The sequence below is a fragment of the Dasypus novemcinctus genome, chromosome 12 (assembly GCF_030445035.2).
Source record: "Dasypus novemcinctus isolate mDasNov1 chromosome 12, mDasNov1.1.hap2, whole genome shotgun sequence".
NCBI lineage: Eukaryota > Metazoa > Chordata > Mammalia > Cingulata > Dasypodidae > Dasypus > Dasypus novemcinctus.
The window spans coordinates 107480778-107740352 of NC_080684.1; the positions used below are offsets into that span (position 1 = coordinate 107480778).

Genomic DNA, 259575 nt, shown 5'->3' on the forward strand with positions numbered 1-259575 from the left:
CACAGAAAGAGGGGAGATGGGGAAGATGGCCAGAGCACTGGGGAGGCCTGCTCAAGCTGTGCTCGGGCTAAGCAGGAGTGCCACAGGGTGAGCCACCCCGTGGAGGTAAGTGGCTGCTGGGGAGGCCTAAGTGCCTCTGGGAAGCATGCTCGCTGCCTGAATGCCATTCCAATCATTAAAAATAAAGGAGAGAGAGCAGATGTAGCTCAGTGGTTGAGCACCTGCTTCCCAGGTATGAGGTCCTGGGTTCGATCCCCAGTGCCTCCTAAAAAATAAATAGAAGCCACTTGAGGGAGCTTCCGAGTCCCGGTTAAGTGGCTTGCCTCAGGCTTCACAAGCAGAGAGCAGAAGAGCTATGTGTTGGTCAGATGCCCCTCAAGGTGTTCCCGGCATGATAGTTGAGGGAAGGAGACGGCCAGGCTAGACTTGACTTTCCGTGGTTAACACGGTGAATATAAAACAGCCATTAAGGCAGGAGGGCTTGGAAGCATGAACAATTAACTTGGAGTTGTCCTCAGTTAGATGATCAGAGCGAGGCACCATTGCTTAGAAGCAGCCCCTGGCGGGCTGGAGCAGAGAGGACCTACAGGAATCTCAGCAGCCCCTTCTTTTTCTATTCCCAGTGGGCAGTGTAGAATTCTAGAATCAAGTGTTAGCGCTACATATCCTCTGGTCTGGTCCCCTCGTCTCACAGGAGAAGGACCTGAGATGTGGGATGGAATGGGCTCTGCTGAGCCAGGCCGCCGTGCGCTGGGGTTCGGTGGGGAGCAGAGCGCAGGCCGCCCTGCCCTCCTGGTGGGCCAACAGCTAAGCGCAGGGTAACCAGACTGCAGCTGCCTCCGTGCAGACCCTGGGGGCGAGCTGAGCCCTGGTCCCCCCCGGGCTCTTCCTGAGACAGGCTAGCACAGGGACCTGAGGGGGAAGGGGGCAGGAATCCTAAAAAGCCTGGTCAGGGAAACTGAGGCATCGGCCTGTTTACTAGCCTCAGCCTGCTGAGTCACAGGCAAGCTGGGAAGGGGCGGCCCCCAGCACACCCCCAAGGGCTTCGTTCTCAGAAGGCAGCCATCAACATTACATGTGGTAAAGAGGGAGGGGCGGGGGCGCCACCCTCACCCCCACTTTCAGGTTGCCTCACGCTTCACGGACAGCGACCAGAGCCCAGTCACCCCCAGTCAGCACGCCCTGCAGCGCTCGTGGACTGCAGCCGGAAGCACCCACCAGGGGCGGCACCCTCAGGCCCTGAGAGAATCAGTCCACGCAAGCGTTCCCCGGCTTTGTCTCAAATACACCCAGCAGCGCAGGTCCTGGGACCCTGCACCCCATCAGGCAGGGGACCCCAGGGCAGAACTCTGCGTTTTCTCCCTTGAAAACGCCCACCCTCATCTCTCCAGAGGTGTTATTTCTGTTCTGATAAGTCCTCCGCTCGTTTAATTTGTGGCTCATCCTTGAATTCTTTCTCGTGACGAAGCCAAGAACGCAGACACCTGGACGCGGCCTTGCCTAGCACCCTCATCCAGGGCCCTTCCTCTCCCTCCCCCATGCCGCCCCGGAAGGCCTGGGCGCGCCAGGCTGTCCTGGGGCCCAAACCGCGCATCTCCTCGGGGCTGGCCCAGGTCTGCCGTCAAAACTGCAAGCGTGTCCAGGCAGGACACAAGTGATCTGACGGGAGCCCTTTTCTCCAACACCTGGGGAAGTTCCCACCAGCAGCACGAGACAACGCTGCGCCTCACTTCCTCCCGTGCTTTAGCGCCTTTCTGTCTGGGCTGCTCCTCCTGGGAGTCTCTGTCAGACAAAGCTTCCCCTCAACCTCTCTTCCTAACTCCCCTGCTTCAGGGCCTGAAATCCAACACTCTTGGGGGTCAGTGGAAAGTCGCAGATGGTCCTTTAGAGACCAAAGTGCTTCTGGAGTTCTCCCAGGGGCTGGCCACTGTCTAGAATAGCGTGCAGTGCCCGGTGCCGCCAGAGGGCCCTCCCCAGGGAAGCCCTCCTGCTGTCCTCAGGGCCAGTGTCTTTCAGGTGTTGATGTCTCTGAAATCCGCACACCTATGTGGCAAGCAAGGGGATGTCACTCCCTTGGCCATACCTGGTCCACCCACCAACCTGTGGTTGAAGACTCGGAGTTACGAAGTAGCTAAAGTACCATATATTCAACTTAGAAGTAGCAGAAAAGGTTGCTGCTCTGGATTAGTTGCAGTTCACTTAAACTCAAAGCCCTTGGCATGTCTGCAGGAAAACTCCAGACTTCTTCCCTACCTACTGTCAAGCTGCCACACCCAGGAGGGGCCCTGTCCTCCAGTATGAGAACGTTCTAGTGATGTTGGTGCAGGTACTGCCACAGACTCTGGAGTAAATGTGTAACCAAGGGTTAGGATTGAACAAATAATTATGATTATTATTATATAGGTGCCTTTATATTATAAAATAGCAAAGGTTACTACCTGAACTTCCTGAGGCTGACTAGAGTGGGCCCAGCGTTGATGGCTACTCTCTACATCAACTCACCCTCCTGCAAGCTTACTGTTGGACGGTAGTTCTAGACCTAACCTCACCCTTTGTAGCCTTACTATTGGGACCTTAACCATTCCACCCACCCTGTTCAATATGCACGGAAAGCCCTTCTAACTGCCCTTAGTTCTGTCACCGGATTTTGTTTAGGTTCTTGGCTATGCTGCAGAAATGAATTTCAAAAGCACGCCGGAGGGAGCGGACTTGGCTCAATGGCTAGAGCATCCGCCTACCACATGGGAGGTCCAGGGTTCAAACTCAGGGCCTCCTGACCCGTGTGGTGAGCTGGCCCATGCTCAGTGCTGATGTGTGCAAGGAGCATCGTGCCACGCAGGGGTGTCCCCCACATAAGGGAGCCCCATGCACAAGGAGTGCACCCTGTAAAGAGAGCGGCCCAGAGTGAAAAAAGCGCAGCCTGCCCAGGAGTGGCGCCACACACACAAGAGAGCTGATGCAGCAAGATGATGCAACAAAAAGAGACACAGATTCCCGGTGCTGCTGATAAGGATAGAAGTGGTCACAGAGGAACACACAGTGAATGGACACAGAGAGCAGACAACTGGGGAGGGGGGGAAGGGGAGAGAAATAAAAAAAAAAATAAATCTTTTAAGAAAAAAAAAACCACGCTGGGTGAGTTAGGCCAGTAATTTATTCAGGTAGGGAGGGACGAGAAATGGGAGAAAATAACAGCAGGGGTCCCAGGTAGAGAGGAGGGGACTGAGAAGTGATAAAGAGGGCTGATTTACAGGCTACAATTTCCCATTATACGTTATAAATGCCCAGGTTTTACTTGCATGGTGATTCAAGCCAGGGAGAAGGCAGCTGGAGTCCGGGTGCAGAGGCAAGAGAGCACAAGAGAGCAAGAAAAAAAGAAAAAAGAAAGAGCTCCTTCAGGACCTGTGCCTGGCTTTTGAACTGCTGTTTGCCCCACCCCTTTGCTAATGGCAGGGGAGGGGTTCCAGGTGTTTACTGTTCTGATTGCTTTTTCCCCCATCAATCTCCCAGGAGGGCCCAATGATCAAGTCCTTGGGGATTATCCGGGGCTTCTCCTGGCTTCTGGAGGAAGTCTTCTGAGTGGCAAGATTTTGGGGGAGGGTCCTGGTTAGGGGCAGTAGGCCCCACCTGACAAGCTGTAAAACCCTCTGGATCTGGCATCTTAGGCAAAGCTGGATGACGTTTCCATATGGCTAACAAGATATTGATTCTGGAAGAAATAAACTAAATTAGAATTTTGATAATATATGGTCCTACTAGGAGGACACAGGACCACAGAAGTAGAAAAGGCCAGGTGCCTGCAAAGGCTGCATTTTCCCAAAGTTGGTGGGAAATTATTTTTCTTCAGTTATTTTATGCTGTTGGTTAACTTTAGAGAGAAAGTGCAATAGACAACAGGGTTAGATATAAATTGTTAATCCTAGTTCATATGGTAGAGGAAAGGAATGAGAAGAGGCACCTTCCTTTTCAATTAAGCTAAAGGAGATGTAAACAGACAAGGTTTCTTTTTTTTTTTTAAGAAATGCCATCTCGGGAAACGGACTTTGGCCCAGTGGTTGGGGCGTCCGTCTACCATATGGGAGGTCCGCGGTTCAAACCCCGGGCCTCCTTGACCCGTGTGGAGCTGGCCATGCACAGTGCTGATGCGCGCAAGGAGTGCCGTGCCATGCAGGGGTGTCCCCGCGTGGGGGAGCCCCACGCGCAAGGAGTGCGCCCGTGAGGAAAGCCGCCCAGCGTGAAAGGAAGGAGCAGCCTGCCCAGGAATGGCGCCGCCCGCACTTCCCGTGCCGCTGACGGCAGCAGGGGCGGACAGGGAAACGGGACACAGCAGGTAGACGCCAAGAACAGACAACCAGGGGAAGGGGGGGGGGGAATTAAATAAATAAATAAATAAATCTTTAAAAAAAAAAAAAAGAAATGCCATCTTTTTTAAAAATTAATTAATTAATTTCTCTCTTCTTTCCCCCCCCACCCCGGTTGTCTGTTCTCTGTGTCTATTTTGCTGCATCTTCTTTGTCCACTTCTGTTGTCAGCGTCAACGGGAATCTGTGTTTCTTTTTGTTGCGTCATCTTGCTGCGTCAGCTCTCCGTGTGTATGGCACCATTCCTGGGCAGGCTGCACTTTCTTTCGTGCTGGGCGGCTCTCCTTACAGGGCGCACTCCTTGCGCATGGGGCTCCCCTACGCGGGACACCCCTGCGTGGCAGGCACTCCTTGCGCGCATCAGCACTGCACGTGGGCCAGCTCCACACGGGTCAAGGAGGCCAGGGGTTTGAATCGCGGACCTACCATGTGGTAGACGGACGCCCTAACCACTGGGCCAAGTCCGCCGCCCAGACAAGGTTTCTTAAAGGGGTGTTTGGTTTTCTCTCCCCCCAGCAATAGGCATTTGGGTTAGAGTTAAAGGGCATAGCTGACCTTGACATAGACACTACTTAGCTTTGTCTCTTAAAGAGGTATTTCAGGCCGTCCAATGACTGGCACACATACATCTCATCAGGTGCTTCTGGTGAGCTGGGGCTTTCTTGGGCAGCTGGCTTCACTTAGGATTAGTACACCAAGCTGGACATTCCTTTAACTTTAATAGCTGTGGGAGTGATCAGAGCTACAGAGTAAAGTTCTTTACATTTTGGCTTTAACTGAGAATGAGACTTGTTTTCTTGCCAAGTTTTGATCAGAACCTGGCTTGCAGGTCCTGGGTGAGGAAAGGTTGTCCATGGACCATTACAAAGGGGGTAAGCTGAAGTCTGTCTTAGCCACCTCGTTTGCTATTTTCCTTCTGGTGGGAAAACGCTTAGCCCTGGTAGGATGGCATTTGGATCTGCAAGTCCTCTCCAGGGTATGAATGAGACAGGTTCTGGAATAAGGGCTAGGAGGGAGACATGGGCTAAGAACGTTCATGAACTACTTAGAAAATGAAGTTTACCAAGACTAAGCATGTTCACTATTTCTTTGCATACGGTCTAGAATAGAAAAGATATCACCATAATCATCAAGCATATATCTAGAGTAGGATATAGGTACAGTACTTAATACTAGTTAATGTATACCCAGTGCCTAAGTTTCTCTTTGAGCTGTAATTAATAGATTTAAATTTCAGGTTTGTAATACCTTACATGCTCTCTCTCCATGAGAGCAGGACATAATGCCAATTGTGTTTAAATTCTACTCACAGTACTCTGGTGATCATTACTCCACTTGGTATGTCCTTCACACAGTGAGCAAGCCGCAGCACCATTGACCCTAGAGAGAGGCTAGGAAAGTAGTTTCCAGTATTCCACCAGCCTGATGCATAGTGCTCTTTGGCACTATGAAATGGTGTCAGTCTGGAGGCGATATCCATTGTACATTTGGCTGTATTGAGCCATCATTGGCTGCTGCAGGAGTTTGAAACTGTAATGTAATCTCTACCAACATCAGGAGTACAGCCAGATATGTAGTAGATACCTTTATTGTTTTAGGGGTCACTGACCAACCTAGCCAATAACTCAAATGGAGAAGCAATCTGCAATGTATTGAAGGCTTGGTATGATGCAAAGAATAGTTTGGCAATGCTGAAGTCTATCTCTTAATCAACTTTGTGAAGCTTCTCTGCTTTTCTACAATTGAATTAATTTCACTTGTGATTTACATTTAAATTCACTAGCAAGACAGTATTGGCATTTAAAGATTCATTTTTAGGTTACCTTTCACTGTTATCCAATTTCTAATAGGTGAACCCCAAATCTGATTTCTTAGGCACAAGCAAACTGAAAAAGTTAAACAGATTTCAAAGTTGAACACAAAATTAAGCACAATAAAACAGAAGAGAGAATTTTATACCTTTAGCATTTCTAGGAACTCTTTCATCTTAATTGATGGCACTTGAGATTTCTTTTCTTGATCACTACTCATACCTTTTATAGGCACAACTGAGTTTAAACTGAGAAGTTTGAGGTTTATTTCCTCATTTCTTTAAGGAGACATGGCATGAGGTTTCTGGGCCTCTGATCTGTTTTCTTTTCTTATACTGGTTTAACTGGAATTCAGCATTTTATGCAGAGGCTGCTCTTGGCTATACTGTGGCCACATGGACCAGCAGTAGGCAGAATTTCCTGATTCCTGAGAATAGACTCCTATGGGGAGTTTGCTGGTGTGCTAGAGGCTGTGATTATTCTAGGAAGAATGCAGAAGCACCTTTTAGTCGACCGTTCTGGCGTCCCAGAGTCCTAGTCTTACTAAAACCGTTCACCACTCCACAGATTTTGGAGCTGAAGCTCTGTCTCAGTGTCCTGAGGATTTCAATATTCAGAGCTGACCTGACCCGCAGGCGTCGCTGAACGGGCGACCTGGGCCCTGGGGGCTTCCTCTGGCGGTAGGCCCCTATCCCGAATCCTTGTGCCTGCCCTGGCTGGCTGCCCCGCCCACCCGTCCTGTTCAGCCCCTTGGTGTTCACTCATGAAGGAACCTGTGTTCAGCTCCACCCCCAATCACTCACCGGCACCCTGGTGTTTTAAAAGATGACAATTTCTGCAGATCAGGGAGGTAGTTTTGGACTGTGAGGCCACGGTGCCCTGCTGCTTGTGTTAGCAGAAAGCTGTGGGCTCTGGGCTCCTAGGTTCTTGGCTTATGTCGCATAAAAGAACGTAAGCACATGCCTTAGGGTAGGTAAGGGAGTAAAGGGTTCGTTAAGAAACAAGAAAATGAGAAAAGTACGCGGTCTGAGGCATGGGCCGCGATGCGCTGCAGAGTGAGATGCGCCATGGGCCCCAGGTCAGGCATTTTTAAAGTCTCTTCTTCTCCCCAGTCATAACGTTGGGGTGGGGCCTCAGCTGTGGCTGTTGTGACTGGCTGCCACACCTGTCATTTCTCAGGGGGCCAATGGTGAGGCCTTTTGAGGCTATCTGGGGCTTTCCCTTGACCCTGAACAGGATTCTCGTTCCAGATGAGGTTCTCACGGCCAGGGCTCTGCAGGATCCCTCAGGAGGTTTCCAGGCGGGGCCTCGTGGCCATGTGGTCTGCTGGCCATGCTGTGTGCCGAGCCTCAGCTGCCTTCCCCCTTTCAATACACTCACCTGCCTCAGCTTGCACAACCAATAAAACTCGCTCTCTTCGAAACCCAGGTGTCTCGGGAATCAGCTTTAAAGATGCGTTGGGAGGAAGGAATCCACTTTTGCTGGGTATCAAATGTTTCCCCATAAATCTGTTTGCTGAAAGCCAGGTGCCCAGCTATTGTGTTTCTTTCTCTCTTCTAGGCCACGCAAGATGAAATTGCCAGCATTGGAGGCTCTCACCCTATATCCAGTGCTTCTGAAAGAGTGGTTATTTTGTTTTGCATGGCAGTGCTGTGCCTTCTTGCCTCCTACACTGTAGCTCATTTGGGTCCTAGTGGCCATGACAGTAAAGAGACAGAGAGGTGTGTCCACCTGCAGACCACTGGCTCCATGCCAGCACCTCCTCTAGTGAGTTTCCAGGGCCACCACAGAAACCCTTCACATATTCATTCCGCTTGTTAGAAAGAAATCTGCACATGTACGAGAACAAAAGCTCACCCAATTGTGAAGCAGAAAAGAATTTTAACGGTCTTGCAAGAATGGGCACTCAACCTGGATAAAATGGCCAGCGCACCAAACAGCAAGAAACACTGACATTTATACCCAAAACCTAACATGCAGGACCCTCCCCTGCTCCCCATTGATCGGGTACTTCAGGGCTTACAACTTATCCGAGAGGTCTGACTAACTTGCAGTTCCCGCTCTCAGCTGCCGCTCCCCTTCCCTGCATTCCAGTGGGATGGGCAGGCTCAGCGCTGCTTTCACGCCTGGCGCCGATTTTCAAATTTGGCGGCACTTTCCACCATTGGCCCTGTCCTTGCTTTGGCTCCACCCTCGCTTTGAAGTCACTTTTCAAATTCTTGGTGCCAAAGCTGCTAGAACCCCTTTCCCTCCCTCCTTAAACGGCAGAGCCAGCTCTGGTTTCCCCTCTACGTGAAAACTAAACTTAACCCTTCCTTACACATTCTCCTTCCTGAACCTCCGTGGCGTCTCATGGCTTCCCAGTGCGCCCGGCTCCTCTTCCTTTCAGAGACCCCGGACCTGGGACACTGCTGCCCCATCCCTCTCGGCTAAGGCCTACCCTCTCTAGACGAATTCAGCTCAAATACCCCTACCCCAGCGAGGCAGGCTAGTTTAGGAACCGGGAAGACAGCCTAAAGCCTGGCAGAAAAACATGGCTGCGAAAGACGTGGCCCTGGAACCCTGCCTGGGAACCCCGGGGGAAAGACCCCACCAGAAGGCTGCCGGAGAGAACCCACGAGAATCCCATTTGGAACGAGCTTTCATTTGGGGTCAAGGGAAAGTCGCCGATACCCTCAAGGAGTCTCAACATTGGGCCCCCTGGGGTACTGAGGGTGGGGTACTCAGTCAGAAGAGCAAACAGCTGGGGCATTAGCAGGGGAGGGCTCATTAACAGTTTAGAAGGGGCCGGCAGAAGGCAAATCTGGCTCTGCCTGGAGCAGCCCCGTTCCTACCCTTGGCAATGAGTAATCTCCATTTCCCCTGGTTTCTGTTCTCCTCTCTTGTGCTCATCAACTACTGTCCTAAGCAACCCTAAGTAACCCGGCATGTCCTTCTTTTATGTAACACAGGCAAGAACCTAGAAGAATCCAGCACCCCCTGACTTTGTCCGACTTTCTGGGACTGACCTCGCTTCTTTCCTTTCTTCCTTCACCATGTTTATGAAGTGCCTACTCTAAGTCAGGGACTGCGGTGGGTGCTGGGGATATGACAATGAACAAAGCGCAACACCCCTTCCCTCCTGGGGCTTCCAGAAAGACAATAAAGAGAAATCGGTGCTATGGAGTGTTCAGGGAGGGGAGAGCTCAGGAGGCGGAAAAAGCCAGCGGCGAGGAGCCAGGGGGCGTGGCGGGGGGGGCGGGCGCAGGCTTCCGAGAGCCGGAGAGTCGGGTGCAAACCCCGCGAGGGCCCAGGCTGCAGGCTCGTGGGGCGACCAAGGCCCGCCTGCGCGCCCCCCGTCAACGGCCCAAGACCGACGCGTCTCCCCGGGAGTAGAACAAGGAGCCGGGGCGGAACTACTGCGCTCGAGAGCACGCTTCCGGCCGGGCCGCCTTCGCGCGCCGCCGCAGTCGGGACGGGCCTTCCGGCGGAAGTGGCGGCGGCGGGGGCGAAGCCGGGCGGCGGGCGGATGCCGGCGGCGCGGCACGTCGTGTGCGCCCTGTCCGGCGGGGTGGACAGCGCGGTGGCCGCGCTGCTGCTGAGGCGGAGAGGTGAGGCGGCCGCGGCCCCCTGAGAGCTGGCCCCGGGCTGCGTGGCCTGGGCCGGGTCGCTTCCCTCTCCGCGTGCGGAATGGCGATGGGGGCGTGCGGCCGGACCCCACGTCCTCTGGCCCCTGCTCTGCGCCTCCTCAGCCGTGCGGTTGGGAGAAAGTACGGCCCCGACGTCCCAGTTGGCCTCCCACAGCGCACCGCGCGTCTCCGGGCTTTCGGGGGAGGGGGCCGCCCGGGTGGTGACGGTGGTGTCGGCGCTCGAAACCGTAAGGCAGACGTGAGGGGAGCTGGGGTCCTCGAGGCCTGAGGCCTGACCTCTGCAGACTCCGGAGGCGCTCCGCAGACGTCCTGGTCCTCCCGGCTCGCCGGACCACCTGCCCGGTCAAATCCCGAGGGGGCAGTCTGCTTATGAAATCGCCCCTGTGTTCTCGTTCCGTGGATGACAAACTTTTCTGCAGGCCCCAGGGGTACTTAAGGTCGGGAGCCGAGATTAACTGCCTGTGTGAGATTCTCCATCTGTGTGGCCCTTCCTCACCGCAGAGCCTCGTTCACGTAGTAACTGACTCCTGTGGCGCCTCTGCTTGGCCACCGCCTTGCCTGCTCGGCCCTGGGAATGCAGGGCAAACCTGCCAGGTGGTGACCTTGGCAAGTTAACTCAGTTCACTCCTCTGTTAAATGGAGGTAATGCCCACCTCACATGGCTACAGGAAGGAATACATGACATGTATAAAGGTTTTCCCCAGTGCCCAGCACATGTTAAGTACTCAGAAATGGTGGTAGTTATTTTTTTAAAATTTTAAACGAGTTACCAGGGAATGAACCTGGGACCTAAGATGGGCAAACCACTGAGCTACACTCGCTCCGCGGTAGTGTTTATTAGTAGGCATTGTTATTAATAACCAAAGCTATTGTGTGAGGTATAATAAAGAGTGCTAAGTAGAAGCATGCACAAACTAAGCACATATAACTGACAGAAAGGGAGAATCAAGGGGTGCACCAGAGATGGTGGTGTTGCACTGAGGCTTGAAGGAAGAGTAGGATTTCATTGAGCAGAGAACGGGGTGGAGGGAAGCAGGGAAGCATTTCTGGCACAACTGGCCCACAAGCAGAAGTGCAGAAGTAGAGCGCTGGCTGGGTCTGGCCAGAGGGATGTGGAAGATGTTATATTAGGGCCCTGAGACTAGGTTGGGTAGACAAGGTGGAGCCCTTGCAGGTGTCTGAGGAGAGCCCTGCTGGAGGGGAGATCCTGGCTGTGGGGAGAACAGAATGTCTACTGCTCCCTCCTCCCCTGGATCTGGGCTGTCCAGTGGCCTATTCCAGCCTTCCTTGGCTTTTCTTCCTCATTGGAGGAAGCTGGTAGACTTGGTAGAGAAGAGGTGTGGTCCTCTCTCTCATCTTGGCATTGAGGGCATTCCTGGTCTGGGTGGAGGTGCAGATGCTGTAATGCAACCTGGAAGGTTAAGAAGAGGCACAGCACCATGACACCAGCCTGGAGTATGATCCCTTGCCCACGGAAATGGATCAATCTGTTCATCAGAAGAATGATCGGGCAGATGAGGCTCTGAAAAGGGTGGATTTTTAAAACTAGAATTGTGTACACAACAAGCACATTTTTCGCTCTTGTGATGTGTAGGGTGCCTTGCTAGGCCCTGGGGACACGGTCCTTGCCCTTGTGGAGCTCCTGCTTTAGTGTGGCAGGGTAAGGCAGACCGGTACCTCTGGAGCCCAGAATGGCCAGTGCTGTTTAGAAGTAGAGGCTGGCATGTGCTTTAGTGAGTGGAGGCCTGGTCACCTGCCAGGGTGGAGGGATAGGGTTTTGCAAAGGTAGCATTTGTGTGTTGTCAAAGCTTCATCATGGAGGCCTGATGTAGTAAAGTTTATTTAATCAATGCTGTCCTTCATTAAATTGAACCCACCTGGAAGAAAACAGAGTGTGCTTACAGGGAAGCATCCGTGTGACTAGCTCTGTCTGTGTAAGGTTATTCTGACACTTGGTCACAATAGAAAAGGGAAAAAATTGGTCCTAAAATATATAGGTGGTATAGCCCTTATTATGAAGTAACAAAAATCTTATTAGTTTTCTTTGTATCTCAAGACTTGATCTAAGTCTTAGGTGGTCATTGTAAAAAGCATTTGAAATGGGTTTAATTTTCTGATCACTGAATATTTTTTTTTTTGCTCTGGGAAATTTTGTTGTTATTCTTTCATTCAGTACACATTTGCTAAGCCTCTCCTATGTGCCAGGCATCGTGCTGACACAGGTGGGATCACAAAGGTGAGCAAGTACTGTCTCGCTATCTTGGGGACGTATCAGTCTGATAATATACAGGGATGATGGAGGCTTCCCAGAGCACAGAAAGCACTGAGTCTGCCTGGGAGCGTCAAGGGAGGCTTGGTGCTGAGGAGCACAGCTGTGCTCTGATGGCAACGTGGCAAAGGAGGACCACCAGACAAACCAATGCATGAAGGGACGGGGACATGGCACATTCAGCAAATGCCAGCTCATAAACTAACGCTGGCTTTTTCATCCAAGGTCAAGTTTATGGAATCTGTTAATTTGTCCTTTCTTCCCCCAGGTTACCAGGTAACAGGAGTGTTTATGAAAAACTGGGATTCCCTGAATGAACAGGGTGTTTGCACTGCTGACAAAGACTGTGAAGATGCTTACAAAGTTTGCAAAATTTTAGACATCCCTTTTCATCAGGTGTCCTATGTGAAGGAGTATTGGAATGACGTGTTCAGGTGAGTGCAGTTTATGGAACTGCAAGGGGCTTCCTGTTAGGCTGTGCATTCCTCTGCATGGGAGGTTTGCCGCTAGGCAGCGACAGCAGAGGCCGTGCGGGTGAGGGCTCAGCTGCCCTCAGGGCCTCCGGCTTAGAGGCGGGCCTGGCTCCCGGGCCTCCCCTCGGCTCTTTTATGTCTGTTTTGCCACCATGCAGAAATGTATTGAATGCCTTCTTGAATCTTGTGATGTTTCTGCTTTTAAAATTAGGGTAGGGAAGTGTTTTAGATTGCCAAAGGCTGCTGATGCAAAGTGCCAGAAATGGGTTGACTCTTATAATGAGAAATTTATTTGGGAAAAAGCTTACAGTTCTGAGGCCATGAAATGTCTGTGCCAATGCACCATCAGAGATGCTTTCCCTCCAAAGTGGGATAGTGTTGCTCCTAGCATCCTGCCATGCTGTGAAGATGGCTTGCAATCTCTGCCTTCCCTTCCAGGAGCTAACTCTTGGACTCAGCTGTGGGCAATGGGCACAGGGCTTGTCTCTATCCAGCCCTCCTCTGCCAGTCCCAGTTTCTCCGCTTTCTTCCTGAGGTCAGCTGTGAGCCCTCAGGCATATGGCTCCTCTCTCCCTGGGCCTCTGCTCCTGGAGCCTCTCAGGGCTTCTGCTTTCCTGCTGTCCTCTCTCTCACATGGCAGCATCAGTATAATATGGCGGCTCCCTTTTCCTGTGTGTGTCTCTCTCTGTCTCCGTTTACATTAGCTCCAGTAAGAGGGCGGAGGCTCGACCTGAATCACGCCTCACTGATATAGTCCAGTCAGAAAGGGTCTCAAAGGGTCTCATACCCATAGGAATGGAATAGTTCGAAAACATAATCTTTCTGTTTTTGGGATTCATGAAAAAACTTGAAACTGTCACAGGAAGCTATGCCTGGGGTCTACCCTGGAAGGCACCACAGTGTGCCTATCGACACCTGTAGCAATTAGATATGGTTATGAATTCTGAAAATAGATGTTGGGTTATGTTTGTAGTCTGGTCTGTACCTGGGCATGATTAAGTTATGATTAGGGCTCTGATTGGGCCATGTCATTAGGGTGTTGTGTCCCCACCCCTTGGTGGATGAAGACTCACAGATAAAAGGCATGGCAAAGGACAGAGTTGAGAGCTTTTGATGTGAGGGTATTTTATGTTGGAGTTTGAAGCTGGAGCCCCGGGAAGTCAGCTCACAGAGGAAAGAGAAGCCGGCCCCAGATAGAGAGGAACCTTGAACCCAGAGAAAAGCAAGCCCAGGAACCCAGGAACCCAGGAAGCCTGAACCCTCGCAGATGTCCACTGCCATCTTTTTCCAACACATGAAAATAGACTTTGGTGAGGGCAGTAACTTATGCTTTGTGGCCTGGTATCTGTAAGCTCCTACCCCAAATAAATACCCTTTATAAAAACCAACCAATTTCTGGTATTTTGCATCAGCACCCCTTTGGCTGACTAATACAACACCATGGACAGTGCAGGTCAGTGACTGGGTGGGATGGAGGAGGTTGCACTAGAAAATGAGTGTGTGATCCGTTTCCCTGTGCCTTTTGTAAAACAAAACAAACCTAATATCAAATCTAGTGGAGTGGGTGTAGCTCGGTGGTTGAGCACCAGCTTTGCATGTATGAAGGTCCCGGGTTCAATCTGTGGTACCTCCTAAAAAAATAAAATCTAATGTAAGCCTAGCAAGTATCAGTAAGTACTTCCTATGTCCTAGACTCTGTGCCACATCCTGGGATGTAAAGATGGAGAATCCTAGCCCTGCTTTCTAGGAGTTTACAGTCTTGTTGGGAGGCTAGCACGTAAAAAGTATTCCCGTGGCTACATTAAAAGTGCTGCAAGGGAAGCGGATGTGGCTCAAGCAGTTGAGTGCCTGCTTCCCACATGGGAGTTCCCTGGTTCGGTTCCTGGTGCCTCCTAAAAACAATAAACAAGCAAAACAAGAAGGCCAGGTCAGGTTTGCTGATGTGGCTCAGTAGTTGAGCTGAGCACCAGCTTCTCACATACAAATACTGTACGTGTTTGTCCTTTTGTCTGGCTTATTTGACTCAGCATAGTGTCTTCAAGGTTCATCCATGTTACCATACATTTGTCCTTTTGTCTGGCTTATTTGACTCAGCATAATGTCTTCAAGGTTCATCCATGTTACCATACATGTCCCGATCTCATTTCTTCTTACAGCAGCATAGTATTTCATCATGTGTAGACCACATTTTGTTTATCCATTCATTGGTTGATGGGCACTTGAATTGTTTCCATCTTTTGGCAATTGTGAATAATGCTGCTGTGAACATGGATGTGCTAATGTCTGTTTGTGTCACTGTTTTCAGTTCTTCTGAATAAATTCTAGTAGGAGGATTGCTGGATAATATGGCAGTTCTATATTTGGCTTCCCGAGGAACTGTCTTCCACAGAGGCTGCACCATTTTACATTCCCACCAAAGAGAAGGAGTGTTCCTATTTCTCTTATCCTCTCCAACACTTACTGTTTTCCTATTTTTTTTAATGGCCATTCTATGAGGTATGAGATGATATCTCAGTGTAGTTTTGATTTGCATTTCCCTAATAGTGATATGGAACATTTCTTCATGTGCCTTTCCACCATTTGTATTTCCTCTTTGGAGAAATGTCTATTTAAGTCTTGTCTATTGTTTAATTGGATTGCTTACTCTTTTATTGAGTTGTATGATCTCTTTATGTAGATGGAAATCAAACCCTTCTTGGATAGGTGGTTTCCAAATATTTTTTCTCATTGAGTGGGCTGCCTTTTCACCTTCTTGGCAAAGTCCTTTGAATCACAAACATGTTTATGTTTGAGGAAGTTCCGTTCATCCATGTTTTCTTTTGTTGCTTACACTTTCATAAAATGAGATTTAAGAAATCACCACCTACCACCAGGTCTTGAAGATGTTTCCCTGCATTTTCTTCTAGGGGTTTTACGGTTTTAGCTTTTAGCTTTTATATTTAAGTCTTTGATCCATTTTGAGTTCATTTTTGTATAAAGTGTGAGATAGGGGTCCTCTTTGTTTCTTTTGGATATGGATATCCATCTTTACTGGCACCATTTGTTGAATAGACTGTTTGCCCCAGCTGGGTGGGCTTGACAGCCTTGTCAAAATTCACTTGACCGTAGATGTGAGGGTCTGTTTCTGAACCATCAATTCGGTTCCATTGGTCTGTGGTCTGTCTTCATGCCTGTACCATGCTGTTTTTTTACCTATGTAGCTAGGTAATATGTTTTAAAGTTTGAAAGTGAGAATCCTCCAACTGCATTCTTTTTAAGATGTTTCTGGCTATTTGGAGCCCTTTATCCTTCCAAATAAATTTGATAATTGTGTTTTCTGTTTCTTTTAAAAAGACTGCTAGAATTTTTATTGGAATTGCATCAAATCTCTATACCAATTTGGGCAGAATTGACATCTTAATGGTATTTAGTCTTCCAATCGCTGAACACAGAACATTCTTCATTTATTTATGTCGTCTTTGGTTTCTTTTAGCAATGCATTGTAGTTTTCTGAATACAAACTTTATGTCCTTGTTAAGTTTTTCATAAATATTTGATTCTTTTAGTCACTTTTGTAAATGGAATTTTTTCCCTCAACTTCCTCCTCAGATTGTTCCTTACTAGTGTATAGAAACACTGCTGATTTTTGCATATTAATCTTGTATCCTTCCACTCTGCTAATTCATTTATTAGCTCTAGTAGCTTTGTTTTAGATTTTTCTGTACTTTATATAGGTATAAGATCATATCATCTGTGAATAATCAAAGTTTTACTTCTTCCTTTACAGTTTGAATACCTTTTATTTCTTTTTCTTGCCTGATTGCTCTAGATAGAACCTCTAGCACTATATTGAACAACATTGGTGACAGTGGGCATCTTTGTCTTTTTCCTGATCTCAGTGGGAAAGCTTTCAGTGTTTCAACGTTGAGTACAATGTTAGCTGTGGATTTTTCATATATGCCCCTTATCTTGTTGAGAGAGTTTCCTTCAGTTCCTATATTTTGGAGTATTTTTATCAAGAAAGAATGCTGTATTTTGTTATATGCCTTTTCTACACCAATTGAGACGATCATATGATTTTTCTTCTATGATATATTAATGTGGTGTATTATGTTAATTGATTTTCTTATTTTGAATTACCCTTGTATGCCTGATATAAAACCCACTTGATCATGAGGAATAATTTTTTAAATGGGCTGTTGGATTGATTAGCAGGTATTTTGTTGAGGATTTTTGCATCCATATTCATTAGGGAAATGGGTCTGTAAGTTTCTTTTTTCATAATATCTTTATCTGGCTTTGGTATTAGGGTGATGTTGACTTCATAGAATGAGTTTGGTAGCATTCCTTCTTGTTCAATTTTTTGGAAGAGTTTGAGTAAGACTGGTATTACATCTTCTTTGACTGCTTGGTAGAATTCACCTGTCAAGCTGTCTGGTCCTGGGCTTTTCATTTTGTGGAGTTGTTTGGTGACTGTGTCAGGTCACTGTAGGGTTGTTTATATGTTCCTAGGAACTTTTCATTCATTATTTATTTCTCTCCACCCCCTTATTGTTGTTGTTTGCATTTGCTGTGTCTGTTGTGGGTTCGTCTTCCTTGTAGGAGGCACCAGGTACCAAACTTGGAACCTCCTGTGTTGGATGGAGGCACCTAATCGCTTGAGCTGCCTCTGTTCCCTGCTTTTTTGAGTCTCTCATTATGTTTTTCCTCCTTGTGTCTCTTGTTGCATCAGCCTGTCATGTCAGCTTGCTGTCTTATTTGTCTGGAAGGCACTGGGAACCAAACCCGGGACATCCCATGTGGTAGGCAGGAGCTCAGTCACTTGAGCCACATCTGTTTCCCCCTAGGAATTTTCCCATTTTATCTGTACTGTCTAGTTTGTTGGCATACAGTTGTTCATAGTATCCTCTTATGATTGTTTTTATTTCTGTGGGGTCAGTAGTAATATCCCCATTTTCATTTCTGATTTTATTTATTTGCATGTTCAGTCTTTTTTTCTTTGTCCATCTAGCTAAGGCTTTGTCAGTTTTGTTAATCTTCTCAAAGGACCAGCTTTTGGTTTTAATTCTCTATTGGTTTTGTTCTCAATTTCATTTATTTCTGCTCCAGTCTTTGTCATTTCAGTCCTGCTTGCTTTGGGAATAGACTGCTCTACTTTTTCTAGTTCATTAAGCTGTGTAGTTAGGTTACTGATTTTAGCTTTGTCATCTTTTTAAAATGTAAGCATTGAGGGCTGTAAATTTCCCTCAGTACTGCTTTTGCTGCATCTCATAGTTTCTGATGTGTTGTGTTCTCATGTTTATTCATCCCGAGATATTGATTTCTCTCTCAGTTTCTTCTTTGGGCCACTGATTACTTAAGAGTGTGTTGTTTAATCTAAATATGTTTGTGAATTTTCCCTTTTTCCGCCTCTTGTTGATTTCCAACTTTATACCATTATAATTAGAGAAAGTGCTTTGTATAATTTTGATCTTGTTAGATTTATTGAGATCTGCTTTGTGACACAACATATGGTCTATCCTGGAGAAAGATCTACGAGTACTTGAGAAGAATGTATGTACTGTTGTTTTCGGGTACAATGTTCTGTATATGTTTATTAGGTTTAGATCATTTCTCATATTATTCAAACTCTGTTTCGTTATTGATCCTCTGCCGAGACAATCTGTCCAATGCTGAGAGTAATGTACTGAAATCTTATTCAATGAAAAACTTTTATTGTAGAGGCATTTATTTCTCCCTTCAGTTTTGCCAGTATTTGGGCATCCTGGATAGGTGCATATATGTTTATTATAGTTATTTCTTCAGGATGAATAGCCCCTTTTATTAATATATAACTCCTTCCTTATCTCTAATAGCTTTGCCTTTAGAGTCTATTTCATGATTTAAGTATAGCTACTCCACCTTTTTTTTCTTTTTTTTTTGGTTACCGTGTGTGTGGAACATCTTTTTCTAGCCTTTTACTTTCAGTCTCTTTGCTCTTTGTATCCTTGGGTCAATGGTGAGTCTCTTGTAGACAGCATATAGATTCCTCCTTTTTTTAATTCATTCCACCAGTCTGTGTCTTTTGATTGGGGAGTTTAATCCATTAACATTCAATGTTATATACTATAAAGGCATTTCTTACTTCACCCATTTTGACCTTAGGGTTTTATCTGTCATATCTTATTCTCACCACCCTTTTTACACATTTAGTTAGTTTTACTGATATAATCTTCATTTCTAGACTCTATTCCAAGCCTCTGTCTCCTATCTTTCTTTTTCAGGCTATAGCACTGCCTTTAGTATTTCCTGTAAAGCCAGTCGTTTGGTTACAAATTCTCTCAGTTTCTGTTTATCTGTGAATATTCTAAACTCACCCTCATTTTTGAAAGACAGTCTTGCCAGATATAAGATTCTTGGCTGGCAGTTTTTCTTATTCAGTATATTAAATATATCACTACCTTCTTGCCTTCATAATTTCTGATGAGATGTAAGCACTAATCTTGGGCATCCCTTATATGTGATGCGTTGCTTTTCTCTTGCTGCTCTTGGGATTCTCACTTTATCTTTCACATTTGACATTCTGATTAGTATGTGTCTTGGAGTAGCTTTGTTAGGATTTATTCAGATGTGAGTACATTGTGCTTCTTATACAGATATCTATGTTCTTCAATGAGTTTGGGAAATTTTCTACCATTATTTCTTCAAGTGTTCCTTCTGCCACTTTTTCCTTCTCTTTTTCTGGGATTCCCATGATATGTATGTTTGTATGTCTCTTGCCATCATTTAATTCCCTGAGACGCTGTTCAATTTTTTTCCCATTCTTTTCTTTATCTATTCTTTTCTATGTCGGCTTTTGGATGCCATGTCTTTAAGCTCAGTGATCCTTTCTTCTGCCTCCTCAAATCTGCTGTTTTATGTCTCCAGTGTATTGTTAATTTCGTTTATGGTGCCTTTCATTCCCATAAGATCTCTTTTTCAATGTATATTTTCAAGTTCTTCTTTGTTCTCATCCTGTGTCGTCTTGATATGCTTAATCTCTTTAGCATTCTCATTGAATTTATTAAGGAGATTTGTTTGAACATCTATGATTAGTTGTCTCAACTCCTTTATGTCATCTAGAGGCTTAGCTTGTTTTTTTGACTTCCTGTTTCTTGGTGTGGATTGTAATTTTTTGTTGGTGTTTTGGCATCTGGTTTGCTCAATGCATTTACTTTGGTAACAGTTTCTGTCTTTAGCCTAGGCTTTCTGTTTGATTGGCTTAGGTTTTAGCCCATCTTTGATACTTGGTTCATCTTAATTTGGAACTTTGTAGTGACTTGTGTTTAACCAGTTGAATTTTTTTCAGCTCTTTTTCATCTGTTTTTTTTGTTTGTTTGTTTTTTTGCCCTTTCTCTTGTTGGTTGTATAGTAGGAACCAAGGATGCAGTTGGTACTGTAAGCTGTGAAAACTAAAGCTGCTTGTGTTGCCCCAAGAACCGATGAAGTTTCTCCCACTTTTCTCCCCTGCCAGGGATAGGGACAGAGCCGCAGTCATGTGCAGTAATCCATGCCTTGTTCGCCAAGACCATCTGTAATTGCGGGGGGAGACTGGTGATGCCTGGGGCAGGGATGGAGCCCCAGGAGTGCCCCATAATTTAATCCGTGCAGGCTGAAAGTACCTGCAGTTGCTCTGAGAGGCTGGGAAACACCCCCCTGGCCCATCCTACTGGGGAGATGGATAGAGCCACAGGTACCTAACAGTTTAGTCCATGCAGGCCAAAAGCTCCTGCAGTTTCCCAGAGAGGCTGGTGCAGGTCCCCCCAGCTTCCTCCCTGCCAGAGGCAGGGCTGGAGACTAGGCTAGGGCTACAGTCTGACCTGGGTGGAAAGATCCGGTCCCTGTTGTCACTGATTTTCAGTCAGCCCTGCTTCCCCTCATGCCAGGGCCAGAGGCAAAATGGAGGCTACCAGCCTGTTTCTGGCTTGGACAGGTGCAAATTTGAGCTCTTCTTAGGATTAGAATTTGGCCAGCAGAATTTAGTAATCAGGAGCTGAATTTGGTGCCCGACTGTGTCCTCCTTCCCCATTTTTGGGAAATGGACCTTCCAATTCCATCCGGGAATAGCTCCTGAGTGGCTTGCGCCGCCAGTGGAGGGTGGACACCAGTCTCCGCAGTGTGGAGGGCGAGTGCTCTACTCACGAATCTTCATTGCAAACGGGCAGTCTCCTCCTCCCATTCTTCCCTGGGTGTTGCAGGATGCTCTTCTGTTTTCCTGGGCCCCCCAAACAGGTGCTTTAGATAGCTCTGGGTGATTTCTCACTGCCCTGTAGCACCAGCTGACTCCTGGAGCGCCTTACTCTGCTGCCATCTTGCCCCTCCTGCCATATCTTTTCTTTCTTAAAGGCCCTGGACTAATGGACTGAGCCTTAGACTCTGCTTGCTCGGGATCGAAAGGACATGGCCGTGCTGGGGGAGTCCATTCCTCTGCAGGGTTGCCTCTGCGCTCACCCTTTGGGCTCAAGCCGGTCAGACTGTGCTCTTGCCTGGCCACCTGGCCTGGCCTGTGGAGGTAGTTATGGTTGTGCTCTCGGAGCTCCCTTGCTGAGTGCTCCCTGCTCTGTTGGTGCTCCTTGGCTCAGAGATGTCTTCCAAATTCTTGGTTCAAGACCTGCTTGGCCTTCAAACCTCAGGGTCCAAATGTTCTGACTTGCCCTCTCCCTCCCAAAACGCAGGTCTGGCTTCTCTCCTTTCCCTGAATGCGCCTGGGTCCTGCCTCCTACTGTTTGCTCTTGCCACGAGATACTTTTTCCTTTATGCTGTGCAGGAAAGGGTGAACAGTATGTTTTTTCATAAACTGGTTTAAATGTTCAGCCTCTTCAGCATTTACCCAGTGCCTGTTAGAAAAAGTCTGTTGGGACTATGGATGTAGAGAAAGACGTGCATTGCAGCTGAAGTCATTTACTGCTACTGAATCTCTTCATAGACAACTTCCTAACAGTTTATAAAATGGAAAGAACACGGCCATACCAAGTGTGATTGAGGATATGGAGCAACAGGCGTTTTTATGCATCCGTAAAAGTGGTTGAGCTGCTTGGGAATACAGTTTTACATTTCCTGCTAATGTTGAAGATACCCATGGAACATGCAGATTCTTAATTTGTCTTCATAATATGACTCTCTTGATTGGTGTTATTTTTTTAAACTCCATTCATCACTATAAAGCTTGAGGTTAAATGACAAAATTACCACAAATCAGAAAAATATGTTGTTGTAAATTCTTGAAATAAAGCATTTTAACTCTTCTAAGGTGAATACTCTTAAGACTTGGGAGGTCTTGCTAGACCTTGCTAGTACAGTAACGCCCATGTGCAGTCAAGTGGTAGAGCAGAAATCCACTTGGTTAGGAATCCCCAACTCCCCCTTCACCTGTTGACCTGATGGGCTTCAGAAGCAGGTGCTGGCCAAGACAAAAAAGGTTGTTGGCCCAGTGCCCTGGGTTCCAAGGCTGAGGTTGCAGAATGTCTAAAAAGTGCCCTGGAGTGAAACTCTAGATTGTTTCATTCCTCCTTTGTCTCATCTAAGCCTTCCTCCATGGAGTAGTCAGAGGAAGCAGGCGGTTAGGGACTCGCTCGCAGCCCTTCTCTGCACTCCCTGCTGACCCCTCAGAGCCCTGGGAGCCTTTGGGGAAGCAGAGGGACCGTGGGTAATGGCTAGTATAGCTACAGCCAGTAACACCTGGTTTGTTACGTACCCAGGCGTTCTCCTTATCCTAGATGGCATGGAAAGGGCAGCTAGCTATAAATAGATGTTTGATGAAAATGTCTTTTTACTGAAGCTGTCCTATGTTATAGAGAGAAAATTATACTTTCATTATCATAAGGAGCAACTGAATTAAACAAGCATTTTAACTAATTTATGTTTTAATAAATTTTTGTTTTTTTTAAAAAATTTCAGTGAATTTTTAAATGACTATGAACAAGGAAAGACTCCAAATCCTGATATAGTTTGCAACAAGCATATCAAATTCAATCATTTCTTTCACTATGCTGTGGATAATCTTGGTAAGTAAGTTTTGGAATATTTTCGTTTATTTTTAAAAGTCATAAATTTTCAGATGGTCAGAGATAGAAGCGAAAACGTTGTGAACAATTTCATCTGTCAGAGGGAGAGGAAGCAGTGAAAATGTTCATCTTCTGTGTTTCATTCATGTCAGGAAGAACCTCTGGGGTGTGCAGGGGCTGGGCCCTTGTCTTCATCATGCCGAATCTTCAGATTGTGTCCGTCCCTAAGTGCCCCCCTGCCTATTGGGACATCCTGACTCCTTTTTGTTGACCCTTCCTGATTCTCAGCTGCTCACTTCAACCACCTCTGGGCATCTGTTGCTGTACTTGTGAGCGCCAGCTTCTTCCTTCTGCCTCCTGTCTTGGGGGCTGCTGTAAGGAGCTCTGGAGTTCTAGATCCTGCCTCGCAGGCAGCCATGTCCAAAACCTAGTTCTGTGCCACTAATCCAGGAGGGTCGTAAGATGGCTCTCAGTTCTGTCCCGACAACACTTTCAGTAAAGGCTTCAGCGAGGACAAGGAAGGCCTGTAAGTGACCTAAAGCTGGGATGATGGTGAAAAGTTGGTTCATGGAATTAGGTAGTCAAAATATGCTTATAGGGGAACAGTTGTAGCACCGTGGTTGAGCACCTGCTTCCCACACAGTACAAGGTCCCAGGTTCAATCCCTAGTACCTCCACACAAAAAAAGTGTATATTTATTTATATACACACACACATACACGACATACACTTAAAAAATGCATATGAATTTACAAAAAGTGAAAAAATCCCAACAAATTTGAATGTTGGACTAATACCAAAAACCTGAAACATAATAGAGCTAAATTCAGTTTGCTAATTAGGTTCAGTACGTACTTCTCCTGGTACAGGATTGGAAGGCCTAGCTCGTTTCCATTTATGTGCTCCGGAGCTGGGGGATTTAGGTGACCTCAGGCTGGAGGTGAGCCAGCAGTCTGTGCTTGTTGTCCGAGCTTGAGGGAACTTCATTTGCCTCGATGGTCAGATAAAGGCAGAGGACAGGCTGGCCATGTTGTACCCTGGTAGCCCCCATCTAGTGTCTCCCATTGAGTTCCAGTTTGTTCAGGAAGAGTGACAGATTTGAGGAGTATGGAATGAGTTTGATGGTGTGGATAGTTGGAACTGTGTCATCTGGGGAACTGTTGAATTCACCTTGGGGGTCAAAATTTACGCAGTCCTCACCTTATGAATTAAGATCACATTCTTCGTGACACCAGCGGGCAGATGGAAGGTTAGCAAGAGAAAGGAGACAAAGCAGAGCTCTTCAGAAATGGGCTGTGTGAGTGCCAAGCTCCCTGTCGCCAGCGCCTTCAGAGAGCCCCCAAGTGGCCATCTGGTGGAATGCTTTGTGGGGAATTTCTGCAGTGCGTTTTCCCAGGTCTGAGTTCGCAGACTGAACAGTGCAGCCCAGACTAGAGATACAGGAAACCCGGGCTTCCAGTATCTTAGAGTTTTTCGTAGGAGAATGCTATGCTTTTGCAGTGTAAGTGATGGTTCTTTCAGGAAGTAGATTTAAAGTGGAGTTTTTATTTTCTAGTGGGAAATTAGGCAAGATGTAGCATATTCCTCAGTGTATTTTTTTCAGGTAATGAACATATGCAACATTAATTCTTACTGTGCTTGTATTTTACACCAGGCTAGTTTGATTGGATAAGTGCTGAGTAGACTCTGCTGCACCTTCCAGGGAGACAGCAATAGTGAACTTAGGACATTTTCACACAGTATGAAAACATCACGTGGGAAGCGGGTGTAGCATGGACGAGGTCCTGGGCTGAGTCCCTGGTACCTCCTTTAAAAAAAGGTTGTATGCCAACACGTGCCTTTGTAGGTTCTTTCACTTTTTTGCATAATGTGGAAAGAAGAAATTGAACATGTTGGATAGCCTGTCAGTGATAAAATAATACATATTTATTAGTGAAGAATTAAAACTATAAAACAGTGAAAAGAGGAGAAAAATGTCATCTATAGTATCACTTCCCAGAATCACAGGAATTGGCCTGAGATTTTTCCTTCATGATATCAATTGTGGGGCACTGTAATTTACTCATATTCTCATATTAACCGTTTTCGTTGTTTTCAGTTTTTCCTTAGTATAAAAAACACTGAATTGAGCTTTTTGTACTTAAATCTTTGTGCGCACGTTCGGTTATTTCTTTAAGTTAGAATGAATAAGAGTCAGAGGCTGCCTGTTGAGCGGCGTTGAGGGTGCCCCTGTCCTCCGCGGTCTGGGGGTCTGTGTGTGAGGAGCTGTGTCTGAGGAGACCATCCAGGGCCAGGCTTTCTCTCCGGGCACTTCTTTCGGCACCCCCGGCTCCGCTGAGCCAGGCCGGCGAGTGCGAGTCTAACCTCTACTCCTCGTGTTCTTCAAACCTCCCAGGAGCAGACGCTGTCGCCACCGGTCACTATGCGAGAACCTCGCTGGAGGACGAGGAGGTCTTTCAGCAGAAGCACGTCAGGAGGCCGCAGGGGCTCTTCAGAAACCGATTTGAAGTTAGAAATGGTAAGTTCCGGTGCCCAGGCCAGAGCTGAACTGTTTGTGAGCAAGGTGGCATACGTGCCGTCCCTTTCTCACTGTGCTCCAGACCAGCCTGTTGGTTTTGCTTTCGCATGTGAAAAGCACATTCACCAAGAGGGGCGTTTCCTCTGAGGCCTGTGGTGGGGCAACAGGGAAAGCCAGCGTTGGGGGCCAGGGCAAGGTGAAATCCAAGTCAGAGTGCACTTCTAGGCTGTGTGATTTGGAGGTTCAAATAATATTTGAGGAAATACTGGCCTAGACTTTGAGGTGCTACTGGTTGAGACGGGCCTGTCACTTGCTGTTAAGTTTTGGGGGCCGTGGGGTTCAGGGACACAGGAGTGGTGGGAGCCAGCATTGTTAGCTCAGGCCTTGTAACTGTGTTTACAAAGGTGTATGTTAGTTTGTAAATGTCAGAGCAGTTTCCCCTTGTTAAAAAATGTAAATGCCAGGCAAGGAACTGGGAAGCTGCTGGGCTGTCCTTGAGTGTTTGAAAAACTAATAAAGAACTGGAAAACAAAATCGGGCACAGAGCCCCATTTCTGCCAGGAATTTCGTTGGGTTAGGATCATCGAAAGGCTGGTGTTTCTCATTTCCCCACGCCTGTCTGCAGATAGCCGCCCTCACTCACCTGACCCTGCTGGGTCCCAGCGTCACCTTGAGCCTTGTTCGCGGCCCCACCCCCACTCTGGAGGACCCGGGGCTCTCCCTGCAGGGATGAGCGGTGCACAGTCTCGTCCCCGTTTTGTAGATGAGGAAACAGGCTTGGCTTAAATCACATGTCCTGGCACTGCAGGGGTAAAGCAGGACTTGACCCAGTTCTGCCAGCGCCGCAGCGCGTGCCTCGTGCTGTTCCAGGCTGTGGCCGCGTTCATTGGTCCGTGTCTCCGGCCCTGTGTGAGAACAGCAGGGTCGTGCGGTGAGGCACCTTGTCGGGGAGCCTGAGGACGCCAGGGGTTGCTTGGCTGCCTTTTCCCCCACACCTCCCTTTTTTTCTTTCTAGAAAACTCCTCTGCCCACAGCACAGGGCTCTCAACTCTGTGGACTCCAGTCCTGACACGGTCAGCACTTCCTTTCCCACTTCCCTGTGGTGCTGGGCAGCTGGGCGTTGACCAGGTCCCTAGGTTCCTGGGCCATAGCTGCCCTTCTGGAGGCCAGGTGACAGGTGGGCCTGCACGAGTGCTGGTTGGCACACCCCCGGGCACCACTCACCTAGGAGATGCCTCCACTTAGGAAGACACGGTGGCGCTTCCCAGTCAGTACGGATTTAAGGGACCTGAAGAGGTGGAGAGGTTGTTTCCATATTGAGTAGACGTGCCTACTTAGCTCCTAGAAAATTCCTATCTGAACCTTTGGTGTAGGCCACAGGTACTCTGATAGCATTGGCATAAGTGCTATTTTAGAAGTTTCAGGTGTGGCTGTTTTCATTCCACCACAGGATGTTTGTTGTCAGTGGGTTCTTAGGCACACGGACGCACGTTTTATTTTGATTTGGTTTCCTGGAGAGCTGGAATAGGGCTCCTGGCCTGGGCCTTTGGGGGCTGCACGGCAGGGACCAGGGGGACCACGGTTCAGGGCCAGCCTGACCCCACAGCCGGCCCTCCTGTGTCCTGGCTTGTGATGGGGTACATTTCCTCACGTGTAAAAAGGGGTGCTGCACTTGGCAGGGCCCACAGTGCAGAGTCGGGGTGTGCAGACAGAGCTCCCGGCATAGGCAGGCCCTGCACAGGTGCTCGTTCCTTCCCGTCCTCTTCCTTTATGACTTAGGGTTGCCAGCTTTCCTCTTTGCAGAAGCATAGACTTTGGCTTTGTTTTAAAAAAGCTCAGAACTAAGAAAATGGATATGGTTTTTATACCCTCCTGCCCTGTTGGACTGGAATTTATTTTGCAGCAAAAAGTAGTTGTTGGCACATGAGTCTGTCTACCTGATGAACTGGTTGACTGAATTCTTTTTGAATTTTGAACTGTTTTTATTGTTTTGAACATGATAAGTATTGGAATAGCAATTAGGAGATTGGGTTTAGTTTTCAGCTGCAATCTACCACTTTCCACCAAGATCATTTTGGGCAAGGCACTAATTATCTGTGCTTTGGTGTCCCCATCTGTAAACTGGGGATAATTCTACCTCGTGGCTAATATGAGGAGTGGAAAGCCTTCTCTGCACACAGCCTGCTACACATTCATGTCAAGTACACTTGCTGTTGGTCAAGTGTAAACAGCACACGTGCATCTGTCCTGCGTGCAGCAGGCTCTGTGTGTAACGTGCTGAGCCCTCTCTTAGCACTGGATAAATATCAGATGCATTGAAAGAAAGGGCTTTAGCTTTTCCCATTGGTCGTTGGACTCCAAAGTGGGGAACCTGGCAGTTCCAACAGGGACGCGCTCTGTCCCGCCAGGCTAGCTGCTGGGCCGGAGAGGTGGAGACGCTCCTCCTCTGAACCTCTGAGCCGTGGCCGTGTGGCCTCAGCCTGGAAGCCTCGTCAGGGCTTCAGGGAATCTGCAGAGGGCATCTGACGGAGGAGCAGGGGCGCGGGGCAAAGCTGCCTTTTACCAAGAGAGAAAGTGTGTTTCCTAGCGCGGTGCTGCCAAGGGAGTGTCGTCTTACTTCCCTGGGAAAGCCGAGGGTCCTGGAGAAGGACCTAGCATGGACACTGTCTGACAGCTTCGGGACACTTTTTTTCCCCCAGATGTAACAGTGCCAGGGATTAAACGTGGACACTTGTGAAAAGGCGGCGCTCAGCTGCTGAGCCGCACCCGCGCCCCGCAGGACGCTTGTTGTGTTGATTTTTTCATCTGTGAAAATACTGCAATCGGAAGGCTGAACTGGAAAGCATTTCCTTTTTTTTTTTATACCAGTCCATAAATTAGGGATGGGATTTTCTCCTTTAACATTGTGGGGGTGGTTTGGTCCCCCCAGTGGTCTTGACTTTCTTCCCGACAGACCAGGGCCATCCAGGCAGAGGGAAGGCCACTGTCCAAGGCCAAGTGTCACTGTTGTAATTCCTGCCCCATCGTTTGTTCTTTGCTCTCGCAGCGGTGAAGCTCCTCCAGGCAGCTGACAGCTTTAAAGACCAGACCTTCTTTCTCAGCCAGGTGTCCCAGGACGCGCTGAGGAGAGCCATCTTCCCTCTGGGCGGCCTCACGAAGGACTTCGTGAAGAAGATGGCTGCCGAGAACGGGCTGCAGCACGTGCTCCAGAGGAGAGAGGCAGGCGGAAGGGCCCTCCCCGCCTCCGGGGTGGGGGGCTTGGGTCCTGGGTGGCCACGCTGCCCCATCCCCTCTCACTGAGCCTCAGAGGACATATGGGGGCGTCTGCTGAAGCACGTCACAGAAAGCAGTGGGCATGGGACTTCTCCCCGTCTGCCCTGACCCGCACGGGGCAGGAAGCTCTCCCTGCAGTCTCGGGGGCTCGTCGGGTGCCACTCGGCTGCCCCCCCTGCCTTTGTCAGCTCTGTGTGCTGGCACTGAGCTGCTGGCCTCCGAGCCGAGGGCACAAGCCAGCAGCTGCTTCTCAGCCTTCCGAGGACCTTACAGGGACAGGCGTGACAGATGTCGTGGTAACCTGAGAACGTGTCTAAGCAGGGAGGTATAGATCCTGAGAGAGAACCATCGGGGGAGTGCAAACTGGGGGTGTAGAGAGGCCCAGGAAGGCCCGTGAAGACGTGACCTGTAGTTTCCAGCCTAAAGAGGCAATACAGTCTTGTGCCACTTAGCGGGTTGGGCGAAGAAGGTCCAGATAGAGGAAAGAGCATGTGCAAAGGCCCTGAGGCAAGAAAGTCTCAGGCACTGGAGGAGTTCTGGTAAAGCCAGTGTGGCGGGGGCTTAGTGACAGAGAGGGTGCTACTGGGTGAGCCAGTGGGCTCAGCACACGCTTGGTGTGCTCAGGCTAATCAGGCCATCTTGGGGGCTGTAGCTTTAGCTGTAGCCACTCCTTTAGGCTGTGCCTTTTATCAGCAAATGGTTGTCCCTGGAGGAGCCATCCACCCACCCACCCACTCATCCACCCGCCCATCATCTCTCTCAGTTTAGCTCTTCTGTGTAGGACAGGTCCTTACCCTCCCAGGGCCCACACACTCGAGGGAGCAAGAGACCTGAGAATAACAGGCAAAGCCATGTGGCAAGCGGGCATGGAGCGGGAGCTTATTTGCGCTCTGTCTTCCTGTGCCTTAAAGACTACCCTGGGAAAAGAACCTTTTTCCTGTGGGTCTCCTGCTGAGGTGGTGACATCTGGCCTGGCGCGCTGCTCCCTCCCTCAGCCCCTCCCTCCCCTCGGCTCAGGGACAGTGGCCTGAGGGCCTGCCCAGGGTGGCTTGCTTTTTGGTGAACTTTGATTCCTGCTATGGTTTCCTTGGGCAGCCGGTCTGTGTTCTGCAACACAAACGCCGGGTCCTGCTGGGCTTGGAAAGGACACGTGGTCACTTACATGGCAGGAGCGAGGGCTTAGGGTCCTGAGAGGAGGCGGCCTGAGGGGAAGAGGCCTGCTTTAAGCCCTTCCACCTTCTTGCGGGCGTGGCGGCGTTGTGGGGGCTGTGCCCTGGCAGGGGGAGGGCGCCGGGAGCCTCGCCTGCCGCGGAGGCTGGAGCGCGGCCCTGCTGCGGCGCTCAGGGGCGGCCTCCTTTCCTTGCAGAGCATGGGGATCTGTTTCATTGGGAAAAGAAATTTGGGGAAGTTCCTTCTGGAGGTGAGTGCTCCCTGAGGGGAGGGCGGCGCGCTTTCTCAGCTCTGTGCCTGGGGCTCCTCAGTCAGCAGCCCTGGTTTTCCAGTATCTGCAGCCCCGGCCTGGTAAGCTGATTTCTATAGAAGACAGCAGAGTCCTGGGCACACACCAAGGTGAGGCGCAGCTGCCGGCTGCTGCCCTGCCGCACGAGCCGAGGGGCGTGTTCCGGGGCTGGGAAGCGGGTGGGTGCGGCGGGCAGGTGGGGCTGCGGCGCAGGGAGGCAGGAGTCGCTTTGGCTGGGGAGCTTTGAGTTTAAACTCCTCTTTAGTGTTAGTGAAGAGTGATGCCATCTGTTTCAGAACTCCCCTGAGTTATAGCCTTATAAATTGGATTACTTTCTTACGAAGAAGTTACTGGATTACACGAAACATCTCTGACAGAAGGCGTTTTTCGGTTGACCTGAACGCCTGCTTTTCCTGGCTGAGACACGGTGGAGGGTGGGCTTGGCAGGTGCCCCTGAGTGGCAGTTGGCAGTGCGGGAGCATTGACAGGAAGGGCCTGGCTGTGAGCTTGCCCTGTCCAGCCAGGCAAGGAGGACGGGCACACTGCCACTGGAGTGTGGAGGCCGTTCCACCAGGGGTGGCAGGTGCGGTGGGGTTGTGCCTTGGGGTGGGGCTGACCGCATCTGTTGGGGCCCCAGCGACCTGTGGACCGAGCGTCATGGCCCCATGCACCCTGGAGCTGGAGCCTGGCAGGAGGACAGGGCTGGCCTTCCGGACACTGCGGTACCTCACAGGAAGCTCGTGGAGCCCCTCCACCGGAGTTTGGGCAGAACAGCTTCCCTCCGTGTTGGAGATGAGGGAAGGGCTGAGAGGTCACATGCTCCCCAGAGCACCAGGCATTGGGAACCAGGAGGGAGCCCCTGGCTTGGGGCAGAGCTGGGAGGCTCCTCCGCGCCGCACCCCTGCTGGCGGCGGCTGGCTGGCTTGAGGCGGATGCCCATGATGATGGAGTATGGAGCTGGCCACCGGCCGGCCAGCCTGCTGCCATAGTTTCTGGGGCATGAGGACAGGGTCTCGTGACAGTTTGCCGCGGGATGGGGGCTGTACAGCACGTTGCCAGGGAGGACTCGGGCACCGACGGCTGGAGGGAGCCTGCAGGCATGCACGGGGCACTCACGGCGCGCTCAGAGTTCCGTCCTGAAGCCGGCGTCCCGCCCCGTGGGTCAGGCCGATCCCTGTCCTGGGCCCGCCCTGTCCTGTCTGACACGAGCCTGGCGGCGGGAGGGGATGCACGCTGAGGCCAGTCCAGGTGTGGGCGGGCAGCGCTTCCGCGTGAGCAGGTGGCGCTGCTGGGCCTGCCCCACTGGGATGGGCGACGGTCCGTTCTCACTCGGCTCTTGTTCCGTAGGGTCTTTCCTGTACACTATGGGCCAGAGAGCCAAGATCGGCGGCCTGAGGGAGCCCTGGTATGTCGTGGAGAAGGACGGCGCCCGGGGCGACGTGTTCGTGGTGAGGAGGCGCGGGCGCTGCGGGCGGCCCGCTGGGCTCTGCTTTGGGCAGGTCCTGGGCGCTGTGGGCCGGGGCTTGTGCAGGCCTGGCGCTGAGGGCACGGCCTGGCCTCCGCTTCCTCTGCATCCTTCTCGGGTTGGCCTGAGGTCACAAGAGGGTTCAGTTTTGAGGACTTCATTATTAAGCTCTTACTGTATGCTGGTCACTCTCCTGATTGTCACATAAATCCCTATGATTAGATACACTTGTCCGCTGGTTATACAGTCGGGGAAAATGAGGACTCAGGGAGAATAAAGGATTGCTGACAGTGCCCCGTGGAGCTGAGCCTCTGCCCAGGGCAGTGCCTGCCTCGTGGCGGAGCTCAGTAAGGTGGTCAGATGAGGCTGCAGGCCAGGGCCCTGCCCACCGCCCTCTGGGATGCATTGAGCAACATCTGGGGACATTTTAGTTGTCACGGCTAGGGGGTGGTGCTGCTAAAGGGACACCCCCCACGGCAGTGGGGCCTAGGTGAGACCCCTGCGCCGGTGCTGGCCACGCCACCGCTTCGTGCCCTGTGGCAGATGCTGGGGAAGCTCGCCTGCCAGTGCTCAGGCCCCTCCTAAGGGCGGTGGTGCCTGACTGAAGCCTCAGGGCTCCGTGTGCTGTGGAAAGCCCCAGGGCGTGGACGGCCTTTGTCCCTCCACGAAGCTTGCAGTTCCTGGAGGTGCTGGGCACTGCTCCCGCAGGGGATCTGCTGGGACCCGCGAGGCCTTGTGGAGAGCGGCTGGGGTGGGCTGGGCCCTGGGCCTGGAAAGTGCGTCCTCCGGGTCCCCTTGGGGCTGGCCCCACAGGCGGCTCCCGGAAGGGCAGGTTGAGGCCTGAGCTGCAGAGCAGGCCGCAGGCCAATCTGTGACGGTGGACAGACGATCTTCCTGCTGTGCCTTCGCGGCCGCCTCTGCCGAAGGGGGCCACAGTGGCTTGTGGGAGGCCTACACGGTGTCCCCGTGTGGACATTTAGAAGGGGCCCTGGCCTTCAAGGAGGTAGGACCGCTGCTCCCATCACTGGTAGGAAGGACCGCTGGGCCGGGGCCGGGCCGCAGCCTGGGGTCTCTTCCTCGTGTTCTGCCCGCAGGCCCCGGGGATAGACCACCCCGCCCTGTACAGGGACCTGCTGCGCACCGGCCGAGTGCACTGGATCGCCGAGGAGCCGCCCGCCGCCCTGGTCCGCGACAAGATGATGGAGTGCCACTTCCGGTTCCGCCACCAGATGGCGCTAGGTGACTGGGCGGGAGCCCCCCCAGCGGCCGCTCGGGGCGGGGCCTCCTGGGAGCTCGGCAGAGGCCTGGGGCGGCGCCCGGTGCAGGGCAGGCAGTGCTGCTGCCCCTGCCTGTGGCCTGTGGCCCGCGGGCGGCTCCGAGCCCCGGGGCTGCGGCCTCAGCCCTGGGTGCTTACTCTGCCCCAGGGACCTGGGGCCGGGCTGAGGACGTGGCAGGGCCAGCGTCCCCTCCAAGGCCGCTTCTCTCCCACTTAGTGCCTTGTGTGCTGACCCTCAACCAGGACGGCACCGTGTGGGTGACAGCCGTGAAGGCCGTGTGGGCGCTCACCTTGGGCCAGGTGAGTGGGTGGGGGGAGGAGGGGCCGGGCCTCCACACTGCCTAGACGCCCTGAGAGGACGCACAGGCCCCCAGGCCCCCAGAGCACCCCGTGTCGGGTTTGGGCTGCCGAGGCTCGGGGGGTTCTCACGGCCAGGGCCCCCTGCAGAGCAGCCCTGCCCCCGCCCTGCTGCCCCACAGGCACCACTGCCGTGCGGGAAAGACCCGCTCTTTCCCTCCCTCCTGCCCCTTCCCCCCTCCTGCCTCCCCCCTTCATCCCCAGCAGTAGACTCCCCTCCCCTTCAGGGACCCCCTCAAGCAGCCAGCACAAGGAAGTGCCCCCCCCCAATCTGGTGGCGTTGGGCCCACCTGCCTGCGTTGACACCAGCCCCGTTTCCCAGTTTGCTGTGTTCTACAAAGGGGACGAGTGCCTGGGCAGCGGCAAGATCCTGCGCTTGGGGCCATCTGCCTACACCCTCCAGAAGGGCAGGAGCCAATCCCAGGCGGCCCCTGGAGGCCCTGGCAGCGGCCCCAGCCCGGGACCTGTGCGCTGACCGCTGGTCGTGGCCCGCTGCTGCTGCACTGCTGTGAGGAGGCCCCGCGGGGTGGAGCGCACACCGGAGCCGGGCAGCCAGCGGGCAGGTCGGTGGGAGCTGGGCTGTGCCGCCAGGGCCAGAGGAAGCCCGGCCAGCTGGCCAGTCAGGGCTCCAGAAGACTTGAAGCCTGGGAGGGCCCAGGAGGGCCAGATCCGTCTTCTCCACTCGCCTCCAGCCAGAAGCATCTGCTGGCAGTTGGGCCTGTCCGGGTGCCCGTCCCAGGTGTGGCAGTTCTGCCTGCTGAGCCTGCGGGAGGGGCCAGCAGAGGGGCCTGTGTGGGCAGCTGAGACTGGCAATAAAAACTGTGTCTGCCATGGAGTCTGCTGCTTGTCCAGGGAGCACTGGGGGCCGGGGGCCTGCCCCAGAGCGGACTGGGCTGGGTGTGGGAGTGGGCCATGACTTCACATGGTAGGGTGGCCCTGTCTTGCCAGAGCTGGCTTTACGAGGCCCTTGGTCCCAGCCTGGCCCTTGGAGGGCATTTCGAGGCTTCCTCCCCACGCTCAGCTGGAGAAGAGGGGGCAGCTGGGCCAGCAGGAGTGATTGCCAGGCAGGACACAGCTGCTGCCCTGCGCCGCCCACTTCCTTGAGCAGCAGCTTGGCACTGGGCAGGCAAGGTGGGGTCTAGACCCGGTCACGGACCCCAGTCCTCCAGTGCCTGGCCCTGGGTGATGCTGCCAGGTGACTGCGCCTCCGGCGCTGGGAAGGCGCCTATGGGCAGAAGCGTGCCTGCCGGGTCTCCCCTGGCTAGGAGGCGCAGGCAGGTGGCACAGGTGTCCCGCCCTCACAAAGCAAGCGCCCTTGCAGGCCTGGGTCCAGGGCATGGGTGGGGCTCCACCCCCAGGTGCTCCCGCTGCACAGATCTCCGGGCCTTGCGGGTACAGAGCTGCTGGGACAAGAGCAGCGTCTGGGCTGGGTACCTTCCCAGGACAGCCCAAGGCCCCGCCTCTGCCTGCTCCAGCAGCCCCTGCCCCAGCCTGGCAGCCGCTCCCAGCAGAGGGGCACGGCTGCAGCAGGCCCTGCACGCAGCACATGTGCACACTGGCCCAGGGCTGTGGCCTGGCCTGACGTGGGCTTCCCCGGGGCCCCCACCTGCTGGTGAGGCTGGGAGGTGGGGGAAGTGTGGGACGACGGGTGCTCAGTGGGTGAGAAGCCCTGGGGGGCTGAGCAGAGCTGGGGTGTCTGGTTTGTAGTTTTAGAGAAGTCAAGGTGTGAGGGACAGGTAGAGGGGCAGGAGCAGGGCTGCGTTCAGGAGCCTGGAGGTCAAGGGCAGCTTGCCAGTTGGGACCCACAGAGCCAGGGAGGGAAAGGCACCACGACTGTAGCCTGGAGTTGATAGTGGCCCTGACAGGGCAGGGCATGGGGCAGGTGCCAAAAGCAGGGTGTGGCCAGTGGGTTCTTAGCTGGGTGCCCAGTGGAGATGGAGGTGAGGGCTGGCAGTGGCCAGCAGTGGGGTAGGGGCTGGGCCCTGGCCTGGACGGGAGCCCCCGCTGGAGCTGGCTCAGCAGGGGCTGCTCAGCCCTGGCCAGGAGGCAGATGGCTGCTTGGTGCCCACTCTGCAGACACCACAGGGCGGTGGGTGGTGGGCGGGCCCCAGGGGCCCCTCCGTTGAGCTGGGCAGGGGCTGAGCCCGGCCACTGTTCTGCCAGCCCCAGGGCAGCACGGCCTCTCTGAACTCAAGTTCCTTTGTTTCCTGCCTGGTGGCTCGAGCCTTACACCTGGGAACCGAGATCTAGGGGGTGCCTTTGGGATGCCCCACTGTGCCCACCCTGATCTGGGGCTGGCCACCCATGATGAGAAACCCAAGCAGGAGAGACGGGGGCAGCCAGGTGGGTCTGCCTGTGCGCCGGGCTGATGGGCAGGCTGCCCTGTTTGGCCTTTGGAGGACTCTGTCCTGCCAGCCCGCCCCCTGGCTTCCAATGGAGGGGGCGCAGGCGGTGGGCACAGGTCTGCTGCCTGGCCTGGCAAGGCCTGGGGCAAGAGCTCTGGGATAGGTGTAGGGTCCCAAGGGCAGACGTGGCTGGCCAGTGCTGTGGGTGCCCCAGGACTCCGCACAACTCACCGGGTTGGGAAGATGCCGAAAGACATGGGGGTAGGCCAGAGGTGCCTGGGAGGGGCTAGGGCTGCACCTCTAGCTGCCAGCACCCGCCACTGGGGCAGGAGATTTGGGGTTCTGCTCACTGTCCACGAAATCACGGCCACCTTGGGCCTCCCTGCTGACACGGCCACCGCCTCCCCAGTTCCAGAGACGTCTCCAATGCAGAGCTTGAAACGTGGCTCTTCACACCAGGGCCTCCCTGCTGCCCAGCACCCCCAGCAGTCTTCCCAGAAGCCAGCTTGCAACTGTTTCCCCGCAGGGGCCTCAGCACAGGGCGGTAGCTCCTTTCTGGAGCGAGATGTGCTTTCCCCTTAGGAGCGGGGTCGGGCGTCTTCCCCAACATGAAAGGGAAATGTGTGTCCCTCCTGGAGCCGTGGCTGCTGCTTCCCCCGCTTTCTTGTGGACTTAGATGTGAGCGTCAAACGTTTTTTTCCCAATTGATCTTTGCTTTTTGATTTTGCTTGGACTGTGCAGAAGGCTCTTTTGATGCTTAAAAAAATATATCCTCTTCCAGCAGTCATAAAATCTGAGAAATAATGGCTAAAAACTCCCCAAATTTAGTGAAAGACATCAATTTGCAGACTCAAGCAGCTCAGGAAATCCCAAGCAGTACATGCCCACCCAGGCCGTGAGGGGCCGCAGGAGACCGGGCAGGAAGCTCCAGAACAGGGCCCCTTCCAGAGCTGCCTTAGAATTGGGGACAGGGGACAGGTAAGTGGGGGGAAACCAGTACCGCAGAAATACAAATGCAAAAATCTTAATTTATTGTAGACTCTTTTTCATTTGCAAATTCCAGTGTTTTGAACATTAATAAATATACATTTGTTAAAAACTTCCAGTGTCTAACCTCTCAGTGTTATGTCATAAAAATAGGTTTGTTTTTCCTTTAGTAAAACTGGCAATTTCTTTTTTTTGGTTATAGTTCTGACTGAATTAAAAACCATATCTCAAGGGCAAATCCCTTTGCAGAATAGACTATGAGGGGGATTTTCAAAGACTTCAAATACCTTTCTACATAGACAGTCTCCTCAGTGGAAAACACTTAAGGAGACTCATTTTGGTTCTTCAAAAGGCCACTCACCTGCTAAGGCACATTTATAATTCATTCCAGTGTAAGGACTTGGGGCTTTTTTTATTTTCATGTCAAGACCATTTTCAGGTATGTACCTCTTTTGTGCAGTCATTTGGTAATGATTACTGCGTTTTCAACAGAGTAAGATTTAAAACATACACAGTATGAAAGGCTTTGCTTTTAGTTTTCATAGCCTGTGGTTTCTCCTGGAAGCGGCTGTGCTGATTTATCGGGACACCTTATTTGAAGAACAGGAAACACTGGAGTAAAACGCATGGGTGGTTCCCCACCCCCCCAGCCCCTCAGGCCCCGCTCTGCCAACACCCTGGGACCACACAGCCAGGCCTTGGTATGAGTTTCCAAAAACAGCCTGGGAACTGTTGAAGAACGTGCTGTGACTGTCCCTCCCCACACTTGGCCCCTGGAGCAAATGCAGTGACTGCGACGATTGGAGGGGGGGGCAGGGAGCCGCAGTGTGAAGAGCTCGACTGCAGGAAGGAGGGGGCGGGCTGGGAGGCTGCAGGTCTGTGTCAATGCATGGCTGCTCTGAAGTCCCGTGGGGACACAGGCGCTCCCCAGCTGCAGTCCTCGCTGCCCGGGAAGAGCTCAGGAGGCCCGGGGCCTCCCCCAGCCCTGCAGCCAGCCAGGGGGTGCTCTGCCAGGAACCTGCAGCCCCACCCGGCCACGTCTCTCATCAGAGACGCCAGGAAACAGACTTGGGGTGAGTTCAGGAGGCCGAGGTGCAAACGCCCAGGGGTTCCTCGGTTCCGTGCTTTCAGCAGGAACATGTGTCAAACGACGTCATTTAAACTGCTCTCCTGATGCGCTTCACACTGTTGAGGTGCTGGGAAATTGGTTCATGTTGACGCGTGCCAGGTTCAAATAAGGCTGTGCAATCATTCTTACGAGAAAAACTGAGCTTTCACTTCAGAGCTGTCTCGGTATCAATGCTTCAGTACAAGAGTAGGACAGACCCAGGCTAGTGTTCCCGGGTCCCACCCAAACACAAACACCTCCACCTTTTCAGGGAACAGGGTCAGCTGCTCGGGGACAAGCAGTGCCTCTGGCAAGGTCGCAGAGGCGTGGCCACGGCCTGTACTGCAGAGACACCGGCACAGGCGCTGGGTCCTCGTCCTCTCTGGGCCCTGGGTCCCCAAGCCCTGGCGAGCTGCTGGCCGGCCGGTGCCCCCTCTGGCAAGGCCAGCTCGCACCCCGCCCCCTGGCTCCAAGCCCTCTCCGGCCGGGGCCACAGCATGACTTTGGCTCCTTCTGCAGTCCCGGGGCCGAGCTGGGCCTGCCCACGGCCACGTCTCCGGCTGCCAACGGGCTTTGGCACTCGTCGTGGGGTCTGATGGGCCCCAAGCCTTGTGGAGCCGCCGGGGGCTTCGTGTGTGAACTGTCAGTCATGCCCACCCAGGGCTGCCACGAGGATGCACGCCCGGCGCAGCGGCCTGCGAGGAGGTGGCGACGCTCACCGTCTCCTGATGGTTCAAATTGAAGTTTCGTTACTGCCTCTGTGCGTGGGAAGAAGCCATCAGGCAGGTGGAGGGTCAGTGAGGGCAGCTGAGGTCACGGGGCGGGCCCCGGCGTGGGGGGCTCCGGTGGGGGGCTCGTGTAGAGACATGGCCGGCACGGGGAAGCCGTGGGGAGCTCGCCCGGGAGGCCGGCCCGCCCCCCGAGGGCCCTCCGCGGCCCCTGAACTCCGACTCCCACCCCTCGCTCCTCCGTTGGGAACAGAAGCAGGGAGGTGCCCAGCAGGCCTCGCCACCACCAAGAAGGGGGGCGCAATGGGCCGAGCCTGCGAGATGGGGTGCGGCCCGGGCAGGAGTCCCAGCAGGCTTTGGGGGGTGAGCGGATCCAGGCCCCGGGGCCTGGGCACTGGGAATGTGGCAGCCCTGCGCCACTGCCCCACCAGGCCTCGGTCCTCGCCCCCAGACCCTCTCTGCTTGGTCCCCTGCCCCTTCCTGCGCGCACCGCCCTCTCCGCAGCGGCCGCACTCACTCGGAGTCGGAGCCGTCGTGGGCGCTGCCCGTCCGCACGCTCATGGCCACCCCGTTGAGGGGCCCGCGCCCCAGCTCCCTCGGCGGGTTCTTGACGGTGACGCGGTCCCCGGAGCCCAGGGAGGACGCGCGCGAGGAGCCGGGGCTGCGCTCGCCGTCGGCCAGCTTCTCCCGCCGGCCCTGCGCGCCCTGCTCGGGCAGCGGGGGCGGGTAGGCCGCCCTGTTCTTCAGGATGCCTGCGGGGACGGGAGGTCGGCGCTGCCCGCGAGCCCGTGCCCTCCCCGGCCCCCACCCCGGCGCCCCCCGCCCGTCCGCGAGGCCCGCGCCCGCCCCGGCCCCCGCCCCGGCGCCCCCCGCCCGCCCGCGAGGCCCGCGCCCGCCCCGGCCCCCACCCCGGCGCCCCCCGCCCGCCCGCGAGGCCCGCGCCCGCCCCGGCCCCCGCCCGCCGTCACCTCTCCTCTGCTCCGCGGGCCGGCTGCCCTGCGCGGCCACAGGCGGGGCCGGGCCCGGGCTCTCGTCGGGGGGGCGGTCGCCGTGGAGGCCGCCCTGGGCCTCGGGGTGCAGCTCCACGCTGACCTTGGTCTCCACCTTCAGCCGGGGCTTCTCCCCGGGCCCCTCGCTGTCGCTCCCGGCCAGACTCCCGTCCGGCCACCCGGCCCCGAGGTGGTTGGCTCCCAGGTCCACTGAGGCACAAGACAGTCGCTCACCAGCCGGAGGCCCCCAGCCCCAGGGGAGGCCCCGCCCGTGCAAGCGCCGGGTCTCCCGCGGCTGCAGCAGGGACCCTGGCCCCACTCCCCGCCCGCACCCAGCAGGTCTGGGCAGGCCCTGACGGGCCTCGGCGGCAGCCCCCGACCGGCGGCAGCCCCGACCTGGTCCCTGCGGGGTCGGCCCCCGACACCCCAGTGCCCGTCACACAGGCAGCCCCGGCCGGGCCCGGAAGGGCGTTGCCCTGCGGCCAGCACGTCGGGGTTCGGGGAGCGCCCCGTGGGGCCAGAGCCCGCCTGTGTCGTGGCAGCTCTGCGGGCACAGCCTGGCACGCAGGGAACACCTGCTCGGCCCGGGTGCGCCCGCTCACCTTTGGGGGTGCTGTGGACGGGGCCGCGCGCGTGGGCCTGAGCCGGGTCCCACTTGTCCTCGGCCGCCACGCCGTCATCCTCACTGTCCGACGAGTGGGAGGAGGCGTAGGAGCTGCTTTGCTCGTCGAGGGACAGCTCGCTGTCCGAATCCGAGTCGTGGCCTGCGGGTGGACACAGGGACCGACGCTCAGGCCGCTTGGGGGCCCTGCCACAGGCCTCAGGCAGCGGGTCCCTGCTGGCCCCGGGGCCCTCCAGGGTGGCCCTCCTCCAGGGGTGGGTGTTCGCTGGGACCAAGGGTACGGGGGACAGACGAGGTGCTCCTAGCGGACCCCCGGCCGGCTGTGGACATGCACCCAGGGGATGCGCAGGCAAGGGGAGACACCAGGGAGAGATGTACCGTGGGGCTTCTTGGAGCTCCTGCGCGCCAAGGACGGGTCCGGCTCCCCGTGGCCACCCCGCGCCGGCCCGGAGGCCACGGTGAGCTTCTGGGCCCCTTCGTCCCTAGAGAGAAGGAGGCGGGTGCTCAGGGTCGCCGCTCAGGGGACGGACGCTCGCGGTCACCAACGCCCACCAAGCACCGTCCGCACATGCCAGGACAGCAGGGCCTGCGGGGCTCCGGAAGGTTCTCTGCATTGCCCCAGTCTCTATTCTGATGAACAACAGTGGAGACAGAACAGAGAGCCCCACCCGGCCCTGGGGGAAGGACACAGCATGGCGCGTGGCGTTCGGCCGCGTCGGCCCGAGTGCCAAGGCGAGGAGGTGCGGGCGCAGCCTGACCTGGCGGTGCTGTCCAGCGAGGCGGTGGACTCGCCCAGGGCCGTGCGGTACACGTTGGGCTCCTCGCTGTACGTGTTGTTGCAGTTGAGGGAGCGCTGGGGGGAAGGCGGTGGGTGACCGGCAGAGCCAAGCGGACAGTGGCTCAACTCCCAGCAAGCCTGGGTCGCCAGCCCCCCGCCCGCTGGACGAGCCGGCACGGCCTGGAGGACCGTGCTGCCAACGGGAGTCTCAAGCGGCTCCTGGCTCGAGGGGTCTCACCCCCCGTGGCCCCCAGCCTTCCCGCGACCTCAGAGGGGAGGCGGCGATGAGCCCGAAACACCACCAGCAATTCCGCTCGTCTCCAGGCACGCTTTGAGGGCGTCAGGGCTGGTGCCGCGTCCCGCCTACATGGCTCCATGGCGCCCTCTGTAGAGGATGCCGAGGCCCCGCGAGCTCGGCCTGCCCCCGGCCCGAGGGGCCCCTGCAGGCCCTACCGTCAGCAGCGTGGCCCTGGTGGCGGCCGAGTCGTCCGGGTGCAGCTTCCTCCCGGCCAGCACCCCCTTCAGGTGTTTGCGGACCACGCCGTTCAGCACGCAGTGGAACAGGAGCACGAAGAGGCCCTGTGCGGGGAGGGGAGGCGCGCTGACGCGGCCCTCGGGCCTCGAGCCGGGCAGGCACCCACTGACCCCCAGGGGTGGTGCCCCACAGCACGCAGAGCCTGCCTGGCCGACACAGGCCCAGAAAGCACCGCGGGCCCTCGACGGGCCCCTCTGCTTGTGGGAGCTGAGACAGCCCAGGTGGGGCGGTGGGGCCCTGCCAGCCTCGAGCTCCCGGCATCCCCTTTGCAGCCCTGGGGGCCGTCGGGGTGACTTCCCAGGAAGCCCTTGGTGACCCGTCCCCCAGGGGTGCAAGAGGCGCTGGCCTGGCCACAACTCATCTTCCCCCGAGTACGGCTGAGAGGGCGTGTCCCCATGGGCAGGGACAAAGGGCAGGGGGCGTCCTCTGGGGGGTGGACCCTGGCTGCCACGGCTGAGGTGAACCGCAGGCCCGGTGGAAGCTACTCGTGGACACGGGGCGCGTGACCTCCCGGCCCCTCTTGGCCACTAGTGGTGGGCGCTTTGGGGAGAGGGCCGCACCCCGGCCACGCCCCGAGCCAGCCTACCTGCAGGCAGCTGAGGACGGCAAAGAGGTAGTGGAAGGCCAGCGCGTCGCTGTGGACGGTCAGCAGCGCCAGCAGCCAGGCCGCGCCCAGCAGCAGCAGCAGGCCGAAGGCCGTCCTCAGGGCGCTGCGGGGGGCGGGCGTCTGAGCACCAGGGCCGCCCGCCCACCCCTTCTCATCCCTCCCCCGGGACCCTTCAACACCCCAGACTCTTCCAAGCTCATCAGGGGAAGCAAGACAGAGCGTGCCCGGGAGGGGGTGGGTGCGGGCGGGCACTGAAGGAGCACGTGGCTAAGAAACCGCGCGCGACCAGGCGGGGCGACGGCCCACGTGCCCCGGCCGGCTGGGTGCACGGGGTGCTAGTGAGACTTGAGGGCGCACCACAAGGCACAGGCGGAGGGGCTGGGGGCCTGCCCGGGTTCAGTCCAGGCTCAGCCCCTCACCGGCCACATGCCCTGGGCAGGGGCCGCCTGCTCGCTGCCTCAGTTTCCCCACAGGACACCGGTTAGGGATACTGAACCCCTGTGCTCCCCTGCTCCCCGTCACAGCCTCCCTGGCCCCGGGAGGACAGGGCCCCTGGCTAGCCGACCCCTGAGCCCCGTGGATCCCCGGTCGGGCCCCAGCCCCACTGGCCAGGGCCGGTGCCGACTCACACGACCCTGGCTCTCTCGTAGTGATGGTGCTTTCTTTGGCAGGAAACCTTTGCAGACAGGATGAAAATAACCGTATGGACCTGAAACAGCAAAAGAGAGCAAAAAGTGAGGGGGCCGATGTGGCTGACGGTCAGAGCGGGGCCACCAGAGCCACATGCTCTGGTCTCGCTCCCTGCTCGGGAGTTTCGGCCGCGGCAGCATGTCCCCAGGGCCGGCCACGGCCCTCCACCCACTGCCCGCAGAGACCCTCCCGGGCTGGCGGCCGAGCAGGCTCAACAGCGACTGGAGCGGGGGAACTCGGAATTCAAGGTCAGGAACCCGGCCGCCGGCGCGGTGACCCCCGGGGGCCGGGGCTGCCCGTGCCCCGCGAGCTGCAGGCCCCGCGACGGCCCGGTACTCACGACGATCACCGTCCCGACGGGCCCAGCGAAGCTCCAGATCAAGGTGTCGCGAAGGGACAGCCAGCAGAAGTCGGGGTTCCCGTAGCCCTGGGGGTCCAGGCCCACCGCGAGTCCTGGACACGGGGGCGGGGCGTGAGGGAGAGGACCCGAGGGCCAGGGCGCCACGAGGAGTGTGGGCATGCGCGGGGGCCCAGGGGCCCAAACGAGCAGGACGCCCGAGGCCAGGGAGGTGCACGGCGGCCCCCCGGCCCCAAACCCCAGGACCCGCTGGCCCGGGAGAGCCAGCTCGGCCTGCGGCAGCGCCAGGGAGGGGCAGGGCAGGCAGGCACGCGGCAGAGCTCGGGGCCCCGGGGGCGGCGTGGAGAGGTCGGCGCTCACGGGCAGGGAGGCTGGGGCACAAGGGGTGTGGTGGGGACGCTGGCCCTCGAGGCCGCTGGGCAGAGCGCCGGGGGCAGTGAAGCCCCCACCCAGCGCCTCCAGCCTCGGGACTGCGGAGAAGGGAGGTCAGCTTGTTCTTGTGTGAGTGCGAGTGGGGACCCCTCGGGGCAAACGTGGACTTTCTAATATTTAGAGGAAAGTGTGCTGAGGTGGCTGTGCTGTTCCGGTCATCCATGCAGAGAGCCACAGCCCAGTGACCCGCCTGCCCGCTGACCCACCCCCCACCCATCCACCGGGGCACCGTCTAATCTATCGACCCTTCTGCTCATCACCTTCCCTTCCAGCCAGCCACCCACCCATCCGCCAACCCACCAATCCATCTACCCACCCACCATCCACCCTGCGACACATCCACCCAACCACCCATCAACCCACCTTCCCACCCGCCCACCCTCCCACCCATCCATCACCTGGGCCTCCCTCCAGGGGGCAGCTCTGGTTTTGTCTGATAGGTGCCAAGTCAGATCCTGGGCTCATCTCCCCAGGTGTCTCCCAGCTCAGGACTGAGTGACCGAGGACTCGTTAGGGATGGGAGCTGGGTACCCAAGACGGAGGAGCCTCCCGGATGGACAGGGGACGACGGCTGCCTGCGGGGTGGCCAGCCACCGGGATGCGGGCCCCTGAGCCCGCAGGGCACCCCAGGCCACCGCTGCCCTCACCTGTGATGACGGCAGGGAGGCCCCAGCCCACGACGTAGTAGAAGCGCATGGGGCCGGCGTCGATGTTGCGGGCCTCGGTCAGCATGCGGTAGACGTGCAGGCCCTCCACGAAGGCCCAGGCGAAGGCGCTCATGCAGACGTAGTGCAGGACGATGGCGACGACCGTGCACAGGACCTAGGGAGGGGTGGGCAGGGCAGGGGGCGGCGGTCAGGGAGAGGGCAGGGCCAGGGAAGAGGGCAGGGCCAGGGGAGAGGACAGGGTCAGGGGAGAGGGCAGGGCCAGGGGAGAGGGCAGGGCCAGGGGAGAGGACAGGGTCAGCAGAGAGGACAGAGGACAGAGGTCAGGGCAGAGGATAGTGGTCAGGGCAGAGGACAGTGGTCAGGGGAGAGGACAGCAGCTTGGGGGGCCGGGCCAGCGCCTCCATGCCTGCAGGACTGTCAAGCCAGCTGCTTTTCTGCCTCCTCCCCTGGAGCTGCTGAGCGCCAGCGTTCGCGGGCTGTCGGGCGCCCAGCGCGGGCAGGCAGGCGGCGGGGGGCGCCCAGCGTGGGCAGGCAGGCGGCGGGGGGCGCCCAGTGTGGACAGGCAGGCGGCGGGGAGGCAGGCAGTGGGGCCCCCTGGGGACCCTCCCCAGCCGCGCCCATCACCCTGAGTGCGTGCAGCTGGGGTGGGGGTGGGCACAGCGTCGTGTTTTCAAGAGAAGCCCCAAGTGGGGTTTTCTCACGATGTTTCCCCATTTTCAGACGTTAGCGTCTAATTTTTAAAAACCTAAGAAGCACACGGCGGCACAGCTGCTTGGGCTGTGGGCCCCCTGGTGGTGACCACGGCTGTGCCCGCCAGGCTGAGCCCCCCACGGCCTCCAGGGCACGGGAGGTGCAGCGAGGGCAGGAGGCGCCCGTCAGGACCGCTGCCGCCGCCGTGCGGGCGCGGGGCACGCCTGCCCACGAGGAACGCGGCCTTGGGTTCCGCCACGGAAGGGGCAGGGCCAAGTGCTCCCTCAGCTTTTTGTCCCCGACGGGGCGGGGCTACGCGTCCTGCCCGGGGAGAGCATGCGGGCTTGCGCGGAGCCACTGGGGGCCAGGGCGGCCAGTCCCCTGGCCCAAGGCCGCTCCTGCCCGGCCTCCGGGGCCCCGGGCGGGTGGGAAGGCGAGGGGAGGGAAGGTTTGCTGCCTGCTTTCCTGAAACACTGTGAAAAGTGAACCACGGAGCCCCCTCCCGAAGCCAAGAAACGGAGGCGTCAGCGCCGGGCCGTTCCCGCCACCACGGGCCGGGCGCGCGGACTTCTGCACCCCGCCTTCCGCGTGAGGCGCCCTATCTGCCTGGGGGGGCCCTGGGGGGTCAAACCTGGCCCCGAGACGGGCTTGTGAGCTTACAGAAACCCACCCGCACCAGGCTGGACGCCGGGCCCGGGCCCCCGCGCACCGCGTCACGCTCACCCGCGCGAGGTGCACGGCTCCGCCCCCTCCTCCTGGCACTAAGTCCACCCAGGGCGGGGACTCGCACTGTCCGCCTTGGTCAGGCCCTTCCAGGTGCCAGGGCCACGTCTCCAAAGCACAGGCCCAGCCGGGGGTCCCCACAGTGCCCCCAACTTCTGCAGAAGGAAGGTGGCCCCGATGGGTCCCCCGACCTCTCTCCTGGAAGGCAAGCGGGTGGCCTGCCCCCGGGCTCTCCAGGCACGGCTGCCCCTCCAGCCCACCCCTCATGCCTGCCCACCTCGCCCGGGGCTGCAGGGGGCCGGGAGGGCGTCCTGGAATCTGGGTCTTCAGCAGGTGCACAGCGACGCTCGTCACAGACCCATAGCGTCAGGCCAGGTGTCACCAGGAGACGAGGGCCAGAGCCCCCACTGGACTTCCAGGAGCGCCCATGAAGCACGAGCCAGGCCAGCCAGCCACGCTCTCCCCGCAGCTGCCCTCCAGGGACGGGCAGAGGAGACCACACCCTGGATGGCGCGCTGCCGCGGACCCCGACCAAGCAAGTGGACCAGGGCCGGGGTCTCGGCTGCACCCTTCGGCGGCGGGATGCCCGCAGCACATGCGGTGTTCACGGCGAAAGGGCAGAGGGGACCCAGGCTCCCAGCGCACCACCATCCGCTCCCCAGCTGCGTGCCCTGGGCGGGCTTCCGGGGAGCCGAGCCCGGCGTCCCCCACCCCATAAAACGCCGAGGGCAGCCCTGACCGGGGCAGGAGATGAGGGGGCACAGGGGCCTGGCACGGGCGTGCTCGTGACACAGCGGGGCCGGGGGCTCCCGCCAGCCTGCTGGGTGCCGCGAGTGTGGACTGAAAACCCCGTCCACACTACAAATGCAGGGCCACCCGCGGCCAGCCCGGGGCTCCCAGAGCTTCCCCTGCGCCCTGTCCCTCGTCGTGGTTGTGTGCCGCCGCCCACCCCTCCTGCGCAGTCCAAGCCCCAGGCTGCGGGGACCTCGCGCCATCCGCCGTGCCACCCCGGTCCTGCCCTCTTCGTCGTCTCTCGGGCGCCTTCACCTTGACGCTTACGTGTGCCCCAATCGCTCACGCTCATAAAACCGCAGCCAGTGTCCTCTCCTCCTCCAGACTCCCGGGCGCGGCTGTCCCTCCATCGCTGCCTCTTCCACCCCCTCCTTTTGAAATGACGTTTTCTAGCACTTCATGGCAGGTACATGGAAATGCAGCTGATTTTATGTATATCTGTAGCAGTTTGATATAGTTATGAATTCCAAACACAGATACTGGATTATGTCTGTGATCTGGTCTGTACCTGGGCCTGATTGAGTTATGATTGGGGCTCTGACTGGGCCATGTCATTAGGGCGTTGAGTCCCCGCCCCTTGTTGGGTGGGGACTCGCAGGTAAAAGGCATGGCCAAGGACAGAGTCGGGGGTTTCTGATGTTGGAGTTTTGAAGTTGGAGTTTGACGCTGAAGCCTTAAGCTGGAGTCTGGGGAAGTCAGCACACAGAGGAAAGAGAAGCCAGCCTCATGAAGAGAGGAACCCTGAGCCCAGGAAGAAGCAAGCCCTGGGAAGAGAAGAACCTTGAACCCAGAGAGAAGCAAGACCCTAGAAGTGAGGAACCCAGGAAGCCTGAGCCCTCACAGCCGTCGGCAGCCATCTTGCTCCAACACGTGCAAATAGACTTTGGTGAGGGAAGTAACTTATGCTTTATGGCCTGGTATCTGTAAGCTCCTACCCCAAATAAATGCCCTTTATAAAAACCAACCAATTTCTAGACCCTCCAATGATTTCTCCTGACCTGTAGACTGTTCTAGAGTCTTCTGTGAGGTCCCTCACATCCCCTCCAGAGATGAACAGAAGTGGAAATGGGCATCCTTGCCTTGCCGCTGATTGTCCGGGCGGTGTTTCTAGTGGCCGCACTGTCCCTGACGCCCGCTGTGGACTGTCCAGGCCTGCCCTCTCAGGCTCTCCTGCCTCGGCCTGGGTGGCTGGAAGCTCCTCTCCCTCCATCCTGCGGCCTTTCTAACTCATCACAAACGGGTGTGAGATTTACCAAATGCTTCTTTAATGGGTATAGACTGGTCAGGCTTCCCAATCCTTAAATCAGCTGTGACAAGGATTATGTTTTTCTAGGTATTTTTGTCCACTTTATCTAAGTTTCCAAGTCATTAGCATGAAATTGTTCAAAGCACGTTGCTGCTGTTTTCATTCCCAGCACCACTTGCTTGTGCTTCCTGCTTTCCCTTGTCACCTGGGGACCAGGCGTCTCAAAGAACAACTTCTGGCTTTGTCTTCTCTTGTATCCTTATTGTCTATTTCGTCGATTTCTGTTCCTGCCTTTATCACCATCTTCCTTCCACTCGCTTTGGGATTATTCTACTGTTCTTTCACTTAAACTCAAGTTAGCCCCCCTAGCTCAATCATTTTTGCCTCTCTTCTTCTCTGATATTAGCATAATATGACTATAGACTCTTCCGTTTTATGCTTTTATTACATTTTACTGGTTTTGATAGGTAATACTTTTAACTATTTTTCATTTTAAAAATTTCCATTATGAAAAAATTCCATTAGATTTCTTATTTACCGATTCCCTTTAATTTTTAAAATTTGTGCTTTCTATATGCATATCGAGTCCACTTTATTAGGTACGTAAGAATTCAGAGATTAAGTATCTTCCAGGTAAACTGATCCTTTTATTATTACATAGCAACCTTCGCTGCCCCCACCATTGCCTTTTTTTAATCTTAAGGCCAAGTTCGTGTGATAGCACAGACCTCCAGACGTTTATCCTGCTTGGTATTAACCCATCACATCCTTTCTCATCCCTTTAATTTCACTCTTTATGTGTGTCTCTCGCAAGCATCCCAACGGGTGACTTTGTACCCAGCTGGATGCCCTGTCTTTTTGCTGGTGGAGTTAATCCACGCACACTTGTCAGAGGCCAGCACGGAACACACACAGATGGAACACGCCAGCGGCAGGCCTGTCCCGCCGGCGCTAAACCCAGTGGCCGTAGCGATCTCGCACCGCTCTTCTCTCTGGGGTCCAGCCCCCCGGTGGTCTTCTGACTCCTGCACTTCCCACCCCCCTGCAAACCCGGAGCACCGCCTGGTCCCTTTCCGTCCAGCTCCATGGGGGCGGAAGCAGCCCCTCCGGCGCCCACCCCTGGGCTGGGCCCTGCGGCCCACGCCCGAGCATGCCGCGCGCCCCGACGCCCAGGTGAGGGCTCACTCCGCTGGACCACCAGCTCCAGGAGGACGGGGGCCGCGCCACACCACCCCCAGCCTGTCCCCAGGGGCTGCTCATTCACGCAGCCGAGTATGGGGACGACGAGCGAAGGCCGAGCGTTAACTACTCCCAGAGCCCATGCGTCGCCCGAGTGGCCAACGCGCAAACGGACTCTCAGAAAGAACCTCCTCGGCTTCCGCTAAGAGGCGGTCACTAGGGTGACGTGTTCAGCCTTCAGGGCCAAACGGCCTGGGTGTGAATCTCCCCTCTCCGAATAACCCAGGACGTTAGGTAGGCTCCTGAAAGGGCAGCTGTGAGGCGGAGATGGGACAGGACCTGCTTCGCAGGGCAGTTAGGAGCACTTAAACGAGGCCATACGAAGAGGTTCAGAGGGCCAAAGTGGACCAAATATCCACCCGTTATTCTCTCATTACCACGGCAGGTCCACAGTTCACGAGACTCCACCTCTCACCGCGAGGCGTCTCGTCTTCCAAGGCCGTAAACACCTGCCAGGGGTCCAGGTGCGGGTTCACGATGGCTTAGCAACGTTCCCAGGCTGGAGGGCTCAGGTGTTTGAGAGAGGGACAGCAGGGGCTAGCAAAACGGGTCCCGGGGTCCCCGTCGGCTTAGGAAGGGTTCGCTGACGTCACACGTCACTGGGCCCCTGGGACTCCACCACATCCCGGGGCCCCACAAGCCTCCTTGATGTCCCGAGAGCCCGAGGACCCCCCCGTGAGCCTCCGCCAGCCCACACGGCCCCCGGGAGCCCGCGGGCCCCATTCTCCGGCCTCTCCCGGCCTGGTGAGTGGCCGACAAGGGACGGCAGCCCCTCCACGAGCTTGAATGAAATTTTAAAAAAGCATTATTCTCGTGGGGACGCGCTGGTGCGGTGTGACACATTTATTAAGTAACGCACAGTCGAGTGTGGCCTTAGTAGGGGTCTGTGGTTTTCACCCGACCGGCAGAGGGGTCCGTGGAATAAAAAAGGTCACGAGCCCCTGGTCTAAGAGGAAGGGGAGAGAGGGAAGGACAGCGGGGCCCAGGGGACCCCGAGTGACTCCTCAGGGTGAGAGAGGGAGGACGGTCACAGACTCCCCAGAGATACGGCTTTTGGGGTCACACCTGGCCAGTGACCGGAAGCTGCACAGGCCACCTGAGTCAGTCCAGCAGCCTTTTGAGCTGACACAGAACGACTCTCGAGCCACCCGTCTGGGCACACAAGGGAGCAAAAGGAAACTCTGTCTTGTCTAACCTTCTCTCCCCCAAAACAGCAATGACACGGAGCTGACGTCCTCGTAACTGGGCACAATGGAAGGGCGGGGGGCAGGTGTGCCCTCGAGAGCAGGAGTCACCTCTTCCTTTAAGTGGCTGGGGGTGCAATCGGGATTTACAAACCAAAGCATTTTAAAGGTGCTACGGGAGGTCGGTGCTTAGCACGCGCGTGTGCACACACGCCACCAAGCCCCGACATCCGCCTCAGGCCATCTCATCTGCCCTCCCCTGGGCTGGCGTGAGCAAGACACGCCTCGCCTTAATCAGCTGGAGCAGAGGGTCCACACCTTCTCTTCTCGCTCTCCTCCCCCCTTCCTCTCCTGACTTACGTTCTCTTTCAGCAAGTTGCTTCCTCGCCTCCACTCCTACGTGCTCTCATTTTCCCGATACGCCTGCTCTAGACGGCGCTCTCCCTCTGGGGGAAAGCACGCGGGCTTTCCTGGGAATCCTAGCTGTGACTCCTCAGCAAAAGCAAGGGGTGGGCACTGCTGCCCACCGCCAAGGTGCGCTAAGAACGTGCGCCGCCACCAGGAAATGCCACTTGAAACCACGGCGAGGTACCACCTCACCCGCGCTCAAATGGCGTGCTCTAGGAGAAACGGAAAACGACGCGCCGGCAAGGACGTGGAGAGGAGCGCCCACGCTGCTGGGGGGACAAGTGGTGCAGCCGCTGGGGAAGGCAGCTTGGCGGCTCCCCAGAAAGGTCAGCGGAGAACTGCCGGGGGACCCGGGCACCCCACTCCTAGGTGGATCCCCAGAGAACTGGAAGCAGGGGCTCGGCAGACATGTGCACGCCGATGTTCACAGTGGCACCATCCACATCTGCCAACAGCTGGAAACAAGGCAGGTGTCCCCGACAGACGAACAGATAAACAGTGTGGCCCATCCGTACAGCAGAATGGTGTCCTCGCAAAGAAATGAGCGTCTGACACGTTACTCCACGGGTGAGCTCTGCAGACCATGCTAAGTGAAATACGCCAGATGCAAAGAATAGATGATGTGAGATTCCACGTGTATAAGATAACAAGAATATGCCCCCGAAAAAAAAAAAGGGAACTGGACTGTAAGCTTTACATCAATTTTTGTTAGTTTTTTTTGAGGTACCAGGGCCGAGGATTGAGCCAGGACCTCGTGTATGGGAAGCCGGCACTCAACCACCGAGCCACAGCAGCTCTCCTGGGTTGGTTTTTCAGTTTGTTTGCTTGTTGTTTGCTTTTGTTTTCTTTAGGAGGCACTGGGGATTGAACCTGGGACCTCCCGTGTGGGAGGAAGGTGCTTAAACTCTCGAGCCACATCCGCTCCTACGTCCACCTTAAAGGTTTTGAACTTGATAATGGCATTCAAGGCAACTGTGAGAATCCTGGTTCTCAGGAAATGTACAACCAAGTGTCAAGTGTCAGAAAGGCTGCGCGTGCCCCTCTCCAAGGTCTAGAGGACAGATGGCGGATGGTGCTGAACCCCAACAGCCCAGGATTCCCACGTCCCACAAGGACCTGCCAGAAGCAAGCGGTAGTGACCCCCTGCCCCTGGAGGACGGAACCGGCGGTCAGGAGACGGCAGACCGTCTGCACGGACATACGGACACCGTGACGGGGTCCTGGGCCCTGTGCCTCCAAAACACGCTCGAGTCCTGCGCTCGGGCACTTCCTTTGAAATACGGCTTTGAAGCTATAACCTGCAGCCCCCTGGACCGTGGGGACACAAGACGGGCGCCCGCGTGGGGTCGGGCGGGGCCTCACCGGGTTTTCCGTCCGGTTGATCCCGACCACGAAGACCAGCTGGGAGGAGAAGAGCGCCACGATGAGGCTCCTGCGGATGCTGAGCAGGTTGGAGCGCAGCGCGCGGGCCAGCGCCAGCAGGACGAAGGCCACCAGCAGGGCCGCCAGGGACAGGGCCATGGCCGTGTAGGTGACCGTCTTCAGGGGCAGGACGTCCCCGTGCTGTGGGAGGTTCGGGCACAAGCGGGAGGAGGTCAGGCCCGGAGCTCTGGCGGAGTTATCGCGTGGTAAGGACCGATCGGGCGCTGGCTCCTTGGCCGGCCATGGACGGGCACAAAGCACCCTCCCCTTGCCCCTGAAACACACCGACCCCCGCCCGCCGCGCCCACCTGCCGGGATCCCGAGCTGGCAGGCGCCCTCCCGAGCGCTTCCAGGTCCACCTGCCTAGCTGCGGGAGCCTGCAGCCCCCCGGCTTGTGGAAAGGCCGCCCGCCCGGGGCCCAGGGCCCGGGGCTTTGGGGGATTTCGAGAAAAACAAGCTCCAGCTCTCTGTTAACTCCCGTGGCCCACGTGACACAGAATCGTCCAGCCTTGCATTCCAGCCACGGGCTGCCAGGGCTGCTAGGCTGAGGGCGGGGCAGGGGGCTGGGTGCTGCAGCCCACCGCGAGAGGCTGGCCCCCCAGCAGCACCCCGGCCTCCCTGGCGGGCAGGGGGCCCTTCGGAGGCCTCTGGCTTTGCGAATCCCCAGGGCAGGGGCACCTGTGACTCCCCCTGGGGTCAGCTCCTGCCACTGCCCAGCTTCCCACGGGCTGACCTCGAATCCCTCCTAGGTAGGCGAAGTCCCCTCGGGCACTGCCCGAGGTGCCCCCAGGAAGGCCAGGACACGGGGCAGGGCCGGGGGCCCCGGGGACGGGTCAGCCACAGCCCCCTGCTCCTCTCAGGCAGACCCAAAGCCTGGGACAGGGGATGGACGCGTGGGCCCCGTCGCCCAGCGTGCCCTCGGGAGAGACGCCAGCCGAGCGCCCGCCACGGCCCAGCCCTGGAGGGGCGCGGAGGGCCCGCCCAGGCCGACCACGGGGCCCCCTGCTGACTGTTAGCGGGGTCCTGGGGTGGGCCCTCCCTGCCTCGGGCCCCACCGCACAGTGGACAGGCCGGCGTGCCCGGGCGGCCCGCGTTGTGGGGGTCAGACGTGAGCTCAGGGACCGCGAGCCCGTGTCCCGGAGCAGTGCGTGCGGCGGCCGAGGCGGGGGTGCCCTCTGCGCCAGCGGCCGCCGGCTCCTCTGGCTGGAAATTTAGAGCCGCGGCAGAGCTGGCATGGCCCGGCAGGACCCCAAAAGCCTGCTCTGACGCGGGGCTGCGACTCGAGGAGCTCCTCCCGGGCTGAGGTTAGAGTTTGCCATCGGGATTTTTAAGGTACAATCTGGGCTCTTTGGAAACCCTTTCAATGGGGCTTCCTTGGGGAAATCCTAACCCATTCGGGCCTGTACTCCTTGACCTGGTTTGCGAGTGGTCCGTTTGGTTTGCTCAGAGCTCCTGGAAGAGCAGACGCCGTTTCCGAGAGGGTGGGTTTGGGGTGGGGGAGTGTGCAGGATACATTTCCAGAGGACTCGCCCGGCCGCCCTGGGCTGCCCTGGGGACGCTGCCCACCTCGCGCCTGGAGACGTCCATGAGCACGGCGAAGCTGGCCACGTGGCCGCACTGGCAGGCCACACGGCTCCGGCTCCTCCACAGCAGCTCGCAGCCTCTGGCCGACCACCCTCCAGTCCCACCGGGGCTGTGGGGAAAGGGAGAGGGGAGATGAGCCGGGCCCTGGGGGCGGCGCCCACCGTCGCCAAGTCCACGGCCCCTGCGCCCCCGCGCCCCTGCCGGGCTCTGGAGGAAGGGGGCAACGCGGACCGGCCGTCTGTCGCCACGCGATGCTGGAGGGGCCCGCTGGACGTTCTCTGACATGACTGCAGCAGCGGGCGAGCACCGCCGCCACCGCCGATGAGGGAGCGGCCCCCGCCACCGAGAGGGGCACGGCGCCCCTCCCCTGCTGCGGCCGGGGGCGCTCTTAACACGCAGCATCTGGGGCTCACGTTTTCTGTTCCACCATGGGAAGACGTGAAGGGAGGGGCTCTGGTCCACTCCTGCCCCTTTGGGGGGACGTCGAGGGTGGGGGGGGCTGTGCCCACCTCCGAGTCTAGGCGTCGTGGGAAGTAACGTTCACATTCGTTTCGGGCTCCCGTGGCCAGGCTGCAGAACGCTCTCGGGGAGCTCCTGGGGCAAGGCTGTCGGGGCTCCAGAGGGGCCGCGGGGGTACCCGGCCACAAGCTGCTCCACAGAGGGGGGGGTCCTCGTAACCTCCCTGCAACTCGGCTTTCCCGCCAGCACAAAGGGGCACCAACGTTACCATTTACCAAGACCCGTAAGATTCGCAGCCCAAAGCAGAGGGCGGGTAAGGAGGGCAAGAACTGCCTGCCAGGGCCCCCAGGGCCTGCAAGCAGCACCAAGTAGACAGCCGTGCCCAGGGCCCGGCAGGCGGCCGCCCTCGCTGCAGCAGCAGCTCCGCTCTAAAGCCACGCAGCTATTGTACTCGACGCAGAGCTAGATGCTCACTAACTAGAATGTGGAAAATACAGAAGCAGGAAAAAAAACAACAAAAAAATGGCGCTCGGTCTCTCTGCCCAGCCGGCTAAGCTGCCCCACATGACGCCGAGAGGCCGGGGCCGCCCACTCGCTCACCCAGGTGGCAGCGCCCACGCGGCGCCTGGCAGCACCCGCTTGTGCGCATGGGCTTTAGGGAAGGCCCACGCCGCACAGGAACTCCCGGAGGCAGGACGGGCATGGCGGGGGTAAGGGGCACGCAGCCCTGACTCCCCGGACCCTAGACGGCGTCTCCCCTTCTCCTGTGTCCTCCAGTGGCATGGAGAGAGGCAGCGCGTCCCTTCCGCTGTGAACTGTGCTCTTTTCTTGGCTTGGGAGCTCCCTGCCGACCAGAGCCGAGCAGGGCAGGAGCCAAGAGCGCCCAGCCCTCGCCCCCTCACCAGCTCCGCTCAGGTTTCTAGTAAAACAGAGACGGCAAACCAGGACACAAGCAGCCCCGGAGAAGTAAGTGTGCGAACAGCCAAGGCGGTTCCCTAACCGGAAGCCACACCAGGCAGAGACCACAGCAGAAAAAAAACTGGAGGCAACGGCATGCGGTCTCCTGGCCCTCCAAAAACGATGCCCCTCGACCCAAACACAAAAACGCTCCTCCTGTTAAGCCACAGAACACCTCTTCCTTTATCCAAACTGATGCTAGAACATTCCATCGTACGCAGCATTTTATGCCCCTGACGATCTGGTGGACAGTCTTTGACTCTGCATGCGGGATGCGCCGAGTGACCCCTGCCTAACACGGGATGGCCTCGGAGGGTTAGGAAGTGCCCGCAATGGGTCAGGCTGGTCTCGCTGCGGTACTGAGGGCAGGGCCCCCAGGAGCCGCGAGCTGCCCGCGGGAGGAGGCGCACTCCACGCCACCCCCGCCGCCGCTTCACAGGAGGCCCGCAGGGGCGGCCGGTGCCCGAGGTCAGCCGCCCTGAGGTGTGCACGTGTGCTCATGCATGTATGTGTCTCCACGTGCATGCACACATGCATCTGTGTGTGCCTGCTGTACATGTGCATGCCTGCGCGTGTGTGCACATCGGTGTGCACACGTGTGTGCGCAGGGGGCTCTGCCACCCCAGGAGCAGAGCTGGAGGACGAGGTACTCCTGCCCCACAAGGAGCTGGAAGGGGGGCAGCAGGCCTGGAGAGAAAGCCCCACGACACTCGTGCCTCAGCACCAGGGGCCCGGGGCGCGGCGACCGCGGCGAGGCCCCGGGCCCCCGCGCCAACTCACGTGAGGGAATGGTTCCAGAACACGCAGACGGGCTTGCTGCGCTCCTCCGTCTCTAGCAGGGCCGACTCCACCAGGACGGGCCTGGCCAGGGGGCTCGGGAGCACGGCCCCCTCGCTGTACACCGCCGCGCTCACCACCGCCGTGTTGATGACGGGCCGGCTGGGCAGCCTGTGGGCACCAAACGAGAGCGGAGGACAAGTGGCGCGGGCGCGCCCGTTTCACACCCGCGAGCAGGTGACTCGGGGAAACGGCCGGACGACTCCTCCGCGCAGCCAAGAGTGGCGGGGCGGGGGCCGCAGGGGCTCGTTCTCAGCCAGGCGCCATCACTGCTGGGCGCGCCCGGGTGCTGGGTCAGTCCAGGCCAAGGGTGGGTCTTGGACAGTGTTAGATAAGGAGAAGGCCCAGGGCAGGGGCAGCCCCGTGGCTGAGCGCCTGCTCCCCACATGCGAGGTCCTGGGTTCCATCCCCGGTACCTCTTCAAAAACACAGAGAGACACGGCAGGTGCGCAGAGGCCCGCGACCCAAGGAGCAGACGTTCCGAGACTACGCTAACGATCGCCAAGGGGAACCTGGTGGAGAAGTCACCGCTCACGGTGGAATGACACGCAGCCACCGCCAACAACTAATATGGAGACTTAAGATGCTGGGAAGCATCTAGAAAACGAAACACGGGCTAGAGAAGGGCCCTGGTGAGCGCCTGCCTGTCTGGGCCGTGGGGGATGTGTGTCCTTTGCTGACGTCCCCAGAGCGGTCACTCGTGCGGGAGGCCAGTGGGCGGAGGCAGAGCGGGAGGCGCCATGTGGCACTGAGGGCGGGGGAGGGGGCCGGCCTCCAGCCTGAGTCGCACGGCCGTGCCCGGGGGCTTCGCTGTGCGCCCGGCTTGGCAGTACGGGAGGTGGGCATTCTGCGCGGGTGCACGGGCCCTGCCAAGCAGAGGTGTGCGATCCCTAGGGGCCCAGCCGATCTGGGGGTCCCAGCGGAAGGTAACGGTGGGGGACTGGGAAGGGCGAGGCGAGAGGGACAGGCCAGGGCCCTGCGGGGCCCACCGGGCGCTGTCTGGCCGGGCCGGGGGTCCCGGTGTGCAGGCCTTACCTGAGGCTGCGGCGGTCGGGGTCGTAGTGCTCGGGCAGCAGCTGCCCGAGGGTCCGGTAAATGAGGACCAGGGCGACGGCGGACTGTCCGGGGTCGCCGGGGTGTCGCCGCCGCCTCCTGAACGGGGCCTCCGTCGTGGTCCCTGGCCCCGGGCGCGCTGTCTGCGGGGCAGGCCTCCGGCCGGTCGGGCCCCCCACGGGGCCGTCTGCAAGAGACGCCGCGTGAGGAGCGGCCGGGGACGCGCGGTACCACCCGCCCTCCTGTGGTGCGGGGAGAGGCCAGGAAGCCTCCAGCGGCGCACACAGGGCCGTTCTCTCCCCGCCACCGCGGCCGTGCTTCACGTTGTGCGGGACGTAGGAACATGGGCGCAGGCCTTCAGGCGACACGCATCCTGGGGCGTGCTCCAGGGTTTCCCGCTATGACTAGAGCGTGACCCACGACGCAGAGGCGCTGCCGGAAGTGTAAGCCTGGGTCCCCACCCGGGGGCTGCGGTGTGGCGGGCGCGGTACTGGCCCTCGGCCCACACGTCTATTTTGGGGTGGTGGGTGCGGCACTGGCCCTCGGCCCACTCGTGTGTTTTGGGGTGGTGGGTGGGGCACCGGCCCTCAGCCCACGCGTCTCTTTTGGGGTGGCGGGCTTGGGAGTTCTGGCCCTTTGGCCCTCAAGGGGGCAGGGTGGGGGAGTAGGCAGTTGTCACATGGGTTTGCCTTGGTGGCTGCAGTGGAGCGACCTTTCTGACGCGCCTCCTGCCCTGAGCGTCCCCGCTGGCTGAGGACCGCTCCTCGCCCCTCACTCTCCACTGACCTATAGGAGGGTCCCCCGGCCACAAGTCACCCCCGTTCCCAACAACTGAAAGCGCAGAGCAGGTGCTTCTAGAACCATGCGAGGGGAAGGGGGTGAGAAGGAGAGGAGGGGCTGCTGGGAGGCCCCGGCAGGGGGTGGGGAGGTCTGGGGGGTGGGAGCGTCTCACCCCAGAAGCGCTGACGCTCGGCGGCCACCTGCCACCTCAGGGGATGCCCGCCAGTGAGGCCGCCCTGGGCAGGGGTGCACATGGCGCTGGCGAGAGCTTGGCTCTGGTGCCAGGCGGGGAGGACGAGGCCAGCTCTGGACACAGGCTGGCTCGAGTGGCTTTTTCTAGGTACATGTAGGGGCTACACCGCCCCTCCGGGCCCAGCTGTAGGGCGTCACCCCAGTTGCCCCTGCGCCAGCCCCTACCTGAGCTCGGTCCCCAGCTGCTCCGGGAGGGCAGGCGGCGGCCCGGAGGGCCTCAGCCCCCGTGGCCACCTCAGGCTGGGGCCGTCGGTCGAGGCCAGGCCTTGCCTCTGGCCAGCATGATTATCGCCCACGTTAAGTACACCTGCAGGCTCCCTCCTGTTCTAGCTGCTTCTCGGGGGACGGCGATCCCCAGGAAGCCCCCGGTGGGCACTGTGCCCTCCTCTGCGCAGCCGGCAAACCCCCTCGGGGGAACCTGGACAGTCCCCGGGACCCGACGGCCCGGGACGGAGAGCGTCGGGGCCTGGCTGGGCACGGGCCTGCTAGAGGGCGAGGGCAGGTGGTCCCCGGGGTGGCCACGGGTGAGGCTGCGGGTCTGGCGAGGCTGGGGGCAGGGTGGGCATGGGCGGGTGGGGCCAGAAGCCCGTGACGGCGGGGTGACAGCTTTGTGCTGCACGCGGCGCGTCAGCTGCCTGGGGACTAGGAGAGGACGGAGGAGGCTCCGGACGGCCAGGGAGCGGCCGCGCCTCGGCCTAAAGGACGCGGACGGCGCTCGGCGGTCGGGAGGTGCCCGCTGGCCTGGCGCTTGAGCAGCTCAACACCGCCCTGCTGACCAAAACGCCGCTCGAGGTGCTGCGCGTCAGACCGGCCGTGCCAAGAACAGGGAAGCAGCTTCCAGAAGCTCCCACCAGTGGCATTTCCCAAAGCAAACCGAGTCCCCGCGCCTGCGCACGGCAGACCCCCGACTCTGCGGCTTCAGAGCAGCCACCGGCAAGGTCACGGAGACCGAGTCCTCTTCAGGTGAAAGCCTCAAGACCCCGTAAGCCTGCGTCGCTCCCGAGGACAGCGAGAGCCAAAACTGCACAAGTGCACCCCAGAAACCCCCGTTCTCATCCGACAGGAGACGCGGCCTGTCAGGCGGGGGCAGCGCCCAGCTCGCCTGCGTCAGAGCAAAACCCCCCTGGAGGCTGGCGTGTAGGTCACTGGAAGCCACAGCTGCGTGTCTGGCAAAACCACGTTGCTACGGAAGCGTGGGGATTTCAGGCGTCCTCTCAGGAGCACCCACGTTACCCTGAGGAGCGCTTAGTAGCCGGATGGACCTACGAACCACCTCCAAGAACACCAAAGCGCCTGAGCTGTGCCGGGGCATCGCTGCAGCCCTAGACTAAAGGACCACGCGTGGATGGCATTCTGGGTTTCGGGGGACACCTCAGAGCCTCGTTTGCTGCTGCATAAATTACTTAAATTCCGCAGGAAACCACCCTCCCTGCCCGTCGGGTCCAGTGCTGGGCACCGCCCCCACCGTCACCCGCTGATGCCAGGAGGTTTGCTCCTCCCTCGGGGACCAGCGAGCAGGACCACCTGCCGCTCCTCTCGGGCTCCTTTCGGGGCCCCTCGTGCCCCACTTGGACGCGGGGCCTCCCAGGGCACCTCTCCTCCGGGGTCCCTCCTCCCCCGTCCTGGACACGGGGCCCCCCAGGGCGCCTCTCCTCCGGGGTCCCTCCTCCCCCGCCCGGACGCGGGGCCCCCCAGGGCACCTCTCCTCCAGGGTCCCTCCTCCCCGCCCGGACGCGGGGCCCCCCAGGGCACCTCTCCTCCAGGGTCCCTCCTCCCCGCCCGGACGCGGGGCCCCCCAGGGCACCTCTCCTCCGGGGTCCCTCCTCCCCCGCCCGGACGCGGGGCCCCCCAGGGCACCTCTCCTCCTGGGTCCCTCCTCCCCGCCCAGACGCGGGGCCCCCCAGGGCACCTCTCCTCCCCGGTGGCCTGAAGAAGTCGGCAGGGAAGATGACCGAGGCCTCCAGCTCTTCGGGGTACTCCTCGTGGACGAGCTCGAACCGCGGCACCCGGGCGCCCGTGAAGTTGGCCTTGTCGAAGACGTCGACGGCGAGGACTGCGGGGACAGCGGGCTTCAGCCCCGTGCCCCCGACGCCCCCGGAGGGGACTTCCTGGGGCCGCGGCCGTTTTAAAACCGCCCGCCGGCCGCGGGGGCCACCGTCGAGGGCGGAATCGGGCTCTCCTTTGCTGTGCTTTAGGCTGCGGAGCCGAGCAGAGCGTGCCGGGGGACGCCGGGGCCATGGGGCGAGTCCAGCGCGGTGCCGTGGTCTGAGGACCAGGCTGGGCCCCCGGGGACGAGGGCAGAGGGCGGCGCCACACCGGCCACGGCGGCAGGCAGCAGGACGGGCTGCTCTGGGGGCGGCAAACCCATGGGCCTGGCTCTGCGCAGGGCCCCGCCGCGAGGCCCGCCCCGTCGCCCTGCCCGCGAGCAGGGGGGCCCGGCCAGCACCTGCGTCAGGCCCAGGGGGCTCTGGACGCGGGTCGCTCTGCGGCCCTTGAATGGCGCTAACTGCTTCTGCCCGGGCGGGGCCTGGCCAAGGGCGCCGGGCCCCGAATTCTCTAGGGAGTCCCCCCGCGGCACTGTCCAAGCCATGGCTCCCCAACCTAGCAAGGGTGGGCTCCGGGCGGGCAGGCAGGGAAGGGGCTGGGCTGGGGGGCCGGGCCGGGTGGGTGCCTCAGCAGGAAGGCCTGGGGGGTGGACGGGCAGCCCCTGTCCAGCATAGGAGAGCGCTCCCCCAAACCTGAGCACCCGGGGATGAACGGGCCTGAGAGGACGGTCCCAAGGCCAAGGGGCGCGCACGCAGGGGGAGGGGGCAGGGGGCAGGTGCATCCTGCCCAAAGGCCCCGGGTGGGCGGGGCCCTGCTGGGCCAGCTGCTCCCCCCAGGGCGGTGAGTGGGGTTGCCCGGAGCCTGCACCCCGTCCTGCCTCCAGCCACAGCGGGCAGCACCTTCCAGCCACCACGGGTACCACACCTGCAGTGGCCTGCCGGGCAGGTGGGGTCTGGGCTCAGGTGGGGCCAGGTGGCCCAGCGCAGCCCAAATGCCTCCTGGGGGAGCCTGAGGAGCCTCCCTAGCAGCCGCCTGGCAGGCAGGTCTCAGCACCCTCGTTTTCTAGAAAGGCCCACCGGATCCCCAGGACAATGCTGTGTCCACCTTGACTCGATACGGACCTGCCCAGGACCGGCCCCAGGGCTGCACCATCTGGGGCAGGTGGGCCCTTCCGTGGGATTCCAGGGGGAGCAGAAGGCACCCGCTCCAGGCCTGTTGCCTGCCAAGCTGCGACCATCTCTGGGAGCTGACCGACACCCTATCCAGCTGGGGGCCTTAAGCACGGGAGCAGGATGGGCAGGCCACCCCCCACGGACTCTGGAACTTTCGACCTGCATGTCTGGGTGGGGCGGGGGCAGCATCTGCCTCCCTGAGTGCTGTCCGCAGGAGGGGCCCCCACCCCTCCCCAGCGCAGCACGTCCAGCTCCCGGGGCCCCGGGCCATCGCTCTGTCGGACGCCCGCACACCCGCTCTCTCCAGGGTGCCCACCCGTGAGCACCGAGGGCTCGGCTCCGGGAGGGCTGGGACTGTGGCCAGGTCCCAGCACCCCCGTTTTCTAGAAAGGCCCACCAGATCCCCAGGACGACACTGCGTCCACCTTGACTCGATACGGGCCTGCCCGGGACCGGCCCCTGCTCACGGGCCCCCTCGCGACGTGTGTCTGCGGGTGGTCTCGAGCGCTGGCCGGGGGGCCGGGCCATCGCCTCACTTCCCTAGAAAGCGGCCGACGGGGACTGTCACCCGTGGCCCAGGCCGTGGGATGGGTCAGCTCCGAGGCCACGGCCCCACGCACGCTCGATCTGCCGGCCGCACGCCTGGACCCCGCCCTTACTCATGTTGGCGGTGACGATAACAAAGGGCTGCAGGTATGTCTTGCGGACGTTGCGCGCCACGTTGCTGAAGTAGGCCTCGAAGCGCCTCAGCAGCTGCGCCGCGCCGCCCTCGCCGCGCTGGATCTGCTCCCACGCGGCCCTGTTCTCCGGGGCCAGGAGGGCGCTGCCCGTGCCCACGACATCCTGGTCGGACGGACAGACAGACTCAGCTCCGTGGTGCGGCGACAGGCCCGGCTGCGCCTGGCTCGCCCTGGAGCAAAGTGCACAGGGATGCTCTGGCCACTGCGCAGTTCTAGAACCCGGTCTTTAACCTTTCTCGTTCCACAGAGCCCTCTGCCAGCCAGGTGAGAGGACTCCCGGGAGGACCGCCGTTCTAGAAGGACTTTAGGCTGCCAGGGCCAGGCGGCTCAGGGGAGCCAGGATGGGGACCCACCCGCCCACCCCCGCAGGGCCGAGATGCTGTGGCCACGTGCATCCTGTGGATCAGAGGCAGCCGTCAGCTCAGACACCTGCCCAGGCCAGGGAGGCCGTGCGGGCGGCAGAGGGTGAGGCTCCCGTCCCCAGCGGCCCTAGTGGGGGAAGCCACGTGCGTTTCGGCAGGTTTCTTGCCAGGGCTCAGGTGCATATGGCCCTCCTGGCCTGCGCGCCGGCTAGTGGTGGCGCCCACCTCGTGGAAGCCGGCGTCGCGCGTGGCGGCCAGGTCGAAGCCCTGCTGCTCGCTCTCGTGCTGCAGCACGCGGCACAGCAACTGGTAGGCGGCGCGCACGTCGCTGCCGAACACGGCCGAGCGCCGCGTGGCGTTGCGCAGGGCCTTCGCCAACCGCACGGCCCCGTCGCCGTCCATGCGTGTCTCGTTGCGGCTCAGCTTCTCGTTCTGGAACGGGGAGGGCCGACACGGCGTCTGCAGAGGCCGGCCGCGCACGGGCAGGGTTCGGGCCGGGCCCGCGGGTCTAACGATCCCAAAACGCAAAGCAAGCGGCGGGTGGCGGAGCGCGTCTGCCGGGCTGGGGAGGGCTTGGAAAAGGATGCTCCGAGGAAGGAACGAGAGGGAAGAACGAGCGGGGAAAGGGGGGAGCAGGAGGGCAAACGGACCCGCACGTGGGACCAGGCCCTCGCAGGGACCGAGCGCGCCCTGCTGGGGAGACCCGGGGACAGGTGGGGAGTGCGGATGTCCCTGGTCCCGGAGGAGGCCCCCAGACTCCAAGCTGGCGGGCCCAGCTGCCGTGAGACCCCCCGACGCATGTCTCCAGGCCCTACCATGGCTTTCAGGTCCAGGAAGGAGAAATGGGTGCAGTTGAAGAGCTCCGGGGGCAGCCAGCCCTTCTCCGCGCTGCAGTGCCGCACCGCGTTGCCTAGGGGTCGAGAGCGGGGCCGGGGCGTGACCTGAGGCCGCGCTGGCTTTCAGCCCCTCGGCCCCCGCGGGTGCATGCTCAAGGGTAGGGCCCAAGGCCCTGAGCCAACACGACCTGCACAGAGGCTGCCCCATGCCCGCAGCCAGGCCACCCCGCTGGCCCGAGCGCCACCTGGGACACAGGCCAGCGCTGAGCAGGCCCGCGGGAAAGAAACCGGCTGAAGAGGCCGCTTCCACGCCTGACGCCGGGCTGAGTGGGCTCTGGGCATCACTTGCTGGGTCCCCCCACATCCCCGGGGAGTGGACCCCGTCACCACCCCCATTGTACAGGGGAAGCCAAAGCCACAGCTGGGGGGCCGCCGTCCCCAGGGCGTGATGGCACCCCCACACCGAGCACCCCACGTCGTGCCTTTCGCGAGCCTCCTCGCTGACCATCACAGGGGACGTTCTCTTATCCCCAACACGCTGCCTCATCGAGCCCGGCAGCATCAATGGCCCCTGCGCTCCCAGGGCCAGGCCCGCGGGCCTTCTCCTCCCCAGCGGACGGCGTGGCCCCGCGGACTCACCCACGGAACCCTTGGGGCACGGCACCGCAGCAGGCTGTCCGAACTTGGTCTGCGGCCACCAGATGCCGGCTTCGAAGGCTTTGGGGCATCCGCTGTAGATCACTGGTGCGCGGAGAGGGGGCCGCTCAGCGCAGGGCGCCGCGCCCCGTACGGCCCTCTCTGCACGCCCCCTCCCCCCACCAGACCTGGCCGGCTCGCCCCCTGCCCTGTCAGCAGTGGACCCAGGTGGGCAGGGGGTGGCAGGCTCTGCCCCACGTCCCTCCCGCAGGGCCAGGCTTCTAGGAGGCCGAGGACAGGTGGGGCGCTTGGCACACATGCGCTGCCCCCCCGCCCCCGCGACACGGCCTGAAGGGGGCCGGCGCCTGCGCAGACCTTCACAGCCCAGGGCGGTGACCTCGGCGAAGGGGCTGTCGCAGCGGTTGCACTGGCGACCGATGACGCCGGGGCGGCAGGCACACTGGCCGGTGTCCGTGTCGCAGGCGCGGCTCAGGGAGCCCTGCGGGAAGCAGGCGCAGGGCAGGCAGGCGTCCTGCTCTGGGGGCTTGTAGTGATTCTCCTGCCAAGAAAGGGGGAGCGTCTGACCCGGCGCGCGGCAGCCGGGTTCCGGAATGGCCCTGGGCTTCCTGTGGTTTGTGAGTCGCCAGCCACCAGCCTGGCTTTGGGGACCTCTCGCCCGAGAGGGGCTGCTTCCCAGGGTCTTGTGCCCCCAAACCTAGGGGACGTGTGTTTTCTGGAAAGCGCCCGCCTGCTCTCGTTTCCGAGCAAACACTTTCCTTTGCTTTAGAGAGAACCAGGGATTCAGATGCAGCTTTAGGCAGGGGGACAGCCCTGGTTGCACGTTTTTCAAAACCCGTGAACACTTAGGGACATTTTGGTGTCCACCACTGGGCAGGCCAAGGCGACAGTCAGGAGCACGCGCCTTGGGTGGGGAAATCCTGGGTTTACCCCCAGCTCGGCCGTTTGCTGGACCACAGCCTGTGGCAGCCTCCTGAGACCCCAGGACCCTCCTCTGAGGACTGGGGGGCTGCCTCGGGGGTGATGCTCAGCTTCATGACAGGCCACAGGACTAGGGCGGTGCGAGACGCTGGGGCGGAAGTCCCAGAGGCCACGTCAGCCCGGGAGGCGAGACAGCCTTTTTTATGTTTTAAATCCTGTTCCATGTTTTCTCTGATTTTTGATGAAAAGTTACGAATATGCCCGCCTGCTCTCCCCACCGCGCCCACCATCCTGCTACACGTGGCATTTTAGTTTCTGTGAAAGCACTCTAGGAGACAAGCCGTGGCGCACTTTCGTGACCCTGTGAGCCTGGAGCCATGGATCCTGGGTTGGGGTCCACCCCGTGGCAGCCACAGCCCTGCTGAGTCGCTATCACCGAGACCACCCAGGGGCCGAACCACCGGCAGCTCAGCAGCGACCGACAGGTCCTGACGAGCGTGGCCTTTTCCACATGGCCGGGCGCAGCGTGGGTGCACGTGGTGGGATGAGGACGTCAGAGCCCCTCAGGGCCGCTAAGAGCCCGTCTGGGCCACCCAGACGTGGGTGGCGGCGAAGCTGCTGGACTTCAGAACCAGTCGTCACTGAGGGCCGGTGTGGTGAAACCAGGAGGGCCCACCAGGAGAACGCGGCCAACGCCGACAACGTGCCACCTGCACGGAGACTTCCATATTCCCTGCTACCAGGCGGGTGCTGGGCAGAAGACGCACAGGCTTCTACTTCCCACAGGCGTAAGCCAGGGGCCCACGGGCGTCAGGGCGCACTGATGGGTGGGGAACACCAAAACCACGTCAGGCTGCGCCTAAGTGTGTGCGGGTGTGTGCACAGGCGTGCGTGTAGAGATGTGAGTGTATGGGTGTGTGCAGGTGTGCGCAGATATGTGCATATAGGTGTGTAAGTGTACAAGTATGTGTGTACAGGTGTGTGTGTGCACGTAAGGGTGTGTGAGCATACCTGTATGTACAGGTGTGAGTGCACAGGTATGTGTGTGCAGGGTTGTGCGTAGGGATTTGTATGTAGAGGTATGTGTGTGGAGGGTTGTGTGTACAGGTGTGTGTTCATGTAAGGGTGTGTGAGCACACGTGTGTACAGGTGTGCGTGAACAGGTCATATGTGCAGGGTTGTGTGTAGAGGTTTGTATATAGAGGTGTGAGTGGACAAGTGTGTGTAGTTGTGCATAGAGGTTTGTATATAGAGGTGTGTACAGGTGTGTGTGCACATGTAAAGGTGTGTGAGCATACGTGTGTGTAGAGGTGTGTACGCACAGGTCTGTGTGTGCAGGTGTGAATGCAGGGGTCTGCGTGTGCAGGCGTGTGCCTATGTATGCACCCACGGTGAGCTCCCGGGTCACCCGGAGGTGGGGTCCCGGCCGCGGCCCCTCGCCCCCGGCCGCGCACCCACCTTGCAGCGGCACTGCCCGCTGGTCTTATTGCAGTCGGGGTCGAAGCCTCTGCCGACAGCACAGTGGCAAGGCCCGCAGACGGGGGTCCCCCACCAGCCTTTGGGGCACGGAAGGTCAATCCTGTCGGGAAAATGGCCAGCGGGCAGAGTGTGGTAAGCGCCCCCAGAAGCCTCGGGGGGACCTGGCTCTGGGCACAGCCCCCACCCCCTGTGAGGCCTCAGTTTCCCCACCCCTGGGGGTCCCGACCGCCCACCCAGAATCCCTTAAGCTTGGGTCCCACTCCCAGACCTGAAGGGCCCAGGGGCGGGAAAGGTTCTGTCTACTAACACTAATATTGAGGATAATTTATTTTCTCACTTATTTTCTCCTACCTCCAAGGCACAGATGAGGGGTACGTATGTAGGGTCAGAGCGTGTGCAGGTGTGTGTAGAGGGTGGTGAGTTACAGGTGGGAGTGTACAGGTCAATGCGTGCAGGCAGGGAGGTGTGTGCAGGTGGCCCGAGCTGTCAGCACGATGTGGCCATTATCCAAGGTGCCGCCCGTACGCGTCAGCTGCCCCCAACCCCTGCCGCCAAGCCAGGTGGCTCACCTGCGCCATCCCCTGCAGACCTGCCTGCCTGGGGGGGCTCCCCCCAAAGTGTCTTCAGGCACCTCGAAACGACACCCTGCATTGCTATCCTGGCAAACGGCGCTGCCATCTGCCCAGGGATACCTCTCGTGTGGTGGCAATTATTGAGTACTGAGTGTGTACCCACCGGGGGCATAAAAATGCCAGGGGCTCCAGCCTGGTGTCCGTGTCACAGCACGGGGGTCCCCAGGGCCTTGAGCAGCCCTGCCCCCCTCGGCCTTGGTGGAACACCACGCCTCGGGCTCTGCGCTGGCGCCCTGCCTCCAGCTTCGCCCTGCCCTGGCCCGCACCTGCCGCTGGTGGGTGCTTGGAGTCTCACACCCGCTCCTGCCGCTCTTCTGCTGGGCGCCGCAGCCCCCCGAAGCTGAGCTCTGCCCCCCACTCCGGGAGCACCCTGGACGGAACGGCGCAGGCTCTGCCCGCCCGGGGTCGGAGCAGCTGAGCGGCTCGTGCCCCACGCCTGCGCTCCTCTCCGGCACTGCCTGGTGGCCTTCCCCCTGGAATGCCCTCCCCCACCAGCCCCCCTGGCTCCTGCGCCCCCTGCTCTGCTTCCTCCAAGCTCTTCCTCGGCTGCATCCTGTTTTCCTGAGACTGCAGCACACTCTGGTCTCGAGTGAATGCACGGGGAGGGCAGCCAGGTTCTACTGCGGCAGAGGCACCGCCGGCACCACGAGGGCCGCTCACGCCCCAGGCCCGCGAGCCGAGGCCGCGCCAGCTCCAAGGGGCCCGGAGCCTCGGTTCATGCAGAACCCCGCGGCCCCGGCCTGGACGAAGGGAGTCACCTGCCAGCACGCACCCGCGCTGTGGGCTCCCGGGAGCCTGCAGGCAGCGGCTCTCACCTACCACGGGGCACCCGGCGGCACAGAGCAGCGGCTGCACAGGCACGCGCTCACCAAACGCCCCGCTCCTCGCCTCCCTTGCACGGCCCTGCTGCTCCGTGCGCAGCGGGCCCCGAGAGCCGCTAGGCGGGTGCAGCGTTTCGGGGGCAGAAGCAGGCTCTAACTGGGTTAGCCTGAGAAGCCCCGTTGGATCCTCGCTTATGTCAGGCCAAATGTGAGAAAAGAACTCCCTTGCTACTCAGAGCGACACGCCTGTGGGGTTGAAGGGCCCGGCGCGCTGCAGGGCCGGGCGCGGGCGCTGCTTACTTGTTCTCGCAGTAGAGCCCGTAGCTGCCGGGCGCGCACTCGCAAGCGTAGCCCCGGGGAGAGCCGGGCGCGCGCACGCAGGCTGCCACGTGCTCGCAGGGGTTCAGGTGACACACGTCCATGCACTTTCTTCCAAAGAACCCTGCGGGGACAGGGCGGTGGCGTCACCTCAGGCGGGGCGGCTCTGGCGCTGCAGCCTTTTGGAGCGAGACCCTCCCAGCTGAGCTCTGACCAGGGAGACGTCCAGAGCCATCCCAGCCACCCCAAGACCCGACTCTCCACCTCGAGGCCACGGAAGGGGCGATGTCAGGGAGCGGGGGACCCTGCACATCCCGGGCTCAAGGCCAGTTGTGCTGCTGCCCGCCCGGGGGTGGGGGGCTGGGAAGGGGAGGGCCCTGGACCCACCCCCCGAGACAAGGCCTTCCACACCCCAAAACCGAGGGGAACTGCGGACACGTGTCCTGAAACGTGCCTTCCAACAGGGCTGGGAGCCTCGTCGGCTCCAAATAAAGAGCCGCGGGCCCGTCCTCACCCCGAGGGGCCTGTCCCGGCCCTGAAGGCCGGCGGGGGCCCCCGAAGCCCCGGAGCGAGCAGGGGGAGCCCGACGCCCACCGCGCAGCCCCGCCCGCCCGGCGTGCCCGGGGCCCCGCGCCGCCCACCTGGGGCGCAGACGCAGGAGAAGCCGTCCCAGGTGTCGCGGCAGAGGCTGTTGGGCGGGCAGGGGCTCGAGGCGCACGGGTCGTCCACGTCGCAGCCGTCCCTCACCCTGACCTTGAGGGCGTCGTCCATGTCCAGGGAGGCGACGTTGGTGGACGTCTCCCCCACCCGCACCCCCTGCGTGGACACAAGGGCAGCCGGCTCGGTCCCGGGCCCGGAGGGGCCCCGCTTCTCCAGCCCCGGGATTTTGAAGGAGACGCGGCACAGCTGGGCCGGGGGGGCTCCCGCTGGGTAACGGCGGGCAGCCGCGTCGCCTCTGCCGCCAGGCTCGGATTCCAGAGGGGGGGGGACGGGCCCCAGGGAAACAGGTCAAGGGTCATCCACTGGGTGGGAAGAGCCATCCGGGGAAAGGATGGGTCAACGGTGATGACGGGTGGGAAGGGTGGCTCTGCGAGGTTCCGGGGCTGCCCCGAGAATCAGAGATCGGGGATCTCGAAGGCCCACCCCCCGTGAGCTCCAGGTGGAGGGAGGCTCGTGCCCCTGAGCCGCGAGGCCAGCAGTGCTGCCACACGCCCGGAGGACCTGGCCAGCGGGAGCCGGGCAGAGACCCCAGCGGGCGGGGCTCCATCCACGGGGAAGGTCGGGAACAGACACCCTAGATGGGGGGGGGTGTGCAGCGCAGCCGGAGGAGGGGGCAGTGGACGCTGACGACGTCTGAACCGGAAGGAGGCGGAGGGCGCACGACAGTGTGGGTGGACTGAGGCCGCTCAACTGCACGCTCGAAAAGGGACAGTTTCACCTCAACCGGAAAGGAGGGAGGCAGGATCGTGAGTACAGCAGGGAGGGGGTCGGAACGGGGTCACCTGGGGCGAGCTGGGGGGGGATGAGGATTGCCTCTCCCCGCAGAGGGGCCAGGGAGGCGGGAGCTGTGCACGCCGGTGGCCCTGGGACACGCGGTCTGGGGGACAGCGCAGGGCCTGTGAGGGGCTGTCTGGGTGGACACAAGGGGAAGGAGCAGGTGGGGTGCAGAGGGTGAGGGGCTTAGACAGGTGGGCCGATGGGTGGGGGGCTGGGAGGACGTGGAGGGGGAGCCCACGACCAGGGGGGGAACTGTGGGGAAGGATGGGTCCGAGGACATCGGATTTCTCTGGGCAAGTTAAGCTTGGGTGCCCATTAGACCAACGTCCCTGGTCTATGTTAACTAATTTGAAAACCAGGGGGTCGTCCCAAGGCACCTGCGGGTGCAGAGCTGGCGGCCCCACCCCGCCCCCCCGGCTACCTGCAGGCAGCCCCGGAAGCCTCGCTGCACCGAGATCTTGTCTTCCGACACCCCCCCGATGACGAGGCTCCTCATCTTCAAGCCGGGAAGCTGGCTCCAGACCTGCACCGTGTTCTGGGGCAGAGAGAAGGGGTCGGGGCTACATTCCGGAAGCACCCTCCGGCTGGGAAGCGCGGCTACGAGAGCCGCAGAGGCAGCGCCCCAGAGCCCGAGCCCTCCAAGGCGGCCAGGCCCGGCCTGCCCGGGGGGCACGCAGCAGGCCGCGCGTCACGGGACTCAGGTGCGCATCTGCGGCCCGGCCCGGACGGTCGGCTGGGGTGGGGGGAGCGAGGGCAACTGCCCACCCCCGTAGACGGGCTGACCCCAGTGACCGCATGTGACAGAGTGTGTGTGAACCATGAAGACAGCAGAGAAGGGAAACGCGCCCACTGCTGGCATCTCAGACAGCCTCGGTCAGCGGTCCGGGCGTCCCGAGGAGGGACAAGGATTTGGAACGCAACGATGGGTAATTTTCAAACCTGCGAAGTCAGACGAGCCTAGGCCCCAGGGGCCCTTGAGAGTCACAAGGAGTCCCTGAAAGTGAACGGACGTGCCGTAAAAAATGCCTCGTGTCACCTGCTGCTAACTGTGGAAACCCGCTTTGGTTCACCAGACCTGGGTGTGCCCAGCCTGGGACAGTCCTCTGTCTGCAGGGACGGGAGCCCTCTCTGTCCCCTGGTCTCATGGCTCACCCGCTGCAGCAGTTTGATATGGTTATGAATTCCAAAAATAGGTACTGAATTATGTTTGTGATCTGGTCTGTACCTGGGCATGACTGAGTTATGATTAGGGCTTTAACTGGTCCACGTCATTAGGGCATTGAGCTCCCGCCCCTTGGTGGGTGAGGACTCATGGATAAAAGGCGTGGCAGAGGACAGAGATGGGGCTTTCTGATGTTGGAACTTTGATGTTGGAATTTGATGCTGAAGCCTTAAGCTGGGGCCCCAGGGAGAGAGACAGAGCCGTTAGCCTGATCGTCTACAGCTGACCTTGTGGAGGAACCGGAGGAGCTGAGCCCAGAGGAACCCAGAAAGCCTGAACCCTGGCAGACATCGGCAGCCATCGTGCTCCAACATGTGGAAATAGACTTTGGTGAGGGAAGTAACTTAAGCTATATGGCCTGGTATCTGTAAGCTCCTACCCCAAATAAATACCCTTTTTAACGCCCAGCAGATTTCCAGTGTTTTCCATCAGCGCCCCTTTGGCTGCCTAATGCACCCGCCTTCAATCCCTGCCAGCCCGCTGAGGGCCAGGACCCATCTTTCACCCCTAGAGGTGTCCTGCGAGCACACAGTCATGGCTCGGTGAAACCGCTGCTGCAGGCAAAAATGCAACGAGCCCGGTGTGATGGAGAACAGATGGGGGGGCCAGGTCCAGACCCCAGAGGGGAGGTCAGACGCAGGTGGGCCGACGTACGGTGGAACACAAGGCCAAAGACCACAGGGGCCTGGAAAGAGATCTGTTCCCGAGACAGTGCAGGTGACCGCTCACCTGGTCCATCCCGTAGTCCAAGGTCATGACCGCCAGGTACTTGATGTCCTTGCCCTCTTTGGCGCTCTTCAGTTCTATCAGCAGGTGGTGCCACTCTCCGTCGGTTACACGTGACCTGGATAGCGTCATGGAGGCCACGTCCCGGCCGTGGGACACCTCAAACTGGACGTAACTATTCAGGATCTGCAGGAAAGGGAGGGCACTGCCTACTGATCAACGCAAGGGCGCAGTGAAGGTAACACCGAAGGCGCGAACAGGGAAGCCACGCAAAGCGACTTGGGTCAGAAACAGACTTAACAACGAAGCGGAGTTTTGATTCCTTGTTGCCGTTTCACTCCTCAGAATCGGATGCTCCTTTCTATGGTGAAAAAGTGTCAGATATTTGACAGATGTCAAGTAAGACAAGGATCAAGAACAAGTTTAAAGATTGGGAACCGCAAACAGATGACGACTAGGTTTGTATTTCTGGATGTAAATATTATACTTTATAGACAAGATTCTAGCCGGTGTGTTTAAAGACATGTAAGATAAACCAGAAATCAGCACTGTAACTGGCCTAAAATGCTCATGTTTAAGATAACACTCAGGAGCAATGCTAAGATCTTGCCTCCCCTAATAAAACCTGGATAATTCTGGAACAACTCTCCTCCTGGGAATACTAGAAAAATGAGATGAAATATTTAAGACCATCTGTTTAAAGACATCACTGCAGAGCTACAGGGCCACGTGCTAGAGAAGAAGGCTATCCACGGAGGTGAGCCTGCTTATCCTACGGTCATCAGCTACTTCTAGAAGACGAGGCTGAGGGTGAAAATCTGAGCAAAGCTTTCTAGGCTCATGGAACCAGCGGGATACAAACTGGAGTTCAGTATCATCTTCAAACTCTTCGTTGGGATGAGACTCTGAAGCGCTACACACTATGAGTAAAAAAGAAACAGACTAGCCTTTGCAGGAACACAAACCCACCTCTGAATGTGCTCAGTCCATCGCTGGATTAAAATGGTTTGGGAGAGCTAGTTCCCCTAGCGGCTTGCCAGAAACAAACACTATTCTGTTCTCTGGAGTATAATGATACCACCCAACAAGTTTCAAATTCTCTCCAGTTTTTCAATACAATGTCCAGCACTCAATCAAAAATAACCAAGTAGAGGAGGAGACAAGACCATATGATTGAAAACCAAGAGAAACAATAAATAATGGAAAGAAAACCATAGGGAATCCAGATAACAGAATCCTCAGACAGGCTTTACCACGACCTTGGGACTTTGAAGGAAACATTCAGGGGACCACAACGGTCTTATTTCTGGAGGTAAATATTCTACTTCATGAGATTCCAGTCACCCTGTTTAAGCGAGAACACAGCATTATAACTAACCTACGACACTCATGTTTAAAGATAACTTCAATTAAAAGACAAAAATGCTCAGACTTAACTAAAAGAAACTGTTAATGCACTGCCTAAAGGAGACACATAAAATATAAGGATTCAGAAACACTGTAAATAAAAAGATAGAAAAAGATCATGTAAAAATGACAAAAAGAAAGTTGGTGTAGCTATATTAATACCAGGCAAAGTAAACTTTGGGGCAAAAATCAATAGTGAGATAAAGAGGCATTTCATGACAATAGTAAATTCTCCAGGAAGATAAAACCAATTCTAAATTTCTATGATCTAACAATATCGGCTCAAAATCTATAAAACAAAAATCGAGAGAATTAAAAGGAGTCGTAGATGAAGGCCGGGGATTTAAACTCACTTCTCTTAGTACTGAGGAGACAATCAAGACAAAAAAATTAGCGATTACAGCAAAGATTTCAACACCACAATTAACAAAACTTGGAAGTATATAGAACACGATATCCAACAACTGCAGAGCACACTCTCTTTTCAAAGTCATACGGAACAAAACTGATTAAAGGCTGAGCTGGAAAGCAAGTCAACACATTTCAAAGTTCTGAAATCATACAGAGCACATTCACTGACGTGCAATTATGCTAAAAATAATATCATCTACTAGAAAATGCCACGTTCGGAAAATCAGAAATTATTTCTAAATACCCCACTAGTCAAAGAAGAAATCATGACAGAAAATGCAAAATATCTTCCACTAATTTATAAAGATAATGTAACTAACCATGTATTTTGATTTTTAGTCTTAAATGACAGTCAACTTAAAAAGAGAATGTTTTAAGAAACATTCTGTTTCTGAAACAAAGTATAAGTCAACTCATTCATTTCCCTTTCACCGCCCTTGCTAACAAAACTCTAAAGCCAAGAGATGGACAATAAAAATGATCTTATGTCAACAAATAAAAGCTCTGTGGCACAAGCCCTGGCCCAGTGGCAGCCACGTCGGCTCTGGGATTCCTCGGAGGCATTCGACAGTAGCAAGGCTATCCTGCCTGACAATGTGGGCAGGTTTAGGGCACCCGAGAGCAATTACCCAAATTGTCCCGGCTGCAGGATGACGCTCAGCCTTGCTCGGCCTGCCATGGGGGAACCTTTCAGGAACACCCAGGCCGGCGCCCCGCTGGGGCTCAGGGGGCTGCAGGGGGCCAGCGTGCTGACCAAGCCTCATGGAAATCCCCGGCACATTCTTGCAAAGCCTGGCTGGCCGGATGTTGAAACTTCCCTGGGGCGCTCCTGTGGGTGACCTTTGAGGGTCTGGAGAAAGCCACCTGGCTTTCTCCAGGGAGGAGCTGGCAAAAATCCTTAATCTCGGGATGCGTGACCTGTACCGAAATGCCTCAGGCCACGTGGGAGTTTCGGGCTCTCAGAGCTCCTCCCCCGGAAAGCTGCATTTTTCCTACAGAGACCGCACTGCCCAAGGACAGCCTGCAAGCTGCAGTTCATCACCTGAACCCAAAACAGCCAACTCAATTTGCTCCAACAGTGGAACAACCACAAAGAAACATAGCGTCCCCGGGTGGGATGGTGTTTGCCAAGTTTTGGTGCAGAGCTGGCTCTGTGACTGCCTGGAAAACGCAGGAAATTGCGAGTTAATGGGGGGAACTGAGGACAGCCCTGATCACCCCCCAGACACATGCTGCACCTCCGGTCACACTAGAACGAGCCTGTGCTAGGAAGCTTCCTGAGGGGTGACGGGGCAAGTGGGGCAGAGGGGGGCAGGGGAGGGCAGGGGAGGGCTTCCTAGGGGGACTGGGAGCCCAGGAGGGCTGGTCAAGGCCCCTGGCCCTTGTCCCGTGGGGAGTCTGTGGTCTGCCAGCCCCTGGCGTGCTCGGGGCCTGACCTTCCCCCTTTGCCCAGACACAGACGGACCGGCTGGGGAGACCCAAAGACATGGCTGGAAGCCGGGCACGAGGGAGCCTGGCGCCCAAGGGGCCCGGCCCCACTCGGCCTGCAGCTGCGGGAAGGCCCACAGGCCTCAGGCCGTGGTTTCCCCGGTGTGAAGCGAGGGTCTAGAGCAGAAGGTTCTGGAGGCACCTCGCGGGCATGCCTTGAAACTGAGGCTTCTCCACCGTGCGCAGAACAAGACGCACAGGGCCCAGGCGAGGGAAAGAAAACGGCGCCCAGCTCCATGAGGCCAGGGAGTTCACAGCAGAGGGGACTCCAGCCAGCTCCAGGAGGGACTTCCTGGCTGAGGGAGCTGTTACACCTGAGGTAGGTGGTGTTCAGGTGTGGCTGGGCCCAAAGGCAAGAGGAGGCGGCCTGCAAGTGTGGCTGCTGCCCGCGCTGGGGGGGAGCAGGGGGAGGAGGGGGAGGGGAGGAGAGGGAGGAAGGAGGAGGGGGTGGAGAGAGAGAAGGGAAGGGAAGGAGGGGGAAGGGAAGGAGGGGGAAGGGAAGGAGGGGGAAGGGAAGGAGGGGGAAGGAATGTTAAGGGAGGGGGGAAGGGAGAGAGGGGGAAGAGGGAGGGGGAGGGAAGGAGGGGGAGGGAAGGAGAGGGAGGAAGGAGGAGGGGGAAGAGAGCGGGGAAGGGAAGGAGGGGGAAGGAATGTTAAGGGAAGGGGAGGGGAGGGAGGGGAGGAAGAAGGGGGAGGGGCCAGCAAGCCAGCGCCAGCCTCCCTCTGGCCGAGGTAATGAATGACCCGTGGGAACAGTCCGGCTCCTCCCAGAGACCACCACGTGCATCCAAATCCCATCACACACACACAGACGTGTACTCACAGAGGCACACACACATGCTTACAGACACACGTACACCCAGGAAAAACACAGGCACAAACACGCATGACCAAGACAGAGACAGGCGTGTACACTTTCACGTGCATCTGTGAGCACACACGCAGAGTGCACACACAGGCACATACACCTACATGCTTGAATCAGGCATAGAAATGGGGACACTACTGCCAACCCTACAGAAGTAAAAAGGATTATAAGAGGGCACTGCATGCCAACAAATTAGAAAATCTAGACAAAATGGACAAATTCCTAGACAGATACAAATTACTTAATATGATACAAGAAGAAATAGAAAATCTCAACAGACCTATAGTAGAGATGGAATCAATAATCAAAAACGTCCCAAAAAAGAAAAGTCCAGGAACAGATAGCTTCATGGCTGAATTCTACCAAACATTTAAAAAAGATAACACCAGTCCTTCTCAAACTCTTCCAAAAAAGAGGAGTGATTACTTCCTAACTCATTCTATAAGGCCAACATTGCCCTGATAGCAAAGTCAGATAAAGACAGCACAAGAAAAGTATGGACCAATATTCCTTATGAATATAAATGAAAAAATCCTCAACAAAATACTGGCAAACCAGATCCAACAGTATAATAAAAGGATTATACACCATGACCAAGTGGGTTTATTTCAGGAATACAAGGATGGTTCAACATAAGAAAACCAAAGAATGTGATAAAACATATTAACAAAAATGAAGGGGAGGAAAACCATAGGAGCATCTCAATTGACGCAGAAAAGGCATTTGACAAAATCCAACATTCTTTCATGACAAAAACATTCAGAAAACCAGAAAAAGAAGGGAACATTTTCAACATAATAAAGGGCTTTATGAAAAACCCATAGCAAATACCATACTCATTGGAATTCGACCAGTGGAATTTCAAATTATACTGGAAGTTCTAGTCAGAGCAATAAGGCAAGAGAAAGAAAGAAGTTGAATTATCTCGATTTGCAAATGGCATTATCCTATATATAGGAAACAACAAAGAATCCATAAGAAAGCTAGTAAAACTAATAAATGAGTTGAGCAAAGTTGCAGGATTCACAGTAAATATATACAGAAGGCAGTTGGGTTTCTATATACCAATTATGAACAATCTGAAAAGGACATCAAGAAAACAATCCCATGAACAATAGCATCTAAAAGAAAATTTTACCAAAGTAAAATTTAACCAAAGAGGTGAAAGACTTGTACACTGGAAACCATAAATTGCTGAAAGAAATTAAAGAAGACCCAAATAAATGGAAAGACATTCATGGATTCAAAGACTTAATACTAAGATGCCAAAACTACCTAAAAGTGATCTACAAATTCAATACAATCCTTATCAAAATTTCAACAGCCTTTTTTTGCAGAAGTGGAAAAGATAATCCTAAATTTATATAGACATGCATGGAGCCAAAACAATCTAGAAGAAGAACCAAGTTGGAGGACTCACACTTCCTGACTTCAAAACTGACTACAAAGCTGCAGTGATTTAAACAGTGTGGTACTGGTGTAAGGACAGTCCTATAGACCAATAGAATAGAATCAAGAGTCCAGAGTTAAATCCACACTCTATGGCCAGGTGATTTCGACAAGGGTGCCAAGTCCACCCAAAGGGGAAAACACAGTCTCTTCAGCAAATGCTTTGGGGACAACTGGAAATCCACATGCAAAAGAATGAATGTGAACTCCTACCTCCCGCTATCTACAAACACTCATTCAAAAATGGATCCATTTAAGAGATAACACTGTAAAACTCTTATAAGAAAACATAGGAAAATACGTTCAGGATCTTGTAGCAGTTAATGGATTTTTAGATTTTACACCAAAGGCACAAGCAACAGGGGGAAAATAGATAAAATGGACTTCATTAAAATAGTTTTGTGTATCAAAGGTCATTATTGAGAAAGTGAAAAGATAGCCTTCAGAATGGGAGATAAAAGTTGGAAACCATATATCTGATAAGGGTTTAATACTCAGAAATACAAAGAACTCCTATAATGCAACAAGAAGAAGACAAGCAACCCAATGAAAACATAAGACAAGGATATGAACAGACATTTCCCCCAAAGAAGATATCCAAAGGGCCAGTAAGTATATGAAAACATGATCCAGATCACTAGCCATTAGAGAAATGCAAATTAAAACAACGAGATACCATTTCACACCCACCAGGGTGGCTATGAAAAAAAAAAAAAAAACCAAGAGAAAACAGCAGCATCGGGGAGGATGGGAAAAAAAGGAACACTCACTCATTGTCGGTGGGAATATAAAATGGTACAGCTGCTGTGGGAGACAGTTTGGTGGCTCCTCAGAAAACTAAACATAGAATTACCGCAAAGCTTGGCAATTCCACTACCAGGTGGATCCCCAGAACACGGGGGGCAGGGACTCGGGCAGATGTTTGCATCGCAGTGTCCATCAGGGCATTATTCACAGCAGTGGAGGGGTGGGTGCAGCCAGGTGTCCATCGGCAGATGGGGGAGAAACGCAACGAGGCCCAGCCATTCAAGGGAATACCATCCAGCCGTGAAGAGAGCCAAGGCCTGATATACGTGACAGCATGGTGACCCTTGAAGACTTCATGCTGAGTGAAGCCAGACACAAAGGACAGATACCGTATGATTTCCCTTACATGCAATACTGAGAATAAGCAAATTCAGAGAGAATGAAAGCAGAGTGATGACCAGTGGTGGGGAGAGGAGAATGGGGGGATTACTGCCAAATGAGTCTGAGTTTTGCTAATGTATTTAATATCAAAGAATTATCCACTTAAGGTGGTTAAGATTACTTTTATGTTATACAGATTTTACCACAATTCAGAAATAAACACCCCTGTCCAAAAAAAAAAGTTTCGAGGAACTGTTGCTTATCCAATGTTTTAAATAAGCAAATCAGTAAAGATGGAAAAAGATTAAAAGACAGCACAATGAATGTGGAGAAGCATGGGAAAAATACAGCTGGAGTGGCCGATGGACTGGGGTTAGCAGTACTGATGTAATATTCTTGCATCTATTTGAAAGCTGTACTGTGTTGATAATGAGGCAGGATGGAAAATGTGATTCAAATGTACATTAAGGACATGGTAACAATCAGATGATATTATCTTGTCTGTAGCAAATGTTCCACCACAGTGTGGTGTGTTGACGGAGGGGTGTTGTTTGGGAATTCTGCACATGTGCATGATTGTTTTATAAGTTTAAACTTCTGTCATAAAAAAGTGTATTTAAAAAATAATAATAGGATGGGTTGGGGGTAAAACACACCAGCTAGATGATAAGGACTATGATTAGTGGTAAGATTTTGACAATATTTTTCATAGTTTGTAACAAACATCTCATACAGTGCAAGGTGTAGGTGGAGGGCTGATGTATGGGACCCTGTACGATGCTGCATGTTTGCTTTGTAAGTTCACAACTTTACTATACACTTAATTGTTTATGCATGTTCATATATGAATGATATAAAGATAATAGGGTTGGTTGGGGGAAAATGCTTTGGTTAGTAATATTTTGACAATGCTCTTCAATCATTGGTTAAAAATGTTTAACAATGCAAGTTATCGGTGATAAGGTGAGTTATGAGAGTCCTAGATGTTTGTAAGTTCACGCTATTATTTACACTTATTGTTTATGTATATTTATGTATGAGTGATATACTTCAATAAATTAATTTTTAAAAAAAGGACAGCACAACGCTGCGGGGATGCAGAGGGGCTTTTAGGGAGCTAGTCACTGAGCGCCTGGCAAGAGCTGCCGGCCAGCGGCACAGCTGGGGCTCGCCAGCTCTAAGGGACGCAGGCTGTTTTCCTGGAAGTGCCTCCCTTAGACCCAGAACGCCGTCCACCGAGCTGGACAGAGGCCAGTCCACGGTGGGACAGAGCGAGAGCTGCCGTGCTCAGCCACGCGGCTGCTGGGCTCCGCCGCGGCATGGACCCCTGGGCACGCGCTCCACCTGCTCCGGCCTCAGAGGAGAGGAAGTGCAGGGAGAGCAGGCCCTGCCGCGCCCCCGCGTGAACAAGCAGCGGACCCGCCTCTGGGGAAATCACGCTCACGGTTCCTTTGCTGCGCTGGCATCACGGCAGCCCCCGGCCCGTGCGGGGAGGGGGAGGGCAGCGGGGAGGGCAGGGTCCGGCCCCGGGGACGTGGTGCTGCTCACCTCCAGGTGCAGCTTGCAGCCTGCGCCCGCGGCCGCCTCCACCAGCACGCCGCCTTCCTGCCGGGTCCGGAACATCAGCCCCAGGTACCAGGGCACGGAGATGGTGATGGCCAGGTCGCTCCAGGACACGATGCTCTCCCCGCTGAAGCGCTGGGGGTGTGGCATGGCTGCGGACAGGACAGGGGCCCTCAGGCGCCTCCCCGAGCCAGGCGGGCCCCTGAGAGCCTTTCAGCTACGGGGAGGCGGCGGGCGCTCGGGGAGCTGGGGCGCGAAACCCGGGACCTTGTAAACAGCTTCGCAGACCTCCACTGGCACCACGCGGGGAGCGCAACCCACCAGCCTGGGCTCTGGGGAGAGCGTCTCCACCTGGGTCCACGGCCCTGCACCTGGGGTCCTGGGAGCAGGTGCCGCTCCACGTTCCAACGCGTCCAGTCTCATCAGTGCCTTTAACTTGCTACCTGCCCTGGTTTGGCGAGTGGGCACACCCACTCCTAACTGGCCCCCAGGCACCTCTGCTTAGTTTACCTTATGGTGAAAGAGTGCCAAAGCTACAGAAAAATGGGGAAACCAATTTGCTCTCCCATTGCTTCAAAATGAATTGAATCTTTTTTTAATAAAAACAACCCCACAGCATTTATTGTGGTATGGTAATAATATAAGGGTAATCAAAAACAATTTGAACAATTGTTTTAGAACTATACTTCCAACAACTGACACCTAAAAAAAGGAATTGACTTCTCAACAACTTGTCACTCCATTTCTAGTTGGAAACACTTTGTAGCAGAGTAATATTATCTCCTTCTGGCACGATCTGACCCAGTTGTTTTCTTGACTTTGTTTTAGAATGAGTCTCTTCCGCATCATCTGATACGAGGTTCACATACTCATCGAAACCAATAGCCACCCCTCTATCGGCATATTTACTTGCTCATGGAGCCACACCTGAATCTGTGATCTATTTTGCAAATATCTTAAGATGAGGTTTGGCAGATGGGCTGCACCATCGCCTTCTGTGCCTTTTGGCCCTGGCCACGGTAAGCCACAGTGCAAGTTCACAAAGCAATGAACTGAATCTTAAAAGCCGCCGGTGGCAATAAATGCACGGGAGCCAGGGCAAGTCCAGGCCACGGACGCCCCCTCCTCTCACATCGCGGCCCAGTCAGCCAACTACCAACTGGAGGCCGCCCTCTGGGTGGGGAGGGGGCGCATGGCGAGGGGGGAGGCCTTGGGCATTCAGGCCAGAGGCATCGGTGGGGAGGGGGGAGCCGCCATCGGCCGGTCCAGCCACGTGCCCCCGTGCATGGCTCCAGCCTTGCATGGCCTCACTTAGCCGAGATGCTGCCTCTGGTGCATCAGGCCCCCTCGTCCGCCCTGGCTCCAATTTCGCTCTGCGGCACCCTGGGGTGCTGACCCCACGGGGGCTCCCAGGCTGCACCCCAGCCCGTGCCCAGCTGATGGCCCTGCTGACAATGGCTTGGAGACGCAGGGGGCACACGAGCCACCAGGAGCTGCTGGCCCGGCGTGGCACCCACGAAGTCTGCTACGTGGGGCCCCGGCGATGCAGCACTCACCTTGCTCGCAGTTCTTCCCGCCAAACTGCAGCGGGCACTTGCAGAGATACGTGTTCCACTTGTTGACACAGGTGCCCCCGTTCTGGCACGAGATGCCGGCACAGAAGTTCCTCTGCGCGGCACAGCCTGGAAACAAGAGCAGGGCGTGGTCTCGGGAGAGGCACCGTGCGCTCAGGAACCGCTAGCGATCCTCCTGGCACCCACGCCAGTCTGGACACGAAGCCAAAAGGGTTAACGGGCCACAGGCCCGGCCAGGGAGGAGGCGGGTCGGGCCGGAGCCCTCTGGTGGCACAGCAGAAGCAGGGGCAGTTTGGCGTCAAGGGCTGCGCTCGGGGACACTGGGCCCCTGGGCCGTCCGGCCAGCTGGCCTGGACATCTGGGGATGACCAGACGCCCCGGGGCTGGGCCTGCAGCCTGGGCCGCCGGCTGGCAGTGGGAACAGCAGGGACCGGGGGTCTGCTCCCAGGAGGCACCATGGCGGGGCCCTCGCGGCCACGTCATACCTGCGCGGGTGCCATTGTTGGCGATGAAGCCGGCCATGTCCAAGCGCTGGCCGTCGATGGAGAGGTTCCGCATGCAGCCCACGAACTGCCGGTTGTGCACGGGGAAGTCCTCGGGCAGGTTGGGTACGCCCCCCAGGAGAAGCGGGCCGGTCAGGTCCAGGGACCTGGGAAGCAGAGGCGCCCTGGGATGTGAGCCACCAGGGGAGCCCACCCGGCCTCGGCAGCCAGCAGAGACTTGACTTTGAACCTTGGGTACAGGAGGGGCGGGTGCCAGGGCGACTATCACAGGACAGCCTAAGGTAGCAGCTATTCCTGGGGCCACCACGGGCTCTTCATGTGGCTCTGTGCCTCGGTTTCCTTGCCCTGCATCTCACATCCTGACAAACTGGGTGATATGGGCTAACCGGCTACTGTGCCCTGAGTCCTGACCTCTGGCCAGGGCCAGTCCACTCCAAACAGGAGGGGTGGGCCCTGAGCAGAGACGGACACAACCCTCCGCAGCTGCTCCAGGCCAGGGGGGGACTTGAAGGGCAGTGCCAGGCCGGTACCCTGGCTCCACCGTGGGCAGCTGCAGCCTCGGGCTCTGGCCTCGGGCAGGGCTCCTCGCCAGCGAGGTGGGCGTGCTCCCACCCTACCCACGGGTGGGTGAGGGGAGACGGCCGTGCCCACGTCAGGGGCTCAGCCTGGCTAAGGTGCATCCAAGACGTGCTCTTCAGAAAGGCTGTTAAACATCCCGGCCAAGCACGGCCAGCGGCCAGCCCGAGAAGCTTCGCCCTGGCTCTCCTGGTGGGCGTCACGAGAACGCAAGAACGGCCGCAGAGCCTGAGATCAGCGCGTGCCTTCCCTCCTGAGTTAGAACGAGCAGCCAGCACCTGGAAGGGGCAGCGGCCGCTTCGGCCTCAGAGGGCGGGCTACTGGCCGCACGTCGGGTCAGAGGGTCCGGCTATCCCATGGCGATAGGACGCGGCTGGAGACGGTGCCCAGGCAGCGAGCCGTCCAAACTCCGCAGCCCGCCTTGGCCCTGCTCCGCAGACATTTCTAAAGGAACTTATTCTGGAAGGTTCTGCTGGGTCAGAGGGAAGGCAGCGCAGCCAGGGAAGGGATCTGAGCAGCTGGGGCCTCAGGGAGCGGACGCCCGGAAGCTGGTGTGCGTGCGCGTTTCTCCCACGGGCAGGGCGGTGGGTGCAGCGGCGGCCGAGGGGCGGGTGGGCGCGGCCCCTCTCCGGGACACTCACTTTTTGGAGCCGCTCTGCGTCCCCTGCGCGGCGCAGCTGTAGTTCCCGACGTAGCTCCCGAAGCGCACGGCCACGGCCGTGTCACAGTCGTCCACGGTCACCACGGCCACCTTGTCCCCCGATGGCCCGTGGGGCAGGCCCAGGCGGCCGATGTTGGGCTGCCGGGGGAGAAAGCACGGCCGCGTCAGCGAGCCCGCCCTGGCCCCCCGCAGCGCCGCGTCCCCGGCCTCCTGCCGCTTCTGCAGGCCCGGCGTCCGCTCGCCGGGCTCCTGCTCACCACCTGGCCCTGTTCCCAAAGCACCCCACACGCAGGGCGGTCCTGTCATTCAGGGCGGGAGGGGCCCGTCGACCCCACAGTCCCCTGTGGTCTCTGCTCCAGAACGACCCCGGGCTGGCCCCACCTTGACACGCCCGAGTGCCCTGCACCGGCCCCCCTGCCTCCGTGCTGCCCCCCGCCCCGGCCCCTCCAAGGGTCTCACATACGGCGGCACGTGCGGGAGCCTCTGCCATGGCCTCGCCCTTCCAGCCCGGTGTGCACCCTAGCCCAGGCTGTGTATGAGAGAACCTTCTGGAATAAGTGGCCTGGAGCGAAACCTGCTTGCTTCTGCGATGCGGGTCCCAGAAACATGTTGAGAAGACCTGGCAGTGGACTCATCTGCCTGCAGTGAAGCCCCACCCTGGGGCGCCCTCCCCGATCTGTAGCTCCTGGTCACTCACCTCCAGGCCACGTCTACCAGGGACCACCGACACCTCCAAGAGAGTGGAGCTGACTCTGCACCATTTACACGACCCTATAACCCGTAGCCTGCAGGTCTCCCAGCTCCAGACACAGGGTGAGCTGCGGAGGCTGCAGCTGCCCCCTCCCCCGCTGGAGCCCACGGGCCTGCCCCCAAGTCGCCTTCCTGCCCACCAGGCCGCGAGCATCTCCAAAAGCGCACTGGCCCCTCTCTCCCTCTGGAAAGCAGCTTTTCTCTTCCAGCCAGCTGCTTGCACCCCTTACCCTTAGCATCAATGGGCTCGAGGCCTCACGTGACACCTGCGGATCAGCGTGAGCGTCTCACGTCCTCTCATGCTGCTTTAGGACAACCCTGGAAATAGGTCACTGTGATAACAGAATTCAACTAAATTGTCTTTGATGGCTTTTAACGGGGAAATAAGTCAGAAAGGAAACCCCGGAGCAGCTGAGAGGCACTTGTCAGCGTGGAACTCGGGGCGTGCCGGCAGGAAGCGGAGCTGCTGGTCCCAGGGGCTCAGCCCCGAGCGCCCCTGTGCCCAATGGGCCGCCTGACCCACGAGGCCCGCTGTGCACCTCGGCTTCTCTACAGAACCAGGATCACTGCCGTAACGCCGGGGGACCTGGCCGTGCCCTCGCCAAGTCTAACGCAGGTGCGCGTTGCGCACACATTTCCAGGGACGGCTCTCGGGTCAGTCCGTGGGAGGGAGCCGGTGGCCGCTGGACGCCCGGCCCATGGCAGCCGCGTCTCACTTTCTTTGAAGTCAGAGGACGAGATCATGATGTCTACAAGCTCGAGAGTTCACCTTCCGTTAAGCAACAGTTCGATGAGCATTGAAACAAGAAAACGTGTCCCTTGCTCCATAACAACAGCCAGCTTTGGAAAACACATGAAATGCCCCTTACGTGAAGCTTAAGTATTAGGTGCCATGTGGGGAGAGAACAACCGCCCGCCACCCCAGAGTTATCTCTACAAGTTATAATTTACATTTTTGGGGATGGCGAGAGAAAAGCTGTAAACGGCATTTACACTTGGTTAGTTTTAGCTGCTGTTTATGCAACTACAGACGGCGTAAAAGCTGCTGGTCATCCCGACCCAGGCCGCAGACCCAAGCAAACACGGCGAGGCGGAGGCCAAAGCGCAAGCACCGCCTGGACCAAGCGGCCCTGCCGCCGTGAGCCAGCCCACTGCCGAGGCGCCGCCCGAGCTGGGCCCGCGCGGTCGGAGCAGCGAGCACAGCGTGACGCCCTCCTGGCAGCCCAAGTCCGTGTTCAGAGAGGGAAGAAGAGCTGCGCAAGAGGCCCGTGGCGAGGGGCAGGCTGGGGACACACACGACACCGAGGGCCTGGTCCCCGCCCTGCAGCGCGCGGTCAGGGTGCCTGAGGTGCCACCCCTTCTCATGCTGTCCCCAAATAAGGAGCACGTGGTGCCCACAAGTTAAAACGGCAACTGTGGACACTGTCAGCAAGCAGAGACATGGCAGGGGGTGGGGGGAGGAGGTGAGGGGGGAGGTGAGGGGGAAAGGTGGGTGAGGGGGAGAGAAGGGGGAGGAGGCGGGGGAGAGGCAAGGGGGGAGGAGGCGGGGGGGGAGGCGAGGGGAGAAGGAGGTGGGGGGAGAGGACAGATGAGAGGGGAGGAGGTGAGGGGGAGGCAGTGAGGTGGGAGGAGGTGAGGGGGAGGCAGTGAGGTGGGAGGAGGTGAGGGGGGAGGCAGTGAGGTGGGAGGAGGTGAGGGGGAGAGGAGGTGAGGGGGGAGAGAAGGGGGAAGGAGGCGAGGGGGAGGAGGTGAGGGGGGAGAAGGCAAGGGGGTAGAGGTAAGGGGGAGAGGTGAGGGGGGGAAGGCAGGTGAGAGGGGTGAGCGAGGGGGGCTTGAGGGGAGGCGGGGGGGGAACAGCAGCGCAGCTGGAGGCGCGGTGGGTGCTGGACGCCTCCTCCTTAAACACGGAAGGAAGACCCAACCCACCTCCCCACCCTGGGTACCTTTTGGGGAGCTCCTTCCCCACTTCTGTCTTTGAAATGGGATAAAACCCACAAAACGCAGTAAGGGGCAGCTCTCTGCGAGGCGTGCGCGTGATCGCCCCGCAGCTGAAGCGACGCCGTGTGTCGGCCTTGTCTTGGGAAGTCGAGTGAGAACGAGCAGGGAGAATCAGGAGCCCAAGACCGTGCCAGGCTCCTTTCAGCACGGGGCCCGCCTCGGGTTTGGAGAAGAGCAAAAAAAGAGAGAGCGCCTTCAGCTGCCCACCCAGTGCGCTGACTTGGAGACGCGGCGCTGGCCAATGGAGCTGCTCCGTGGCTTTGCTCGCAGCGGCCAACAACAAACGGCAGGGGTGGTGAGGGACAAAGAACAAAGCAAACTCGCTCTTTTTCACATGCATTTTTAACGTCTGCTACACATTTACACAAAAGGCTGGGACAGCTGGGAGTGAGGGGGGCGGCTGGCCCTCCAGGACTCATGCCCAGCTCCTGAGCCAGAAGGGTGCCAGCCAGGGAGCGCCATGCCCCGCTCTCCCCCACCGCCAGCTCTGCAGGCCGGTGCACGCGTGCGCAGGAAGGCCGCCCACCCCAGGCCTCTCGCCCCAGGGGACTGTCGGTGGCCGAGCCTGGATGCAAAGCCGGGGGCAGTGCCTCCAAGCCACCCTGGCTGGCACCTGCTGACCTCCCGGGGGGAAGGGGGCAACGGGCCACTGCACGGTAGACCCACCCATGCTCGATCCCGCCACCGTGAGAAGTCTGCAGGGCGGCCGTGCATCCGAAACAGGGCTGGGAAGCACCGCGTCGGCAGAGCCTCAGATTCAGACCCCGATTCTCCTGAAATCGATCCCAGCCGCCCCTTGGGGTCTGGCCCTTTTCCATTTTCCTTCAACATACTTTCCCCCTATTACAGATCCTTCCCTCCTGCCTCGGCTTGGATGCTCTAAAGCAGCCGACGGGGAGTTTTTTGTGCGTGCACAAAAGCATGTGGCTCTGAAGCAGCGCTCACATTTCGGCAGCCTTTCAACCTGAGCAGACAACTCCGCGTCGGGGAGCTGACGGGGGTCCGATTTCAACCGCTGGGCGCAGGCGGCGCAGGGGGCCGGTGAAACCGGACACCGGGCAGGGACGAGTCTTGGGAAATACGTGGATTCACACTCAGAAACGATCAACCAACTTTCATTTCAAAGAACTCACAGATGACTGGGTTTGCGGAACGTTCCAGAAAGAGTCAAGGTGCGGCGCTCGGCATCCGGCGTGCTGTCGCTTCTCAAGCACGGTGTGGTTCGGGCCGGGCGGGCGGCCTTTCCCAGCACGGTCCGCCTGCCAGGGAACGTGGGCGAGACGCCACAGACCCGGCGGAGGGGCCAGCCCCTCTCCGGAAGGCTGTGCGCGCCCCAAAGCTGGCCTGGAATTTGTGGGGAGCCGTGCGGTGGGCAGGCTCGGGAAGAGAAAGCACCTGCCGCACGCCCAGGCCCGCCGGGAGTCAGGCCGCACTTCCCGGCAGCCTCTGCCGTGACTTTGCCGGAACGTGAGCGTCAGCCCGAGATGCTGCCCCCCCCCCCGGGGAAGAGGCCCTCCTCCTAGCCGGCGACTGCGTAGCCCTGGGGCCCAAAGGCAGACTTTCCTGGGACCCTGGGCTCTGGGAGCAAACACCCCTGCTGTGCTCTTCAGCCCCGTGACCTTGGGGCGCCAACGTACCGACGCCCCTCATCAGGCGTGGGGGGATTCTCTTACCACACCACACAAGAAAGGGGCTGCAGCAGACCCCAAAACAATAAACCCTCCGGAGTCTAACAGACCTTTCACAGTCTTTTTCCTTGAAAGCATCGGAAACCTTCCCCGGGGCAGGGTTTCCAGCGGGCCCCGGGGGCCACACGAAGGCCAGGCTGCCCCCATTTACCCCGCAGGGGAGACGCCCTTGAGCGCCTCGGCGCGGCCCCAAGCCCCGGCATCTTCTCCTGGAAGGTGGAAAGTTCTGGGCTCTGACCTCCCGGGTGGTTGGGGAACAAAAAGAAACGAGGCACCTGAGCCAGGCTGTGCGCCAGGCGCCTGGCCAGCGGCTGGACTATCACTGTCCCTGCCACCTGTGGAGGCTGGAGGCCGGCCAGGCCTGCGGGCAATGGAGGCCGCCGCGCAGCACGTCCCGAAGGCCGCGGGTTCACGGCCCAGGCCTGCCTGGAAACCCCCCCGACTGCTCGGCACGACAGGGCCCGCCTGCGAAATGGGGCAAAACTAGCACATTCCTCACCAGCTGAACTGAGCTCCTGGAAGGGAAGGGCAGGGGGCAGCATCCGCCACGAGGGAAGCATCCAGGAAAGCTTGCTGCCGCCACAGTTGTTAGGGAAAGTGGGGAGAAGAAAAGCAAAAAGCATGCAATTGGTTGTTGTCCCTGGATTGTTTTCTTCAAAGTCCCGTATATATATTTTAAAACTTTTTTATTACACCTATAAAGGGAAAAGGAGAGAGAGGCAGCTCACAAATGATACCCTGCTGCTCGGCCGCAGAAGCTGTGACACGCAGCCACTTGCAGCTTCTGGGTTCTCAGTTATCCCAGAAGACACTGGACAGTGCTAAATGAGTCTTATTATGGGAGCATCAAAAAAAATCTCCTTAAACAAAAGTCAAGACCAGCCGGTCACCCTAGAGCTTAAAAAATAACAACAAAACTTGCCATTCCTCACGCGAGGCGGGTAATCCAAGTTTCCCTGCTAACTGCGGCCCGTGACACGACAGGAGCGCATGCTTTCCCGTGGACATGCTCGACGCACAGAGCGGAAAGGGCACGGCTAAGAAGGCGGGGGCTCCCTTCCCACACTGTGTCCGGCGTGAGCCTGAGTGAGGAGGCGTCTCCTCCAGGGCCCCGTGAGCTCCACGGTTGGACCCTGCTGTGGACAGGGCACCGCCAGCCCCCCGGGCCCTCAGCCAGACCGAAGCCCCCTGGTTCTGTCAGCTGCTCAGCTGGGGGCTGGGGTCCCCCAGGGGCCTGCCGCTGGGGCCCACCGGGCTTCCCAAGAAGCTCCCTGGGAACTGGGGAATTCGCACACATCTGCTCACAGGGTCTCGGCTCCCTTGCAAATGAGGGGCTCACCTCGGGGTGCCTGGAGTTCACAGGCTCTTGAGAAGCCCTGGCAGCACGTTCCTTCTCTCGGGGACTCGGGTGACAAAAAGGCCACCATACAAGCTGGGGGGACCCTCAGGTCCCCAACAAGAAGCTTATCCTTCCCCACAGGTGGGACGTACGGATGACAGCTCTCACTTGCAGCTGCCCCGCAGCTGGGTGGGAAGCAGCTGCCGGGCCACGCTGCGGCAGCTCAGCAGGCGGGGGGTTGGGGGGCACGGCCCACGCCCCAGTGCCCTGAATGTTCCGTCCTGTCCCAGGGGAGAGGACAAACGGACAAACAGCGTCTGGTGATGACAGAAAGGGAAAATCCCCGAGGCAGGAGGATTTATAAGCTAGAGTTCATCCTTTGAAAGGATGAAAGAGCTTGTAAGAAAAGTACAAGCTCACACTTAGGCATTCGTACACACCCACGTGTGCTCACTTGTACACATTCACTCACACCCAAACAGGGTCGGTCACTCACTCATCTACTCAAACATCAATTTCACACACACTCGCTCACACTTCCACACACACACACACTTGTGCACACTTGCACACGCATGTGCACTCTCTTGCAAAGCCCTGGCCTGCTCCCTCCGGGACCTCACAGGCTCTTCGCTGTCCAAGTCGGCCTCCTGGATGGGGGCAGGGAGACGTCCCGGGCCCCCCAAAGACCGCAGGGCTTTCCCGCTCAGACCCCCCTTTCTTCACTCGACCACCCCACTGGGCACCCTCACCGCCCTCCTCTTCTCCAGGGGCAGGTGTGCAGAATCTGCGTGGGTGGCGGCTGCACTGCTGGGGGTGGCACGGAAGCAGCTAGAACAGGCAGGGGAGAAGGTGGGGAAGAGGGACAGACACATGGACAGCGTTCTGTAGTCTGAGAGCCCTGGTTTTCCCCAGATCAGCTGGGACACACGAGCTGGGGCCCCACATCTCGGTCCGCCCTGGGTCCCAGGGGGCCCCACTCCGTGCCTCAGTTTCCTTGTCTGTACAACATATGGCAGCAGTCCCTGGCGCTGCGAGGGCGACGGAGGGCTGACGCAGGTGCGGCTGGCACGGGGCAGGATCTTGGCTGATAAACGCCGGCTGTTTTCCCGCCCTCCCTCATCACCCAGGTACTGGGGTGGGGGAGGCAGGTGCAGGGAGAGGAGGGGCGAGCCTGGGAGGGTGCTTCCTTTCAAAGCAGGGGGAGTGAAGTGACGGGGCAGGCGGGAAGGACGAGGGGGCGAGACAGCTGGCGGGTGGAGTGTGGGCGGGCCAGTGAGCCAGACAGTGAGCAAGCGCCACGGGGCCCAAGATTAACAGGCGCCGCGCCCTGCGAAGGCTTTCCATCCCTGGGCTGCGAGCACCGAGGCCCGCTGGGGCCGCCGGGTTTTCCACAGTCCACAGCAGGTGCCTTTCCACTCTGACCAGCCCCGTGTTTCGGAAAGGAAGCGAGGTGACTTATCTCCCAGCTCCACCAGCTGCGGCCCGCTGGGGCGGGCGTGCCACGACGACGGCGTTTTCCACGCGCCGTCGCCACCTGCGGGCGGCCCCAGCGCCAGCGGGCAGGGGGCAAGCTGCTCACCTCTCTCACGGGGCTCGCTGGCCAGCAGAGAACGGCCACTCAGAAGAGCCCCCCGGCGGCTCCTATCACCCGCCTCGCCCGGCGTCAAGGGAGGCGTTCACGATCAGTCGCAGGCCACGGATGGCGCGGAGCAGCGGTTACGGTGTCAGCCCCCGACCCCACGGGAGTAAGGGCTGCTGGCGCGCCGGCGCTCGTGTTTATCAAATGTCCACCTGGGCTAGACACAGGGACAGCGACTCCCGGCCCCAGAAACCATCTGCTAAAGCAGGAGCTCAATGTTTGGGAAACTGATTCCTACTCCAGGCTGAGGGCTCAGCCTCGGGAATGGGGGTGGGGGGCTCTCCCAGCAGCCCCAGGCCCTCCCCCTACCACGGCCGACCCTGTTGGGGGGCCTGGGGGAGAGGCTGAGCTAATGACCGGGTGCAGAGGGGGTAAAATAACCAGCCTGCTCGCCGCTCTTTCATCCAAAGGTGTCAAGTTGCTTTGCCAACTTACCTGCGATTGCATGACTTTAAAAAGTTTTGCTTCTTTCTCCTAAATCAAGTGGTTTTTAAAACAGAACGTTTTAGAGTAAATAAAATGGTTCATAATCCCATCACCCGGTGCCGCCTGCTGCATTCTTTCCTTTCACAGGAGCAACTCAAGCACAGGTAACGCACACAGAAGGGCCCAGAAAGAACACGGAAGCTGGCGTGCATCTCAGCTTTCTTCCCATAGGTTATCCGCAGTGTTTGCCAGAAGAGCTGCGCGGACGTGCCCTGGCACCGTCGGCCCCTGCGCAGCCCCGCCCTCCTAGAGGAGCCCTTGCCCACTGGCCTGCTGCCCTGCTGCACGCTACGGGGAGCCTAGCTCCAGCCGGGGGCGGCTTCTGCAAGAGGCGCTCCTTAGGGGAAAGCTTGGTCCTGCCAGGTCCGCCCCCACGGCCAGGCGCGCGGAGGTCTGCTTCTCCTCCGGCCTCGCCGCTTCCGCCTCCGGCTGCTCCGATGTAGCTTCCCATCCTGAGCTCCTGGGTTCCTTCTCTCGGTCGCTGCAGCCTTCTTTCTGTGCCCGCTGCTTTTACTACCGTTTATAGAGGCCTTGGGTAAGAGGATTAAGGGCCACTGGGGTCCCACAATCTAATCAGAGGCCCTTAACAGAAGTGATTCATGGAGAGTTCCCGCCCACAACAGGCCCATGGGCACGGGAAAGATTAGCTCTAAGGACAGGATCCTTTCTGCCAGCCTCAAAAAGCTTCCCGCTGTCACACCTGCAGCTTCCCGCTGTCACACCTGCTGGGCCAAGGGGACGTTAGCAAACGGGGCCAGGCGAAGGCTTGGAAAGCCCTGTAGGTCAGGGCTTCCCTCTAGCCGCTGAGACGCCTTCCTCCACGACAGCAGGCCTGGACGAGGCCTGTCACCACGGCCAAGGGTCCAGAGGGGTGCGTGAGGCGGCCCCTGGCCCCTGGCCCCAGCCGAGGGGCGCAGCCGGAAAAACCAGCAGCCACGGCACAGGATCAAGAGGACTAATAAATCCTCGAGGTCTTAAGACACCACATTCTCTGGGTGGTTTTGGTTGGTAAGTGTTCCCTCCTCTTCTATTTTCCAGAAAAGACTGTGGAAAACTACAACATAAACTATAATCCATGCTGGTTAGCAGTGCTCCAAAATGTACTCATCAAATGCAATGGATGTACCACACTGATGGAAGAAAGTGTCGATGTGGGAGGGCTGTGGGGCATGGGAGTGGTGTGTATGGGAACTTCCTATATAATTTTAACATAACACTTTGTGTGATCTATGTGTCTTTAAAAAAAAACATAATAAAGTCTATTTCATCTAAAAAAAAAGACTGTGGAGAACGGTTGTCAATTCTTTAAATGTTTGGTAGAATTTTCAGGCGAAACCATCTGAGCCTGGAGATTTTTCTTCTAGGAACACTGAAATTGCAAATTACATTTCTGTCTCAGGCACAGGGCTATTCAAATGATCTATTTCATGTTGGGTATGTTGTGGTGCTTTGGGTTTCTTTAATAATTTTGACAAATAGTTCAAACTTTATAATTCATACGCTTTAAGTACATAATTCAATGCTTTTCAGTATTTTTTGCTCGTTGCCTGCTTGTTATTTTCGTGTGTTGTCTACTCGTGAGTTTGTCTTGTTTAGGAGGCACCAGGAACCTAACCTGGGACCTCCCGTGTGGGAGGCGGGTGATCAACCGCTTGAGCCACATCTGCTCCCAGTTTGTGTTTTTTAAGGAATTTTTCCATTTCATCAAAGTTATCCAATTTGTGTGTATAGAGTTGTTTGTCCTGTTCCCTGATTATCCTTTTGAGGTCTGCTGACTCTCTAGTGGTATCCAGTTTCATTCCTGACATTAGTTGTCTGTGTCTTCTCTCTTTTTCACTGTTAGTCTTGCCAGAAGGTCATCAATTTAATTGCTCTTTTCAAAGACCAGCTCTTTGTTTCGTTGATTTTCTCTGCTGTTTTTCTGTTTTCAGTTTCACTGATTTCTGTCTTACCTGTATCATATCCTTCCTTCTGCTTGCTTCGGTGTATTTTGTTCTTTTCCCTGGGTTCTTGATGGTACTTTCTACCCGTGACCTATGACCTGCCCCCTTTCCTCATGTGTGCACTTGGTGGTGCTATTTTCCCTCTCAGTGCTGATTTAGCTGGGCCCCACGTATTTGGACGTGTCGATCCATTTTCATTTCCTTTAAAGTTTCTCAAATATTTTGCAAACTCCTCCTCCCTTTCTCCTTCCTTCTTGCAGAGCACTTCTATCCAACCTTCACAAAGGACCCTTCCCTGCTAGAGGCAGCAGTGAGCCAGGGCCCCGGCGGTCACGGCTCGGCAAGGCTGGGGCTGCGTGAGGAAGGCAGCCCAGCGAGGGGCCTGGGGGGCTGGGGGACGAGGATGGAGCAGGGGCAGAGCAGGGCCCTGGTGCGATTGGAAGGAGGAGGAGAGCGGGAATGAGATTCCTCCCTGAGAGAAAGGGTACTACAAACACAGAAGGGGGGAAACTAGAAGGAGCACCATGGTACCGGCAACTGTTTTCACTAAATAAGCAAATAAAAACGTAAGAACAGCGGGCATACCTAGGAATGCACCCACATACATGCACATATTTCTCAGCACTGCCCAGGGAGAGAGTGGGAGCAGAGACACCCCGAGAGCAACGAGCATACCTATGGCCCACCTCTTGTTTTCTGCATCCCATTCTGCACAAGAGCACCCGGGGCCTGAGGATAAACGGCTGATCCCAGGGCTCGTGCCGGGCAAGTGCAAGATAAGCTTTTTGTGCCCAAGAGTAAGGAAGTGCTAGCAGAGATGACGGGCATGTGTCAAAGGGGGAGCCGCACAGCTGGCTCCCACACCACTGCCCTTTTAGCCCAATCTGAGATAGTGGGCAACTCTGAGACAGTTTCGGATTCAGAATAAATTATGAAAATGATAGATTATAGCCCATTCAATAGCTCAGAAACTCATGAGGCCATATCCTTCCTTCTAGAAGGCCCACAGGTAAATGTAGAAGGAATGACAGAAAACACTTGACATTGCTCACAGCAGCAGTTGATTCAGCCGGGCACCAGCCGGGCACCAGCCGGGCATGGCGGTTACAACCAGCAGGTGGAAGTGGGGGGGCGGCAGGAGGCAGAGGCTGAGAAGGCAAACGGAGCCAAGGGGCAACCCCTGGGGGATCCGGGGTGGAAGGCATGTAAGAGTTCTCTGTTTTATTCTTCCACCTTTCTAAAAGTTTGTAATAAAATTTCAACCAGTGTAAACCCTCCAACCTGGACTGCGCTGTGCCTTTTTGCTTCAATCTGTGAACAACATCCTTGGAGATCTTGCCGCGTCGGCACCTGCAGCTCTGCCTTGTTATTTCTGGTGTCTGCAGAGCCCTTCCCTGCAGGGCTAGCCTCATGTTCTGGTAAATAAACCCTCAGCTAGTTTCCAGAAGGTGGATTCTACAAGAGAACTATGCACCCACTGTCACTCTAATCCCAGCCTCTTTCCAGCCTCCTGCACACGTGTTCAGAGGACAGGCTCTCTGCGGCTCCACTACACACAAAGAGGACAACACGGAAAGGCTCGTCCCTTTCGTCAGCGGGGGGCTTGGGGCGGGCAGCAAGGTCAGGCCAAAACTTCACTTTCCCCGGGAGCACCGAGTGACCGTGTCCAAAGCTGCACAGTGACGGAGAGCAGCACAGGCGTGTCGTTTAGCCCCAAGGGTCAGCTGAAAGGAAGGACCCGATGCCCCTGCCCAGACCACCCTGCCGGCTCTCCCGCCCCCTCCGTCCACTCTGCTCTCCTTCTTGGCACTTCACCCCGCCTGTCGGACTGGAACGGACTGACCGACTCGCTTTGTGCCGTCCTGCAGGCTCCAGTGGGCCTGGCCAGTGCTGGGGGCTGCCCCAGTGCCCCGGCCGACCCGTTTCCCCAGGCCTCTGCGCTTCGCCCCTGCCCTGAGGGGCTGCTGGCTGGCGGGTCTGTGCCCGCCCCGGCCGTGGGCGCTGGGAGCGAGGCGAGGGGCCAGGACGTCAGCGCTCCCTCCATCCGGCACGAGAGCACGGCCGGGCTGGGAGGCTGTCCACGGGTGGCCTAGAGGGTGACTGTCCCTCCCATGACGTCCTCTCCAGGAAGGGCCAAGAGATGCTTTTGTGTTTCCATCGGGGTGGGCAGCTTCCCCCCAACCACAACGGCAGTCGCCACACTAACGCCCCGGGAGGCTCGGCAAAGAGGCACACGTGTTACAGAAGCGGGGCGACAGCCAAACCTCGGTTTCCAGATCAAAGAAATACTCTCGAAATATTTGAACCTCCAGACTGAAATATTTACCCCAACTATTTTCCTCCAGGCACACCCACTCCTTAGTAAGCGGTAGAGACGTGTATCTTTCACAACAGCCTCAGAAAAATGCAATCGCCGACAAAGCGATGACCACGCAGGCGCCGAGTGAGACCCCCAGTCTCCCCGGTCAGCCGGGGTTTCACCTGCGCTGACGGAGCACAACACGACGTGCAAGACGCCTGCTTCTGAAAATCCCTTCCTGGAGAAGGTCAAGCTCAAGCACGCTTCTGACCCATGGACCCCTCTAGAGGCTCCCTGCCCTCGGTCTTCTGGCCACGACTGGCCACGGGGGAGCCTGACAGGAGAGTAGAGGAGGGAGGGGTGAGAAGTCAGGGGGTCGCCTCTCCCGACGGGCCTGGCCCTCTGAAGGGCTTCCCTCTTGCTCTCCCTTCCCGGCTCCCGCTCAGCGCTCCCTGTCCCCCGGGCCTAAGGGCAGTCACGGCGCCCGGCTGCTGCCAGCCGTAGCCCTCCACGCCCCTCGGGGACGCCCTGGTTCCTGCCCACGCTTTTGTGCCTCCTAGGGTCATCCTGTTTTGTGTGCACCACCTGTTTCCTGTTCAGACCCCACCAATAAACAACCCATAATAACCCTCTCAGAGAGAAAATGCTGCCTCTAGGAAGCACACAGACGAGGCTGTGAAGAAGAAACGCGCAGAGAATTGCTCAGAGGAGCTAGAAAGGAAGATAACAGCAATCACAGAGATGAAATGCAATTCACGGAAAGTTCTGCCATGGGTGGACTTGAGTTTGCAGATGAGAAGGAGCCGCAGGGACTCAACATGATGGACTGAAGCCCCACGTGAAGACTCGGGGTCGGGGCATGAAGGGACAGGAAAGGTGCTCACAGCGCCAGGAAGAAAAGGCAACAAGAGAGACCGAGGCAACACGCGAGAGCAAAAAGGCAACAAGGGAGACCGAGGCAACACGCGAGAGCAAAAAGGCAACAAGGGAGACCGAGGCAACACGCGAGAGCAAAAAGGCAGCAAGAGAGACAGAGGCAACACGCGAGAGCAAAAAGGCAACAAGAGAGACCGAAGCAACACGCGAGAGCAAAAAGGCAACAAGGGAGACCGAGGCAACACGCGAGAGCAAAAAGGCAACAGAGAGCCCGAGGCAACACGTGAGAGCAAAAAGGCAACAAGAGAGACCGAGGCAACACGCGAGAGCAAAAAGGCAACAAGAGAGACCGAGGCAACACGCGAGAGCAAAAAGGCAGCAGGTCGGACTTCTCAGCAGGAACGATGGGAGCCGAGGGACGATGGCCCTTCCCAGGGAAACCCATCCTGAGCTGGAATTCCACACCCAGCCCCTCCGTGAATGGAGTGGTGGGCCGGACACAGCTGTAAGGCCTCAGAGAGCTCCCTCCCGTTGAGCCTTCCTCAGGAGGCCACCGGAGGACGCATTCCAGCAAAGCGAGGGAGAGTCAAGCAAGGGGAGCACAGAAGCCAGGACCCAGGCTCCAAGCCTGGGGGGGCTGCAGGGGGCTCCTGGGCACGAGGGGGTCACAGGCTTCGGGGCCCGGAGTACAGAAGGAGCGAACGGATCACGCCACTGGGAACCTACCTTCCAGTGGGGAGGCTGGAGAGAAACCAGCCACATGTCCATGGAAAACTGAGCAGGTGAGGAAACAATGAATTCTACAGAGAGCAGCATGTGGAAGGCTCTAATCGCCAAATCCACACATGCATCAGGTATTACCTACGTATTCATAGTAACGTAAATACCAACTGCTGATTCAAGCGAAATGGCTACCCTGGGAGGACGGCAGAGGTGTGTGTGCATGGGTGACATAAAACGCAAAAGCCAAATTTTCATCTTCCATAGCATCCAAAAGTGGCGAATTCAAGGCCTGGCACGTAAGGCCAATACTTAGAAAACCGGAGGCACATACAGACGCAGCGGCGCGGCTACAGGGCTGGCCTAGGGTGCAGGGAAGGGCGCGGGCACGGGGCCGCTGACGTCTACAAGCTCTGCTGAACCACTTGGTTTTTGACCCAAGGACGATCTTTTTTCCTTAACGAAGAGTAAAAAGCCATGGTGTGGCTAACGCATTACCCGGGCTTGGCGTCCCCGGCCCCTGTGAACTCCTCGCCCCGGCTCTGTGCCCCCAGACTCCTCTCCTTGCAAACACACAGAAATGGTCGGGGTTCTTGTCCTTTCATGCGGCAGACGACACCGTGCAGCCAATGGTCTCCCACTGGAGTACTGCGCGCTGCGCACCATCCACCCAGGCTGCCGACATTCCCAGCGCACGTGGCAGCATCGGGGACCCCAGGGCCAGCCCAGCCCCCAGCTGTGCAGGAAGAGCAAGAGCCGGCCAAGGGGAAGCTGCTGGCGGGGGCGGGGCCTGCAGGGACAGAGGCCGGAGCCGTAACCAGCCTGTGCGACGTCAGGGTCCAGAACCCGGGGCAGGGGAGGGGGCGGTGAGGGAGGCTGGGAGCCCCGAGGGGCCGCGCTGCAGAGGGCCTGGATGGGTGACCAGGGAGCGCAGTGCCTGGCGTCGGGGCCATGGCCACGTCTGGGCCCTCGGCCAGCACCCGGCCGGCTGGGCAGTGAAGAAGGCAGCATAGGGTCCTCCCAGAGCACCCATGGGTGCACCCCAGAGGGAAGCCAGGCTCTGGGTGGTAACGGCGAGTTGTTTTCCCATTCAGCCATACAACGTGGCCGCGGCCCGTGGCAAGGCTGGGCCATGGCTCGTGCATCAGGGTCCTGGGCAAAATGGGCCGGCCCCGCTGCATTCCTGCTCGCCCACCTCTTACCTAATCCCACCTTAAGGGACCCTATTTCCAGATAAGGTGGCGCTCGTGGGGTGGGGCCAGGATGTGGGCATGTCTTCCCGGGGGACGCGATTTGACTCAGTGTCCCTGACCCGCCATGGTCACGGCCATCTGGCGGGAGGACGGTCCAGAGACAGCAGATGGGTCAGTCATCGGAGCCAATGGGTGATGGGACGGAGCCCGTGGGGAGAGCGGCTTGCCACCCACGGTACTGGCTTTTCTTTTGGCCGCTGGCAGCCTTCCCGCCCCGGCCAAACGAGCTTGGCAACCGCGCGAGCCCCGCTCCTGCCTCGGGCATGCTCCGGAGGAGTCTTTGCACGTGGGTAAGCAGCACGTGGCGCTGAGCAAACAGCCCCTTCTCCCCGACAGAGGCCCGTGATCCAGGCTGGCAGGCGCCGATCGTGCGAGCGCCTGGGGCACGGCCTCTCCACGGAGCCTGAGACGTGGGCAGGACCGGCCGCTTCCCTCCCTGAAACCACCTCCAGCGGGAGGGACAGGGGGCTGGGCTCTCTGGAAAGGCCTTGCCAGCCCGCCCTGTACGCGGACGCGCGGAATCCCCCGCCACCTGCCTCTCTCGGGGCCTCAGGCTCCTGCTTCCTCTGGAACATTCCGGGTGGTGGTCTCGGCTGCGGGCTGCCCCGCTGGGCCAAGGGCCCCTGGCGTCACGGCGGGCGAGAGCCCCTGCTTCGGGGACGAGCGTCCACGTGGGCAGAGCACAGCTGAGCGTCAAGAGCTAGAAAGTGGGGGAACCCGGAGCCCCAGGACCCGCTGTACAGCCGCGGTGCTGCTGTTCCACCCGCCAGCGGATGGCTCTAGAGCGTGCTATGTGCCGGGCGTTCTCAGGGAAACTGAGGCGTATTGTCAGTCAAGGGGTGCTGATGCAAAATGCCAGAAACGGGTTGGTGTTTATAAAGGGTAGTTATTTGGGGTAGGAGCTTACAGACACCAGGCCATAAAGCATAAGTTACTTCCCTCACCAAGGTCAATTTTCACGTGTTGGAGCAAGACGGCTGCCGACGTCTGCAAGGGTTCAGGCTTCCTGGGTTCCTCCTTTCCAGGGCCTTGTTTCTTCCTGGGCTCAAGATTCCTTTCTTCCCGAGGCTTTCCTCTGTGAGCTGACTTCCCAGGGCTCCAGCTCAAGACTTCAGCATCAAACTCCAACGTCAGAAACCCTCCACGCTGTCCTTTGCCACGCCTCTGATCTGAGAGTCCCCACCCCTTGCCATAGTCATGGGGTCCAGTCAACGCCCTAATCATAACTCAATCACACCCAGGTGCAGACCAGATTACGAACATAATCCAGTACTATTTTTGGAATTCATAGCCACATCAAACTGCTACACGAGGCTGACTCACTCCCCCGGAAGAAAGTTTTCAGCCTGACCCTGGGAAACGCACTGCAGAGGCGCCAGGAGCGGGGCGGCGGTGTGGCTTCTGTGCTTCCCTGAGGGTGGTGCACGGCCCCACGTCCCAGGAGCACAGAAGGAACTGAGCCAGGCCCGACCCCGAGCCGAAGGGAAGCACGTCCCTCGAGGGACAGCGGTCTCTCGTGTCCAGTCCCTGCCGCATGGAGCACAGAAAGGGCGGGCCAGAGTTTGGGAAGCAAGCGGGCGTGGCGGTGAGCGAGAGTGCGGTGGGAGGTCGAGCCGCAGCGCCCCCCACGTGCCGACTTTCCTGCGTCTCTCGAGGGCACATGAAGAGCGACGGAAGCCCGTGCATGTGTGGGCGTCAGTGGGCCCGGAGGCCTTGCCGGCAGGAGCGCCAAGCCAGCACGTGCATCCGTCAGTGCTGCCTCAAGACGAGAATCCTCGGTTGACGGGCACAGAGAAACCGGGAGCAGACCCAGGCCCCGACGTCGGGCAGCACACCCGAAGGTGCCTGCAGCGGGGGGAGACCCTACCCCGGGCTTCTAGTCCTCGTGATGCAGGCGCTCAGCCCTCCAGCCCGCATCCCCGCGAGAAGGCTGCCGTCCCTCTGCAACCGCACTGCGTGGGCGAAGTTGGCAGGAGAGACGCTCCCCTGGGTGGGAGGCGCAGGAAGGAGCCGAGTTAAGACGCGGAGTAGCAGGGACAGGATTCCCTCCGGGGAGCCCCGAGGGACACCCCAAAAAAGGAGGAAACTGGCTTCCCCAGCAGCTGCCGTGGGGATGAGGCCCGTGGGACAGCAACTGGGGAAGCACTGCGCAGTGAAGACGCCATGTGGGGCACCAGCCAGACGGTGGGCCCGGCCGCAGGCGCCAATGCGCTCTCCAGGCGCTCCCGGGGGCGGCTGGTGGTGGCTCACCCCAGGGAGGGGCAAGCCGGCACGTTCCACAGTGGCTGACAACTGTCCCCAACGGCCACGGTGCAAACCAGAGCCTGTGGCCAAGGTCGACCTCAGCTCTCCCGTCTGCCGAGGGGACCTGCGCCAGGCTCACGCACTTTCTCTTGCCCGCCATCAAGGACCCCCTCCGCGGCTGCTCAGGGACACCGGCAGGTGGCAGCAGGCTTCGCCGGGGACCCCGGGAGCTCTTACTTCCCCGAAATCCCAGGGGCTGCACTGGAGGCCCTGGTCACTCTTGAGGGGCACCCCAGGCCCCAGCAGAGCCCCCCTACGCACATGGTGGGTAAGGCGCTGAGCTCCAGCCACGCACCCTGGGCTGGCACAGACCAGGCGAGCGAGGCGGTCACCAGTCAGGGACATGGAAAAAAAACTGACGCCAGTGGGCGGGTGCTGCTGGGAGCCTGCTTAGGGCCAATGGGAGGCCAAGAGAAAGGGGGGGGGCCCAGGGGTACAGGGGGACGCCGATGACCGGCTGGGGCAAAGGGGAAAGGGAGGGGCCAAGGGCGACCCCACAACCTCGGGCTCAAGAGCTGCGAGGCGGATGTCGCCGCGGGGGCAGCCCTGGCTCCGGGGACACACAAGGTAGAAAAGACTTTCCCTCCAGGGTCATCCAGACCGGGGGAGGGGCAATCCCCTCAGGCAAGGCCTCGCTGGCTCTGGGGTGGAGGCGCACCCACCCTACAAGGGACCCGCGGAGCTCGCCCAGGAGGGAAGCAGTCTGCAGAACATGGCAGCAAGAGGCGGGACGTCTGGATGCAAAAACAAACCACGTACTTCCTCACGAGCCAGTAAGCAGCAAAATAAAACACAAATAAGGCAGTTGGGGGCCTGCCTACCACATGGGAGGTCCCAGGTCCAGTGCCCAGTGCCTCCTAAAGAAGATGAGCAAGACAGTGAGATGATGCAACGAGATGACACCATGAGGAAACAATGAGACACAACAAGCAGAAGCAGAGGGAGCTCAAGCACTTAGGCACCTCCTTCTCACATGGGAAATCCTGGGTTCTGTGCCCAGTGCCTCCTAAAGAAGACAAGCAAGACAGTGAGCTGACGCAACGAGATGACGCCATGAGATGACGCAACGAGATGACGCCATGAGCTGACGCAACGAGATGACGCCATGAGGAAACAATGAGAGACACAACAAGCAGAAGCAGAGGGAGCTCAAGCACTTAGGCACCTCCTTCTCACATGGGAGATCCTGGGTTTGGTTCTAGATGCCTTCTAAAAAAAAAAAAGACAAGCACACAACAAACAGACACAGAGAGCAGACAGCGAGCAGGAACAACAAATAAGTAAAATAAATCTTAAAAAGAAAAATGGCCCTGCTTTCAGAACCTCTGTGGAGCGCATTGACGCGCCCGTTACACCCGGGTCGCCGAGGGCAAGCGGCTCTGGGGCTGTTGGAGTGGCTGGAATCTGGGCCGCGGCTGGGCTGCCTGTGCCCTCCCTCAGGGCGGGGTGCCCCTGGCCCCCGGCCCCCGCCCCCAGAGGAGCTCCCCAACCCCCAGGTGAGGGGCAGGATCCCCTGGACACACAGAGGACGGTGGCTCTGAGTGACCTCCACCCGCTCAGGACACAAATGGCTTCAGACAGAGGAGCCCCCGGGGCCGGGCGGCCATCGGGCGGTGGGGGGGGGGGGTGCGGCGGGGGCGCGGCCTACCTTGTTGTAGTACTGCACCTGCACCGAGTGCCACTGCCCGTCGCTCACGCCACCAGGAACCTGCGGCGCCACCATTGTCGTCGTCTCACCTGGGCCCGGAGAGAGAGCGGGGTTAGCGAGGAGCCCGGGCAGGGCCGTGGCAGCAGGCAGCGCAGCCCCCACCCCCCAAGGCCCCCAGGGGGTGGCCCCATCACGCTGCCGCCCCGAAGCCAGGGCCCGACCGCGAAGGCTGCTGGGGTGCTGGCAAGGAAAGGGGGCTCCCCACGGAGCTCAGGGCCCATCACCCTGCCCGCGTGCCTTGTCCGCGTGCGCCCCACATGCTGGAGACACCCCCAGGCCACATCTGCGTCCCCCCAGCCCACATTCACTGAACGGCCCCCTCTCACGTCAGTCAAGACCACAATGCTCTGTGGGACCTCCTGTGTGGGAGGCCGGCGCTCAACCACTGAGCTACATCGGCTCCCTGGAGCTGAGCTTCTCACTTGTTTTGCTTGTTGTTTGTTTGTTTGTTTTTTCAGGAGGCATCAAACCAGAGACCTCTCGTGTGGGAGGCAGGCGCTCAACCACTTGAGCCACATCCACTCCCCCTCATTCTCCTTTAAATATGAAAAACATCACAAAAGCATCGAGGAGGACGGCTCATCCCTCGGTACCACACCCAGAGAGGTTACAGTGGCTGCCCAGCCCTGCGCCGACACGGACGGTCAGCACGGCGAGGGCTCTTGCTTGCTGTGTTTGCGTAGTAAGAAATCATAAGCCTCTGTGTGCATATCAGCAACCGGCCACAGCAGATCCCACGGAAGGTCAGAGAATCCCTCCTGCCCATCTCTTCCGGGGTGCTTATGCCATTTCTGCCCCTCGAGAGCCTGTCGCCCTGGGGCAGGGGACCCGGGCACGTGTACGTTTTAAAACCCGGCAGGAATTCTGAGCACACCCTGGTGAGCAGGCGAGGAGGGAGCAAGCGTCACTGCCCAAAGGCCCAGGGTCAAAAGGGAATGGACGTTCCGGAAACGAGGGGCAGGGGTCTGCAGGCCCGAGCCTGGGGGAGCAGTGACGCCAGCCCCCACCAAGCCAGGGGGTCAGGACGGGGTGCCTGGAAGACAGTCCAGCTGTGGCCCCTCTGCCGAAGGGCCCCGTCCTGGGGAAGGGCTTCTGGCTTTATGCTCAGGGCTGTGAAATACTACAAAATTATTAGAGGGCGCTTGAGACAGGGAGCACCTGCTGGCCTGCAACTCTTCAAAAGGAACTTTACGGGAAGCAGATTTGGCTCAATGGATAGAGCGCCCGCCTACCACATGGGAGGTCGGCGGTTCAAACCCCGGGCCTCCTTGACCCGTGTGCAGCTGGCCCATGCGCAGTGCTGATGTGTGCAAGGAGTGCCCTGCCATGCAGGGGTGTCCCCCGCGTAGGGGAGCCCCACGTGCAAGGAGTGCGCCCCGCAAGGAGAGCCACCCAGCGCGAAAAAAGCGCAGCCTGCCCAGGAGTGGGGCTGCACACACGGAGAGCTGACACAAGACGATGCAACAAAACGAGACACAGACTCCCAGTTCCACTGACAAGAATACAAGCGGACACAGAAGAACACAGCGAATGGACACAGAGAGCAGACAACGGGGAGTGGGGAGGAGAAATAAATTTTTTTAAAAAATCTTTAAAAATAAAAATAAAAGAAAGAATTTTCTAGCATGACTAGAGAGTTAAGGCCCTGACTTCAAAACGTATTACCTCGCCTTCTATTTTTGCACTTCATTCCAAGTTCCTGGGATCTGCTTAACCCCCAGCACAAAGCCTGGGACTGATTTCAACCCCGGCCATGGGAGAGCACGGACACCCTGGAGGACCCAGCCCAGCGTCCAGACTGCCCACTGCAGGCCCCACGAGGCCCCCGGCGGCCCTCGCGCCCGTCGTAGAGAGCAAGGAGCCGGCGGACACCCGGGGGGGGGGGGCAGGTTGCCAGACGGGGCCGGCACACAAAGCAGGTGCTCAGACCCCAGGGGGGAGCGCCCTGAGAAAAGCTGCACCCGGGTGGGCGGTCACGGTGAAAAGTACCACGATTTGATGTGGAAATACCTAAAAGGTCCTCACGCCTGCCATTCTCTGTGGTGGCGCAGTACCAGTCTCAATTTTGCATCCTGGAAACTGTCAACAACCAGCTCAAAGAGAGACTTTCAATTCTTCCCTCTTCTTAACTCTCTCAACAGCTGTGACAGGTATATTACATCACAGATGTCCACCTTTTCAGCATTCTAAATAATGCTGCAATGAACATCTCTGTTCATGCTGCAGTTCCTCGCCTGGATGGCTTCCGCCGGCGGAACCGGGGGCTCAAAGGGCAAGCACGCCCGCGGTGCCGTCCGGGGCTCGCGTGTTTTCAGCTGGCAAAGCGCGTGCGACGTGCTCAGAGCCGCCGCCTCCCGCGGAGGGGGCCCTACCTGCGGAGAAGGTGAGCTGCACCTGCTCGTCCACGATCTCCAGGGCGACGAAGTCGTGCTTCTCATTGAAGCGGCCGTTGTAGAGCAGCAGCGCGTTCCTGTCCTGAGTGGCGAACCTGCCGGACCAAGCGGAAGCGCGTCACGGGACGGGACGCGGACACGAGAGGCTGCCCGGACAGGAGGCACCTGGCCTGAGCGGCCGAGACACGAGCCACGCCCAGGGAAGACCCGGCTCGGACACGCGTTCTGGGCATCAAGACCGGACAGGCCGGGACACGCGATGAGCCGTGATCTTTCCTGGAAGCAGGAAGCCCGATTCCACGGGGGCGTTGGCTGCTACGGCCGGCGTAACTTGAGAACGTTCTAGAAGCACAACACGCACCATTACACCAGATGCTCAGCGCTATCTTCTGTGACTGGAGGCAAGTCCACACACCCTCACGTGGGCACAGGGCCGTGGTGGCGCCTTACCCAGGGGTGTTAGCAGTGGGCACCCCACATGGCCTGCGCCCCTTGGTCACCTCCACACGCCAGCCACGCCGTTTGCTCACAGCCACCACAGGGCCTTTGCACCTGCTGCCTGGAGCAGTCTGTAGCTCTTCAGATTTCCCAGGGAGACCACCCCTGACTCACCGCACCCCCAATTTCATTGCAAACCCCACCCCAGCGGTCGATGAGATGACCCCATGTACTTCTGAAGTTATCTGGTCTGCTGTTTGTAGGAACGTAGATCCTAGAGGAGAGGGACCGAGGCCCCTGTTCACAGCTGTCACCCTGTACGTGGTGCTAACTAAGTGGCCAAGGGAGTGGACGGAGCTGTGAATGAAAACAAGCCTGACGCGCTGGACGTGTGAAAGCTTCCTCCTCCAAGAGTGCAACATCTCACCAGCACCGCCCGCCCTGTGGGCTGGGGGAAGGCCCCCGCACTGGCCCTGGGGTTCCTGGAGACTTCTCAGTCCCCCCAAATGTCTCCCCAACACCTCCGGTTACGGAGGCCCCAGTCAAGCTCCCGGATGACCCCGAGGTGATCCCGAGGTGGCTGGAGGTCTCCAGCCTCAGAGGTGGAGGAGGGCGGGTGGCTCTCCTGGACGTCCAGGTAGGTTTGTCCATTTTCACGGCAGGATTTGTCTGAGCCAGTCCAGGACCCCGGGCTCAGCCTTCCCCTCGACTCCCAGCACCGAGCGAGGAAAGCCAGGAAGGACTGAGGCTGAGTGTGAAGGGAGACGCCGGACGAAGTGGCTCGCACCTAACTCCCCGTCAGCTTTGCTGTGCACCCAGCAGGAGGAGCTGGTGAGAGAGTGGGTGCCAGGGCTGGGTGGCCCCCGACCGCGCCCACCGGCTCCCTGCCTGCTGCTGGAGACGCAGGAGCAGGTCCCCGGGCGGGCGGGAGGGGAGCAGAAAGGGGGGGCCAGAAGGGAGAAAGTGAGGCCCAGAGAGGGGCCCGGGGAGGGGGTGGAAAACGAGCGGTACGAGGAAACGGGGCTGCTGGGAAAAAGGAGGGAAACAGAGTCTCTCGGGAGCCATGGGCACTTGGCAAGCAGCAAGCGGGGAGAGGAGGGGAGAGGAGGGGAGAGTAGGGGAGAGTAGGGGAGAGGAGGGGAGAGGAGGGGAGAGGAGGGGAGAGGACCTCAAAGAAACCGCAAGGCCCAGAGCTGCCCCTCCTCGGCGCAACCCCGGGGCCAGGGTCCCAGCGCCTGCCCAGCCTGGTGCGCAGCGGCTCTCCGCCAAAGGCCCGGGGTCCCTGCTCACGGCTCTGCTTTTGAAGGGTCCCCTGTGGAGCCTGGCCAGGGCGGCTTGGCTTCCTTAGCCACAGGGCACAGGAGGGAGCCACCCAGCAGGGCCCCGCCCTCTGCAGCCCACCCCTGCCTGCCCCACCCAGCCAAAGAGGCTTTCCTTGGTATTTTGGGAGCCACAGCCCTCGGAGAGCCGAAGACGCCTGATGTCGAGAGCAGGGGCCGTCCCCTCCCTGCAGTGTCCCCCCCCCCCCCGCAGCACCCCCCTTCAATGTCCTCCCCGCAGCGTCCTCCTTGCCCCCCCCCCGCAGTGTCCTCTGGCAGCACCTCAGGGCGCTACAGCCTGGGAGCAGAGGGCACTTGGAAGTACCAGCCTGGCCACCACCTCAGCCCGGGGCACCTAGAGGGAGCTGGGCTCAGGGGATGCCCCCATGTGCTCCAGGCCAGGGACACAGCAAGACCCCGACCTGGGCACCCGCCCCGCCCTCCCGTGAGCCTGAAAGGAGGAAACACGACTCAGCTGCTGGTCTCCAAACACGCACCTGCCTCAGGGCCTCCAGCGCCGCCTGCCATCTCAGCACCCAGAGGAGAAACACCGGGCGTGGGAGCCTGGCGTGGGGTCATCGCTCCCAGCAACGACCCGGCAGCGAGACCCCGTTCAGAGCCAAAGAGTAAACTGAGACGCAGACAATCCTTCCGTGGTTCCACCCACCACGGGTCAGTCCAGGGCCCACGGATCCGGACAGCGGCCACAGGCCGGCAGCAACGGCGCCAACAGTGGCAGCGCAGCCCGGGTCGGGGAGCTACCCTAGGAAGGGGAGCGGGGCAGGGGAGGCGAGGGCGGGCAAGAGCCCACACTGGGCCCGGGGAAGGACAGGGCAGCGTGGCCACGGGACGGGGCCCAGGCTGTAGGGCAGACGGGGCCGGGCCGTCACCCCAGGTGTCACTCTGGGTCACGCGGGTGAGTGATGATGGTGGCCTGGGTCCTGGCGGGGGGACCCGGGCTGGAGAGGCACAGGACGAGAGGCTCGCGGGACCTGGCTGAGGGTGGGGGGCGGCACAGAAGGTCAAAATCGACACAGCTGTGGCCTCGGCCCACAGCAGCGCCTCTGGGCCACGGGGCCCGAGGGATGAGCCGGAGCCGGTGGGTTCTCCAGGGCGCGGGCATGCGAGGCACCCGTGGGACGTCCGTGTCCACATGTCTAAACATGCGCGGTCTGAAGGCCCACACCCCACGCAGCAGGCTTTGGTGAACCCCTGGGCACCGGGCAGCTGCTCCCCTCCTTGCCCACTGAGCTCTGGAGAGTGGGGGGCTTCCCGTCCCCAGAGCCAACATCATGGTCCTCCCACTGGACTTTCAGATTCCAGGGACTGAGGCATGGGTGCGCCAGCCCCACCACCCAAAGCACCTTCCACACACTGGGTGCTGCATGAAAGGGGCCGACTCGTGACGCCTGCACCCTCAGGACAATTCCAGTGCGGCCGAAGCTCGCAAAGTGGCATGAGCTGCTGCCCTTGCTCTGCCCGCCCGCCGGCAGGCCCACGGGGACCGTCCACCCGGAGCAGTGCAGGAGCTGGCCCGCCCACACACCCAGCTCCCCGACACCCGGGGGCGATGGGGGTGCACCCCAAACTCTCCCCGATGCCCCAGGAGTGGGAGCCCAGGCCCTGATCCCAGATACCCAGTGTGCTCAAAGACCAGCCAGGCTGCACCCGCCGGGTGGCACCCCAGGAGAAGGGTCCACTCCATCCAGTCCTGAGGCAGCTCAGGGAGGGGCCCCATGCATCCCCTAAAGGCTGTGCTCCCTGAGAGGCCCGAGCCCGGGCACGCAGCACGCGACGCGCTCCGCGCCCAGCCCACGGGACCTGCGAGCGGGACCGGGAGGTTTTCAAAGACTCAGTCAACTCGGGATTCTCTCAGGCTGCAGGTGCGAAGATAAAGCACCCACGGCCCCGGGAGGCTGCGGCCCCTGCCACAGACGGGGGAGCCAGCGCGGATGGGTGAGCTGCTGCCGATGGCCGAGCAGGGCCCGAGGGGGGCCCCCCACTCCCAGGGGTTGCTCTGCCCTCCTCCTCCAGGCACCCAGATGTCAGGCGCCAAGTGTGGGCAGGTCGGCAGGCCCGAGAGGCCAGGGCTTCGTTGGCACGTGAGCCGGGCAGCGCACAGGGTCCCACACTCAGGGGGAGCCCTGCACCCAGAGGACCCCACCCAGGGGGACCCCCGCCCAGGAGGACCCCTGCCCAGGAGGACCCCCCCCGCCCAGGAGGAACCCCCACCTAGGACCCCCCCCCCCTGCTCAGGAGGGCCCCCGCCCAGGAGGAGCACCAGCCAGTAGGACCCCCGCCCAGGACCGCCCACCTAAGACCCCCCACCTAGGCTCTCCCGCCCAGGAGGACGTCCAGTCAGGAGGATCCCTGCCCAGGAGGGCCCGTGCTTGGCGCAGTGCTCTGACCTCATCACTTAAAACCCTTAAGAGTTTTTTTTGGCTCTTTTTAGGTCCTGGGGCTGGGGATTGAACCCAGGACCTCGTAGTGGGAAGCTGGTGCTCAACCACTGGGCCACATCGGCTCCCCTGACGGTTTTCTGTTTCTTTGCTTGTTGTTTTTGTTTTTAGGAGGCACTGGGGACAGAACCCGGGACCTCCCACGTGGGAAGCAGGTGCTCGCCCCAGAGCCACTTCCGCTCTCATTAGTAGTTTTTAAACAAGGGTCCCCCGTTTTTGTTTTGCACGGGGTCCCACGGCCAGCACTGGCCAGAAGCGCCCATGTGACCAAGTCCCCCCCTCCCCGTGCCGGCTGAGCCGTCATCCAGAAGGACCGCAGGGGGGACGGCGCGGCGGCGGCACTCACGTGAGCGAGAGGGTGAAGTGGAAGCGCTGCCGCAGGCCTCGGAAGGTGACGAAGGACTGGGGCGGGAAGCTGCGCGCCGTCACCTCGCAGTAGGGCGTCTCGTAGCCGCCAGGGGGGCACACGCAGTGGAAGCCCCCGACGAGCAGGTTCACGCAGGTGCCCCCGTTCCTGCACACGCCGGCGGCGCAGCGGCCGGAGCGCGCGTCCACCTCGCAGTGCTCTCCTGGGGGAGGAGGGACAGCTGGTCACTCGGGCAGCCCGGGAGAGGCAGGCGCGCCCCGCACCCCTGCAACGCCGGCCGCGAGACCAGCCGCAGAGAGGAGGCGGGCGGCGCGGGGGGCAACCTGGGGCCCACCAGAGCGGGGCCGCTACCGGTGGCTGCGGCCCAAGGACGTGAAGGGACAGAAACCGGGCCAGGGTGCCGGTGGGGCTGGGGGTTCCAGGAAGTGCCCCCGCGATGGACCGTGCCGGGTGCCCGGGGATGCACTAGCCCACCTGGGCCCGTCCCAGGCCTGCTGGGTGCCTCGAACCCCGGGGGGCAGAGAAACCAACCAGCTCCAGCACCCGGCCCCGCCCTGAGCACCCGCTGGCCAAGCCGACCCTGCGAGGGGGCTCCCACCCACACTGTGCCTGCCTGGTCAGTGGGCACAGCCGAGCCTGCCTGGGACTCCGGGACGTGCCGTGGGGCCTGATGACCACGACCACCTCCTGGGGATGTCCCGCTGTGTCTGCACCCCCAGGCACACTGCCTTGCACACAGACCCCCATGCCAGCAGACCACACGGGGGTCCCCCGTGTTAGTCACATCTGTCGCCCCCGCCGGCCTGCGAGTGCACCGAGGACAGGGACCGTGCGCTCAATGTGCTTCCCGGGGCCTCAGAGGAAAGACCCAGAGTCTCCCCAGAGACTGACCAAGGAGCCCGCAGCTGACTGCCCCCTCCCCAGGGTGCCCCCAGCACAGGCCTGGCAACTCGGGGAGAGGGTCTCCCCACGGCAGCTGGGAGGCGGCATGTGGCTCCGGCCGATTCTGAGCATCTGGAAGCAGCCGCCACGTCAGGGCAGCTGTTGGCAGAGCGGTCTCCACCCCTCCAGGGTGGGTGACGGGCCCCTCCACTGCCACCGCTCAGGGGGGACACTGGACACATCTCCCTCGCAGACCTGCCAGGCCACTGGAAAATTCCCCGGGTAGCCACTCAAGTCTCTGCCAGCCGCGGGATCTGAGAGAACGTGTTTCAACGTGACAGTAATTCATTCACACACTAAAAAGATGCAGGCTGCCCAGAAAGCACAGCATGAAGAGTAAACGTCTTCTACAATTTGGGGGTGTCTTTCTTTGCAAAAAAAAAAGAAGAAAAGAAATGCAGCGGGCTGACGCCCACGTGCTGCCTGGGAGCCTGCCTTCACCAGCACACGGGAACGCTGCCGTTTCCTTGGTCCACTGCTCCGCTGGAGGAAGTCACCAAAATTAAAATCACCCATTTCTCTTTCTACTATCGATGGACCTGCAGGCTGTTCTCAGGCTTCTTTTATCACAAATAATTTGCACAAACATCCTCACGTATAAACCTTGCTGCATTTTTACACCATCTGCCTAGAGATTCTGAGTCATGGTTTTCATCATTTACGTGGTTACAGGTATTTCCAAATCGCCCTTTCCAAAGACTGCCCAGGTGTGCGCTCCCACCCGTGTGCGTGGGACCGTGCCCCCGTGTCCTCCCCATCACCAGGGATTACCCACCACCCTGTAAGATTTTCTGCACTTCTGACAAATGGTATCTCTCCAAGCTGGTTTTGTTTTTTTGTTTTTTATGAAGTTCAGCATCTTTTCATATTTTGTTGGCAATTTACATTTTCTGGGCTGCCTCAAAAATCCCCTGCTCGTTTTTTCTGGCAGGCTATTGTCCTTGCTTTCATTGTTTTATACAAATTCCTTGCAAATTAAAGTAAGTGACTCTGTAATTTCTGTGGCAGTTTCCCCTGGTTTGTTGTTTATTTGGTGGGTGTGTTTGTAGCCACAAAGACATCTGATGCCTGTAAACGGGCACGTTTGTTGATTTTTCCCTTCGTGATGTCTGGCACTGTGAGCATTTTTAATACTGGTGCAAAGAGAGGAAACGCAGTATTGGGGGGCCTCAGCATGAGATCAGGGGGTGCCTGGAAGAGGGCGGCCTTCCCGCTGTGCCCCCGGCCCTGAAGTCGCCGAAGTTCCCAAACGCGACGGTCCACGACGAGCCCCCCCCCGGCCAGCAGCGGTGCATGTCAGGGCTGGCGGGAGGCGCTCCCTGCGCGGACGGGGAAGGCGCAGCTCCAGGGCTCGGCTGGTGGCAGTGCCATGGGGGCCCTGTTTGGACACCCTGTTGCTGTGGGGTGAACTGCACCCCCAGACAGTTGGGGCCCCAGCCCTGGTATCTGTGAATGGGGCTCTATTTGGAAACGGTCCCTGCCCATGCAGCAGAGCTGAGGCACCCGGGGCGGCCCCATGTCCCAACACGCACGGGCAGGCAGGAGGCCACCGACGATGGGGGCAGGCGGGTGGCACAGCCACGGGCCGGGGGACACCCAGAAGGCTGGCCCCTGAGAGAGGCCAGGGAGGACACTCCCGGCAGCCTCAGAGAGAGCGCGGCCCCGCCCAGCCCCCGCTTTTGAACTTCCCGCCTCCAGAGCCAGCAGAGAACAACTTCTGTTGTTCTACGTCACCCAGTTTGTGGGGACTGGTTATGGTGGCGCCACCGGGAAACGAGCACGCCGGGCAAATAAACAAATGAAACGAAGTCCCACGCATGACCACGTGAGAAAGTGGACACCGGAACAGAGTGGACACTGACGTCGTTCCGGCCTGCCGGGCTCTGGAACGGGCTGGCTTGTAGGGGGCAGTTACGAGCTTGCCAGCTGACGGTTTCGAGGCGGAGGGAAGTGCCCAGGTCCAGGCACCGTCCGGCAGTGCTTCCCCCGCAGACGGGCTGCGGCGACCCTCCCCGTCACATGGCGAGGCACGTGGCGGAGCCTGCCCGGCTCCACCTTCCCTCCCGGTGCCGTGGCTTCCGGCTTCCACTTCCTCCAGCCTCCTGCCTGCGCTCCTGGGCTTCCCTGCCCCTCTCCATATTCGTCCGGTGTCCGCAGCTCCAGTGAGAGGCCTGAGGCCCACCCTGGGTCACCCCCCACTGAAGGGCCTAAACGGAAGGCCCCGCCTACGGTGGGCTCACCCACAGGAACGGGTGGGCCCGAAGGACGTGATTTTCTGGGGTACATAGTCTCAAACTACCACGTGTGGTACTAAAATTCACCAACATTTTCGGGGGTTGGACTTGCCCTGGGTGGTGCTGTGGGGACAGTTACTGGACATTGTATGTCCCCCCATGGCCCACTGGGTGGACTGGGGGAGAGTGTGGGCTGTGGTGTGGACCACTGACCATGAGGTGCAGCGGTGCTCAGAGATGTATTCACCAAATGCAATGAATGTCTCATGATGATGGAGGAGGATGTTGTTATGGGGGGAGGAGGGAGGGGAGGGGGGTGGGGGATATACGGGGACCTCATATTTTTGAATGTAACATTAAAAAAATAAAGAGAAAAATAAATAAATAAAATTTACCAATTGTATTAAAAAAGAAAGGAACAAGGTGCTGTCGAGGATGGGGGCCGTGGCGTGTTCCCAGAACCCCCACTGGGACCGTTCCACCCCCACAGCCTCGACTGTCACTCCCTCACAGCCGAGACCCTGCACCATCCCCGACGTCTCTCAGCCAAGAAGCTGCGTCCCCCAAAGTCAGGCCTCCAGCAGCTGGCCAGCAGGGGTGTACCCAGCCTTGGCAGGGCCGTCCAGCTCTGGGGCGCCCGTGGGGCCGGCCGGGGCCTCGGCTGGGACCTCACGGCAGGCTGACCCCTCATCTGGCCGGTCCAGCATCACTGCCCCAAGGCAGGGCTCGGACCCCCCAGCCTACAGACCGTGGGGTCCCACGTCTGCCCCTCAGGGTTGTGCTCCCAGTTAGCCCACGGCCAAGCCGCTGTAAGAGACACCTCCCAACACCCAAGGGGTGGCGAAACTCAGGCCGACTTCCGAGGAACGGAGGAAACCGACCGGCAGTTAGCCTAACCGTCGTCAAAGCAAATACTGCTCCTGGAAAGCCTGTTTTCTTCCACGTTCCCCAAATATCTCCAAACCGTGGCACATGACTGAGCGTGAGTCGGCGCGCCGGCCTCCTCACCAGGAGGACGCCGCGGCCTTCCCAAGCCTGTGCGTTAACTCGAAACGCCGAGCTTAGGGTGTGTTTCTCCTTCCTCACACACTTCAGATTCCCCAGGGTCGACTTTGAAAACGCACGGCACGTTGGGAAGTGTTTGCTTCCAGAGCTCCAGTGCAGCCTATTGGTGGTCGAGTGCGGCACGTTGTAGAATCACGAGGCCTCCGGGCCGTGTTCAGTAAACCGTGACGGCAAACGGGCGGGGGCTTCGACGGCACTGCCGCCCCAGTCTTCCTGGCGCTCAGGCCGGGCTCAGGTACAGGTGGTCAGACGTCTACCCTTGCCCTCAACACACCTGTGCCCAGCCCACCCGACCAGAACCACTTCCAGACCCCACCCTCCCCTTGGCCGGGAAGCCCCTCCTGCGCGCCGGGGCACTGTTTCCTCACCTGGCAGCTCCGATCTCCCCTAAGAGGCCAGCAGGAAGGGCGGCCCTGTGCGCAGGGGCTGGGCAGTCCTCGCCCACGCCCTGGAGGCTAACGCTCGAGTTCCCGGGCAGCTGGGAGCAAGGCCCACGCCCGGGAGGACTGGCCACAACAAAGGCACTTACCCTCCCAGTGCCGGGGTCAGACGTCCAAAGTCAGGGTGTGGGCAGGGCCTCGGGGGGGTCCTCGAGCAGCTCCTGGGGTCTTCGCTTGGGGCCGTGTCCCCCCAGTTTCTGCCTGTCTTTGCGTGCTCTCCCTGCTCTGGGCCCAAATTCCCTCTTCCTGCAGAATACCAGTCACTACACCGAGAGCCCCCCGAGATCCGTGACAAGCCCACCTGCAAAGACACGGCTTCCAAATAAGGTGGCGTTCTGTGGTTCCGGGTGGGCGTGAATTTGGGGGGCTGCTATTCACCCCACGCAACCTCGGTGTTCCTGCTTCCAAAGATGGTGTCGATGACACAAGCCACGTCCTTCTGAGCCTCCGAACACGAGAACAATGGAAACGCTGGCTCGTCCCACCCCTCGGCCCCCAGGACCAGGCCCCCCAGGACCGGGGCCCTCGGGGGTGCGCTGCGGATGCGTGGACCGACTTCGAAGCCCCGGTTTCCCGCGGAGCGCTGGGCACAAGGCCAGCTGGGATCCTTTCTGTCCTGCTACCTGCAGGGTCTTGCTGTTTTAAGTATGTTGTGAATAAAACTGAATCTCCATGAGGTTTTCTGTTTTCCTGTCCAGTGGGTGGTCCTAGGTGTCTTTCCTAAAATTATAAACCAGGTGAACTCTGCATTCGCCACGGGAGAGCCTGAGAGGAGGCAGCTGCTGCCCCCGGCGTTCGCCTTCCACAGCCACCTCCAGCCCTCGCCTGCCAGCTCTTCTGCCCTCCACGCACGGCCGGGCCCCTTCCAGCATGCCCCGTCTCTGCACGGAGCCCCTGCCCACCCTCCTGGCTGCTCCCCTATCTTGTTCATTTGAGGACCCCAACCCCAGACTCGGGAGCTTCCTGTACCCAGGCCGGCCTCTTCCGGGGCCCCCACCCGGGGAGGGGTTCCTTCACCCACGCAGTGAGGCAGGCTGGGTGCCCGGGAGCCATCCCCGACCCCCCTTCTCCCTCACCCCACGGCTGCCTGGAGCGCCAGGTGCGTCTCCACCGCCACCCCGACCCCCACTGGCCCCAGCTCTCCCTCCTTCAGGGCTGCTCGGGGGGACAGGACGGGCTGATGCTCGGGGCACGCGGCCGTTCTCCCAGAGGCCACCACGGCCAACACCAAGCCGGCGGAGCGCCTCTCCTGAGTGCGCCCACCCCGGTCCCGATCTGCCCGGGTGATGGCTCGCTCGCTAACGTCCGTCTCCCCCCCGCTTGTGAGGGCGGGGCTGACGTGTGCTTTGGGGGTGCATCTAAGAGCGTCCAGGGCACAGGGGACACCTGACAGACGCCCAGCACGGCCCCGAGGAAGGCGCACAGCGGGTACCCCGTGAGCGCTCGTGCAAATGAAGTCATGAAGCGCCAGTTGCCCCCGGTTTCAAGCCAATGGTTAACACCTGCATTTATTCTGTGAACTCATGAAATGACATAGCACACAGAAACACTCAAATAAGGTGGGAATTATGTTGATGTAATGACTGAAGAATTAACGACACTATTTAAAATAAGTCCCCTTTTTAAAAAGGCGATGAGGACTCTGAACACGCAGGTTTCAGATGAGCTGGGCCAGCCCGGAAGGTTCTGGAGCCGGTACCTGGCTGCTGCTAGGCGCCTGGCCAGGCTCTCGGCCACGTCCACGCACACCGCCCGGAGCAGCCCCTACGGCTCAGCTGTTGAAAAGGCCCAGGAAATGACGAGCAGGTTTCCAAAGACTGACCCAACAAGCAGTGGTGTGCCGGGACGGCTAGCGACCGGCTCTCGGGGAAACCCCCATCCACAGGATTTGAAATCCCTTCTTGGAGTATTTGCAGACGACCATGGAGTAAACACTTCCTCCAAGGCCAATTTCTAGCTACTTTGGGAAGTCACTGCCCATGGCGCTGGGAACGGACCCAAGCTGCTCTGACAACACGGCTGTAATTCTTAAAGTCACCTTAGAGCAAATAACTCAGATCCAGGTGCAATCAGCCTATATCCTTAATGGTTTACCTTCGCTTGGGAGAAACGCCATGTTGAGGACATAAAGGCCTCAGGTGTGCTTGGCTAGCCAGCTTGGCCGTTCTCTTTCCTTTTCCGGGAATTTGTAATCAAAATAAATCTGCGGTTCTTCTTTCCTCCTGGCATTTTCCTTGGAGTGAAATGCTGACTCTGAGTCCTGTACCCTGGGGACCCCCATCCTCCTATGACAGGTCCCCCATTATAACCGCCCCCGCCCCCGGATCAGGTTCCAGAGTAAACTGATAGGCTCTCAATAATGCAGGTGCAGCCCCGCCCCCAGCCAGGGGCGAGACGCCGGCTCAGCCCGCTGGCCACGGAATGCCGGCCTGCAAACAGAGACTCTGGAAAGGACCCCTCCCAAATACATTCTTAAATGAAGGGACCTCATATTTTTTGAATGTAACATTTTTTAAAAAAATAAGGGAAAAAAAAGCTATGACAAAAGTAAAACCAATATTTATCTATACAACAAAAGTATTTTACAAAAATGAAGGCAAAATTAATATAGGCAAAAATTCCTTGTTTCAGAAGATGGACCTAAATTCCCTTCCCCTAGAGTGTGCCTGAATTTAGTGACTCGTTAACAGTAAAGAGAGTACAGAAGGAAACATAACCTTTCAGTACAGAAATCCAGTTGACCCAACCTCAGCCAAGCAAGTCACCACCACCAATGGTAAGCCACACTGACAGCAGGCGCCCTCTAGTATGATGAGAAGGACACTTCGCCTCTTTGGACTCTTCCCCAAAATCCATAAACTCAGCCTAGTAACGAGAAGCATTGAGACAAACCCAAACTGAAGACAAAATTACTGATCATTAGTACTCTTCAATAGTGTCCATGTTAGGAAAGAAAAGGAGAGGCTGAAAAATTGTCACAGACTGGAAACTAAAGGGACATGATGGTTAAATGCCACATCACCTTCTGGACTGGATGCTTCAAACACAAAAAGGACATTATTGGAAAATATTGGTGAAAACTGAATAATTCTGTAGTTTAGTACATAGTATTGTAATGCTGTAACAATGCCGGTTTCTCATCTTTTGACAAATACCTCATGGTGAGATGAGCTGATAAATTACAGGATGCTGGTTGAAAGGGACTTGGGGCTGCTATATGATATTTGCAATGTGTGCTCTTTCTTTTCTAATGTTGTTTTAAAATAGAAAGTTTTTCTTAAAAAACAGGGTGAAATAAACACATTCCAAGATTTCAAATTAAAGTAAACAAATAAATAAATAAATATAAAAAATTTTAAAAGGCCCCTCCAGCCCCTGGCCACACACCCATCCCCTCACTGGGGTCTGCTGGATTTGGGGCTGGCAGTGAGAGGACAATAGCCCCTGCCTGAGGGGTGACGAGCTCCCTGGACCAGCCCCCAGCGCCGGGCAAACGGTGCACCCGCAGCGGAGGCCGTGCCCAGAGCCGCGGAGGGTGGAACAAGGCGCCGCGGGGCCGTCACGGTGCCCAATACGGGGCTGTTCCCCCACCTGACGGGGACACCGAGGCAGGCCGTCCTGTGGTGCCAGCACCTGCAGAACCGGCGGAGGAAAAGGGTCGGCAAGGCTGCTGGAGTTGGCGGGCTCCACGCGCACCTGCACGCCACGTTCTTAGGAGAAAACGAAGGCAGAGAAGTACCGCGCGGCGGGGTCTCGGCGGGATCCGCAACAGTGCCTGGAGGGAGGGAGGAGGCGTGGAGGGACCCGCCAGCCCAGGAGAGGGTCAGCGCAGGGGCCCAGGAGAGCCAGGGTCTCCGGAGAACCCAGGGCAGGGGCTCAGATGGTGGGTGATGGGAGTGGGTCACCCAGCTGGGCCTGCGCAGGAGGGTGGGGGGGCTGAGCATCTCGGCCTGGTCCTGTGAGGGGGCTGGGGGTGGGGTCGGGGCAGGGGTGGGGGCTGGGACAGGGGCAGAGGCAGGGGCCAGGGCAGCAGGCAGGGGCCAGGATGGGGGTAGGGGCAGAGGCAGAGGCCAGGGCAGGGGCGGGGGCCGGGGCAGGGCCTGGGGCCGGGGCGGGGGGTGGGGTAGGGGCAGGGGCGGGGGCCAGGGCAGGGGGCAAGGGCAGGGGCGGAGGCAGGGGCTGGGGCGGGGGCGGGGGCGGGGGCTGGGGCCGGGTGAGGAGGGGACAGGAGCGGTGGGGCAGACGTGGCAGGTCTGGAGTGGAGGGAGATGGCCGGGGGGGGGGGAGTCACTAATGGGGGCTGCTCCGGGGCTGCTGCAGGGGGGAGAAGAGAGAGGTCAGAGAAGGGACACGGCTGGATGTGACCTCAGGATGGCCGGGGCCAGGCACGGGCCCCAGGAGGGGAGGGGTCCGCAAAAGCTTGATGGCGGTAGATTTTAAGGAAATTAAAAGGCAATTCCTTCCTTATCCTAAGAAAGAGCTCCCTGCTAGAAAAGCACAAGTCCCCAAAGCAGCAGGGGTGCCGCAGGCACGCAGCCCGCAGGCACTCGGGAACCCGAGCCGGGGCAGAGCCAAGCTCGGCGTGGAACGCGGAGCAGGCGCAGCAGAGGCAAGAGCCCGGAGAAGACGGGCACGGGCGAACTTCCGCGTCGTGGCACCCACCCCGCAGCAGGGGGCATTGGACCCCTCAAAGTACGTTGGTTCAAAGAGCTCACGCAGATAGTCGCACATCAGGAGACGGGACGGGTGCCTGCCCCGTAACAAAGACACGGCAGCGCAATGCGTCCAGAAACCTCGCCACAAAGGAGGGAGCCAAAGGGCACTGGAAGAGCCCAGGGTTTCAGAAAGGGAAGGGTACGTCAGAGATTCCTAAACACATGAAAATTATCCATCCATCCATCCTCCCATCCTTCCGTCTACCACCCGTCCATCCACCCTTCCATCTTTCTCTCCATCCATCCATCCCTCCATCCACCCATTCATCTACCCACCCATCTATCTTTCTCTCCTCCCTCCATTCAGCCCATCACCCAAGAAACCCTTCTGATAAACTACCTGGCGTACATCATTTTCTAGGTACTAGGGTTAAAAGGGCAAACAAAGCAAATCTCCCTGTCCTTGTGCAGTTCCCATCCAGACAAAAAACAGCAAAAGTCCAGGAAAACCTAAAATTTGTCCAGGGCAGACAGGGACACGGGGGGTCTAAAGCTGAGAATGCTGGGCCAGGGGCTCCCCTGGCTCTGCAGCAGCTCCCGAGCAGGCCCGAGGCAGGACTCCACCCCACACATGCACAGCACGGGGGCACATGCGTGCACAGGCACACGCTGTACATGGGCACACACATGTGCAGGCACAAACACGTAGGCACACACTGCACAGGCACACACACGCTGCACACAGGCACACACATGCACAGGCACACACATACACACATGCAGGCACACACATGTGCAGGCACACACTGCATGGGCACACAGATGTGCAGGCACACGCTGCACACGGGCGCACACATGCGTAGGCACAAACACGTAGGGACACACTGCACAGGCACACACGCACACAGGCACATGCTGCACAAGGACACACATACACACGGGCGCACACGTGCACAAACACACTGTACACAGGCACACACATGGGCAGGCACATGCACACAGGCACACATGCGCAGACACTGCACAGGCACACACATGTGCAGGCACACACACGTAGGCACACATGTGCGCACTCACAGTCTCGCGCAAAGGGGACCAGCAGCAGCTCAGCACCGACCGGAGGCTGCTGCGTGCAAACCTGTCTCCGTGGCAGCCCGGGAGTGGGGCACAGGCCTCTGGTGCCCCGTTTGGGGGGAGGATGCCCACAGGCAAGGGGGCCGAGGCCACAGTGACGGCCTCCAGCTGCAGGGCTGGCATCCCCTTCAGAGGCCCAAGGCCGGCTTTCCTGTCCTGTCCTGGGAGGAGGGGAGGTGGGAGGGGCCTGGCGGTTCCTGCCCCACGCTGGCCCCACGCAGCGGGCACGGCCGGGGCCTGAGTGACGGGCCGTGCAGGCTGGTCTGTTTCTGGCAGCACCTGCCTCGTCCGGGGCTCTGAACGCCGTGGGGCAGAAGGCGAGGGCAGGCAGAGCTCAAAGGGACCACTGGGGAAGTGGGTGTGGCTCAGGTGATAGAGCTTCTGCCTGCCACATGGGAGGACCTGGGTTTGCTCCCTGAGGCCCCTGGTGAGAAAGAGAAAGTGTGCCTGCGTGGCAAGCCAGTGCCCACGTGAGTGCCCACGTGGTGAGCCAGTTCCCCGTGCAAGAGCCTGCATGAGTGCCCATGTGGTGAGCCAGTGCCCTGCGCAAGTGAGTCACACAGCAAGATGATGATGCATCAAAAGAGAGACAAGGGGAGAGTCAAGGTGAAGCGCAGCAGAGACCAGGAACTGAAGTGGTAGAGGTAACAGGGAACCTCTCTCCCCATCAGAGGTCTCCAGGATCAAATCCCGGTGAATCCTAGAGAGAAAATGAGATGAGAAGACAACACAGAGAGCAAAAACAGCAGGGCGGGAGGAGGGAACTGGGGGGAAATTAATAAAAAAAGAAAAGGGACAGCCAAACGACAGCCAACACCACTGCATGGGATGGGCTCCCCCCACCGAGTGACCCTGAAGGAGGGGCAGGGGGTGGGCTGCCCCGTGAGTGGGACTGGGGGGCTTCAGCTCCCCCACCAAGCCCCCTGCAGCCTGCTGCAGGCAAAGATCTCCCGAGATGCCCAGAGAGCCAAAAAGTGAGCACCAGGCTCAGTGGTGCCCACTCACCGCACACCCACCTGCTCAGACGGACGCCTGCCCCGAAGCCTCGGTTTCCCCAGCTGCACAGCTCCCCAAAGGCGGGGAGCTCCCCCGAGGCCGTCAAGGGGTGCATTCTGTAAAGCTCTGGGTGGAAGGGCCGGCTGGCGGGGTAGCTGTCACCTGCCTTCTGGAACCCGCCCCACAGTCCGGGAGGCAGGACCTCAGGGTCCACGCCGTCCCCCGACGGCCCACTCCCTCCCAGCTCCCTCCCACCTCGGGGGCTCCAGCTTCACCCCCTTGCCTGCGGCCAGCCCCTCCCCCACCCGGCCACCAGGCACAGCCACGGCAGCCCACGCCCGGCCCCCTGCCCGCCCTGCCCAGGCAGGGGGCACTGGCTGCGGCTGGAGGGCCGGGGGGAAAGCAGGACGTGGAGGGGCACAGAGGAGCTGGACGCCAGCGGGGCCTGCCCGGGGCCAGCCTCTCGAGGACCCCGCTGTCGTCTCTAGCAAGTTCCCAGAACCCCAGGCACACCCCGTAAAGCAACAATGAGACACGCAGTCCTTCCCAGGATAGTCGTGCCCGGACCAGCCGCGCTGCGGAAGTCACCTGTGAATGGAAGAGGTGGGCGCCTGGCAGCCTGGGGACGGCACGTGCCCACCGCCCTGGCTGAGGTGGCCCAGGAGCAGCGGGCGCAGGGGCCTTCCAGGAAAGGGGCGCCCTAGCCCACTCCCTCTCCCTTTACTGGAGGACCAAGAAACCTGCCAGACGACCAGAAAGCCACGGCACACCATGAGGGGCCACCAGCATCGCCTTGTGTGGCAAGAGATGTGACGGAGGATCATGAGCTGGGACACACCTGGGGTCCCCCGGGCGCCCCCGATGTCGCAGCCTGGGAGGCTCAAGGCACCCTCACCCACCGTTGAGCAGCCATCCTCTCCTGGGCCTGTCCCTGCCCCCAGCGGCCCCCGGGCCTCCGCAGGCCTGCGGCAGGGGACGGGAGCGCCCTCTCATCTGTGCCTTCCTGGCACGCCCGGCTGGCAGTGGGGGGCACAGGTGGACATCAAGGGCAGGTGTGCCCCAATGACCAATCCGTGGGCAATGCCTGGCGATGCCAGGGGCAGGTGAGGGCCCACGTGGCCCACAGCACCCCACGTTGGCTACCCACAAGCCGCTACCAGCCCCCCAACATGGGCATGTAAAGCAAAGGGAACTGAGGCAGGCTCCTCCAGCCGAGGGCCAGGTCTGGGCCGTGGGCGGCTTCTCAGGACCTCGACGGCAGCTCAGGGGACGCCCCGGACCCCAGACGAGCAGAGCCTGGTGGAAAGGCCTGGCGAGAGCCAGCTCAGTCGACACTCCCCACAGCCTGGAGGGCGCAGCCTCCACGCCGCCCAGGACCCCAGCACAGGCCGAGAGGCCAACAGCCGCCACGGGCCACCCGGGGCTGCCCTCGGGCCTCTGGGCTCTGCACCCCGCCCTCTTCCAGGGACGGCGGGGGCTCCCACAGCCTGGAAGCAGCTCCGCCCAGGGAGGGCTCCCAGCCTGGTGGAGGCCGCCAGGCAGCGCCTGGGACGGGGGGATGGAGGCTGGACATGCGCCATCTGCTTGCTCGCCTCAGGGCCAGGCGCGGACGCACCTGGGTGTCAGGACCGTGCCTTCACGTCAACCGAGCTGGGACATCGTGGGGTGCAGCGAAGGCGCCCTGGGAAGGCAGGCCAGGGACAGAGGACCCGGGCGCCTGACCACGCCACGCCAGCCATGGAATCAGGGCCCACAAGTGCACGCCACACCAGGCCACAGGCGGAGGGCCCGGGCGTCCAGCTGGGCATCTGGGGCACTTCCTGCTGGGTGGGAGGTGAACCCGGCAGCTGTGTCCAGGGAGGGCCGGAGCCGGAGAAAGGGAGGAAGGGGCGGATGCAGCACTTTGTAGTCTCCATGGAAACAGGCCAAACATCAACCAGCCAAGTGCCCAAACTTGCAGGAATGCCCACCAGAGAACGGGCAGTGAGGCCTGGGGCTGGGGGGCGGGCTCCTGGGGACCAAGACTCCCTCCTCGCTGGGAGTCAGGCCCACCCGGGAACAGTCAAACCTGCCTCATCACCAGGCGCGCCTCCACCCCCCCCAGCCCCCGACAGGCCTCACGGGCCACCCCCGCGCCCCGGGGCCAGAGGCACGGGAGCAAAGCAGGCCCAGGTCCCGGAGCCTCCATCCATCCGTCGGCCTCCGGGTGGGGGCTGCGGGGCAGCTGCCCACGAGGGTGCAGGGGGAGCCGTCAGCACCACAGGGGCTCCGGGGTCACTGCGGGGGGTTCAAAGCTTCGGTGGGTCCCAGAAGAAAGGTCAAGTTCTGGAAGCTGAGCCATTCCCGCAGTGCGGGGCCCTCAGAGTGGACTGGGCAGATGGAGGTCAGCGGGGCACAGCGGCGAGGCGTGACCTGGGTGGCCTGGGTGCTCTTACTGTAGTCCTTTAGAAACAAGAGGAACGTGCAGACACAGGAAAGGGGGCACAGACAGAGGGGCCCGGAAGGCTGACGGAGAGTCATGGAGGCCGGAGGCTGGACTCAGAGGAGCAGGGGCTGGGAAAGAGGCCCCGAGAGGCTGAGAGCCGAGGGGAGGGGGTGGGGGGAAGGGAAAGGAGGGAGGAGAAGGGGAGGGGAAAGGGGAAGAGGGGGAGAGAAGGGGAGGGGAGGGTGGAAGGGAGGGGCGGGAGTGGGCCACAGGCCCGACCACCCGCAGCCGAGCCGAGGAGCGGGCAGGCCCAGGCTGCGAGGTGCCTCCCTGGGTCTTGCCACGTGGCACGAGTCCAGGACCGTGGCAGCCGGCCTTCAGTGACACAGCGTCTCTGACAGTGCCTCAATGTGGACACCTCCAGGCCTGAGCGGAAGCTTTCAAACTAAGAAACTCCTGTTTAAAAGGCGACCCGCCACAGAATGGAGGCAGAGTACGGATTAGAGTGGACTTACTGAGATTCTACTCTGGAACTATTGTGATTAGTAATCGAAGAAAATGTAGCACTGATGTGGATAAAGTGGCTAAGTTGGCTGCTGAGGGCAGGTGGAGGAAAGAAGAGATGTGATGTGGGGGCATTTTCAAGACTTGGAGTTGTCCTGGGTGGTGCTGCAGGGTCAGTTACTGTACATTGTATGTCCCACCATGGCCCACTGGGTGGACTGGGGGACAGTGTAAACTATAATGTGGACCATTGACCATGAGGTGCAGTGGTGCTCAGAGATGTATTCACCAAGTGCAATGAATGTCTCATGATGATGGAAGAGGTTGTGGTTATGGGAGGAATGGGGTGAGGGGGGTGGGGGCTATATGGGGACCTCATATTTTTTCAATGCAACATTAAAAAAAATGAAGACAAAGAAATTTAAAAAGAGAAAAAGAAAAAGAAAAAAAAGGTGACCCAGTGCTCGTTTCAGGAGTATGTATACTAACACTGGACCGATGCAGAGTAGATTAGCATGGTCCCTGCGCAAGGACGACACCCAAATTCGTGAAATGTTCCATATTATTGCCAGTTGGGCCCTGAATCTCAACAGAGTTGCACCATCTACTCTCCCGTTCATTGGACTCACCCAGGACAACTAACAAGGAGGTGAGGATGGACCACCACCATCCCGAGGAACAGAGGGTCTGCAACTGCAAGCAAGAGAGTCCCATCCACCTGCCCCATGGGATCTAAGCCCCCTCTCAATTAGAGGCGGAGTGGCAGCACCACCCCAGAATCCCCAGGACTGGGGAATGAACGATGGCCTGGAGTGGACTCTCTGGTGTTCTACTCTAGGCTTACTGTGATTCTAGCGATGGAGGAACTTTTATCACTGATGTGGGGGCAGTGGCCACCGGAGGTTCTGAGGGGATGGCAAGGGGAAAACACAGGCATAATATGGGGGCATTTTCCACTGGAATTGTCCTGAGTGACACTGCAATGACAGATATGGGCTACTATATATCCTTTCATAACTTACAAAATTGTGCAAGAGAAAGTGAAACTACAATGTAAACCATAATCCACGCTTAGTGGCCATTTTCCAAAATGTGTTCCTCAACTGTAAAAAATGTACCACATCAACGAAGGAGGTTACTGTGGGGCAGTGTGGGAAGGGTAGGGAGTGGGGCACATGGGAATCCCCCACCTTTTTTACGTATAATTTATATAATTTAAGTATCTTTAAAATACAAAAATAAACCAACAAAAAAAGCCAACCCACTTCCGGCACGTTACTCCCAGCCACTCTGTGCAAACCAGACTGCGCTCCGGGGCAGGGGCTCAGGCTGGGCTCCCCCACAGCTCCTGAGGGGCCCGCAGTCCGCGATGCAGAGACAGCAGGGGACAGGCAAGCCCACCGCAGCGCCTACGGGAAAGGCCCGCTCACTCCACAACGCAAGCAAATGCTGGCACTGGGCGGCGCGGGGGGTGTGGTCAGCGGAGCCGTGGCTCCCCAGGGCCTGCGGGCGTGTCATGTCCACGGCCAAAGGGGCTTTGCAGGCGGGGTGGAGCTAAGGGCCGGGGTGGGCGATCGTCCAGGATCATCCTCATGGGCCCGAGAGGCCTCGAGGGTCCTTACAAGAGGGAGGCAGGGGCCAGAGGCCGTCCACGTGACGACGGAAGAGGCTGGAGTGAGGGAGGGCGGCCGCGAGCAAGGACCGCGGTGGCCTCCAGAAGCTGGGCAAGGCAAGGCCGGGGTTCTCCCTGAAACTTCCAGAAGGCACACAGCGTCCTGGTGCTAGCATAAGAACGTGGGCCGTTCTAAGCCCCTTGGCCTGTGGTCATTCGTCACAGCGGCAAACAGAAACCGACAGTCCAGGCGCTGCTCTTGGAGCCTGGCTCCTGGCTCCTTCTGCAGAAGCAGCTGCTCTCCAAAAGCAGCAGAGGGCAGCCAGGGCCCACCTGCGGCGGGGGCCCGACTCCTCTCTGACCGTGGGGTCACTGCGGGCCACGGCGGTTTCTGCCGGCACGTTTCCCGGGCTTGGGCAGCTTCACCAGCCCGTGGCCAGGTGTCGGTGCTAAACCCTCCTTCCTTGCTGGCCCGCGCCCTGAGCCTAGCCCCGCGGAGGCACCGAAACGCCGATGGAAGGAAAACGAACCACAGAGACAGGGCCCCATCGGGACAAGCCCCCACCCAGCTGACGCCCGACGAGGCCTTTGCGAGCAGTGGCCCCGTCACCACCGGAGCCCCTGGGGAACCGCAGGGCTGATCTTCGTCCCTGACGCCGATCGGCCACGCGTGGGCTCCCAGGCCAGGGAGAAGGGTGCTCGTTCTGCCCATCAAAAGCCCCCACTGGCTGAATGCACCCACACCATGCTCTCTCGGTGTGCGATTATACTGGGAAAATCCTGGCATCCCAGTGACGGGCTGGAGAAAAGTGGGATGTGACAACCAGAAGCTGGAGAAGGAGCCGAACGGCACAGGTCTGACAGGTGCAACAGAGAGAGACGGTCAAAGTAATCCTGAACATCTGAGAAGTACGTTTTCCTAATAAAGGATTACGTTTCTGCTTTGTTGGAGATTTTAATTACAGGCTGCACACTTAACTTTCATTTTGAATGATAAGTAACTCTCCAGTTTAAGGACTCACTTCAGTTTTACCATGAAGACTTCCAAGTGGAGCTTTGGTCCTGCCGGTTGAAGTGAAAGGCTGGCAGCCCACTTTCCTCTCTGTTCAGCGAGTCCCGCACCCAGGATAGGAGAGCAGCTCGGAATGCACTTGAAAATTTTAACCTAACGTGTAGGCGCGGGATTTCTGGCTCAGAATCGCTCAGCTCACTAATGACTCGCTCGGCAAAGCGAACGCAACACCTTGAAGGAGCTCGCGGGAAACGCAGGGCTGGGGGCAGCAGCAGTTTGAGTCTCAAGGTCCCCCTTGAGCATAAAAGATAAGGTTTTTTTTTCACAAGAGAAGTTTCTCTGGTCTTGTCCCCAGCCCCAGGGGCCTCACAGGGGAGAGTCAGGGTCTCCAGCCTGGGGGAGGGGGAACCTGGGACCGTCTGTCCTGGGGAGGCTGCAGGCAGCTCCGAGGCAAGCATCGTGGGGGCACATCCAAGAGGTCCTCATCCACCGATTTCCACAGCAGTCAAACCCCACACTAGGGAGCACCCATCGCCCTCTGCTGGGGAGCACCCATCACGCCTGCTGGGAGCACCCACCATCCCCCTGCTGGGAGCACCCTGGCACCACCTTTCTGGGGAGCACCCACCACCCCCTGCTGGGAGCACCCTGACACTACGCGGTGTCTGTCAGCACAGGCACGGGGGTCCAGGGACACCGCGTGTTCCTGAGCGGTGGCTGAGGGAGGACAGGCCCCAGGTCCACTGAAATGCACTGGCTGCACGGCCAGCGGCCCGCGGGTCCTGCCAGCGCAGGGGCTCACGAGTGCATGGTCCTCTGCTGAGTCCGTCGTGAGGAGGCAGCTCGGCCCGCGAGCGTGGCAGCCTCGGGGCACCCAGGCCCCTCTCGGACCAGACAAGGGCACACGGGCCGGTACCACAGCCTCGGGCTGGGGGTGGGATGCCGTGCACTGCAGGAGACCCTGGCCCCAGCGACGCCACAGCCCCCGCCTTGGGAACGGCCTCCCGGGCAGACGTGACCCTGGGAGGATAAATCGCCGGCTGTGAGTGCTTCCTGGCGTGTGGGAGGGAGGACCCCGGCCCAGAGGAGGGAGGGTCCCGCCATCAGGAAGGAAGACCCCTCCACAGGACACTGAGAGCGGGCCGGAAGCCAGGAGCCAGGCACAGGACGGGGCCAGCCGCGGGTGCCTGCCGCCCTCGCGCCAGCAGGAGAGCACAGGAAACAGGCCAGGGGTTCCGCGGGCAGGGCAGCGACGAGCAGGAGAGTGGCACTCGTGGGCAGTCCTGCCTCCCAGCTCCACACACACATGGAGGCCACGGAGCCCAGGCCGCGGGGAGGGGCCAGGTGTTTCCAGAAGGCCAGCGTGGCCTGAGCGTGGCGAGCGAGGGGCAGGGCGCCCAGGCGGGGTCCGGACTCGACAGAACGGGAGGCCCGGGGGTCCGGGCATGGGGTCGATGTGGCCCGACTCAGAGGACACCCCAGGCCTCCGTGAAGATGGACACGGGAGGCAGGAGGCCCAGTAAGAGGTGACAAAAACGGGACAGGGTGGGCTCTAGATGCAGAACCTTCCAGAATACAAGGGGAGAGGCGTGTCCACGACACCCCGAGGGGGCTGGGACGGGCACCCTGGGAGAGGGAGCAGGATCGCAGCGGGGTCCCAGGAACGGGTCCTGGCCACGTCGAGCGTCCTGGCCACGTCGAGCCCCCTGCCCGGCGCTGCCCCATGACGGCCCCAGTACTTACCTGGCAGAGGGGCTGCCTGCACCTGCAGGTGTAACTGAGGCAACACACCTCAGAGCTGAGAGCTGTGCCTGGCGGGCACTCCCTGTTAGTACGGGGTGGGGACTACTGCTACGTAATCAGGGAGGGACCCTACAGGGACATGACAAGGTCCCTGGCTACAAAGTCAAGTCCTCAGCTCCCCTGGACAGAGCGCCCTCGGACCGCCTGACCCTCGTTCTCACTGGGCAGCAGCGGAGCCTCCTCCCAGCAGCCCCGTCCAGGCCCTGCCCCCACGGCCAGCCAGCGGCCCCGGCTCCCTGCATTCCAGAATCCTCGGCCCGTGGGAGGCAGTTTAAAAAACGCTGCTGAGCAAAGAAAGCCAGCGAAGGACCGGGCAAATGGACACGGCAGGCCGGGCCGCCCTGGAGGAGCCCATAGGGTCGGCAGGAAGCACTGGGCAGAGCCCAGGGGCACAGGGTTCAAATCCCGCCGCCGCCACTCACAGCCGTGAGTCCGTGGCACCCTCAATAGCAGAAGGGACACCTCTGCTGGTGGCAGCAGCCCCGTGCCCTGCAGCTGCCAGGCTCCCTGTGCCCAGCTGTGACAATCAAAATGACTTCGGACACTGTCCAGTGTCCCCTGGGCAAGACACAGGAAGATTCCGTTCCGCTGCCGTGAGGTTAGGCGAGGAAAGCGTGGGCCGTCACGCCCGCCAGAGCGGTCGGCAGCGTGCCTGAAGCCGCTACCATCGGGGACCCAGAGTGGAACCGTGCGTGTCACCACCCAACGGGACGAGTCTCCGGGAGCCAGCGAGGAAGCTGCCAGGACCCCGTCTGGGAGGCAGGAAACCTCCCCGGGGAGGGGGCAGCGAGGCGGATTCTGACCGACAGGGGTGGGGACGGCAGGGGCAAAGCGAGGAGATGGCCAGGGCGACGCCCGTGTCTGAACCGAGGCGGGTTCAGTGTTGGGACCCAAGGTTGGCGTCCCGAAGGAACTGAACAAAACCCCGGACTAGGACTAGGTGGATAGCAAAATGGAAGACGAAGTGGCTGAAAGCCAAGAAAAACAAACGGGTGAGGCTGGCACGCATGGCCCTCCTTCAGCGTCGCCCACTGGACGAGGACGGCGGGAGCGCCAGCCACACCCTGCATTCTCACGCCTAGTGTCTCGTCCCCGTCCCTTGCAGAGCGTGTGGTCAGCGACCGGCCCACCACCGTCCCTAAGCTGTGCTCCACCTGCAGCGCGCGCCGCGAGGCCGGCGGGAGGCTGCCCGCATGGACGGGGGACGCCGCGTGTGCTGGGCCCGGAGGCTCCGACAGAGGAGAGCAGCCAGCCCGCCTTCCCAGCTTCACGTCCTCCGGGCTTGTCCTGAAACTCAGGGACGCCGTCCTTCACCCGGACACCGCTGTGTCCCCCGACGGCTCCTGTCTGATGCCACAGGAAGCCACAGCAGCCCCTGGGGCCGAGTCCAAGTTACGAGCGGGAGGCCCCGGGTCTCGGCTTACCCGGGAGCGAGTAACGGAACCCGCGTGACGACAGTAGCCTTTCGTCGGGAATGAATGCGCTCAGTTACCTCGGCGCAGAGCGAGAACTTCAAAGGGAGGAAAGGAAGGGGAGAGGAAGAGGGAAGCAGCCAAAATCGCAGTTGTAATTAGTCTTATCTTTTAGGGAAAAACACAGGGTAATCTTAGTGCCTGGAGATTCACATCAGTCTCATGCCAGCCTAGCATTTTAGGGACGACAGATTCTGCCCCACCCCAGGAATTGTCTAAAAATGACCCTCATCGTGAAAATGAGATTTGAGTTGCTGGCACCCAATGGGTAGAACCATCCTTAGAGGAGATCGCAGCTCCTCAGTGGCCTCGGCTCACCTGCCACGGGTGCCCCCCCGGGCTAAGCCCCCTGCTCCTGCACCTCTCGTGGCCAGGTCTGGTCTCCTCCTCGCCACCTAAGACACCACCTCCAGGCTTCCCAATGCAATCCCTGCGGGCGCTGATTCTTTGGGGCAAGGCGAGCAAAGCCGCCAGGTCTGGGGGTGGGCTGAGCTGGAGGGCCTCCCTCTCCCACCCATTCCCACTGCCCGTGTAATGCCCTGGACCAATGAAAGGGCCAATGGCCGCGGGTCCTGCTTGGAACGGCAGGGCGAGGGCTGACTGTGTGCTCCGGCAGGCACGCAGTAGGTGCCGTGGGAGGCACGAGCGAGCGGACGCTAGCCACCTGGCAGCTGGGGCCGCGGTTCCTCCACCTGGGCCAGGAAAGCAGGTGCACGGCCCACCTGGCTGGGAGGCAGGAGGAGGGGTGGGGTGGGGGATGCCTCCCCACCGCCTGGAGCCTTCCCGTCAGGAGAGGAGGCTGGGTTCGGCCTGGTGGCTGGGCAGTCTGATGGGGCAGCTTTAGAAAAGCCAGAGGTGGCCGCTCAGCGAGGCCACGAGGTGGGAAGAACAGGGAGGCCACGACTGGCTCGGGCCATGTTTCCACGACAGCTCGGAGTGGGGACGAGGGGGCTGGAGAAAGGGGCATGACTCGGGGCTCCCCATCACAGCTGGGCCGATGCGGGCTGCCGGGGTTGGGAGACGCTGCCGCCACTGCTTCCTCCCGGGTCCCCCGCCAAGCCCAGAGCAGCAGGATTTAGGGTGACTCCTCAGGGAAAGAGCAGCAGGGGGCCTTGGAGCCAGGCGGGGAACAGTCACGGCGGGGGGTGGGGGGGTGGGCGAAGATCTCGGGGGACATGGGGCCAGGACCTCTCCTGCGGCCCCACCGGAAGGCCAGGCTGAAGCGAGGACAGCTGGTACTGGGTGCTCCCACACAGCGCTCCCGCCCCGCCCCGACGGCCCCGGCTCCCTCCTCCCCAGTGGTCTCTTCTTGGATGCAGAGAAACGCCCCTGCACAGCTGTCCTTCCTTCTCCTTTGTCCCCCAGTTCCTGGATTTGCACAGTCTTCCTGTTTGGTAAATACCTGCTGAGACTTTAAGCCCTCGCTCCAAGTCCGATAAACGGGTGCTCCGCGCTGGCAGGACGCCCGCCCCAGCAGGCAGCGGTCCCCGGGTGTCTGTTCATCCAGCATGCAGGCGGGGCGGGGGTCTCCAGGTTACCTCCGGCACGAATCGGGGACCACCTAGTACCCAGGGAGCTTGGGTGAAGGCAGACCCCGTGGTCGGCACCGCCGTACGCGTGTTTTTCAGAGGGCCCTGAGCCCACGCGATGGGCACGCAAGGCCGGCGCGAGACGCGGCGTGGGTAGGCAGGAGCGTGCACTTCGGTGTCGCTCCCCGGATGGCTTTCTATTTTTACAAACAGCTGCTGGCCGCGTTGGCCCAGTCTTCCTGCTGCTGAGCCAGGATATCTTAATGCCAAGTGCATTGTCCCAGGTAGATACGGCCGCACTGCCCGTGACAAGGCACGGAAAACAGAGGCCTCCAGGCCCACGGAAAACAGAGGCCTCCAGGACCCCGAGGCTGAACGGCTTCTGATCTCGACTCACACTGCCTTGTTCCACACTAGCAAGTAAAACTCGAAATCTGGAATTAAGCGGCTTTAGCTCTAAAGGCACCTGAAAGAATGCCATGCTTCTGGGTTTTAAAAGTGGGTCTCATGCTGTCTTCTTCCCGATTGTTCCCATAAAAAGGGTGACTTAAGGCACCTGGGAGGCAGGCAAGCCTTGGAGACATGGGGCGGCAGGTGAGCCTCGGGGGCACGGGAGGGGGGCGAGCCTTGGGGGACACGGGAGGCGGGCGAGTCTCGGGGAAACGGGGAGGCGGGCGAACCTCGGGGGGCACAGGGAGGCGGGAGACTCGGGGTCACGGGGAGGCGGACGAGCCTCGGGGGGCACGGGGAGGCAGGCGAGACTCGGGGTCACGGGGAGGCGGGCGAGCCTCAGGGGACAAGGGAGGCGGGTGAGCCTCGAGAGGCTTGGGAGGCGGACAAGCCTGGGGGACACGGGAAGGGGGCGAGCCTCGGGGCTCCTGCTGGAAGCACACTCTCCCTCGTGTCTGCGGGCCGAGGGAAACGTGGCCCCTGAAATCGTTCCGAGGTGCACGGCGCTGACACCTGGGCCCAACACCCATCCTCTGCTCATTTCCCCGAAAGGAAATTGCCGGAACCCTCCAATGTGGGAAGGGGGGGCCCTCGTGCCCAGCGTCAAGGGAGCCCCGGGCAGCCCACTCAGGCAGTTTGATATTATTTATGGATTCTAAGAAGAGATACTGATTATGTTTGTCAACTGGTCTGTTCCTCTGGGCGTGAAAGCTTTGTACTAAACTCGGAGGCTTTACGTTTACTTAATTATGTTACGAGGGCTTTGAGTCGACCAAGTCATTAAGGGGTGCAGGGCTGAGCCCCCGCCCCCCTGCTGGGCTATATAAATGAGCGTTTATTCAAGAAAACGCAGGAGCAGACATGGGAATGGAGAGGGCTCTGCAGACTCCGCAGAGGAGAGAACCCGATTCCAGGGCCCTGGAGAGAGGTGAGCTGTGCCTGACAGTCTACACAGCTGACCTCAGGAAGAGCACAGAGCAGCTGCGCCCGGAAAGAAACGAGCCCTCCTGCCTGCAGCTGAGAGCGGAAGAAGCCGGGCCCAGCAGCCTGAAGAGGAAGAGGAAGGCTGAGCCCTCGCAGAGATCGGCAGCCACCTTTGGTGAGAAAGTACCTGTAGCAGTTTGGTATGGTTATAAATTCCAAAAGTAGATACTGGATTATGTTTGTGATCTGATCTGTACCTGGGCATGATTATGATTAGGGCTTTGATTGGGCCACGTCATTGGGCCCTTGGTGGGCGGGGACTCACAGATAAAAGGCATGGCAGAGGACAGAGTTGGGGGTTCTTTTTTTGGGGGGCGGGGTGGGATCTTGATGTTGGAGTTTTGATGTTGGAGTTTGATGCTGAAGTCCTTAGCTGGAGCCCTGAAGTAAGCACACAGAGGAAAGAGAAGCCAGCCCTGGGAAAAGAGGAATGCTGAGCTTAGAAAGAAGCCAGCCCCAGGAAGAGAGGAACCCTGAGCCCAGGAAGAAGGAAGCCCTGGGAAGAGAGGACCTGAGCCAGGAGAGCACAGAGGAATAGAGACGGAGCCTTAGACACGGCAGAAACCCCGGGAGAGAGACAGAGCCGGTCACCTGAGAGTCTACAGCTGACCTTGTGGAGAAACAGTGGAGCTGAGCCCAGAGGAACCCAGGAAGCCTGAGCCCTCACAGCCATCAGCAGCCATCTTGCTCCAAACAGTCTTTGGTGAGGGAAGTAACTTATGCTTTATGGCCTGGTATCTGTAAGCTCCTACCCCAAGTAAATACCCTTTATAAAAGCCCACCAGTTTCTGGTATTTTGCAGCAGCACCCCTTCGGCTAGTACAGCCCCTCTTACGTACCTGAGCTGGACTCTTCAGGGCCTTGTGGCTGTAAGTTCCTACCCCAAATAAATACCCTTTATAAAACCAACAGGTTCCCGGTACTTGGCGTCAGCACCCCTGTGCCTGCCGCACCCCCAGCCCGAGCCCGCCCCGGGGCCCACAGGCGCGCGCTGGGGACACCTACCCGTGTAGTCCTCGAGGCACTCGCAGGTGTAGCCGCCCTCGCGGCTCCGGCACCGGCCGTTGGCGCCGCAGGGGCTGGAGTAGCAGAGGTCGATCTCGGTCTCGCAGTAGTCGCCGGTGAAGCCGGGCGGGCAGCGGCAGCGCAGGCCGTTGATGGGGTGGATGGGCCGGAAGAGCACAGTGGTGGAGCTGATGAAGGGCGCCGAGCTGTCGAACTTGAGCACGGAGACGCACTTCATGTAGTTCTCGCAGGGCTCCCGCAGGCAGATGTTGTCATCGAAGGGCAGCACGCGCTGCGCGGAGATGGTGGTCAGCAGCGTGCGGTTCAGGTAGATCCGCTCCTGCAGGTCCTCCGAGGGCAGGAACTGGCCGCGGGCGCCGCCGCGCAGCAGCGCCGAGAAGGACACGTTGAGGATGTTGGCGCGGACGTCCGTGTCGTTCTGGACGTTGAAGACGAAGATGTGGTCCCGGGGCGTGGACAGCACCGTGGCCACGCCCTCCACGAACAGGGCCAGCAGCGGCGAGAGGAACTGCTCCTGCGACATGTTCTCCAGGCGGACTGTGATGCTGTTGGTGAGCATGTCGTCGGTGATGATGGTGACGCGCAGGGTGCACAGGGCCGTGACGCTGTGCAGGCCGTCTGCGAGGACACAGGGGGTTTGGGTCATGAGGGTGTGCGACAGGCACGCCCCCCTGGCCCCCGCCCGCCCGCTGTGGCGCCCGCCACCCCCTCCTGCCTGGTGTCCCGGAGGGCAGCCCCGGGCACGGCAGACGCGCTGGGTGGCGTCCCCGACGGCCACCGGGACCAGCCGCTCCGCCCGCGAGGGCGCCCCTCGCTTTGCTGCAGACACGAGGACCCCGGGCCCGAGCGATGCCCCCCCTGCACCTGCTCCGGCCACCAGGGGCGCCGCCCTTCCCTCTGCTCCCCACATGCCCCGACTCCCTGGTCCAGCTCGAGACGCCGTGTCCCGCGCAGACCGGACAAGCCCCCGCCCGTAAGGCCATGGCCTGGCGCTCTCGACGGTCTGGGGGTTTTACTTCCCTCCGCCACATCCCGCTGCACTTCCCGAGCTAGCACAAGAGACCGTGCGATAAGGGCTGCGCTGAGCAGACGTGCGCGCCATGCGCTGCACTTCAGACGACGCAAGCGAAACAAAACCACGACACGAGCGCTCGGGGCTCCTGAGAGCAGAGCCGGAGGAGACTGGTGGTCAAGTTCACCTCCTTCCGCTCCAGACCCAGACGGGAGAGGCTCTGGGCTTGGGCCCCCTCCGGGCCAGCCCTGCGGACCCGCCAGCCTGCCCAGCGGGGGGAGGAGCCTCCACTTACCACGGCCCAAGCCCCTCCCCACCTGGTTCTGGAAAGCCGTGGAAGGTGGAGGAAAGTCCCGGGACTACCTAGAAGACACTGCCAGGTGACGCAACCTCGAGCCCCACCCACCGCTGCCACCCCAGGAGGCACCCGTGGGGCACCCAGGAACTCCTGAAACGATGGGTGCGAGGAGCAGCAGGTGGCTTCCTACCTGGGCAGTGTCCTCTTTTCAGGTGCTCAAGGCCCCAGGCCATGTTCAGGGGGACTGAGCCACATCCCATGACTCTCAATCTACGAGGAGCTGCCATGGCTCAGGGCCACAAGCCCCACCCGTGAGCTTCAATTCTCCCAGCAAACCTAGGTCCCAAGAGCAGCCACCCAGCCCGAGGCGATGGAGGAGGAAAGTCATGCGCTGAGAAACTCTTCACAAGAGGACGGAAGCCTGGTGGGCCACTCCCACCCAGGAACGACGCCATCGCTCACGCAGCGCCCACCGCACACCCTGAGCGCCCCGCGGCCCTTCACCTCACCTCACTGGCAAGGCCAAGTGATTAAAATGGAAGGGGTATTTTTATAGTCTTCATGTGGGGAAGGCACCATAAGTGACCGTAAAAGAAAGATCACACACACAAACATAAGAGGCAGGTGCAGCGCAGTGGTGGAAAACCTGCTTCCCATGGGCTCGATCCCCGGTACCTCCTAAAAAATAAAAAGGCTCACAGATCTGCCACGACCCCTCCAGGGCACGGAGCTAAAAGTCACCAGCCTCGTCCTCCCCAACCCGCAGCCTCGGTCTCATTCCAAAAACCCAACACTGGACAAACCCAGCAGAGGCACATTCCACAACATGCCTGCCGGCGCGCCTCCAGGACAGGACCGCGGAGAAACCTTCCCAGCCCCGCGGAGCCGGAGGCGGCGACGCGGCAACGAAGCGGGACCTGGGGAAAGGCAGAAAACTAAGGCCAGCTGGAGAAAGCACGGATCTTAGGTAATAGCGACGCACCAATACCAGCTCACGGTGACAACACACCACACCCAGGTAAGACGGCGGGACAGCACTGGGAACCCCGACCAGCAGCACCGGTTTCCTGCCGAGCTAAAGCTGTTCTAAAAAATGATGTTGATTTTAAAAGCCTGAAAGAAGACACCTGGAGCTCATACAACAAAGGGCTAGTGGCCATAATAAACAGTGACGAAAAAGGAGGAGCAAGCCAAGAGGAACGTGGACCCAAGCCGCTGCGGCAGAGAGCCTCGGGGCGCCACCCGTTCCGCCCCTGCCCCGCCCGCCACGCCTTCCCGATGGGGAGGTAGAGTTTACTTCTCTCCCCTGGAATCTGGGCAGGCGGGAGGCCTGGTCCAACAGGACGTGGCAAGAGGGACTTTCTGGACTGCCCCGCCCAGGCCCCAAGAGGTCTGGAAGGTTCTGCTGGCTTCCTCTTGTGCCCCGAAGCCATGCTGGAGAAGCCTTGGGGAAGGGCTGTAGCTGAGTGCCTCAGGCATGCACCCAGCCAGCGGAGGCCTGGGCTCGGCCCGCCGGGCTCCCACGAGCAGGGACAGGCCTTCCACCAGCCCGCCGGACTCCCATGGGACAGGGACAGGTGCCCGCTGGGCTCCCATAAACAGGGACAGGTGCCCCCCGGCCCACCAGGCTCCCACGAGGAGGGACAGGCTGCCCGCTGGCCCGACGGGCTCCCATGAGCAGGGACAGGTGCTGCTGGCCCACCAGGCTCCCAAGAGCAGGAACAGGTGCCCACTGGCCCGCCAGGCTCCTGACCACAAACTGCGTGCAAATAACAGAGGTCCTGTTCAAGCTACCAGGTTTCAGGGTGCGTCACGGAGCAAAAGCAACCCCGACAGATAAATAGTCAAGGTGGGGTGCTCCCTGTGGAGGAGATAGCAGGGGCAGCCCCCACCACTCCGGCTCCCAGCCCTCCCCTCGGCGACCCTGCCCCCTCCTCTCTGCTGGATGGTCCCCCCGACGACAAACGTGCCCCTGGGACTCCCACCCCCACCCCCCAGCCCCCCAGCTGCTGCCCCTCTCTCTCTGCGCTCCTTCCCAGCAGAACTCCCGGACAAGCTGTCTCCGCTTGCTCCTCGGCTTCCGCACTCCCCCTCTGCCCCCTCCAAGCCGCCGCCCCCACTCCCGACGCCGCCCGCCCGGCCTGATCCTCTAGCCCTGTCTCACGCGCCCCTGGCGGTCCGACCCTCGGCTCTGGGCGCCCGCGCTCTTGGCGCTCTTGGACACCACAGGCCCCCCCTTGCCTGGGCTCACCGTCCACTGGGCAGGGCGTCTCCTCCCGTCTCGCGCCCTCTACAGTGACCTCCACGGTCTCGAGGCCCGAGAGCCCACGTCTCCCGCCACCCCTCCCCCCGGAACTGCAGACTCACAAACTCACACACCCAGAGCCCATGTGGGACGTGTCAGGCAAATCCACCCACAGGGACCCAAACAGAACGGATTTCACCCCTGACCCTGCTCCTCCCGGGCGCCCCCCCATCCAGGACATAGTGCCACCGCCTCCCTGCTGCTCCAGCCACAATCCTGGGGACTCTCTTCCTCTTCTCCCCGTGAGCCGATCCCACTGGTCCCACCTGTATGCTGACCACACGCCCCCCGCCAGGCCCAGCCCAATCCAAGCCGCCAGCACGGGCCAGGGCCCCGGGGGCCGCCAGCTTCAGTCCCCCAACCAGGCTCCTCCCACGGCGGCCATAGAGGTCATCCCCAGTGGTCAAGCTCGCCTCCTCACTCCCTGCATAGCATCCTCTCCGATGGCACCGAGAACGAAATCCATGCCCCTCACCCGTCTTTAGCCCCATCACTCCCAGGCTACCCACCCGCCTCAGGGCCTTTGCATATCCTGTCCGTGGCCCAGAGCGCTGCCCTCCTGTTGACCGGTGACAGCTCCCGTGGTCGATCAGGTCTCAGCTCACTGTCCCTCATCGGAGGGTCCCCCCAGGCTGAGCATCCCCTCTCGTGCTGGGCCTCACCTGTTTTAGTTCCTGCACAGGTGTGGCTGGCACCTGACTTTACTCTTACATTTGTGTTTCTCTTTACATTTGTGTTTCTTCCCCAGTTAATCCATGAGGACGGAGAACCTCTAGATCTTATACAAGCCATACCTGCCCCATTAAAAAAAATATACGTATTTTTCACCTGTCCCAGTTAGAACAGTTGCTGGCCCTGGGAAGCTGCTGGATAAACATGGGAGGGAGGGAGGGAGACGGGCTCCAATCTCATCTCCTGAACCCTCGACCTGAACTCTGCACGGCCTGCATCACAAGGCTCCATTCCAGGTGAGCTAATTTTTTAGAGTGTTTGGTATTTGTTGCAAAGGCCCATTAAAATAATACAGATTGGTTACTGTTCATTTCCTGGTGGCAACTGTTGGAGGACATCCTTTTATGGATTCATTCTGGCTCCAGATTCCGTCATTCTGACTTGAAGCCGGAAGCTCAGGGCTGCCCTGAGCTGCTCTTGGCCACCCCGCCCCCCGGGAGGGCCCGGTACTCCACGGGCCAGCATGGAGGGGCAGCACGGAGGAGAGCCCTGGGACAAGGAGCCACATTCCAGGGACATAAATCTTCCCATGGGGACAAAATGATGACACGACGCCCAGCAGAGAGCATTAAATATTAACTAATGTCAAATGTGCTTTTTGTTTAAAGCAAGTGCCTTTCACCTTATCTTCATACTCTTTGTCAGCTCCCAAATTCCAGGCTCTGCCAGGGCCTGCAGGGCAGTGGGTGGAGCTGGCACAGCCTCTGGGAAGCACCCCCCACGCCCTCTCCCTGCACCGTCCTCGGAAGCCTAATGAGGTTCTGGAAGGCTGTCGGGGGCACCTGATTTACGAGGGATATTCTTCTAACTGGGCATCTCTGCCAGGGGCTTCTGTTCCCGGGGCACCAGCTGCCAGAGGGGGTCCGCCACCTGCCACTCACCGGCCCCGGGTCCACACTCGACGCAGGCACGGAGCAGGTGTGAGCGAGCACACGCCAGTACTGGACCCGCCATCGCTCGAGGACGAGCAGGCCCTACTACCCTCCTCACCGGGTGCTGGGGGCGCCACGAGGGGGCCACTCGTTCCCCACTCACAAACCCCCCGTCTCCCGGGGTCCCCATCAGACACCGCGGCGCATGGCAGCGTGAGCGCACAAGGGCCCGCCAGCCCGGGGAGCCACTGAGCAGCCCGGCCTGTCCCCACAATGGCAGGCGGTGCCATGAAATCAGAGAGGGCCGCGTGAATTCTACTTGTGGCACAGAGAGATCTCAACAGCAGGATTTCAGGTGGAAAAAAAGGCTACGTTCTCAGACGAAACACAAGAGAAAGTTGGCACACCACGCCAGAGGGCCCTCAGGGCTGATAGTCACCTTCACATTGACAAAGCTTCTATCTGGGTAGAGACTTTGTTTTTTAAAGATTTATTTACTTTACTTTTCTTTATTTATTTCTCCCCCCCAGAGGTGGTCTGCTCATTCTTTGCTCACCTTCTCCAGGGGGCACAGGGACCTGAACCCGGGACCTCCTACATGAGAGGTGAGTGCCCAGCGGCCTGAGCCACATCAACCTCAACTATTTTTAAAAATAAACTTATTTTAGAAGCCTCAGATTTACAAAAAAAAATTGTGAGGATTTATAGTATAGAGAGCCCCATACAGCCCACGCTCAGTCTTCCATTATTAATCTCTCACGTTAGTAAGGTAATTTAAATGAACGAAACAACACGGACGTGTTACTATAACACTAACTAAAGGCCATGCTTTGTTCAGATCTTAACTTTCTCTGACCTCCTCTTTCTGCCCCAGGATCTCAACCGGACCCCGCAGCACATTTCCTTCTCCTGTCCCCTCCAGCGCCTCTGGGCTGTGAGAGCTTCCCACAGCTTTGAGGCAGGTGCGCAGGTATTCTGCAGAAGGTCAGGTTTCCTGGCTTGGGGTGCCTCCTACCTGCTTCTCTTCACTCTTCTATATTGTTTTGTTTTTCTGCATGAGCGTCTGTTAGGTTTGGAAAACCCAGAGCTTGGGCTGCCCTCTCCCCGGCTGGAGCGTCGGGCAGCTCCACGGTGCCTCCAAATCCGACCAGCACAGCTTCCCCTGGTTCCTCTCGGGAAGCGGAGCCCCCTCGTCATCCCTGAAGCTCAGGGGGAGACGGGACACAGGGCTGGAGGCCACAGCCCAGGCCAGTGGGGGCTCCGGACCGACCCCGAACGAGGCGGCGCCGAGACGCCCTTCCCGCATCTCACCGGGGCGGGGACGGGGGCGCGGCCTGACCTCTCTGCCTGGGACTGGGGCTTTGATGGGGGGACCACCCTCCCAGGAACACAATTGTGTCCCCATGGCGGGACACCCGTGGGACACGGGGCAAGGTGACACCGTGGCCTCCCAGGAGCCGGTGGCCCCACAATCACTGAGGACACGGCCACGGTCCCGAGGCCTGGGTGACTCAACACCGTGGAGTGAGGGCCAGAGCAGCCGAAGCTCCAGGAGCCCGGAAGGCGGCGGGGAGGGGTCCCCAGGGGGGCGCCGTGTGTCGTAGTATGGAGGCGAGAGGCCTTCCCACGCAAAAAGGCAGGAGCCCGGCAGGCGGGGAGGGGGGTGAGTGCCTCCTGGGGGGCTTCAGAAGCCGCACAGCCGGGTCTCCGGCCCGCAGGCACGTCCTCTCCGTAGTTCCGAAGGGAAGTTCACGTCCAGGAGCCGAAACTGGAAGGGGAGCGGGCTCTTCTGGCCGCTGGGGGCTGCGCGCTCCGAGGCACCCCCGCCTGTGGCTGCACCCCCAGTCTCTGCCTCCAGAGCCCCCAGCCTCCCCCAGCCTGCGTCCCTGGGCCACCCTGCATTTATTATTTATGGTAAAATCACATGACCTCCGATAACATCAATTCAGAAATGTTCTCTCCTGATTTCATGAATAAAATCAAGCTCCTGCCCTAAGGCTGGCAAAAGCGAGTGTCTAATTCGGAATTTCACACCATCAAGTTATTTTTTTATTCCATGAGAAACATGATCTGCTATTTCTACACGTGGTGGAAACTTCTTGAAGGATGAAATCCTAACAGGCCCCATCGCCCCACGGGACGGCTTGTTCCTGGCGCGGCTCAGGCTGGGGCAGCCGTCCAACCCCACTGGGCACTGTGGGAGCTAAGGGTCGGCTCAGTGGAAATGCGCTTGATCTGGGGTGAGCTTATCCAAAAGGAGAAAACGGTTTTAAAAGGCATTTTAAGAATGGTTTCCTTAAAACCAAGATGGGGAACGAGCTCAGAGGAGATGAACAGAAACTGCACGAGAGCAGAGCCGCCTTCCACTTTGAAGAGCCCTGAAGGTGCCCCGCTACCACTGGAGAGGACGGCACTCGCTCTCAGAGAGAGAAGGCCGAGTCGCCACTCGAGCGGAGCAAAAGCTGCCCGTGTTTATATCGTAAACCAAATACTGTGCAACGAACCTCGCACACACGGCGAGGGAGTCCCAGACACGCGGTGAGACTTCCCAGGCCGCCCTGGCCTTCGGCTCGGAACACAGCGGGAGTTTCATCTGGACCTCTGGCTGTGCCTGTGTCTCTTTTTCTTTCCAGTACTAATTTATCAATAGAGAGGGAATGCTTTTGCTGAACAGGAATGCAGAAGTCCAATCAACACCAAATTCCTAGAGTGGGGGTATCTGTCTGACCAACAGGCCTGAGATAAAGGCTTTTTGACGATGAGGAGGGAAGAAAGCAAAGAGTGGGGCATCCGCGGGTGGGCTTCTCCCCCAGGGCCCCGGCCTACGGAGAATTCCGCCACGGGGTCAGGGCCGCGCCGTGCACGGGAGGGTCTCCAGCGGCGTCCCCACGTGCCAGCAGCACCTGCCCTCCCAAGTTGTGGCCCCCAAGACTCTTGGCAAACTAAGAATAGAGGTGCTTCCTTAAGCTGATAAAGGACATCCACGTGGGCGGGAGTTATATGGGAACCTCTTATGTTTTTTTAATGTAACGTTCTATGTGATCTATTAACTTTAAAAAGTTTTATTAAAAAAAAATGCAAAAAAATTTTATCTGGGGAAAAATAAATATAATATAAAGGACATCTACAAAAATCCAACAGCAAGCAGGATACTTAAAAGTGATGGCCATCATTGCATCACTTCCATTCCACATGGTATTTAAGCATAATCAGACAATGAATGAATGAATGGCATAAGGACTGGAAAAGAAGAGCATATATCATTATTCCCCGACGATATGACTATCTGTATAGAAAATGCCCAAAGAGCTAAAGACAATGGTTAGAACACATAAGAACATTTAGTGAGGTGGCCAGAGAGATCAATCCAGAAAAATCAAACACATTCCTCTGCGCCAGTCATAAAACATAATTTTTTTAAAAATACCATTTACAATAGCAGTAAAAATATATGATACAAATAAATAGAAGATGCAGAATCCCTATATAAATAAAAATATAAGATACTGACAATCAGGAAGATCCAAATAATGGAGAATTTCACTAACATCCACTGACAGGCAGAGACGATGTGGAAAAGGCACCAGTTCTCCCAGATTGATTTATGTGTTCACTGGTACTCTTATCAAACCCCGACCCCCAGTCCTTCACGGCACCTGTCAAGGTAAGACGGATAAGCCAGGAAGAGGCAAGGCCCTCCGAAGCACAGGGAGGGGGCGAGCTGCATCAGACAGTACCTCTGGTTCTCAGTCCATGCTACCAAGCGTGTTGGGAGGACGGGCCAACGGGCCAAAGGACAGAAGAGAGGACCAGGAGGCAGATCCACACATGCATGAAAAAGCAATGAATGACACAGCCGGCCCTGGGGAAAGAGGAACTCTTCCAGAAATGGTTCTGAGATGATCCGTCATCTATATGGGCCACAAAAAGCATCTGGAGCCTACCTCATATCCAACACATAAAGGACAATTCCAGGTGAAGTGGGGGCTCAAATGTGAAAGGCAAAACCTATTTTAGAAGAGATGTCACAAAATCAAATTTAGGTTCTTAAGGTCAAGATTTCTTAAACGAGATGCACAAAACAGTATCATTAAGGGGGGAAATGTATAATTTTGACAATGTTAAAAAGAATTTAAATTCAAAGGAGTTTATTTTTAAAGCTGAAGATGAGACAAGCCAACTACAAGATATCTGACCCTAGAATAAATAAAAAGTTCTCATTGTCATTAGTAATCTGAGAAATGCAAATTGCAGCCACAACGAGATACCATTTTACACCCACCAAATTGGCAGAAATGAAGTCAGAGAGCAGCAAGCAGGGGCGAGGGCAAGCGAGAAGAGGGACACTTTTGTTCACGGTGGGTGGGAATGTGATCCCTTCCAATCACCCCGCGAAACGGCCACCGTGACGTGACAAGGCAGAAGAGGCCCACGCCCGACGGCCAGCGACCCACACGGGGGCCCGGCCCACGAGGACCAGGGACACACGCGAATGTCCACAGCGTTGTAACAGACAAAGACAGTGCGGGGCCGTCATGGGAGGGCAAGCCGAACGGCAGTGGAGGGGGACTCTGAGCTGCCACTCCCCAGGCCGCCGCAGCGCCTGCGTGAAAGGGGTGGGCTGTCAAGGGCGCGCCCCCATCGTGCCATTTCTAGGAACTCCAGAAACAGGCACAATCCAGGATCCAGGCCTGCAGTCCTTGGCCTGAAATGCCTGGACCGGGCGGCGCTGGAATTCGGAAGCGCTTGGACTAGAAAGGGGGCGCGTGCATGTCCCTTACAGAACAGCAGGCCCTACAGCCAGGTGTGCCATCTCGCCACAGCCACACCAGAGGCCACTCACGGGGCAGGACAAAAGCCACCAAGAGGGAAACGGACGTGGCTCAACTGATAGAGCATCCGCCTACCATATGGAGGGTCCAGGGTTCAATCCCCAGGGCCTCCTGACCCGTGTGATGAGCTGGCCCACGCACGGTGCTGTCACATGCAAGGAGTGCCGTGCCACGCAGGGGTACCCCCACGTAGGGGTACCCCATGCACAAGGAGTGCACCCCGTAAGGAGAACCGCCCTGCATGAAAAAAGCGCAGCCCACCCAGGAGTGGTGCCATACACACGGAGAGCTGACGCACCAAGATGACGCAACAAAAAGAGACAGTTTCCCAGTGCCACTGAGGGTGCAAGCAGACACAGAAGAACACAAAGTGAATGGACACAAGACAGCAGATGATGGGGAGCATGGGGGGGGGAGGGAGAAGAGAGAAATAAATAAATAAAATAAATCTTAAAAAAAACCAACACCACCAAGAGTCTCGTGCTGGTTTGGACCAGGCTGTGCCACCAGGGGTGCCTATGCTGAGCTGACTTTGGTTCCCAGAGCAGGTGAGGACCACGGATCAATTTGCTCTTGATAGCTCCCAGCACGCACCGTAGAACCAAAATGAGAGGCAAGGGGAAAACAAACCCAAATCCCTCGGGAGAAGGAGAGGGCCACGACAGGGAAGGCACATAGGGCTGGGGCATGGAAGGTTCTCCAGCATTCGTGCAGGTGTGGGAGGGGACGCACAGGTGTTTGCTCTTAGCCTTTGTGACACACACGTGTGTTTCATTTTAAAATTCTTTAAATGAAAGAGGGGGGACTGGAGGATGAACAGCAGGGAGGAAAGAGGCAGAAGCAAGGGTTCCCCGAGACGGGAGACCCGGGGAGGCGGTGAGCGCGTCTGTTCGTCCTGGCCGGGTGGATAAGGAGCTTGTTTGGGATGTGACAGCCTGCAGAGCATGGTGGTCTTTGAAAGTGGCCCCCAAAGCAATGACACTCATCCCACCAAGAGGGAAGATTGGTGCCCCTTCTCCTTGGATCTGGGTGGGCTTAAGACGGCGTCAACTGGCAGAGGAGGGCAAAGTGTCCCTGCACGGCTCCGAGGCGGGCTAACAGGAGGGCACGCGGCTCCTGCCAGGCTTTCTCAGAACACCCTTGGAGACCCCTTCTTGGAACCCAGCTGCCCGAGCTACGTGGGGCCCAGCCCGGCAAGCAAAGGGCCAGCAGACAGTACTTTAGACCCTGCAGGCCGTGGGCTCTCTGCTGCAACCACGCAACTCCACTGTGCTGGGAGGACAAGCGCTCGGGCAGTGTGTGAGAGGATGAGTGTGGCTGCGTTACAATAAAACTTTATTTACAGGGAAGCAAACTTGGCCCCGTGATTAGGGCATCCGTCTACCACATGGGAAGTCTGTGGTTCAAACCCCGGGCCTCCAGTGGTTAGGGCGTCCGTCTACCATATGGGAAGTCCGCAGTTCAAACCCCGGGCCTCCTTGACCCGTGTGGAGCTGGCCATGCGCAGTGCTGATGCGCGCAAGGAGTGCCGTGCCACACAGGGGTGTCCCCCACGTGGGGGAGCCCCACGCGCAAGGAATGTGCCCGTGAGGAAAAGCCGCCCAGCATGAAAAGAAAGAGCAGCCTGCCCAGGAATGGCGCCACCCACACTTCCCGTGCCGCTGACGACAACAGAAGCGGACAAAGAAACAAGACGCAGCAAATAGACACCAAGAACAGACAACCAGGGGAGGGGGGGGGAATTAAACAAATAAATAAATCTTTAAAAAAAAAAACAAAAAAAAAAAAACCCCGGGCCTCCTTGACCCGTGTGGAGCTGGCCCATGCACAGTGCTGATGTGCGCAAGGAGTGCCGTGCCATGCAGGGGTGTCCCCCGTGTAGGGGAGCCCCACACTCAAGGAGTGCGCCAGTGTGAAAGAAAGTGAAGCTTGCCCAGGAATGGCACTGCACACAGGAGAGCTGACACAGCAAGATGATGCAACAAAAAGAAACACAGATTCCCGTGCCACTGACAACAACAGAAGCAGACAAAGAAGACATAGCTGCAAATAGACACAGAGAACAGACAAGGGGGGTGGGGGAGGGGAGAGAAATAAATAAATAAATCTTTAAAAAAAAACAAAACTTTATTTACAAAACAGGTGGTGGGCTGGTGAGGCCTACAGGCCGCACTTTCCCGAGCCCTGCTCTGGATGAGCCCAGCCCCCGGCCGCTTAAGTCACCATCAGCCACTTGAGTCAGTCCCGGCTGAGGCCCCAAACGCCACGGAGCAGACACAGGCCGTGCCCAGCGCTTCCCGTCCAAGCTCCCGACCACCGAAGCCAAGCACTATAGAAGATTGGTGCTCTTGCCACTATGTCAGGGGTGGTTGTTACGCAGCAATAGCTAACTGGCACAAAGCGTCTTTGACACACCATGGCAGAGACATCAGGTCCGGCGCTCAGAGCCAGGTCTGGGTCCTGGAGACAGAGGTCTGGGTGGAGGAGTCAACTGGCCATGGAGTGGGTGAGGCCACCCAGGGAAAAGGCCCAGGGCTGAGCCGGAGGGGCCTCAACAGGAAATGGCAGGGTGAGGGGGGGGGAGCCAGCAAGGGGAGTCAGCAGGGGCAGCCCGAGAGCAGGGTGGGGGACTAGGAGAACCTGATGACAGAGATAGCAGGGAAGGGGGCGTAGTGCAAAATGCCCCAAGACACTGGGCGTGATGGGCGTCAACTTGGCCGGGTGATGGTGTGCAGGTGTCCAGGCTAGCAAGCTCTGGCCTGGTTGTTCCCGGGAGGGAATTTCACACATTGATTAGCATCTATCGCCAGCAGACTGCATCTACAACTAACAAAGGCCCCTGTGCAACAAGAGGCGTCCCCTCGTCCAATCCTAAGGCCAGAACTGGGGAGTTCAGAGTGAGAAAGCAAAATTCCTGCCTCTGCATCGGCCGGCCAGTCCTCTCGGGAGTTCAGCCTCAACTTCGTCAGTTTCCAGCTTGCAGGCTGCCCTATGGAACTCGGACGCGCCAATCCCCACACTCGTGTGCCAACTCCTACAACAGATCTCTTTGTAGCTACACCTGCGTCTCCCGCGCAGTTCTGTTTCTCTGGAGAACGCTGGCTGACCTCCACGGAGAGGTGGGGACAAAAGCCTCCCACGCTGCATTTCGGGTTCCTTCCACGACAGAGGAGTGATCCACTCTGCCACACACCCCCTCTGAGGCCCCAGGCGAGTCGTTTAACCTCCTGCCTGTGCCTCAGTTTCCTCCTCGGTAAAACCGGGGGACAGCATTTCCTACCTGCTGTGAGGACTACACGTGTGACCTAAGTCTTTGCTCTCCTTATCTGTTATTCCTTCTGCTCCAACAACCCAGTGAGATGGACGGAGCTGCGCCCACTGCCCCACCGGAGAGGTGTGGGCCCAGAGAGGCCAAGGGCTGCGCCAGGGACGCAGCCGTCACACGACCGCCGCGCAGGCGTGAGGTGAGCCCAGCACGGCCCGCCGCGTCTACGCCACTGCTTTAGGGGAACCCTTCCCGGAGAAAAATAATTATTAACTCAGACCACGTGAGGAGAGAAAGCTGCAAGGGGGCTTAAGACCAGTAATTTGTTCCTATTAAAGAACAAATGTGTGACAACAAAGCGGACTCAAACCAGCAGTGCCAGACACATCCTTGCGCCTCCAGGTAAATAAGCACAACCGTCAATTACCTGAACACAAGGTGTGCCCAGTGAGAACGAAATCAGAATGTTCCCAGGCTTCCCGGACCACTCCCCAGCTCTCCCCTGCACCTGCTGGGAAGAACTCCAAGGGCTTTCACCCAGAAAGCCAGGGGGACAGGGCGAGAGACACGGGGCTGCAGGAGGCCTGGCCGCAGTGGTCCGAGACCCCTTTTAAGAGGCAAATATCACTGAAAGGCTCGAATAAGCCGCGGACCCCTGCGTGGGTTGGTTCAAGTTGTAGCGGCTATGGTGGGGGGCAGCCGAGGCCCTGGACACGGGGCAGCCGCCCTCGTACACTGTGAAGGGCCATAGGAGATGCCCCATCTGTGTGGGGGGGCCAACCCAGAGATTCAAGGTCACCGCCAGTGCTACTTCCAGGGACCCTTCCCTCCACATCGAGCAAACAGCTAATGAAGCTATTTCTCTTGGGGCAAAGGATCAAATATTGGCTCAGCGTCTATTAATTTGCAACTTACACTGCCAACTGTGGAGCGCAGAGAAGCAGGGAGTTCTCTCTTTTTTTTTTCCTGGTTAAATATTTGCTAAGAAAATTCCTTTATAAATTTCAAGAGACTGGTTTAGCATGACATTAGGAGGAGAGAACACAAGCAGTTCTAGATTATTAACTAGCAACTCAGATGGAAGCAGCGGGTAGAGAAGAGCCTGCACGGCCCTCCCAGGGGAAACATAACTTTTAACAAATAGAGAAAATGTGCGTTGGAGCGTCCTTTTTTGTCATGATTACATCTTAAATGGTTTTCCAGAGGAGCTTTTTATTTCGTTCTTTCAGGCTCTTCCCCTTCCACCTAGACGGTGGAATTAGTTTCCAGTATTACAAAAGAGTGAAGCAAAAAACCTCTCCCCCCCAAGAGGCTGCCCTGGAAGGCAGGCCCGATCTGCGCTGCAGGCCCTCAGCCGCGGCCTTTGTTGGCAGCGCCCTCATTCTCCTCCCTGAGGCTAACGAGCTGCAGGACTATTCCAGGGCCGGTGAGCGACAAGATTTAAGCCAAGACTGGAAACGCAATCTGGAGGGAAAGCGGCGCCCGAAGGCCAGCAGACAGCAGGCCCTGGCCCAGCGCGCCGCCAGCTCGTTATCATGGGGCTGAGGAGAGGGGGGTCTGCAGTGAAGCCGAAAACACACGCAGCAGGCTGACACCTTCCTTCACAGCGCACCCCGCGCCGCGCCGCCAAGCTGCCCAGGCGTGAAGGCGCGGCTCGGACCCAAGGCCCGAAAGCCGCACTGACGCCTCCGGCCCGCGCCGCACTGCCTGCCCGCGCCGCGAACCTTCCCTGGAGCAGCCTCCGGCCTGCGGGCCGCGCTGCACCCCGAATGGCCTGGGGCTGGGACAGACCTGGGGCGGGGACACCCACCCCTCTGCCCCAGGGAAGTGGCCGCCTGCCGGTTTGGGGAACCCGGCGTGGTTGGCGTTCCTTGTTTTCATTTTCTTACGACAGGCGGCCTGGGTCAATCTGCAGTTAGTACGCCCTGAGCTTCCAGGTCCTTCCCCGTGGAGCCCTCGGAGCTGCGCCTCGACCCATCAGCGCTCGTTCCAGGAGAGTCTTCAAAAGCCTCCCGCCTTGTACCAACTCCACTTCATCCCCTCCCCCGCCATACACGGCCCCCCACGCGTGCACACACACCCCCGTGCGCTCGCAAACCCGTGCACACGCACACCCCCATGCACACGCACACCCTCGTGCACACGCACACCCGTGCACTCGCACCTGTGCACTCCTCACCCTTCCCGAGGCTCCACAGCACGCTGCCAGGCCCAAAGGCTTTCCCGGGAGCCGGAGCACAGAGCGCAACACACCGACAGAGTCACCGAGTATCAGATAGCCCGTTACTAAGCAATTAAGAGACGACGTAAAAGGAACAAATGGGATTTTCCTCTCGGAGTGCCCCAAGGGTCCTGCAAAGGACACCCAGGTTCCCTCAGCAATTACTGCAGCTCCACGGCGTTTATGAGTCACTTAGGTTAAAAATTATTTGGTATTTTAAACTTTTCCAAAGACTCTAATCTGCGACCTAAACTCAGAGCAACTCTAATTAAAATTGTCGCCGCTCATTAATTCAACAAATACGTGAAACCCTCCACGTGCCAGGCCGGGCTGAGGGACGCCAAAAGGAAAAAAACACAATCCTTCCCCGAGGCATGCACAGCCTGGTAGCATGACAGATGGCGCCAGGGCGGCAGACAAAGACAAGGGGTAGGACATGGGGAGGGGCCAGGGTGCTGGGGGAGGCATGGGGGAGGGGGCCAGGGTGCTGGGGGAGGCGCGGGGGAGGGGTCCAGGGTGCTGGGGGAGGTGCAGGGGAGGGATCCAGGGTGCTGGGGGAGGCACGGGGGAGGAATCCAGGGTGCTGGGGGAGGCATGGGGGAGGGGGCCAGGGTGCTGGGGGAGGTACACGGAAGGGGTCCAGGGTGCTGGAGGAGGCACGGGGGAGGGATCCAGGGTGCTGGGGGAGGCACGGGGGAGGGGGCCAGGGTGCTGGGGGAGGTGCGGGGAAGGGGTCCAGGGTGCTGGTGAGGGGGAGGGGGCCAGGGAGCTGGGGGAGGTGCAGGGGAGGGGGCCAGGGTGCTGGGGAAGGCACGGGGGAGGGGGCCAGGGTGCTGGGGGAGGTGCAGGGGAGGGGGCCAGGGTGCTGGTGAGGGGGAGGGGGCCAGGGAGCTGGGGGAGGTGCAGGGGAGGGCGCCAGGGTGCTGGAGGAGGTGCAGGGGAGGGGGCCAGGGTGCTGGGGGAGGTGCAGGGGAGGGGGCCAGGGTGCTGGTGAGGGGGAGGGGGCCAGGGAGCTGGGGGAGGTGCAGGGGAGGGGGCCAGGGTGCTGGGGAAGGCACGGGGGAGGGGGCCAGGGTGCTGGGGGAGGTGCAGGGGAGGGGGCCAGGGTGCTGGTGAGGGGGAGGGGGCCAGGGAGCTGGGGGAGGTGCAGGGGAGGGCGCCAGGGTGCTGGAGGAGGTGCAGGGGAGGGGGCCAGGGTGCTGGGGGAGGTGCAGGGGAGGGGGCCAGGGTGCTGGTGAGGGGGAGGGGGCCAGGGAGCTGGGGGAGGTGCAGGGGAGGGGGCCAGGGTGCTGGGGGAGGTGCAGGGGAGGGGGCCAGGGTGCTGGTGAGGGGGAGGGGGCCAGGGTGCTGGGGGAGGCACGGGGGAGGGGGCCAGGGTGCTGGGGGAGGTGCAGGGGAGGGGGCCAGGGTGCTGGGGGAGGTGCAGGGGAGGGGGCCAGGGTGCTGGTGAGGGGGAGGGGGCCAGGGTGCTGGGGGAGGCACGGGGGAGGGGGCCAGGGTGCTGGGGGAGGTGCAGGGGAGGGGGCCAGGGTGCTGGTGAGGGGGAGGGGGCCAGGGTGCTGGTGGGGCATGGGTGGGTGCTCTTAGCGACACCCTCAGGAGGGGGCGGCCCGAGGCAGGAGGGGCAGGGTGGGTGACGCAGGACCCACCCTGGGTCAGCGGCTAGCCCGAGCCCAGCACCTGCACCCGTTTCCTCACTGAGCCTCGTGACAACAGCAGCAGCCCCCGCCCCAGAGAACACTCAGAGCCGGCCCTGGCAGGCCCCCACCCTCCCACTCGGCGGCCCTGGGTGGCCGCAGGGACGCAGTGGACGGTCGGGAGGCTGAGCCCAGGCTGGGGGTGGCTGCAGAGTCCCCTGCCGCCGAGCCTGACCGCACGGGCCACCCCACGTGCCGACCTGGGCAGCACCGCAGGAAGTGGACGTGCCGAGGGTGCACGGCCGCGTGAGGCCAGGCCGAGGGAGGCGCCCGTGTGCACACGTGCGTGTGTGCGGGCCCTGGCTCCGGGGCAGCAGGTCCCCAGCCGGGGCTGGCGTTCCCGGCGGGAAGGTGTGGAGAGGTCGGCCCTCCCCGCCGTGCCCAGGTCAGACTCCTCAGACCTGAGAGGAGCCCGAGGCGGCGCACACAGGCCTCGCCAGGGCGCGCGGAGAGGGCGAACGCCGTCCCAGGGCCACAGCGCAAAGCTCCCAGAAACAGCACTTCCTGCGGGAAGGTGGCGCATCGCTGCTCTGTGCCGCAGCGTCGCCCTTCCGCGTGTGGAATGTGGGGTCGCGGTGGCAGGAAGGTGTAAATCAGCTCAGAGCCGGCACCTCAGACGCGCCCACACCCACAGCCAGGCTGATTTCCTGCCGGCGGGACAGACGGACTGAAAAAACAATTGCCAGGATTGTAATCCTTCCTAAGTAATTAGTTTCAGCTTGTAACCAGTCGCACAGATGCCTAACGCCTTTCCTTTGCTTGGAACTGTTAGCCAACAAACCGCCACTGTCCCCCATTCATCCAGTCCTCACAACCAAAAATGGCGGCCGGTCATCACCTCAGGGGCGGCTGCTGGCCAGGCCGGCTGCGCGGGCAGTCAGCGCGCTTTCTGATGCAGGGGTGCTGTCCACGATTAACCCAGGGCCCAGCCTCACCACCCTCCCGAAAAGTAACTTAGCACCACCACCCTGAAGCGGTGACTGGTGGCCGGGAAGAGGGCTGCCCCAAGCGCTGGGGCCCAGGCCCCGCCAGGCCCCGTCGGCCACCACGCCCCCTCTAGCCAAGGGGCAGCCGCCGCCTGCCTGACGAGTCCTCGCTTCAGAAATGCACCCCGGGCCCACGGGACCTGGAGCTCACGGCAGGGTGGGCTTCTCTCTCACGAGCTCCTGAGAGAGGCTTTCCTTCCATCCGGGAAAACGTCCACTTCTCCCACGCCCTGTGGCCTCCAGCTTCCGGGGACGCAGAACCGACAAGGCCACACGCAGACCAGGCCGAGCCGCCGTGACGCGTGTGTGCAAGGCGGCCACCCCTCCCCGCTCAGCCTCCTCACCCCGCGGCGGGAGCGCCTGCCCTGCCCACCTCACGGGGCTGCCGAGACCACCCGGGAGGCCCTCGGCGAGAAAGGACGGTCAGGAGCACAGAGACCCCCTAGGATGGCTGTCGTTAAAGAAGCAGAAAACAACAAGCGCCGGTGAGGATGCGGAGAAACTGGGACTCCAGTGCGTTGTTGGTGGGGATGGAAAACGGTACAGCCGCTGGGCCAAGCCTGTGCTGCCTCAGAAAGTTAAACAGAGTTACCACACGACCTGGCAAGTCCGCTCCTAGCACACGGCCCGCAGAACTGAGAGCAGGGACTCAGCAGGCCCTTGGACGACGATGCTCAAAGCAGCTTTATTCACACTCGCCGAAGGCGGAAGCAAGCGTCCATCAGCGATGGACAGGCAGGGTACAGTCTACCCATGAAACGGAATATCACTCAGCCGTGAAGAGGAACGAAGCTGACACGTGCTTGCAACGGATGAACTTTGAGGACATCGTGCTGAATAAGCCAGACGCAGAAGACAATTACGTTAAGGTTTCACTTACAAGAAAATACCTAAAATAAGCAAATTCATAGAGACAAAGTTAAACTCAGATTATGAGGTTCGAGGGTGTGGGGGGGATGGGGGGTTCCCGAGTAATGGGGAGAGTTTCCACTGGGGTGACGGTAGCCCCGCATTGTGAACATGATTAATGCCACTGCTTAAAATGAGAAAACATGAGTGATGTCTATGTCCCCATATTAAAAGTTTGTGGTGGTGTTTTTTAAAAGGGCTACCCACATTCACGAGGCATTGCCACCTGGACTGGAATTCTAGGGACCCGGCCTCTTTGAACCAGAGGACACCCTCGGACAGCCGACGAGCCAGGAGCCAGGAGGGGCTTTCCAGGGTCCCTGGAGAGGCTTTAGCAGAGCTGGGAGGAGGACCGGGGCTCTGGAAATTCCCTCCACGCCGGTGGCCTCCCTCCAAACGGGCCTGTTCTCAGCCTGTCTGTGTCACGAGAAGGCACAAATTTGGGGCCACATCATGTCCCCTAATGGCACTTTTTAACCATGACCTGCAGTGAAACACAGAGTTCCACAGCGTGAGTTACGTCCGGGACCTTGCTGAGGCCGAGGCAGGCAGCCCCCTGCAGATGAGGAGGGGGCCCGCTCTGCAAACACCGGGAAAGCTCCGGGCAGCTCCTGCGGCCCCTGCCCCAGCCCCAAAGGAGGTCTCAGCGTCACCCGCTCGGCGTCGACTCGAGCCCCCAACAAAGGCCTATCCAGTCTTGACCCTGGCCCCGGGGATGTGAGTCCACTTGTAAAAAGGGTCTTTGACGGCGTCTGAGGCCAAATGGAATCAGGCTGGGCCAAAGCCAGTATGACTGGAGCCGGTGAGCCGGGGGAGTCTGGACAAGGCCAGGGACGGGCAGGGCCTGGGCTACGGGGCGCCGCCAGCCACCGGCAGGAGGTGTCCCATTCTGGAGGGCAAAGACACCCTGCCCCGGGACTTCCGGCCTCGGAACCCGAGGAAGAGTAAACTGTCACCTGAGCTGAGCAGTCTGTGCCGTTCGTTACAGCAGCCCCCACAACTGAGACACTGTCCTTAACACCAACGAGCCCGGCCACCCCGAGCCCAGCTGGACCGGACGCCGCTCCGGGAACTCCCCCGGGCCTCCTCCCGGGTCTCCACGCGCTCCCGGGGGGCAGGTGCGCTCCCCAGCACCCGTGACTCTGGGGCCCCAGGCCCAGGCGCCGTCCCGACCCCCCTGCCCCTCCTCCGGTGAAACGGGGAGTCAGAGGGGGCTCCCCAACACCGCGGGGGTCGGCAGACGCCCCCACCACCACAAGGAAGGGGGCTTTGCTCAAAGCCACATTTCGTAAATTTTCTAAGGCAGTTTCTCACCTTAGCGCATGGACATTTTGGGTCAATCCTTTGTCACGAGGGGCGCTATAGGATGTTTAGCAGTGTCCCTGGCCCACCGGCTACCTGCTGCGCTGACCCCCGATTCTAACAACCAAAAACGTCCCATGTACCTCCCTCGGTTAAGAACCACGCTTCTCAGGAAACCCAGCCAAGAAAGTAATTTGGGGGGGGACGTTTTTCTTGTTAACTAGCAAAGGGGAAAAAAGGAGTCATTCTATTCTTGTTAATATTTGCAAGCAAGAATATTCTCTTGGCTGCTCTGTGCCTCTTTCTCTAGTACCTTGCAGGTGCCCAGAAAGGCCTGGCAAAGCCAAGTTCAGATGCGTGGAGGTGGAGAAGAAGGAAAACGGACACTGCGACCATGATGCCCAAAGCCGTACGTCCACCCCTGGCCCCAGGCAGCTGCGGGGGCTCAGCTTCCCTTTTCTGGTGGCCCCTCCAGGAGCCAGGCGGCCGGCGAGGCCAGTGCTGCCAGGCGGAGAGTCCCCATCATACAGGCAGGTCGGGTTCCCCTTGTTTCAAAACAGAATTTCCGATTCTCATTATAAAATCCTTTAAACGTATTAGCCATCAACGGCCTTGGTCACGTGTTTATTTATATTAACTAGTGCCCAGGAGCACGTGTAATTTTTCATGCAGCGACAGTTCTCTGGTAAGTCCCAACACAAAGTCTTCCTGGCCTAAGGGCAACCAGGGACAAAATTACCTCATTATTTCTGTTCTCCGGGAAACTTACTCTTTGGTTTGCAAAAGCAGTAAGCAGGTTGTGTTGAGGCCTCATCTTGATTTATTTTCTTCCACACTAGCAACAGGCTCTTGGTCACAGGGATGGAAAATGAAGAGGTAGACAGAACGAACAGGAAAGCATTAGTTTTTTTCTTCTGGGGGGGTGGGAAGGAGCTAAGAGAGCAAATCCTTTCGAGCTGGCCTGGGAGGCCCTGACCTCTCTTCTGGGCACTTCCTCTCTCGCCCACAGAGAGCACGAGGTGCAGGCTCCCCTAATGAGGAGGTTTACTGGGGCCCAGGACCCGTCCAGGGACAATGCGACAAACTCAAGGAGGACGTTATCTCCTGACTCCCGGGCTGCAGGCGCCCAGGAGCCCACGAGGAGCACGGCCGGCAGGCAGCGCCTGCCCCTCGGCGCAGGGCCTGCGGGTCTGGGAGGCGGCTCCTGCAGGTCTGTGACGCTCCACCACACCCAATAGTGGGGCCAGGAGCCACGGGGCCGCTGGAGGAAGCCCACCCCTCACGCCCTTCTCCATGCGTTAAGTTCTGGGGCGACTCTTCATTTCCAAGCAGCGTCCCGCCTGCCTGCTCGAGGCAGCAGCAGCGGGCTCACTGCACAGGGAGCACGTACACGGGACGTATTTCCAAACACGAGGACACGCAGAGGGCGTGGATGAGACATGCCGCCCTCCAGCCTGACCCCCCGGGGACAAAGGGAGAGTTACAAATGATGGGGGCAGGATGACATTTTGGCCCAGAAGCCAAGTCATGAAGCTCATGCTGAGCTGACGGAGGCATGCCGTGCTGGTTGCCACGGTAACTCCAGTGGCAGAGAAAGTGAGAGAGAGTGGAAGGCCTCCCCTGATGCACCCCGCTCCAGCGGGATCGTGGTGAGGCTAACGTCCGCGTCTGCTGGCCACAACGCGAACCTCTGGCACACTGTGCGACAATTACTACAACTTTAGTTCTCTAGCTCTCAGCAGCCATACTCCTGGGCTGTCTTAAAAATGAGAAGTCATGGGTCTCGTCACCGTGACTCTGTCCGTGTCCTCCGGCTCTAATCAGTCACAGAGGCTCTAACGCAGCTTAGCAAATCCCTTCCAACTGGGTGAGGAGCAGAAAAGGTCCTTCTCCATTAGAAAAAGTGCCAAGGCCTCTCCACTAATTCACTGGCTAAGAGGACATCAGTGTGTGTAACTCAGCAAACATACTGCATTTGTTTTTGTTTGTTTTTTAAAGTTTTTTTTTTTTTTTTTAATTTCTCTCCCCTTCTCCTCCCAGTTGTCTGCTCTCTGCATCCATTCGCTGTGTTCTTCTGTGACAGCTTCTATCCTTATCAGCGGCACCGGGAATCTGTGTCTCTTTTTGTTGTGTCATCTTCTTGTGTCTGTGTGTGCGGTGCCATTCTTGGACAGGCTGCACTTCCTTTCACGCTGGGCGGCTCTCCTTACGGGGCGCACTCCTTGCGCGTGGGGCTCCCCTATGCGGGGACACCCCTGCGTGGCATGGCACTCCTTGCACACATCAGCACTGCGCATGGGCCAGCTCCACATGGGTCAAGGAGGCCCGGGGTTTGAACCATGGACCTCCCATGTGGTAGGCGGACGTCCTATCCACTGGGCCAAATCCACTTCCCAACATACTGCATTTGCATCCCAAGAACGAGCCTGCAGGAAGCCCCGCCTTACAAGGTTGTCTAATTCTGCAACTCGGACCACATTCCCTATGGAAACTACGCGATCTAAACTACAGCAAGTCTTTTAAGAAGCGGTGGGGGGGGGGGGCACATGTCAAGGGCTGAGCAATGAAGAGCATTCTTGGCCAGCCCAGTGCTGAATCTAACCTTTGCCAGCTACTATCATAACAGAGGTCAACCCCTAATAGAGGATGGTGACCCCTGATTGCCATTTCCCCAGGGCCAGCCCTAACCCAACATAAATCTTTCTGACAATAATAGCATCCTGGGCTCATGTTATCTCTACAAACAATTCTGAGAATACAATGTCCAGCACACAATAAAAAATAACTAGACACATAAGGAGACAAGACAATCTGAAAGAAAATCAAAAGATGCTCTGAAACAATAGGAAATGGACTTATAGAGGAGTTATAAAACCCAGACTTCAGAACTGCTATGCTCACCATGCTGAAACAGATAAAAGTCAAAACTGAAGATCAGGGGTCAGGTAACCATAGAAAAGAACATGGTAGATCAAAAAAGTAACCAAACAGAAATTCATAGCTAAATAACACAATAACCAAAATTTAAAACTCAGTAGATGGGTTTAAGAATAGATTAGACCAAGCTAATAAGAAAGTTAGTAAGGTAGAAGATAGGCCAAAAGAGAATATTCAGAATGAAGCATGTTCAGGGGGAAAAAAGGCAGACACAGACTCAGTCCTCATGGAGTACAACCGAGCATTGTGATTTATTTATTTATTCCTTATTATTTGATTGGCCACACTATTAAACTGTGATGGATCTGCTTTTTGGGCTATTTGTTACCACTTGCCTATTTGGTTATCCTTGTATTACACCTTGACATCCAGCAAAGCTGTTCCTGCCCCTGTGCTCTCTTCAAGACCACCTTAGCTATTCTTGGCCAATTTTATTTATGTAAAAATTTTAGAGTCTCAATTCCTCACCCTCACCCCCACCCCCAAACCCTGTGAGTTTCAATTAGGACTGTACTGAATCTACACAATTTGGGGGAAAATGACATATTTATAATATCTTCTAACCCATTAACTTGGTTAATCCCTCCATTTATTTAGGTCTTATTTAATTTTTCAATAGTGTTTTGCAGCTTTCCATCCATCTTTTCATGGATTTACTTCCAGTTATTTGATATTTTTATGCTATCACAAATAATATGTTTAATATCATTTTCTGTTTGTTGCTAGTATATAGAAACATTTGATTCTGTACATTAAGTATCTAGCAATCCTGCTGAACTCACTTATTATTCCAATAATTTATTTGTTGGGTTTTTTTTTTTGCATTTTCTTTACATATCATCATATCACTTGTGAATAAATGCCAGGGCTATTTCTTCCTTTTCAATGTCTAGACCCACTTTTCCCCTTCTTACTGCATAGGCTAGGACTTCCAGTACAATTTTCCATACTCTGAATCCAAGACAAAGCCCGGTATATGGCAGAAATTAAACACTGAGTAAGTGAATAAATGAATTTTTTGCAAGCTGGCAGAAGCGAGCAAATTCATTAAAAACAACTCGTGTCACCATGAATCTCTGGTCAAGAGTCAGTTCTTGGTCTTCGTGCCTGGGAATCCTAATCTTGCTTGTAAATAAATGAAAAGCAGCTGCAAAGGATGGGGGGCAAGGGAAGGGAACACTTGACCACAAAATAAGACAAAAAAAATGGGAGGGAGAGTAAAAAAAAACTGGCATTATTTGGTGTCAATATGGCAGCTCTCCTGGACAAATCAGTTGAAAAATTATTGAGAACCTGATAAGATGGCTAGCCACAAATTCACCAGATAAAAATTCATTGTTTTTCAGCACCCAGCAAGAGCCAAATGAAAATGCAATGGGGGGGGCGGCGGACTTGGCCCAGTGGTTAGGGCGTCCGACTACCACATGGGAGGTCCGCGGTTCAAACCCCGGGCCTCTTTGACCAGTGGGGAGCTGGCCCATGTGCAGTGCTGATGCGCGCAGGGAGTGCCGTGCCACGCAGGGGTGTCCCCCGCGTAGGGGAGCCCCACGCGCAAGAAGTGCACCCTGTAAAGGAGAGTCGCCCAGTGTGAAAGAAAGTGCAGCCTGCCCAGGAATGGCACCACACACACGGAGAGCTGGCACAACAAGACGATGCAACAAAAAGAAACACAGATTCCCGTGCCGCTCACAACAACAGAAGCAGACAAAGAAGATGCAGCAAATAGACACACACAACTGGGGGGGGGGGGGGGGAGAGAAATAAATAAATAAATAAATAAATCTTTTTTTAAAAATGCATTGGGAAAAAAAATTCTTTTCACAACTGCACGAAACCCATAAAATCCCTAGATATGAGCCTAAAATAAAATCTGTAGGTAGAAAACCTGATCAATTTTACTAAAGGACCTCAAAGATGACGTTAAGAAATAGAGAAACACAGTGTGTTTTTAAATAGAAAGATACTATTGTAAAGATATCACTTCTTCCCAAAGTAATCCATAAACATAAGGTAATTCTCAACAAAATTCTTACAGAATTCAACAGACCTTTACTAGGTATTTATCAAGTTCGCACACAAGAGAAAAATCCCTAAAAATCACCTGAGAAAATTATGAAAATGATCAATAGGAGGAAATATGCTCCACAGGTTTTCAGACTATTCTATAATACAATAGAAATTACTGTAGTGGGATGGGGTGGGTATAGGAACAGATACACAGAGTAGACAAGCATTCCCTCGCATGTGGCTGAGAGAATGCCTTTTTGAGAAAGGTGCCATCTCAAGGAGGAGAGATGGACTCTTCAAATAAAAGACAATTGGGAAAGCTAAGGCTTCACCTCATACCATTACCCAAAACTTAACTCTATGCATTAAAAAGCTATACGTTGTGAGAAGATAAGTTGGTACAAACACTAAAATAAGCACAGCCTACTCAAGATTATATGGACTGCAAGTGGCCCAAATAGCCAAAATAATCTTGAAAAAGAAGATCAGGGCTGAAGGACACACTTCCCAATTTCAAACTGTATCACAAAGCGACAGAAAGCAAAACAGTATAGCACTGGCACAAAGAGAGACAAGCAGATCAATGGGACAGAATTGAAAGTCCAGCAACAGACACACATATCTGTGGAGATTTGATTTTTTTTTTAGTAGGTACCGGAGATTGAACCCGGAACCTCGTGTATGTGAAACATGTACCCAACCACTGAGCTACACACACACCCCAACTGATTTTTGACAAGGGTACCAAGTACATGCACTTGGGAAAGAGTGTTCTCTTCGGCAAATGGTAGTGGGAAAACTGGATATTGTCATGCAGAAGACTGATGCTAGATCCCTGCCTCGTACCCTATACAAAAATCAACTCAAAGCGGATCAAGGACCCAAATATAAGAGCTAAAACTATAAAACTCTCAGAAGATGTTATAAGGGCAAATCATTACCTGGGATTCAGCAGAGGATTCTTAAATATGCTACCAGGAGCATAAGTAACAAAAGGGATAAATTCTGATTTAGTTAAAATGAAAAACTTCTGGGTATCATAAGAAATTATCAAGAACGTGAAAAGGCAATCTACAGAATGTGAGAAAATAGTTTCAAACCATGTATAGAAGAAAGGTTTTATCCTGATTTTATAAAGGAACTTTTGCAAAACAACAACAAAAATTCAACTCAATTTAAAAATGGGGGGAAACAGACTTTGGCCTAGTGGTTAGGGTGTCCGTCTACCACCTGGGAGGTCCGTGGTTCAAGCCCCGGGCCTCCATGACCCGTGTGGAGCTGGCCCATGCGCAGTGCTGATGCGCGCAAGGAGTGCCCTGCCACACAGGGGTGTCCCCCATGTAGGGGAGCCCCACGGACAAGGAGTGCACCCATAAGGAGAGCCGCCCAGCGCGAAGGAGGGAGCAGCCTGCCGAGGAATGGCGCTGCCCACACTTCCCGTTCCGCTGACGACAACAGAAGCGGACAAAGAAACAAGACGCAGCAAAAAGACACAGAAAACAGACAACCGGGGGAGGGGAGGGGAATTAAATAAATAAAAACAAAAAATCTTTAAAAAAAAAAAAAAGGGCAAAGCACTTGAATAGACATTTCTCCTAAGGAGATCTGCAAACTGCCAATAAACACATGAAAAGATACTCAACATCATTAGCCACTAAGGAAATGCAAATTAAAACCACAATAAGATAGCACTTCACAAATACAAGGAAGGCTATTTGAAAACAAAAAACAAAACAAAACAAAAAAACAGAAAATAAGTGTTGGAGAAATGTGAAGATACTGGAACTCTAGTGAACTGTTAGTGGAAAGGTAAAACGGGGTAGCCACTGTGGAAAGCAACATGGCAGTACCTTGAGAAGTTAAATACAGAATTACCATTTGGCCAGGCATCCCATTTCTGGGTATATAAACAAAGAGGGTGCAAACAGGGTCACAAACAGATACCTGCACACCAATGTTTATACAGCATTATTCACAATAACCAAAAGCTGGAAATAACCCAAGTGTCTCCCAACAAAGGAGTGGATAAACGCCAGGTGGCACATGCACACCAGGAGTATTCCTCGGCCAGAAGAGTGACGTTCTGCATCAGGCCGAAAGGAAGAACCAAACATGCTCAGAAAATAACCAAGACAGAGGCAAAAATTGTATGTTATCAGTTATAAAAGGGGAGTACAAGCAGCAAATTCACAAAGATGGGAGGTAGGTTAGAGGCTACTGGGGGGAGAAAAATGGAAGGTGAGAGTGTTTATAAAAATAAAAACATTTAAAATAAATAAAATGAAATACCCTACCAAATTTTTTTGCAAATACAGACAATATTATTCTCAAACATACATGGAAAGGCAAATAAACTAGGGAAAGGGAAACGGACTTGGCCCAGTGGTTAGGGCGTCCGTCTACCACATGGGAGGTTCGCGGTTCAAACCCCGGGCCTCCTTGACCCGTGTGGAGCTGGCCCATGTGCGGTGCTGATGCGCGCAAGGAGTGCCCTGCCATGCGGAGGTGTCCCTCGCATAGGGGAGCCCCACGCGCAAGGATTGCCCCCATAAGGAGAGCCGCCCAGCGTGAAAGGAAGTGCAGCCTGCCCAGGAATGGCACCGCCCACACTTCCCGTGCCGCTGACAACAACAGAAAGCGGACAAAGAAACAAGACGCAGCAAATAGACACAGAGAACAGACAACTGGGGGTAGGGGGGGAGGGAGGGAATTAAATAAAAATAAATAAGTCTTTAAAATAAATAAATAAATAAACTAGGGGGGGAAAAAAAAAGAATAGCGGGAAGAATCAGTCCACCCAAGGCAAGCCTTATTGTCCAGCTACAGTAATTGAGACTGAGGAGTCAACAAAACACAAGGCAGAACCCCAAAATACACCTGCACAAACATGCCCAACTGATTGCTGACGAAGTCATAAAAGCAATTCAATGGAGGAAGAGCAGTTTTTTCAACCAATAGTTGCTCGAGCAATTGTACATCCACAGACAGGAGGAAAAAAAAGGAAGATGATGACAAAGCACTGGAGACTTTCACAATCCTGGGGTTTCAACCTAAGGAAGAAAATCGATGACAAAGCACGGGACACTTTCACAATCCTGGGGTCGAGAACGCTTTCTGCTCGACCCAAAACCAGAAGCCAGAGAGGCAAAGACAGCCGGCAGCAGGGCAGACGGCCCGGCGACTGGGCAGCAGCTCCAGCTCCGAAGAATCAGAGAAGAGCCTGGCCGCCCCTATCAGATTGGCACACAGTTGAGGTCACGATACCATCAAGCCGGGGAGCACCCAGATTAACCAGCTCAGGTGCTGGGGCAAGGACGTCACTAACGGGGCCCTGCAGGAAGACGATTTGGAAATTCGATCAGAACGAGACACCGTGTGTCCGCCGGTGTAGCAGATCCACTCCTATTTTTTTCCCCCAAGAAATCCGGGCATACGAGCACCGTGGACACCCCTCCACCACCCAGCGCACTGCACTCCCCAGGCCCGCCGGCTCTGAGGACGGGCACCGAGTCACCCTCGGCTCGGCCGGGACCCTGCCACCTCCTGGGCAGCCAGCTGGATTAGGTCTTCGAGCCCACAGTCCAGTCCCAGCCTCCCCTGCCCTGGCCCACCCAGGCCCCTCGCCCACAGCCCCCCGGAAACAAGCAAAGGAGGCGCTGGCATGGCCGAAAAAACCCTGAGCGCGCTTTCGGCACCTGCCCTCGGCCTCCGCTGCCTGGTGGAAAGAACCTTCTACACGTAGCTGCCGTACCCCTCCTCGGGGCTCGGAGATCGCATTTACAGTGGTGGCGGTAACCATGGAAACAGGCGGCACTGCGCGGGCAGGCGGCTGATGGGTAACCACGGGGACAATGGGGACAATGGCAGCCGCTCGGCGCTGGCCCGATGGCCGGGGCGGGCTGAATGGCAGCAGAGCACAAAGGCCGCTGGAAGAGGGCCGGCGGCTCCGAAGCATCCAAAGGGTGTAAATGACACCTCTGCCCGGTCACAAAAGAACAGAGGTGGCCCCCGCCGGCTTCCGGCCTTCTGGGGACTTTATGGCCTTCTGGGGGCTTCACGTGGCCCCTCTGCAGGCCTCTGGCCCCAATCACCCCACCCATGTTCCAGGCGACTTGAAACAAAACTCACCATCGTGTCCTCGCGGCCCTGGGTTCAGAACACGACGGATCAGCCCGGGAGGCCCGGTGTCCGCTGGCGCATCCACGCGCCCACGCCACGCAGGGCCCCGCCACGCTGCCCCTGCACACACTGGCGGGGGGGGGCTCACTAGAGCTGTAAGTCAGCCGTGTGTACCCCCATAAAACCACCTGAAGACCCCCCCAAAGGCAGAACAGCAGCGCCGTGTTTTAGGGGAGACATCATCTGAAACGAGACCGCCTCGGACGAGAAATAATGAGCCTATCTGTCCATCAACTCGGAGAGCAACTCGCTGAAAAGATTTTCTTAGCATTTTCGTTAATCCCCTCTGGGAAAGCCATGAGCTTCCTTGACAAAGAGAACGTAAGGCAACGACTTCACGCGCCACCGTTCTGGGGAGCGCGGGTGGCGCCGCGGGTGACCCCCCTTTATTCGGAAGGAGTGGGGGCAGCTCGCTACGTTTTTTTCTGGACTCCCCAGAAAACCGTCTTCCAGAAACAGGATATGGTGCTGGGACGTTAGCAATCAAGACCTCAGGACAGAGCGACGACAGCAGCATTTCTCACAAGCCCGGGTCCCTCCCCCTCCAGCAGGGTCCCACAGCCCCTGGCCCCCTCCCACCACCCATCCCCAACCTTTAAGACCTCACTCACGTGCCAAATTCCAACTGTCTCTTTCTAGCATCCCCCACCCCCACTCGTTTGCTTTGGGCACACTGATGTCACCTCCCCACAGCACCCTCTGAGGGTCTTGGCTCTGGGCCACCTGCCCACACACGGCGCCCTGAGGGGCTCCCGGCAGCTGTGCTCACCTTCCAAGGCTCTGGGTGAGCCTCACGTTAGCTGAAATTGGAAATGCCAGCTCTCCAAGAACGAACGCCCAGACGAGGCATTCCCCACGGGCCACGCACGGCAGGAAAAGCCTGCCAGCGTGAAAAAGCACGCAGAAGCACCAAGAGCCCCGCAGCGCAGGCCGACGCAGCCAGGGGTCTGGGGCCGTGGGCCGCCCGCGCCAATGCCGCCTGCTCCCTCCCGGGGCCAGCAAAGCGGCCAGCGGCCGCGGCTTAATGGCACGCTCCCGCCCATGACGGCCTCGTACGGCGGCTGCGGCCCTCAAAGTCCTCGCCACGGCCACGTCTGCCCCGACCAGGACAGCACGGAGCCCGGCCGCCTCTGCTGGATTTTAAAGGATCCTCATTAGAGCAACGGCCCCCGGGGGTCCTCTGACCCCAGGTTGGACAACAGCACCCACAGGGTCTGCTCCAGGTGAGAGGTGGGGAGGCGGGACAGGAAGGGAGAGAGGAGTGGGGCGGGAGGGCTGCACAGAGGGGGTCCCACGAGGCCTGCAAGGCGGCTCTCGCCATGCCCCTTCACAGACAGGAGACAAGGCCTCGGAGGGTGACAGGCGCCCCAAATCCAGCAGCAGATGGGGAGTCCGGCCAGGCTGCCCCCTCCCCGCATCACAGCTCTGCTGCTCCCTCTGGCTGCAGTTCTTGCGCTGCGCTGTCCCTACAGGACATGCCCCGAGCCCGGCTGGGACCCCCAACAACCTCCCGTGTCCCGAGACTGTGCCAGGTGTGAGGGGCAAGGGGGTCAAAGGTAAACCGACTGGCGGAGCGCAGCCCCAGCTCCGGGGCAAGGCTTCCCGCCCAGGGGCGACTTTGCCCCTAGGGGACCTTTGGCCAAGTCTGGAGCCTGCTATTCCATCCTGGAGACAGAAGTCAGGGCTGCGGCCAAACATCCGCCAGCACAGGCCATCCCCCCAGCCGAGACGCCCGCAGGGGTGAGGGCGAGCAGTCCGGCTGCAGGGGCAGACAGGTCCTGAGTGTGGGAGGGAGAGGAGGGGGCCTCTGTGAACCCTAAGGCGGGGCCTGGGCTCAGGGAGATGAGTCAGGAGAGCCCTCCAGGGAGGGGGCTGGCCAGGGGGCAGCAGGAGCAGAGGCCCAGAGCAGAGCAGGGCCCAGCCCGCAGCAGAGAGGAACCAAGGGCCCTAAGCACCGTCTCCGCGCCCCACTCCTGGGGCCCAGGGCACCAAGTGGTCCCCACCCGCTCCCCAGGAGCTCCGCGCCTCCCCCGGCAGGTCCACTCTTTCCATCCCCGCCAGGACAGTCCGTCCCAGCTGCGGGCACGAGCCAGGGAGCAGGGGGCCCCGTGCTTCTGGCCACGGGGAGGGGACATGCTCCTTTCCAGCATGCCTGGGACGGGAGACAACGAGGTGCACAGAACGCACTGGGCTAGCCCCGAACCCTCTGCGCCCAGCAGATGAGGCTAGCCCGTGCGGCACCCTCTCAGAAGCGAAGGCCCTCTGGGCGTGACATAAAGGAGCATTTCTAAAGCGAGGAACCCCGGCTGCGGTCGAGACTTGAGTACTTAAGGAAACAAAACCTCACCCCAGGGAGACGGGCCTTACCCCCCTTCCCGGGCCTTCCCCTCGAAGGTAATTAAAGCAGCAGGACACACAAACGGCCCGGGAGCCCCATTGTCCCGGGGGCCGGCCGGCTCTCCAGGGTAAGGGGCCCGGGGCCTCCCAGCTTTAGTGCCCATCGCCATGGCAACCACACTGCCAGGCCTTCCCAGCAGGCAGCCCGGCAGGCGGTGTCGGGAGCAGCTGAGGGGTCACCGGCCCTGAGGCCAAGCGCCCGCTGGGGCAGCGCCAGGCGCTGGGCGAACCGAGAAAGCGGCCGCCTTCCCTGCAAACACGCAGCCCCGTGCCAGGCAGAGCGGCCCCGGTCCAGAAAAATCACCATCGGAGCCAACCAAGAGGTGGTCGCGGGGCCGCGGGACTTGGGGGGTTTCCTGCTTTCTCCTTCAGGCTTTTGGGGATGGCCAGAAGCTTCCCGCGGGAGCCTGCTTCTCTTAGGGAACGAACCAAAGCAAACCCTGATTCTGAAATGCAGTTACCATCGCCCATAAGAAAGACTAAAGAGTCCGAGGCGCTAGGCTTCCCACGGCACCTGCTCACCCGCTGTCCAGTTTTGTTTTTCCCAGGGAGATGGACACTGAAATGGGAGAGAAATACTGTAAATACAGAGGAAAACAAGCAGCACGACCCCCGGGCGCCCTGAAGACGACAGGCGAAGTGACTCCCCGTGTCACCCAGCTCTGCGGGTGAGAAGTGCTGGGTTCTGAGCGCCGCTCCGCTGCCTCCGAAGGCCACTCCCGGCGAATCTCGCGGCTACTGGCCCGAGAGCCACAGCTGGCAGCAGCCAGGCTCCTCCCAGGCGCCTCCCGGCACCACCCCCCCAACAGGTCTTCTGCCCCGGCCCGGTTGGCTTTGTGACGGCCAGCGCAGACCTCTGCCTGGCACAGGGCAGGGCCCACCGAGCCTGGGGCACGTGTGGCAGGGCCACCTCCTGGGCTGGCTTCCTCCGTCCGAGCCCCGGCTAGCTCCGGGCGCACCTGCAGCCTCTCGCCAGAGTGGACCTGAGGACACGGGACGGGGCCAGCTGTCCACCACACACCTCTGACCTGGACCTGGGGGAGCCCAGGCACTTCCTGGGGGATCTCTGCTACCCTCAGCAACCCTGAGCAAGGACATTCCAGGGTCATGGGGTCCCTGGGCTTTGGAGCCCCCCCAGGACGTGTGAAACCAGGGCCCTCAGCCCAGTAGAACCTCTAGTCACTGGACACCAGCAGCTCCAGGGAGCCTCTGAACCTGAAATAGGAAAAACACAAAACACAAAAACACCTGTACTAGTCAGCCAAAGGGGCGCTGATGCATAATACCTCAATGGGTTGGTTTTTATGAAGGTTATTTATTTGGGGTAGGAGCTTACAGACACCAGGCCCTAAAGCATAAGTTCCTTCCCTCACCAAAGTCTATTTGGAGCAGATGGCTGCCGATGTCCGCGAGGGCTCAGGCTTCCTGGGTTCCTGCGCTCCTGGGGCTTGCTTTGCTCTGGCTTCAAGGTTCCTTCCTTCCTGGGGCTGGCTTCTCTTTCCTCTGGGAGCTCACTTCCTGGGGCTCCAGCTTAAGGCTTCAGCATCACGCTCCAACCTCAAAACTCCAACATCAGAAACCCCCAGCTCTGTCCTCTGCCATGCCTTTTATCTGTGAGTCCCCACCCACCAAGGGGCAGGGACTCAACGCCCTAATCATAACTCAATCATGCCCAGGTAGAGATCAGATTACAAGCAGAATCCAGTATTTCTTTTTGGAATTCATCAATTATATCAAATTGCTACAGCACCTCTTTTGGCAAAGCAAGACCTTCTGGGCACCAAGCAAAAGGCGCGAGGATGCAACAACGGCACGAGGATGCAACAATGGCACGAGGATGCAACAACGGCACGAGGATGCAACAACGGCACCCTCACTGCGCTGCTCCTTCTGTGAGTCCCCGAGCTCACCCTGGGGCCTGCAGGGCTGTGGACCTGCTGCGACATCTAGAAGCACATCTGCGAGACCAGAGGCAATGAGTGAAAAGCAGCAAAAGCCGGATCCCAGCAGCCTGGGAGGGCTGCAAGGCAGCAGGGGCCCCCGGGGCAGGTGGAGGAGACAGGCGGCACCAGCGGGCAGGGCCGGAACCATCCTGCAGCCGGGAGCTGCGGGCAGGGGAGAGACGAGGAAAAGCCTGGCCCACCACCTACACATACTCCTGGGGGCTGGGGGCCCAAAGGCCCCAGCAGCTTTGGAAGCCCAGTAGAGAGGCTGGGGGCTGCATGTCACGGGGCCTCCCCAGTCCTGCAAGTACCTATCTCTGTAAGAAGCTCCCAGCAGCCAGCTCAGATGGCCAGCGCCCGCCAGAACATTCCGCCCCGTTCAGCAGATCTCCAAACTCAACCGATCCATTCAGATCAAGAAAGCGGGGTTCAAAAGCCTTCAAAACGTCCCACGCTGTGGTCTACTTCTAGGAAGCTACCCCAGAGGGAGGAAAGAAAACCCAGGCCACCAGAAAAGGAGGCTGAGAGCCCAGCGTCCTTTGCCACAGCAAACACAATCGTGCAGACACACCCTCTCCAGCCGTCCCAAAGCCTAACACCAATAGGCAGCAATGGCAATGCCTTGAGCAGACTTCAGGTTAAAAAAAAGCCAGTCACAGTTCATACAACACGGCATGTGAGTAAGAACATAGACAAAAACCTAGAAGAGATAAACAGCAAAAATCACCGTTCCTGGCTGTTACGATTTAAGGTTCTTTTCACATTGCAATATTAACTGCATAAAAGCTAGACACACCGCATTCTTACCGATGGCAGATGCTTCCTGCCGGCGCTCGGCCCCACCTGCCCCCTGCACTCCTCTTGCAGAACGGGGGGCTGCAAGTCTGGGAACTGCGTCTGCCAGGCTCCTCGCGTCTGCAGGGCTTGCGCCGGGTTCTGCCGGTGGGGGGCGCTTGGGCACACCAGCAAGAGGGAGGGCGCAGGCCGGCCCCTCTCTCGCCTTCAGCTCCATCCCGTGTTAGACCCCTCCCTGCTTGAAATACCTACAGCGGCAGTTCCGTCGCAGGCCACGCTACCATTCACTGACTTAGGGGAGTCTGACGGACAATAGCTTTTCAGGTTATTTTATTTTATTTTATTTTATTTTTTTGAGGTACCAGGGCCAGGGATTGGACCTGGGACCTCGTATGTGGGAAAACAGCACTCAACCACTGAGCCAAATCAGCTCCCCGCACTATCCTTCTAAAAACACAAAAATAGGATTCAACACTCAGTTTGAAAAACATCACCTGATTTTAAAAGGTAAGAAAAGTATACAGGAAATGAGTTGAAAACATGTCCGCACACAAACACGCACGCAAATGTTTATAGCGGCTTTGTTCATACTTGCCAAAAGCTGGAAGCCACCTGCAGGAGGTGAGTGGATACACTGGGTGACGTCCCTGTGAGGGAGAATTATCCAGGGATAAGAAGAACGTGCTATCGAGCCGTGAAAAGACACGGAGGAACCTGAAACGCAGACTGCCAAGGGCAAGAAGCCAATCTGAACACCTCTGGCCCACAGGAGTTCTACTAGCTGATGTTCTGGAAAAGGAATATTCTAGATCAGGGGTGGCCAGAGGTTGGGGGTGGGTGGGGGAAGGGTTGAGCGGGTGGAGCATGGGACGTTTAGGGCAGTGCAACCCTCTTGTGCGATTCGGTGGTGGTGGACACGTGACGTCATGCACGTCAGAACCCACAGCGCTACCAACACGGAGGGTGCTGCCCAACCTGTGACCTTAGTTACAGTGTATCCAGTACCGGCTCATCAATCGTAACAAATGCACCCGCTAATGGAAGGCGTCAGCAACGGAAAACTACACGTGGCGGGGAGGGAACTCTCTATAGACCTAGAAGTACCCCCAAAAATTCTTCTATTAAAAAAGTAGACAAGACAGCTCTCAGAAATCTGAAAGTTCAGTGAGCTGAATTGGTTTAGCCTGTGCTACCTGCTGGTGGTGCCAAAGTCAACCCCCTAGAAGAATCTGTTAACCCCACCCTGGAATAAGAAAGCACCTTTTGCGGATGATTACGCAATGACCATTTGTTAAAGACCAGCAAGCAAACAAACGAAAGCCCTGCTTTTAAAGGTTCTTCTCCACCACCCGTACCTACTCCACCTGCTCCTTCAGTCCTTCCTGGTGCAAATTCACTGCTCTCTGCCTCCTACCTACGCGCGTGGGAAGTTTGGAAACAATCCTCTTCCAGAAGGAGGGAGCCCGCCGCCCTGCACGGCCGTGGTGACAGCGTCAGCAGTTAAGGGCGGCAGGGGGCAGGGTTAGGGCTGCCTCACATTCCCTCCCGCCTCCCAAGCCCACCTGCGGCTGACCCCCAACTTATCCATCACGGAACCCCACTAAACCTGGGTCCCGTCTGGTTCAGTCCTGTGGCTCCCTCTCGTTTTGTTTCAAAGCAGGAGTCACAAGGGAAAGAAAGATCCTGAAGGCAAGCCGAGCTGAGGACGCAGGAATGCGCCCCTGAGGCACGCCGGCCACGTGAGGAAGAGTGAAAAGCATCCCTCGTCTTGACGGGACCCTGCATGGAGGAACAAAAGCCCTTCCGTGGCCCCAGTGCCTCAGTTTCCCCAACTGCAGGGCATGGAGCTGCCAGGCACAAGCGGGGCCCCTGAGGGCGCTCAGCCCTGTTTTCACGCCTTCCCGGACTCGCTGCTGGTTCACAGAAATGCCAGCAGGAAATTTTAAGAGGAAAAGCACAACTCCTGCTGCAAACACAACAGGTTTCCCAGACTAGCCAGGGACTCGGGCAACGGTGCCAACCCCAAAGCCATTGGCTTCCTGCCTATGGGGTCACCCACCCTGGACCCCGCACCCGACAGCAATAAACGAGGACGGGCAGGTGACAGAGCCACACCGCGCTACCCACACTTCCCAGGCCTGCTGTCCTCGGGCACGTTTCAAACACGCTGTAAATCACTCGCTGCGCTTCCTGCCCTGAGCCGTGCACACACACGCACGCGCGCACACACACCCTGACCTCTCGCGGCCGTGGGCCGGACACACAGGAAATCTCTCAGAACAATAAACCTTCATAGTTTCCATTCTGTCCTTTGAAGAGTTGGGGGAACTTTCAATTGCACGTTAAAATTTTCCATGCCCGGGAAAGGGGGCTGAATTGAAAAGGCGACGCTCTCAGCTGTCTCGTCCAGCATGAAGGCACGAAAGAGAAAGGGCAGGTGCGCCGCCCGCACCGCGACCCTACCCTCTGCCCACGACACACCCCCTGCACCTCTGCCCTCCCGCAGCCGCGCCAGGAAGAGGGGCGCGTCCACTCGGCCAAGCGCCCCTGCTTTTCGTGGAGGTTATTTACAAGCCGAGGGCCTTGTGTGAACACAGTCAACGGGACCTCATCCCGGGCATTCTCCAGCCGGCTCCCCGGGGTCAGGAGGGCGTGGGTGGAAGGAGAGCGCAGGGGCAGGTGCCCAGGGGTCCCTGGGCTAGTGAGGGGGGCTGATGCGCTGCCAGGAGTCTAGGCGGGCAGACTGGGTTCAATTTGGAGAGGAGAACGTCCTCGTCCAAGGTAAGGCAAAGCAACCAGAGTTAAGAGCAAAAGCACAAAGGCAGGTCTAGGGCCTGGAGAAACTGGGCTGGAAAGACTGCATGCCCCGATTCCAGCAGGAAAATCTAATACCCTGGGAAGCAGACGTGGCTCAAGCAGTTGGGTGCCCGCCTACCACTTGGGAGGTCCTGGGTTCAGTTTCCAATGCCTCCTAAAGAGAACGAGCAAGACGGTGAGCTGACGCAACAGGCTGGCACGGCAAGCTGACGCAACAAGACGGTGCAATGAGATGGAGCAACGAAGAGACCCAATGAGGAAACACAATGAGAGACACAACAAGCAGGCAGCAGAGGTGGCCCAAGCTATTTGGCACCTCCTCCCACATGGGTGGTCCTGGATCTGGTTCCCGGTGCCTCCTAAAAAGAAGACGAGCACACAACGAAGAGACACAGACAACAGAGAGCGCAAACAGCAAGGGCAGAGTGAAAAATAAATAAACCTTTAAAAAAAACTAATGCCCAACTGATAGCAAGTCTTTAGGGCTACCAGGAGGTTTGAAATTAGCACAGGTCACAGCCTAAAAACTGTGAGCACAGCAGAAGTTTCCAGAAGATCCGCATACAGGGAGCTTACAGGACACCTTTGCGGGCAGGCGGCTGCTTTCATTGCTCTCATTCAGACAAAACAGGCCGGCAGGGAGCAAACCCTGCAGCCAAGGAAAGCCTCTGTGCAGACTCGAGCCCAGGCTGTGTGGTGGCACCGAGGGCAGAGGATTTCACAGAGGATGTCGTCACGCGCTCCCCAAGACGAGGCCAATGAGGACAAAGCAGCCACCGGCGGCAGCTCTGGCTGACCCCGGCGTCCATGGTCACTCTGGACCACGTTGCTGGCCGCCAATGAGCGCAATCCTTTCCTGGGCTCCTAAGCGAGGCACCGCCCCTGGGTGTCACCGACGCCACGTCCAGGCCCCTTCTCGGGCAGGGGGCACCGGCAGCGGTCTCAAGACGGTGCTGCGTCGTGGAAGAAGCCGGGAGTTCTCACTCGGGCCAGCCCCTCTCCTGGAGCCCAGGGAGCTGTAACACCACGGGGCAGAGACGTCACCTTGTGCCTCTCAAGGATGCACCAGGCCCCGACGCCGGGCCCACCCGGGGCATCTGCCGCGCTCACACGCCGCTTCTCCCAGTGTCCAAGGGACACTCCCGCTTTCCGAGGCCACTCTGTGCCTTTGGTCACAGCCCCAGGGCAAAGGCCACCTGTCCTCGGGCAGTCCTGGTGGCCGAAGGGGCTGGGGTGTTGCGGGCGGCTGCCACCACGAGCGGGGGGTGGGGGGGGCAGCACAAACAGACGCGGCAGAGAGAAGGACGCGGCGATGGGCGCGAGCGCGCGGGAGAGCCTCAAGAGGAAGCGGCCAGGCGCTGAAGGGCCCGCCTGCACGCTCCCATTGGGAGCAAAAGCCCAGAACGCGGAGAGCCCCAGAGGCAGCGCAGGGGAGCAGCTGTCGGCTGGGGGAGCAGGGGGCGGGGGACAGGGATGTGACGGGGTCTCCAGCGCGATGAAAAGGTTCTGGGGCCAGACGGAGGCGAGAGCTGCACAACACTGCAAAGGTGCTACCGCCACGGAATTGTTCACTTGGAAATACTTAATTTTGTGTTATATGGATTTCACTGCAATTAAAAAAGACAGACCCAACCAAACTGCTCCTCTCTTAGAAGAGCTAAGATGCTCTGCAATTCCAGGAACAGCACGCCAGGACCAGCCGCTGGGCAAGGTGGCTGTGAACCCCAGACTTGGTTTCAGAGGGAGCGGCTGGGAGCGAAGGACGGCACGCGCCCACCGCCACGCACAGCCAGGCGGGTGGCTGTCAGGTCCCAGCACTCCGTATCCCCTGGAATCTAACACGAGCCGGGGTTCCCTTCCCAGGAGTGGCTGGGAGCAGCCAGGGAGCCCAGGCGTCCCCGGAGGCCGCCCCGTGGCCTCAGAGGCCCACGGCCCAGGCCCGGCTGCACGGCAGCGTCCTGCCGACCCAGCGAGCGCGCCAGCGCTGACCCCTGCTCCCCAGGCTTTACGGCAGGTGCGTATTCACTTGTGAGGGTTCCCCACGTGGTTAAATGCAAAAGCCTTCCATGTGCCAGGCACGAGAACTGCCCTGACGCACCTAAGCCTTCTGCCACCTACAGCATGAGGACGTGGGGCCCACTCGACGCCAGAGCCAGGCCTGGGATAAGACCGCCGCAGTCCTGGAGGACAGCCCTCCCGGAGGCTCACAGCGGAGGCCGCGTCTCGCTCAGCACCGTGCCCGAGGGGCCAGGGTGATTTTGGTTTTTTTAAGATTTATTTTTTATTTATTTCTCTCCCCTTCCCTCCCCTCCCCCAGTTGTCTGCTCTCTGTGTCCATTCACTGTGTGTTCTTCTGTGACCACTTCTATCCTTATCGGCGGCACTGGGAATCGGTGTCTCTTTTTGTTGCATCATCTTGTTGTGTCAGCTCTCTGTGCGTGCGGCGCCACACCTGGGCAGGCTGCACTTTCTTTTGCACTGGGTGGCTCTCCTTACGGGGCACACTCCTTGCGCGTTGGGCTCCCCTAGTCCCCAAGTCCGCTTCCCAAGCCAGGGTGGTTTTAAGAGAGAACCACAGGAAGTGGATGTGGCTCAACTGATAAGAGTGACCACCTACATGGGAGGTCCAGGATTCAAAGCCAGGGCCTCCTGACCCATGTGGAGCTGGCCCTCGTGCAGTGCTGATGCGCACAAGGAGCGCCGTGCCATGCAGGGGTGTCCCCCACATAGGGGAGCCCCATGCGCAAGGAGTGCGGCCCGCAAGGAGAGCACCCCACATGAAAAAAGCTCAGCCTGCCCAAGAGTGGTGCCGCACACGCGGAGAGTTGACGCAGCAAGATAATGATGCAACAAAAAGAGACACAGTTTCCCGGTGCCGCTGACAAGTACCCAAGCGAACACAGAAGACCACACAGCAAATGGACACAGAGAGCAAACAACTGGGGGGTAAGGGGAGAGAAATAAATAAAAAATAAATCTTTAAAAAAAAAAAAGAGAGAGCCACTCTGCCTCAGCAGTGCACCTGGCAAGAAAAAGGCTTCCCACGTCTAAGCTAGAACCCCCGCTGGACGTTCTCCGATCCTTAACCTGCAGAATGTGACAGCAGGGCCATCGGGGGTCCTGGGAGAGGCCCCTCCCGCCCTGATTTACATGGGGCTGGACCTGCCCGGTGGCAGGAGACAGCCAGAGTGCAGAGGGCTCCCGATGCACTGGAACTGCAGGCGCTAAAGCCCAGGGCCCTGTTGACGCGCCTGCCCCCGGCCCAGCCCCCAGCCCAGCCCCCCAGCCCACCAGGAACAGCTGCTGGCACCCTCCTGAGCTGGCAGGGCTCGGGTGGAGCTGCACGGCCAGGATGAAAACAATCAAGGCACTGATAAAAGTTTATTGCCCTGAAAAGAGTTCTTATCTCCCAATGCTAACATAGCATGCCGCTTTATTTGAATTAATTGCCATAAGTTTACCTTAACCAAGTACCATTTAGATTAGATATTTTAAAAATCCTGAAAATGGAAAACAAAAAAAAAAGAGAACTGGCTCGGAAAACAGACTATTAAAAAAAGACAAAGAAATCCTTCCGGATGGATTTATGGGGGCGGGGGCAGAAAGAAGGTGCCCACTTGCCAGCCTGCGACAGCGCTGGCGAGGAAGGGAGAAGGTGGAGAAGGTGAAGGCTGGCCACTCACTCCGTCAGGCGCTCACGTGGGGCGAACACACCCGCTGCGCCCCGGGCTGTCTGGAGGTCGGCTCCCTGGGCCAGCCAGCCCACACAGGGGAAGCGCCAGTCCCATATCACCGGCACAGCCCTGCTGGCGCCCCACCACACCAACAGCACCAGCCAGATGCGTCCTTCAAGAAGGAACCGTTGTGGACCCTTCCTAAAGGAGACAGGCAGCCACATGCCACCAACAAGGAGTCCAAACTCCCCAGTGCGTGGGAATGCAGGCGAGTTTCAAGGTTTCTAAGGTCTATTCTTAGCTGAAGATCTGTCATTGGGAAGCGGTTGTGGCTCAACGGATAGAGCGTCCGCCTATCATATGGAAGGTCCAGGGTTCAAACCCAGGGCCTCCTGACCCAGGTGGTGAGCTGGCCCACGTGCAGTGCTGATGCGCGCAAGAAGTGCCATGCCATGCAGGAGTGTCCCCCGCATAGAGGTGCCCCGCGTGCAAGGAGTGCGTCCCGCAAGGAGAGCCGCCCCGCACAAAAAAAGCGCAGCCTGCCCAGGAGTGGCGCCGCACACACATGGAGAGCTTACACAGGAAAAAAAAAAAGTGACACAGTTTCCCAGTGCCACATGACAAGAAAGCAAGCAGGCACAGAAGAACACACAGCGCACGCTCACGAAGAGCAGACAACGGGGGTAAGGGGAGAGAAATAAATAAAATAAATCTTAAAAAAAAAAAAGATTCGTCATAAACACCAAGCGCAGCCATAACGTCTACCCGTACTGGGGCCTACTGCTTGGTCACGAAAGGGAATGAAATCCTGGCACCACAGTGGTCCCCTCGCTCACGAGATGAACAGGCGAGGTATATGAGCCCGTGGCTCACCTGCTGGCCAAGCGTGGCCTCCGCAGGGCGTCTCATGGAAAGAGGCCGTATGGACAGACGAGTGCAGCAGCCTCCCAACCTGCCCCGCACCGAGGAGGCCACCTGTTCTAGTCAGGCCCGGTTCTCCCCTTCAGTTGCTGGTCTGTCTTCGTCTGGGTGGGAGGCGCTCGCCGTGACCCCCTTTTCCCTGTGCACGCAGGTTGCCCAGCTCAGTGTGGTCACATGGTGCCCCCTGACACGTGACTGGAGAGGGTTAAAACGGCGTGTGAGGCTGGCTGGAAGTGCAGGGGCTTTTCTACATAATTTCCCTTTAAAGTAGTCCACTCCACTGTGGATTTCTTTTTTTAAGAGCAAACCCATGGCCTTTACTCAGGACACCCAGAGAAGAGACGCTGGCCTCAGCGATTAAATCCATGAGGACTGCCTCAGGTCCATGCTCAAAAAGGAGGGCTGACCGGCCAAGCAGCTGCTTACCTAGAGGGCAAGGAGGGGAGTTTTCCTGAAAAACGCAGGTCCCTTCCCCCGTGCCGAGGACCCCAGGCAGCCCCAGGGGGACTGAAGCTCCGGCTTCCGCATCAGTGCCCCAATCTGCCCTGCTGGCGCCCCCTCACTCGCCCCACCAAGAATCCAGATACCGGGGTGTGCCAGCCCATCACGGAAAGCAGAGAGGGGGCCCTGTCCCCCGCCAGTGAGCGCCCCACAAGTGCAATGCCAGGTCCCCACGCCTGGGGCGCCCTGGGACCCCGCCCCTGCGGCGGCTCCTCAGTTTCCTTGGTTACCCCTAAAACAAATGAGCAGAAAGCAAGGCGGAGCCCCGGGGTAAAGGAGCTCCCTTCCCACATACCGCCCTATATTCAGGAATCTAGAATTCAGGACTTTGAGGAAGCTGTGTGTCTGGTTACAAATCAGCCAGAAAAACGAGGAAGCGTTTCTAACCACCCAAAGGCCAGACCTCTGAAGAGCCCCCAGGCACTCTGCCCCCGACAATCAAATCCACCTGGTTTGAGTGTGGGGCTGGCAGGGACGGAGGCCTCGGGGCGGGGGGCCTCGGGGCGGGGGGCCACGTGCCAGGCCCCGCACAGGCCCGCTCTGCACCCACTTTCCAATTCCCGGGTTCGGCAACAGGTGCCTGCTGCTGGTTTCCAAGTGGGCAGGTGTGGAGCCCCCGCAGGTGACCTGGATGGAATCTGAGCCTCACCTCGACTCCGGCAACTTCGGGGGGCGGGGGCTGAACCCCACCTCCTGCTGACACGCCTGGGGCTCACCCTGGACAGTCTCCCCGTCACCCCAGTTGGTCGGGGGTAGGTGGAGACCTCACATCACCAGCAGGCTGCACGCGCCCCTGCAACATGCTAGCTCCCCCCTCGATCCGCCACCCCTGCATACCCCAGCTCCTCGGTCCCCTCGGCATCCTTCCACCCCCCAGGGGGCCGCCTTCCCCTCACTGCCCCTCCAGCTCCCACAAGGCCATGGGGCCTCCCTGTGGCTCAGCCAGGCCAGTGCTCAATTCTTAGGCTCCCCGGCCCTGGGACCTGCCACCAGGGACCCCCATGGCTCTGCTGACCCCTCGGAGCTGGGACGTCAGCTGACCTCGCCCGCCCAGACCCGCAGCTCCAAAGCGCTCCTGATTGGCCCAAAGGCGCCACGGCGCTGGGCCCAGGAGGGCCCCCTGGGCTCCCCCCAGCTCCAGGAGCGCGCCCTGCTCAGCCTCGCCCCCGCAAAGCCCATCCATCCTGGGAAGCACGGCCCAAGAGCCCAAGAGGCGGCCGGGCTCCCACCCCAGCTCCGCCACCCGGGCCAGTGCTCAGTCCTCAGCTCCCCGGCCCCGGGACCCATCACTGGTGCCACCCGTGGCTCTGCCGACCCCCCGGGTGGGTGGCCGGTGACCTGGTGACACTATCGAATCTCTCGGGCCTCGTGCTCCTCTCCAAGATGGGACTGACTCTGGCGCCTACGGCCTGGCGAGAGGCAGGCAGGCCTGGGGGGCTCCCGCACGGGGCCCGCACCAGCTGGACAACCCCATCGCCTCCACCCTCAGACCTCCACATTCCTCCCCCATCCGTCCAGCACCCATTGCGGGCCAAGTCTTAGCTCACACGCTCCCTCCGCCTTCCATTCTCTCTGCCCTGGGGTGAGACCCCCAAGCTCAGACCTCGAGACCCCAGAGACCCCATACTCAGCCCAAAGCCTCCCGAGGACATCCCCCTCCTCTCAGCAAAGATAGAGGCCCTTAGGGGGCCACCCAAACCAGACATGGCCCAGCACCCACCCCTTGCAGGATCCCCACTCCCTACCACATCTCCCTGCCTGGCCTGTGCCTCATATGCCCCCACGCACATGGGGAGGGGTCCTCGCCACTCCCACCCCGTGCTCTCCTTGAACGTGGTTCCGTGTGGACCCCTACCCGAGAAGCCCCCAGGCCCAAGTGCAGCCCAGGGGCCTCTGCAGGAGGGACTCAGCAAGGCAAGAACTGCCCCAGCCTCTGTGGCCGTTTCTGAGGTGCCCCCCTGCCGGGCCGTGGAGGCCTCAAAGAGTTAACGAGTCCCCAAAGCACCTGCCTCTTCCCAGAGGGCTTCTGCCGCTGGGAGACCCCAGCCCAGCAAGCGGAGGCGCTGGTGGGCCAACGGTGGGCGCCCGGCGACTCCAACGCAGGGCCAGACACCCCCACGACACCGGCACCGCCGCCAGAGACCTACTTCCTGGTTTGAAATCTCCTGCCTAGAAGTGCCCGCGGCACCTGTGTTTAACTAGGCAGACACTTTTTAAAGGTTTGTCAAGCTCAGACGGCTTTAGCCCACCCACCCCCACCAAAGTAAACGGCGGGGAGGTCACTCGATCTTGTTCTTTTAATGAGCTCCAGGGTTTTCTGACATGTTCGAGTGACTCATCGGCCAATCATTTTTACCGCACAAATGCTGTTTTTCCCACATTCATGGGCCTGAAACCACACGGAAATGGGGCGTTTTCTAAAGAAGCCGTGCTCTGTGCTGCAGCTCAGCCCGGGGCACGACACCCACAGGTACACACATGCTCGAGCGCCGATGTCAACGCCACGAAAAGACCCGCGCCCAGAAACACCTCGGGCTGCGCGATGCTCGAGCGCCTTCCGGCCCGGGAACCAGCTGCGCTGCTGGGAAAGCGGCTTTCTACCATGCTCACCACCAAGAGGCCCTTCCGCAGACGTCGACACCTCGCTCAAAAGCAGCGCGTCTAAAATGAACGTCTCACGTCACCAGGCGCGATTCGAAAACGGCAGCAGGACTACAGGGGAGTTTGCGTGGCATTATCCGCCATGGCCAAAAGGCGGAAGCAACCCAAGGGTCCACCCACGGGTGAACGGACCAACAAAAAGGGGTCTGTGCAGACCACGGTTTAGTTTTCAGCCTTTAAAGGAATGGAGCGCTGACACCTGCGACAACACGGGAGCGCCCTGAGGACCCGTGTTGAGTCAGAAACAGAACGGAGGCTCTCTAAGACCTCACTGCTAGGACGTAACTAGGAACACGTGAGACAGAAAAAAACCAGGAGGCACCGGGGCTGGGCAAGGGGGAACGGGGAGCAGAAGCGTAACAGGTGCAGAGTTTCTGCGTGGAGTGTAATGGGTGGTGGGGAGGGCGGCATGGCACTGTGGCCGCAGTCAAAGCCACTCAATTGCACGCTTGAGAGCGGTTACAACGGGTCCTTTTACGTCGCCTTTAGGATACGGCTGTCACCCCAGCAAAGCCACTAAGCGCGCACTAAAAGCTGTACGTAAGTTTGAAGCCACGCTTTCCCGTGGTTCCTTAATAAAACCTAAGCATCTGTGTAACCCCACAGCCAGTTTTCTGGCCTTTTGGTTTCAGTCATGGAACCAGGGGCTGGGGAATGAGCCTGGGACCTGGTGTGTGGGAAGCCAGTGCTCAACCACTGAGCCACATCGGCTCCCCTGAACTGGCTTTTTCATTTGTTTGCTTGTTGCTCGTTTTCTGTTTGTTTTAGGGGGCACTGGGGACTGAACCCGGGACCTCCCGGGTGGGAGGCGGTCGCTCAATTGCTTGAGCTCCATTTGCTCCGCGTTCTGACGCTTCCTGCAGTGTTTGGGATTACCGACCTGCCAGTCGACGGCCTTTTGCTGCTTCTGAGCAGTGCGCAGTGGTCCCTGGGTCTGAGAGTCACGGCCTCTCCGGGGGCGACTTGAAACCAGGACACGAGTTGGCCCTGGAAGAACTTAGCTCAGCAGGGCCTTCCTCAAACGCGTTCCCGGAGGTGGGCAAGTCCGGAACGTGGCCGGACGCCTGGCCCCCCTGCTCGCTGGCCGGGGGACCCTGAGAGAGCCGCTGAGCACCTCCGGGGGTCCGCAGCTTCCCCCTCTGTAAGACAGGCAGCCCTGGGCACTGGCCACTCGCCTCCGGTGAGCAAGACAAACGACAGTGTGCCAACAACTGTTCCCCAACCTGCCTGACCCCACAGGAACCCAGGAGACAGGGGCCATCGTCCCCTGGGGAGACCCACTCGGGGGCAGGGGGCACCACACGGCCCAGAGCTGGGCACTGGGTCTGGGAACAGCTCCGACCCTGTGGGAGGCCCCAGCCCACGGCCGACTGCGGTCCACTCTTGGGCCTCCCCCCCAGGGGAGCGGCAGGAGCTCCGGGGGAACTGGCTCCCGGCACGCAGGGCCCCTGTTCCCGCTAACAGCACCGTGTCCCCGTGAAAGCACAGCCCTGTAATAGGGCCGAGGCCTCTTCTCAAGGGCCGAAAAGTTCACTCGGCTCCATCCAGCAAAGGGGAAGTGAAAAAAGAGAACGTAAGCGGGCAGTTTGCAAAGAGACTTTGGGAAGGTAAGTGGGCATTTATCACAGCAAGGAGACTTTTTTACCTGCAACACGCGACCCTTCTTTTCTGGCAGTGCCGCCAGCCCTGCAGGCTAACGATCCACCACGACCTCCACACGTCCCCAACCTCACAAACCCTAAAACGTTCCCCTGTGCAGACGCTGCCGCCCAATCAGGCCTGAAAGATTGCCCCACTTCTCAACAGGACCCAGAGGTGCTGGAACGCAGAGCAAACACCTCTCCCCGGAAGCTGCTGGCCACCGGCCCTCGAGGCGATGACAGCGAGTGGGGGAGGGCTGGGAATAGAACAGTAACCCCCCCCACTCCTCCAGGGGCCCCGCGACGACGACACTGTATCAAAACGTGCTCTTCTACAGGCTCAGCCAAAACACCGACCTGGGTCTTTCCAAGGGGTGCTGCCCACCCCCCAGCGCCCACAGCCCTGGACCGACAGACAGGCGGGCCTCCTCGAGGAGCTGCTGGGGCCCCTCGACAGCCCCCCGCCCTCCCTCCCGAGGCTCCCACCCACAGTCTGTCCCTGTCTGTCCCTCTCCCGGCAGGCCACAGCGGCCGCAGTCCTGCCCCATCTGCTCACCGCCGGCCCCGGGGCAGAGAGGGTCCCCGCCCCGACCTGGGCAGGCCTGTTAGGAACACCCCAGAGGAGCCGACGCCCGGATCAAACAGGCTGCGCTTTCTGAGGCGCGCTCCCAAGGGCGCGCAGGGGCCTGACTGCCCTTTTCTGGAGGAGACACAAGAGCGAGGCCAAGGGAAGGCCTGGGAGCCCCAGCCACATTAGTGGGTGACTCAGGAACTGTCAGGCAATTTCCAATGGTCCTGCCCGCCGGCTAACTGGCACATGGGTGGACGGTCACCTTTGATCTGCGCAGACGGCGGGGTCGCTGGCCACAGAGCGGCACCACAGGCCCCGGGGCGGGTTTTTAACAGCCAGACCCGGCAGGGCCCCGCAGCTGGCGCCTTGAACTTGGAGGCACCCAGGGCCGGCGCCAAGGCGGGGTCCGCGGCCCCCACACGGCTTCGGCAAATCCCCCCCAAAAGCACGGCGGGCGCAGGGGCAGAGGGGAGCCACATGCCACCCCACGCCGGCCACTCACCGGTCACCGACACCTCCATGAGCGCCTCGAGCGGCCGGTTGTTGTCCAGGTCCCGGCTGAGCTGCAGCTCGCCCGTGGCGGGGTCAAGCAGCAGCAGCCGGAGCTCGTTGCCCCGCAGGAAGCTGTAGCGCAGGCTGTCCGAGAAGTCGGGGTCGTGGGCCGGAACGCGGCCGATGACGCCGCCGGGGAAGCTGTTGGACTTGTTGGTGACGTAGTTGTTGAAGAGGATCTGGAAGTCGGGGAGCACGGGTGGGTTGTCGTTCTGGTCCAGGAGGCGCAGGTGCACGGTGGCCCGGCTCACCAGGGGCGCCGACGTGGCCTGCACCACCAGCACGTACTCGCGGCGCACCTCGAAGTCCAGCTCCGCCAGGGCGCGCAGGTCCCCGCTCAGCAGGTCCAGCTGGAAGACCTCGGGCACGTTGCCCTCCACGATCTGATACATGATCTGGGCGTTGGGGCCCTCGTCAGGGTCATGGGCGCGGATCCTGGCCACCACGGACCCCACCGGGCTGTTCTCCTCCACCAGCAGCTCCAGCTCGTCCCGCTCGAACACCGGGGGGTTGTCGTTGATGTCCAGCACGGCCACCTGGACCTCCACCGAGGCGCTGAGGGGTGCCGGGCTGCCCCGGTCCACCGCCAGTGCCCGGAGGTTGTACACGGCCACGTTCTCCCGGTCCAGCCGGCGCTGGGTGCGGATCACGCCGGATGTGGGCTCGATGTAGAAGTCACCGTCGCCGTCGTCCCCGCCCTGGAAGGTGTAGAGCAGCCGGCCGTTGGGGCCCGAGTCGCGGTCCGTGGCGGAGAGCTGGAGGACGCTGGTGGACGGCGGGGCGTCCTCAAAGACCGAGCCCTGGTAGAACTCCCGCAGGAAGCGGGGCGCATTGTCGTTGGCATCCAGGACGAGGATCTCCAGGGAGGTGGTGTCGGACTTACGCGGGATGCCGTTGTCCCGGGCCGTGATGGCCAGCGTGTAGGCCGCCTGGTCCTCATAGTCCAGCTCGGCCGTGGTGTAGACGGTGCCGGTGTCCGGGTGGATGCGGAACTGTGGCACGGGGTCCTCAAGCACGTAGGTGATGCGGGCGTTCTCCCCCGTGTCCTCGTCTGTGGCGCCGATGGTGGCCACGGAGGTGCCCACGGGCCGGTCCTCGCTGACGCTCACTGTGTAGTGCGAGCTCTGGAAGACGGGCCGGTGGGTGTTGGCGTCGGTGACGTTAATGAAGACCTGCGCGGTGTGCGACCGGGTGCCATCGGAGGCGGTCACCGCCAGCACGTACTGCCGCTCCTGCTTGTAGTCCAGCGGCAGGGCCAGGGTGATGAGGCCGCCGCCGCTCTGGCTGCTGAGCGCGAAGCGGTTCCGGGTGTTGCCGCCCGTGAGCTGGTAGGTGATGACGCTGTTGGCGTCGCGGTCGCGGGCCCGCAGCGTGAGCACACTGCTGCCCACCGCCGCGTCCTCATTCAGGCGCAGCTCGTACATGGGCTGCGTGAAGGCCGGGTCGTTGTCGTTCACGTCCAGCACGGTGACGGACACGCTGGCCGAGGAGCTCATGGGCGGCGAGCCGTGGTCCAGGGCCTCCACGCCGAAGCTGTACTGCTCCACCGCCTCGCGGTCCAGCTCCGCACACACCGTGATCCAGCCCGTGCTGTTGTGGATCCGGAAGGGGAAGTCGGGGGCCGCAGCGGCCGTGTCCACCAGGCGGTAGCGCAGGCGGGCGTTCTCCCCAGCGTCGGCATCCACCGCCTGGATGTGCAGCACCGAGTGGCCCAGGGGCACGTTCTCGAGCACGGCGGCCTGGAAGGGGCTGCTCACGAAGATGGGCGCGTTGTCGTTCACGTCCAGCACGCGCACCGACACCAGCCCCGAGGCGTTGATGAGCGGCGGCCGCCCCCCGTCCTGAGCCTTGACGCGCAGCGTGTACTCGCGGATGGCCTCGAAGTCCAGCGGGTTGATGACGTCCAGGCTCCCGCTAAGCGCGTGCAGGTAGAACTGGCCCTTGAGGTTCCCGCTGACGATGCTGTAGTGGACAGCGGCGTTTGCGCCCTGGTCCCGGTCCGTGGCCTGCACGCGCAGCACCGGCGTGTTGACTGCCACGTCCTCCGGCACCTGGACCACGTAGCGCTTCTCGCTGAACTGCGGGTAGTTGTCGTTCTCGTCCTCCACGGCAATGTGCACGGTGGCCGTGGCGCTGCGCGGGCCCGGCTGGCGGCCCTGGTCGTTGGCCTCCACCAGCAGCTGGTACTCGGCGGCCGCCTCCCTGTCCACGGCCGCGCGCGTGCGCACCACGCCCGAGCGCGAGTCGATCTCGAAGACGCCGCCCGCGCCCTGCAGCAGGCGGTAGCGCATGTTGGCGTTGGAGGGCGCGTCGCCGTCGGTGGCGCGGATGGTCAGCACCTCGTAGCCCACCTCCAGGTTCTCGCGAACGCGCTCGCGGTACTCGGACTGCTCGAAGACCGGGCTGTGGTCGTTGGTGTCGCTGACCGTGACGGTGAGGTATGTGGTGGCCGAGCGCCGCGGGGAGCCGTGGTCCACGGCGCTCACCCTGAGCACGTGCGTGTCCTTGGTCTCGCGGTCCAGCGCGCAGGTCGTGCTCACGGCGCCCGTGGCGGCGTCGATGAGGAAGTAGCCGTTGGAGCGCTCGTCGAACAACGCCTCCATCTGGTAGCTCAGGCGCCCCGCCTCGCCCGCGTCGGGGTCGTGCGCGCGCAGCTCGATGACCGCCGTGCCCGCCGGCTCGTTCTCGGGCACCGACACCTGGTAGCTGGGCAGCGGGAACTGTGGGCTCGTGCTGTCGCTGGCGCCCCGTCGGGCCCGCCGCGCCGCCGCCCCCGCCTGGGGCCTGCTTGGCGACGGCCCGGGCGTGGCCGCGGCTCCCTGGAGCGCCCGCTGCCCCCGGACGGCCACACGCCGCAGGGCGCAGAGGAGGCGCGGGCAGCCGGGGCCCGGGGCGCAGCAGCAGGCAGGGGAGGTGGGCAGGGCCGCGAGCGCAGGGAAGCGCGCCGCGCCCGGTGCCGCTCCACGCGCGTCCCGGGGGCCGCCGCTGCCGGGGTCGCGCGCGCGCTCCCGCGGCCGGAGGCTCAGCGCCGTCGGGGCGCCCCGCGCGACCAAGCGGAGGGGCAGCAGCGGTGGGCGCCCCCACAGGCGAGCGCAGCCCCGGAGCCCCCAGGACGGCCCGCGCTGCCCTCCGGCCCGGCTCGAGCCCAGCGGCTCCCGCAACGCCCGGGGCGCGCGCGCCGCCCCCAGCGCGCCGCTCCAGCCGGCTCCGAGCGCCCCGGCGGGTCCGCGCAGCTCCCAGGCGGCCGCCCGGGGCCCCAGCGCTGGCAGGACGGCGGCGGCGGCCAGAAACAGCAGCGCGGGCAGCACCCGCGGCGGCGCCATGGTCCGCAGCCCGCGCGCGGAGCCCGGGCACGGTCCATCCAGCCGGCGCGGCCCCGCATCCACCCGGCGCGGCCGGGCAGCGGCTCCCCCGCGCCCGCCGCCGGCTCCTGGGAGCGGCCCGCGGCCCGGTGTCCCGGCCTCCCGGGGGGCTCCGGCGGGGGCCCCGGGGCCCGCGCGCCCGGCCTCCCCCGCAGCTTCCACTTCGAGAGCACTTTGGAAAGTTGGCGAAGTTGGTTTCAAGATGGCTCCTCGGCGCGGCCCGCCAGGGCGCCGCGCATCAACCTGCGGCGCCGGCGGCTCCAGGTGGCTCCGGCGCGCGGCCTGGCCCGGTGGCCGTGGGAAGCGGGGGCGGGCCCGGAGCTGGGCGGGCGCTGCCTTCCCGGGGCGGGCTCGGCGCCGCCCGCGGAGACCCCGGCGGCCGCTGCTGCCTGGGCGGTGCGCGCCTGCCCGCCCGGCCCGCGCCCCCGCCGCCCGCGCTCTCCCCGCCCCCGGCGCGGCCCGCCCCGCCCCCGGCCCCGCCGAGTATTGTTCGGCCCGGTGGGGGGGGCTCGGGAGCCTGCCCGGGAGGTGCGCGCCGCAGGGTCGCCATGGAGACGTGGGGGCGCCGCCGGGCGGGGCCCCGGGGCCCTCTGCAGAGGGCGGGGCCGCAGAGCCACGGCCAGGCGGGTCTGGGGGGCCCCCGGGCGGCCGCTGCCAGCGGGGGTCCGGCTGCGCACCTCGGGGACCCGGGAACGACGCACAGTCGTCTCCCAGCCAGGGAGGAGCTGGTCCGCCGGGCCGGCGCGCGGGTTGGACCCGGGGGCGACCGGTGCGGCGGGCGAGGGGCCCGCGCTGGCCGAAAGGGGTCCCCGGTTACGGGCCCAGGGCAGCGGCGGGGGCGTCCCGCATTGACAACCGTACGCGGGAAGGCTCGGTGGCTTGACCCCGACCAAAATTGCCCGGACCCTGAAGCCCAACAGGCACCCACCCGACTCCCGCCCCGCTTGGTTCAAATGGCAACATGGCCACGAAAAGAAAAGCAGCCCGGGCAGACCCCTGGGGTGCGGGGTGGGGACCCCAGCCGCCAGCACGTCACCCCTGAGTGCCGCCCGGCCCGGGCATCTGCGGACGCGGCGCGGGGCCTCCGAGCCGCCCATCTACTCCCGAGGCGCGAAGGCGGGTCTTGGGCCCCGTGGACCCCCACCCGGGCCAGGGACCACCGGGGGGGGGCGGGGCTCCTGGGTCCTGCAGACGAGGGGGCGGGCTGCACCCCGCATGCGGGCGAGCTCTGCTTGCCGGACCCTTTCCGTGGTTGGGGGTGGGAGGGCGCGGGCTGGATCCCTCGTGTTGCGAAGATGTTTCCTCCTGGGTCTGCAGGAAGCGGTCGGGGTGGGGACGGCACAGTCACCCCTGGAGCGGGTCGCTTTTACGGGGCACTGAAGTCGCCCAGAGCGCACGTGTTTGGGGCCAGGTCTACCCCAAGGCATGCGGGCAGCTGTAGAAATGAGGAAGGGTTTCTCCGCAGCCAGGATGGGAAAGCAAACCAGTAAATAAAACAGCTTGGGTCCACGAGTTTTGCTCAAAGTTGCTGAAAAGAATGTGTTTGGGCTGTGGCCAAATAGGGGCATTTTCTCCACATTAGCAAAGATTGGCCTAATAGGGGGTTGCTTTGGAACCTTTTAGCTCAGGGAATTTCCACCTTCAACCTGTGGGGAAACGTGCACTTGGAGGGAGGGGGAAGGAGAGAAGTGGGGGCCCACCCAGGACCGCCCCACAGCACCCTGTATCTTTCTGGGGGAGCATCAAAGGACAGGAGTTTAGGGTCCTGAAGACTGAAAGGACCTCTGAGGCTCACAGACTGCAGCTGGTGGTCCTCATGGAAGCTTCTAGACTGGGGTGGAGGGGAGCCCGATGGGACGGAGGCTGGAGAACCCCAGAAAGCGGATGTTGAGCAATCAGGCTTTAAAGAGGGTGGGTTGGGTTTAAATAAATAAAGGATTCTGTTGCACCGCACTTGCTGGTTTTTGAAAATTCAAATGTAGCAAATGGGTTTGGGTGTGGGCGTGCTTTCCCAGGATAGGACACCTGCCCGGCTGCAGGGTGCCGGGGGACCGCCCTTCACGGCCCCCTGGGCCCAGCGGGCAGGGCAAGGAGCCCAGAGAGGAGGCTCACCTACAGGATGGCCAGCCAGAGGCCGGGAGGCAAGAGGTGACGCCGCGCGACCCACGCCCACCACCTCGTTTAGGGCTGCGTCCAAACGGGCGGGACGGTTCTGGGCAAGGCCCACGGGCCGTGGGATGTCTGCTCCTTGATCCCAGGTGACCGGAGGTCTGGCTGGGTGGTCATTCACTGAACCCTGCACAGATCCATGTCGGGAGTACTTTCCTGTACACGTGCATAATTCTAACAGCGGAGAGGGAGGCACACAAGTGTGACAGGCGGCCGGCAGGCTGCGGCGGCAGGACAGAAATCCCCAGTCGTGCTGTTGAGTGGCCGCGTGACCTCAGCCAAGGCCTAAGTCCTCATTCCAGCCACAGGTGGTGGCCATCCTTGATCCGTGGCGTTCTGGAAGGTTCTGTGAGATAACAGCATAACCTGCTCCCCATGGTGGGAAGGGCTGCCTCGGCATCGTGTGTTACATTGGTGCTAAATGCGTGTCTCCGTGTTCACGGGCAGCTGGGTATAGGGTCAGCTGCCAAGACGCTCTAGCCGATGTTTCCAGAAAGCAGAACCGAGGTCCACAGAGGGGAAGGGGTGCCCCCGGGGCTTCGTGAAGCAGGTGTGGCACGTGGGCCCGGGGCTGCCCCCCAGGCGCTGTGGCTGATGACTGTGGCTCCTGCCCAAGGCTGTCCTACTCGCCTCCCCTTCCCACCGCAGGGGGCTCGAGGCAGGGCTCTCGCCTCCCTCCCCACTGCCCCGCACCATCTCTGAGGACCAGTGGCCCATTCGTTGACTCTCAGGAGTCCCCTCCTCAGGGTCACAAAATGGGGAGGGGGCTTGGATTTTAGCAACAGGCGCCCAACCCCCAGACCTGCACCCTACCCCCGGGAACCACTGGCCAGAAGAGCCCACACAGGTCGCCTGTGCCAGGAGTCGCTGCCGCCGCTGATTCCTGGGCCCCGCAAATCCTGATGTGTGTATTTTGCACGCAGCCCCGAGGGGTTTCGCCGAAGTGAGCCCTTTTAGAAATAAACATAGTATGGGGGGAGGGGGCAGAAGCTTTGAATTTCTAGTGCTGTGCAGGTTCTAAGGAACAACTCAAAAAATTTTTGGCCCGGGGCTCGAACCAGAACTCACATGAATTCTGGAATCTCTTCCCTGCACAATAAATTCCTGGGCCACTTTTAAACAGCGGAGAGCCATGGGAAAACACCCGCGGGGGAAAGGACGGGGTACGGCCCAGTGGCAGTCACACTCTTTTTTCTTTCTCTTCTTGTTTTTTTAAACCCAGAAGGAAAAGCCTCCTGGGAGCGATTCCCTCCCCTTCCCCCATCCATTTACCTTTGGTGGGGTCTGACTCCCGAAAACTGAAACGTAAAACACGGAACAAAAAACAGGATCTTGAGTTGATTAGACGATTAAAAGGGACAAGGGATAAAGGGAATTTAGCTCCTAGTCGGTTTTATGTACCAGCACTTCCCCGACAGACCAGAGTAAAGTTACAACAAAGAAATAAAAATGTTTTCCGGCTTGGAAGAGCCAGAACCTGCCCAAATGCAAAGGCTGGGATTTCTTTGGGAGTCGCCCCGGCCTCTGGACTGCTGCATGGCTGCGGCGGCCCCTGGGTGAAGGCCCTCCAGGGAGCTCTCCATGAGGTGCCAGCACCTGGCCCCCCTCAGCTGAGCCCCTCCCCTGGGGAGGAACTAGCTGGAGGAAGGTTCTGGGAGCTTCTGGAAGATGGCACAGGCAAAGGTGAAGTCTCCACCTCCAGTCTGCCCGGAAACGCTTTGATCCATCCTCTCCCGCTTGTGGACACGGTGACGGGCAGAGGTCTCATGTCCAGAGCTGTCATGGCGTGTCCCTGGCGCCGGAGGGAGGACTAGCTACCCCGGCCCCACCCAGGCCGCCCCGGCCCATCCCCGGGCTGCACTGGCCTCTAGTGGCCGAGCCCGGAGCCTCCTGCAGTGCCCGCCCTCCTCCCACCCTGCAGACGCAGGAGCAGGTGGCGACCCTCTCACTCCGCCGCCGCCGCTGCTCCGAGAGCGGAGTGTGTGCACGCGGGAGGCTGGGCAGCTCCACGTTTGTGCAGCCCCTGCTGGCGGGGGCAGTTGGCTCCCGGGACCCCTGAGGCCCCAGCTCTCTGCCAGGGAAGGCTGGAGCCGAGAGTACTTTGGCAGCCAGCGAGGGGATGGGCACCGAGAATCCAGAGCTTCCTGAGGACACAGGCCTGCGCCCGGGGAGGTGGTGGGGGCCGCCGCCAGCTGGCCGGAGGGGCCCCCAGGGCCTGAGAAGAGCAGACTGGGACGTGGGCTCCCTGTGAGAGGGGGGGATGCAGACGGCGCGGCGGGCACTGCCGCTCGTTGTTAACAGTCACCGCCGTCATCATCATTTCCTGGCCCCCAACCCAACCCCCCTGGACATCGTGAAAGCAACCTGGGGGCTCCGGGGGGTCTTCCTTGCTTCTTTTTCTCCTTTATGTGCCTCCTTTTTTTTTAAACTGACATAAAATTGACACGCCATAAAATTCACCCCTTTCAGGCGTACCAGTTAGTGGTCTTCGGTATATTCACAAAGTTGAGCCACTGTCATCACTGCCTAATCCCAGGGCATTTTTATTGCCCCAGAGAAATGCCACACCTGTGCCCCCCCCCCCACCCCAGCCCCTGGCCAGCCCTTCCTTATGGTTTCCTGTTCTGGACATTTCGTGTGAATGGAATACACTGGGTTGACCCTCGAGTGTCTGGCTTTTGTTCAGGCTCCCCCAGGGTGTGGCACGTGTCAGCGTGCCATTCCTTTTCACGGCTGGGTAATATTCTGTCGGATGGTCAGACCACTTCCATCTCTCCACTCAGCCACTGATGACACCGGGGCGGCTTCCACTTTTGGGCTATTTTGAATATACCCTCCTTCTTTAGCACTGGAAGGGAAAGGCAAGGCAGCTGTTCTCTCTGCAAATTTGCATGCCAAATAGTTTTTGAAGTTCTTTGTGTTTTGGCTTTGAAACCACCACCGTGGCTGGTAGAAATGGCTCCCTGGATCTGGGAGGGGCAGTGGAGCTGCCGGCAGGCGGTGAGACCGGCACGCATGCCCCTGCTCTCCTCCCCTCCCTGGCCAGGGCCCGGTAGCAGGTGGCATTCCAGCTTCCCGGCAGGCCCTGCTTCCCGCGCCCCGGGCTAACCTCCGGCCTGGTTGAATAACCGCTCACTCAGCCATTCAACGTTCAGTCCACACCTTGGTCAACGGAACTGACAACAGCCCTGCCCCTCAGGAGAGGTTCTTCCCCTGGGAGAATACAAATGAAAGTGCCGCAAATGAGCCATTTCAGGGAGAGATAAAGCCGAGGGAGCAGAGGACCTTGGTGGGAGGGGCAGGTGGGAAGAGGAAAGGTCTCTGGGCAAGGTGACAAAGGGGCAGGGACTGAGGGGCCAGGAACTGGCCTGGGGACAGCGGGGCAAAGCACATTCCCTTCAGTGGCCTGTGCACAGGCCCCGAGGCTGGCCGGAGAGGCAGGGGGCAGGGGGGGTAGGGGCGGGCCCTGGCAGGGACATTGGCTCTCAGGGGCGGGGAGGGGGGCTCGATGCGATTTGTGTTGTCAAACCAGCCTGGCGGGCAGTGGGTGGAGTAGATTTGGGGGGCCAGGGGGCCCCACCCACCCCCATCCAGAGGGAGACTAATGGGGGCCCTGCAGGAGGGAGCAGTGGTCAGAGGGCGTTTGGAGGCGAGTCAGCAGGACTGGCTGAAGGATTCAGAATTGGGGTGTATGTGTGCGTGGAAGAAATTGAGACCTCCAGGTTCGCCCCAGGTTGCCGGGCAACGAGCCGGGTGAGGGTGTGGGGAGCCATGACCCCTCCCCGCCTCCCTCCGCTCCCCCTGCCACACCTCGAGCTGCCCTGCACCGAGCCCGTCACCCCGAAAGGCCACGGGCATCGGGTCACCCCCGTTGGAAAAGCCCCCAGCGAGGCGGGTGGGCCGCGGGGGGGGGGGGACAGAAGGGCCTGCCTGACCCCTGGGGGGCTCCACGTCCACTCCCCTTTGGAGGGCCCGGGCGCTCATCAGGGTTCTTTACGCTGGCAGGGCCAGGGGGACCCCGGTCAAGCCAAGAAGATCCCCAAACCCCATCCCGTTTCTTAAACACACGCACACCGCTCAGGGCCCAGCGGCTGCGCACACGCCGTGTCCCCGCTCCTTCCTTCGTGCGCTCACTGCGGGGGCCTCAGTGTCCCAGGCGCGGGGGCAGCACCGGTGAAGACAAGGCACGATGGGCACTGCGCCCCCCCCTCCCACGGCACTTATCACCAGGTCCAGCCACGCTCCTGGAGGGGCAGGGCCCAGGCCCCCGGGCTCCAGCTCCAGGGACAGGGCCCAGAAGGCCAGGGGACGGAGGACGGGCCTGCAGGCCGCCGGGCAAAGGCGGCCCTGGGGCGTGGGGGTCTGCGGCCGCCTCTGTGCCCCTCCAGGCCCCGGGGTTCAGGGGCACAGGGGACGGGGGCCCAGTAGCCCGAGACCACATGGCGCCAGCCCAGGCGAGCCACCCACTCCCAGCAGGGAAGGCGAGGCAACACAGGGCCCCCTCGTCCCTGGGGACGCTGGCCCGAGGTCCAGCCTCTCAGAACCCTCCGGGGGTGCAGGGCCAGCTCTTCAGCCGCACCCTGGCTCCCATCCGGCAGCAGGCGAACCCTGGGGCCCCCGGCCCTGCCGGCAGAGGTGGGGCGTGGGTGATTCACGCCCGCTGGAATTTGGCGAGCATGCCGGGATCTGCAGCTGCACCGACCAGTCAGCCCCTGCCCCGATCAAAAGCGCAGAAGATGGATGGGTTCACTCTAAATGGGCCGGAGCCTTGGGGCGCAGGCGGGGCGCGCTCTGGGTGCCCGCGGATGCCGCAGGGCGGTGGCTCAGGGCTGACGTCGTGGCACCCCGCCACCTGCTTCAGGGGGGGACGCAGAGGACGGGGGGGGGAGCTACTGGCAGGGCGTGCGGTTCCTACAAGTTCCAGCTTCTATTAAAATTGGTTAACTGGTTGCTTGGCATGATTCAGAGCCCACATGCCTCTCTGCCCACAAGATTCACTCTCTTACGGGAGCACTCGAGCCTCTGTGGCACCAGCACTGAGTCCTGCTTGCTAGGGGCTCTGTCCCTCCTGTCAGAGAAGGAGGGCAGGGCAGCAGGGCGAGGAGCCCTGGGCTGGAACCAGGGGTCTGCGGGCCTGGGCAAGCCCCTCCTCTTCTCTGGGCCTCAGGCACCGCCTCTGTAAAGTGGAGTGTATCAGTTTCCTACTGCTGCTATAACAAAATACCACAGGCTTAGTGTATTTGCCAGCCAAAGGGTGCTGATGCAAAGTACCAGAAATCTGTTGGCTTTTGTAAAGGGTATTGATTGGGGGGTAGAGCTTACAGTTAAAAGGCCCGAAAGAGTCCAACTCAAGGCTGCTTTCTCGCCAAAGTCAGTTGCCACGTGTTGAAGCAAGATGGCAGGCGGCCTCTGCCGGCCTCTCAGGGCTTCCTACGTCAGTTTGTGGAACGGGGCTCGTTTCTTTCTGGGCCTTCTCAGCTGCTCAGCTGCTCCATTCTCTTCCACTGTCAACTGTCAGGGTAGTGGCTCGTCTCTGCCAGGCTTCGGCCGTTTGAGCCTTCTCCTTTCTGTCGCATGACCAAGGCCTCTCCTCTGGCATCTGCAGAGCTCTCTCTCCCATGTGTCTTCCTGAGTGTCCATTTTATCAGCCTCCCTGGGGGGGAGCTCAGCTGAGTCACGCCCCTCGGCCGTGGCCGAGGCAAAGCCCTGCTCTTAGCAGGTAACGTGATGGAGACCAGGCAGCTGGAGCCAGTGCAGTCAAAGCGTGCCCCACCCAGAGGACTAGATCAGCTTACAGACCCAATCTTTCTCTTTTTGGGATTCACAAATAGTCTCCAGCTGCCACACTGAGTGACATTCAGCAACACGCATTTGTCAACTTCCAGTTCTGGAGTCAAAAGCCGGAAGTGGCCTCGCCTTGCTAAGGTCCAGGGTGGCAGGCGGCACTCCTTTCGGAGCCTCCGGGGGAGGACCTGCCTCCCTGCTCCCCAGTTTCTAGATTCGCCTGCTTTCCTTGGCACACCTCTCCTGCGTGCCTCTTCAAAGCCTTTCTCACACCCTGTGGCTGCGCCTCAGGCCCCCCTGCCGCCCTTTGCCACTTACAAGAACCTGTGATGGGACGCGGCTGTGGCTCAATCAGATGAGCTCCCGCCTACCACATGGGAGGCCCTGGGTGCGCGTCCCGGGGCCTCCTGGTGAAGGCAGGCTCGCCCGCACTCTGCAGAGAGCCAACTCGGCAAGGTGACGCAACAAAAAGAAGGGGGACAAGCGAGAACACAGAAGAGCCCGCAGCAAATGCACACAGAGAGCAGACAAGCACGCAAAAAGCCATAAAGGAGGGGAGGGGGAGATAAAAAAGAAAGGACCTGTGACGACATCAAGCCCACCTGGACAATCCAGACTATTCCCCTCGCCGCCAGGTGGCTGGTTCTACCTGGAACCTTGGTTCCGCTTTGCCATGTAACATGGCATATTCACAGCACCGAAGGGCGCTGATGCAAAATACCAGAAATGGGCTGGCTCTTATGAAGGGCATTTATTTGGGGTAGGAGCTTACAGACACCAGGCCCTAAAGCACAAGTTCCTTCCCTCACCAAAGTCTATTTGGAGCAGATGGCTGCCGACGTCCGCGAGGGCTCAGGCTTCCTGGGTTCCTGCGCTCCTGGGGCTGGCTTTGCTCTGGCTTCAAGGTTCCTTCCTTCCTGGGGCTGGCTTCTCTTTCCTCTGGGAGCTGACTTCCTGGAGAAGCTTAAGACATCAGCATCAAACTCCAACCTCAAAACTCCAACATCAGAAAACCCCAACTCTGTCCTCTGCCATGCCTTTTATCTGTGAGTCCCCACCCACCAAGGGGCGGGGACTCAACGACCGAATCCTAACTCAGTCACGCCCAGGTGCGGATCAGATTACAAGCAGAATCCAGTATTTCTTTTTGGAATTCATCAAGTATATCAAACTGCTGCAGCGGGTCACGGAGCTTCGGGCACGGGCCTCTCCGCAGGGCTGCTATCCTGCCTCCCACGGAGCTGGGGCTGTTGTAGAATCTTCCGCTGGGGACCGGGGCTCACACAGGTGCCAGAGCGGAGAAGGGGGCTGTGCAGTCTGTGAGAGTGCCCTGGGAGGTGAAGGCAGACCTTTGCTCCAGAGCGGAGGCCTGGAATATTCTCTGATAGCACTGAGACCCCTAAGCCCTCACCATGCTTCCTTAGAGATGCTTCCTGGGGCCAAGAATGGGAGTTGGGGGGGGGGGGGGATGTGCTTGCTTTCAGAATTCATCTCAGCCACATACTTTTTTTTTTTTTAATTATTTATTTTTAAAAATTACATTAAAAAAATATGAGGTCCCATTTAACCCCACCGCCCCCACCCTCTACTCCCCCCACACCAACACATGCTCCTCATCGTGACACATCCATTGCACCTGGTAAGTACATCTCTGAGCATCACTGCACCCCATAGTCAGTGGTCCACATCATAGCCCACACTCTCCCACGTTCCATCCAGTGGGCCCTGGGGGGATCTACAATGTCCCATAGTTGTCCGTGAAATACCACCCAGGACAACTCCACGTCCCGTAACCGGCTCCACCTCTCATCTCTTCCTCCCATTCCCCAAACCCAGCAGCCACCATGGCTACCCTTCCCACACCCATTCCACATTTTCTCTGTCAGCCACATACTTTTACTGAGCATCTCCCCAGGCACGGGGTCTGACGAGGGCCCTGCCCTGGCACAGTTCAGTCTCCTGGGGTACAGACAGGCTCACATAGTAGTTAAAATACTGTAGGATGAAATCAAGAGTCAGGATCACTCCAAAGAGAATGTGTTGTCTCCCTCCAGTGGGGAGAAAGGTTATCTGAGAAAGCTTTCCAAGGTAGCTGGGTTTTGAAGGGTGACTAGGAGTTCACCAGGCAGATGGAAATGTGGGAACAACATGGAAAATGGCATAAAGGAAGAAAATGTTGTGGGGAGTTGGGAGACTACAAGCAGTTTGGTGTTACTGAGGGGTGCAGTGTGGGGTGGGGAGTTGGAGATAAGGCCAGAGGTGGTCGGGGCCGGACCCCGCCTTTTGTCCTGCAGGTGATGGGGATCTGAAGCTGTGAAGGGATGTGGTCAGCCGTGTTCTTTAGAACAGGGGTGGATGGGAGAAGAGCGCAGATGGGGGCAGGAAGTCCACGGGCCCCAAAACCAGAGGCCCACCGAGAGGTGGCACCTGGGGGCTTTTCCCAGGGAGAACAGAGGTGCAAACACTGCACCTGAAAGGACGTCTGCCCAGGACAACACGCCCGGCTGCAGCCCTGCCAGCCTGTGCGCCAGGACCCACAGCAGCCTGGGCCGGGAGTTTCTTTCGGGGGAGAAGAGGATTCTTACCTCGAGGCAGTCAAGCCCCCAAACCGCTACTCTCTTCTCTTTCTCTTAGAAATTCCAGCATTTGAGAGTCACTCCTTTGACTAGAACCTTGCTCGTCTGCCTGCTGTGAAATGTAGTTCCTCCAAGCGGCCAGCTCAGTAGTGATGGTTGGAGGGTGGGACCTGGCAGGCAGCAGCCTGGACGCGAGTTCCAGTTCTGCCTCTCTGGCTCTGAACCCAGGAAAGAGTGGCATTTCTCTGTCTTGAGTTCTTTTACCAACCCCCGTGAGAATTTGCCTCCTGCCCGGCTCCATCAATGGGGTGGCACTGCCAGGAGCGGGTGGAGAGGAGGCTGAAGCGAAGCAGAGGCTCAGAGGGGTTGGACGGCGCCGGCCACTTGCCGCCACCCGGCTCGGAGCCCCCTCTCCTCGCCCGACCCAGGCCACGCCCCTCAGGGAGGTTGGCACACGGCACCTGCCGTGTGACGCACCCGCCACCCCTGCCAGCTCCGGGCTGGCTCCCGGGAAGTGTCCAGGTCTCTAGCCAGGGCTTTTTTTAAAATACACTTTTTTGTTTTTAAATTTCTCTTCCCCTCCCCCCCGTTATCTGCTCTCTGTGTCCTTTTGCTGTGTGTTCTTCTGCGTTCACTTGCATTATCAGGTGGCACCGGAAACCTGCATCTTTCTTTGTTGTGTCACCCTGCCACGTCAGCTCTCCGTGTGTGCGGCGCCACTCCTGCGCAGGCTGCGCTTTTTTCACACGGGGCGGCTCTCCTTGAGGGGCGCACTCCTTGCACGTGGGGCACCCCTGCATGGCATGGCACTCCTTGCGCACAGCAGCACTGTGCGTGGGCCAGCTCACCACTCGGTCAGGAGGCCCTGGGGATCAAACCCTGGACCCTCCATATGGTAGGCGGATGCATAGAGCACACATCCGCTCCCTCTAGCCAGGGCTTTTAACTCTGGTTTCCCACAGGAAGGCAGGAAGCCGTGGTGGGAGTGGCCCGCAGCACCCGGTGCTGGCCACCCAGTGAGGGCACTATTGCTGTGTCCTGCTCAGAGGGGCGGAAGTGTCCCAGCCACGACTAGAGAGTGGACAAGGTCCTCCAGCCCCACTGCCCTGGCAGTGTCCCACGCGTCTCAGCAGCCGTCCCCAGCTTAGCAAGAGTGAGAGCAGGGCAGGGAGAGTAAAGGGGCCTGGGGCCTGGCCGAGGCCCGGCGGGGGCCCTGGGGGAGGCTGCGCGTGTGGAGGAAGGGCAGAGCTGGCCGTCCTCCACGTCACGTGCACACACACAAGTGCACCCACATGCATGCCTCCTGCTTGCCCCCCGACCCCGGCTGCTGCTGCCCTAGGCTCTTTCGAGGACACCAATTAATAGTGGGTGACCCTGTCGCTGAGCTGGCCATCAGGGAAGGGGGACCCTGGGAGGGTGGCCCAGGAAGTCACGCTGCAGCCTGGAGAGGCCGGGTGGCGCAGGCGGCGCCCCGGCAGGCTGAATCCGAGTGAGGCTTTCCTAGGCTGGGGGCCACTCCGAGCCAGCGCCGGGGGCGGGGGGGTATGAGGTGGCTGCCCAAACCTCCCTGTGTCACATGAGGGAGACACTCGGGTCCACAGCTGCCCATCGCTGGGCCGAGGGGGTGTGGGGGAAAGGCCTGCTGGAGGAGGTGACACTGGCTGAGCGGGAAGTGGCCGTTCTCCGGGCAGCAGGCACAGGCCAGAGCGCAGGTGGCCTTTCAAGGGTGGGGGCAGCCTGGCCGAGGGCTCAAGGGCCACCTGGCAGGACGTCGGTCCCAAGGGGCAGCAGGAACGAGACCTGGAGGGCCTGGAGGCCGGGCTGGGGTCTGTACCCCTCGCCTGGGAGCTCGGAGGCAGAGGGTGGTGGGTGCTGGTGAGAGGAGGCCGGCCTGTGGGCTCGCAGAGTGTGTGCCTGGGAGAGCCCCCTCCCCGGCCCCCAGCGCGCCCCCTCGCCGTGCAAGGAGGGCCCTCCCCTCCCTGTGCCCCCTGCCCCCTGGCACCCGTGCGCCTGCAGCCCGGGGGCACCTTGGGGGAGTTCAGGGGCAGAGCCCCGGGTGGCCCCCTGCCCCACCCCTGAGGAGTGGACGCACGTGGACCTGAGGGAGGATGGCGGAAAAGCCGCCTCCCAGGCTGGACACCTGCGCAGGGATGGCGCGGGGACTCCCTGAGCCCACGGTCGTCACCGGAGTGTCCCTGCCACCTCCGCCACGGGGACACTTGCTGAACTGTCCGAGGTGTGAATTGTCCGTTCCCCAGGATGCTCGCGGGGCTGGCCAGACCCCCGGCTCAGGGCGGCGTGGCAGGGGGCTGGGGGGTCATCTGTCCTCCTGCCCCCAGGAATTCACCGCTGAGCGGGCAGGGGGGCCAGCATGTGGGGTGGGCGTGGGCGCAGGGCCGGGAAGCCACCGTGCCGGGCCCGCCAGGAAGAGGGGATGGTGTTTTGGGAGTAGAGACGTGAAAGGGGAGATGGTGGCCTGGGCAGGAGGGAGGGATTCCAGAAGGTTCTGCCTGTCATAATGCTGGAGTGGGGGGAAGACTGCAGGGTAGGAAGGGTCTCTAGAGAGAGGACAGATGTCCCAGGTGCCCCAGCAGTCCCAGACATCTGAGACGCCCCAGGTGTGCAGGTGCCCAATTGCTCCAGGTGTCCCAGCTGCCCAAGTGCCTGTCTCCCAGGTGTCCAGATGCCCAGGTGTCCCAGGTGTCCAGGAGCCCCAGGCGCCCCGTGTGTCCCAGTATCCCAAGTGTTCCAGCTGTTAGGTATCCTAAGTGCCACACCTGTCCCAGACATCCAAGATGCCCCAGGTGTCCAGGTGCCTAGGTGCCCTGGGTGTCCTAGCTGTGCCAGCTGTCCAGGTGTCTCAGGTGTGCCAGATGCCCCAGGTTTGCCAGCTGTCCAGTGCCCCAGGCACCCCAGGTGTCTAGGTGCCCAGGTGTCCCAGGTGTCCAGGTGCTCCAAGTGTCCCAGGTGTCTGGAGATGTAGGGTGTGGGGAAGAGTTGGGCAAATCCCTGATGCTGCCCCACAGGCTACCAGCCAACAGGGGCACAGCCCCCTGTCCAGAGCTTTGACCTTCAGTGTGACCCTGCACCTCCCCTCTCCTTTTGCTGGGGGTGGACCTGGTCACAAGTTGGACTCTTGCAGGCGGTAGGAGGAGAACGGACCCCCGCTGCGGGAGTCTGAAATACCCGACTCTCCCCACGCATCCCAGGCAGCTGCAGTGTCTCTGCTCTGCCCGTATGCCTCTAGGCTTCCTGGCCACTTCCTGCCCCGCTGGTCAGTGGGATTAAGTGTAGGCAAGTCCAGTCGTATAAACAAGCCTTGGGGACAGCTCAGACCCCGGGTCCCCTCCCCCCGCCTCCTGGCACAGGGCTGCTGCCCGAGGAAGCCACCATGGTAGACCAGCTACAAAGTGGCTCCCCTTCTACACCCTTCCCATGTCCGTGACTCTTACAAAGTGACTTTTCAGCTGGTTGGAAGGGGGAGGCTTCCCACCTCGAATCTGGAGGGTGACCTCGTGACTTCCTTTTGCAGTAGGAGTGACGCGGTGTCCGTTCTGAGCCCAGGACTTGCAGCACCTTGTGCTCATCCGCTCTCTATTGGACTCCGGCACACCTTGTGAACGAGCCTGGACTAGCCTGCTAGAAGGCAAGAGCGTGGCGCAGAGAGGCGCTGTCCCAGCTGAAGCCTTGGGCATGTGATGGCAAAGCCGCCTGGCCGACCCACCACAGACCGCAGATCCACGAGTGAGCCCAACCCAGATCAGCGGAACTGCCCAGCCAGAATGCAGACTCATGAGAAATGCACTTGTGTTTTAAGCTACTAAATTGGGGGGAGATTTGTTACACAGCAATGATAACTGATACACTCCGACGTGGGCTTGCTCTGAGTGTCCCACAGTAGGATTATGATTATAGGAGCAGTACTCGGAGATGTGGGGCATCACCATAACTCAGGTAGAGACCCCAAATGTCGCTGTGGCATTTCAAGAGCAGAAGGGTCACAGTGATCAAGAACTTGGCTTGGGGGAAGAGGATTGGCTCAATGGATAGGGTGTCCGCCTACCACATGGGAGGTCCAAGGTTCAGACCCCGGGCCTCCTGACACGTGTGATGAGCTGGCCCACGTGCAGTGCTGATGAGTGCAAGGAGTGCCATGCAGGGGTGTCCCCCGTGTAGGGGAGCCCCACCCTCGGTGAGCCCCCTCTGCTGAGTCGGGACTAGCCCCGGCTCTTCTTTAACCAACAGAATGCGGCGGAAGTGACGCTGCGCCACTCCAGCCCTGAGCCTCAGGAGGTCTGGCAGCCTGGGCTTGTGCTCTTGGAAGCCCACTGCGTCCAAGAAGTCTGGCCCTCCTGATGAGAGCAAGGCCACGTGGAGAGGCCAGGAGGAGACACCGCGGGAGGCCACCCAGGGGAGGGTCACGGCCCCAGACACTAGGGGAACAAGCCGACCTGGGCTCCCCGCTCCCCGCCACCCCTGACCACAACCGCGTAAGAGGCCCCAAGCAGAGCCGCCCGGCCGGGCCCCGCCACAGACCCCTGGGGACTCGCGATCGGCTGTTGTCTGTGGGCACTGAGTTCGGACGGCTTGTTTCGCAGCATCGGTAGCTGAGACGCCGTCCCAGTGGGAGGCCCCTGAGCGAGGCCCGCGCGCGCGCTGCGCTCACTGTCCAGGCAGGGCTGTGCTCCCGCGTCCAGCCCAGGACTAACGACCCAGCCCCTCCCTGCGCCCCTGGGGAGGGCATCTCTAGAGCTACAGCTTCGTTTCCCCGCCAGATAAAGGTTTCGGAAAGGGAGGTATGGTCTCAGAGAAGCCCTTGGCATAGCTTCCTGGGCGACACATCGAGAAAGTGGCTTCTGGGCCCCACGGTCCGCGGTGGCTCCTGGCCCTTGGGCATCTTGGGTCTGCCCCGCGCCTGGCCAGCCTCCCCTCCCTGCGCCCACCTCCTCCCGACCAGCGCACTGGCAGAGGGGAACCCAGCCTTCTGGTTTCAGCTCAAAAGCTGCCTCCTCTGGGGTCCTCCCGGACACTTCCCCCACCTCCGGGCAGGCGGGGTCCTCCTTCTCCTGTGTTCCCACCGCCCCTGCCTTCTCCCCTTAGCGCAGCGACCGTCCTGTATTGTTGACTCCGACGGGTGGGTGACCCATAAATACTCGTGGGATGAATGAGGCAAGGACAGCCAGCAGGGAGACAAATTCCTGGTGACACAGGCCCAAGGCAGGCCGGGCTGGGGACAAGTAAACGTGGGCAGGGTGGGAGAGTGCATGCCCGGGTGAGAAGGGCCTGCGGAGGCTGGAAGTCCTCAGGGTCGCTGGGGCTCTGGCCTGGTCCCCGAGTGTGGGTGGGGCCGGGGGTCTGCTGCAGGTACAGGTGTTTTTTTAAATTGTGACTTTCTTCCTGTCTTCAAAGGAGCTATTTTAAGTTGCATCTATGCTGCCTAAAACAGAGAAAATCTCACCATTTTCTAGTTAGTGTCCAGTCTGGAGTCAACTGCAACAGTCCTAGCGTTGGCCAGCACTCCCCTGTGCCCCCAACGCCCTCCCAGTGCCTGCAGACAGACACGCCCATCACGCGGGCTCCTCTGCATGCCAGCTGCACCTGAGCTCCTGCGCGTCCCTTCTGGCTGCTTTCCCAAGCGTCCACAAGGCCCAGGAAGGCGGTGCTGCTGGGCTTTTCGTGGTACAAGAGCTGAGCAAGAGATGGGCACGTGGCCGACCTCGTCTGTGGATTAACCACAAACGTGCAACCTAAGTTCCCTCGAAATACCCACTCAGCAGCGAGGTGACAGCTACGTCAAGCCCGGGAGGGAGGTGACCAGTGCCTTGACCGCTGGTAGCCTGGAGGGCCAGATGTCCTAGAAGACCCTCTGGCTTCTTCCACAGACATAACTTTAGCACACTGTTGAGTTCATAAGAAAGCCCTCCCCCCCACAAAAAGAGAAAGAAACAGCCAGAACCAGAGAAATGAGCAATAAGCGCTTTCCCTAGGTGCTCGGCGAGAGAGTAAGAGGTAGGCAAAGCAAAACCCAGGCCAGTGGGTCGGGCGGGTGAGCCTAGACTCCTTCACAAGCTACATCCTCAATGAGGGCTAACTATACCCACAGAGAGAGAGGTTTTGCCAGCAAAAAGAGCCATGAAATCTGGGTGACTTGTTCAGGATCCCAGACTGAAAATGTTTAATAATGCTAATCATCTCCCGTGAAAATTTGCAATCATAGGACTGAGCCGTGCAGTGCTGGAATTAGACTCATGTTATCCTTAAAGACAGAAATCCCAAGTCAAGAAATTAAATCGAAATGGTCCCAGATTGGGAACATCCCCTTATAACTGGCAGAAGCAAACAAAAATCCTTTCTGAAGGAAGGATCGTAATTTCGGCTCTCAGGATTCATGCAGATGAAATGCAAACGAATATGGGCTCACAAAAAAAAGAAAAGATCAAACACGAGGAAATAAGCCACGATGAGGTGAGAGTCAATAGAAACAACAAATCAACATAGACGTCTAAGAACTCTAGGTATTTGAAATCGGTGATGCAATAAAAGGTGGACTAAGAAAGAAGATCAAAGAGGAACAAGAACCTGGACTGGAAAAAGAACCAAACAGCTCTTTCACAAACAAAAATAAAAATGTTGAAACTTTAAATTCCATGAATTAGACAGATGAAGAGCAAATTTCTGAAGAAATTTCCCAGGATGTAGTAAAGAAAGATAAGGAAATGGAAAATATGAGCTAGAAGTAAAGAAATAGGAGGGATAGAATGAGCAAGTCTAGCATCCATTTAATTAGACCTCCAGAAGGAGAAAACAGAGAATAAAGTAGAGGCAATATTTTAAGAGATAATGGCTGATAATTTTCCAGAAGGAGTGGAAGATACCAATCCACAGGTTTAGAAGTAAAATGAATTCCAAACCAGAATAAATAATTTAAAATTTAATATTTTGATAAATAATGAAATTAATCAACCAAATATTTAAAGTTGATTTAATTTTAATTAATAGTCAAAAGAAACTGGGAAGTGGATGTGGCTCAACTGATTGGGCTCCTGTCTACCATATGGGAGGGCAAGCAGGCCTGCACCCGCTGAGAGCTGGTGCAGCAAGATGACGCAACAAAGGGAGACAAGCAGACACAGAAGAACGCTCAGTGAATGGACACAGCAGACAGCAAGCAAGCTTTAGGGGCATGGGGAATAAATAAAATAAAAATAAATCTTTTTTTAAAAAAAACAAAAAACTCACACCTAAAAACATTTTAGTGATACTGAATAACACCAAAGACGAAGAGAATATCATGAAAGTAGTGAGAAAGAAAACAGATGACCAAAAAAAAGAATGACCATTAGCCTGACTGCCAGCTTCCAATCAGGGACAAGGGAAGCCAGAAGAAAATGGAATCTCTTCAAAGTGCTAAGGAAAAATAACCGTCAAGCTAATGTAAACAGCAAGGCAATCGTTCAAGAATAAAGTAGATATTTTTTTCAGATTTAAAAAACTGAGAATTTGCCACCAACAGAAGCTCACTAAAGACATTTCTAAAGGAAGAAGGAAAATAATCTCAGAAGGAAGACGTAAAATGTAAGAAGAAATAATGAGGCATTACATGGACAGTTATTAGGTACATCTAAATAATTATCTGTATAATGTTCTAATAATGATGTCTAATTTTTGGAATTTGAAAGCCGTAGTACTGCTTTCAACAAGATCTAAAGTCTACCCTGGATCATTGCCCTTGCGAGTTTGAACAACAAACGGCTGTAGTGCTGGATGACGGCGGCCAGCCGGCCAGCGGTGAGGGGTCGCAGGTCACCTGTTCCAAGATCTCACGTGGCTTGGGAAGGGACTTTACACTGTGTTGGCTTTAGACTTAAAGTGTGGTCAGTCGGGATTTCATGGGAAACCAGAAACCTCTCTAAGGGTTTCAAGGGGAAGGGACGTGGCCATTGGAAATACGTGCTTTACAACCAGCTCAGGAGAACGGGTCTGCGCCCGACACCCTGGGCAGTCCCTGCACCCGGGCAGCCACCTTCCCGGGGAAACCAGCTCACCAAGGGGGGTGCTTCCCAGGAGATCTCCTGGGAGCAGAGGCAGCCCCCTCTCCGCCTTCTTCCCACACGTCCATCCCCTGCCGGTTCTCTCTCTCCTTCCGAAGCTTGCACCTGTGCCTCCACGGGGCGTGAAAGTACTGGCTGGGGACCTGGCAACTGGACTGGTCATCCAGCCCCTGCCCCTCAGGCAGGAGCCCGGGAGGTGGGCTGGCCGGCTGTGACCGCACCCCACCAGCCCCGGGTGCCGGGAGTTTGCCGGGTTCCCAGTGGGTACACGGGAGCCAGGCGTGGGGCTCTCGGACCAGGAGGGGAAACAGGGGCTTAAAAACGAACACAGCCGACGAGCCCAGGGCAGTGCAGACGGCAAAAGGAGGAGAGCACAGGCAAGCAGGACGTGCGGCCCAGGTGCAGGCCACACAACCATCTAAATGAAACAAGATTAAAAAAAAGAACAAAAAAGACAAGTAACACAACAGCAGTCAATGTGCTAGGTCCATTCATCCCATTGGATGTTTAGAAACCCAGTTCTTTGTTGTTTGCAAGAGACACACCTAATACATACGGCCATGTAAAAGTAAAAGGATGGAAGATATGTGTAAGGACAGTGCAAACTAAAGTAAAACTGGAGAAACGCCGTTAACATCACACCTAAGGCACAAGGCATCGTTAGGAATTAGGAAGGTCAGTCCCTGTCATAAAAGATCTAAGGCGTTAGGATGATAGATGCATTCTCCCTGTGTTTACCTGATAAAATAACTACAAACTACACTGAGCAAAAATTAATTGAAATATAAAGGGACATGGGGGAAACGGACTTGGCCCAGTGGTTAGGGCGTCCGTCTACCACATGGGAGGTCCACGGTTCAAACCCCGGGACTCCTTGACCCGTGTGGAGCTGGCCCACGTGCAGTGCTGATGGGCGCAAGGAGTGCCCTGCCACGCAGGGGTGTCCCCCGCGTAGGGGAGCCCCACGCGCAAGGAGTGCCCCCATAAGGAGAGCCGCCCAGCGCGAAAGGAAGTGCAGCCTGCCCAGGAATGGCGCCGCCCACACTTCCCGTGCCGCTGACGACAACAGAAGCAGACAAAGAAACAAGACGCAGCAAACAGACACAGAGAACAGACAACGGGGGGGGGGTGGGGGGGGTGGGGTGTTAAATAAATAAATAAATCTTTTAAAAAATAAAATAAAATAAAGGGATATGAACAGATGTCAATACATAACTTATTGTTGATAAGCAGAAAATTAGCAGAAGTCTAGAATGTTTGAACAATGAAATTAGCAGCCTTGATTTAGAGGATGTATATGGCCCACTGCCCCTGACAAATAAATACTCCCCACCTTTCTGAGGCCGCATGGGCCTTTACAAACTTTGGCCACATACGAGACACTATGGGAAATCTTTTTTTTTTCTTTTTTCTTTTATTAAAGTTAATAGAACACATAGAACGTTACATTAAAAAAAACATAAGAGGTTCCCATATAAGTCACCCCCCACCCCCATCATTTTTGTAAATTGTAAATCACAAAAAAGGTTACATTATAAAAAACATAAGAGGTTCCCTTATACCCCCCACCCTCCACCCCACTCCTCCCACACCAAAAACCTCCCCCATCATTGTGGCACACTCATTGCACTTGGTGAACACATTTTGGGGTGCTGCTGCACCATGCGGATAATAGTTTACCCTGTAGTTCACATTCTCCCCCATACATTCAGTGGGTTATGGCAGGATATATAAAGTCCATAATCTGACCCTGCAATATCATTTAGAACAACTCCAAGTCCCAAAAATACCCCCTCATCACATTGCTTCTTCCCACTCCCTGCCCTCAGCAACTACTGTGGCCACTTTCTCCACATCAATGCTACAATTTCTTCCATTACTAGTCACAATATGTAGAATATCAGTAAGTCCACTCTAAACCATATATTATTTCTCCTTCTTGTGAACCCTGGGATGGTGATGTCCTCTCCCTCTCTATGTCAAGATGGGGCTTAGATTCCACATGGCTGATGGATGTAATTCTCCTGCTTGCAGTTGTAGGCACTCTTGGCTCCCTGGTGTGGGGGTTGACCATCTTCATCTCCCTGTTAGCTGGCCAGGGTAAGTCCAATAAACCAGAGGGTAGGAGTCACAACTCTGCTGAGGCTCAGGGCCTGGCTGTCACATGGACAGTCCAGAGATTCAGGGCTTCTGGGTACACACCAACCCCAGCTCCAACCACAGGTTCAGTAAAAGTGACAGAAGAGGCATGTGTAGGAAGGTCACATCTGAGTCCAGCTCCATCACACTCAGGAGCACAAATTCCAACGGAGGGCCCATTGACATGGCACAGAGCTCCAAATCCATCTGCCATGAGCTACGGGAAGTTTTAACTCCCAAAAATTCAGTGTCCAGATTACATTCTCCGACCCCGGTAGAGTTAAGGTAGACGTCAACCACCAAAAGAACTCTAAAAACATTAACCTTCTAACTCGCTAATGATTGGAGAACTCCGAGTGGAAGTTCAGCGCTGCGGTGCTCGGACGCTCCCTGCACTGCCCCCCGGCGGAGGAGGCGGGCCTGGCCGCCTGATCCCCCAGGGGCCGATTTAACGCCCGGGCGCCCGCTGTCTGCGAGCGTGCGGGGAGGTCTGCGCGCGCGGGGCTCGGGGGCTGCAGGGAGGTGGGCTTTGAGCCGAGACCCGCAGGCTGAGGAGGGTGGGCCAGGCAGGGGGCGAGCACGGGCCACGGCCCTGAGGAGCCCATGAGAAGGGCTGGCTCGGGGACCCCGTTTGGGCATGCTGCTGCAAGGGGCCCCCTGGGAAGAGGGTCTCTTGGAGACGTCGCTCGGTGAAGGTGCAGCCCCTCGGAGCCAGATCGGGCTTAATCGGGGCTGGGGAGCCCTTTACGAGCAGAGTAACACTCAGCCAGAGACAGGCGCCCCGAAAGAAGCCAGGGGCCGCCGGGGTCCAGGGGAGGAAGGAGAAGATGCGGCCACGTCCGCGGCCACGCGACGGAGAAGCCGAGGACCAGGGCTCACGGGCAGCCAGTCCGAGAGTGCCAGGGTCTTTGGGAAGACGGCATCCCTCTGCTGTCGCCTCTATTCTGGGCCTTTCCTGGCCTCAGTTCTGTGAGGCAGTCACTTCCCTTTGCTTAGCCCGCCCCTTGCGCAGTGTTTGTTTTAGAGGTGGGGGCAAAGGACACCTTCCGCAGCCCGCCAGCTTCAGCCTCGCGAGGGGCAGCACCAGGGCAGGTGCCCGGCCGCCGTCCCTGTCCCCGTCAGCTACGTGCAGGCAGACAGGGGGCTCGCTGCCTGCCAGCTGCCCTTCCCCTCTGCTAACTCACCCCTTCTCCTCCCCCGCTCTCAGGCCGCAGGGCTGCTGGAGGGGCAACCAGCGAGGCTGAGTGCCGGGGCTCGCGTTAGAGCCGGAGGGCAGGGGAAAGCTCTGGTTCTGCCGGGGACGCCGGCAGGGGAGAACGTCGGCCTGGAACCGCCACGAGGTGGAACCAGCCCAGAGAGAGGCGGACCCGTGTAAGCCAAGTGCTGGATCGAGCTGTGCCTGCAGGACGCCTGACTCAGCAGCTCTAGGAGTCAGTACGTTTCCTTTTCTGCTTGAGCTGGTATGAGTTGGTTTTCTGTCCCTTGTAACCCGCCCACTCTAGACCTGTCACAGAGCCCCGAGGCTGGGAGTCCACATGGGGGGACCTGGCCCGCCTGCGGGGTGAGGGAGGCTTCCCAGAAGAGGGAGAGGCGGGCTGAGCCGTGACGGCTGCCCCGTGGGTAGCCGGGGGGAGAGGGGTGTGCCCGGACAGGCTGGCGCTGGCGCTGGCTGCCTTCCCGGGAGTCCGTGCACCTCGCTGGCTGCTGGGTGCAGTCCCTGCCCGGGCAGGCCCTGGGCCCCCGGCTCAGCCCCCTGCAGCACCCAAGGATGGCCTCGGGCCTTGGCAAAGCAGTGACATCCAGAAACCTCACGTGGGGTTGGGCAGGCCAGGCCCAGGGGTCTTAGCCACGTTGGGGCCAGGACGGCCAGCTTCAGCGGTCAGCCGCGGGCGTGTGCGAGGCGCAGTGGGAAGCCAGCCGCGCACGCCTGCCCTTCCCCGGCCTCCCGCTTCCCGGTGCCATGGACAGCCCCTGGGGGGATGCCAGGCAGGTGCAACGAGCAGGTCGCCAAACCAAGCAGGTTTAGGGGTCTCCTCTCAGCTTGGCAACAAGGTCATTTTAGACCCTTGATCCCAGCTGACAGAGTGCCCGGCAGATCCACCTGCCAACCAGCTTATGCCTCCACACCAGCGTAAAGCCCCCTCCTCCAAGAAGCCTGCCCTGACCAGCCCCGGCAGACGCGTGCCATCTGCCTCCCGTATCCCTTTAAACCCGCACAGACTGCCAGTCCCGGCTGCTGCGGGCGGTGCTTACTTAGCGGCGCATTGCCTCTTCCTTCACCTCTGCCAGCCTGCAGCCAGCCAGCGCCTGGCAAGAACCCCCGTGGAAGGTGGTGTGCTAGCACAACATTGTAAAAGCAATTATTCTCGCCTCCTGTTTAAAGACGCCTAACACGGCAAATTGTATGTTATACATATGTTACCACAATAAAACAAAGCTTATAAAAGAGTATCAATGGGTATGTGCTTGCTAAATAAATAATGCATGGCTGGATAAAATGTCAAGGTTCCAAGAAGTCCCGCAGGGCTGGTATTTTGTTTATGTCTACTTAGCAATCGGTTCCATCTCGCTTATCACGTGCCAGGCTCTGTTTTTGTTTTTGTTTTAAAGACTTATTTTATTTATTTATTTCTCCCCACCCCAGCCTCTTTGTTTGAACTTTGCCGTCTCTCTGCTCGTCTTCTTTTTAGGAGGCACCAGGAACCAAACCCAGGACCTCCCACATGGAAGGGAGGCACCCAATCACCTGAGCCACCTCAGCCCCCTGCTTGTTGTGTCTCTCGGGTCTCCTCGCTGTGTCCCTTCATTGTGTCATCTCACTGCATAGTCTGGTTGTGTCATCTTGTTGTGTCAGCTCACTGCCCCAGCCCATTGCATCAGCTTGCTGTCCTGCTCGTCCTCCTCAGGAGGCACTGGGAACCGAACCCCATGGTAGGCGGGTGCCCAAATGCTTGAGCCACATCAGCTTCCCCAGGCTCTGTTTAAAGTCCTTAAATGTTAACTCACGGACTCCTCTTGACCACCATGATGGATCTGTTCCATCCCTGCTTCATAAACGAGGTACCTGGAGCACAGAGAGGCTTGGTAACTTTCCCAGAGTTGCACAGCAGTGTGCAGCATGGACAGATTCAAACCCAGGCTGTCCTCCCCAGAGTCTGAGCTCTTAACCACAGGGTCACTACCAATCAACAGCCCGAGGGCCTGGGAGGGGAAGGGACTGGCCCACGTCTCAGGCCAGGGGCCAAACCCTCCAGCCTCCTTCTCAGCTCCTTGTGGCTCTCGGGGTCTCACCTCCATGCAGGGGCCTTGGGGGGCGCTTCCGTTCGCAGCTTCTTTGAGGCCCGGGCAAGCGCCGTGCTCACAGGGCAGAGCCGGGGCACCTCCTCCTCCCTTGGTGACGCGTTGCCCGTGGGCATCCTGTGGGCAAAGGCGAGCCGCGTTTGGGCTGCGTGGGTGTGTTTCGGGGTCTCTTGGTTGGCGGGTTCAATATTTGTGTGCGGGGAGAGGAGGTGGACGGAGGCCACGGGACACTCGGCCTGCGCCGTGGGGCTGAGCGAAGCCCCTGCAGCCGGCGCCCTGGGCTTCCTGGCCAGGGGCGGGCTGGGGGGCACCGGCGCGGCTCCCTGGTCGTGGGAGAGCTGAGAGAGGAGCCAGCGGGGTGGGGGTGCGGGTGGGCTGGGGTTGCCGGGCAGGGCTTGTGTGGGGTGGGCCCCAGGGGTCCCCACGGGGATTCAGGATGCAGCGGGGGCCGTGCCAGCGGTGCCCAGGGCAGCAGGCAGCCCTGACCGCCAGGCTGCCCCCGGGGACCTCGGCCAGGTGGGAGAACGTGCTCCCAGCGTTGCAGAGCATAGGCAGCCGTGACACCGTGTGACCTCCTGGGGAGCCTTGGGGGCTCTGGGGGCATCAGGGGCGGGGGGGGGGGGCCTGGCCGAGCCTGGGGAGTCTGGGGCCTTGGGGACTTGGGTGGCAGGGTCCTTGAGGGAGAGGAGCAGAGCCCCCGGGGCCAGTCATGCTGACGGCTGTGGCCGGGGCGTTTACTCACCTGGGGCCCCCGGGAGGCCTCAGAGTTCCTGAGTGTGAAGTGACCTGAAGGTGATGGGGCCCGTTCCTCTCGGAGCACCCTTGCTCTGCTCTCATGCCTGCACCCCTCTGAAGCCAGGCCCAGCAGCACCCCTGCACTGCCCCCCTCCACAAAGTCATTTCCAAAAGTGCCGTGGAGAAAAGAACCCGTATCACACAGTCCAGCACAGGAGATGCCCCTACGTCCTCCCACCGACGCCTCTCCAGTTCTCCTCCGATGATGTAAAGTGCCCAGACCATGCCGGTGCCTAAGAAGTACTGCAGGAGTCTTAGCTGCCGTCATCACCCCCGTCACATCACGACCATCATCATCATCACCATCATCACCACCATCACCATCATCACCACCTTCACATCACCACCACCATCATCATCACCATAATCATCGCCACCATCATCATCATCACCACCATCACTATCCTCACCATCATCCCATCACCACCATCATCATCATCAGTGCATCAGCAGCATCATCATCATGAAACCATCATCACCATCATCACCACAATCATCACCATCATCACATCACCATCATCACCACCATCAATGCATCAACACCATCATCACCAAACCATCACCATCATCATCACTACCATCACCATCATCACCATCATTACATCACCACCACCATCACCAACATTATCACCACCATTGCCGTCATCACCATCATCATCACCAGCACCAGCAGCATCATCACCATCATCACCACCATCGACACCATCACTGCCATCATCATCACAACCACCGTCACCATCATCACGTCACCACCACAATCATCACCATCATCACATCACCATCATCACCACCATCAATGCATCAACACCATCATCACCAAACCATCACCATCATCACCACCATTATCACCACGTTCACATCACCACCATCACCATCACCACCATTACTATCCTCACCACCATCCATCACCACCATCAATGCATCAGCACCATCATCATCATCATGCAACCATCACCATCATCATCACCACCATCACCATCATCACCATCATTACATCACCACCATCATCATCACTGTTATCAGAGAAGGCGTCTAGGTGTCTGGGCTCTTGGCTTTGTCATGAGAAGGAATTCAAGGAGGAGCCATAAATCAATTCACAAGCAGAGAACTTACTGAGGGGTGAAGTAAGGAAAAGGATGTCCACCTTTCAGAGTTGAAGGCAGGCATTTTCAAGGGAGAACACGCAAAGCTCTGTCCTGGGGCCTCTGTTTTGCAGGGATACAGGACTCCAGCGTCTGCACTGATAACCAAGGGCTTAGGGTGTGGGGCCCATGGGTGTGGGGTGCCTGTCCGGTGGCGACTGGCTCCAGGCTGCTGTGACCTCTGCGGGGCGTGTTGACCGGCACTGATTAGCCTCTGGTCTCTGTCCACTGGGCATGACGTCACTGTTCATGAGGCATGGGGTAACCTGCAAACTAGGTGAGGGGGTTGCCCCCCTGCCCCCTCCCTCTTTGCGGGCTGCCTTCTGAGAACGCAGCCCTTGCGGGTGTACTGGGGGCCGCCCCTTCCCAGCTTGCCTGTGACTCAGCAGGCTGAGGCTAGTAAACGGGCCGATGCCTCAGTTTCCCTTACCAGGCTTTTTAGGTTTCCTGCCCCCTTCCCCCTCCGGTCCCTGTGCTAGCCTGCCTCAGCCACCACCACGGCCTCTGGGCTCCTCCCTTCCCCTCGGGGTCCCTCCTCCTCTCCCATGGGCCCCGTGCCTGTCTCAGCTCACGCCCCTCGTGAGAGCAGGGTCCCCTCCTGAGATCCTCCCCACATAAAACCAGAGGACCGCCTAAGGTCCTCGGACGGTGCTCGGTGTGGGCTGCCGGAAGTGCCCGGGCCTTTGCTGTGTGCTCCTGGACCCAAGGCGCTGGCGCAGAGACCGGGCGTCAGACTAAAGCAGCGCAGGCGTGAACCGGGCCCCGCACGACGGGCTGAGGCCGTGAGCGGCCCGCGGGGGCCGGCTGCGTCCAGGCCACGGCTCAGCCCTGGTCCCGGGGCGGGGCGGCCGCAGGGCTGGTCCCCCGGTGTGGGCCCCTCCAGAGCACAGAATGCCTGTGCCCAGCACAGAGCCAGGCCTGGGGGGCGGCCGAGGACGTGGCGGGGGGTGGGCACGTGCTGCGCCGCTCCCTGCAGGCTGAAGAGGTGGCACCCCGGGCCCGGCGGGCATGCCAGGGCCTTGCCTCCTGGAAATCTTCAGTCACGGGCTGGGGCGGGGGGGTCCAGCCAGGGGCCAGCCGAGCCGGTCTGAGGGCAGGACCAGAGGGGCCAGGGGGTCACCTGGCCACCAGGGGCTGGGGGCCAGGGTGGTCAGTGTTCAGTCCCGAGCGGGCCTCCTCAACAACCCCCTCGTCCCCCCACAAGCCCATCCCAGGCCCCAGCCCACCCCTTCCCCCTCCTGCCTCCCCGCCCCGCAGCCTGGCCCCCCTGTGCTGGGGCCCTGTGGGCTAACAGGGTCTGCCAGGCCCCCAGAGCAGCGCCCCCCGGGGGCCGTCCCAGGAGCTGCGCTCACACCCACTCCCCGCTTTGCAGGGCTGGGAGGAGGGAGGGGAGAGGAAGGGAGACACCCCCGGGGCTTCCGAGCTGCCCTGGACGGAGGCCTGGACAACGGGCGGGGGCGGGGGTGGGAGTCAGGCACAGGAATGGCCTGAGTGCCCGGTGGGCCCGGTCCCCATCACAGAGGGACCCGGGACACCGGCGCCCATGCCCACCACCTCCTGGGGGGCTCAGGCTTGGAGGACCGGACGGGCCCACCCACCCCCCAGACCCCCCACCCGCCTGCTGCCCCCTTCCCAAGAGGCCCCACACCGGAGGGCCCTCGCAGCCTGTTGCAGATGCCCTGGGGGTGCCTGCCCGCCCCGCAGGTGCTGAGTTGCCGTGTCCTTTTGGGGAGCTGCCTCTGGCTCTCTAACAGGCGAGCCCAGGGGAGCTGCAAGGTCAGGAAGTGGAGCGGCCCCCGCAGGAGCTGAGCAGAGCCCGGGGGGCGGCCTGGCAGGGGCCCAGGTGGCTGGAGGCTGTGCCTGGGCCAGGGCTGGAGGCCAGCGTTCCAGGGGAGCTCGGCGGTGGCCCCCGAGCGGGGAACAGCAGAGCTGCAGGTGCCACCAGTTCCGCCGGGACACCCAGCACCTTCCATCGGGAATGGAAGGGAGAGGGAGAGGCCGGGAGCCAGGGTCAAGCGCCGGGGCGGGGAGGGCCGGGAGCAGCCCTGGTGGTTTCTCTTGTCTTGGCCAGTTGCTCACACATCCCTTTCACCCCAGGAGAGCCCTCGTCCGAGGGGTCATCAGAAAGCTCTGCGGAGGGGACCCCAGACGTGAGCTAAGCCAGACACCAAAGGGCAAATATCGCGTGATCTCATGGATGGGAAAGAACTAGAAGAAGCAAATTCAGAGAGTCCGAAACCCGAATGCAGCTTACCAGGGCCGGGGTAGGGGGACGGAAGGGGCGCCCATGCTTGAGGGGTGCGGCGTTTCTCTTTGGGGTGATGGAAAAGATTTGGTAACGGATGGGGGTGGTGGTGGCACAGCACTGGGGAGGGAATTTTAGCAGCACGGGATTTTCTACCTCTCTAATGTGAAGGGAAGATTTTAGGTGGTATCCATATTGCCAGAAGCACAAAATCCCCTTGGGTGGTCACCTCAGATGGTCAGCCAGGTGGTCTGGCGCCACGGCGAGTAGCCCCATCTAACACGAGCCTCTCGGGCGCCGCCCGCGGCTCACCACTAACGCGGGGGGCGGGAGAGCGGGCGGGCACGCGGGGACGCTGCGTTTTGTGCGTGGTCTTTAGAGGGGCTGACGCTCGAATGGGGGTGGAGCGGTGACGCTTGGCCTGCGCCCCCAAAAGCCCGGAGTGAAGTGAGAGAGGGGCCGCACCCACCCCAGGGGCAGGAAGACTTTGCCGATGGCTCGGGGCCACCACGTGAAGGACAATGAGAGAAGCCAGGTGAAGGAACGCCCCGGGCACAGGGGTGGGGTGCAGTGTCCTGGGACCCCAAGGCGCTCAGCGTGGGTGGGGTCGTCAGGAAAAGAGGGGGTCTTGGGAGGCAGGGCAGGAGGGGCCCTGAACTAGCTGAGGCTTCATCTCCAAGCTGGGGGAGGTTTTTTGGGCGGTTAGTCATTTAGGGAGGTGGCGCTGGCTGGGTGGGGGGACTGGAGGTGACGTGGCCGGAGCGGGGTCTTGGGAACTGGTAGCTGCGCAGAGGGGACGGGGGCGGGGCAGGAGCAGGAGGCCCCGGGCTCCGGGCTGGTGCAGTCGCTGTACCACATGCCACCCCCGCCGCTGGCCAGCAGGCCCAGCCCCCCACCCACAAGTCCAGCGTGGATCCCCCCACCACCACGGCACACCGGGAGGGTCCCTGTTCCCCTCCACCACTGTCCTTCAGGGAGCTCCCACCTCCACTCCCGGATGGCGAGAGGCAGGGGGAGATGGGCTGTGGGGGGCTAATCAGATAGGGGATTAGTAGATGGATCTGGAACCTGGCCGAGTTCACGTGGACATCTGGGACCCCCAAGATGGCTGCTGGGGGACCCCCCCCCACCCCCGGGATTCTGCTACCCAGAACAAAGACTTCTTCCTGGGAACAAGGCAAGGCCTGACTGTTCTCTAGGCACTTGATCATTGGGTCCTCCCTAAGGGATTGACGGGTGGGGTGATCAATCCAAACAGCAGACAGCTGGAGCCCCGCCCCTGCCGTTAGCAAGGGGGCGGGATATTAGCAATTTAAAAGCAAACGGGGAGGCCTGCGCTCACTCTCTCGCCCTGCGCTTCTGCCTGTGGACCTGGCCTGCCCTCTGTGCGCAGCTGTCGCCATTTTTCCTCTGCCATGTGGCCACGCAAGTAACCCCGGGGCTTATCATCTATAATGGGGAATTGCAGCTTGTAAATCAGCCCTCTTCACCCCTCTTCATCCCCTTCCTCACTACCTGAGCCCCCTGCTCTGTTATTTTGTTATTTTCTTTCATTTCTCTTCCCTCCCTACCTGAATAAATTACTGGCCTAACTCACCCAGCGTGTTCTTGAAATTCGTTTCTCCAGCATAGCCAAAGCACCTAAATGAAATCCAGGAGCAGGGGGCTGAGTGTTTCTGTGTAAATGACCTGGGCTGCGTGCGTAGCTAGATGTGTTAATTTACGCTGCCCTGGGTGTGGAAGATATGTGGGGGTGTGCGTTAATTCAAGGATTTTCTGATATTCAGATAAAACACTTGAAACTCTAAGAAACTAACAAAAAGCGCTTTTGCATATAAACACCACCGTTTGACTGCCCACTCCTACCTCCTCTGCATAAAAGAAACCCCAAAATCCTATTCGGGGCTCGGGGTTTTGAACTGGAGTCCCCGTGCCCGGCCGGTCATTGATAAATTGTCCTTCCCACGACTGTCAGTGAGTCCATCCGCCGTCGCTGGCTCTCTCCTTCCACCACGGGGGCAAGCAAGGAGGGCCGGGGAGACGGGAGGGACCTGGAGGCCCCTGCGCTGCTGCCGGTGGCCGGACGGCGCTGTGCAATGGGCGGCCCCCCAGAGAGCCAAGTCCAGCGTGACCGTGGGACCCGCGATGCCGCTCCTTAGGCGAAGACCCTGTCTCGGTGCCAGAGGCGTCAAGGGCCAGAATGGGGCTGGCTCTCACAACGGGGAATGTGTTAAGGGAGAAAGCCTACAGCTCCGAGGGGTGAAAAGTCCAAATCCAGGACTGGGGTGAGCAGCTCTCCCCAGGTCAGCTACCACCGATCCCGCTGTGCTGTTGCGGGGTGCAGCCGGGTGGCGGGGAGCTCAGCGCCAGGTGCGGCCGGGTGGCAGGGCAGGCTGTTGCGGGGTGCGGCCGTGATGGGGAGCTCGGCGTGGGGTGCGGCCGGGCGGTGGGGAGCTCGGCGCGGGCCTCTGCCTCCCCCGAGCTCGCCACCTCTGCTTCCCAGCTCCCAGCGCTCCCCTCTGCCGCCTCGAGCTGCTCCCCGGGCCCAGCCTCCTGGGGGCTTCTGGGCTGCTAGCCGCCCTCGAGTCCTCTCTCTCACTGCAGGATCAAAACTGGCCGCTTCCTTTCTCCTGTGTCTCCTCTTATATCAGACCTGGCAAGAGGGAGCAGGCTCCTGGGTCACCCTCCCTGGCGCAGCCCACTCTTAGAGGGGCTCCCTCCGCAGAATGGACTAGTTGACGAGCATAAGCCTTTTCTTTTGGGGATTCATAAAAGAACTTCAAACTGTCACAGACCCAAAATAACTGAAAGCAGGAACCCCAACAGCTATTTGGAACCAGGATTCACAGCGGCACCGTCCACTACTGCCAAAAGCTGCCATGGCCAGGCGTCCATCGGAGATGAATGGAGCCACAAAACACAAAGCGCGGCAGGGCCAGGCAATGGACTAGTGCTCCCGAAACACCTGCACCACGTGGGTGCACCTGGAAAACAGGGTGCCGAGCGAATGAGCCAGACACAAAAGGACGAATACTGCCTGATTCCACTTAAATGAACTATTATATCTAGAATATGCAAATCATGGACACAGAAAGGAGGTGAGGGGTGTGGGGGGGGTATTGCTCAATGGGGCAAGTTTCCATTTGGGGTGATGGGAAAGTTCTGGAATTAGTGGAGGTGGTAACAGCACTGTGAATGTACTTAATGCCACTGAATTGTACGCTTAGAAATGGTTCAAGTGGGAAAAATTTAAGTTCTGTATATTTTACCACAATGAAACTAAAATTCAAAAAAACAAACAAAACCAAGTGAGCAGCTCTGCCCTCGTCCACCTCCGTGCTGCTGCATCTCTGTGACATCTGTGGCCAGGGCCATGGCTAACCCGCACAGCCACCTCCCTCCTTTCTAGCAGAACCTCCGTTGTTTTGTTGTTGTTGTTGTTGTTTTTCAAATTCTACTCAATTCATTTTTAAAAAAATATTACATTCAAAAAATATGAGGTCCCCATTCACCCCCACTGCCTCCACCCCACCGCTCCCCCCACAGTAACACTCTCCCCATCATCATGACACATCCATTGCATCTGGAGAGTACATCTCTGGGCATCGCTGCACCCCATGGCCTGTGGTCCATACCATAGCCCACACTCTCCCACGTTCCATCCAGGGGGCCATGGGAGGACATACAATGTCCGGCAATTGTCCCTGGAGCACCACCCAGGACAACTCCAAGTCCTGAAAATGCCCCCACATCTCATCTCTTCCTCCCATTTCCCGCATCCAGCAGCCACCATGGCCACTTTTTCCACACCAATGCCACATTTTCTCGATTATTAACCACAACAGTTCATGAATAGAATATCATTAAGTCCACTCTAATCCTTACTGTATTCCTCCTTCCTGTGGACCTTGGCTTGGTTGTGTCCATTCCACATCTATGTCAAGAGGGGGCTTAGATTCCACATGGATGCTGGATGCAATCCTCCTGCTTTCAGTTGTGGGCACTCTAGGCTCCATGGTGTGGTGGTTGACCTTCTTCACCTCCATGTTAGCTGAGTGGGGTAAGTCCAATAAATCAGAGTGTAGGAGCTGAAGTCTGTTGAGGCTCAGGGCCTGGCTATCATATTGTCAATATGTCCAGAGATTCAAATCCCCTAGATATATCTTAAACCCCAGCACCAACTACAATTCTGGTAAAGTAACAGGAAAGGCTTGTGAAAAGAGATCCCATCTGAGTCCAGCTCCATCACGCAGAAACACCAGCTCCAAAGAAGGGCCAACTGACATGGCAGTGAACCCCATCTGCCATGACCATAGAACCTGTGGGTCTCTTTAGCCCTCAAAAGAACCAATACCGGGAAACGGACTTGGCCCAGTGGTTAGGGCGTCCGTCTACCACATGGGAGGTCCAAGGTTCAAACCCGGGGCCTCCTTGACCCATGTGGAGCTGGCCCATGCGCAGTGCTGATGTGCACAAGGAGTGCCGCCCCACGCAGGGGTGTCCCCCGCATAGGGGAGCCCCACGCGCAAGGAGTGCGCCCGTAAGGAGAGCCGCCCAGCGCGAAAGAAAAAGTGCAGCCTGCCCAGGAATGGCCACCCACACTTCCCGTGCCGCTGCTGACAACAGAAGCGGACAAAGAAACAAGACGCAGCAAATAGACACAGAGAACAGACAACCGGGGGAGGGGGGGGAATTAAATAAATAAATAAATCTTAAAAAAAAAAAAAAAAGAACCAATACCTGGGGTTATATCTACTTTATCTGTCTCTGAGACTCTGCTCAGGTGTGCATAAGGGCAATCCTTCTGACAACCTCCAGACTCTTTTTTAGAGACTCATAGCCATATAAACTCATTTGTCCTTTCCATTTCCCCCTTACTTTAAGTCAAACAGCATTTTTAACTCCTGTTATTATATGTAGACAGGGATATTCTGCTGGTCCGCGTTGATTCAAGGTCATTTTCTAGTTACGTCATCAACTGGTACTTGGTAGTGATCCCTCGGCACCAGGGAGACTCATCCCCAGGTGTCATGTCCCACGCTGGGGGGAAGGCAGTGCATTTACGTGCTGAGTTAGGCTTTGAGACTGGCCACATTTGAGTAACACAGAGGCTATCAGGAGGGAACTCCTAGGCACAGTGCTGCTCTAGGCCTTGTTCTTATTTCAGGCGTACAGGCTCACAAGCATAGTCATTAGTATCAGGGCCTCACTGTTGGACCCTCATTCCTTCCTGGTCCTTGCCGCTGCACCTGGGGGACTGCCACTGCTCCCCTAGGGACCACAACAGAGCACCCCCGGCCAGGAACCCAGTACCCCCCCAGCTGTTGTTTTTAATTGTTTCCACTATGAGTATATCCAAACATTTCCATGCACCCTGGACACATGCCCTGTATAACTCCCTGTCAATCATATGTCCCCTGTCAATAACATCCCATATCAGTATTCCTCCGCTGCCATTGTTGAACCACTCTGTGATCCAAAACTTCCTGAACAGTGAAGCCCAATATAATGTCAGGTTCCCTTACTAGTAAAATGGAATATAACGATGAGTTTAAAGGTTAGATATAGAATACATATTGATTTGGAAAGATTCTACATCCTATCTTTTTCTTTTCTTTTTTCCTAATTATTGAGCTTCTCTTCACAAGAGCCCTAGATCACAGTAACTCATCTATACAATATACAGTAGTCCCACATATCCATTATAAAACCTTTTCCCTTCTACAGCGATAATCTTTTAACTTATTCATATCATATTTACTGAAACTGATATACAGATACTGAGACAAGAGCTTTCAAACAAGGTAACATTTGTGTTTACATTGTGGTTTATACTCTAGGCTATACAGTTTTCTAAATTTTTTAGTTATCCTATGTTTTACATTATGGTTTACATTATTAGTCCGTCATTCCCTATATGTTTTTGGTGTAATATTACATGTTTTATATCCATCCTTGTGTACTCTTTTTTTTTTTTTTTTTTTTTTTTAAAGATTTATTTATTTTATTTAATTTCCCCCCCTCCCCTGGTTGTCTGTTCTTGGTGTCTGTTTGCTGCGTCTTGTTTCTTTGTCCGCTTCTGTTGTCATCAGCGGCACCCGCTTCTGTTGTCCTCAGCGGCACGGGAAGTGTGGGCGGCGCCATTCCTGGGCAGGCTGCTCTTTCTTTTCACGCTGGGCGGCTCTCCTCACGGGCGCACTCCTTGCGCGTGGGGCTCCCCTACGCGGGGGCACCCTTGCGTGGCACGGCACTCCTTGCACGCATCAGCACTGCGCATGGCCAGCTCCACATGGGTCAAGGAGGCCCGGGGTTTGAACCGCGGACCTCCCATATGGTAGACGGACGCCCTAACCACTGGGCCAAAGTCCGTTTCCCCATCCTTGTGTACTCTTGTGAAACATTTCTTTTGCCCTAAAATTTACTTTGGTTCCATCTATTCAATATCTATTTCCCCTTCCCCTTGGGCCCACAGTGACAGTCAATCTTCATTTCTTGAGGAGCCATGCTCAGAGATATTTGCAACAGTGTTGAGGGCTTGACTTGCTCATCTGCCCTAATGCCCTGGGAGCCACCCTTTCTCTTGAGAGATCCAGTTCCCTCTATTTGATGGCATTAGTCCTCCCCAGGATGTGGGTCTACCTTCACTCTCATTATATGGGTCTCTACCCAATGGTATAACCCACTCTGGCAAAATGAGCATTCAGATATTCCCTAGGAGTCTGTCCTGCGTCAGGTTATCCCCTTTGAGTATCTTAAACAGGTAACTTTCCTAATTATATTTTGAAAAGGTTTTCTCAGCATTATACTCTCAACCAACACCTGACAATCTCCTATGTTCGTGTGTTGCCCCTCCCTCCCCCAATTTCTTGGGCAATATTACCCATCCGCCCATCCCTAGCCCCCCTCAAGCCCACAAAGCCCCATCCAAAGGTAACCCTATGCCCCCATTTTATCCCTTCCTTGTGCACATACTTACCTCCAGCTTATCATAGATTTCACCCATGTAGATGTCAGCTTAAGTCCTTCCTCTACCCCCCGATTTCCTGTAAGCCTGTCTTCCAGTCCCTAGCTCTCTGAGGCAGCTTGCTTATTTCATATCATTGAGGTCATGTAGTATTTGTCCTTCAATGCCTGGGTTGCTTCACTCAACATGAGGTTCTCAAGATTCATCCCCTCCGTTTTGTGTGCGAGGTTCAGCCTCTTCCAAGCTCCTCCCAGCGCCAGCCTGCCACAGCCAAGGAGCTGGGGCCAGGATGGAAATGCCCCACTGCTGCTTCCAGCTGTGTTGCTGGAAAAACCATCAGCCACCTGCCTCGCTAAACCCTTCCTTTGGCCTGGACCTGTCGTGAGCTGGCCGTGTGGTCCAGTTCTGACCAAAGAGTCAGGAGGGGGATCGGCTGGGGGCTTCTAGAAAAGGTTTCCTCAGCCACGTGGCAGATACTCCAGAAGAAATGAGGACAGCCCCTCTCTCCCCCTGGACTGTCTCCAGCCCCTTCTGCCTGGGACAGCGTCAGCCAAAGCCAAGGCCTCTGGGTGGTGGGTGCCACCCGCCCCAGGTACCGTTCTTGGACCTTTACAGACGTTAACTCTCACTGCCCTATGAGGTAGGCATAATTACTATCCTTATTTTACAGGGGGAAACTGAGGCACAGAGAGGCAGGTCTTTTGCCCTGGTAGGTGATGGAGCTAGGACAAAGCCGAGCCGCTGGGCCCAGCGCCTGTGCGTGCCTGGACGTGCTGTGCCCCTGCAGGCCGGGCCTGCCCCCTTCCCATGTCGGACCCCGAGGCTTTCCTTGGCCAAGACTCTCCAGTGGCTCTGGCTGCCCTTCAGCCCCTCGAGCCTCTTTCCCACCTCGGGCCCTTTGCACAAGCTGTTCTTTTGCCTGGAACTCTTCACATAACACTCCATCACACTTCCGGGGTCATGGTTCAGGTGTCTCCTCCCTCGAGGTGACGGGGGACCAGGGTGAGGGGGCTTCACTGGATGTCCTTTGTGCCTTTTGAACTTTGAGCCAACTGAATACATAATCTACTCAAAAACTAATACAATTTCATAGGTTTAAACAGAAGAGAATCACTGTCCCAGCTTCTTCCAGAGAGGACGGAGAGGGGAGCGGGAGCGAGAAGGAGCGTGTGGTGGAGGGGCTGCCCGCCCCCCTTGGCCAGCTACCTCCCCCACCGCAAAGCCACGGGGGCAGCGCAGACGCAGGACACCGAGTGATGAGGAGGCCCCTTTACCACGTGGTCCTCCTCGAAACCCGAAACCCCGTCCAGGAGAGGAAAACTTCAGATATTCCCCAAGTTAGGGACTTGCAGTAAAATCCCTAAATGATCCTCAAAACCGTCAAGGTCACACAAACGAGGAAAGGCTGAGGAGACGGCTAAATGTCAGGTGGGTCCTGGGACAGAAAGGACATTGGAAAAACCTGGGGAATCTGAGGAAATAGTGGGCTTCCATTCATAAGAGCGTGCCAACATTGGTCCATAACTGGACAAATGTGCCACCTAATGTAAGATACGTGATAATATGATAGCCAGGCCTTGAGCCTCAACAGACTTCAGCTCCTACACTCTGATTTATTGGACTTGCCCCACTCAGCTAACATGGAGTTGAAGAAGGTCAACCACCACACCATGGAGCCTAGAGTGCCTACAACTGAAAGCAAGAGGATTGCATCCAGTATCCATGTGGAATCTAAACCCCCTCTTGACATAGATCGGCAATGGACACAACCAATCCAAGGTCCACAGAGAAAATGTGGCATTGGTGTGGGAAAAGTGGCCATGGTGGCTGCTGGGTGCGGGGAATGGGAGGAAGAGATGAGATGTGGAGGCGTTTTCGGGACTTGGAGTTGTCCTGGGTGGTGCTTCAGGGACAATTACCAGACATTGTAGATCCTCCCAGGGCCCACTGGATGGAATGTGGGAGAGTGTGGGCTCTGATGTGGACCATTGACCATGAGGTGCAGCAATGCCCAGAGATGTACTCACCAAATGCAATGGATGTGTCATGATGGGGGCGAGTGTTGCTGTGGGGGGAGTGGTGGGGTGGGGGCGGTGGGGTTGAATGAGACCTCATATTTTTTTAATGTAATATTTTTTAAAAATGAATTAAAAAATTTAAAAAAAAGATACAATGGTAAAAAAAAAAAATGTAAGATACAAATAGGGAGGCTGGGGTGGGGTGTGAGGGATCTCTAACGCTAAAACTTGAACAGAAAGTTTATTCTTTTAAAGTCACTGTCCCAGGGAAGCAGATGTGGCTCAACTGATAGAGCATCCACCTACCATATAGGAGGTCCAGAGTTCAAACCCCGGGCCTCCGGGCCCATGTGATGAGCTGGCCCATGCACAGTGCTGATGCACGCAGGGAGTGCTGTGCCACGCAGGGGTGTCCTCCACGTAGGGGAGCCCCACAGGCAAGGAGTGCGCCCTGTAGGAGAGCTGCCCAGTGTGAAAAAAGTGCAGCCTGCCCAGGAGTGGCGCCGCACACCAGAGCTGACGCAGCAAGATGACGTAACAAAAAAAGAACCAGATTCCTGGTGCCGTTGACAAGAATGAAAGCAGACACAGAACACAGCGAATGGACACAGAGCAGACAACGGGGTGGGGGGAGAGAAATTTTTTAAAAAATGGTCACTGTCCCGTGCAGCCTCCAGCCACCTGAGTTGCCCTGGCCCTCCTGGGCCCTGGGCCCAGCTCATTCCTCGCAGTGCACATGGCAACTTGGCCTGCAGGGCGCCAGTTGGCTTGTTTCTTGTTGGCACACAGCAAACCCAATGCCAGGAAGCAGCGGGCAGGCCCACCCGGGGGCTGCCCTTGAACCTGTTGAGCGGAGGCCATCAGCCTCGTCTGGGGGCAGCAGGGAGGGGCCCTGAACCCCCATACTCCCACCGTCTTCGGCGCCCTTGTGCCTCCAAACTGAGTGCGCCTCCCCAGGGAGGGCCATGCCCCTCTGGCGCCCCAGCGGGCCCCTCGCCCGGTTGCCCCTCTGCAGGCAGAGTGGGGGTGTTTTCCCTCAAGACGGTCCCCAAGGGAGAGGCCAGCAGCTGGCAGACACTGCCCGACCTCCGGGGGCACTTGTGGGATGGGAGACCGGCGCCCGTGAGGCTGGGGGTGCCCTCCGCGTGAGCCCCTGGGACCTTTTTACCAGCCTTTTAATAGGGAGAACATCAAACACACGCCCTGGTAGAGTGAGGCCCTAAATGCGTCCCCAGCCTGAGCAACGGTCAGCCTTGTTCATTGCCATCCCCCACAGCCACCACCCACGGATTCCTGGAGTATCTGGGAGCAAATCCCAGGCATTGTATCATTTCAGAATACGGCTCTAAAAGACTGGGGCTCCTCTTTCAAACCATGGCCACAATACGGTACTTGCACCCCAACTCAGCAGGACACCCCAGGCTCCAGCGTCCAGTCCAGGTTTCCATTGCCCCAACTGCACGAATGGCTCCAGCGCTTCTTAATGTAAAGCTTTCCTTGCCGTCGCTCTTATTTCTCGTCTTTGTGTTTGTATGAAGGACCTGGCCATGTATCCTGAAGACTTTGCCACCGTCTGGATTTTGCCAACTACAGCCCCATGGTCAAGTTTAGCATCATCCTCTATCCCCAAAGTTGGCTAGAAATCGGTAGTTCGACCGAAAGCAGCACTGTCCAATGATACTTCCTTTTCTTTTTTTTAAAAAGATTTATTTTATTTACTTATTTCTCCCCACCCCCTTGTTGTTTTCCACTTGCTGTGTCTGTTCATCTTCCTTGTTTCTTGTACCGGACACCAAACCCGGGACCTTCGATGTGGCAGGGAGGCACCTAATCGCTTGAGCCACCTCCATTCCCTGCTTTGTTGTGTCTCTCATGTTTTTCCTCTTGTGCCTCTTGTTGCGTCATCATGTTACGTCAGCTTGCCATGTGTGCCCGTTGCATGCTGTCTTACTCATCTCCTTTTGGAGGCACAGGAAACCTCCGCTCCCTGCTTTTTGTTGTGTCTCTCACTGTTTTTTTTCTTCTTGTGTGTCTTGTTGCATTATCGTGTTGCATCAACTTGCCATGTCTGCCCATCGTGACAGCTTGCTGTCTTCTTTAGGAGGCACCAGAATTGAACCAGGGACCTCCCATGTGGACAGCAGGAGCTCGGTCACTCGAGACACATCTGTTTCCCCTGACTGCTTTTTCTACCCTGATGGAAATGTTCTCCATCTGTGTGGTCCTGTACTATGGCCACTAGCCACCCCTGGCTGTGGAGCACGTGAAATGTGGCTAGTGTGGCTGAGGAACAGGATTTTTTATTTTATCTAAATTTAATTTAAATTTAAATGAAAATGGCTCCATGTGGCTGGTGGCTACCATATTGGACAGGATGGATTTACAGATTCGATCATTTCCTGGTTCAATATTTTTTGGCAAGACTGCTTCACAGTGGTGGTGAACCTTCTTCAGGAGTTACCACGATGCCGACTTGTCTTTTGGTGGTGGTAGTATCCACTGATGATCACTGCCCAGTATACTTTTTTTTTTAAAGATTTATTTTTTATTTCTCTCCCCTTCTCTACCCGCCTCCAGTTGTCTGCTCTCCGTCCACTTGCTGTGTGTTCTCCTGTGTCCACGTACATTCTTGTCGGCGGCACCCAGAATCTGTGTCTCATTTTTGTTGAGTCATCCTGCTGCATCAGCTCTCCGTGTGTGCGGCACCACTCCTGGGCAGGCTGTGCTTTTTTTGCTCGGGATGGCTCTCCTTACAGGGTGCACTCCTTGCACGTGGCACTCCCCTACACGGGGCACACCCCTGCATGGCACTCCTTGCGCGCATCAGCACTGCGCGTGGGCCAGCTCACCACACAGTCAGGAGGCCCTGGATTTGAACCCTGGACCTCCCATGTGGTAGGCGGATGCTCTATCCGTTGAGCCAAATCCCCTTCCCCCAGGATCCTTTAGTTCCTCAGCAGTTGCAAAATGGTGACGTTCAAGTTCTATCATGCCCTCTTCCACGATTGGCTGAAATACGGTAGAAAGAAACATCCCCTCATCAACATTTGGTTGCCCTACATCACAGCATGCGGTCACCCCTCGGGCTGAAGTGTGGTTTGCTGGTCTGGCGGGGGGGCAGCCGCGGTAGGCCTAATTCCGCTGCCCCCGTGTTTACCTTGTCTCCGCGGTAGTTCTTCTGCCGTGCGCCCTCCAGTCCTGAGAGCCCCCGACAAGGGCCTGGCCTCCCTTGTCCCCAGTTCGTTACCTGCTTCTCCGGGAGACCCCTTCGTCGCCAGCTTCGCCGGGCGACCCCGTCAGCCAAACCGCGCAACCCCTGTGAGACCGACCCCTCGTCTGCTGCCGGACCGACCCCTCGTCCCAAGCGGGACCGACCCCTCGTCCTAAGCTGGACCGACCCCTCGTCCAAAGCTGGACCGACCCCTCGTCCGCAGCCAGACCCCACCTCTACCGACTGAGCAAGCCACTGCAACAGCACATACAGGAAAGGCAGGGGGAATGCTGAATTCCTTCCCTACGTCTACCAGTTTCAAAATAATGAGCTCATTCCCTAGTATCCTGAAAACAGGAACGTCTTTTGTTATCATGAACTCATGGATTTAACCATACTCGATAGATTTTCATCCACTGAAGTTACAAGCCTGCTTCAGGATCAGTCTGTCCTGTCCCTGACTGGAGGGAGACGATTCGGTGGCACCTGGGTCATTTTGATCCGGCCCTAGAAGGCTCTTGCTTTTTGGTGTGACAGGGTGGCCCAGGCTCACCTTGTCACCCCCCCTTCCAGCCCCGGACTAAGTTCTTTCTCCAAGGAGTCCTGATTCCTTTCTGAGGGAAATTAGATGTAGAGACCACAGTCCGGCACTGGGGGTTCTCACTGTTACTGGGTTGGCCCTTGTTTCTGGCATTTTCTTTGGATGGAGAGGAAAAGCATTTATTTTTAGGAAAACACACCGTAAGTTCACACTGATATTTCCAATACAAACCTAGGACTTTCGTGCGTGTACTTCAGCTCGTGGACCTCACAGCTGTGTCTTCCTCCCACACTGAGAACAGAGTTTCTCCTTTGTTTTCTTCTGCACAGCACACACCTCAGTCTTGGAAAAACAAGACCAGAGACATCACCACAAGGAGTACTGAAGACAGTTTAATTTTTTTGCATATCTTTTTGCCTTAAATTATAACCTACTAAGAATGTGCAGACAGATTACTTTATTTTAAAGTCACCTGGAATAATTCTTCTCTGTATGGGTGTGTCACCACCTGGATATGCAATTAGGTTCATTGTTTCATTTCTTTTATTAACTTTAGTCATTTTAAAAATTGACTTTTTTATCAATCAATATGCTGAACAAAGTATTTTCAAAGTAACTTCTGCCCTATTACTTGTCTACTCTTCAAAGTAACCATTAACATTTTCAACATTTATGAATTAATTTTTACAAAATCTAAAAATAATGTTTGTATCCTTTTTCTTAGAGAAATGATCATCTTTCACAAGGTGGCCTATTTTATTTATTCTCTTTTTATTGTATCTTTACATATGTGGTAATGCTTAGTGTATACTAATACATTTATATTACATCCTTGTTCCCTCTGCTCCCCTCCCCCCCCTTCCCTTTTCCTCCCTCCCTCTCTCTGTCCTTTCCTCCTTCCCTCCCACTCCCCCCCCTTTCTGTCTTTCAGTTGTCTGTTGGTTCTCCATCAAGAACAATAATGAATTAGCTGGTAACCTGTTTTTTTTTTAAGGCCAATTCCTTTAATTTTGTTTCTTTATGTAAAGTATCTGGATTTTTGTTTCATGTGATTTTTTTTTCATTTTTTAAAAAATTTATTGAAGTATATCACTCACACATAAACATACATAAACAATAAGTGTAGGGGGTGGGGGGTATATGGGGACCTCATATTTTTTGAATGTAACATTAAAAAAATAAAGACAAAAAAATGTATGGTAAAAAAAACACAATAAGTGTAGAGTAATAGTCGTGAACTCACAAAACAAACATGTAGCAACTCACCCTACCACCAATACCTTGCATTGTTGTTAAACATTTTAAACTAAAGATTAAAGAGCATTGTCAAGATATTACTACTAACCAAAGTATTTTCCCCCAACCCACCCTATTATTATTTATATCATTTATATACAAGCATATATAAACAATAAGTATATAGTAAAAGTTGTGGACTTACAAAGCAAACATGCATAACATTACACAGGGGTCCCACGCATCAACCCTCCACCAACACCTTGCATTGTCATGATACATTTGTTACAGATTATGAAAGAATATTGTCAAAATCTTACTAATTATAGTCCTTATCTTACATTTGGTATATTTTTCCCCCAACCCACCCTATTATTATTTTTTAAATATATTTTTTTTATGACAGAAGTTGTAAACTTATAAAACAATCATGCACATGTGCAGAATTCCCAAACAATATCCATCTATCAACATACCACACAGTGGTGGAACATTTGTTACAGGTAAAATAATATCATCTGATTGTTGCCGTGTCCTTAGTGTACATTTGGCACACATTCTCCATACTGCTCCATTATCAACACAGTACATCTTTGGCATAGATGCAACATAGATGCAATCATATTACATGATTACTGCTAACCACAGTCTATAGGTCACTCCAGTTGTATTTTTCCCATGCTGCTTCACATTCCCACCACCCTGCAGTAGTGATGTACATTTGCTCTAGCTCACAAAGGACACTCTTGCATCTGTACCATCAACCACAATTCTCATCCACCTCTTGGTTTACTGTGCTATTCAGTTCCTAGATTATTCTTTAGCATTCTGTCAAATGGTATTTACATCCCTAGACTACCATTTTCAGTCACATCCCATTTATAAACCAGCTGTTACTAAGTGTTACCATCTACTCTACACATTTCCACACTTTTACAGTAAAGCTAATTAAAACTTCTACATACATTAAACATCATAGTCCATCTCAGTCCTCCTCTTACCTTCTTTAAGAATCTACCACCTACCACCAGGTCTTGAAGATATTTTCCTACAATTTCTTCTAGTAGCTTTATGGTTCTTGCTTTTATATTTAGGTTTTTTATCTATTTTGAGTTAATTTTTGGATAAGGTGTGAGATAGGGATCCTCTCTCCTTCTTTCAGCTATGGCTATCCAGTTCTTTCAGCACCATTTATTGAATGGACTGTTCTGTCCGAGCTGTTTGGGTTTGACAGGCTAGTCAAAAATCACTTGATCATACATGTGAGGGTCTGTTTCTGAACCATCAGTTTGGTTCCATTGGTCTATGTGTCTGTCTTTATGCCAGTACCATGCTGTTTTTACCACTATAGCTAGTAATATAATTTAAAGTCTGCAGATGAGAGTTCACTTTTCCTTTTTAAGATGTTTCTGGCTATTCAGGACCCCTTTACCCTTTCAAATAAATTTGATAATCATGTTTTCAATTTAAAAAAACGCTGGTGGAATTTTTATCAGTATTGCATTGAATCTGTATATCAAATTGACATCTTAATGATATTTATTTATTTATTTATTTATTTTTTTTAAAGATTTATTTATTTATTTAATTTCCCCCCCCCTCCCCTGGTTGTCTGTTCTTGGTGTCTATTTGCTGCGTCTTGTTTCTGTCGTCGTCGGTGGTACGGGAAGTGTGGGCGGCGCCATTCCTGGGCAGGCTGCACTTTCTTTTCACGCTGGGCGGCTTTCCTCACGGGCGCACTCCTTGCGCGTGGGGCTCCCCCACGCGGGGGACACCCTTGCGTGGCACGGCACTCCTTGCGCACATCAGCACTGCGCATGGCCAGCTCCACACGGGTCGAGGAGGCCCGGGGTTTGAACCGCGGACCTCCCATATGGTAGACGGACGCCCTAACCACTGGGCCAAAGTCCGTTTCCCGTTAATGATATTTAGTTTTCCAATCCATGAGCATGGAATGTTCTTCCAGTTCTTTAGGTTTTTTTTAATTTCTTTTAACATTGAGTTGCAGTTTTTGAAAGAAGTGCTTTTATATCATTGGTTAAGTTTATTCCTATTTGAGTTTTATCTGTCATATTTTATTTTCCCCACTCTTTTGACACTTTTGGTTATTTTTTTTTTTAATATGGAACACTTCACGAATTTGCATATCATCCTTGCGCAGGGGCCATGCTAATCTTCTCTGTATCATTCCAATTTTAGTATATGTGCTGCCGAAGCGAGCTCATTTGGTTACTTTTTTTGATATAATCTTCATTTCTAGACTCTCTTCCAGGACTTTCTGTCCTGTCTTTTCTTTTCAGGCTTGACACCCTTCAGCATTTCCTAAAAATCTGGTCTCTTGGTTAGAAATTCTCTCAGTTTCTGTTTATCTGTGAATATTCTAATCTCACCCTCACTTTTGAAAGACATTCTTTCTGGATATAGGATTCTTGGCTGGAAGATTTTCTCTTATAGCATCTTAAATATATCATACCACTGTCTTCTTGCCTTCATGGTTTCTGGTGAGAAATCAGCACTTAATCTTATTGGGTATCCTTTATATGTTATGCATTGCTTTTCTCTTGCTGTTCTCAGAATTTGACATTTTGATTAGTATGTGTCTCGGAGTTGGTCTATTCAGATTTTTTGGGATGGGAGTACGTTGTGTTTCTTGGACATGGATATCTATGTCCTTTAATAGGGTTGGGAAATTTTCTATCATTATTCCTTGAAATATTCCTTCTGCCCCTTTTCCCGTCTCTTCTCCTTCTGGGACACCCATGACACATATGTTTGCACGTCTTTTGCTGTCTTTAAGTTCCCTGAGACCTTATTCCATTTTTTTCCATTCTTTTCTTTCTGTTCTTTCGTATGTTCACTTTCAGAGGCCATTTCTTCAAACTAACCAATCTTTTATTCTGCCTTCTCAAATCTATTATATGATTCCAATGTTTTTAATTTAATTTATTTTATTTTATTTAAAGATTTATTTTCCATTTTTTTCTCCCCCCTTCCTCCTCCCCACCCCCAGCTGTCTGCTTTCTGTGTGCACTCGCTGTGTGTTCCCCTGTGACCGCTGCTATCCTTATCAGCGGCACCAGGAATCTGTGTCTCCCCTGTTGCGTCATCTTGCTGTGTCAGGTTTCCGTGTGGGTGGCGCCATTCTTGGGCAGGCTGCACTTTCTTTCATGCTGGGCGGCTCTCCTTACGGGGTGCACTCCTTGAGTGTGGGGCTCCCCTACACGGGGGGCACCCCTTCGTGGCACAGCACTCCTTGTGTGCATCAGCACTGCGCGTGGGCCAGCTCCACATGGGTCAAGGAGGCCCGGGTTTGAACCTTGGACCTCCCATGTGGTAGGCGGACGCCCTATCCATTGGGCCAAGTCTGCTTCCCTCCAATGTTTTTTAAATTTCATTTACTGTGCCTTTCATTCCCATAAGATCTGCTATTTTTCTATGTATGCTTTCAAGTTCTTCTTTGTGCTCATCCAATGTCTTCTTAATATCCTGAATCTCTTTAGCCATCTCACTGAATTTATTAAGATAGCTCTGAACGTCTATGATTAGTTGTCTCAATTCCTTTATGTCATCTGGAGGCTTATCTTGTTCCTTTAACTGGGCCATGGCTTCCTGTTTCTTGGTGTGGATTGTAATTTCATGTTGGTGCCTTAGCATCTGGCTTACTAGAGTATTTATTCTGGGTGCAGTTTTTCTCTTTAGTGTAGGGCTTCCTGCCCTTTCTCCCTTGCTGGTCGTGCAGTAGGAGCCAAGCATGTAGTTGGTGCTATACGCTGTGGAGGCTGAAGCTAACCTCATTGCCCCGGGACTGATGAAGCTTCTCCCAATGTTCTCTTTGCCAGGGGTAGGGAAGAGTCACAGCTTTGTGGAAGAATCCAAGTTGTGCAGGCCTGTAGTTGCCCAGAGAGATTGATGAGGATTTGCACCCCTTTCCCCCTGCCTGGAGCAGGGATGGGGCTGCAGGTGTGGCCAGCAATCTCTGCAGTACAGGCCCAAGATGACCACAGTTGCCCTGCTAGAATTCCAATTTTCAATCTGTGCCAGCCGAAGATATCTGCGGTGACATGGATAGGCTGGCGCAGGGCCCGCCAGCCTCCTCCCTACTTGAGGCGGGGCTGAAGCCTAGGCTGGGGCTGCCGGCTGATCTGGGTGAAAGAAACCAGTTCCTACCGTCACTGTGATTTTTGATCAGCCCATCTTCCCCTCTGGCTGGGGGCAGAGTCAAAATGGTGGCCACCGGCCTTTTTCCAACTTGGACAGATTCACACCCCAAATGTTCCTGGGTTACTCCTTAGCCAGCCAAGTCTACTAATCAGTAGCCAAAATCAGTGGCCAACCGTCTCCTCCTCTCCTGTTTCTGGGAAATGGAGCTTCCAATTCTAGCCACAGAACATCTCCTGGGGCAGCTCATGCTGCCAGAGCAGGATAATCACCGGCCTCTGCGGCTTGGCCGGTAATTTCTCAGAGAGGGGCGCAGGTCCCCGCAGCTTCCTCCCTGCTGTCGGTGAGGCTGGGCCCCAGGCTAGAGCTGCAATCTGATCTGGATGGAAAGAAGCCGCCCCACCAGCACTGGGATTTTCAGTCCGCCCCGTTTCCCCTCGTGCCAGGCGTGGAGTTCAGATGGCAGCCACTGGCCTTTTTCTGGCTTGGTCAGGCTCACACTTGAGCTGTTCTCAGGATTATGCTTTAGCCCGCTGAATTTACTCATCAGTAGCTGAAGTCGGTGCCCAACCATCTCTTCCTCCCCCATTTTTGGGAAGTGGAGCTTTCGATTCCAGCCACAGAATAGCTACCAAGGCGGCTTGTGCCTCCAGTGGAGAATGGCACCGGCCTCTGGGGCGTGGAGCCTCTACTCATGAGTCTTCTCTGCAGATGGGCAGTCTCCTCCTTCCACTCCTTCAAGGACATTGCAGGATGCTCTTTTGGCCTCCTGGAGCCCCCAGACAGGTGCTTCAGCCAGCTCCAGAGAGCCCTGGGTGTTTGCTAACTGCCCTGTAGCAGCAGCTGACTCTAGGAGCTCCTTCCTCCACCACCATCTCACTGGTTCTCCTATTTCATGTGGTTTTATTTCTGTGGTTCAAGGTCTGCAAATTCCATCTTTGACAGGAAAAAAGAAATCCACAAATATAATTTAGTTGTTTTGTTTTTGGTAGTTGCACTTATGGAATTTTTTCTCCCAAGAAAGGGGGTTGGGATATATGTTTTGATTCTAAGCAATTTAGAACCTGTTCAAAATTGAGTACAAAATTGTGCACAGGCATTGACATTTTCACCTTGAAGATGTTGACTCTAAGATAACCCAACCTGATAAAAGCAAGAATTTTTATTTTGCTTTCTACTTCTTCATTATTTAAAAACAAGTCCAAGATGGGTTGTTAAGCTGTAATGGCTTCTAATGACTGTGACATTTAAGAACAAAGACCTTCTGAGATGAAACTGTTAGGTCATTCATAGGTTAGTTAACCTCTGGGAAGCTCAAAGTCTCAGTTACTTCAAGCTGGTTTGTAACCTTTTATAGCCGCCTCCCCCCACCCTGATTTAAGGTAATATCCTTTTGCCCAATTAATCCCTATACCAAGTTCAAGCTGATTCTACTTCTCATAGCCTCTCCCAATTTCCTCCCCCAATGTCTCTACGTTGTCACAGCTAAGTTTAGTTCTCCGGTAAAAATGCATTTACTACTCATCATTTCTTTGCCTGATGTGTTTCCATCCGTTTCCACTTTCTGAAGTTCATTCTCTAGGAGACTCTTCATTAAATGCTCATGCAAGCAGTAACCCGAGCTGTGAGTGTTTCCTGCAGCCTTTACAATTGCAGGTCACCTTGGCAGGATACAATATTCTGGGTGGCATTTCTCCCTTGGATCTGCTGGAATATGTCTTCTGGTATAAAGCACTGCTGTTGAAGAGTCCAATGTCCATCTGATGTTTTTTTCCCTTGTAATTGAAGATTTCTTTGCCTGGGTGTCCTCAGGATTTTCTTCTCTTTTTCTTTAAAACCCATAGTTGGGTTTTCATTCCAGGACAATTTTCCCAGGATTATTGCTGGATTCCCTCTAGGTTCTTGGCTATGTTACATAAGACAATTTAAGGACATGCCAGTTTTAGTTAGGCCAGTGGTTTATTAAGGATACAAGAGAAGAGAATAGAAATGGGAGAAAGTAACAGATTATGGGTCCCCAGGTGTGCTTGCAGGCTGGTCCAGGTAGAGAAAGAGAGAGTTTGCGTGGTTGCTTTCTAAACCATTATTCCTTGCCTTGCTAATGTTTGGGGAGGGGTCCCAGCTATTTGCTGTTTTGATTGATTACCCCACCCATCAACAACCTCCTTGGGGGTGGGCAATGATAAGGTCCCTTGAGAATATTTGGGGATTTTCCTTGATCCTGGATAAAATCTCATTCCAAATGGGGGGTTCTTGTGGGGTTCTCCCAGCAGCCTTCTAGTGGGGTCTTTCCTGGTAGGGCTCTATGGCCATGTGTTTTGCAGCCATGTTTTTCTGCCAGGTTTTAGATTTTTCTTCCCATTCCCTAAACGCGCCTGCCTCAACACTCCCCTCAGAGGGTTTACACCCTTATTCTTAAGGGGGTGCTGAAGGGCAAAGGTCATTCTTCTGTAATTACTTCCTGTTGGTTAGGGGCTGTATGCCCTACCTGACAAGGTGTAAAACCCTCTTGCTATTCTACTGCAGTTGGAGGAAGACAAATCTGGAACCACGGGCAGAGATGGATGGAATTCCTGTATGACGAACAAGGCTTGATTCTAGAATAATCTTAATTAGAATTTTGAAGATATATGGTCCCACTCAAAGGATCCTGGGCCACAAGAGCAGGAGAGGCCGGTGCCTCTGAAGGCTGCGTCCTCCCAATGTTGGTGGGCTTTATTTTGCAGGTTTTGAATGCTGTTTGGGACTATTCAGAATGATTTGCATAGAGACAGCCTTCCCCCTTAAGGGACAGACATGCTCCTCCCTGTGCTACAATTAGCGTGTTCAGTGCCCTGTCGCTTTTCAGCACCACAGCAGCAAGAAAGTCTGCTTGCTGTCTTAGAGCTGCTGAGGCACGGCTAGTTTCTTCTGTGCTGTTAGTTAGCTCTAGGGAGAGATTGTAATAGACAACAGGGTTTGGTATAAATGATCAATCCCAGTTCGCCACGCCGGTGGTTATGTCTAAGGCAGCTAAGACAGGGATAAGAAGAGGCATTGTCCTTTTAGTTATTGTACAGGGAGAAAATACAGGAAATGGGAAGAGACAAGAATTTTTAAAAATATATTTATTTTATTTATTTATTTCTCCCCATCCCCTCATTGTTTGCACTTGCTGTGTCTGTTTCTTTAGGAGGCACCGGGAAACAAATCCAGGACCTCTGATGTGGGAGGGAGGCACCTAATTGCTTGAACCACCTCCATTCCCTGCTTTGTTGAGTCTCTCATTATGTTTTTCTTCTTGTGTTTCTTATTGCGCTGTTTTGTTGTATCAACTTGCCATGCCTGCCCATTGTGACAGCTGCCATCTTGCTTATCTTCTCTAGGAGGCACCAGGAACCTCTGCTCACTGCTTTGTTGTGTTTCTCATTATGTCATTTGTTATGTGTTTCTTCTTGTGTCTCTTGTTGTGTCATCTAGTTGTGTCAGCTTGCCACACCTGCCCATCACACCAGCTCACTGTCTTCTTTAGGAGGCACCAGGAACTGAACCAGGGACCATTCATGTGGTAGGCAGGAGCTCAATCACTTGAGCCACATCCACTTCCCAAGATTTCTTAAGGGGTGCCTGGCTTGCCCTCCCCCTAGTAATAGGTGTATGGGCTAAAGTTAGAGGAAACAGCTGGCTTTGACACAGACATTACTTAGCTTTGTTTCTTGAGAAGGTATTTCAGACCATCCAATGGCTGGCACTTACATGTACTAAAATGATGTTGGCATCAGAAACTTCCTTTGTTGGACTGCAAAGCAACAGATTACCCACATATTGTAGGATGGGCCTCTGAGGCAAGTGAAGATCAGCTAGGGTATTCCCAAAAATATGGGCACTGTCCCAGAACCTTTGCAGCAACATGGTTCATATAAATTGGATTGGAGATACAACGTTGGACTCCTGCCATTCAAAGGCAAAAAGTAATTTGAGAGTCTGGGTGGAGTGAAATGCGGTAAAAGCATCCTTTGAGTTAAGAAAAGTAAACCAAGCTGTGGTTAATAGAGCCAAGCTTCAGGCTTGCAAAACTATCATGTTATCTCTCTGTGGGAGGAGGACACAATGCCAGTTGTTTAGTTCTACTCCGAGTACTCTGGTAATTGGTGCCCTTGTATGTCCTTCACACAGGCAGCATGCTGCGGCATAATTGATCCTAGAGAGAAGCTAGGAAGGTAAGGCTCGTCTTTTAGTGGCCTGATGCATAGTGCCCTTTGGCACTATGAAACAGTGCCCGTCTGGAGGCAGTGTCCATTGTACATCTGGCCATATCGAGCCCTCGCTGGCTGCTGCAGGGGTCTGAAACTGCAACATAGTCTCCATCCACTTCAGAAGCTCAACCAGAGACATGGTAGATACTTTTATTGTTTTATGGGTCAGTGACCGACCTAGCCAATAATTCAAATGGAGAGGCATCACCCAGGGTATTTGGGCCTGGCTTGAATGCACAAGAGAGTGTGACAATACTGAAGTCCATCTCTTTTCATCTTTATACACTTTTTAAACACTTCCAGTGCAATGTATAACATACTAAATGAACTTAACAGTTTCAGTACTTTGCTTTTTACTTCTATGCCTTTACCATGATTATGTTAATTAACAGGCATTTTACTTTAGCAGTATAGGAAAAACTACTTTTCCCATTATTTTGAAAACTTAAGATTCCCAATGTAATCAAGGTTATCTTTCTTTACCACCACTTGAATAGACCGAATGAAGTGATCTCTGACAGGTTTCCCTGTCACGAAGCTACCTTTTGTTATTAATATCAGTTTAGGTTTCTAATTAATAATGGCTTCCTGGAATTAGCCATTTAAATGCTTCAGTTTAGAAGATGCTTTTATGAACTACTTAAAATTAACCATAAGCACATAGACTGGTTACTTTACCTTAAAATAAGTTTATTAAATTCCAATTAGCAACCAATGAAATTTACCTTTATCTTAATTTAATTATACACAAACTTACAACTTTCATCATCTTAAAGATTTAATACACATAATTTTTATTTATTTTATTAGTATTCTATAAACCTAGGGAGATAACACCCAGGCTAAATAAAATTGAAACTGAATAATCTTAAAAGCATACTGAATGCTTGGTTCTGGAATAATTGTAATTGTTTAATTTGTTTTAAAAGATTCTTCCATGGCTTTTTTTTAATCCTCTCACCCCCTCCCCCCGCAGATGGCTCCCTCATCTGTCTGCTCATCTTCTATAGGAGGCACCGGAAACCAAACCCAGGACTTCATATGTGGGAAGTGAGTGCCCAACCTTTTGAGCCACTTCTGCTCCCTCCTGGTTGCATCATCCGCTGGTTGCAGTGTCTGCTGGTTGCAGTGTCAACTCAGTGCGGTGGTTGCTGGTTTTGGCATCAACTCATTGTGGCAGTTGCTGGTTTCAGCAGTTTTGGCATGTGCTAGCTGAGGTGTCTGATAGTAGTGGTTGCAAAGTCTGTTGGCTGTGGTGTCTGCTTGTTGTGGAGTTGTGTCTTCTGCTGGTTGCAGCATCTGCTGGTTGCAGGATCTGCTTATTACAGGGTCTGCTCATTGTAGCATCTGCTCATTGTGGTGTCCTGCTTGTTGCAATGTCTGCTTGTTGCAGTGTCTGTTCAATGCGGTGTCTGCTCATCTTCTTTAGGAGGCACTAGGAACCAAACTTGGCACCTCCCATGTAGGAGGCAAGTGCCCAGCTGCTTGAGCCATGTCTGCTCCCCTCCCCCTTTCCATAGCTTTTAAGGACTTTTTTTTTTTAACTTATTGAAATTTAGCCCCCCAGAGTGGGACATGACTCCCAAGGATTAACCTCCCTGGCACTGAGGGATTACTACCAAGCACCAACTAACAATGCAACTGGAAAAAGACCTTGACAAAAGGGGGAAAAGGTAAAGAAATTGCGTTTATATGGCTAAGAGACTTCAAAGTGATATGGGCAGTCATTCCAGAGGTTACACTTATGCACGTCTCAGTAGGATCTCATTGACTGCCAAATTAGACCCTACCCCCAAATATAGGGGCTCCTGAGGGCTTTGGAGACACCCAGGCACTATGGTCAGGGTAGATACCTCAAGAGCTTGGTTTCTTGCCCTACTTTGGGTTTGTGCTCCCCAGTGTGACAGAATTGGATTCAGTTGTAATTTCCCTGCACATGGTTCTTTGGTCCCTTCTGCTTGAACGTATAGTTGGTGCTGGAGTTGGTAGGTGTATGTGTAAGAGACTTGACTCTTTGGACTGTCCATGTGCCAACTGGACCCTGAGCCTCAATGAGGTTGTAACACCTACTGTCCAGTTCACTGGACTCACCCAGGACAACTAACAAGGAGGTGATGATGGACACCCACCATTCCAAGGAACTGAGTCTACTCTGCAAGCAAGAGAGTCCCTTCCATTGGCCATATGGGATTGCAGCCCCCTCTCCTTAGAGGTGGAGTGGGCATCACCATCCCAGAATCCTCAGGATTGGGGAATGAGCTATGGACTAGAGTGGACATACTGGTATTCTTTCATAGACTTATTGTGATTCTAGTGATGGAAAAACGTATATCATTGATGTGGAAGCAGTGGCCACTGGAGGTTCTGAGGTCAGGGAGAGGGAAAACAGATGTAATATTGGGGCATTTTCAGGATTTGGGTATTGTCCTGAATGACATTGCAACCACAGATACAGCCCATTATATATCTTCCTATAACCTACAGAAATCTGTGGGAGAGAGTGTAAACTACAATGCAAACTACAATCCATGTTTAGTGGCAATGCTCCAAAGTGTGTTCATCAATCACAATGAATGTACCACGCTAATGAAGGATGTTGTTAATGGAGGCAAATGTGGGTAGTGTGGGGAGCAGGGCATATGGGAATCCCTCATATTTTTTATGTAACATTTGTGTAATCTAAATATCTTTTTTAAAAAATTAAAAATTTAAAAAAAGGAGTTTAATAATCGGATTATTAACTACCCTTATTTTAAAGCTGTTAAAAGGTTTAAAGTGGGGAATTACAAGACAAACTATGATTTTTAATTCCCCAGTCTAGAAGATAGAGTCTTAATCTGTTATACTTCATCGTTCCCCCCCCCACATCTCTTGCAAAGAGAAGTGCTTGGGGGCTGGGTGGTCAAAGAGCTTAGGAAAAATTTGCCTTTTTCCAATAGTTTCTATATCCAGCATTTGTTAATTTGATATTACCATCCTGATGTATGAAGATATATACTGAATACAAATTGGCAGACACGAACAGAGACTTAGACACAGAAACACACAACTCACTGTTACTTATAATTTTCATTCTCTTACAAAATAAGTTTAACTTTAAGATAACATTTAAAAGATCTCTTTGAAGGCTATTTCTAACTATTCTGCATGGTGACTATGCACTTTTGCACAAGAATTTTATTTTTTTATTATTGGCTTATAACCAAAATGCTCCCAATACTTTAAAGTATCATTTTCCTTTACCTCAGAACTTTGCTTATTTCCCATTTTGACTTTGGCATGAGTCTTGGATGAGACTTGGATGAGAAACACTAATTCCAGTGTATGCTCACTGAGGCCATGGAAGTCTGAGGAAAACTGGTTTCTCTCATGAATTGCTGCTTTCGGGAACCCCAGCCTTCGAGGTGGGAGGTCTCCCCCACTTCCCAGGCCTCAGGGATAGCAGGACTCTGGTGGCCGCTGGACTGGAAGAGTGGACGTCCAACCCCGAGAGCCGAGAATTCCACTGGGCAACAATTTAGTCCATGCTTGGAGTCAAGAGAGAAAGCAGGTATCTCAAGTTTGCCTCCCCCTTAGGCATAGGGGCCAGAAGTTGCCTGGCTACAAATTGGAGAATGGAGTAGTTACTACCACAACCCTGAAATAGCCATAAGCAAAGGCAAACTCAGAATTCCTTTACTATATAGGTTCTAGGCATAGGCAAGTCCAGTTTATAGTACCATTACTATAGCTAAATCTACCCAGTTACAGCAATTTCAGATATTATCCTTCTGCTGTTTTATAATATAAAGGCATTTATATAATGGTCTTAACTTTTAGTTACAGTTACTAGTAAGTTTTTACTGTAAAGAAAATTGGGCACTTTTTAAAATAAGCCACAAAATTTTTGTTAGTAACAACTTTGCTAAGTTTTTCTGCTTTTCTAGCAGTTGGACCAATTCCGCTTGTGATTTATACATCAAATCCAACTGCAAGACAGTATTGACATTGAAAGACTCATTTTTAGGGAAGTGGGCTTGGCCCAATGGATAGGGCATCCATCCGTCTACCACATGGGAGGTCCACGGTTCAGACCACGGGTCTCCTTGACCTGTGTGGAGCTGGCCCACGTGCAGTGCTGATGCGCGCAAGAAGTGCCCTACCATGAAGGGGTGTCCCCCGCATAGGGGAGCCCCACACGCAAGGAGTGCACCCCACCCTGTAAGGAGAGCCGCCCAGCGCGAAAGGAAGTGCAGCCTGCCCAGGAATGGCGCCGCACACATAGAGAGCTGATACAGCAAGATGACGCAACAAAAAGAGACACAGATTTCCATGCCGCTGACAACAACAGAAGCAGACAAAGAAGAACACACAGCAAATGGATGACACAGAGAACAGATAACTGGGGTGGGGGAGGGGAGAAGGGGAGAGAAATAAATAAATCTTAAAAAAAAAAGACTAATTTTTAGGTTACCTTTCATCATTATCCAATTTGTTAACAGGTGAACCTCATATCTGATTTCCTAGGCATAGACTGGCAAAGTTAAACAGAGATTGAAAAATTAAACCCAAGGTTAAGCACAGATTAAAACAGAGGAGAGAATTTTATACCTTTAGCGTTTTCTACGAACTTTTTTTATGGTAATTGAGGGCATCTGAGGAGGTCCCTTATTTTCCGGGAGGGGTTTAGTAAATGGCCTGGATCTTGATTCACATTCACTGCCCTTCTTAGGCACAACCGAGTTTAAAACTGAGAAGGCTGCTTCTGAAAGGGAGTTCACGGGAGTTGGAGGTGCATTTCCTCATCTCTCTAAGGAGACGTGGCCCCGTGGTCTTTGGCCTCGCGTCTGTCTGTCCTCTCCTCTCTTACTCAGGTTCCACTGGAATTCAGGGTTCTAAGAGAGGCTACTCGTGGCTATCCTGCGGCCACGTAGGCCGTCGATCGGCAGGTTTTCCCCATCCCTGAGAAGATGTCCCAACGGGGATTTTGCTGGAATGCCAGAGACCATGGCGGCTATTCTAGGAAGAATGAAGAAGCCCTTTCATTAACAAGCAACTAAAACCATCTTATTAGTTAGCTGATCTGGTGTCCCAAAGACCCAGTCTGACTAAACTTTTAACCTTCCAGACCGAAGCCCCCCAAAACAGACGCTGGGCCCCTCGGGGGTCCCTCAAGTTTTGGAAGCTGTTTGGAGCCATTGCTCTGGGCTCCGATCCGAGAGCTCAGAGCTCTGCCCCCTGGCTTCCTCACGGCTCAACTAGGTCTCGGAAGGTGCCTGAATCCAGGATTCAGACCAAGCCCCCAAGCCAGGCCGTGGGGGATGCTGGGCACAGTTACCCCCCAACTGAGGTCCCGAGAATATGTCATTCTTCCTACGAAAAGGAGCTTGAAACCTCCTCTTTTTTTAAATCTATTCTTGCAGAGGTCTTGGGAAGCAGTCTCTCTTTATGGCCCTTCCTGGGAGTTCTGTAACTAAGCCAGACATTGAAAGACCATTAAGAGATTAGAGATTAATTGTTCCAGCCAACAGTCTCGGGGAAGGATCCGAGCGTCCCCTACCATGGGTGCAACCAAAGCTTCACTAGGAAATGCTTTTCAGTTTCTAAGACATTCCAAAGCGTTTTACACACCCAAAATGAGAAACTCAGTAGTAGGAAGCAGGAAGATTAAATGTGACGTTGGAGTGACTGGCGCTGCCCGCTGCTGCTCTCTCACCCCGCCCAGACTGGGGAGCCAGGTGGGGTCAATAGGAAAGCCGGCCAGCAAGGTGCAGGGAGGCCAGGCTCCCCAAGAGGGGTGCAAGCCCCCGAAGCTAAAAAGGCCAAGGCTTTAGAGTGGAGACACCCCATCCAGGCCAGAAAAGGCGGCTCCATTGCACCCAGATCTCGGATCTCAGCCCAGGACCCCCGTCTCAGCAGGGTGCTACTTTGTGCCCCCATCCTGTGCTCCCATCCTCCCCGCTGGGGTCAGGTCCAACAAGCCTGGGCATGCGGTGTGGACGCAGAGGGGTCCCGTGCCCCAGCTCCTGCCCTAAACCCTGGATTCTGTTCTGTGGGGGCCCGCAGGGAAATCAGTTTAAAATGGATAACCAAAAGAGGGCATTAAGTGGGCTGTAATTCATAGACTCACCAGTCCTCGCTGGGGTTGGGAAAGTTTACCTGCTTCCAGCACTCCTGGCTGGCTCTCCAAAATGTTGCCAGACTGCCACTAGGCTCGTGGCTATGTTACGAGAATTTAAGAACATGCCAGTTCAGGTAGGCCAGTAGTTGATTAAGAAAATGAGAGAAGAGGATAGAAATGGGAGAAAGTAGCAGATTCAGAGTCCCCAGGTGTGCTTGCAGGCTGGTCCAGGCAGAGAGAGAGAGGTTTAGCTTGTGTGGTTGCTTTTTTTTTTTTTTTTTTTTTAATATTTATTTATTATTATTATTTTTAATTACATTAAAAAAATATATGAGGTCCCATTCAACCCCACCGCCCCCGCCCCCCACTCCCCCCACAGCAACACTCTCTCCCATCATCGTGATACATCCATTGCACCTGGTAAGTTCATCTCTGAGCATCACTGCACCCCATAGTCAATGGTCCACATCATAGCCCAGACTCTCTCACGTTCCATCCAGTGGGCCCTGGGGGGATCTACAGTGTCCCGTAATTGTCCGTGAAGCACTATCCAGGACAACTCCACGTCCCGAAAATGCCTCCACATCTCATCTCTTCCTCCCGTTCCCCACACCCAGCAGCCCCCATGGCTACCGTTCCCACACCCATTCCACATTTCCTCTGTGGACATTGGATTGGTTGTGTCCATTGCACACCTATGTCAAGTGAGGGCTTAGATTCCACATGGGTACTGGATGCACTCTTCCCGCTTCTAGTTGTAGACACTCTAGGCTCCATGTTGTGGTGGTTGACCTTCTTCAACTCCATGTTAGCTGAGTGGAGTAAGTCCAATAAGTCAAAGTGTAGGAGCTGAGGTCTGTTGAGGCTCTGGGCCTGGGTGTCATATTATCAGTCCAGAGATTCAAATCCCCTACATATATCTTAAACTCAGCACCAACTACAGTTCCAATAAAGTAGCATGCAAGTCTTGTGAAAAGAGATCCCCTCTGAGTCCATTTCCATGACGCAGAAACACCAGCTCCAAAGAAGGGCCATCTGTCATGGCAGTGAACCCCTTCTGCCATGACCATAGAACCCGTGGGTCTCTTTATCCCTCAAAAGAACCAATACCTAGGGTTGTATCTACCTTATCTGTCTCTTAGACTCTGTTCAGTTGTACATAGGGGTATTCCTTCTGACAACCTCCAGACTCTTTTTTAGAGACTCACAGCCTTATAATCTCATTTCTCCTTTCCATTTCCCCCTTACATTAGGTCAAACCGCTTCCCGAAGTCATGTTATTATATGTAGACAGGTATATTCTGCTGTTCCGCATTGAATCTTTAATTCAAGGTCATTTTCTAGTTGCTTCTTCAGCTGGTATGTGGTAGTGATCCCTCGGTGCCAGGGAGGCTCATCCCCGGGTGTCGTGTCCCACGCTGGGGGGAATGCATCACATCTACACGCTGAGTTTGGCTGTGAGAGTGGCCACATTTGAGTAACATGAAGGCTGTCAGGAGGAAACCCCCAGGCACAATGCTACTCTAGGCCTTGTTCTTATTGCAGGTGCAAAGGCTCAAAAGTATAGCCATTAGTATCAAAAGCCCACTGTTGGGCCCTCCTTCCTTCCTGGTTCTTGCCGTTGCACCTGGAGGATTGCCGCTGCTCTCCCAGGGCCCACAACAGTGACCCCCCGGCCAGGAGCCCAGTACCCCCCCAGCTGTTGTTTTTAATTGTTTCCACTATGAGTATATATAGACATTACCATATATCCTGGGCATATGCCCTGTATAACTCCCTGTCAACCATATATATCCTGTCAATAATATCCCATATCAGTATTCCTCCGCTGCCATTGTTGAACCATTCTGTGATCCAAAACTTCCCGTAAAGTGAATCCCAACATAATGTCAGCTTCAGAAGAGTCTTAGATCACCAAAATTCATATATACAATATACAGTATTTCCCCAGATCCACCATAAAACCTTTTCCCTTCCACAGCAATAATCTTTTAACTTATTCATATCATATTTCCTGAAACTGATGTACAGATTCCGAAACTATAGTTTTCAAACAAGGTAACATTTGTGCTTACTATGTGGTCCATACTTTAGGTTGTACAGTTTTCTAAATTTTTTAGTTATCCTATGTTTTGTCTTATGGTTTTCATTATTAGTCTGTCGTCCCCTATATGTTTTTGGTGTAATATTAGCTGTTTTATATTCATCCTCGTGTACTCTCACATAACTCCTCTTTTGCCCCCTTATTTACCTTTGTTCCATCCATTGCACGTCCATTTTCCCCTCCCCTTAGGGCCCACAACGCCTGCCAATCTAATGCCCTGGGAGCCGTCCTTTCTCACGAGAGATACAGTTCTCTCTATTCGACGGCATTAGTCTTCCCCAGGATATGGGTCCACCCCACCCAATGGTAGAACCCACCTTGGCAAAATGAGCCTTCAGCTATTCCCTCCGGAGTCCGTCCCGCATCAGACCATACCCCCTGAGCGTCCTAACCAGGTAACCCTCCTACTTATACTTTGATACGTTTTACTCAACATTTAGTTCTCAACGAACTTCTGGCACTCTCCCATGTTTGTATGTTGCCCCTCCCTCCCACCTATTTCTTGGACCATATTACCCCTCTTCCCATCCCCAGCCCCCCTCAAACCCAGAAAACCCCACCCGAAGGTAACCCCTTGCCCCCATTTTGTCCCTTCTTTGTGCTCATACTTACCCCCAGCTCATCACAGATTCCACCCCTACAGACATTAACTCACATCCTTCCTCCACCCCCCGATTTCCAGTAAGCCACTTTTCCAGACTTTAGCTCTCTGAGGCAGTTAACTTATTTCATATCATTGAGGTCATATAGTATTTGTCCTTCAATGCCTGGGTTGCTTCACTCAACATAAGATTCTCAAGGTTCATCCATGTTATCACGTGCGATTGTAGTGTATTGGTTCTTACAGCTGAGTAGTATTCCATTGTGTGTATATACCACATTTTATTGATCCACTCATTTGTTGATGGACTTTTGGATTGATTCCAACTTTTGGCGATGGTGAACAATGCTGCTATGAACATTGGTGTACATATATCGGTTTGTGTCCTTGTTTTCAGATCTGATGGGTATATACCCAGCAGTGGTATTGCTGGGTCATATGGCAAATCTATGGATAATTTTTTGAGAAACCGCCAAACTGTCCTCCAGAATGGTTGGATCCTTCTGCATTCCCACCAGCAATGGATGAGTGTTCCCCTTTCTTCACATTCTCTCCAGCATTTGTATTCTACTGTTTTTTTCATGGCTGCCAATCTTATGGGAGTAAGATGGTATCTCATTGTAGTTTTGATTTGCATTTCCCTGATAGCTAGGGATTTGGAGCATTTTTTCATGTGCTTTTTAGCCATTTGTATTTCTTCTTTGGAGAAGTGTCTGTTTAAATCTTTTTCCCATTTTTTAAATGGGTTGTTTATCTTTTTGTTTTCGAGATCTATGAGTTCTTTATATATGCAAGTTATAAGTCTCTTATCAGATATATGGTTGCCAAATATTTTCTCCCATTGTGTCGGTTCCCTTTTTACTTTCTTGACAAACTCCTTTGAGGTGCAGAAGGCTTTAATTTTGAGGTAGTCCCATTTATCTATTTGTTCTTTTGCTGCTCGTGCTTTTGGTGTGATATTCATGAAGCCATTTCCTATTACAAGGTCCTGTAGGTGTTTCCCTACACTGCTTTCTAAGGTCTTTATGGTCTTGGCTCTTATATTTAGGTCTTTGATCCATCTTGAGTTGATCTTTGTATAAGGTGTGAGATGGTAATCCTCTTTCATTCTTCTACATATGGCTATCCAGTTCTCCAGGCACCATTTGTTGAATAGGCCATTCTCTCCCAGTTGAGAGGGTTTGGTGGCTTTATCGAATATTATACGGCTATATACATGAGGTTCTATATCTGAACTTTCAATTCGATTCCATTGGTCTGTGTGTCTCTCCTTATGCCAGTACCATGCTGTTTTCACTACTGTAGCTTTGTAGTATGTTTTGAAGTCAGGAAGTGTGATTCCTCCTATTTCGTTTTTCTTTTTCAATATGTCTTTGGCTATTCGGGGCCTCTTTTTATTCCAAATAAATTTCATAGTTAGTTTTTCTAGTTCCTTAAAGAAGGCTGTGTTGATTTTTATTGGGATTGCATTGAATGTGTAGATCAATTTTGGTAGGATAGACATCTTAATAATATTCAGTCTTCCTATCCATGAACAGGGAATATTCTTCCATTTATTTAGGTCTTCTTTGATTTCCTTGAACAATCTTGTATAGTTCTCGATGTATAAGTTTTTTACCTCTTTAGTTAAGTTTATTCCTAAGTATTTGATTTTTTTATTTACTATTGTGAATGGTATTTGTTTCTTGATTTCCTCCTGATCTTGCTCATTATTGGTGTATAGAAATGCTACTGATTTTTGCACATTGATCTTATAACCTGCGACTTTGCTAAACTCATTTATGAGTTCTAGGAGCTTTGTTGTAGATCTCTCAGGGTTTTCTATATATAGGATCATGTCATCTGCAAATAATGAAATTTTGACTTCTTCCCTTCCAATTTGAATTCCTTTTATATCTGGTTCTTGCCTCAGTGCTCGAGCAAGTACTTCCAAGACAATGTTAAATAGGAGCGGAGACAATGGGCATCCTTGTCTTGTTCCTGATTTTAGAGGGAAGGATTTCAGGATTTTGCCATTGTAAACAATGTTGGCTTTAGGTTTTTCATATATACTCTTTATCATGTTCAAAAAGTTTCCTTGTATTCCAATCTTTTGGAGTGTTTTTATCAGGAAGAGGTGCTGTATTTTGTCAAATGCCTTTTCTGCATCTATAGATATAATCATGTGGTTTTTTTCTCTCAATCTGTTTATATGGTGTATTACATTGATTGATTTTCTTATGTTGAACCATCCTTGCATACCTGGAATAAATCCCACTTGGTCATGGTGTATAATTCGTTTAATGTGTTGTTGAATACGATTAGCAAATATTTTGTTAAGTATTTTTGCGTCTAGGTTCATTAGAGAAATTGGTCTGTAATTTTCCTTTCTTGTGGTGTCTTTGTTTGGCTTTGGTACTAGGGTAATGTTGGCATCATAGAAGGAATTAGGCAGTGTTCCTTCTGTTTCGATTTTTTGGAATAGTTTCAACAGGATTGGTGTTAGTTCTTTCCGGAATGTTTTGTAGAATTCACCTGTGAAACCGTCTGGCCCTGGGCTCTTCTTAGTTGGGAGATTTTTAATGACTGATTCTATCTCTTTGCTTGTGATTGGTTTGTTAAGATCATCAATTTCTTCTTTTGTCAGTATGGGCTGCTTATGTATTTCTAGGAATTTGTCCATTTCCTCTAAATTGTCATTTTTGTTGGAATATAGTTTTTCAAAGTATCCTCTTATGATAGTCTTTATTTCTGTGGGGTCAGTGGTGATATCACCTTTCTCATTTCTTATTTTGTGTATTTGCATCTTTTCTCTTTTTTTCTTTGTTAGTCTCACTAAAGGTTTGTCAATTTTGTTGATCTTCTCAAAAAACCAGCTCTTGGTCTTGTTTATTTTTTCAAGTGCTTTCTTATTTTCTATTTCATTTAGTTCTGCTCTTATCTTTGTTATTTCCTTCCTTCTTCTTCCTGTTGGGTTACTTTGTTGTTGTTTTTCTAATTCCTTCAAATGTGCAGTTAATTCTTCAATTTCTGCTCTTTCTTCTTTTTTGATATATGAATTTATGGCTATAAATTTCCCTCTCAGTACCGCTTTTGCTGCATCCCATAAATTTTGGTATGTTGTGTTATCATTATCATTTGTTTCAAGGTAGTCATTGATTTCTTTTGAGATTTCCTCTTTGACCCACTGTTTTTCTAAGAGTGTGCTGTTTAATTTCCAAATTGTCGTGTGAAGTCTGGGTCTCTGTCCCTTGCAAATTTCCAGCTTGACTCCACTGTGGTCAGAGATATTGTTTTGTATGATTTCGATCTTTCTGAATTCATTAAGCCTTTCTTTGTGGCCTAGCATATGGTCAGTCTTGGAGAATGTTCCATGTGCGCTTGAGAAAAATGTATATCGTGCTGTGTTTGGGTGTAATGATCTATATATGTCTATTAGATCCAGCTCTTCTAATATACTGTTCAAATGTTTTGTTTCTTTAGTGATTCTCTTTTGAGATGTTCTGTCCAGAGTTGATAGTGGTGTATTAAAATCCCCCACTATAATTGTAGATGCATCTATTCTTTCACTTAGTTTTTCCAGTGTTTGCCTCACATATTTAGAGGCGCCCTTGTTAGGAGCATAAATATTTATGATTGTTCGATCTTCTTGACAAATTGTCCCTTTCACTAAAATATAGTATCCTTCTTTGTCTCTCACAATTGTTTCACATTTAAAGTCTATTTTGTCTGATATTAATATAGCTACTCCTGCCTTTTTTTGGTTGTTGTTTGCTTGTATGATTGTTTTCCAGCCATTCATTTTCAACCTCCATGAGTCTCTGGGTCTAAGATGTGTCTCTTGTAGGCAGCATATAGATGGGTCGTATTTCCTTATCCAGTGTCCCAGTCTGAATCTTTTGATAGGTGAGTTTAATCCATTGACATTCAGTGTTATTACGTTTAGAGAGTTATTTATGGTAGCCATATTTTGGTTGGATTTGTGTTTGTTATATTTTGTTTGTATTATTTTATTTTCCCCTTCTATTTTTGTCTTTCTTGTTGCTTTTACACTCTCCTCCATCTCTGACTGTCCTGTTTTTTCCTTTCTTCCTGCAGAATTCCCTTAAGAATTTCTTGAAGGGGAGGTTTCTTGTTGATATACTCTTTCAGTTTCTGTTTATCTGTGAATATTTTGAACTCTCCATCATTTTTGAATGCTAGTTTAGCTGGATAGAGTATTCTTGGTTGGACATTTTTTTCCTTTAGTACCTTGACTATATCATACCACTGCCTTCTTGCCTCCATCGTTTCAGATGAGAAATCAGCACTTAATCTTATGGAGTTTCCCTTGTATGTGATGGTTTTCTTTTCTCTTGCTGCTTTTAGAATTTTTTCTTTGTCTTGAGCATTGGATAATTTGACAAGTATATGTCTTAGGGTGGGCCTGTTGGGGTTTATGACCAGTGGAGTGTGCTGTGCTTCTTGGATATGTACATCTGTCTCTTTCAGTAGATTTGGGAAGTTTTCATTCATTATTTCCTGCAACACTCCTTCTGACCCCTTTCCCTTCTCTTCTCCTTCTGGAATGCCTATAATACGTATGTTTGAGCGTTTTGCGTTATCATTCAGGTCCCTAAGTCCTATCTGGATTTTTTCTACCTTTTTATTGACCACTTCTACTATCTGTTTGATTTCCAATGCACTGTCTTCCACATCACTAATTCTCTGCTCTGCCTCTTCTAGTCTGCTGATATTTGCTGCAAGTGTATTTTTGATTTCTTGAATTGTGGTGTTCATTTCCATCATATCTGTTATTTTTTTGCGCATGTCTGCAATTTCCCCTCCAAGTGTTGTCTTCACGCTGTTAACCTCTTTCATTACTTCATCAAATTTGTCGGTGATAAATGTTCTGAGATCTTTCATTGCTTGTGCGAAGTCCTGCCCCACTTCCTGATTTTCAGTTTGTTGATTGGATTCAGCCATGTTTTCCTGATTATTGGTTTGGTTTGTAGATTTTTGTTGCTGTCTTGTCAACATTTTTTCTTGACGGGTTTAATCAGTTCCTTAGCTTCTTTGTCTAGTCTTAGAGATTAATTAGCTGTTGTTTTTGCGTAAGTGTTATATCTTCTCTTTGTCACTTTGTTCTTCTTATTCCAATTTCTTATTGCTAGTTAAGCTCACTTTAAAGGAAAGTATTAGTGCTGGGGAAAGTCAATTGTATAAGGAAGGAAAAAGTGTGAAGTAGTATTGGTGATATATGTTTACAAAGCAACAATATGAGTTCTGGGAGGATGGAGGTTAGATCATGTAAATTGTGTAGAGTTATAGTAGTAGGAAAGTACCTATAATGAGGTAGACGACTGAATATGGGAGGAATGTGGTACGTACTAAGAGGCTATTGTTTTTGTGAGAGAGGGAAAGAGAAAAGAAAGGTAATAGTTTCAGGGACGAATACCAGATGGAAAACTAAACAAAGGTATTAGAAATTAAGAGTTAGACACTTTGTGGATCAAAGAGAGGGAGATGGAATATAGGAGAGATAGCAGATGGTGGAGGATATCAAGTTGTAGGGGAAAAGGGATAGTGTAGATAGGCTAAATCTATTCACAGAGAAATGAGGCAGTGGAGGGTGAGGAAACCCAGCAAATGTGAGGTATTTCCTGTAGGACCTATTGTATTGTTAAGGTAAAATAGTATAAGAAGAATATTGGGGACAAGAAAGAGAGGATTGAAAAAAAAAAAAAAAAAGAACAAGAAGAACAACAACAACAACAAAAAAAAAAACAAAGAACAGACACCCCGCCGCCAGGCTCGGCTGGGCTCAGCTGGGCTCCGGTCCCCCGCCCGCCACCCCCCGTGGCTCAGCTGGGCTCGGCTTTCCCACCCGCCGCCCGGCGCGGCGCAGCGCGGCTCGGCTCTTCCGCCCGCCGCCCGCCGCAGCGCAGCGCGGCTAGGCTCGGCTCCTTCGCCCGCCGCCCGCCGCGGCACAGCGCGGCTCGGCTCTCCCGCCCACCACCCGCCGCAGCGCGGCTAGGCTCGGCTGGGCTCGGCTCCCTTGCCCGCCGCCTGCCGGGGCACAGCGTGGCTCGGCTCTCCCGCCCGCCGCCCGCCCGCTGCCCACCTCGGCCCAGCTAGGCTACCCTGGCCGCCGCCCGCCGGGGCTCCGCGCGGTGCTAGCTGCCTCGGCTCCGCCTACCCAAGGAGGGAGTCCTCCACACGTAGCTGGGATCTCCGTGTATATTTCACAGATGTATCCTCTCTGTTACCTTCCCTCCAAATCGATGTCCAGACACCTCCGGACCAGGAAAAATCCCGAAACAGCCGGTCCCAAAGAGTCTCCGACGCCTCCCAGCCGATTCCCCCCAGGAGCTAGTAACCGGGAAGTTCACTCAGCCGCCATCTTGCCTCCCCCTCCTGAAAAGTCCCAAATTATATCTTATAGACCAGTCCTTTCCGTTACCTTCCCACCAAATCGATGTCCAGACACTTCCTGCCCTGAAAAAATCCTGAAAAAGCCTGGTCCCGGAGAACCTCCAGCGGTGCCCAGCTGCCTCTTCCCAGGAGAGACGGCAAGGCAAGCTCACTCAGCCACCATCTTGCCGGAAGTCCTGTGGTTGCTTTTTAAACCATTAATTATTCCTCCCCTTGCGAATGCTTTAATTGATTACCCCCCTGTCAATTCCCCTGGGGGAGGAGGGCAGTGATAAGGCCTCTTGAGAATATCTGGGCTCTTCCTTGATCCCAGATGAAGTTTTGTTCCCAATGGGGGATTCTTTTGGGTCCTTCCTCAAGGCTTCTGGGGGTCGGTCTTTCCCGATGGGGTTCAGTGGCCATGTTTTTCACAGCTGTGTTTTTCTGCCATGTTTTTTATTCATCTTCCCATTCCCTAAACTAGCCTGCCTCAGTATGATGTCTGTTCTTTCCTTACGTGCTTTTTCAGTTTTTTGTTTTGAATTTCAGGAGTGTTTTCCTGAATTATTGTTTCGGTATTTGTTCTGGTCCATTGCTCTTATTTTTCTCTTCAGGAAATCCTAATCTTGTAAGTAGCTCTTTTTTACCTAACTTCTGCGTGCCTCACTTGAACCCTTTTTATCTTTTAAAAAAATCTTTTTATAAAAAATAAAGCTTCCTCTTTCCACCTTCCATTTATCTCAAGGCACCACCTGTTGTGTGTGTTCATTCTTGTATTCCTTTTGGTTCACTCTTTGTAGCAATTTGATATGGTTATGAATTCCAAAAATAGATACCAGATTGTTTGTGATCTGGTCTGTACTTGGGCGTGATTGAGTTATGATTGGGGCTTTGATTGGGCCACGTCATTAGGGCACTGAGTCCCCAACCCCTTGGTAGGTGGGGACTCACAGATAAAAGGCATGGCAAAGGACAGAATGGGGGGGAGGGGATTGATGTTGGAGTTTGATGCTGAAGCCTTAAGCTGGAGCCCTGGGAAGTAAGCTCACAGAGGAGACAGAAGCAAGCCCCAGGAAGAGAGGAACCCTGAACCCAGGAAGAAGTAAGCCCTGGGAAGAGAGGAACCCTGAATCCAGAGAGAAGCAAGACCCTGGAAGGGAGGAACCCAGGAAGCCTGAACCTTTGCAGCTGTCGGCAGCCGTCTTGCTCCAACAGGTGAAAAGAGAATTTGATGAGGAGAGTAATTTATGCTTATGGCCTGGTATCTGTTAGCTCCTACCCCAAGTAAATACCCTTTTAAAAACCAACCAATTTTTGGTATTTTGCATCAGCATCCCTTTGGCTGACTAAATACACTCTTGATTTCTGGAATTATTTTTTCTTTTATTTTAAATTATTTTTTGAGCTGTTCATCTTTCAAATTTTCTAATTTCTGGGTTTTTGTCATTCTGAATTATGTTTCATGGTTTTATGATTTTCTTCCTTCCTTTTTGGCTCATTTTGAAATCTCTGATGTCGTTTTCACTTGCTTTCTGGTGCACGTTCACTGTTGATAGCTGCCCTGTCCAACCTGGCGCAGCCACTAGTCACACATGATCATGGACATTCAAACAAATTAAAATGAAGTAAAATTTAAAACTCAGAGTCTCCATTGCCCTAGCCACATCTCAGTGCGCACTAGCCACATGTCGCTAGTGGCTGCCACATGGACACTGTGGGAAGCGCTGTTGGACAGTGCTGGCCTGTAGCATCAGATCCTCCTCCTTGCTCTCTTTTTCTCGTAACTTCATAACTTCGGGTGGTGCTTGCCTGCAATCCTTTTTCGCAGCTCATTTTCACATGGAGCGGGGTCTCCTGTGCTCTCAGGAGGGAGAAGGGGCTCAGGTGGGTTTGCTTAAAGAGAAAGAAGTCGGGGCTTTGTCCTGGAAGGGCCCTTGCTGCTCGTTCTGGGGTCCTCTGGACTCAGCCTCCACCCTGTCACACCTGCTGGGGGCGCCTGGCACCCACCGTGCATTGGAGGCTCTGGAGCCCCCACACTCCCGCCAGCTTCCCTGCTGCTCTCAGGTGGGCCCCGAAGGCTGCCTGCAGCACCCCTCACCGCGATGGGGCCTCCCGGGCTCGGGGCTGCTGCAGGCCCTCAGCCCACTCTGCCCCCGCCCCGCTTCTGACCCACGGAGGGCTTGGGGCCCTTGGTGAGTGTGTCAGGCCCACTCGCTCGCCATTTGGGGCTCCTGGGATCCCCTGGTTTCTCAGTGATGCTGTTTTTTGTTTTCTCTCTTTCATGTGTTTTTTCCTTTTCTTAGTTGTTCTGTTCATAGGGGAGGATTTGGGGAGATTCAAAACCGCGGGCACTGCCGTCCTGCTCTGCAGAGCTCTCCGTGGGTCCTTTCCATCCGCCTTCCTTTTTGCCCGAGGGAGCCCAGGGGGCGTCTGTCGCCTGAGGGAGTGGGGTGCGGGGCCCCCCGCCCGCCCTTGTCCACCCTCTGGACCGGAAGGCCCTGGCCCGTGTGACCCCAGGTCCGCGGCGCCGCCCCCTCCCTCTGCTGCGCGCTGGCCGTGCCGCCTTGGGCGGGGCGCTGACCTGCAATTGGGGTGGGGACCCCGACCTCGGGCCCCTCCAGGGCTGTGTGGGAATGCAGGAGGGGCCTCCCCCTTCCTCGGGAGCCCGTCCTTAGCCCCACTCGGGAAAACTGGGTGCAAAGGGGCACCCCCAGTTCCTGCTGTAGTGCCCGTGGGCATGGGGCCTCCTCCGTGCACCTGCCTGCACCCCGCCTCCGTGACCCGAGCCCACCATGGCCAGGAAGACGTGGTGCCCGTGCCGGGCTGTCCCAGGCCTTGGGGTCCACAGCCCCCGCCCGGCTCTGCGTGTGGCCCCCCCTCGGCCTGCTCCCAGCAGCCCCCTCGGCCGCCCCCTCCCCTGCAGGCCTCTGAGTGCTGTGCGCCCTTCCGCCACACACACCTCGGCTGTTCCAGCCTTTGGACTCTGCCCTCTGCCTCCAGCCTGCCTGTGGTGGCCCCCCATGTCCCCCGGTGCCCCTCCTCTGCCCCTCCCCTGTTCACCGTCTCTCTCCTGACACCCTTCGCCCTCTCAGACACCCCCACCCCAGCCCGGTCAGGCCCCAGGCCCTGCCCGCCTCCTCCCTGTGGTCCATCCAGGCCCGGCTCACCGCACACCGTCCACTCACCGCACACCATCCACCCCATGCCTGTCCCCCCCAGGCCCCAGAATCAGGGAGCTCTTTCCACAACAGTGCATCCCCCTCCAGCTCTGCCCAAATCACTCTGGGTCCCCCTCCCCGCCACCCTGCGGTCTGGTCCCCCAGCCCACCCCCCAGCCCCGCGGCTCGCCCTGTGCCAGGCTGGCCTTCCTCGGCGCTTACGTCCCTCCTCTGCGGCCCCCCAGATCCCCAGACTGCCCCTCTGTCCCCCTCCCCAGCCCCATGGGCAAGGTGGGAGGGGGCCAGCTCTCACCCTGCCAAGTGGGAAACTGAGGCTCTGAGGATTGGGGTCTTGGCAAGGTCACGTGGCAGGGAGACGCAGAGCCTGGAGTGGACCCCAGGCCGGCAGTGGCCCAGCCCCCGTCCTTCCTCCCCACGGGGACGGAAAGCAGGGCTGCTAAGAGGGAGACCCCTTCCCCAGCGGGGGTGGGCTCAGGGGGACGGTCCGGGACCTGGAGCTGGGCCCTGGCGCCGCACTGCCGCCCGTGGCCACCAGGGGGCGCGCCTCGCCCCAGGCCGGCCCGGGCGTGGCCGTAGGAGGCGGTGTTCCCTCCCGAGGCCGCACCTGCGGGAATCGGCCCCCAGGCGGGAGGACCCCTGCCCGCGCGCCCGCTTCCTCCGCTCCCAGCCGCTCGTTTGTCCCCAGTCCACACACGGGCTGTGCCTCGAGCGCAGCGCCGGCTCAGTTCTCCCCTAAGCTGCGACTCAGCTGATGCAACTTTTTATTTTTTCACTTTTAAAATATTTTATTTTTTTAATTTTTTATTTAAGTCTATCATTCATATGTGAACAACCATAAACAGTAGGTGTAGAGGATAAGTTGTGAACTTACAAAACAAACAAGAATATCATCATACAGCTCTCCCATACATCACCCCACCACCAACACCTTGCGTTGTTAGGAAACAATGGTTACAAACTATGAAAGAGCATTGTCAAAATAGTACTGCTAACTATAGCCAGTATCTTACATTGGGTGAACTTTCCCCCAAATCACCCAGTTAACGACCCCTCTATTAGCACCACCTACTTGTTATAGTTCAACATGTTCACGTCTGTTCTGTCAGCCGCAGGGCCTCTCCACCACGGGCTCACTGTGTTACACAGTCCCCTGCGTGGTACAGTTCTTTCAAAGTGCCACTCGGTGCTCTCACATTCATCACCGAGTGGTGCTGGCATCACCTCAGTCAATTTCAGAACATTTTCATTACTCCAAAAGGAAAATTCCCATATCCCCTGATGCCCCCTATTGCTCTCCCTTGGAATTGATACAATCTCTTTGCCGTTGCTGCAAAAATCTTACAATATTACTGTTAACTCTAATCCAGAGCGTTACATTCGTTAGAATTTTCCCATGTTTCACCTTAAGCCTGATGGCAACTTGAAGTCAAAGAAACGAGCAGGTTACCTTTCTCGGTGTCCTTTGCGTGCGCCCCTGGGCGCGTTAGTCCCGGGTCTGGGTGCTGGGTGCTGGGGCACACGTGCTGATTCCCGCCAAGGACGTGCCCCTGGGCGGGCAGGGACTGCACTCCCTGCAGCAGACCCCCAGCGCCGGCCTGCCCTCGGCCCTGCGTGCTGCCCGTCCAGCGTGTGCTGGGATCGAATCCTGCCCGCACAGAAGGCACGTCCAGGCCCCACCCCTGTTCCCTGGGCGGGACCCGTTTATGGGCGGGGCAGCTCTTAGCTCAGGCGCAGCCAGAGCGAACGAGGGGACCTCACTCCAACGTGCCCGAGGTCCTTGCTCCAAAGGACGGTGGACAGGGAAGGAGAGGCTGGAGCCCAGCGGAGGTCCACGTTGACGCGAGGGATGGCCGGATGCTGCGGCCTGGGAGGAGGGCAGTGCTGCCCGCGGCCAGGTCAGCCTCCCGCCGCCACGCCACGAGACCGTTGTCCCGGCAGCCCTGTGGCCGAGACCGCGTGGCTTCGTTCCCGTTGCTGCTGGGACACACGGCCACCCATGTGGCATCGCTTCTCTTCCAGGTCGGAGGTCACACGCCCTAAAGCCACGTGTGGGCTGCGGGCACCCGGGGGCAGCAGGGGAGCCCACTTGCCCTTTCCAGCTTCGGGAGGCCTCTGCCTCCATCTTCAGGGCCAGCAGCCCATCACCACGTACGCCCCCTCCCCTTCCCTCCCCCTCCCCTCCCCCCCTTCTCTCTCATTTCTCCTTTCCCCTCCCCTCTTCCCTCTCTCCTGTCCCCCCTCCCTCCCTCTTTCTCACTGCTCCCCTTCTCCCCCTCCCCATCCATCCCCTCTCCCCTCCCTCTCTCCCCTCCCTCTCCCCTCCCTCTCTCCCCTCCCTCTCTCCTCTCCCTCTCTCCCCTCCCTCTCTCCCTCCTTCTTTCTCATTTCTCCCCTCCCCTCCTCCTCCCCTGCCCCCCTCTTCTCCCCCTTTCCCTCCCTTTCCACCTCTCCCCCTCCTCTCCCTCCCCACTCCCTCTCTCCCTCCCCTCCCCCCTCTCTCCTACCTTCCTCTCCCTCCCTCTTCCCCCCGCCCCCCTCTTCCCCCCGCCCCCCTCTTCCCCCCGCCCCCCTCTTCCCCCCTCCCCCCTCTTCCCCCCTCCCCACTCCTCCCTCTCCCCCTTCCTCTCCCCCCATCCCTGCTCTCTGGCTCCCTCAGGCCGCCTGTCTCTCCTGCTCTGACCCTGCCGTCCTCTTAGGAGGACATTTAGGGTGGAGACCTGGGCGCAGCCTGACACCCCAGGGCAGCCTGCCGTCTCCAGGTCCTTAGCATCACCCCACCTGCGAAGCCCCTCTCGCCGTGGGTGGCACGTCCACGGGCTCCAGGGATCAGGTGAGGAACCCTCGGGGTCCGTTCTCTGCCTCCGGCAGTGGGGGATGCCGTGCTGGGGGCCGGGAAGGGGTGGATGGGCTGGCCCGCCTGGGCCTCGGGAGGGGTGGCCCTAGAGCAAAGACTTGAAGCGGGTGGGTGGGCCTGCCCTCTGCCAGGGCGGAGCGGGCTGGGGTCCCTGCCTTGGTGGGCGCGGGGTCGAGGTGCACGCAGGGCAGGAGGCCCAGGACGAGGCGGGGTCCAGCCCCAGCGGGCTGAGGGCCGTGCAGAGGAGCGGGGGCCCTGTGGCTGTCTCTGTGGGGGGGGGTAAGGGTGGCAGCAGGGAGTCAGTCAGGGGGCTCCTGGGGTGAACGCCTGGTCGGGAGGGGACGCAGCGGGGCCTGGTGGGCGGGCTGCTCCCTGGACTTGGAATTGGTGCTGGAGGCTTTTAGGGAGCAGCAGGGAAGAGGCTGGAGCTCGGGGGTGGTGAGCGCGGGGCGCCTCTGGGAGGGGGCGCTGGGGGCTCCAGAGGGCCTGGGAAGGGGAGAGGTGGGGCAGGGGGGTGGGGCAGCGGGGAGGGGTGGCCTCAGCCTTGGGGTGGGCGGCTCGGGGTGCTCTCTTCACCCCGCCGTGGGGGCAGGCGGCCTAGAAGGGGCCCCCCAGCCTGTGTGGGGCCGGCTCCTTGACCCCTGGCCCTGGAAGCATCGAGCTCCTTCCCAAGCACCTGGCCTTCCCCGGTGGTGCCCACGGTGGGTGGCCGTCCTCCGCTGCTGTGTCCCCTCCCCCCCCATCCTGGCCCTGGCCTTGGCCAGTCCCTGTCCTCCTGATGCTTTCTTGTTGCTGACCCTTAGCCCGTGTCCACTCCTGCTGTCCGCTGTGTTCTCCGATGAGGACCACCCTCACGTACCCAGGCTGGGTGTGTCTCGGGGGGGTCTCTTCGAATCCCTGGGGGCATCTTGCTGCCACGTGCCTGGGCCATTTTGTCACCGCCCCGTCTCTCAGGCCCTCAGGTATGAGGGACGTGTGACTGGTGGGCCCATGGGGTGGCCCTGGTCAGGCCTCACTGCAGTGGTGTGATGCTAGCCAGACACACAGCTTCTGGAACTCAGTTTCCCCCTCTGTGAAATGGGTGCATAATGAGCCCAATCCCTTCTTCCCAGGTCAGGCGGGGAGCAGAGCCGAGTCCAGCAAAGAGGCCCCGTCCCCCGATTCTGGAATTGGGTGAACCCCACAACCCCGAGAGGGGCCCTGGGAGCCACCTTCCAGGCAGGGTACCTGTCCTGCACCCCGGCTTTGCTTCACCTATTCTGGTGACAGGGGTGCTCTTTCTAGAAGTTACAGGTGCCCACTGTCCTGCCCCAGGCCGGGTGGACACCCCAGCCGAGAGCCCGGACGGGTGACATTTCACGCTTGGCGCTCCCCTGTGCAAAAGGGGAAGTAAGCGGAGCTTACCCAGCAGGCCAGGCAGGGGGTTCAGGAGACGGTGGGGAGCGGGAGACGCCGGCCCAGCCAGGGCAGGGCGGGGAATGGTGGTCCTCAGAGCCTCCTCTTTGACCTCCACCCCTCCAGGCGGTTAGGGAGTCGGGGGCTTCCAGCAGATCCCAGGGCCACCAGGGCTGCCTGCAGCCTGCAGAGTCCAGGCTCCCCTTGCACAGAGCACCTGCGCGGGGATTCCTGGACAGCTGCGCCAGGGCCCCCGGGAGGGTGCGCCCCGGGAGAGGCGTGCTGCGCGCTCGCCGCCTGTGGCGGGTTGGTATTATTATGAATTCCAAAAACGGATACTGGATTATGTTTGTAAACGGTTCTGTCCGTCTGGGCTTATTAGATTTATTAGATGCAGGGATTTCACTTTTACTTGATCAAATTATGATTAAGGCTTTGCTTGGGCCACGTCAGTGGGACCCTGAGTCCCCTCCCTCGGTGGGTGGAGACTCCCACAGAAAGTGACACGGCGGAGGAGAGAGCTGGAGTTCTGGACGCTGGAGCCCGGGAAGTGAACGCACAGAGGAGCAGGTAGTGAGGAAGGAGAGAAGGCGCCGTGAGACACGGCAGAGGCCCCCACTGCTGGCCTTGTGGAGGGCGCAGAGCAGCCGAGCCTGGAGAGGAACGAGCCGGGAAGAGACGAGCGTCATGCCAGCCCACGGCTGAGACGGCGGGAGCCCCAGGAGGACGGGGAAGGCTGACCCTCGCAGGGCCGGCAGCCGCCCTGCTCCCACAGGTGGGCGCAGCCTTTGGCGAGGGCGCGCCTTCCTCTCTGTGGCCTGTGGCTGTCAGCTTCCACCCCAGATAAGGCCCCTTCACAATGGCCAAGAGTCGTGGCCCTTTGCGCCAGCCCCGCTTTGGGGGATTGACCACTGCCAGAGTCTGTGCCTGTGCCCTAAATCCAGCAGTGTCCTCGTAACACACCAGATGCACAGACAGGGAGCGCCAGGACCGTGCGCACCGCAAGAGCTGGGGGGGCCTCCCACAGGTGCGGGGCGTGGGGCCCTGCCACCCCTGGCCTCCGGACCCCTAGGCCAATCATTTTTTGTTGCGGGAAACCCTCCAGCTTGTGGGACTTTCTTGTGGCCGCCCCAGGAAAGCGATGCAGGTCGCGCCAAGCGAGCGCGCCCGTCCCGCCTGGAGTGCCAGGGGCCGGGCGGGGCTGCCCAAGGGCAGGCTGGGGGGCCGTGGCCGCCAAGGCAGGGGTGGGGCCCGTTCCCAGGGTGCTGCCCCGTTTGAGGCGTGGGCCTGTGTCCCCTTGCCAGAGCTCCGAGGGCCTCAGCTGCTGCTCCCGGTCCGGGGGTAATTCTGAGTTGGGCGACAGGGACCCGGGCTCCAGCCTGGGGCTCTTCCCCCAACCCCAAGGTCACTGCTTGTGGCTCTTCAGCAACTCCAGCCCCAGCTCCTTCCCCACCGCAGCCCCCACGCCCCCCTCCATCCCGTCTGGGCGTCACTGCGCCGTGGGAGCTGGCAGCACCTGGCACGGAGCAGCCCTGGTGGAACGAGGTCTCTGGCACCGAGTGCCCAGGTCTGTCCACCAAACGCTCCTGGACCACCTGGTGGGGGCTGGGCACGGGCACAGAGAGGGGGGTGGGCGGATGGAGAAGCTGGTGTGAGGCCCGGAGACCACCTGAGGGTGTCAGCCCCCGCCCGCCCCCACCCATCACCCACTTGTCCCGATGGCAGGGCTGTGCGGCGGGTGCCATGCAGGCGGCGGGGCAGGGGTGCCTGGCGTGGAGCGGACACATGCGTCAATAAAGTGGGTCTTTCCCGCTGGGTATGGAGGAGAAGACCGGACACAGCCAACAGCAGTGCAACTATGCAAACGAGGGCGGAGGGGCAGGGGCAGGGCCTGGGCTGAGGGAGCTGGTCCCGGGGGCTTCCTGGAGCCAGTGGCCTTGGAGCTGAGCGAGCGGGGTGGGGGGGTGTGGGGGGATGGGGGGGTGGCCCGGGGGGAGGGGCGTCCTACTGGCAAGAGTCCGGCCTGTGATTGAGATAAGCACAAGTCCAGGCCCCAGAGGACAAAGAGATAAGGCAGGAGTTTTAGAATTCTTTCCAGGGGGTGGAGGGTGGGGGGCTGGCAGTCAGCAGGGGCGCGTGGCCCTGGTGGGGCGCAGGGCACGAGTGTGACCCAGCCTCTGTCCCTGCCCGAAGGCCCTCCCATCCCGGGGAAGTGACAGTCCTGCAGACAGATGGCCATGTACCCCACGTGGTCTGCTGAAGGCCAGGGTCAGTAAAGACCCCATGTCTGTGCAACACTGGGGACACATTAGCTCCTCTGGCCTGAAATCATTC

General features: G+C 57.3%; 2 protein-coding genes and 2 non-coding genes across 10 annotated transcripts; 2 read left to right on the top strand and 2 right to left on the bottom strand.

Annotated features, from left to right (window-relative positions):
- The first annotated feature begins 9616 nt into the window (after positions 1-9616).
- Positions 9617-33723, top strand: TRMU (tRNA mitochondrial 2-thiouridylase). 3 transcript variants are annotated; one of them, XM_004477995.5, is made up of 11 exons: positions 9617-9762; positions 12339-12504; positions 22438-22544; positions 24940-25062; positions 28109-28281; positions 29702-29755; positions 29838-29904; positions 31142-31242; positions 32354-32498; positions 32753-32835; positions 33215-33723. In XM_004477995.5, exons 1-11 carry the CDS (start codon positions 9681-9683, stop codon positions 33365-33367), a joined length of 1254 nt encoding a protein of 417 aa, XP_004478052.2. In that variant the 5' UTR covers positions 9617-9680; the 3' UTR covers positions 33368-33723. The 3 variants fall into 3 exon arrangements, with proteins under 3 accessions (XP_004478052.2, XP_071075219.1, XP_004478053.2); XM_004477996.5 differs by lacking the exon at positions 9617-9762 and adding an exon at positions 10122-10443; XM_071219118.1 differs by lacking the exon at positions 22438-22544 and having other exon boundaries at positions 9646-9762.
- Positions 33724-36245: 2522 nt separating this feature from the next.
- CELSR1 (cadherin EGF LAG seven-pass G-type receptor 1) lies at positions 36246-184048 on the bottom strand. 5 transcript variants are annotated; one of them, XM_058308945.1, is made up of 35 exons: positions 180661-184048; positions 132664-133302; positions 108381-108603; positions 103798-103913; positions 101366-101454; positions 82400-82557; positions 81165-81328; positions 80662-80787; positions 79091-79257; positions 70795-70977; positions 69265-69378; positions 67988-68162; positions 67329-67470; positions 65555-65675; positions 63533-63716; positions 63161-63262; positions 62501-62595; positions 61911-62117; positions 61243-61426; positions 59275-59418; positions 56316-56520; positions 55224-55391; positions 53010-53136; positions 51384-51584; positions 43719-43893; positions 42622-42734; positions 42221-42300; positions 41571-41694; positions 40903-41028; positions 40430-40524; positions 40050-40153; positions 39652-39813; positions 39029-39259; positions 38578-38812; positions 36246-38057 (listed from the first exon to the last, which is right to left on the bottom strand). In XM_058308945.1, exons 1-35 carry the CDS (start codon positions 184031-184033, stop codon positions 38048-38050), a joined length of 8862 nt encoding a protein of 2953 aa, XP_058164928.1. In that variant the 5' UTR covers positions 184034-184048; the 3' UTR covers positions 36246-38047. The 5 variants fall into 5 exon arrangements, with proteins under 5 accessions (XP_058164928.1, XP_058164926.1, XP_058164929.1 ...); XM_058308943.1 differs by having other exon boundaries at positions 36246-38090; XM_058308946.1 differs by lacking the exon at positions 132664-133302 and having other exon boundaries at positions 36246-38090.
- On the top strand, positions 123257-123363 carry LOC111760417 (U6 spliceosomal RNA). Its single transcript, XR_002794110.1, has one exon. It is a non-coding gene; the product is annotated as a U6 spliceosomal RNA (small nuclear RNA).
- Positions 184049-228359: 44311 nt separating the features above from the next.
- On the bottom strand, positions 228360-228466 carry LOC111760416 (U6 spliceosomal RNA). The gene has a single exon (XR_002794109.1). It is a non-coding gene; the product is annotated as a U6 spliceosomal RNA (small nuclear RNA).
- Between the last annotated feature and the right edge of the window lie 31109 nt (positions 228467-259575).

Excerpts from the sequence above, each read along its gene's own strand:
- TRMU (XM_004477995.5), top strand. The coding sequence starts at position 9,681 with ATGCCGGCGGCGCGGCACGTCGTGTGCGCCCTGTCCGGCGGGGTGGAC. Across the intron at positions 12,505-22,437 it reads TATTGGAATGACGTGTTCAG|TGAATTTTTAAATGACTATG; the intron begins GTGAGTGCAGTT and ends AAAAAATTTCAG. Across the intron at positions 22,545-24,939 it reads CTATGCTGTGGATAATCTTG|GAGCAGACGCTGTCGCCACC; the intron begins GTAAGTAAGTTT and ends CAAACCTCCCAG.
- CELSR1 (XM_058308943.1), bottom strand. The coding sequence starts at position 184,033 with ATGGCGCCGCCGCGGGTGCTGCCCGCGCTGCTGTTTCTGGCCGCCGCC. Across the intron at positions 55,392-56,315 it reads CCCGACCGCCGCAGCCTCAG|GCTGCCCAGCCGGCCCGTCA; the intron begins GTAAGGCCTGCA and ends TGGTGCCCACAG. Across the intron at positions 38,813-39,028 it reads GCCCGCGGAGCAGAGGAGAG|GCATCCTGAAGAACAGGGCG; the intron begins GTGACGGCGGGC and ends CCGTCCCCGCAG.